This window comes from Cnephaeus nilssonii (genome assembly GCF_951640355.1).
Source record: "Cnephaeus nilssonii genome assembly, chromosome: 22".
Classification (NCBI taxonomy): Eukaryota; Metazoa; Chordata; class Mammalia; order Chiroptera; family Vespertilionidae; genus Cnephaeus; species Cnephaeus nilssonii.
The window spans coordinates 10,085,581-10,373,938 of record NC_137093.1 but is presented as its reverse complement, the minus strand read 5'-3'; the positions used below and the strand labels follow the sequence as shown (position 1 = coordinate 10,373,938).

Here is a 288,358-nt window from a genome sequence, read left to right as displayed (position 1 = left end):
AGAGTCAGTGACTGTTTTCTGGGATCTAGGAAAAATAATGTGCTGCTTTCATAGTCCGAAAGTCTATGAAAGTAGTCTTTCTTCTAATTTACGGGCTTATGACAAGGCCATTCTTCACCAGTACACTCAGTAAGCTGACTTTCAGATCCCCTCAAATTATCTAGGCACTGACCTGGACTAAAGGATTTGACATAAATTTCCAATTGTCGTTCTTGTAAAAATCTTATTTTTCAAATGTAGTCATTTTATTTCCAATTTATCTTTATTGTTGAAAGTATTACAGTTGTCCCTTTTTCTCCACACCCTCCAACCTGCCTCTCAAATTTCTTTTTAAATGACTACACAGCCACATGCAGCGAGCGGCTGGTGAGACAGCACTACGCCATCACCACAGGACGTCCTATTGGACAGCGATGCCTAGTCACTCATGCTCCCTGCCTCCAAGCTTCTCAAATGTTTCATTTGCAGCAATACTAAGGCTGTCTGGGGAAAAGCAACCTCTTAATCCCAAATTCTATTTATGAGGTCTCAGAGTACAGAATCCCAGAGTTCCTATTTTTATAAACTTTATTTGTTCAATAAATTTTTGTACTAAAAAGTTTTAAACTTTACTTTTAATTATCTTATAACCAAAGTATTAAGAAAATAAAAAGACAATAAATAAAAACACAAAACTCTAGCATGACCATCACAAAGAGACTGTGCCCATAAAGTCTGATAATTATTATTCATCAATTAAAAAAATGTTAAAAATCTTGAAATTATTTCAAGAAAATTAAAGATAAAATATATTTTACTATACATTTTAAAGGGCATCTCTGTGATAGTTTACCAATTATTTAAAGCCTATAAAGTAATTAAATCTATATCTCATTTGCCTTCATACTACTATACTTCAACTAATCTGAGTGCACCCACATAGGTTTTTGTTTAAAAAAACCCATCCTGCCTGGCCAGTGTGGCTCAGTGGTTGAGCATCAACCTATGAATCAGCAAGTCACAGTTCATATTCATGGTCAGGGCACATGCCTGGGGCGGGGGCTCAATCCTGTGTGGGGAGTGAAGGAGGCAGCCGATCAATGGTTCTCTCTCATCCTTGGTGTTGCTATCTCTCCCTCTCTGTTCCTCTCTGAAATCAATAAATTTTTTTTTTTTTAAATAAAAACCCCATCCTTTTTCAACTCTAAACACTGGTAAGCTGCAATGTATACAAGAAAAATCAAGTAGATGTAATCTATAGTTCAGAAGCTGCAAATAAAATTTAAGGAAGTTTAATTAGAAATATTTTCCTTTGGTCACCTTCTTGCTTAAAAGATAGAAAGCAAGTACCTTATCCATTAACTCCTTTTCTTCCTCAAATACAAAAACTGAGTGGCTAATTAATTCAATATAATTAACAACAAAAATATAGTGTCCCCCCAAAAATGGATTCACTTTGAATAATTATAAAGCAGTGCTTATTAAAATACATTTCATTTCCAAAACTGAGCTATCAGCTGTTCAAGTGTGTGTAGTACATTTTTGGGGACAACCTGTAGTTTGGTTCCTTGAAAGGCCAAAAGAATGAGACCAAAAAAAGGCAGACCGAAGGAAAATTAAAAGCCTGAGAGGCCCAGACTTGTGGCTCAGTTAGTGTGGGCTAGCTCCCAGATCAGGCCACACGCCCTTGGTTTTGGTTCCGATCCCCAGTCCGGGTGTGTACTGGCGACAACTAATCAACGTTTCTCTCTCACATCAATGTTTCTCTCTCTCTCTCAAATCAATAAAAAAATACACAAACATATCCTCAGGTGAGGATTAAAAAAAAAAAAAAAAGGCTGAGGGGGAAAATAGTTGGAAAGAAGAGACAAGAGAAAGGGAACCAATATAGAGTAAACGAGAAAAAAATACAACAGAATCTGAGAAAAAGAAGTGGAGAGCAAAGGACAGTAAGTTCTGAGGGTTACTAAGTGTATCATTTAACTGCTTTTATTATACATGCTCATTAATTTAGCTAAAGATTTCAGACAGGTTAACAATAAAGTTAATTTCTTCAACTGCTTGATTTAGCTATTCATCAGTTAAACACTTCTATTCATAAAAGTTAAGTTGCCTTCATGAAACCTGAATTAGGTCAAGCAAACCAAAGAAGTATTCCTTTTTTTTTTTGGCCAGACCTGGTCCAGAAGTTTCCTACTTGCTGTGTTCCTTGATATAAATGTTCAAAACTATAAAGACATGATTTTTCAAATCCTCCTAGCACTAACCACATTCCAAAAATAGTTCCCTAAGCCATGATCTTACTGAAGCCAATTCAGTCCAGAAAGCTGTGTGTTTAATTTGCAAGTAGGTGTTTTCATTTTGACCTTGGATGCACAAGTCATGAGAGATCACCAGCACTGCAAAACTTTAAAAACAAAACAAAGCAAAACAAAATCTTCCAACTTTTAAAATTGATGTTAAATTTAGAAAAAAAGGAAGTGAAGGAAAGTTGAAAACTCTTTAAAAGGGGAGTAAAAGTCAACTAGACCAAAACCATGACAAAATGGCAGCAAATTAAATTACAAATAGCAGCCTCACCGTTAGTTTCTTTTAAAAAGTACTAACACTCCTTTTTAAGAGAAGCTGTGCTGAGGCAGTTAATGCTTAGGTGTGATGATTAAGGACCTTTTAGCTACTTACCAGGAAATGGACTCCAAAACTAACAGAGACAGTAAGATGGTGAGGATAACTACATTTGAGACCTCAAACTGAGTACATAATAAAATTACACTGTCTTTTACATAACTATATTACATACAGTTTCCCTTTAATAGTATATATACAGCAAGACTCCTTTTTAAAGAGCATCTATTAAAGGATTAAATTTGTTAACATTTCCTAGCACCACATAAATAATATTTATACACTTATTTTTGGATACCAAGTCATGGCACAATTAATGAAAATTTAAGTCAAATGTTTTCTAAGTTATTTTTAAAATCTGGCATTTAGTAGATTCAGACATTGAGTCATTCGAAAATAATTCAAAATTTAGTCCCTAAAGTAAAATTTTAATGTTTCCTAGAATATATATTTCACATAAAGTGACACATTACTGGCATAAAATTTTAAAGGATTTCTACAAGTTAGTGCCATTCTATTCAAAACCAAAAGTCCATGACTAGCTTTATTTGAAAAATTGCCCTACAAATAGAGAAAACACACCTTCCAAGTTCATTTCCAAAAAAAAGCTCTGTCCAGACTTTCTCCCTTTAGGAGCAATCCTTTATCTTTTCACTGGAGGTGAGAGGGGCTGGTGTTGTCAAAGATAATCTCTGCTAGGTCAAGCTTTCCTGCTTAAGCTCAAGACATCCTGCTACAAATACTTTAAACCTTCAGTCATGCAAAGATTAAAAAGACAGAAATGTTTCCCCCTAGTTTTTCCATCTTATTCAACTCAAAATCCTTGTAAGAATAAGTTTCTTATCAGAATATTAGAAAAACTAACGTTGTTCTTGTTATTAATACTAAGTTTGTGGCTTGGTTAAAAAAAAGTGATTCAGGAAAAGTTTTTCACACAAGGAAACTATTAGGCATTTCCAAAACAGTCACATGTTTTGCTTGGTATGCAAAAATTAATTTCTGAAATAACTCAATTTCTTAACCCAGCTTTCTTGAGCTGGGTTATATTTCTTTTTTAAAATTCTGAATTATTTACAGATACACATATCTTTAATAATTTTGTCTGGCACAAGGAAAATATTGTTCAACAAGTCTAGTCCCTTAACATGTATTCTTTAAAAAGTGTTTTACTGTTCAATTAAAATTAGTATAAAAAACCCAACTCACTGGCAAAGTAGAAAGAAGGGCTTGTCTCCTTGTTGTATGGTAATTTGGGACATGCTGAATTTGGGAAATAGAAAGGTAAATTAGGCTTTTGAGGTCTACATTTTCCTAATTTTCTGGAAAGGTTGACATATTTAGTAATTTCTTCTTTTATTCATGCATAATTCATTCTTATTTTACAAGAGATGACAAGCACTTTAAACATTGCTACAAAATTAAATAAGAGAGGGCTGAAGAAAAAGACACTTTTCTTCTGTACTGGGATGTCAAGTTCTGCAGGCTGACTTGCTTAAATAAAAGGAATAACATTATTATCTAATAAACAGACCAACATGGCATTCCACTGAACAACCTTGATATAAAAAATGTACCAAAATAAAAATTACACAAGTTTAATTCAAAAGATAAACAATTCTGCAAGTCACTATTAACAGAAGTAAGATGTTTTATTAGGCATCTGATACTGGATCCAAATTTTAGAAACATAATAGTAATATTAAACATGAGTATATCATTTATTACAATGACTACATAAAAGTGTGTGTGTGTGTGTGTGTGTGTGTGTGTGTGTTTAAATACGGCTGAAAGGATATGCACCAAAATGTTAACAGGTGTTGTCAGGTGGAGGAACAATAGATGCGTTTTAAATCTTTTTGCCTACTATATTTTCCAATATATCTGCATTAAATTACCAAAAACAAACCAAAAAAAGTATTCTGGATCTAACTCTTCCTGTAGAGAAAGTCTCAGAACTATTTCTGAAAGGTAAATAAAACACTGCCATAAAACAAAGGAGATGAATTAGAAAACTAGATGTTAAGGAAACAAAAAGTAACTTCTTAGGAGGGAGGGGGCAGAGGCAAGGATAAAAGTTAGATTAAGATCAAAGAGATGAAGTTTGTGATCAAAGTCCTTTTTAAGATAGCTACAAAGAGAACAAGGTCAACAATTACTTAGAATATATATATATATATATACACACACACATATATATATGTGTGTGTGTGTGTATACACACACACACACACACACACACACACACATATCCTAATAATTTATTTAGTAATTTGTTAGCATATTTATATTAAATATACCAAAAATTTAAAAACAATAATCAGTCTCTCATTATTAGTCATTAGTGGTCCTTTCCATTCTCTAAGCCTTTGCCTATGACCAATTTATGAATAACAAAAAGGTGACATAATTGTCACTAACATCTGGGTGCATATTCTTTTGTTTATATAAAGTTTTAAAAATCTAGATAGGATGTCGCTTAAAAACAAACCCAATACATACTCAAAATATTTGATTTCTTTGGGAATACAATATATAAATTGTTCAAAGGAGATAAGTACACAATTACATTTCCATGTAAGAGTTTTGTCTTAGTTTAAAATAACACTTAAAATTTGTCTGTATGTGGCATAATTAGGATTTAGAATATCTAAATGACTGAAGAATTAATAATAAACTTGTTTTAGCAGATTAAAATTATGGTTTATGACAGCAAAGAACAAAATAATTCCTTAGTGTTCTTTTTAAGGTATGAAGTATCTAAGAGAACCTCAATTAACCAGTAACAATCATACCAAGTTCACAGCCTTGCCCCTAGCCAGCCATCATCAACAGACATCAAGGAAATACAACTTGGGTAAAATGCAGGAGAGTAGTTCAGATCTGGTTGAGCAACTTTCTCCTGGCACTAAAGAACTGGCTCTGATGACTAGTACATTAAGTCTAGTGATTTGTTTTGTTTGCAATACTTCCTATTTACCCAAACTTGAATGGACTTCAGGGTCCAAGGCCAAGTGCTTTTCAAATGAAAATGTTCTGGGGAGGCATAAAAAGCACTAATGCCTCAAATAACAGTATTTATTGTACAGGCTGTTTTAAACCAATGAGGTTCTTTCAATCCACTGAATATCTCCATCCAAAAGTCAAAGCCAGATGTTGGCGTTGAGGAGAAAGATCCTGCACAACATCACAGTATTGCTACAAAGTCTCAAAATCATGGGTGCACGAATAGCTATTATCTAAAAGCAATGGAAATTTTAGCTCAAAAGTTTCAGGTCTTATTCCAAGAGGAGGATGCGAGAAAATGGAAGGAAAGAAATGTTTTTTCCACTTGTTAAATCCTGATGTATTCAGCAGAAACATAAAATAATCATAAATGAACTTTTCACCTAAGCTTTTTTAACAAACTGGAAAAGTTGAAATATATACAAATTGCATAAAAGCCAGTGTAGGAATCAATGGGGCCTTTCCATACATACTTAGTCCTGGTTAAGACAACTGAAGACAAGCCAATGAAAGGAGATCATAATCAAAATCATAAGTCAAATCAGTCTGTCAGTTTATTTCTCAATTAAATTATGGATGGGCTTCTTGAAGGAAATGTAGCAATTACATCATTTTTACTTAAAGCACATAATCCACAATAGAAAGCTTTAAGTGATAATGTAGAAAAGTAAAATCAGACTTCTGCACTTGATAACAGTAGTGCCTTTAACCATGTGAAGTCTGAACTGTGCAATAGGAGCCGCCTCCAGGACAGAGGCACAGCGCTGAGCGCCGGGTGACAAGAAGGATGCCTGCTGCTGCCCCAGTCCCATCCCTATTAACCTCTAAATGTTATCAACTGTTATCTAAAGTCAAACCAATGAAAATCTTTACATTCCTAGTCATTCAAAAAGTTGAAAGAGGTTTAAAAAATGAAATGTCCATGAGGTTACATGTAATTGTAATTTCATTCTCATAGTGGTATTCTTTTCAATTGTATGCAGAAACTTACATCTCTCTCCTCACACTCCAAAAAACTGAAATGCCAAAACATCAGAAAAGTGCAAAAAACAAAACCTACTTCTTAATAAGGCTGGTACTTAAGGTGCATTTTAAAAACATAAATATAGGAAAACCCATTAATTTTATGTTACACAAGATATAAAGTGGAAATCTGTTTTAAATCTCAACATTGAAAACCATATTATTTTAGAACTTTAGACAGCTGCTAAATTAACCTGTACAAAGTTCTCTGGCTATAAAACTAAGACAGTAATTTTTGCTTATTATTAATTATTTTTACATATATTTAATTTTTATAGAATATTTTCATTTTACCATTTTTTAAATTGATTATACTTGAACTGTAAATGTCTAAAGCAGACCTAATATTATACAATTTCGACCACTTAAAATACAGCAAGATGCAGAAACACAATCCTATATAATAAAAGGCTAATATGCAAATTGACCGAACGGCAGAAGGACCGGTCACTATGACATGCACTGACCACCAAGGGGCAGACACTCAATACAGGAGCTATCCCCTGGTGGTCAGTGTACTCCCCCAGGGGGAGTGCCGCTCAGCCAGAGGCTGGGTTCACGGCTGGTGAGTGCAGCTGCGGTGGAGGGAGCCTCTCCCGCCTCCGCGACAGCGCTAAGAATGTCCAACTGTTGCTCCCCGTGGGGAGCGGGCCTGAGCCGTCAGTCAGACATCCCCCAAGGGCTCCTGGACTGTGAGAGGGCGCAGGTCAGGTCAGACTGAGGGACACCCCCCAAGTGCACGAATTTTGTGTACCAGGCCCATAGTAGCATTATAACAATAGCATTATAACAAAAAGCAATAAAAATATGTAAAGCCAGTGACCCCCGAGCAAGAGGTGAAGTGCTGGCCAGGGCTTTCATTTTGGTAAAACTTGCTCGCATGCCTTGTGCAGGGCACATCAAATGATAATACTGACGAGGAAGAGAAGAAAGATACCTTTCTTCACAAAAGATGCTTCTGTTACACACATCATTACATTTAGTTAAAGGAGAGACATTTAAACAGAGGAATTTCAGGAACAGAAGTAGAAATAATCAGCCAAGGCTTAAAGCAGGTAAGAGATAAAAATAGGTCCATTTTTTCTTTAGATTCTTTACCCTCAATGTCATTAAAAGGCCAAGCTATTCTTAAACAGAGTAACTTTTCAAAGCTTTAAAACACATTAAGAATGGTCACACACTGAAAAAGACAAACAAAGTGCTTCCTACCATACATCGCATGTGTCTGCTCGTGAGCCCCATACTGAGCAGCTGAGGAAGATACGAGACCCGGCTGGGCGTGTGCTGCTGGTGCCATCATCCTGGCATTGCCCTGTATTACAGGACTGTAGACATGAGGATGCTGTGTTCAAAGACAAAATAAAGAGCAAACATTCAAATTCCAAAAAGACTCACTCAAGCAGATTTTAGTGAGATGTCTTAACCCTATGGTGTCCAGGTTTCCAAAAACAACTCTGAAAAATTAAAACTTCTTGGCTATTTAATTTGAAATATTTAAAATGACCAACAACCTTCTAATATATATTAAAAAGCACCTCCAATTCTTAGCTATCAACCACAGCATAACAAAAAGCACCAGATATAAAAGGAAACCCAAACCCCTCTACCATATTAAAAGTTAAAATTAGAAATTATTTAAATGAAACAAAAATTATGAGTCCCATCGGCCTTACCTGAGACTGATAATGGGGCACGTGCTGAACAAGAGGCTGATTTGGAAACTGCTGAGGACTATAGGCAACGTATTGTGTGGAATAAGCTGGTGGGGTGGCCACAATTGGTGGGCCTGCCGCTGAGGCGGGGTGCATCATGGTGCTCTGATGATGCTGGTCTTGCCGTTGTTGGGGCATATTTGGTACTGCAGAAGATACCAGTGTAAGAAAACGGCATTGCGTGGCACAAAACATATGCACATGGTCCACAGGTTCTGCAGGATCTACCCTCCTGTTTGCCTCTCCAATGCCAGTTTTATCACCCCACGCCCACATCAGCCACTCTGGGTTGTCTGCCCATCAGATGTGCTATTATTCAACCTCAAACACCAACCCCCCAGTTCCCAGCTTTGGTCATTTTGACTTGTCTTCCAGGTGTCAGCTTGAAAGCAACTTCCTCAGAGAGACCTTCTATGATGAGCCTCCAAACTTGATCACACTATGAAGCGTTTCCTTCATACTACTTCTCAAATAACCCGTTTTATAACACCAAATTATGCCACTTGCTAGAGAAGGGCAACGGATTTAATAATTTAAAAAAACCACACAGACATACACCAAAAAGCCAAAATAGACCAAACACTAATCTTAACTCCAGCTTTCTTCATTTCCCACCACTGAATTCTCCAACAATTTCCTGCTTTTCCCCAAATCCAGAATCACACACTATCTTGTAGCAAGTTTCCAAATAATAGCTCTTTTTAAAAATTAATTTATGTCTTTTACTATTTCACACAGATATCTGCCTATGGCCCTTCAATTAAGAATTCTGCTCAGCCAAAGCCGGTTTGGCTCAGTGGATAGAGCGTCGGTCTGCGGACTGAAAGGTCCCGGGTTCGATTCCGGTCGGGGGCATGTACATTGGTTGCGGGCACATCCCCGGTGGCGGGTGTGCAGGAGGCAGCTGGTCGATGTTTCTCTCTTATCGATGTTTCTAGCTTTCTATCCCTCTCCTTTCTCTCTGTAAAAAATCAATAAAATATATTAAAAAAAAAAAAAAAAAGAATTCTGCTCAAATGCCATTTTCTCTATAATGTCCTTCCCAGTGCCCGCTAAAGGAATCAGCTGCAAGCTCTGTGCCTCTCCCTCTCGTCCTATGGCAGCACTGACTGTTTTCTATGATGGGTTTATGCTGTGATGTTAAACAAGCCATTTGAGGGAAGAAATCATGAACCACAAAAAATAAATAAATAAAATAAAATAAAGTATAAATTTGAAAAAAAAAAAGAAAAAGAAATCATGAACCACTGCTTACAATAGGTATGAGGCACAAAAAATAAAACTTAGTATGTTCATAAAAGTCATCAGAACTATTTATGTAAGTAGCTGCTAGTTTAGAGATAAAATTTGGTTTTTATTTTAAATATTTGAATTTTTTTGCTAAAAGTATGACTGTTGCTGAAATTTAGGAGAACCAGTTATATACATTTTATCCACTTAGAAAAGCAAACTTGAAAACCAATACAGTAATATTTTTCTGAATTTAATCCTGAGATTTCCCATATCAAAAAAGCATCTTTTTAAAACAATCCTCACCAGAGTATATGTTTATTGATTTCAGAGAGAGAGGAAGGGAGAGAGAAAGGAAGGGAGAAACATCGACAGGCTGCCTCCTGTGTTTGCCCCAATCAGATTGAACCCACAACCTAGGTATGTGCCCTGACTGGGAATCAAACCCACAACCTTTTGGTGTATGGGATGACATTCCAAACAACTGAGCCACCCGCCAATACTCAAAAAAGCATCTTTTAGTATAGAAAAGCCATCCAAAAATCAAGTATCTTTTTTTAAATGTATTTCTTTATTGATTTCAGAGAGGAAGAGGAAGGGAGAGAGAGAGAGAAACATCAATGATAAGAATCATTGATTGGCTGCCTCCTGCATGCCCCCTACTGGGGATCCAGCCCGCAACCCGGGCATGTGCCCTTGGCCTTCAGTCCGCAGGCCAACGCTCTATCCACTGAGCCAAACCGGCTAGGGCTCGCGTATCATTTTTATCAAGTGAAAGTTTGTCTAATTAAGCTTACTGAGTTTAACCTATTCACTATCACTATTACTTTTGATACATATTATGACCCTCATATATTAAAACAAATTTAAAAAGCTAGTCAAGTTTACCATCCTTTTTAAAATTAAACATTCAGACATCTTGTCTAAAGCTTCCCGAGAGACTGAGAGGCAGAACCACCTGGCTATGCCACTCCTGGATTACTGACCCTCAGAAACTGTATGAAATAGTATGTTTGTTGTTTTAGACAGCTAAGCTTTGCAGTAATTTGTTGAAAGATAGATAAAAGAGTTACTATTTTTACCAGTTTTTGATGTAAGAGAGTAAGATGCAAGCAAAGAGAGTAAAAACCTTGCAAAGTTAACTTGAATTACATATATCAATATGGGTTTCTGAATTTTTTAAAAGAAAGAAAAAAAAGTGGTTATTTCCCAGGTTAGTCCACTGAAAAGGCTCAGAAGCAATAACTCAATAGCAATAAGTGTATCCAATGACCAGAAAATGGTTTTTACATACTATTTCCCAGCAAAATGAATCAGGGTTCTTTGGAGGAATACTGATTTGGGTTTGAGTTTGAAGATTAGCCTCAGATACTTTATTTGTAAAGAAGATGAGCACTACTAGCTCTAGCTGGTTTGCTCAGTGGATAGAGCGTCGCCCTGCAGACTGAAGGCACAATTCCAGTCAGGGGCACATGCCTGGGTTGCTGGCTTGATCCCCAGTAGGGGCGTGCAGGAGACAGCTGATCAATGAGTCTCTCTCATGATTGCTGTTTCTATCTCCCTCTCCCTTCCTCTCTGAAATTAATTTAAAAAAAAATATATATTTTTTATTTTTTAAAAAGATGAGCACTAAAAGGACCTGGCAGCCAATGTGAAGGGATTGCCATTTGTCAAAGGAAAATCAATGGGAGCAGAAAGAAGGATAATCAACTGACCCAAACACAATGAATACACAAAAGTGTATGAAAACCTATGCAGCATTCATAATTTAAAAAAAAAAAAAATAGAATAAAGGGGTGTGTGTGTGTGAGAGCTCCATCCATCCTTAAGCAAGCAAGCAAGCAAACAAACAAACAAACCCCAAAACCATTTTCACTGGACACTATTGAAAGCAATCAGGGTACCAACTCACCACTGAAAACTGGCCCTCAGGCCCATTTTAAGCACTTAATGGTAAGCATTTACCCTAACTTTTCTGTACAAATTCTTCAGGACAATCAAATAGCCCTTGTTGAAAAGAAGAGTTCCTCACAAAATGATTCTAGCTAATAAATGGAAAAGAAATATAAGAGTACACCATTTTCAAACTCCTAATTAAAGTGGTTTTTCAGAGTATAGCAGTCCCAGATCAGCAGCCTCGCCTGGAAAATGGTTTTATAAATTGCAAGAGAAATGCAAGTTCTCAGGCTATGCCCCAAAACGACTAAACTGGAAACTCTGAGGATAGGACCAAGTAATTTGTATTTTCAACAAATACTCCAGTGATTCTGATGCACATGAAAATTTGAGATCCACACCCCCAATTTTTAAAAAATGATGTTACGCGTCAATCATCAATGAATTAGATGAAAAATTAATAGAAAACTTTATAACTGGGGAGGAGAGAATCACTACCTGACCCCTTAATCAGTTGAGCTATCTAAAAAAAAAACTTCCATACTTTAAGTAGCCAGACACCAAGTATGAATGAAATGGCATGATGTCTGGGCTTTGTGTTAAATATGCAAAGAAACAAAGCACAGCTTAAATAACTATAACAAAATCTTTTCTTTTTAATATATATATTCTTTATTGATTTCAGAGAGGAAGGAAGAGGGAGAGAAAGATAGAAACATCCATGATGAGAGAGAATCATGGATCGGCTGCCTCCTGCAAGTCCCCCACTGGGGAATTGAGCCAACAACCCGGGCATGTGTCCTTGACCAGAATCGAACCTGGGACCTTTCAGTTCGCAGGCCGACACTCTATCCACTGAGCCAAACCGGCCAGGGCACAAATCTTAATAGAATCTGAATGATGGACAAAGCCGGTATCTAGTCATTCCCTATCTTCTTAGCACAGCACCTGTTTACTGTTGATGCTCTCTGCAGTGCCTGAGATATGTCTCTTTTATACAAATCATTCAATTTTCTGTTTCTCAATAAAATTATAGCTATTAATTACCCTCAATTACCTCCTCAAAAAAGGAGGCCCTCCAGGCATTTTTCAACATTAATAGATAAATGTTTTCTTCTATGAAGGCTCTTTAATCACACAAGCATATAATACTAGATTATAAAACATTTTAAATTTTTTTATTGAATTTATTGGGGTGACATTGGCTAATAAAATTATATAGATTTTGGGGGGGTACAATTCTATAATATATCATCTGTATATTGTACTGTGTGTTCACCACCCGAAGTCAATCTCCATTTATCCCCCCCTTTACCCTCTTCTACCTCCACCCACCACCCCCTTTGCCTCTGTCTATGAGGCAAAACACTTATTTTAAAATGAGGAAACATCCTTCTACTGGGATTTTGATGGTTTCTAAAATGAGTTGCCCTGCGCTTTAAAAGAAATTCTGGATTTTGGGGGGAAATTATATGTTAATATAAGAATGTCAGGAACCTTGGTAAATTAATTTAACAAACACACTTTTTAAATTTAACATTGAAAACTTTGAAAGTCAGTTATTTATTTTTTTTTAAGAACCTGAATAATCACAACTGATGAATATTTCTCCTCCCATTTTGTTAGTAAATAATGCATCTGAATACCTTATGTAATGCTGGTCATCAAAAGTCAAAGTTGAACCACAAGTATTTCTTCATTATAAACTGAGTTACTTAATACATGCATCATGCAGACTACAAGCAAACACAGGCAGGATTATTCTCACCTTTACCTGCTCTATATGTCTTGGCTTGATTCACTGGCATGGGTGTCATAGGTATAGGGTATAAAGGCTGAGGGATTAAAAAAAAGGAAAATTAGGCTCTCAAGATAATAAGAATACATTTTACCATTCTCTCAATTGTATATTGCTAGAGAGCTAGATCTGAGGTTTCCTGATTCTCTATGAGTCATTAAAGAAAAATTACACCCACAAACCCCAAACTACAGTAAATCTAAATCATCTTCCTCACCAGAAACATTTTCAGACTTAGCTCCTCACACTAACAACACGGCTACGCGTCTCCCGTTTTCAAATACTTCTGTTATGTCACCACTGCCTCAAGTCACCGCACACCTACAGAGCTTGCTGTCAACTACAAATAACCACGGAGAGTAAGTGAACATTAAGTTCTATGACTTACTTGCACGCCTGGGCTCACTGGGACTGGATACATCATATTTGGTGCAAAACAAACAGGCTGAGTATAAACTGGAGTTGGCTGCTGATGACCCACCATGGATGGGCTAGGTTGTGCTTGAGGACGAGGCGAAGTTGGGGTGGTGGAAGGCTTTGGCTACAAAACAAAAACAAAAATTGACTCTCTTAAGATGAAAAGCTGATAATTATTGCAACCTGAAAACTGATTTTCTCCATCTTTCTAAGTTTTACTCATTTTTAATTAGTCCCTTTTAATGAAAAAAACTTATCCTATCTAATAAAGAGGGAATATGCTAATTGACCATCACTCCATCACAAAGATGGCTACACCCACAGCTGAGGCCAAGTTCCCATAAGGAGCCTTAATGAGCAATCAGCAGAGACCTGAAGCTATACGCCTTCCCCCACCCCGTGGGGCTTAACAGGGGATCTCAGACCGCGCCCCCCACCCTGACAGGGGACTTCAGGCTGCACCCCCCACCCAGCAGGCTTGACTGGGGACCTCAAGGTGCACCCCCAGTGCTGGGTTGGGGGAACTCAGGCCGTGCCCCCGCCCAGCGGGGCTTGACGGGGGACCTGAGGCTGCATCCCCCTGCCGGTGGGGCTTTACAGGGGACCTCAGGCTGCGTTCCCCACCCGGCAGGGCTTGACAGGGGACCTCAGGCCACGCCCCCCACCCTGGCGTCAGGCTGGGGGACCTCGGGCCACACTCCCCGCCCCAGTGCCAGGCCAGGGGACCTCAAGGTGTGCTTCCCGTCCTGGTGCTGAGCTAGGGAACCTCAGCCCACGCCCCCCCCCATCAGGTGGGGACCTAAGGCTGCACCCCACTGCCTGGGCTTGACAGGGGACCTCAGGCCCTGTCCCCCACCCAGCAGGGCTTGACAGGGGACCTGAGGCTGTGCCCCCCCTGCATGGCAGGGCTTGATGGGGTACCTCAGGCCATGCCCCCCCCCACCCAGTGGGGCTTGACAGGGGATCTCAAGCCGTGTCCCCCACCTGGCAGGGCTTGATGGAGGACCTCAAGGCATGCCCCCCACCCCGGTCTGGGCTGGGGGACCTCAGACCACGCCCCCCGTCCTGGCGCCAGGCCAGGGGACCTGAGGCTACGCTCCCTGCCTGGCAGGGCTTGACAAGGGTGGGACTGGCCAGGTCTGGATCTAGCCCAATGGGGAAGGGGGGAGGCCGGGTTTGGGTCTCACACAATTTTGAGGTGCATGTGGGCGGGCGGGGACTTGACTCTGGGTCCCGTGGTGTGCCCCAGACTCTGACAGGAGGAAGGTTTGCATATACATTTTACTAATTTTCTTTCATCTCTGACACTTCTATTATAGAGAAAGAGCAAATAGCAATATTAAATTATTTCCTCTAATTAATCCCCTTTTAATGTGCACCAATTTCGTGCACCGGGTCACTAGTTATTCAATAATACTATTAAAAAATAGTAACAGTGACTTTTAAGAAATTGAAGAAAGTTTTACAACATTTAAAAAATAAATCTAGCCTTAGCTGGTTTGGCTCAGTGGATATAGCGTCGGCCTGCGGACTGAGGGGTCCCAGGTTCGATTCCAGTCAAGGACACATGCCCAGGTTGCGGGCTTGGTCCCCACTGTGGGACATGCAGGAGGCAGCCAATCAATGATTCTCTCTCACCATTGATGTTTCTCTCTCCCTCTCCTTTCCTCTCTGAAATCAATAAAAATATATTTTAAAAATAAATAAAAAATAAATCTATTTTCTTATAAAGTCAGTAGAATGATCACAACCGTGTAGCTAGCCAACCATCTTCAAATTCTGAGTCAAAAAGCCTGAAAGATTTGCCCCGACAGTGTCTAACTGATGACAAAACAAGGATCTTTTTCCTCTGGCTCAAACATATACATTAACTAGAGGCCCAATGCACAAAATTCGTGCAAGAGTAGGCCTTTGCAGCCATGGCTGCCTGGATCCCTCCCTTGGGCGGGTGCAGCCCCGGCTTCGTCCCAGAAGGATGTCCGGTCTAATTAGCATATTACACTTTTATTATTATTGATGGCCATAAGAAAAGGGAACTTAAACCAAAGTTATTTTAGCATACTATATCTGAATTTAGATGTCAGGTATGAAAAAAGAAATATTACTAGTAAGAAAAAATTTATTTTTTTAAAGGATAGATTACTTCAAAGAGGAAATAAATTTACCTGAGAAAAAGAACGAGGGTTGAATTCCTTTGCATTGGGATTCAATGTTGATTTCCTCACTTGCCTAAACCAGAACAAATATGTAAAGGCCAGTGAAATCTGCATGGAACTTGTGTCTCTGAAGTCTCTTATACCTGACAGTTTTTTTTAAATTGCTAAACACATACTGCATTTAAACAATTCTCACTAGAAGATCATCAATCCACTCCATTAAAACACACACACACAATGCCTGGCCAGCATGTCTCAGTGGTTGAGTGTGGACCTCTGAACCAGGAGGTTCGATTCCCAGTCAGGGCACAGGCCCGGGTTGCAGGCTCAATCCCCAGTGTGGGGCATGCAGGAGACAGCCAATCAATGATTCTCTCTCATCTTTGCTGTTTTGCTGTTTCTCTCTCTCTCTCCTCCGCCCCTCCTCTCTCTCTCTCTCCCCCTCTCTGAAATAAAAATATATTAAACACACACACACCCAGAGCCCTGGCTGGGTTGCTCAGTTGGTTACAGTTCCTGGTCAGGGCCCATACCTAGGTGGCAACCGATTGATGTTTCTCACATCGATGTTTGTCTCTCTCTCTAAAAATCAGTAGAAACATATCCTCCAGTGAGGGTTAAAATAAAATTAAAATATTAAAAAATAAAACACACACACACACACACACATTTACCACTCCTTAATCTGGTAAAGACTGCCCAAAAAAGGACAAGTATTTTTTAAAAGTATAATATATAACATCTCTCTCAAAAGCAATCAATAAGTACTTTAACTGAAAAGATAGTAGCCCTTATAAAACATCCTGAAACTCAATCCTTAACGTATCAATTCCTTAGCATGCACTATTTTTTAATGTGACAAAGTGTTTCCCACATGACACACCTTGAGGAAGTATTATAAAAATTTTCTGCCTCAAATCAAGAATAAACACTCCCCAATTTATCAACAAGATACATTCCAAAAGTTCAGCTGTAACTGGGTTGTATGGAACCCAGGACAAATAAATCAATGGTGCTTAAGTTAGGTTCTGAGGCTAGCCTATAGAAGTCCATTTAATTGATGGTACAAATATTGGATGTGCAAAATTAAGTCAACCGTAACCAATCTAATCATTAACTAAAACACTGTTTCTGACGGACACTGTGAACCGAGTAGGGGCACCAGACACTTCTCTCTCTCGCAGGCAAAGGCAGTTCTTACTCCTGGCAACACAGCCAGGAGGTAGATATGGACTAGCATCCAGGGGATAAAGGTCCAAAAGTCAGTAGTTTTCAACTCCCTGAACACTTACAGAAAAAAAAGCTTTCTTAATTTATGCCTAGGGTTTTGTTTTGTTTTGCCAAGAGATGCAAAAATGGAGAAGAAGAGTCCAGGATTCAATGACCTAATTTACTTACATAAGATGTCATTTGTTTGGACAAGTTGTTTGTAATCTGAGAGCTATGTATGAAACAGTCTAAAAGTCCATATAAATTCTTGAGTTGGAAAGCTCTGAACACCTTAAGAAAAAGTTAAGTAAGTAACAGGACATGCTAAATGCCAGGTTTACTTACTCAGCTGTGTCTTTTTTCTCCTCTTTATCATCTTTCTCTTGTTTACATCCTGGGCTGGAAGTCTGAACTCCTTGGGAAGTAACCTCAGGTCCCCTCCTGTGCTCCGTGTTACCGAGGATTGAGGGGGAAATGCTGGGGCTGTTCGGCTTGCTGCTGCAACTGGTGCAGTTGCTGCTGTTATTTTCAAGGAAAGAATCCTTAGCATTTGGTTCAGTTTTGTCTTTGATCAAATCTCTTGATTTTTCTCCCTCTCTATTTTTGTTTAGCAGTTGATCCACAGATTCAGAAGTAGAACTTGGCTGTAACTAAATAAAGGAAATAATTATACTTAAATATTTTAAGTAACTCCAGTAATCAATTTTTTCCATAACACAAATACACTAACATTATTTGTAAGCATGAAATATATTGAATAAGGCTTTTTAATACTTTAAGAGTAATGTCTTTATTATAAGACAGTAACAAAATATCTATACACCACAACCATAGTCATCTACGCACTCAAATGTCCTAACCTCAAAAGTTAGATATTTACTGATTGCCTACCGTGTGTCAGAAATTGTGCCTGCTGGGTCTAGAAAATATTAAATAGGTTTTCTTATCCAGGTGAGATCAAATACTTACAAAATGTGGTAAATTCTATGGGATCCCACAGTTAAAAGCAACTTATGGAAAGAGAAGGCTTCTCAATAGAAGTGTCATCTTGTCCAAAGTGTGAAAAATGTTTGGGGAAGGAGGGAAGTTTACAGAAGGGAATGGTCTATGCAAAAGAAACAGCATGTTTAAAAATTCAGGGCATGGCCCACTGTGAAACAGAGAGCCCTGTGGCTGGAGCAAGAGTGGGCACCTGTGCACGAGTGAGTCAAGAAATGACAATTTCACTCAAGAGGAACAAAGATAAAGGCACTTGAGAGCTATCTCAAGGACTCTAGCTTTTAATTTTCAGGGTGTTGAAGGAGTCCCTAAATAATTTTAAGCAGGTTACAGTGCTGAACAGAATTTATGGTTCATAAAGATGAGCATAGCAGCTTTGCAGAAATGAACAGGAAGGAACAAGTAAGAATGGAGACCCCATTACGGAGGCTGCAATAAGATTAGGGCCTGGCCTTGGGAAGTGGTGGCCTGGAAAGTGAGAAGTAGGTGGATTCTGAGGGAGACCTGACTAGACACGTTGCTTAATATACTTTATTAGATCTTCTAACCGTAAGTAAAGAAGGAAACCACAAAACTCAAGTACCAACCAGCAAAAAGAACAGAAGTGAAAAAGACATTAGTGAAATAAGTGATGGAGTTTTTGTTTACACAACAGAACAAATCAGGCTACTCCTTTCTGAAGACGAATGAAGATGCCATACTCCACGGAAGAAAACAGACAGCTGAAGGAAATAACAAGGAAAGAGAAGGAAACTGCAGCAAATAGCAGTCAAGGTAGAAATGAGTACAAATACAGGCAGCAGCCCCAGCACCTGCACAGCAGAAGGGCCGCAAGGGTGGAGAGAGAGAAACTATATCCTCAGCCCCAGGATGGGCAACCCAGTGTCAAAGCCTCACTCCTGAGCCCTGGGTGTCTGGTAAATGGCATTACATATCTCAGGACATCTCAAGTTTCACTGCATCACCATTGGGGTGGAGGGCAAAAGTGATAGCACATTTATTTGGACTCAGTAATAACTTAAGTCAAAATATAGACATTTAAGTTTTAAGCCAGCATTTGTTCACAAAAGCCTTTAGTAGTGGCAACACAGACCAACTGTGTACTAGAGAAGACTTCTTAGTGTTTATCACCAAGGTCTTTGAGTAAGGCAAAAGTAAGACTTCTGTTATTCGTATAAAGGTAAACATATCTGTAGTTCTCTCTATGGGCTGGACACTGTTCTAAACTATCTACAAACTCATTCAGTAGTTACAATAGCCTTATTTGATATAGATACTATTACTGACATCTTACAAATGGAAAAACTAAGGCGCAAGTCATGCTTTTGGGCATTCTGGCATATTTCCTATCTACAGTATAATAAACCTAAGGGAAAACAGATTCTCCCCCCTCCAAAATAGAGCCACTGTTTAAAAACAGATATAATTGACATGTAGCACTGCATTAGTTTTAGATGTACAACATAACGATCCAATGTATTATGAAATAATCACAATATGTCTAGTTAATAGCTATCACCAGTTACCATTTTTTTCTTATGATGAGAATTTTTAAGGTCTTCTCTCCTAGCAATTTTCAAATATACAACAGCATCGACTATGGTCATGATGCTGTACATTGCACTCCCATGATTTATTTATTTTATAACCAGAAGTTTGTACCTTTAGGCCACTTTCACCAATTTCAAGGACCTCTGCCTTTGGCAACCACCAATCCATATCTATGAATTTGGCTTTGTTATTTTAAAAATTTCACATGTAAGTAAGATCAGATGGTATTTCTCTCTGTCTGTCTTATTTCACTTGACACAATGCCCTCAAGGTCCATCCATCCTATATAATAAAAGCCTAATATGCTAAGTGTTCAGTCGTCCATTCAACCAATCAAAGCATAATATGCTAAGGCCGCTCAACCGCTCACTATGACGTGCACTGACCACCAGGGGGCAGACGCTGCTGGGGTCTGGCTGATTGGGACTAGGCGAGATGGACCAGACACGCCCTGGAGCCCTCCCACGGTTCCTCCCCGGCTGGCCAACCTCTCACGTCCCTCCCCAGCCCCGATTGTTTACCGGTGGTGTCCCTTGGCCTGGCCTGCGCCCTCTTGCAATCTGGGACCCCTCGGGGGATGCCAGAGAGCCAGTTTCGGCCAGATCCCACAGGCTAGGCCGGGGGATCCCACTGGTGCATGAATTCATGTGTTGTCATAAACAGCAGAATTCCTTCCTTTTTATGGCTGAATAATACTCCCATTGTGCACATACACACATTTTATCCATTCATTGATGGACATATATGTTGCTTCCACGTCTTGGTTACTATAAATAATGCTGCAATAACATGGGGTGTAGATATCTTTTCAAGTAAGTGTTTTTGTTTCCTTTGGGTAAATACCCAAAAGTGGAATTGCTAAATCATAAGGTAGTTTTATTATTAATTTTTCAAGGAGCCTCCACATTGTTTTCCATGGTGGCTGCATCAATTTATATTCCTGTCAGCAGTGCACAAGGATTCCCTGTTCACGCATCCTGGCCAGCACTTATTTTTTTGGTCTTTTTTATAACGGCCATTCTAACAGGTATGAGGCTATTAACTTATTGTGGTTTTGATGGTGAGCACCTTTTCATGGATCTGTTAGCCATCTATCTGTATGTCTTCTTTGGAAAAATTTCTATTCTGATCCTATGTCCATTTTTTAATTTAAAAAAATTTTTGCTTTGAATTGTGGGAGTACTTTATATATTTTGGAAATTAACTCCTTATCAGATTTACAAATATTTTCTCCATTCAGTAGGTTGCCTTTTCATTTTATTGATGGTTTCCTTTGCTGTACAGAAAAGCTTTTTAGTTTAATGCAGTCCAACTTATTTATTTTTACTATAGGTGCCTTTGCTTTTGGCTGTCAAAGAAAAAAAGAAACAACAACCATCAATGAAAGACCAGATTTTTGTGAACCATCATAGTTTAAGGACACGTGCATTTCATGAGGGTGGGTCTGATTCATTCGCTGAGCAATGCAGTACATTACTATGCATTAGCTACTGCCCAAAGCATTGATGGAAGTTCAAACACACAGAAAGCCAGGCCTATCTTTTACTAGCAATGAGAATCTGGGAAAATTATTTAACTTGTCTTTGCCTCAGTTTCCTATGTATACATGGGGTAATAGTAAGACGTACTTCAAAGGGATGATAGAACAATAAAAAGTTTATCATATAAACACTTAGAGCAATGTCTGATACATAAGAAATACTCAATAAAGGTAAAGCTAATAACATTTTATCTGGATAGAATTATTAATAAATTTGATTACTCAGGCCCCAAACAGTAAATAGAACTGAAAATCCTAAAGAGATAGAGTTTTAATGCTATATCTACCTGAAATTTAGGGGTCAAGTATTAAAAAAGATTTACAGAAAGTTGTGAATTGGTAACAAAATGTTTCCTATTAAATGAAGATATTACAGAGACAGTGTGGTACTGGCATAAAAGATAGACATAGCTCTATGGTGAAGAACTGAGTCCAGTAGCAAACCTTCACAATTGCAGTCAATAGATTTTCAACAAGGGTACAATTCAATGAAATGTCTTTTCAACAGATGATGCTGGGACAAGTCATATCAACATGCAAAAGAATGAATTTGGAGCCCTACTTCACACAACATAAAAAAATTTACTCAAGCCCTGGCTAGTTTGGCTCAGTGGTTGGAGCGTCGGCCTGCAGACTGAAGGGTCTCGGGTGTGATTTGTACCTTGGTTGTAGATCCCCAGTGGGGTGCGTATGGGAGGCAATCAATTGGTGTGCCTCTCTCACATCAATGTTTCTCTCACTCTGTCTCTCCCCCTCCCTTCCACTCTCTCTGGAAATCAATGGAGAAAGTATCCTCGGGTAAGGATCAATAACAAAAAAATAAAATAAAATATACTTTTAACAAAAAATACCAAAAAAAAAAAAAATTACTTAAAATAATCACAGCCGTAAGTGAAACTCTTAGAAGTAATGAGAGCAGCCCTAGCTGGTTTGGCTCAGTGGACAGAGCATTGGCCTGGGGACCGAAGGGTCCCGGATTCGATTCTGATCAGGGCAAATGCTGGGTTGCAGGCTCAATCCCCAATAGGGGGCGTGCAGGAGGCAGCCGATCAATGATTCTCTCTTATCATTGATGTTGCTATCTTTATCTTCCTCTCCATTCCTATTTGAAAACAATAAAAATATATTTTAAAAAAATAAGAAGTAATGAGAGCAAATCTTTATGACTGTGACATATGCTGCTGGTGGGAATGTAAAATAGTACAGCTGCTTTGGCAAACAGCCTGGAAGTTTTCCTCAAAAGGTTAAAAACAGAGTTATATGACCCAGAAATTCCACTCCCAAGAGAAATAAAAATATATGTCCACCCAAAAACTGTACACTAATGTTCACAGCAGCATTACTCATTATAGTAAAAAAGTGGTAGCAACCCAAAGACATCTCAATTAATGAATGGAACAACAATATAATCGATCCACACAATGGCATCTGTAAAAAGGAATGAAGTATTGATAAATGCTCCAACATAAATGAACCTTGAAAACATTATGCTAAATGAAATAAGCCAGTCACAAAAGGCCACATACTGTATGATTCCATTCATTTAAAATGTCCAGAATAGGGAAATCTACAGAGACAAAAACAGATTAGTGGTTGTTTAAGACCTGGGGGGACAGCAGTGTTTGATAGCAAATAGAGAGTGACTGCTAAGGGGCATGAGGCTTCTTTTGGGGAAGAAGAAACTTCTAAAATTCAATGTGATGATGGCTGTACAACTCTGTGAATAAACTAAAAACCACCGACTTATACTCTTTAAAATGGCTAAACTGTATGCCGATTTTACCTCAATAAAACTGTTACAAAAACATACCAACTTATATGCTTCAAAGCAAAAATATTTCTTTCCTTCAAAACCTAATAAACTCAAAGCAGTGTACTCTAAGAAGGAACTGAATGACTGACTATAAAAAATAATGCTGAGGAAACAAAAGCAAATGGACAAGAATATCTATTGCTAACAAAATGAAGATTATGAAAAATAATATTATCTGTTGCTTAGAGATCTATTCATATGCAGTGAAAAGAAGTATATAGAAACCTAACCTAGAAATCTTGTTTGGAGAATTCATACATAACGCAAAAGAAATAAAAAGTTATGGCATTAAATAAATAAAAAAGAAGAGTACAGGAAAAATACTCTTCCCTCTGACAGGAGAATGCAGCTGAGGACAAGTTCACAGGAGGACTTTAGTTAGGGAAAGGCTGATGATCAGATTTTTTTCTCTTTGAGAAGCTAAGTTTCAGGGTGATTTCTTGAGTTGGTCTCAAAATATACCTTGATATGCACAGTATATTAGTAAATATTGAGCAAAAAATGAAACAGTTATCCAGGTGAGATTACAGTATGTTCAGCAAGTCTATCAAAGATTGCTACCACATGCAGTTAGGGGTGGCCAGGCCAGGCCAGCAGGGGAGGGCAGTTAGGGCCAAAATGTAAACCCCATCTGTGCACAAAATGTAAATCTGCAACTACATCACCATCCCAGAGTGCAGGGTATCTTCTACACCACATCAGATAATGAACACCTTGGTCTTGCTCGGCTCTTCAGTGAATCAAGTAATCAAATGAACACCAAATAATAACTTATGGTAACTTCAAATGTTAAAAATTATATTCCCTTTCATTTTATATCTGTATTGTTCTTATAAAATCTCATGATTTTAGCTACCCTAAAGCATAGGCAAAGACAACTTTAAGAATGTTTAGCTTTTTATGCACACAGTTCGATGTTTGTGGTTGTATATATAAATCCATTTTTATAAACAGATAACATAAAAATTCTTTGTAACGTTTAATATTTATTTTTTAAGATTCTAATGCAACACTTACCCTAAAATCATTCTTAAATTTCTTTAAGTCATCAATCTGTTTTCTATGCTCGGAAACAACTGGTGATATACCTGTAAAATTAATAACGATTACAGATTTATTTCTAATCTTTAACTTAAATTCTTTTAGGATAGGATGTTAGAAATTAAAATAAATTCGCCCAGCTGGTGTGGCTCAATGGTTGAGCATGGACCTATGAACCAGGATGTCACGGTTCGATTCCTGGTCAGGGCACATGCCTGGGTTGTGGGCTCGATCCCCAGTGAGGGTGTGCAGGAGGCAGCTGATCAATGATTCTTCATTGCTGTTTCTATCACTCTCTCCCTCTCCCTTCCTCTCTGAAATCAATCAATAAATTTTTAAATGAAAATAAGTTATCAAAATAAAAATTTTAATACATTAATTATAGACTTTAGCATTTGTCACATTATGCATTTAAATATGCAAATACTAAGAAAAAGTGTTGAGCAAAAATACTCTATATTGGGCATGAGATTAGACATACTCCTTTCTATTTCTATAGTTTTCCCTAAAGACTTTTTAAAGCTCTCACCTTTATTTTCAACTTTTGAGAAGCTGGGTGATGTCTCATTGGGCTTCATGTTTTCCTTATTCCCTGCAGGAGAGTTCTGCCTCTGATCTTGAAGCCTGGAATCCTTAGCTAGAAAATAATTTTTAAAAATTTTAAAGTTAGATAAATGTTAGAAAAGTAAAATGGGAAAATATTCAAAAAATTTTGTCTCCTACTTTTTTGGAAAATAGTATTTCCATTTAAAGAGGCTTTTCTCCTTTGCAGACATATGAAACATCAATAATTTTATGTTTATACTAGAGGCCTAGTGCACAAAATTCGTGCATGGGGGGAGGGGGGAAGGGGGAAAGGTGGCCCTCAGCCTAGCCTGCACCCCCTCCAATCTGGGACCCCTTCGAGGGATGTCCGACTGCCCATTTAGGCCCTATCCCACTGGACTGCTGGCTCCCAACCGCTTGCCTTCCTGCCTGCCTGACTGCCCCTAAGCACTTCTGCCTGCCAGCCTGATCGACGCCTAACTGCTCCCCTGCTGGCCTGATTGGCCCTAACTGCCCTCCCCTGCTGGCCTGGCCTGGTCACCCCTAACCGCCCTCCTCTGCAGGCCTGGTCCTCCGCCCCCCAACTGCCCTCCCCTGCAGGCCTGGTCCCCCCCCCCCCAACTGCCCTCCGCTGCAGGCCTGGTTGCCCTCAAATGCCCTCCCCTGCAGGCCTGATCCCTCCCAACTTCCCTCCCCTGCTGGCCACCTTGTGTATTGGAGTGATGGTCAATTTGCATATCACTCTTTTATTAGATAGGATTTACTATTCAGGAATGTTAACCCTCTTAACAAAAGACAGTCAATAATAACATATAAAATTAGTAGTATTAAACAGCTAACTTCATTTACATAAAACTTTAAATGTGCACACAAATACTTATCCTTGAATAAAGCATAGCATTTTTTGTATAATGTTCAACCTGTAACGCTGCACTCTGCAGACAACAGGACGGATTGGAAGCCTTTTCTTACATACCCTCAATAGATGGGGTGACAGCTCTGTTAGATGCAGGACTGGCAGGCGTGGGAGATGCAGCTGGAACAGGCATAGCAACAGCTTCTGTGGGAATAATACCAGCCTGGGGAGAAGCAAGAACTGGTCCACTAGGAGTATTTCCAATACTGTTCTGTCTGGGAGACCTGGGTCTGTGAGTTTTGGGGGATAATCTTGGAACTAGAAGAAAAAGAAAAGTTATCCATTACATTCTCAGTTCAAATGTCACCTCCTCAAGGAGTTTCTCTTAAGATCTAGGTAAAAATAGTCCTATCTGACCCCCAGTCCCAATTTCCCTATCCCATCACCCTGTTTTTCTTTTCCAGAGTCTTAGTAAGAGTGGTAATGATTGAGAATATACTAATAACTAAGTACAAGTGTAGTTTTTCCTTCTAGCTAAATATATTAAGTCTAAAGGCAATATTTTAAAAATGAAGTTAGAAACTGGATTTCTAAGTTAAGATAAATGTCACTTTAAAAAATAAAGATGGCAATATTCTCTACTAAAAAGTGAGACAGTTTCTTTTTTAAAAAAGGTGTGTAACCTGGCTGGTGTGGCTCAGTTGTTGAGCATCAACCTATGAACCAGGAGGTCACAATTCAATTCCCAGTCAGGGGACATGCCCTGGTTGCGGGCTCAGTCCCCACTGTGGGGTATACAGGAGGCAGCCAATCGATGATTCTCATCCTTGATGTTTCTCTCTCTCCCTCTCCCTTCCTCTCTGAAATCAATAGAAATTTTTTTTTAAAGGTGTATGTCTGTGTGTACCCCTAAGAAGCAGGCTTATATATTTCTCCTTCCAATAACAAACTCAAACACCTTTTAGCAGCTTGCAACCAATCCTATATGTTCTCTCTTGCCACATCAAGATCCATTCTGCAGTAACTAAGGAAATCGGGGATTCAATTTAGCCAGGAGGGGAAGATAACCCAAGCAAAGGTTCATATGCATAGCTTCAAAATAAGTATCTAATTAGTTTTCATATTCCTTTATAAACCCATTTGTAGAGCTCAGATTCAAAGGTTTAGAGAAAATGGTTCTATTTGCTTCACATTAGAGGTTCATTACTTTAAGTCACAAGGGTCATGGAGGGAAATTACTATTCAACATTTGCAATTTTTTATTTATTTTTTATTTTTTAAAAAATATATTTTATTATTGATTTTTTACCGAGAGGAAGAGAGAGGGATAGTTAGAAACATCGATGAGAGAGAAACATCGATCAGCTGCCTCTTGCACACCCCCTACTGGGGATGTGCCCGCAACCAAGGTACATGCCCTTGACCGGGATCGAACCTGGGACCCTTGAGTCCGCAGGCCGACGCTCTATCCACTGAGCCAAACCGATTTCGGCTGCTATTTTTAAAATTATTATAAAGAACAAACTTGTTATACTGTCCTATATGTACTTATAACAAATAGATTTTCACTCTTTCACTCCTATAATCATGCTTTACTCTCAAAATTCATTTCTAGATCTGAATATGTCACATGATTAATGGTAAAAATGGAGAAATACAGATTTTTAGAAATCTATTTTGTTAATTGAATTGTTATTTACTTATAATTGGAGACCAAAGGGAAAAAAAATTGCAAAGGAATTTACAATATAATTACACATTCATGAAGCTGAGCAGTGTATATCAACTAAAGACATTTAACAGAGTTGGGTATATTTTTGTTTGTTAAGCTTAAAGGTATTTTTTCTTTTAAAGGTTTGATGCACTGATTAAAATAAGAATGTGACCAAAAAACGCAATCACTGCCTGCCCTCTCTATAGTTATCATGAAAGCAAAACATAAGTAGAAAAAGCAGTCTTAATTATAAGATTGAGTCAAAGTGTGTGTACTTTTTATACTTTTATAGCTGCTGTCAGCACATTCCTTAGGCTAGTCACAGATAAATCTTGGTCTCTCATATGTGTTTGATATTCCTTGTAAGGGAAGTATAGTCAGTAGTTAGTGCCATATACAGATGCCATAGAAGCACATGGCACTGTAAGCCCAAAATAAATGTATGTGGAATGAATCAAGCTGCTAAGAGGATAGGAAATATGGTCCCTCCAAATGGCATTACATTCTGTACTTAACTTATATTTCAGTACTTTATATATAAAAAGGATATTCATACTTATAAGTAGCATATGAATCTCATCACAAGTCCATAAATAGACTAGGCAAAAATTTTACTCACTGAGACACTGAAATTCAGAATGATCACAAATTTGCTCTAACATATGATGAGAGTAAGTTGTAGAGCCCAGAATAAATATATACATTTTCCAATTCCTGGTTACTTCATTTTTAATATATACACATATACTTCCTCAAATAGCTTGAGCTCAGCCCTTTTTATATTTAGTAAAGTTACAAAATGAACACTGTCATCATGCTCTAATCCACGTGTTACCTACCCCCGCTGACCACAGATGACCACGTGCCCCCCGCTGGACTGGTCCTTGCTGCCGGAGGAGCCACTGCTTCACTCGGTGGAGTATGGGATACAAATTCTAATCCACTGGAAATGGATCCCCTTCCAGCAGAAACTCTGTGATTTCGAGGGTGTCGCTGGGCCTTTGGGGACATCCTTGGAGGCCCTAAGAAAGGAAGAGCGAACATCACATAAATGCCACAATGTCCATCAGTACAACTTTTCTGCTAAATACACACAACACCCCATTCACACACATCTAATTCTCTCTCTCTTTTCCTTGGTTTTGGGGTGGGGGTGGGGTGGGAGGGTGGGATATATATTTTTGGCCATATTCTTTCAGAATTATTTTGTAGAATGCTACAAAGTTTTATAAATAAATTTTATTTTATTTCTCTTTATTTTTAAAGAAAGGAAAAGATGAAGTTGATGGTAACAAATCACACAATAAGATGTCATAACTCTTCAAAGATTTTAGCAATTTAACCTATATCCATTATTTATAAGCATTTAAAAACATATACATATAAAATGCTAACAGAAGTTATGGCTACATGATGGTATAATGTTCATTTTACCATATATACTTTTAGCTTTTCCCTCAAATTTTCTATATTATTTCTAAAATTATAAAAATATTCTTAAACAAAAAACTAGTAATCCCTATATATCTTTGTATTATTAATATATATGTACATATCCTCCTTAAATTTCTCTAAGATCTTAGTTTATCTACCTCTTCTGCCATGGTAATCAATTTTACAACCCATGCCTTAACCAGTTCTCCCCAGTAAGCAGTTCCTCACTCAACAGGCTATGAACTGAAAATTCTACTGTTAAGGCATGACTTTTAAAACCAGAATAATTGACATTTGGGGAAGAAATTTGCACGATATGAATTATCAAAATTCTACATAATTAATTCTGTCACCCCATTAATTTTATTTATTTCTAAAAAAGTCTACTGTACTTTCAAACAAAATAGGTAAAAACTGGACAGAATGGCTCTCATCAGAGAAGCCAGACAATGCCAACACTTGGCAAAACTCCTTCATGTCAAAGCCCAGGCTCCTCACCTCACCTGCTGCCAAACTTTGCATAATGTCAAATTAGTTTGTGTCCTCAGCAGGAATTTAATCATGGATACAATCTTAAAAAGGATGTTAATCTTACATATTATAGTTTTCAATGGGAGACATAACTGACGTCTATCAAAGAATGATTTAAGAATTGGGTATTTGCATATTTTTACATACTTTTTTATATCTCTTAGAAAAATACTGACAAAGTAGGTTGGCATACCTCAATGAAATCAAACTGCAACTTTAAAAAAACTCGTTCTTTTGGGTAATATAGCAAATACTTACAGAAATAAAATATACTCCCCTCTATTAAGCACAAAACACCACTATATTTAATAGCTTTAATTTTGAAGTTCACATTTAAAAATGCTTCACTGTTACCTACCTACGTGATTAGAAAACATTTTTCAATTCCAATTAGTTAACAAGAAACCTCAGATGCAGCATCCCCCAATAAGCAGAAGGTGACTTCTGCCCGAACAGTCAGTCCACAAGCAGCCCATGCACCTCACTGTAGACATTCACACTCACTAAGGAGTCCTGTTTACCCAACATAGTCATGACAACAACATCACTTATTTAAACAACGGCCTATGACAATACTTTGACAGAATTTAACTTTTTGTTTAGTGGCCACCATTATAGGCACTTCAGAATAAGGAAGTCACCTTGAAGATCAGTGCAACCTGCTGTTGAAGGTTAGCCACTTTAGTCAAGGTCACACAACCTCTCTGACTGGAGGGCAACAATTTATTAAAAAGCAGGCAGCATAGTTTTCTCCAGGGAAGCACTTTATACCAGAAAACCATATTAGTCTCAACAGAAGCTAATAAAAGGCAATTTTAATGAATCAGATCAAAATTATTTGATCAAAAGGACATTATCTTTCAGAAAACAAGCTTTTAATTTATGTACTGCATTTAAGTTAAAATGTGACCTTTCTACAACACATCCATATATTTGATGTGTAGCAATGGCAAATTAGCATCACATAATGACTGAGAATTATATTCTTTTTCCTACAAGGGCAAAAATAAATAAAAAACAAAACCCTAAAGATTAAAATTCATATATGGTTTTTATTAACAATTTTACTTTAGATCCAGAACATCTTCCAGATTCAAGTAGACTTTCATTATAAAATATTGCAAAGCTAATTTTTTAAATTCCCCAAACATAAAACCAAACACTATTGTAATCTAAGGGTTGACACAAAAAGGCAGCTATATGGAATGTCCCTCTCAAAAAGTATCCCTAAATCACCACTCCTCCCTACGGCCAACAGGTAGGTTCACTAATACCTTGGCCAAGGAGCTATAAAATGATAGGATCTACAGTAAGTCCAAGACTGGGTGAAGAGTTCATTGTTCGCCATTAATCATCGTATCCAATGTACACTGTGGGGCAAAGGCCCTGGGCAGACCTGCTGGGGCTGTAAAGGAGCATCATTACCAGGCAGAGATAATCCCCATTCTTACAATTCAGGATAGTTCATAGCTTCACACAGCATTTTATCAAATTTCTCTCTAATGAACAAAAGGTTAATAGAAATAGTTTTAATAAACTAAAGTTAAAACACGGAAATTATAGGTTATCAAATAATGAAGAGGAAACTTTTCTAATTATAAACTCACATAGGAGTTAAACAAAGACAAACAAAAACATGAACAAATTGTGGTATTGTACCTTCTGAAGACATGCGTTTAGGCATAGTAGAGACAGGAGCTGGAGAACCATGAGCAGAGGGGTGAGACGGGGGTCTGGATGGCCGCGAGGGGGGCCTGGAGGGCGGCCGTGTAGGGGTGGCTGCCCGAGGTGGAAGAGAGTTGGGACCTGACTGGTAGCGAGAAGGTGGGCGAGAGGAAGGAGATGGGCAAGGCGATGGCCAGGGAACACCTGACAGAACAAATGATATGAAGGAAAGTATAAAAACTAAAGAAAAAAATGAGGGAAAAAAGTAAACAGAAAAAAAAAAGTAAAATGACAAAAATGATTTCTTGTACATTTTAACCCTTTGAGGACAGTCATTTGATTTGTGATAAGTTTTAGCATAACTTAAACTGACATAAATTCACATTTTACTTTAACCTCCTTAAAATTAATCTGTTTAAATGAATACACGTTCCCAAAGGGTTAATTAGGATCTACACATACTACTGAAGAAGACAGTTAAGACTTTGCCTATTAATCCTACTTCTACAACTGTTTCTCAGTAATAAATAGATAAAAGAAGTATAACATATAGTAGATAATTTCACACAATAAATCACAAAACTCAGGAATAACATTTACATTAGTTTTAGCTTTTGAAACATAATGAAAATAAGCATCAACTATAAAATCCCATTAAAAATGCTGGTTTCTCATAACCATTCGTGATTTTCATCTAGTTTATACTTGAACATAAGCTTCAGTCTGAAATCTCATTAATCAAGTTCATTCAAGTAGAAATAAAACATTACTTCCACTATTTTCTAGAGTCATGGGAGTGACAAAGGTTAATATTCAGTGCCTTCTCAAAAAACATTTTAGTCTTATCAAATAAAAAAGGGGGACCTTCTATATAATTATGCAGCTTTTCTTATCTAAAGAAATTAACTTATCTAAGAAACTGCTTAATGAACAATGCAACTACAGAGCAGTCATCACCAAATAACTGACACTGATGGATATGCACAGGTCAAAATACAGCTAACATGTAAACACAGCATATCACTTACCTTCATCTTAGCAGAGTCCAGGTCTCCTCTCCACAGGCTGCCACACACTTGAGTATCATACATTTCCCAGCCCCTTCAGGTTTTTTACTTTAGAAATTCTGTTCATGAACAACTGAAATTCTTTACTCAGCGAGCAAAGAAATTTCACCCCCAATACTAAGTATATGAAATACTCAAGAGTGTTCATTTGGAGAGGAATTCTGGAGAAAGACTCAATAAAATGAAATTGGAAACTTAGTGTTCTCTATTTTCCCTCCTAACTTTCCAAACTTAGATACCTAAAATGGATTGCCCACTTTCTCCCCTAAGTTAGTATTATTAATTACTGTATTTCCACTGTCTACGGAATTGCTATCTAGTGTACCAGACTTATATTAAAGATCCATGAACTATGAGCTATATTCAATCTAGACTTAGAGGTAGAGTAGAAATATCTCTTCCTACTAAAAATGCATGCAAGTTTCTTTTACTTAAGATAAACTACAATAGCCACCTTTACACTAAGAGTTGTTTTGGTTGTTTTTTAAGCACATTTCACTCGTCACCTTCTTCACATGACTGTTGGTCATGTCTTGTCAAGTCATCTCAAATCTTTTCTTGAAGTAAGCAGAATATAAATATATAAGCAAACAGTAAGTGAAAATGAATCTATATTAACCACTGAGTGTTTCACACAGAATAGGATTTTCCATTTAAATTTTGTGTAAATAACTTTATCATCCAGTGTTTTTAAAATTGAGAACCTACCCAAAGTTTCCAATTTCTTTATATGTGGAGTGTTTTGTTTTTATTTGCCAAGTGAATGTCTTTGGTTAAATTTAGCACTTTATCTTAATACATGAGTATTTCTCATTATGCTAAATGCATTCCAATTACTTATACTAACTTTTACTAATTTGATATCCACAAAGGTAAATTTAAATAATTTTTTGAAGTGAAAACAACTCCACAGAAATTAAGGTGTGCACATTCTTATCATTATGTAAACTTGTGATTATTTAGAAAGCGATATATTTGATCAATAACACTGACAAATTTGGTCAAAATACTTGCCTCCATTAACTACTCTTTGGTCTGAACCGGAATTCGGGTTGAAATCTGACGTGTGAGAAGTGGATCTTGATGCCATGGAGCCCGATCCAGGCTGGCCCATACGCGGTGAATTCTGTCGCCCACTTCCCCAGGACATGACTTCTCTATTTCTTTGTCCAGGAGGAATATATTTATTTTCCCTGAAAATGAGAGATCCTCCTAATTATTTTATCCTAATAGGAACCAGGCCAATAAAACAAACCTAAAAGTAATTTAGGCAGACGGGAATTCTTCTTATAAAAAGGTTAAACACTAAACCAAACTGCCCCACTCCCAGAAACCTTTTGCTTCCAATTTACTCTGAGTTCTAGCTCGCCACCTTTCATTTCCCTCAGATTCTCCCTCCTCAGCAAAGTTTAACAGACATGTGTTCATTCTAATCTACTCTGCCTCTTCATGGCTGACTCTATTAATCATAGCCCAGCTTCTTGAAACTTTCTTCTTCCTTGGCTTTCTCCTTGTTTTCTCTGAGATCTCTTCTCTCTGTGTCTATTCAAGGTTGTTCATGACTTTAATATCAACAATGCTAATGAATACCAAGTGCCCCTGCCAGTCCCAGTCTCAACATCTCCCACTGTACACTTTCATTCAAATCACCAGACTCTCAGCTATGAGTGTGGTGAAACGGGATAGCAGGTGCTTTTCAACACACGTCTGAACAGATGAATGAAAGATCTGTGAAGCCCTCAAATGCAATAAACTGCACAGATAGACTCATTATATCGCCCCTCAAACTTGCTCCACATTTTCTGTCTCCATTACCAGTTCAACCACCAGCTCACTTAGTTATCAAATAAACCTCAGTCACCCCTGGTTTTTCTAACCTTTCCATTGCTAGCTCTGGTCTAGTTGGTTACCAAGTTCTCACACTTGAACTATTGCAACACTAACTGGTCTCCATGTTTCAGTCAGTTCTCAATGTCCCAGAGTTCCTTCACATCATCCCCTGCCTACAAGGTGCTCTTTTAACATGACATGTGAAGCCCTTCACTACCTCAGTTCCTATCACCAGCAGCCACCCCTGCACCCTCAACACTCACCCTGTACCCTACACACATGAAACCACTGGCCTTTTCCTCAGCTGGTGGGGTTCTTCCACTTACCTTTTCACCATGTGAGGAATTCTTCTATTTCTCTGAGTGGCTGATAGATCTACTATGCTATCACAAAATGTCACCCCCTCTGACCATACAGGCTATGCTAGTTCCTCCTCACTCTGAACGTCCCTAGTACTTTGAACACACCGCTAATCTAAATGAGCTCTTCCAGACCTTGGCTTTCTCATCGCTGTATATCCAACACTTGACAACAGAAAGCTGATGCTCTAAAAATACTTTCCAAGATTTCTATAATCTTCTCTCTAATAGAACCTTAAAGCAATTCCATTTGCATTTCCTACCTAAGCTACATTAAAGGAAGATGAAATATAATAATAATAATAATACACCTTCTCACACAGACCTTGAATGGTGTATCCAAAATACTGCATCATGATTTCCTTTAAATACCTAGTGTTTATGCCGTGACCCTCACGTTCACTGGAATTTCTCTGAACTGCTGTGTATTTTTCTTCTTCGCTCCTATCATCATTTTCCAGGGCTACCCGGGCTTTGTACTGGGCACTTGATTCAATTTCTTCTGCTAATTGGTTTGCTCTTGCTTCTCGTTTTAAAAATTCTTCTGAATTATCCCTTTCTAAGGGCACCCTGAAACATGAGGAAAACAAAAAGCAAAGTGAGTATTTTAAAGTCATGGTTTATGTAATTGTCACAATCAACTATTAAGGGAATTTAGAGTTTGAAATTCTGGTAAAATTGTAAGAGAGTTACAGTGATCTATATATTGTAAATCAAAACTTGAATTATGTTATTATCTTTTCTCTAAAGGAATATAACATTTCCAAAACCGGTTAAATTGATTATTCCCCCATAACTACTAGACTTGTTAATTTAGTGTATAAAATGTTTATACAGCATACATTTAGAGTATATGTAAACTATGTGTATTCCCTGTTTAGTGAGAATTTATCAGCTTAGGGAGTAATAGATAATGCTTTCACAAAATTGTTTAATTTAAAAGCAACAGAATTTATTCAACATCATAATTTAAGTTGATAACCAAAGACAAATGCACTAAAATAAAAGCAAACTTTTTGAACTTACGTATATGAAGATAAACTGCTATCATATGTAGACACTACACCATAATTTTCTTCATTATATCGAAACATATCATTGGGATCCCATCCATTAGACTAGAAGAAAATGAAGCTCATTTTTCAAAATGACAAAGTATTTGTCTTCTTTAATTCAGTTACAATCAATATCTGCATTAACAATATCTATCCTATACTATACTAGCACAATCTAGAAAATAGGCAAAATTTTCCTTTAGAAATGTTTTAAGGAAAAACTTTTCTTGTACATCAGCCCCTACAAGTTGGTAAGTAACTATATAAAACAATTATTTGACAGATTAGTAAAAATTCAGAACATTTCAGTTACTTCATAAAACATGAGCCCCCTTAGGTCAGGATTTTCTCCTTTCCCTACTCCCTAGCAGCCATCTTTCTAAAGCAGCAGTCACCAACCTTTTGGACCTCGCGGACCACCGGTTGTTGACCGCTGTTCTTGAGGGTATTTACTGGAAATCTTGACTGATCATCAGGTTTGTGACCTGAGTGGACTAATCATCAGGTCTGTGCGGGACAAGGGGTGTTTTTGACAGCCAAAAAGATTTTCAGTGTTTTGGAGGAAGGAAGGAAGAAGCCAAAGCTTTCCCTGCTGCATTACTACTTATAGGTGGAGCAGGGTACCAGTTCCCTGCCATCCTCCCCTCCCTTTGGGAAGGCAGAGGCTCAAAGGAAAGGCAGCATGACAGAGTAAACAGGCAACCACTGGACAAAGTCACAAGAGCAGTTTTAGAACCAGCTTTGCCATTAGTAGCTATGGTCCTCAGCAATGAAATTCTAGGCCTTGGTACCCTAACCTGTAACCTCAGTGTAGACAACTCTACAATCCTATGAGAAAACTACCATTCTCTCAAGCTAAACTACATACTTAAAAAAATTTTTTTTTTTCTATTTATTGATTTTGAGAGACAGAGGAAGAGGGGAAGTGGGGGCGGGAAAGGGGGAAGGGAGGAGGGAGGAAGAGAGGGGGAGGGGAAGGGGGGAGGGAGGGAGGGAGGGAGAGAGAGAGAGAGAGATCAATTTGTTGTTCCAATTATTTATGCATTTATTGGTTGCTTCTTGTATGTGCCTTGACTGGGATCGAACCTGGCATATCGGGACAATGCTTTAACCTTTTGCACTCGGATGTCGAGTGTGACTCGACACGGTTAGCATCGGTAGCAGCTCGATGAAAAAAGCAAGCGAGTGCAAAGGGCTAAGCAACTGAGCTACCTGGTCAGGGCTAAACTACACTTTTTAATCCATAAAAATTAATCCATCAGGGGCAGAGGCAGCAAGAATCTTCACTGGTGAATATTAATGTCTAGATAATCAATCGCTTCTCTATTGTTTCAACTCTTCTTTTAAAGGCCTGACTGGTGGAAAGGACCAAAATACAGTCCATAATCATTATCCATCCCAGAAGAGAGAACACAGAATCATCCAAGCAATGTCCATGGCAACTTCAACACAAAACCTTGCTTCTAAGGTCACCCATCGACCTTGAGTTCTCTGTGTTAGTCCAGATAAAACTATAATGTAGCCCTAGTTGGTTTGGCTCAGTGGATCGAGCATCAGCTTGTGGACTGAAGGGTCCCAGGTTGATTCCGGCCAAGGGCACATGCCCGGGTTGCATACTCGATCCCCAGTGTGGGGCATGCAGGAGGCAGCCAATCAATGATTCGCTCTCATCACTGATATTTCTATCTCTCTATCCCTCTCCCTTCCTCTCTAAAATCAATAAAAATATATTTAAAAACAAAACTATAATGTAATTCCACCACTAAAACAACTCCTTAGGCCTAACATGGACAGAAAATCAGTTACCTATGAAGGCTTTAAAATTACTTAAGTAGTTTATGCTCCATGTAAAAAATCTAAACTGCAGAAAAACACCCAATAAAAAGTAAATGTGTGCCTAACCACTATTAACAATTTCTTGGACATAATCCAGACAGTCCCTATGCACATATAATTGGCTCTCTCTTTATTTTAAAACCCAAATATGATCTTCTTGTTCTCCACCATGCTTTTTCATTCATTAAGTCTTACATACCTTCCCATACCAAAATACTTTCCTTTTTAATGGACATATAGTATTTCAATTGAAGGAAGGTACACTAAAACTACTTAACGCACACCCTCTGTGACAGTGAGGCTATATCCAATTTTTCACTATCAGAAACAGCTGCAAAAAAATCCTCAAACATAATTACTTTCATGTCTACGGATTTATTATGGAAAAATAAATTCTCAGGGGCAGAACTGCTAGACCAAAGTGTATGTGTATTTTAAATTCGGGTAAGATAGTGCCAGAATGCTCTCTAGAAAGCACCTATCCACTTATCTGCCTCACTACCAATAAAAAAGAGAGCCTGCTTCACTACACCCTCCACACAGGTGCTGTGCAGGCCTGAGAGCCTTCACATCGGGTTATCTGTGATTCTTTAAAGCTTCAAAATTAATAGTCATGTGCTGCCTACGTATTTATAACTGAACAATGACTTAAAGATAAAGCACAGATTTGTTATAAGACTTCTCTGTAATATTCAATGGAAGATTCTTCATCCGATTCAAATTTTGCTCCCTAAACACTCATTTTTGTCAAGAGACTTTGCTTTCTATCTCTGCAGTTTAGAAAATTTGTTTACAGAATCCTAAAGACAGCCTTTATTAAGCATTTGATTTACAGATGGCGTGTTATAGGAAAAGTAAAAATATTTGCCAAGAGGCTTTTATAAATAGGTTTTTATGGAGAATGATCCTAATTTAGATTAAGAAATTTGTTGCTTTAATTATAAAGTTACCTAACTATAGACCTTAATAATTAGTACTTCTTTTTCAGACAAGCCTAAAAGATGTACTTGGACCTCACCTAAAGTCAACAGACAATTAAGGCACCATACCACCTGCCTTGGGCTGCCTCATGGGGCAGAGCACTCAAAGCAAAATATTCTGGCACTTCCAGTTTCCCATGGTTTAGATTTGTAAGTTGCTCATTATGACTTACTTTAAAAACTTAGGAATAATTCGTAAGCATCCCAAAGAAACATTTTTTCTGTATTTACTGTCCTGGGTTGGGGGTGGGGAAGGAGGGGAAATACAGACAACAATCTACATTTACACAATAAAACTGATGCTTTAAATATAAGTACAACAACAACTATATACTTAAATTAAATCCAAGTGATAGGATGTCATACCACATCACATGGCCATAGTCTGATAGCAATCCAAAGATTTTACTTACGACGTCATTTTCCAAAGCTTCTAGCTCCTCACTGGTAGTGAGTTCCCCTGCATCCCAGGGCTCCAGGTCCTTCTCTTTGTGTTCACCATTCACTTTAGCACTGATAGCTGAGTCAGTAAAAGCATCTGCAAAGGATGTTTTTGGTTGAAAGATCATACAACCACCCATACAATGGGCTAAACTATACACATAAATTACCAACAAAGATGTATGCTAAAAATAACTATGGAAAGGGAATTTCTAATACAGAAAGAATAACGTTCATTAATAACATTCATTAACAGTATGCTTTCAGATATCTGATGCTTCTAACTTCAGAAAACTTAATTGGCATCATAGATAATTATTAATAAAGATGTTTTCCATATAATTTTAAGCCACATGAAATGTTTTCATATATTCACAAATCATTAAATTATATGAAAAATAATTACTTTGTGTTTTTGAAGTAATCCAGAAAACGTCTATCCATCCACCTAACGATCTCTTTTGTTAAAAGAACCCAGTAATTAGACATGCCCTCAGTGGTCCTGCAGCCAAACGTGGGAAGATTTTTCAACTTTCTGAGCCCATGTCTATATGCAAGCATCAGTACCCTAACATACCCTTGCCATTAGTAACTGAAGCTACTCAAAGTGACCCATTCTCCACAGAACCCGTTTTTCCCTATAGCTACCCTGTTACAAAGTTCAGGCCCAAAAGTGTTTCCCGTCTCCAGAAAGCTCACACGGCAGGGCTATCTGAACTTCCAATCAATTCTTTCTCACTTGTGTCTGCTTCTCCTCTGCTAATATTACTGAGGAGCACTAGCTAGTGAAAGCAACATGGCATCAGCATGTTTGGCTGACGGGAACTATCTATCTGTCTATAGCAGCTATCCCAGCACAGGAAAATGTTCTCTAGTTGGGAGTTAGGACTCTGCTAAATAAAGGTCCACTGGGGCAACATTAGAAAATGCTTTGGAGATAAAGGTTTGCACTTAAGTGGCTGGACTCATATGGCATCACCTAGCACAGGGCTAGGCAGTGATACTTCTGCTGATCTGGCTCCCAGTCATTGTGCCCTCACCCCTACTGCAAGCTACCACCACGGAAAAGAAGGGAAGAATCAACAGCTGTGTCTCCTCAAAAGAGCCAATTCCAGAGTAATTTTTTTATTTGATACTGCTCCTGTAACTATTATCAGCTCTCTAGTGAGCAAGGTGATAATAAAGTAAGAAATTTATGGCAGCAAATTTATGGATGGCACTACAAGCCTAACTAGCTTTTACCTCCCCTCATCCCAAACCAGGGATGGATGAAGGTGTGGGGAGGGATGCGGCAGCACACTCACTAGGAAAGAGAGACATACTTGCACTAATGGGCTTAGCTGCCAGCTCTGCCAGCAGCACAGTTCTCCTTGCTAGCAGTAATAACAGCCAAGCGTGTACGCAGGGGGCCTCCCCAGAGCTGCACACTATAGTTGAGAATGGGAAGGAGTACTCACTAGAAGTGACTCCATTGTGGGAAAACTTTCTGAGAGAGCCTAACAGGCTGATGCTGACTTCATAATGACAATCAGCTGGAAGCCACTTATGGTCCTAAAATCCTGGCTTTCCATGACATTCACCTAAATCAAGTTACACAGATTCTTGGTAAAAATTAATTTTGGCATGTGTATTTTCAAGAATGTGAAATGCTCTAAAAAACATCAAATAATAACTTACATTAGGATGCTGAAATTCACTAGTTTAATTTTCACAAAACTAGAACAGAAAACTAGACTACAGAAAAATTCCAAACCAGTCATGTTATCTTCTGCAAGAAGCAACAGGATTATTAATTTATAGTTAAGATCCTGTTAATGTTTTAATCACACTAATTTTAGAAAAGCATATATTTAAGTAAATAAAGCACATACTTAGATGGAAACCCAGTATTAAAAGTAGCATTATTTTTATTCACAAAATTAAAGCTCAAAGCAGCAAGAGATTTTTTTTTTTACACAACAACACAAATGGACTTTTTCTCGCTGCAGGAATGTGTGTGTATGTATGGCAAAGTATTTGGAAAGAGTAGAGACCAAGCCAAGCTGTCCTGAAATTTAAAAATACAAAAAAATAACTTAAATGTACTTTTATAATAATATACTATTATTCTAAAAGAAAACAGCAAGGCTCCCACTGAGGGTAAAAAAAAGCAAACTTCACTGAACCAAGTTTTCCTCTGCTGATCAGAGTTTAGGCTGTAGAAAGAGGCCATTTATTAAATAACCTATTTTTCCAATTCTACATTATCTTAAATCTCCTGTTTACAATACCAACCTTATAAAAGGAATTAACTATTCACCTGTTTTTACTTAGAGCATTATGGTTTTATTTCAAGGTAGAAATGGGGGAAGAGAAAATGTGAAAGTGTTTCTCTTAATAAAGGAATGATATTACTTTTATAATTTCCCCCAAAGAGCCCTAGCCTGTTTGGTTCAGTGGAAAGAGCATCCACTACAGAATCTGATTCCTGTCAAGGGCACATGCCCAGGTTGTGGGCTTGATCCCCAGCAGGGGGAGTGCAGGAGGCAGCCAATCAATGATTCTCTCTCATCACTGATGTTTCTCTCTCTCTCTCTCCCTTCCTCTGAAATAAAAATTAAAAATTAAATTTAAAAATAAATAAATAAAATCAAAATTTCCCCAAAGACAATCCCTTTTGAAAGATGGGTAGAAAGTTTAGGGAAAGATGCGCTGAAGGGGGAGTCAGCACAAAGTGAGGCTACAGTGTCAGGATGCTGGAGAACACCCTGGTCATAAACACTCTATTTCAGATCAACACTGGATCATTCGCTAAAAGAAATCAAGATCTGGATATTCCATTCTACACTGTTACCAACAACCACTACTATAAATTCTAAAAATGCTTTATTAACAGCCATGTTTGGATTTTTTAAAAACATTGTTGGTATCACATAGTACAATGTTATATCCAGAATGCCAGCAAAGTTCAGAAAATCAACTGGCTATAATCAATTGCAATTGTGGGAATTTGCATGTAGATTTTTCTAATGCCATAAGTCAGAGTATATTAATTTTCCATTATCTTCTATGGTAAGAAACAAAAGCATTATAAAGGCAAGATGCAAGAATACAAAGTGACTGTTAGAAAAATATTACCTGTTTCTGAAGCAACTACAGGTACAGAAAGAAAAAAAAACACAAAAATTATCAGATGAAATAATGGATATAAATTCATCATGTGCTTAATTCCCTGCTTTATAAACATCCAATTTACAAAAATCTCTAAACTATAACGAAAAAGGAGTATAAACTACCTGCCCCATGCCCGCCCCCCCTCCAAACTCCCCTCTTCTACCCCTACAGCAGGTGGGCTCTCAAAGCCTTCCCTTCCTTCTGATTCTGGGCAAAAACCCAGTCATTCTGAGCCAGTGGTGCCACCTTGTGGTGATTGGAAAGAAATGCCTCAACCAATATGCTTCCCCCCCTCCACCTCCCATAGGCATTCCCTCAGTTCCATACCCAGGAAATAGGATAGGTGCTCTCCTCAAGTTTTCAATTATGACTGAAGAAGCGAAGTTGTTGGGGAATATTTTAAAGAGCCAGAATAGTGGTGAGATAAGTTAAAGGCTAGTAGCATACCATAAAGTAATATAAATTAAATTTATTAAAACTACAAAATGAGCCCTGGCTGGTTTGGCTCAGTGGCTATAGCATCGGCCTGCAGACCAAAGGGTCCCAGGTTCGATTCTGGTCAAGGGCACATGCCCGAATTGCGGGCTCGATCCCCAGTGAGGGGTATGCAGGAGGCAGCCAATCAATGATTCTCTCTCATCATTGATGTTTCTATCTCTCTCTCCTTCTCCCTTCCTCTCTGAAATCAATAATACATATATATATTAAAAAAACTACAAAATGACATAAAACTAGAAGTTTAAAAATCATTATCAGACTTAACAACAGAACCCCTAAAATATGCTTCCAGAAAAATCTTCACCAAAATCCTCAACTATCTAGTTCATCTTTCAATTAAATCTGTTTTGTCAAACACTGAATTTTTTTTTAATATAGGTATTTTTATTTCAGAGAGGAAGGGAGAGGGAGAGATAGAAACATTGATGATCGGCTGCCTCCTGCACACCCCCTACTGAGGATCCAGCCCGCAACCCGGCCTTTGTACCCTTGACCAGAATCAAACCTGGGACCCTTCAGTCTGCAGGTCAACACTCTATCCACTAAGCAAACCAGCTAGGTCTCAAACACTGAAATCCTAGATAAATAAAAAATTTCATTTCAATGATATCATTCTATTTTGACCATTATTAATAATGTGACTTTTTCAATTACTTTAAAAAGTATTTTCTTAACATGTACCATCAGTTATACATGGACCAATCTATACACAATAGAGTCTACAGTTATAGTGGGTGCCAACCTCACAAATGAGACCATATTTAATATTTACTGAGTATTATTGAGTTTGGATGAGCTGGGGATTCATATCTGACTTAAGATAGAACCCCTGACTTTTCCTGCAGGAGCTCTAGGTATATGGAAGAGTAGTTACAGATTGAAGCAAATATTTAGTTCTGAGAATAAGAGGCTGTGGCCTTAAAAGCAACAGTTGATCAAGGCCTTCAAAAACACAAGCAAGAATTAAGTAGGGGTGCTCAACAAGTGTGACTCAGCAGTTGAGCGTCAACCTATGAACCAAGAGGTCAGGGCACATGCCCAGGTTGCAAGCTCTATCCCTGGTAGGAGGCATGCAGAAGCAGCCGATTAGTGATTCTCTCTCATCCTATCCAATATAATAAAAAGCTAATATGCAAATTATCCCTACGGGTGGGAGTTCAACCAACCGGGAGTTAGACATGCGCTGACCAACAGGGGGCAGCGCGGGACATGGTGGGCGTCAGCGACACAGCACTGGCAGCAGGCAACAGTGGAGGCGCTGCCAGCTCTGATGGGCCCCGAGGAGAGCAGAACCGCTGGGATGGTGGAGCAGGTGAGTGGGCAGCACCAGGTCATGGTGGGTGCAAAGGAAGGCCCCAGCCGGCAGCCGCTAGGGACCCTACCCGTACACGAATGCACTGGGCCTCTAGTCATTACTCTCTCTCTCTCTCTCCCTCCCTTTCTTGGGGGAAAAAAAATCATATATATATATATACACACACACACACACACACACACATACACACACACACACACACACACATATACACACACACACACACACACACACACACACACACACACATATGAATTAAGTAGGGGGAAGGAAAGGGGTTATAATATAGACTAGAGTAGCATTAAAAATAAAATTTCTGCCCAACCAGTGTGGCTTAGTAGTTGAGCATCGACCTATGAACCAGGAGGTCATGGTTCGATTCCCAGTATGAGCATATGCCCAGGTTGCGGGCTCCATCCCCAGTGTGGGGTGTGCAGGAGGGAGCCAATCAATGATTTTTTTCTCATCATTGATGTTTCTCTCTCTCTCTCTCTCTCTCTCTCTCTCTCTCTCTCTCTCTCTCCCCCTCTTGCTTCAATAAAAAATATATATTTAATAAAATAAAAAAATTTCTCCAAACTGTACACAAGTCCATAGGTGAGATTACCTTTGTATTTTACTCATATTTTTATAATTTTCACATCATAAGTATATACTAAACCAGGCATTTTATTATATAGGAAATATTAAAGAATAGCGTGAAGAAACAAGATGGGGATAATGAACACAGTGAGGGCCCAGGTTGTGTGGGTAGGAACAACAGAACCAAGTGGACTAGTGGAGGCAAGGTCCTCAGGCAGGAGAGGGAAAAAGGATGAGAGGATTTCAGGGAGATGGGGCACAGGGAGCCTCTAGATTAGGGATTCTTAAAATCATTATCAGACTTAACATGTACCCCTCTGGCATTTTAGGGGATCTGGATTTAGTAATTGCATAAAAGACATAGGAAATAAAATATAATGAAATGCTGTTATCAAAACCAAAAAAACACATCTGTGCCATAGTGATATATGCTTCTTTATTAATCAGGAAACAGTAAATTCTAACAGCGAGTAACTATTGCAATTTTAAAGAGTCAACGAGCTTAAGTAATTTTTTAGGTATCCACATCCATACAAATGATATAAAATTACCTGAATGCTATAGGTGCTAGAGTCACAGATACTGCAAATACTAGTGATTTGTTGCCTACATTAATAACGGAGGGAAAAAAATGCTAAATTTCAATGAAAAGGTAATGCAAATAAAAATGTAATTTTTTTTCCCCATCCAAGTTCAAAAATGCCCTAAGTCCACTTCACAAACCATTTGGAAATCCATGGATCCAGGTTAAAAATTATGTTTTAAAAAGTAGTAAGAAAGAACTTTCTGCTGTGGATAAAAATGACTGGAAAGAACTGATCGTTAAGGTTGTAGAAACAGGTTAAAAAAGATGTGCTGAGCCCTCCTAAAGCTCCAGCAAGAGTTAGAAACTAACCAGCACCATAATGGAATGTCCCCAGCCACACCCAGCAGGCTGGCTATAGGAGTCTACAGAGAGGAGTTTAAAAATGGAAGGCCAGAGGAGGATCATACAAATGAACCCAATTCTTTATTTAAACAAATGGAAGGCTGGGGAAGGGTCAGAGAGCCCTCTGAGGGGCACAGAAGAAAGGGAGAAGAGTCAAGGTTAAGTTGGCTGTGGTCAGAGTGGACCTTGGTCAGAGTAGATCTGGGAGGGCATTCTGGAATAGAAAGCAGTTACAAGCCATGACAACAGTCATGAAAGCAGACTGCTAAAATGGGATGGAGATAAGACACATATGTAACAGAGCTCAGAAGGCTAAGTTTCTACAGGAATAGTGCTCTGTTCCAAATAACCAACATGAAAATAAATTTTTGTAAAATCTACCATTTGCACCCTAACCTTGGAAGGAAGGTATCAGGGTCTTAGTCACAAAACTATGGAAAACCTGAAAGCCTCTGTTCTAAACACTAAGAAATTATAGTTACATTACAAAATACACCAGACAAGCACTTGCCTATTAAAAAATGCAGGAGTGGATACTGTTCATTTTGAATGATCACAACTATTTTCTAATTGTAATTCTGGGCTATCAAGCAGAACTATTTCATATTAGAAGTAGTACCATGGAGATGACAGTTATATAATAATAAATTCATGTCTTTGAGGTTAGATCCATAAAAGTCAGTCCCAAAAATTTTCCTTCAACTGAAAGTTTTATTGATTTTTTTAGGGGAGAATGAATCAGAAAGAGCTAGCATAAAGTAATAGGTCATCCTGAATTCATACTTGGTAGGATCGGAACAGGAAACCAGGATCTGTTCTGCAGCACAGGCAATAGAGCCTTTCCGGCTCTTGTCCCAGTAGCTGAGAGATTCCACAAAATGTTAGATTTCTTATTCCTGCACTACCTCCAAAAGATATTAGAAGACATTCTAACAGTGGTGCCAAAAGAAGATAGTTTGTGGGGTGAGGCATCAGCAGGTGGGCATTCTGTTTTCAGCTTCTCCAATGGGCTCTGGGTGCAGAGCCCCATTTTGAGGGGAAGGAGGAGCTTTTAGTCTGTGCTATTTGGAAGGGCAAAATGGCTCCAACCAGTGTTTCAGCATTTCTTTATAAAAGGAACAATTTTCATCTCAAAAGTTAAAGAATGAGAAAGGAAATAAAGTAATTTTGTACAAATTTAGGGCAAAAAAAACAAAACAACATTCAGAAATATTCAGGAATCAAAAACCAGAATTTAGTAACTGAACTGCCAGTACTACTAGCCAGCACAGTAGTCTTTTTACAAAAAACTTACTCTGAGAATTATAGCAAAAGTGTCCAGAAATAGATAAAGAAAAAGTAAATGAAATTCATTCCAATTCTTACAGCTATATGCACGCCTGTTTCCCTGGCAAATATAAAAACAGTTTAAAGATTCAGACTGTTCTTTTCTAATATAAATTAGAGGAACAACTATTCAAATGCACATGCTCATGTAAAATTCTGAGCCAGGGCTGATCTGGGTAAAAAAAGCAATCATTTCTCTCTTTAGTCAGATGGAATAGAAATTAAAATGGAGACAATTTACCCACATTCTCTCACTGCCCTACTTTTTTACTAGTTTTAATATATATGCTATTGATAAAGACACTACTAAGACTCTGCAGAGTAAGAGAAAATAAAACTAAAACCAGATAGTAACTGGGTATACTAGCATTATACAATACAACCAAGTAAACTGTCTTCCTGAAAGTGCCCTGGACTCATTTTCAATTATCTACTAGAGAGTTCAAGAATTCTACTTGTTTTTACTTCAACTGTCCCACTAGCAGAGTGTAAGTCGTTTCTTGAGTCCCTCACTATCACAAGGTTAATATTCATCTTTCTCACTTTTACCGTTCAGCAAGCCTGAGAGATGAAAAATCACATTCCACGCCTTTGAAACAACACACCTTTGATTACTTGTGAGGTGGACTATCTTTCCACGTGTTCACTAGCCATTTGTAAAACTTATTTTATTCCATTTCCCCAGTATGGAACATGTCTTCTAAATTTTATGGTACTTCTGCATACATGTAAGTCTTTAATATTTTATAATTAAATACTTAAATCTTTTTCTTTATGCATTTTTGCTTTGATGTTCATACTTATAAAGTCATCCTCTATCTCAAAATGATATGAATTCATAGGCTTGTTCTAGAATTCCTATATAGTTTTAATTTAAAAATGTTTTTTCTTTAACCATTTAGGTTTTATTTTGGTGATAGGTATAAAGTAGGAATCTAATTCCTCCCAACTGTCCCAACAGCATTTACTGAATAACCCACCTTAACTCCATATTTAAGTATTATCTTTACCACATATTAATAAAATGCTCATATAAATTGTCTGTTTTGGATTCCCTATTCTTTACCACAATCATCACTATTCTTTAATTCTAATGCATTTTACTGTATGGTAGGGCAAGTCATCTTTTGTGACTCTGGTAGAAAAGAATTTCCAAAATTCTTCTGTTAATACATAATACTTTATAAACTTTAGAATCATTTTGTCAATTTCTACAATAGAGATAATATTATCTTTAGATATTACTTTCAGGAGAGTAGACAACTTTAAATATTTCCAGTCCAAGTATGGAACATTTCTCCATTTAGTCAAATCTTATTATAGCCTTCCGTAGTGTTTTCATAGTCTTCAGCTTAACCACATATATTTTTATACTTTAAACTCATTTCTTTTGTAAATGTTTTTGTTTTATACTGTCTAGCTGATTAACGCTATTAAATAAAGAGGAAATCAATAGTTCTCATACATATCGTGAATCAGATCATCTTACTCTTATTAGTACTAAACAATATTTTTATTTTGTTTGTCTAAATAAAATTCTACTTTATGTTGTAGGTTTGCCTTTTATTCTTTTGTTTTTAATAAATAAATATTACTTTGACCTTAGCATACAAATGAATATAGCAGAGAATTTCTATTTGCTCTAAAAATGTATAAACAAACTTTGCGGAAGGAAACCTTATTTTAATAAGTATGCAATACTTCCCTATGAATACCTCAAATTACTCCATTTAGCTTCCCCTCAACTGGTTCCATTATACCTGCTTTTTAAAAAAAAATCTCAATCTCTGTGCCACCTACACACTGGCCTCAATAAATGCTAGTCTCCATTCACTACTTGCCCCCAGCACAGACACACATTCTTCTTTTACTAACCCACAGCAAAGCTGAGGCAGTAAACTTCCTGGTGGTTCAGTTTAAGGAAAGAATATCAGATCATGGTGTTACTTAGAGCTGGCTCCCTAGAAAAACTACAAGCCCAAGTCAACCTCCTTATAGGCCTTTCCTGCCCAGCTACCTGGGCAGCCCCCAGCCACAAGATATCCAACACCTCATCTGCCTACCACAGGGCCTCTCCTCCCTCTTGCCTAAAGGGCAGGCTATTGATCCTGATCACTCGACTAGCTTTAAAGCTGACTACCTGTCCAACTTTAGCATTTCCTGCCCTTCTACAGAGGCTATTGCACTCCTAGCTCCAATAATGTGTCTACTCAGCTCCAAGGCTGTGGCCTGCCTGCCCCACCAGAGCACCAACCATAAATGAATCTGAAACACGTTTGACCTCCTCAGAATCCAGCACTTCCCAGGCCATATCCTGCTCTAGGATCTGTCTCTTCCTTCAATGACTGCCATGGCATCCCAATGCATGCCTTGCAGAAGAGAGCCCTCTCTGCTGCTCAGAATGCCTTGTCCTATCAGACCTGCAGGACAACCACAGTATTACAGTATTAGAAAAAAAAATCGGTATGACATTATCTCTCACTGCTCTCTAATCACACATTCACACCCCAACTTCCTCCAACTACTATAACTTATACAATTCTTCATGTCTCTGGACTCCATTTGAAAAACAATGCCACCTATTTCAACATTCCATTCTTCTTGATTTCTTTCACATGCCTTGATGTCTCCAACTCTGAAAATGCCTAGGGCAGAGCTTCTTAACATGGAATATATGAACTCCTTAGGGAAATGTGAACACCATGGAATTAAATGTAGAAGCCTGTGTGTTTTTCTAGGATGAGGATATACAGTTTCACTAAGTTTTCAAAAGGGACTCCAAGTAGATTAAGTCTTGAGTTTCTCTGAACTGCCCATAGTGACAAGCACAGCCATGGACACATTCCACAGCTCATTAAGTATTTGTTGGCAGGCTGTATTCATAAGACACTTATAGCTTTCTCACTCTTTACATGAAGGCTCTAATTTCATTCGTTCAAAAGACATTTGTATTACACCAGTACTATGTGCCAAAACACTATACCAGGCTCCGAGGACCAAATAAATAAATAAAAATACAGTATCCATGCCGAAACCGGTTTGGCTTAGTGGATAGAGCGTCGGCCTGCGGACTCAAGGGTCCCAGGTTCGATTCCGGTCAAGGGCATGTACCTTGGTTGCGGGCACATCCCCAGTAGGGGGTGTGCAAGAGGCAGCTGATTGATGTTTCTAACTCTCTATCCCTCTCTCTTCCTCTCTGTAAAAAATCAATAAAATATATTTTTTTAAAATAAATAAATAAATAAAAATACAGTATCCATACACTAGTACAAGGAGCTCAAAGTATAATAATGAGGGAGACAGAAACATCTATCCTATCCTATATAATAAAAGAGTAGTATGCAAACTGTCCCCTCGACTGGGAGTTTGTCTGGGAGTTCGAGCAGGGGGCAGGTCCGGCTGGGGGAAGGGAGGCCCCGGCGGCAGCAGGCAGCCAGGGGAAGGGAGGGAGTACCTACCTGGTCGGCAGCCGACTAGGGACCCTACCAAGTGCACAAATGTTGTGCACTGGGCCTAGCCGGTAACTATGACGTGCACTGACCACTAGGGGGCAGACACTCAACACAGAAGCAGAAACCAAAGGCATGGAAACATGGAGACTGATGAATCTCAGGGGGAAGAGAGGGGAGGACGAGAAGAAATAAACCAAAGATCTTATATGCATACTAGAGGCCCGGTGCACGGATTTGTGCACTGGTGGGGTCCCTTGGCCTGGCCTGCAGGAATCTAGCCGAAACCAGCTCTCCAACATCCCACGAGGCATCCCAGATTGCGAGAGGGCGCAGACCAGGCCAATGGACCCCACCAGTGCACAAATCTGTGCACTGAGCCTCTAGTCCAGGGGTCCTCAAACTTTTTAAACAGGGGGCCAGTTCACTGTCCCGCAGACCATTGGAGGGCCGGACTATAGTTTAAAAAAAAACTATGAACAAATTCCTATGCACACTGCATATATCTTATTTTGAGGTAAAAAAACAAAACGGCAAAAACACCCGCATGTGGCCCGCAGGCTGTAGTTTGAGGATGACCGCTCTAGTCTAATCTAATTATAATACAATACGTTATAAGGGCAATGATACAGCCATTATGGGGAGGGGCTTATATGTTGCTGCTGAAATTATGAGACCATATAAGTGACTGGTATGTGGTAAGCAGAGGGCAAAGAAACTAACACTGGGAACACAAGCACATGAAGGGCAGTGCAGTGTGATAGAAACAAAGCCCAAGAATAAAGCAGAAAAGGAATAATTAATAAGACACATGAGAAATAAAGAGCAGCTTCTGAAGGAGGGTGAAATCAGCAGGATCAAATGCACCAGTAAAGACTTCAAAAGAGTCCAAAAACCTACCAATTAGAGGTTACTGGTAGCCTCAGAAGTTTTCAAGATGTGAGCACAAAAGGCAGATTACAATGGGGTGAGAAGTCAGTGGAAAATAGTAATTAAAATGTTTGGATAAGAAAGGAAGAAAGACAAGATAGTCCCTAGAAGAACTCAAGATTAAAAGGGATACTTTTTAGGATAAGAGGGACTTGAATAGGTTTTCAGGCTAAAGGGCAAGAGTAAGCAGAGAGGAAGAGGTTGAGAGTTTGGAAACAGAGAGGTGATATAAAAGAGCGAGAACCAGGAATGGCAGAATGGATAGAGTCAAGGGCATGACTGGAGAAGTAGAGATTAAGCAGGAGGTGAGACATCCTCTTCACTAAAAAAACCAAAGGAAAGAGAACAGTGATGGCAAAGGGCGAAGATGCCCTGGCCATGTAGCTCAGTTGGTCAGAAGGTCGTCCCGATACACCAAGGTTGGGGGTTCGACCCTGGTCAGGGCACATACAGGAATCAACCAATGAATGCATGAATAAGTGGAACAACAAATCTCTTTCTCAAATCAATAAATAAAATTTTAAAAAAATGAAATAACACAGTATTAGATTACAGTCAAAGCATGAGTGTGAGACAAAGTATGTTCTGTGTTATTTCACCAAACCCAGCATGATATGTATTATTGATCAGCCCTAACAGCCCATATGCAGTAGGAAAAATTGATAGCGGGCTAACGTAGGCAAACTTTTTCTATAAAGTTTTCTATAAAGTAGGCAAATATTTTTTGGTTTTGCAAGCCATATAAGTCTCCATTACAACTACTCAACTCTATCACTGTAGCGTGAAACACAGTCACTGACGACGCATAAAGGAATGGCCATAACTATGTTACAATAAAACTTTATTTACCAATGAGTAGATTTGGCCCACTTGACCCCTGTTCTCTAGACTGAGAATACTACAATGGAAATAAAGCAGTAGAAAGAAATATGAGGGAGAATGAAATAAGGTAATAGACAAGAAGGCACAGAACTGAAACATAGTTGAGTTGGGATATTAAAAAGAAAAAAATATAAATAAGGAGCAATAGGAAGAGCAGAAAGAAAGCGAGAGAAAAAAACGGTGAGAAAGGAACATTGGAAAGAGACAGGAAACCAAGTTAAAATAAAATGCCAATTTCAAGGTATGTATATGCCGGTCAAGGGCACATACTTGGGTTGCAGGTTCGATCCCCGGTCCCAGTCGTGTGAGAGGCAACCAATTGATGTGTCTCTCTCACACTGATGATTCTCTCTCTCTCTCTCTCCCTCTCCCTCTCTCCTTCTCACTCTCTCTAAAAGTCAATGGAAAAAATATCATTGCATGAGGATTAACAAAAAACAAAAACAAGATAGACATTTGAGAAGATACAAGAACAGGACACAGTGCTTTCATCAACACTGCAACGCAGTTACAGAGAACCTAGCATGGCTAGCTTCTGAAAAAGCAAGCTAACATAGGTGAGAACCTTGTTAAGAGGACCAAGAGAAAAGCTTTAACTTTCTGGTGGCTTGTAACTTCTAAACAACAGTGTAGAAAAATTAGCACAACAGACACAGCCGTTGGCATAGACTAAATCATAAAAATTAAAAATTGCTGAGTTATAATTTGCAATAGAATTGACTATGGAATTTGACCAAGAGAAAAATCAATTTAAGAATTTTAGAATCAAGTTCAAAATTGCCCAGAAGAGTCTTTCAATGTTACTGAACATTCAGCACTATAAAGTATGCTCTCTAAAATGAATAACAGCAACTCTGACATTTTTCTCCTCAACGGACAGTTGAAACATACTAAATTTTACTATAAATACATCACCGCTTTTATATTCTCTAAACGTAGCCCCATACCCTGAACTTTTTTCAAATATATATGTTCTCCTTTACCATTTGTCTTCATTAATCGTTTTCTATCCATAGCCCTCTGCCTTTCTCCCTTAGCTCTGTGCCTTTGATTTCTTTCCGGAGCATTTATAAAACTGAAACTAAAGCATTTATAGAACTATAAGCTTAATAAAACTATAAGTGTTATTTATAAGCATTATAAAATGAAAAATTTATAAACTAAAGCATTATAGAACAAAATGGGACAAGAAATTTTCAGATGAGTATAACAGTAGCATGCTTAAACAGGAAACTGTAGAAAATCCTTTACAAACTATTTTTTAATAAGAACACAAACTCTCATTATTTATCCTACTAAAAGTACCAACGAATCTTCTACTAGTTTTTAATATTTTCCAAAAAAAATGCATTATAATCCCCATTTGTCTTAATCAGGTCATTTTTTAAAGCCCATATTTCTTTTAAAAAAAATGCCTGTAGAGTCTGCTTGAAAAAATTTTATAAACCATGAAGCATACTTAGGAAATCAAAACTCACCTCTTCTTGCATAACTGGAGTCCATATCTTTAAACTGTACCACAACGAAGTCTGAACACTTAAACAAAATACTCTCCATTATTTCTTCACGTTTTGGCCCTGAACTGGATTCTGTACTTTTCTCATGTGCAGCATCAAGGACCAAATCACACTTAAATGAAAAACATGAGTAAATATTTAAACATTTATAAAATAAACTTGACAGGACTTCTTCAGCATATCAAGGTACTATGCTTACATGCCTTTGGCAAAAAATAATCTATCTCAAGAGAACTATAATTATATGTTTTCCTCAGAAATATGAACTGTTTCCCATTCCATCTTTTAAAAATCCTCTCACCTAAAAGTTGGTCCTTGCTACCATGGTATGCCTCGAGCACATTAATAGTAATAAAAAAAAAAAATGAACAACCCAATTTCTCCCTCTTCTGGTCCACAATACTTGAAAAGGCCAAAATATTTTTGTTGTTGTTGTTGTTGTTGTTGTTAATGCTCACCAGAGGATATTGATTTTTAGAAAGAGTGGAGGGGAGAGACAGAGAGAAACATTGATGTGAGAGAGACACATCGGTTGGTTGTCTCCCGCATACGCCCCACCAGGGATAAGGATTGAGCCTACACTCGAGGTAGGTGCCCTTGACCAGAATTGAACCCAGGACCCTTCAGTCCATACTCCACCTACTGAGCCAAACCATCTAGGGCAATGCCAAAATATTTTAACAAGCACACAGAGCAAGAAATCATTTTGATTATACATACCATCTATAAAATAATCAGTATTTGAAACTGAAGAGCAAAATCAAAGTGGTTTTAAAAAGTGCTTTTAAGGTAAAGCACTGAGCATGAAAATGTGACAAACATACCCACCTCATAACTATAAATTGCTAAATCAGAAACCAACAGGCACTGTCAGGAAGCCACACAAGCACAGGGCAGTTAATGATTCATGGGGTTTCACATTTAACAAAAAGGAAAAGAGTAAAAATTACCTTAGGACTGTATGTTTTAAAAACTCCTTCATATATACCTCCGTTTTTCACTTGTACTTCACATTTGGATCCCTAAAAACATATAATTAATTTATCAAAGAAACAGTGTGCTACCCAGTCATGGTGGTAATTGTTTTCAATTTACTTTTTATAGCTCATCAGGCTTCATTCAACATTATCAGGTGCCCATTGACAGAACAATAAAAGTTTTTAAAATATCAACAATACACAATTCTCACAGGATTCTGCTCAGAATTTACAGCATGAACTTAAATACTGAAGTATTTCTGACTCCAGTTTTATTAGGTGACAAAATAATGCATCATAACAACTACTAATATTATTATGTACACAGCAGGGTTAACAAGAATGCTTTTTATAGTGAATTACAATAACTTGGGTGGAATTCTAACCTCAGAAATTCTAGTCAGAATTCCTGATTAAACATGACTAAGAAATGTTACAGAAAATCATTCAGCCACATTTTAACTTAATGAAATTATTTTATTCTACTCCCAAGGCAGTTTCTCCCCAATAATCTGATAACTTACAACAACTGATGTAAGTATATGAACCATCCTCATATTTGCATAGATTCCATCAAAAGAAATCTGGAATATTAAGAAAAAAAACATTACCAGCAATCAATATTTATCCTTGCATATATATTAAACATTTATTTTGTTATATTTAGTTAGGTTTGTAATACCTTACATGCATTAAAGGAAGATTTGGTTTACTATAGACTTTTGCTTCCTTAGAGAATAGAAGTTTAGGTTTCCATACCAAATAACAATGTTTTGACTATGCATGATATAAAAAGCAAAACTGAACTTACATGTATGAGGGAAGATAAAGCCATAGGAATAGAAGAGACACATCAATGGTTGGGGAGATTTCACTATAAAGTGACATGAGGGATTTTTAGAGGCGATGTAACTGTCCTACTATCTTGATTACGGTGGTGGTTACACAAGTGTATGCATCAAAATTCACAGACCTGTATACTGAACAGGATTAAGAATACCTTAACTAAATGGGGTAGAATTGGGGGCATCTTTGTAGAAGACCCTGGATTATCTGCTCTCAGCATGTATGAATCAATGATAGCGCTCTAAGGATTAATCAGCCACACCACTCCTTATTACATGAGTGTGTGTCCTCCCGATTCTACAGAAGAAAATCTGCCCAATAAAGACAAAGTCTCAAAAATTAGTGAGTGGAACTTATACCTTCTCCCGTTCGTGCCCAATTTAATTTCAGTGATAAGAGTTCTGAAATTTAAACCCAAAGGGCCCTTTCAAAGGGAGAAAAATGAAAAAAATAAAAGATAGCACATTAACTCAAAATCAAAACCCAAAGAGCTCTGCAAACTCCAGTTCTGGTGTTCCACTTACCTTTGAGGAGTTAGATTTGCCTTCAGTCATTTATAAAAGAAGAAATGACATTACTATGCATGAAAAATATTTCTAGATAATATTACATTTTATACAGTCATCATCAAAATCACACAGAGCTAATAATTTTATACCAAACAGTATTGATCTGTAAAGCATATCGGAGATATAAAATTGAAGAGGAGGGAATTTTTTTTTGCCTTGACTTTTGGTCTATGGTTTCAAAATTACATTTCAGTTACCAGTTTTCCCAAACAAATAATATTCAAGTTACTCACCGTAGACTGAGGCAGTCCCTTGTTATTGTTTCGACCTCTGAAAAGATTAAATATTATGTTTATTAAATTCAACAGGCTAAACAAGCTAAAAGTATTTTCACATTTAAAATATCTTATAATTCCATTCAAATAAAATACAAGTGATCAATCTGTGGGCCAGAGTCATCTAATATTAAGTATAAAAGCTATCTAAGAACAGTTCTGCTCTCGCTCTCTCTCTCTGCTTTGCTGGCTCTGAGGCCCAGAACAGGTATGGGTCATGGAAAGAAGGCAGGAGGAAAGAAACTGAACAATATCAAACTCAAAATAAAAATAGCTTACTGGAATAACCAATACTAAATATAATAATCCTTACTCCAAAAGTAACCAATTGCTCTGTTATAAAAAGCTACTCAGGAGCAAAATATAGATTCTGTTCCTGATGTGATTGACATCAAATCACCTCCTATGTTTTTCCCTCATCTCTAAGAATAGGTACTGTGTTTACAACTGCAGAAAAACGTCTTGAAATAAGTAACATTGGCCCTAGCAGGTTTGGCTCAGTGCATAGAGCGTCAGCCTAGGGACCAAAGAGTCCCAGGTTCGATTCTGGTCAAGGGAATGTACTTCCATTGCAGGCTCCTTCCTGGCCCGGGCCCTGGTCAGGGCGTGCAGAAGGCAACCCATCAGGAGGCAACCAATCAATGTGTTTCTCTCACACTGATGTTCCTCTCTGCCTTTCCCTCTCTCTTCTACTCTCTCTAAAAATCAATGGAAAAATATCCCTGGATGAGGATTTTAAAAAGTTAAATCATTCAAAGCACTTTCACTGCTAAATAATAAGTGCCTTCTTCAGAATCTAGGTAAAAGTGCCTTCTCCTGAAACAATGCAGCACACCAATGAAGCTGGCTTGTCAAGTAATTTCCAGTAATGTGGACTCTATTTTCAATTTTATTATAGAACATAATATACCCTAAGGCTTGTTCCATTAGAAAAGATTAGGTCCCTTAGGAAATGATAAAAACACTAATAAAGTGAAATGTTATATTCCTAAAAACATGAGTTACTCTAGAATAACAGAACTAGGATCTCATTTTAATAAAATCACAACTCTCAAATTAAGATACAAACTTAAGGGAGAGATCAACCAAAGGACTTGTATGCATGCATATAAGCATAACCAATGGACACAGACACCAGGGGGGTGAGGGCATGAGTGGGGGGAAGGGGGACAATGGGGGGATAAGGACACATATGTAATACCTTAATCAATAAAGGAAAAAAAAAGATACAAACTTAAAACATTCAAAGAGAAGTACAATTCAGGTCCAAAAAGTCTAGCAGTTTTGAATGGTATCAATTCCCAGCAAAGTAGCACTGTCCTTAGCACTGAGGCCAGGGCCAATTTGGTCTCCAACTCTGTCACCTTCTCTCATCTAGAAGATAATGTCTTGAACCAAATCACCTCTGAGATTCCTTCCATTTCCAATATTCTGATTCTGTGACTCTGCCTCACACACAGCACAGAGAACTTCCTATAATTTACCATTTATAGAACTGACTAAAAACCAGACACTATGGTAAGCACAATGTCAAATCTCTCACCCCTCCTTTAGAGGGGATAAAACCAAACCTTGGCAGTTAAACATCTTGACCAAAATCATTCAGCTCAGGAGCAGGAGGTGGTATCTGAACCAGGTGATCCAAAGTCTAGGCTTTTCATTTCTAGGTTATGCTGCCTCTCTGAAATTGCATCACAGGGAATGAACTAGCCTCACAATTAAGCCTAATCAAATTTGTACATTTTTTTCAAACATGATTTGAATAATTTAGATTTTTCTATTTATTTGTAGTCTGTAGCCAAAGGCTAAATCTTGTTTAGAAAGGTTATCTCATCTTAGCGGTTGCTGAGATACCATCATTAAAAGACTTAAGCAAATGCCTCCAATTAAGTGCCCTTAAACTCACAAAGCCAGAGTAGTCACACTACTTTCATTGATTATACATTTCTGCCTTTGACTAATAAAGAGCAATTGTTTTGACAATCCAATTTACTCAGATCAAACAGTTCAACAGGGAAAATAATAAAACACTAAAAGTGGTATAAAGTGGTACAAAGTGCAGGAACCACTGATTTCTCCTGATATACCAGGTGGTTGGGCACCCAAGGTAGAATGTTAGCATATCACAGCAGCATTCTCTGAAACTGATAAAATCCCAAATGCATCCTTGTTTTTTCTCTCTTTTTGGATCTACTCAGATTATACTTTACTTTTATTTCTCTTTAGTATTCTGAAACAAGGTATCTTAATATTTCATTCTGTTACAAAAAAATTAAATCTCAAAGAAAAGCCAAGATCACATTCTAGTCCTAAATATACTTATGATTAGATTGATCAGATTTAACAAAACTATACCCTGGTTTCTAAGCTTTTAATAGTTATTAATTAAAGTGTGATTCAATATACCAAATTCACACAAAGAAAGTTACAAAAATAATAGCGTATACTGCTTCAAAATAATACAGGAGGGAGAAACCAAGATGGCGGCATAGGTAAACACCTAAACTGCTGCCTCGCACAATTTCAAAACTACAACTAAAAGACAAAACGGACATCATCCAGAACCACAGGAAGGCTGGCTGAGTGGAAATTCTACAACTAGAAGGAAAGAGAAAAGCTCACTGAGACTCAGAGGAGCTGCAGGAGGCAGAGGACCGAGACACACGCGCGGAGAGGACTGGCAACTAAGTGCGCGGCTGGCTTTCTCAAGCGGGAGACAAAGGCTCCCAATTGCGCTGAACTCCAGTTCCAGGTGAGACTCTGTGGACCCAAACTCATACGGGGTGAAACTGGACTGTCAGGAAAGAGAAAAGCACAGAGACTCAGAGGAACTGCGGAAGGCAGAGGTACCGAGGTGCACGTGCATCGGCGGGCAACTGAGTACGTGGCTGGCTTTCTCAAGCGGGAGGGAGACAAAAGCTCCAGACTGCACTGAACTCCAGTTCCGGGCGAGACTCTGGGGACCCAGACTCATTCGGGGAGAAACTGGACTGTCTGGCAGCGGGCGGAACTCGAGGGCGGCTTTCTCTCAGAGGTGCTTACAGCGATTACCATGGGACACTGAGACACAGGGGCCTATTAGGGCAGGGCTGACGGAAAACCAATGCTGTCTGCTCCGCCCTGAGACTCCGCCCCATCCAAGCTGAGCACAGAGGCTTTTGCAAGTCTTGCCTCATAAGGGTGTCTCCAGCACAGAAGTTCTCCCATCATAGACACAGCTGATCCTCACAGCCAATTGGCCTGGAGGTCAATTCCTCCCAGTGATACCAACAACAAACAAGGCTTAACTACAACAAGGCTGTGCACACGGCCTACAAAGGGGTGCACCAAGAGTGTCCACCTCAGGTAACTGGGGATGCTGAGCCACTGGGCCCTATAGGACACCGCGCACACAAAGCCACTCTATCAACTCAGGGAAGCAGCCAAAATGCAGAGGCAAAGAAACAGATCACAAATGAAAGAAATGGAGGAAAGCAAAGGACTGGATATAGAGTTCAAAACCACAGTTATAAGGTTTTTCAAGAATTTTCTAGAAAAGGCCGATAAATTTAGCGAGACCCTCGAGGATATGAAAAAGGACCAACTAGAAATTAAGCATACACTGACTGAAATAAAAAATATTGTACAGAGATCTAACAGCAGACTAGAGGATCGCAAGAATCAAGTCAAAGATTTGAAATACAAAGAAGCAAAAAACACTCAACCAGAAAAGCAAAAAGAATCCAAAAATATGAAGATAGTGTAAGGAGCCTCTGGGACAACTTCAAGTGTACCAACATCAGAATTATGGGGGTGCCAGAAGAAGAGAGTAAGATACTGAAAACCTATTTGAAGAAATAATGACAGAAAACTTCCCCCACCTGGTGAAAGAAATAGACTTACAAGTCCAGGAAGTGCACAGAACCCCAAACAAAAGGAATCCAAAGAGGACCACACCAAGACACATCATAATTAAAATGCCAAGAGCAAAAGACAAAGAGAGAATATTAAAAGCAGCAAGAGAAAAACAGTTAGTTACCTACAAGGGAGCACCCATACGATTGTCAGCTGATTTCTCAACAGAAACTATGCAGGCCAGACGGGAGTGGCAAGAAATATTCAAAGTGATGAATAGCAAGAACCTACAACCAAGATTACTCTACCCAGCAAAGCTATCATTCAGAATTGAAGGGTAGATAAAGAGCTTCACAGATAAGAAAAAGCTAAAGGAGTTCATCACCACCAAACCAGTATTATATGAAATGCTGAAAGGTATTCTTTAAGAAGAGTCAAGTCATGAAAGATGAAGAAAAACTAAGAAACTACTTCAGATTAAAGGAAGCCACAAAAACACGACACCTGAATGAAACATGCAATCCTGGAATGGTTCTTGTACCACAGAGTAAACAATTGGTAAAATCTGAATAAGGCCTGTAGATAATAGTTTGACATAATATTAATTACCTGTGGTCTTGTAACAGAATGTCCTTGTTATTAGGAAATACTAAAGACCCGGCGCACGAAATTTGTGAATAAAGATTTATTAAATTAAAAAATAAAGATTAAATTAAAAAATAAATTAATTTTTTTTTGTCTCCCGCTTGAGAAAGCCAGCCACGCACTCAGTTGCCAGTCCTCTCCGCGCGTGCGCGTGTCTCAGTACCCAGCCTGCGCCCTCTTGCAGTCCAGGATCCCTTGGTGGATGTCCAACTAACTCCTTAGCCCCGCTCCCTACAGGGAGTGCACAGGTAGGGTCCCTAAGCCTGGCCAGCGATCAGGGTTGATTGGGATCTTCCGGCTGCTGGCTGGGGCCTTCCTTTGTTCCACGCCGCTCCCTGGTGGTCAGCACACATTATAGCAAGCAATCGAACTCAGGTCTCCTGGTGGAACTCCCAAGGGGACACTTTGCATATTAGCCTTTTATATATATAGATAGATACACTTACTAAGAATTTAGTAAGTCAATGAGCCCAAAGAAGGGAAAGGAAAAAAAAAGGAAATGAAAGCTTTCAAAGTAATCATTCTCTAAAACAAGAGTCAGCGAACTACAGCCAACAACCTGTTTTTGTCTGGCCTTTGAGGTTAAGCATGTTTTTTAACTTCTTAAAGGTTGTTTTAAAAAAAGAAAAGCCAGGAAGAATATGCAACCAAGTAGTTATATGGCCCAAAAAGCCTAAAATACTTACTGTCTGAGTCATTACAAGACAAGCCTGTACTAAAAAAAATGGGGCTGCGATGTAAAAAACTGCAATTTAAAAATGAAGTTTATTGCTGTTTTATATGAACCAGTGCTTCTACAGGAATCTTCTCTACAGTATTACTTTCCATGAAAGTTTAATCTGTACATAATTAAAATGTTATGAAAGTGCTTTTATTGTCATTTAACATTAAGCTTTACAACAATGTTCAATTGAGGTTGATCCACCTATTGAAAAAACATCAAGGTATGTATTTTAATAATGTGCATTTGATGACAACACTATGAGCAAGTTCCATAAATACAGGGACTTTGTACTGATCACTGAATTAAAAGCAACTAACATAAAATGAAGGGTTAACTGTAGATAGATTAAAATAGACTTGAGACATATCAAACAACTTGTGAACCTCATGGGAATCCTGATTAGAACAAATTGTAAAAGAAAAATAAACTGATGAGACAAACACTTAAAATGGTGCTTCTAGCTTGTGCAATAAAGGCAAGAAAAAGAAATAAAGGCTTGCCCTAGCCAGTTTGGCTTAGTGGATAGAGTGCCGGCCTGTGGACCAAAAGGTCCTGGGTTCAATTCCAGTGAATGGCACATACCTTGGTTGCAGGCTCTTCCCCAGCCCGGGCCCTGGACAGGGCTTGTGCAAGAGGCAACCAACCAATGTCTTTCACATCAATGTTTCTCTCTGTCTTTCCCTTTCTTTTCCACTCTCCCTAAAAATAAATGGAAAAATATCCTCAGGAGAGGATTAACAAAACAACAAAACAAAACAAAAAGAAAAGAAATAAAGGCACAATGATTGGATAGGAAGAAAGAAAACTGTCTTTAAAAGACCACATAATTGCCCGGCCAGCATGGCTCAGTGATTGAGCATTAACCTATGAACCAGGAGGTCGCTGTCAAGGCACATGCCCAGGTTGCAGGCTCAATCCCCAGTAGGGGGCATGCAAGAAACATCCTATCAACGACTCTCTCATCATTGATGTTTCTATATCTTTCCCTTCCTCCATAAAATCAATAAATACATATATTTTTTTAAAGACCACATACTCATTTATGCAGAAAATTCCAAGTGGATCTGCAAAAAAGCTACTACAAATAAGAGAGCTGAGCAAGGCTAACTCAAAATGGATTAACGCCCTAATGATCATAAAAGGTTTAAATAAAACTTTTTTAAAAAACATGGAGTTCTTTTTTTTTCTTTTTTTTAAAATATATTTTATTGATTTTTTACAGAGAGGAAGGGAGAGGGATAGAGAGCTAGAAACATCGATGAGAGAGAAACATCGACCAGCTGCCTCCTGCACACCTCCTACCGGGGATGTGCCCGCAACCAATGTACATGTCCTTGACTGGAATCGAACCTGGGACCTTTCAGTCCGCAGACCGACGCTCTATCCACTGAGCCAAACCGGTTTCGGCAACATGGAGTTCTTTATGACCTTGGATTAGACAAAGATTTCAGATAGAACAGAAAAAAATACAAACGATAAAACAAAAAAATGATAAATTAGACTTCATCAAATTTTTAGTCTATTTTTTTTAAATATGTATTTTTATTGATTTCAAAGAAGGTAGAGAGAGAGAGAGAGAGAGAGAGAGAGAAAGAGAAACATCAATGATGAGAGAGAATCGTTGATAAGATGCCTCCTGCACATCCCTTACTGGGGATCAAGCCTGAAACTCAAGCATGTGCCCTGACTGGGAATCGAACCACTGACCTCTTGGTTCCTGGGTAGATGCTCAACCACTGAGCCACATTAGCTGGACTTAAGTAGTCTATTCTTTGAAAGATGCTGTTAAAATGAAAAGTCAATCCACAGACAAGGAAATGTTTACAAAATATATGATAATGGGCTTATACCCAGTATATATGAAGAACTCATATAACTTATTAATAAAATAAAGATTAAGAAAACAATAAGTGTGGTCCTAGCCTGTTTGGCTCAGTGGATAGAGCGTTGGCCTGCAGACTGAAAGGTCCCAGGCTCAATTCCGGTCAAGGGCACATGCCCAGGTTGCGGGCTTGATCCCCAGTAGGGGGGGTGTGCAGGAGGTAGCTGATCATCGATGTTTCTCTCTCTCTCTCCCTCTCCCTTCCTCTCTGAAATCAATAAAAATATATTATAAAAAATAAGTGTGCAAAAGACTTATACACTCATTTAACCAAATAAGATTTATTGGGTAAAATTAAAGACTGACAATACAAGTACTATTGAGGATACTGAACAACTGAAACTGCTGGTGGGAAGGGAAAATGATACAGTTACTTGGAAAAGTTTGGCACGGGTTCTTATAAAGTAAAACATACTTAGACAACCTAGCAATCCCACTCCTAGGTAATTATTCAAGAGCAATGAATGTGAATGTTTAAAGTTGGTTTATTCATAATAGCCAAACACTGAAAGCAGCCCAAATGTCCAATATCTGGTGAATAAATAAGCAAACTGTGATAATACAGTCAGCCCTCTATATCAGTGAGTTCTGGGGGTTCTTAGGGGGGAATCACGCAATTTCTATTGGTACTGTCACCATACAGAATAATTATACAACTTATATTTTTCACCATTTTGCTCATTTACCACCTGTTTTTCAAAACGTTTGACCTACATTCATTCATTCCTACAACTATTTCACCATGCCTGGGTATCAGATTTATACAATCAAAATATTTCATTGATCCAGATTTCTAGAACCAGGCTAGTTGTATAGATGTAATGAATATTTTTTGGCATAGTAAGAATATTGCATGCTTCCAAATCCCCCTATAAAGCTATAATAATGCTCCCCCCCGCCCAGATATTCACATGGCAGACTGCTTTTTGTTATTTAGATCTCAATTTATATGTCACCTCTTCAGAGAGGCTTTGCCTGACCACCCCTAACTACTATTATATCACCATTTTAGTACTTGACTAATAGTATATCATAGTACTTATTACCTGATATTTTGTTTATTATGTATTCATCTTTCTGTCTGTCTACCTTCCAGCCCCAGAATATAAACTCCATGAAGGCTAACACTTCTGATTGTCTCATTCACCACTGTGTGCCCAGGACTTAAAGAAGAGAGCCTGGCACACAGTAAATACTCTTAAACTGTAGGGTAAATTAAGTACAGAGCATAGTTTATGTGAATTATGACAAGTATTGACTAATTCAATTTCTCTTTATAGTACAGAAAAACTATAGCTGTCAAGGACAATTAACTAAAAACTAGAAATCTAATTCCAGCTCTTCTGGTTAACTCAGATGAGTCACTTTGTTCTTCCCATTTTCATTTTCTTAATAAAAAGGGGAATTTTAATATATTTTATTGATTTTTTTTTTTTTTACACAGAGGAAGAGAGAGGGATAGAGAGTTAGAAACATCGATGAGAGAGAAACATCAATCAGCTGCCTCTTGCACACCCCCTATTGGGGATGTGCCCACAACTAAGGTACATGCCCTTGACCGGAATCGAACCCGGGACCCTTGAGTCCGCAGGCCGACGCTCTATCCACTGAGCCAAACCGGTTTTGGCTAAAAAGGGAAATTTTATAATTAATACTTATTGCAAACTATTTCCTCACTGAAAAGATGTGTCAAACAAGGTGGTGTCCGGCCAGTGTGGCTCAGTAGTTAAGTGTTGGCCTATGAATCAGAAGGTGATGTTTCCATTCCTGGTCAGGGCATATGCCCAGGGTGCAGGCTCAATTCCCAGTGGGGGACTTGCAGGAGGAAGCCGATCAATGATTGTCTCTCGTTGATGTTTCTGTATCTTTCTCCCTTCCTCTCTAAAATCAATAAAAATATTTTTTAAAAAGCAATCCTGAGAAAGAAGAACAAAGTAGGTGGGATCTCAATACCAGATTTCAAGCTGTATTACAAAGCCACTGTTCTCAAAACAGCCTGGTTCTGGCACAAGGACAGACATATAGACCCATGGAATAGAATAGAGAACCCAGATATCGACCCAAACCACTATGCTCAATTAATATTTGACAAAGGAGGCATGAACACACAATGGAGTCAAGACAGTCTCTTCAATAAATGGTGTTGGGAAAATTGGACAGATACATGGAAAAAAATGAAACTAGACCACCAACTTACACCATACACAAAAATAAACTCAAAATGGATAAAGGACTTAAACATAGGACAGGAAACCATAAAAATACTAGAGGAATCCACAGGCAGCGAAATCTCAGACATATGCCGAAGCAATTTCTTCACTGATACCGCTCCTAGGGCAATGGAAAATAAACAAATGGGACTACATCAAAATAAAAAGCTTTTGTACAGCAAAAGAAACCATCAACAAAACAACAAGGAAGCCCACTGTATGGGAGAACATATTTGCCAATGTTATCACCGATAAAGGTTTAATCTCCAACATTTACAGGGAACTCATACAACTTAATAAAAGGAAGATAAATGACCCAATAAAAAAATGGGCAACGGACCTAAATAGAAACTTTTCGAAAGAAGACAGAAGGAAGGCCAAGAGACATATGAAAACATGCTCAAAGTCACTAATCATCCGAGAGATGCAAATCAAAACGACAATGCAGTACCATCTCACACCTGTCAGAATGGCTATCATCAACAAATCAACAAACGACAAGTGCTGGCGAGGATGCGGAGAAAAAGGAACCCTCGTGCACTGCTGGTGGGAATGCAGACTGGTGCAGCCACTGTGGAGAACAATATGGAGTTTCCTCAAAAAAGTAAAAACGGAACTCCCATTTGACCCAGTGATCCCACTTCTAGAAATATATCCCAAGAAACTAGAAACACCAATCAGAAAGGATATATGCACCCCTATGTTCATAGCAGCAAAATTTACAATAGCTAAGATTTGGAAACAGCCTAAATGCCCATCAGCAGATGAGTGGATTTGAAAACTGTGGTACATCTACACAATGGAATACTATGCTGCTATAAAAAAGAAGGAATTCTTACCATTTGCAGCAGCATGGATGGAACTGGAGAGCATTATGCTATGTGAAATAAGCCAGGCAATGAAAGAAAAAATACCACATGATCTCACTCATTTATAGAAAATAAAGAACATTATAACCCAATGAACAAAAAGCTAGATACAGAGGCAGAAAAGCATCTAACAGACTGTCAAATTACAGCGGGAAGGCTAGGGAATGTTGGGGAGAGGGGGAAAGAGATCAACCGAAGGACTTGTATGCATGCATACAAGCACAACCAATGGACACAAGACATTGGGGGTGGGGGGGTGGGGGTGGGATGAGGGCATGTGACAGGGGGTAGGGGAGGCTGGGGGAAGGTCAATGGGGGAAAAAAAGGAGATATATGTACTACTATGTGTAATACTTTAAACAATAAAATAAAATGTAAAAAAAGAAATAACGATCTAGTAATTTGAGCTAAATCACGTGCACTGAACGATGAAAAATGTTAAGTCTCTTCTGTATATCCAATGTGTTCCTAAGTTCAGAATGAACAGGGGGGGGTTATGAAGCTTGCAGACGCAACATATGAACATTCTATTGGGCATCTCTTCCCAAAAATAAAAAAATAACCTTCTCTTAAAAATCTCAAGTGTCACTGGAGAAGCCTTAGACCCTTTAATCAATGGATTGGCAAACTAACAGTGTTTGTAGGTCTGACAAAGCTTCAGCAGTCGCACTAACTACTGTAGCCTTCTCCCAAACTTCTCTCATCTTTAGCTAGAAACTTCCAAGTTTTCCCATTTCATTCATTAATTCGCTTTATCTTTTGATGATTATTACTGACTAAAGATGTCACTTTTTGATTTGTCCTTCAGAATAATTCATCCGTCCCAAGACGCCATTTCCTTACTACTTTCCATTTTTTAAAAATCTCTCATTTCTATCACAATTAAATGCTGACACTGTCAATACTCAGTACTGCACTTGTTGAAAGTGATAGATTTGACAACAAACTAGGTTCAAGCACAGTAAACACACAGAATTTAAAAATGATAGGAATGGTTGACTGTGAAATGACCATAAACATACAAACAAAAATACCACCTGCTGGTAAGGTTAACCCACTTTGTTCTGGGGTATAGTGTAGCTTTGCTCCTATCTCAGAGTTCATCCTAAGGAGAAAGTTTGTAAGTGGAGGAGCAGCAGAATTTAAACATAAGGTACTGTGCAATGAAAGCCAAAGCTGTACGAGAAGGAAGGAATCACATTTTCCTGGGGTAAATATGGTAAGACACTGTGCAAGAGAGAATCTGGGCTAAGCCTTTAAAGACTTATGCTTAAGAGGACAAGATGACTAGATTGGAAGAATCTGATTTATGCTAGAGAATAAATATATTGTGCAGTCTGTGGATGGACTTGACTATCAGGCTGAATAGTCTGATTTTGACTCAGCTAGTAATGAGAGCCACTCACAATTTGGGGAGATTGTTATAGCTCTGCAGTGTGTACAAGTATCTGGATAAGAAGTGACCAATCAGGAGGCTTGCTAAGTACAGTCAGCAAATACCTTCTGGTACCCACGACAAGAGGAAAAAAGAAAAACCATCACCCGCCTTCTCTATTCACAACACTTCTCTAAAACTTTATTTTGAATTTAAGTTCCTAAGTTAAAAAAGACAAACACATTCTTCCACTTGAAGTGACAGAAACATATGTGACAGAAAACAAAAACAAAAATAAAACAGCAAAGTAGAGTCTTTGCTAATTGGAACTTTTAGAAAATGACTTTTTCTGGATAAATTAATCTTTTCTTAGATTACTGAATAAACATCAAATTTTGAAAACAAGTGAAATGTTACAGGTCCTAACAGCTGGGTAGTTCAGTTGGTTAGAGCATCTTCCCCATATGCCAAGGTTGCAAGTTGGAATCCTGGTCAGGGTACACACAAGAAGCAACCAATAGCCCTGGCCCGTGTGGCTCAGTTGGGTGAGTGCCATCCCTGCACCAAGAGGTCTCGGGTTTGAGTACCAGTCTGATTCCTGGGCAGGGCACATCGGGTTTCGGGCTCCATCCCCAGTAGGGGCAATCCAGGAGGCAGCTAATTAATGTCTCCCTCTCTTTCTAAAATCAACAAAAACATTAAAAATAAAAAGCAACCAATGAATGCATAAATAAGTAGAATTGATGTTTCTCTCTCTAAAATCAATAAATGTTTTAATAAAATGTTAGGGAAAAGAGAACAAGATTTTAAAGTCAACTATGCAGCCAATGATAGAAGTTTGACAAACAATCTCTGTGGCCTTAGTTTCCTCACCTGTAAAGAGAATGAGAACTAAAAATCACCAGAGCCACTTCTAACGCCAAATCTGTATGATTCTCAAATACTGGTTCTATGACGTGCCAAGAGTGGAAAGTAATAAAAATGTGGTATCTCATTTTTAAGGAAGTTATTCTTTTCTCCTTTTAGTGGATACAGACACTGAGTCTCTGAGCGAGTGACTTGTCCATTCATTCATTCATTCATTCATTCATTCAAATATGTGACTCTCTTAGTGCCAAGCCTGTTCGGGGAAACTGGGATACAGTAATGAACAAAATAAAGTTCTCACCCTCACAGAGTTGAATTTTAGTTACCAAAGGGTGAAATCCAATTCTAGCCTACACTGGGGTTGCCAGATAAAATGAAGGATGCCCAATTAAATTTAAATTTCAGATAAATAATGAATAATTTTGTTCCACATAATTTGGGAATTTCAGATAAATAATGAATAATTTTGTTCCACATAATTTGGGAATTTTTTTACACCAAAAAAAATTAGTCATTGTTTACCAGAAATTCAAGTTTAACTGGGCATTCTTTATTTTTATTTGCTAAATCTGGCAACCCTAGCAGAGACATAACTGCAAATCCCTTCCTCAATCCTGTTAGTACATCTAAGTATATCTACATAGTGACTCTGATTATATCAATGAAAAATTAGTCTACATTGCAACATAGTATATATACATGAAGTGAAACAGAAGTTCTTTAAAACAATTAAGCCCTTAACAATGCAATGCATTTTAGCATCTTCTATTCTTTTTCATTTTTCTAAAAATGCTGGTCATGACCCACTGCAGTGGTTTTATAATCTAAGGAGTCATGACCTGCAGTTTAAAAAAAAAATGTCTTTTGATATGAAAAACAAGTTAACCTTGTCTTGTGTCTCTCTAAGAGCACAACAAGTAACTACACTGTGCTATAAAACAGTAATACCTCTGGGGTCTACTATGGCACAGAGCTAAAAACTTAGTTAACTAGGATTGTATACAGTCATGCACCATACAACAACATTTCAGTCTACAATGGACCACATATATGATATGACAGTGGACCTACGAGATTATAATGGAGCTGAAAAATTCCTATCACTTAACAATGCTTTTACTCATGTGTTTGTGGTGATGATGCTGGTGTCAACAGACCTGCGGCGTAGCCAGGCATATAAAAGTATAGCACGTACAATCACAGTAGTACCAATGGTTGGCAAACTCATTAGTCAACAGATTGAAATTTCTTTTGAGAGCCAAATTTTTTTAAACTTAAGCTTCTTCTAACGCCACTTCTTCAAAATAGACTCGCCCAGGCCGTGGTATTTTGTGTAAGAGGGGCCAAAGAGCTGCAGGTGGCTCGCGAGCCGCAGTTTGCCGACCACGGGCTATACCATTTAGATTTGTGTAGGTACACTCTAACTTCGCCTAAGGACGCATTTCTCAGAACGTATCCCCATCAATAAGCTGCTCTCGACTACTTTTTGAGCTCCTGGGCCCCTTTTGTATAATTCTCCCATCTCTTAACTTTCTATCATACCATTATTATTTGTAATTGCTGTCAATATGTTTGCCCCTAAACGTTTACCTTTCTACTTGCTGGCAATCTGAAATTCTAAAAAAGCAAACCTACAGAATCATGTGTAAGTAAAGTAAAAGCAAATAAACTCTGAGAGACTCCCTGAAAAGCTCTCCTTGCTGTAATCTGCAAAGACCTTAACTCTTTTCTCTACCCGATTTTCATGTGTCTCAGGAATGAAAATAGTGAACTACACAAGGTCCATAAAAATGTTTCTGATCCCAAAAAGAAAAATGCAGGATTTGGTTCAAAACCAATCTTTTCTTTCTTTAAACTAGAACTATAATCAAGATTAATCTTGGCTATTTACAAAAATTGGTGCTAAGAATATTTTTAACCTATGATTTATAAAAAGCAGTATGAACATAAACTGGTAATCACAAATACTGACAACACAGATAAATCCTCTCAAGGTAATATTTACAAGAGGATAACATTCTAAAGTTGATACACTTGATAAAAATAATCCACACTCATTTGTAATTACATTACAGACAAGCCTCACACTACAAACTGATGGGATTTACAAAGACTCCATTATAGGATGCCATTTTATCCAGTTTCCAAAATGCAGTTAGCTATTCATCATGGCATGAAATTGATATTTTATAGCCACTTGACTCAACTTCAGGGCTTAAAGTATAAATTATCTACATAAATTTTTTTAATTTAAATGCAAATTTCATATGCATACAACTGCAAATAATTTTTAGCAAATAAAATCTAAGGTTAGTAATAGTTGTGGCAAATTTTCATAAACAACCCAAATCCGTAACAATACTAAACCATTAAAAGTAACAAAACCAAGGAGTTAACATTAAAGTAGAGTTCATACCACATATGTACAAAATCACGTATATGTATATTTTAAAGATAAGAAACTAGACTTCCTATTTTAGCAAGCCAAACTCAAGGTTACAAAAGGATATCCTGAAGGGCAAGGACTATCTGTGGTTGTATATTTTTTAAAATGCACATCGTGATCTTGTATATGTCTTCGTTCTGCATTGATTTAAAGGGAAGGATGTCATAAATTCTACAAATATATTGCATTAAGTCCCCTAGCCTCTCAAAGCTTAGGGTTTCCCTTCTGTTGTAATAAGACTTTCTGTTATCCTTCATGCTCAAATTCTAGTTTTATAGTTTCAGGTGGGAAACAAATATTTTAAAAGACAATAAATACTGCCGAATCCAACAGAGTAAATACCATATGATGCCATTCTGTTTAACATATGTATGTATATGTTCACAAATATCTCAAAAGAAAGACTGTAGGCCATGTTAATTTTACAGGAATTTGGGTTTTGTTTTTTGGTTCTCTGCATTCTTACTTTTCTACAGTGAGCATTTAAAACTGTTTTTCAGCCTTAGCTGGTTTTGCTCAGTGGGTAGAGCGTGGGCCTGTGGACCGAAGGGTCCCGGGTTCGATTGCGGTCAAGGGCACATGCCTGGGTTGTGGGCTCTGTCCCCAGTGGGGGACGTGCGGGAGGCAGCCGATCAATGATTCTCTCTCATCATGGATGTTTCTATCTCTCTCTCCCTCTCCCTTCCTCTCTGAAATCAATAAAAATATATTCTTAAAAAAAAAACACCTGTTTCTCAGCCCTACTGGTGTGGCTCAGTGGTTGAGCGTCAATCTATGAACCAGGAGGTCATGGTTCAATTCCCAGGTCAGGGCACATGCCCAGGTTGCAGGCTTGATCTCTAGTGGGGGTCATGTGGGAGGCAGTCAATCAATTATTCTCTCTCATCATTGATGTTTCTCTCTCTCTCTCTCTCTCTCTCTGAAATCTATAAAAAGATTTATTTTTAAAAAACCGTTTTTCAAATTATAGAGACAAGACTTTCAATATAACTGACATAGTACTTATACAAAGACTGTATCAATTTATTAATTTCAAGAATATATCTGTTCTGGACACTGGTACATCTCTTTTCTCTATTATACTATAAGCGGCGTAAGATTAGGGACCACATTCTACACATATCCGAAAGCTCTAAATTTTATATATATGCTATATAAAATCTCTCTAAATGTTTTAAATGGAAAGTAGTTTACAACACATCTGTCTACAAAATTGCAGCTCTAATTTGTTTGGCAAGCACCTTTATGGAGAATAATACTGTTCTACATAAATGTTCATCTTCAAAAGCAGAAGAAATTCTTTTTTAATAGAAAAATATACTTTAAAGAATATCAAGAACATTAAAATATAGCTCAACCTATTTTCAATCATAAGTAATGCTAGTAAAGTTAAGGGTTCAAGTGTCTACAAATTCTAGATTTAGATGCTACGATCTCTCAAAAGCTTTATGCCAGCTTCATATTCATTGATGAGTAAATTTTCTAATAAAAATATCCCTTTTTGTGAAGTCTAACACCCAAGAGGCAAAAAAAAAAAAAAGAAAAACAAAAACAAAACCTCAAGAGGAAAAAGCACTCTATTTTTATTTTAGTAACACTCTTGCTAAAAAGACCACTGTATCAACCTCTTAAAATCGTGGCATGGTAACAGTCATAGATGACCCATATAACCTTTGAAAAAAGAAAAAAGTAGCTTTACTTAAAAAGATACAGTAGCAGATAGGCCCTTAAATCTCTATTTACATCTCCACTGAAGTTGTCACAATCATTTGAAATAGCTACAAAAAGAGGGGTTTTTTCAGGCTCAACATTTTATATAGTATCAAAATACTATTACTATCTAGCCAAAATAGAAAATTAAAAGTTCTAGGGGGAAAATTTTTTTCTAAAAACTTAAAATCTATTTCAAGGTATAAAAACATTTTGCTATGGTGAATGTAAGTTCTAACACAGCTGTAGCTATTTAGAGAAAAAAAAATAAATCCTCTCCTCTAAGTCGAAACATATGGCTATTAAATAGCTATGATATGAGTTAACATCCCGTTCGTAAAATTGTAACTGTTTCTCTAATTAGAGAAACACAGAAAATACAAGTTTACAATTTAACCAAAAAAGGAACACCATGACTGATACCATTAATGTTTTGACTTTTAAGAATGCAAAATCTTTAAAAGCAACTACAGACATTTTTCTTTGATAAGCAATATGATATAGGTTTTTGCCCAATCGTAAAAAGGATATTTTCTCTAGATACTTGGAATGAAAATTAAACTATGATTAGGTAATATAAATAAGCCAAATAGAAAAGCAAAATGTACCTCTTTTAACAGCCATTCACAGCTTGCCTCTAATGACTTAACTGCCAATTAACTTTTTTGGTTCAACTTCAAATTTGGTTATTATCAATAACCACATAAAAGAATGAAATTAACAAAGGATAATGCAGTTTAAACCTTATAAATTACAAATGGGGCTATGTGACTAATTAATCTAGATTAAAAGCAAATGACTACCTCCTTCAAAATTTTGCTCAAATGTTACCCACTCTCTGCCCCCATACTCCCATATTACTCCCTTAATATCCTCCCCTCTAATCTCATATTAGAGGGGAGCATAAATACAGCTTGCTAATTTAATGTTATGTTTATGGTCTGGTTCACCACATTCGAATGTAAACACCAAAGTAGCTACTACCTTTTATTCATTGATGTATCCCAAGTACCTATACCTGCCTTATACATATATTTTCAATAAATGTATGTGTTGAATAAATGTAGATGTTTTTAAGCTTTTCTAAAAGTATTTAAAGAGATGAACATATCACTGATATTTAAATGGCAGCATGATGAACAATTACACTAAACTGCAGCATAAGTTCTACATTGCAAGGCCTTCAGAGAAAGAAGCAGTAAAAACACTAAAAAGTGAAAATTACTAAAAGTTTTTATTCACCCTTTATCCCATCAAAAAAAATCCTAATGTTATATTATTTAGAATAGAGACTATGGTTATAGGTTGTAAACCCAGCATTTTTTTTTTTTAAGTGGGGAAAAGGAAAAGATATGGGTTAACCAGTGCTAATTCCCAATAGTGCCAGGAAACTACATAAAGGATACCAAAAATAAACTGGTCATGGAGTAATACTAATAACTACTTTGATGAATGAGGGAAGTTGACAAAACAACAAATCACCAAAAAGCTTCAGAACAAGTCCTCAGAACTTTTATTCCTCTACTTAGTAGAAATAGCAACACAATACATAAACCATGTGTTCTCCTTAATACTAACAGTCCCAGTTTTCAAAGCAGCTTCACATATATTGTTTCATAAAATCCTCAGAGACACCAAATTCAAACTCAAACTCCAAGTGCTAACAAAAGCACTTAATAATGTCTGCACTTCGCCGGTAAGTACACCTTTTCTCTTGAAAATCCCTCACTGTGTCTGACAAACTACAAAGAAACTATTCTAGAGAAAAGCCACCTTCTTGGCACTGGAAACTTACACGAGTCCTCTGAAGAGTAATATGGCACAGCTATCGAGAGCCATAAAAATCTTCAAGCCCTTTGACCTAGTAAAACCACTCCTGGGAACTTTCTCTAAGGAAATAATTAGACTGAACCAAAAAGCTATTAGTATAAAGATGTTTTCTGCACCATTATCTATAATTTTGAGACATAATTCCAACTAGAGAATGGTTAAGAAGAAACCTAAAAAAAAAAAAAAAGTTGAAGAAAAAAAGCAAAACACAACACACCCAGCCACTAAAACTACGTAAAAATGAAAAGGTAAAGAGCCAAAATAAGAATTGGAATTAAGGTAAAATCAGGATCCAATATTAACAGTGTGGTTACATTGTTCTAAGAGGGGAAAAAAACACCTCCTGAAACACATGACAATTAAAAACAGAATAAATTTTGAAAGCCAGACAAATCCATCATTCACCCCCCCCCCCAGTCAAGTATGAGTAAATGTTGTATTATATAAAGCAGACGTGAATTTCTAGACTTTCAAAAACATTTTCCTATCTCTAAACAAGGCAAACCCCAAGCTGCATTTTCTTTCTTCACCCTCAGTCTCAAACTTATTTTAACAGCAGATACACTCCAACACAAGTGAGGACACTTGAGAAATTATAACTGGTTTATGAAGAACCCAGTTAACAGTGATTCAAATGAAAAGAATTTCTACGAGTACATTAACTAAAGATCTGCACAATAAAACTTCACATCATATGAATCCAATACGTCAAACAAAACTTCACGTACTTATCAAAAAGAGGGCTACAATTTATAAATTGTAAAAGAACTTAACGCCTAAAGGAGAGCCTATGCAGGTTAAAAGCTTAGTTGTAAGTCTTATTTGAACGAGTTGAACATATCTGCCAGATTTCTATGATACCTAAGAAGGAAAAATCAATGCATCCTTTTCTAAAAAAATTATATTTAAATTTTTTCCATTTTTCACTACGGATGCCACTGAGAAAGGGAAGCTTAAGTTACAGAATCCTAAGTGGACAAAGTGGGGGAAATGGGCACTTCATTTGAACTATTTTATTAGCTACATACTAAACAGCTTTTGTAGGTAAACTGTCCAGGGAAGGGGAGTAGGGTAGAAGTCAGAAAACCAATGTTCCCCCCGCCCCAATGAAGGCAGCAGCACTACGTAAAAATCAGTTCAGTTTCCTCTAAAACGGATTGCTAAAAACCTGTTTTCAAAAAGAAAACTCGATGCATGGGGGGAGGGGGGATCCCTAAATCCCACCTTCTACAGCTCAGGAGGTCTGTTTCACCAACCCTGCCGCCGCCGCCTAGGCCTCGGGGAGGCAGGCAGCGCACAGCCAGGGCCGGGCCCAGGGGAAACGGACTGGCGTGCCCTTGGTGAGCTCTGGCGGCACTCCCCAAGTTAAGGACACAGGCCACAAAGGAATGGAGTCTATTGACATTTGCGGCCCCGTCTGAACACCAAGCATTTTCTTAGTTCTTGAAATACGAACTGACAGCCACCACCCCCATGCACGCGCCACCGGCCTTCCCGCACACACACCCCCTCCCGAGTCAGACCCGTTACCTAAGACAACACGGAGCCCCCGGGTTCCACCGCACACCTGGGTTCTGGGGGCTGACGGGGGAGACCACGCGGGTCCACGCCCGCGTTTCTGACCTCAGGAGCCCCACCAAGTGGGCTGCTGCCATCCCTCCCCCCTCGAGATTTCAAACCCGGGGGCTGGGGGAATGCGCAGCGAGCCCGCCGCTGCCACCCCGCGCGGCCCCCGGGCCGGCCCGGCCCTCGCCCACCGCGGTTCCAAGGCGCCTTCTCGTCCGCGGCCTCGGAACGGCAATGCGGCTCGGCCACCGCCCGCGCCGGCGAGGCCCTGGCGGGGGAAGGACGGAGGCCGCGAGGGGGCTGGGCCCTCCCCACCCCGTCCCCAGGTGGGGGAGGGCGGGACGCTGCGGGAGACCCCAGAGCCGGACGGCCGCGCCGAGTCCCGGCCTCCGACTGAAACGCGGGGCTGCAGGGGCCACGGCCCACCCGCCTCCACCCCGGCGCCCCCGAGCCTTCCCGGGGCAGGGAGGGGTGGGTCCGGGCACCGGACAGGCCCTAGCGATTCCAGATGTGCCCTGTGGCTGCCCTTTACCGGGGAGGGGGACGCTGCCCTCCGTCCCCCCTCCCTCGTGAATCCCAACTGGGGGAGTTGGCAAGTTTCGAGAGACCGAACCCAAACGTCACGACCCTTCCACGTTAATATTCAAATTGAGGGTGGGGGGCGCTGCCCCAGCATCCCCCCTCCGTGTGGGGCGGAGGAGGCTCCAAGGAGGTGGAAGCGAGGCCGACAATCGCCGAGACCTGTGATCCGCTCCCGAACACTTCCACGGGGAGGGGAGGCTGCCCAGTCCTTCCATCTTGACCGTTTGGGGAGGGGGTGGGGTGCTGCAGGGGCTGGACACGGCCTGACATTCCCTGAGGGAACCCGGGGCGCCTCCCACCCAACCCCCCAGGCTCCGGACCGGAGCGGGGAGCCCCACCCCCACTGCGGGCCCCCAGCCCACCCCGGGCCCCCCCACCCCCCCAGCTCGGCCGGTCACGGGGCGGGGACGGCGGTGGGGCCGCGGGGGAGGGGATGCGAGGCCCAGGCTTGCCCGGCGCGGAGGGGGCTGGGGCGCGACACCCACCTGCCCAGGCCGGGCCGCCCGCTGCCTGCGCTCGCCGCCGCCGCCGCCGAGGAGGAGGAAGCCGGGGCCGAGGACGAGACCGAGGGCGAGGACGGCGGGGCGGCGGGCGACGTGAGAAGGCCGCCGCCACCGGGCTTGCGGGCACTGGCGGCCGCGGACGGCTGCTGCTGCTGCTGGGGCTTCAGCGACATGGTGCGGGGCCCATACACCGGCCCGCACGCCGGGCGGGGACAGCCGGGAGCCGGGCGCGCCGAAGAGACGCCGGAGCGCGGCGGGGACGCGCGGGCGCCGAACGGGGAGGCGCGGGTTGGCGCGGCCGGGGGGGCGCCCGGGCCCGCGACGGGGAGAAGGAGCACGACGAAGGGGCGGGGGGGCCCGCCGAAACCGAGGAGCTGCCGGGAGCCGGGCCGGGACGCGCCGCCGCCGTTGCCGTTGCTACCAAAACAGTCTGAGGCGGAGGGTGGCGAGCGCAGCCCAGAGGGAGGGGGGCCGGGGCCGGGGCCGGGCGGAGGAGGAGCGGCGGAGGGATACGGGTCCGCAGCTGCGTTGCCGCCGCCCCGCCGTTCGGGCCGCGGGAGCGAGTGCCGCCCGGGCCCCCTGGCCGCGGCTAAGCGGCGAGGCTCGATGGCCGCGGCTGGGCCCCGAGGACCCGCGGCTGCCGAGCGCATCGGAGGCCGGGGACGGAGAGGCGTTCGGTGGCGCTGCCGGGTGGGCGCGGAGGCGCAGGATGGGGACTCTTTACCGGAAGTCGGAAGGGTCGGGCGGAAGCAGAACGTTACGCGGCCCCAGGGCCGGGAGGGACACGTGAGGAGCGGGCGCCGCGCTGGACCGCGTTCGCGGGGGTCGGGTGAGGGCCTGGCGGCCCATCCAGCCCGGATCCGCCCTCCTCGAGGCGGGTCTGCCCTTTGGAGAGGGCGTGTCTGTCTTCGCCTGCAGGGCCGGCCCAGTACTGGAGACGGGAGGGAAGCGTTTCCTCCCCGCCCCCCAATATTCCTTCAACGTCCTCAGACTGCGAGGCTACCCGAGATGGCCCCCACCTGATGCAACCTAAAAAAAGGACAGCGAGTGCTTTCGAGGCGGACATTGTCTTGATTTGTATAGAGCACCTGGAACACAAGCATCCCGTAGTTTTCTCTGTACCCCCAGCACCTGGCACACAGTGGCTCTCAGTGTCAAAGACAGGCCGTCCTCTCTTTCCTGCCACTCACATCTGGTTACCTTTTCCCCACTTTGTCCGTCCCTGCAACACAGTCACCACAAAACGCTTGGGTATCTGACCTTCATTTGAACCCATTTTCCCTCACTTGAACTTCTTTTTCCTCATTCATGAGACTCGAAAGGAAGTGTACGTGATTGGTAGAGCTGTGGATAATGGGGTCTCCTTCGGTGGAGACCGAACAGACCTCATAAGAATGTGCGAACTTTAGACCTTGGCCCCTTTAGAAGTTTTACTTTAACTTAGGTTGCTAGCCAGCACAGTAGTCCGTTTGAAAAATGTGTTGCAACTAAACTGGAGGCAAGTAGGTAACTTTATTTTTTCCAGTGAAGAATCTAGTTTTTTTTAAAAAAGGGAAATTACTTTAGGAAATGATAGGAGGAAAACACCAGAGTTCCCCTCAATGGCCCAGAACCATCAGATAAAAAGGTAAAGACTTAGAAAAACTTGGGGAATGATTGCCACGAGTCTCCAGCAGCCAAAGTGAAATTAACCTCCTACAAAGTCCAGGCAGAAATGATCATTATAGCCTTCAAACAGCTGAAAAGTAGGAAAATCAGCTCTCTATCTTCTATCTGAGATAAAAAGGAGAGTGGGTGGGGGTAGTAGTCTTTTAAACCAGTCGTTTGTTGCAAAATCCTTTAAAAATTAACCCAAAGGAAATTGAGATTAAAAAAACAGATGAGGTGGGGGAAAAAAATAGAAGGGCCATAACAGAAATACAATCAACTTTCTGTGGCTTAATGATTTGACAATTAGCCGTATCAGGGACCAAGGTCCCAGAATTCAATCTTAGGACCAAATTTCAGACTGATGGGAGGAAAAAGGGAAGTGGCATAAGGCCTGAAGCTGACACAGCTGAACTTGATTTAATTTATGCTGAGCAAGCTCGTTTTCACCCATTATCATTGAAAATATTTTTATCAATTGTATTAAAGTATAAATTACATGTTATGAAATTCACTAATTTTTATACAATTCAGTGATTATCAGTAAACTTAGAGTTGTGCAACCATAACCACTAATTTCACATTTCCCTCACTCCATAGGATCCTTCATACCCATCCTCAGCCCCAACAACTAATTTACTTTCTGTCTCAGTGGATTTACCTGTTCAAAACAGTTCATATAAATGGAATATTACAATAGATGGTCTTTGTCTGCCTTTTTAAAAATACATTTTTATTTATTTCAGAGAGGAAGGGAGAGGGGGAGAGTGAGAGAGAGAGAGAACCATCAATGATGAGAGAGAATCATGGATCAGCTGCCTTCTGCACGCCCCCTACTGGGCATGGAGCCCGAAACTTGGGCATGTGCCCTTGACCAGAATCAAACCCAGGACCTTTCAGTCCACATGCGGACGCTCTATCCACTGAGCCAAACTGGCCAGGGCTTGTCCGCCTTCTTTCTCATATATTTTTTGTGAGGTTTATCCATGTCAGTGTTTCACTCCTTATTATCACTGGGTAGTTTTTGGTTGTATTTGTGTATCTACTCAAATACACAAACTACTTGGTTTAGATTGTTTCAAGTTTTGGGCTGTTATGAATAATGCTATGAACATTTGTATACATTATGTCGTCATATAGACATGTTTTCATTTCTCCTGAGTAGATGCCTAGGAATGAAATGTTTGGTGATAATAGCAAATTTATATTTAACTTTTTTTTAATTGATTTTTTAGAGAGAGGAAGCAGGACGGGGGGTGTGGCCTGAGGTCCCCCAGCCCAGACCGTGGCTGGGAGCGTGCCTTGAGGTCCTCCATCAAGCCCCACCAGGTGGGGGACACGGCCTGAGATCCCCTGTCAAGCCCCGCTGGGTTGGGGGCATGGCCTGAGGTCCCCCGTCAAGCCCCACCAGGCCGGGGAGGGGAGGGGGCGGCGCGCGCAGCCTCAGGTCCCCCATCAAGCCTTGCTGGGCGGGGGTGCAGCCCGAGTTCCCCCGACCCAGCACTGGGGGTGCACCTTGAGGTCCCCCTTCAAGCCCCGCTGGGTGCGGGGCACAGCCTGAGGTCCCCTGTCAAGTCCAGCCAGGCATGGGGGCGCAGCCTCAGGTCCCCTGGCCCGGTGCTGGGGCGGGGGGCATGAAAGAAAGACAGCTGCCATGTTATGAGCTGCCCTATGGAGAGGCCCACAAGGCAAAGAACTGAGGTCTCCAACCACAGCAGTGAGGACCGGATGGCTGCCTACAGCCACGTGAGAGAGATTGGAAGCAGATCATCCCCTAATCAGCCCTTGATTATGACCTCAGCCCTGGTCAATGCACCTTAATTAGGCTTTGTTAGAGACCCTGAACTAGAGATGCTCTACTAAGCCCCACCAGTTCCTAACTCTTGCTGTTTAAGTTAATAAATTTTGGGGTAACTTGTATGCAACAAGAGATAACTAATATAGACGACCCCAAAAAAGTGATTTCCATGTGCATTCAGAATTCTTTAAAGACAAATGCTGAAGTCGGAAACTAATATCATATCCAATAAAAGTTAAATTTTTGAGTGCCCTCTCCACCCCAAATGACGCGGGGGCAGCCATTTAAACAAAACCAAGTATCATTGGAGATTTGTCATCGAAGACTCTGAGGAACAATGTCCTGAAAGAGTTCTGATATTAAGAAGTATTGCTAAAAAAGTAACTTCTAAAAAAGCAGTGACCATTTCAATCACTATTTCAGAAATGAAAAATAGTACCAAGTGAGAAGTCATATAAAGACTTGCAAACCTGGGAATCAAGTCCTGTGGATTATGTACTTGGTTTCTGATACTCAATAACCCTTGAGCAAACCACATGGCCCTCTCATTTTCATCACTTCAATGATTAATCAAGTCTGAGGATTTGGGATAAAAAAATGATATAGCCATACAAAGAATGATTTGCTATCACTCAGTACAGCAGCATGCATCTGATGATCCAGTATTTCCAGCAATTCATTTCTCTGCAATCATTTCTCTTCAGTGCTCTTCATTTGATCATGTTTAATGTATGAAGCTACATTACTCACTCAATACTCTTGATTTTGCTTTCAAAAGCATGAAAATTAATTCAAATAAAAACTAACATGGACTGGCCCCCCATCTACAAAATCCATCCTCTTCAAGTTTTTGCAAAGACCAAGCCTCATTTAAGAAAAGAGAGAGCAGATGTAATTTCAAAAATAGGACCATGGCTAATTAAACCAGTGTTTTTTTTTTCCTAACCATGGTTACTCGGAATTCTTAAAGGCTAATCTATTTGTAGACACTCCAGGAATCCCAAAAGACTAAAAGCAATAAAACTTTTTAAAAAGTGTGGGTGTGGGTGGGGGGAGGGTTGCTTCTAAGAGGCATTATTTGTATACCTTGTATTCAAAGTAACAAGTTTCCCATAGGTTTGGAAACAACCTGAGGATGTGTGGTAAAATAGGAGGGAACACAGCAACATTACTTGAAAAAGCTTTTAAATGAGCCCTTTCCTCCACACAAGCACACTTCTGGTGGTTAAGTTGCTCATTTTGTTTTACCTTGAGGGACAGAATAATGATGCGCTGACATTATTCACAAGGCAAAAGCATCCCGGCCAGCTGAAATAGACACAGAAGAAAGAATTCTTTACTTTTCATTGGAAATGCTTGTGCTGCACAGAGCCAGAAATTTAAAGAAGTTCAGTCTTTTTGTTCTTCCTCATTCTCTCTTTTTGTTCTCATTGGCCCCCTTTTTGGGGTGACTGTTGTGGGCAGCCTGTTGTTTCAAGGGGCCATAGATCCATGGAAAGCCAGAGATGTGAAGTATGCACCATTTGGAGAACTCGGGAAGGGATGTGGAACGGATGTGTGCAGCACCCGTGACAGCTGAACGGGCCATTAGCATGGGATCTTGTTAAATTTGCTACAGGATACCAGGAGCCCCACAATGGAACCCCGGAGGGATCAGACTATAATTAATACTGACATTGCTTACCTATGATCTTAGAATAGGGACTTGGATTCTTGTTCCGGAGTGGAATCAGATACGGACTTAATAATGCCTCACTGTCTTGCTCATGCCCCCACATTATCAAAACTATTTATTTTCCGTAAGGTAAGCCTTAGGGCTCAGGAGAGATAATGATGATAATAATTGCAGGCCTTTGTATAGCATTTATTATGTGCCAGCTCTGTTCTAAGTGCCTTTTACATAATAACTCACTCATATAATCTTCACAGTAACCCACTGATGCTCAATGGGAGGGGAGAATTTTGCCTCCCCCCTCTCCAGGGGCCATTCGGCAGTGTTTAGAGACATTTATGGTTGTCACAACTGAAAGGGAAAGGCTACTGGCATCTTGTGGGTAGAGGTGAGGGACGCTTCAATGCATAGGACTGCCCACTCCCTCAAACAGAGAACCATCCAGCCCTAAATATCAGTAGTGCTGAGGGTGATTGAGAAACACTGCGGTAACTTAATGAAGTAGGTGGGATTAGTCTTCTTATCTGACAGATAGGGAGGCTGAGGCACACAGAGAGGTTAAGTCACTTTGCCCAAGGTCATACTCAGTATGAGCATGTTAGAGCTGAGATTCGAACCCAGGCAGTCTGTCTCCAAATTCTGGGCTGTAAGCCACTTTGCTACGTGAAATAGTAAAGGCGCAAGGTTGCTCTCTGGGAAAAAGAAACTTCTCTTCTTGGGTTCATCAAATGCCAACTTCTAGTAAGCTGGCACCACCAATGACTGCCTGCTCATCGATTGAAGAGGGGGCTTACTATTACAAAAGTCACCATCTGCAGGGGACACGCTAGCAGTGCCTATCAAAACTGAAATAGCACCTTCCCAACAGGGTGAAAACTGAATGTACAAGGATAATCATCACAGTGTTGTTTGGAACAGAGAATAGGAACTCCAGCAGGGGATGGTGAAATGCCTTGTAGGGTGTCCCAAATGCAATGGAATACACAATGTTACCAGCTGTTCAATGAGAAAGAGGTAGGTCTTTGCACTGATCTGGAAGGATCTTTAAGAACCTGTGTTTAAAAAAAGAAAATTCAAAAGGTAACTATGTGAGGTGATGGATGTGTTCATTTACTGGATTGTGGTCATTTCACAATGTCTACAAATATCAAATCACATTGTGCGCTTTAAATACATACAATTTTATTTGCCAATTATACCTCAAGAAAGCTGGGCAGGGGAAAGACCTGTTGTTAAGCCGAAAAACAGAACATTTTAAAATAAAATAATAAGCCTGGCCGTCATGTCTCGGTTGAACACTGACCTATGAACCAGGAGGTCAATGGTCAATTCTCAAGTTGCGGGCTCAATCCCCAGTGGGGGGCATACAGGAGGCAGCCAATCAATTATTCTCTCTCATCATTGATGTTTCTATCTCTCTCTCCCTCTCCCTTCCTCTCTGGAATCAATAAAAATATATTTTAAAACATTATAGTAAAATAATGAAATGTACATAAATGTGTAGAATATTTTTATGTTGTACACCAATTTGTGTTAAATGAAAGGGAAGTATTATGAATTCATGCATGGGGGGGGTTCCCTCAGCCCAACCTCTCCAATCGGGGACCCCTTGGGGGATGTCCGACTGCCAGTTTAGGCCCGATCCCGAAACTGGCAGTAGGACATCCCTCTCGCAATCTGGGACCGCTGGCCCCTAACTGCTCACCCGCCTGCCTGCCTGATTGCCCCTAACCCCTCTACCTGCCTGCTTGATCACCCCTAACCTCTCTGCCTGCCTGCCTGATTGCCCCTAACTGCCCTCCCCTGCCAGCCTGATCTTGCCCCCAAATGCCCTCCCCTGCTGGCCTGATCACCCCTAACTGCCTTTGCCTCAGCCCCCACCACCATGGCTTTGTCTGGAAGGAAGTCGGACGTCTGGAAGATGGCCGGTCGACCCAGTCTAATTAGCATATTACCCTTTTATTAGTATAGATATCCTATCTAATAAAGAGGGAATATGCTAATTGACCCTCACACTGTCGCAAATATGGCGACACCCACAGCCAATAAGGAGGGAATATGCTAATTGACTGTCATGCCCTCAAAGATGGCAGCACCCACAGCCAATAAGGAGGGAATATGCTAATTGACTGCCACACCATCAAAGATGGCAGTGCCCATAGCCACAAGATGGCGGCGCCCAGTCCCCTCAACCCCACCAGGGTGACAGGCGTGCAGCAAGGCCTGACTCCAGAGTCCCCCAGTCCCCTCAGCCCCCCGGCCACCCAGGGCCACCCGAGGCTCAGGTAACCAGGGCCACCCGAGACTTGCGCTGCCAGTGGTGGCAACAGCAGAGATGTGATGGGGGTGTCGCCTTCCCCTGATTGCTGGGTCGCCTCCTGCCCCTGAGGGCTCCCAGACTATGAGAGGGGGCAGGCCAGGCTGAGGGACGCCCCCCTCCAGTGCATGAATTTTCATGCACTGGGCCTCTAGTATATAAATATGTGTGTATATGTATCTATTTTTTACTCTATATGCATAAAAAAAACTGATACTAGGAAGGAGGGAAACTTATCATATACCTTTGGACTGTTGGAAAATTTACTTTCGAAAATTTATTTTACCATGTACACATGTTACCTTTTCCAAAAACATAACAAAATAAAATGGCAGGGCATCAGAAGGAATAAGTCATATTTGTATAGCACTTCATGGTTTACAAAGCACTTTTATTTGCATTGTTTCCTTTGGCGCTCACCCCAGAGATGGCAACACCAGAGCAGAGAAGTGGCATGCCCTCTACCCAAGGTCACTCCCTGCCAATTCCCCCACATGCTGCCCCTCCTCGTTTCCCACAGTCAGATCAATTACTGTCTGCACCACTTTAATTTTGTTTTATTCAACCGCAAGCTGCCAATCTCAAGCTCTGGGCAGTAAAATCCTAGGTCACATAAATAGGAAAGAAAGGCCTGTTTCAGGAACTTTTCACCCTGCATCCCTTTCTGCCACATTTGTATTGTTTTCTCCTGAAATACCGAATTGGCCAAATACAGGAGCTGCAGAAACTGATTCTTCTCTCCCCCATCTATGTAGAGTCCCTGTGTGCGTAATGGGCACTTAACAAACCTGAGTTGCTTTGACTGGATAGAGACTAATTCTTTCACTTTATCCATGTTTGCTTCTTTGAGCCTGAAATGGCATATGCTTCCTATTCATACCTGCTCATTGCTACCAGCCATGGGCCCCCATGATGGGACCAACATCCAGGTAACCCCCTAATGACCTCAGCACTTCCAGGCAGTGAGGGAGACAGTTGGACAACTAGCCTTCCTTACCCACGTTTCAATCACATGTGGTTTGGGCAGGGTTTGCATTCACCCCTGGATAAAGTTTAGCTCTCTTCCAGTGAATAGCTTGTCATGTGGCCTTGTAGGCATTTGGGAAAGTGTCCCTCTAGTAGTTCATCAGGAGACACTGGAGCCAAGAAACCATGAGGGTCCTTCTGGGGAACTACTTTTAGTCACTAGCCTCCGGCAGGCGTAAAGGAGGTTGGAGCTGAGGCCCTATAATAATTGGTTTCGCTCTCCTTTGAGCAGGGTTTTCTTCCATTGCACAGGTGGTTCATTTCTGTCCTCAGAGGATCAATACAGGGCAAGTCTTCATGTAGCAGGAAGCAAATGCTAGGCTTCTGGTTTCCTGAAAATGACTCAGGAATCCTGATACTTGAACTTTTATTTTTTAAAGTTATATAAGCCTTTTTAAGAACATCCTGAATATTTGTGTACTGGTTAGCATTCGCTGTGTAACAAACCACCCCCCAACATAGTGGCTTAAAACAACAAACATTATTTTACCTTAAAATTCTGTGGGTGGTTGAACAATTCTTCCATCCTGGGTTGGCTCAGCTGGGATTGAATGGTCCAGGATGGCCTACTGACATGTGTAGCAACTGGCTCCATATCAGCTGGAGATGATGAAGACAACATGGCCACATGTCTCTAATCAGACAGCAGACTAGCCTAGGCGTGTTCACGTGGTGGTGGTCACACGGTTTCCCAAGAGCAGCAAAAGAAGACAAACCCCAAGGCACTGGCACTGTTCAAGTCTGTTCTTGTGTCCCATTTTCTAATGTCACATTAAGTCAAAGCAAGACATATGGCCAAGACCAGGTTTGAGGGGTGGGAAAATAAGACTCCATATCTCTTGATGGAATAAGCTGCAAAATCACTTTGCAAAGGATAGGCCTGCAAGGTGGAAGGAATTTGCGGCCTTTTTTTGGTAATCTATCATATTGGGATAGTTGAAAATCAATTTTAAAACTTAAAAAAAAAAAAAAACCACAGAAGACATCTACTAGTATTCAGAAGAAAGCTGAGAAGCCTACTTTTATCAATCTGATGACTTTCAAACCTCCAGTTCTTGTCACCTCACTCAGGACTGCTAGAACCATCCTGATGAAAATAGCACCAGGTATTGTTTCTGCAAAGCTGATTGTAATGATTAATTTTAAACGTCAACTTGACTGGGCCACAGGATGCCCAGATATCTCATTAAACATTATTTTTGGAGGTGCTTGTGAGAGTGTTTCTAGAAAAAAAAATTAACATCTGAATTGTTAGACTTAGTAAAGCAGATTGCCTTTTCCACTGTTTGTGGGCAACATCCAATCCACTGAGGGTCTGAATAGAACAAAAAGGTGGAGGAAGGGAGAATTCTCTTTCTGCCTGACCACTTGAGCTGGGACATAGGTCTTCTCCTGCCCTCAGACTGGGAATTATGCCATCAGGATTCCTTTTTCTCAGGCCTTTGGACTTGGACTAGAACTTATACCATCAGTTCTCCTGGTTTTCAGGCCTTTGGACTTAGACTGAAACTATATCACCAACTTTCCTGGGTCTCCAGCTGAGACAGTAGACTGTAGGACTTCTTAGCCTCCCTAATCAAGTGAGCCAAAGTATGTGTGTGTGTGTGTGTGTGTGTGTATATATATATATATATATATATATATATATATATATTCTATTGGTTCTGTTTCTCTGGAGAACCCTAATAGACTGGTTCTCCAGAAAGGCAATCACATGACCTTGGGAAGGTCATCCTCATTATCCTTTTTCGACAATGAGAACTACACTAGATGTTCTTGAGTTACATAGGACCTTTCAGAGGCTGTGTTGCAGGAAAATGAAAGGAGTACAGGCCACACGCTGAATGGCCCAAACCCTGCTCGTAGAGATAAGATGACCAGGCATGGGGCTGAAATGTTCAGCTTTCATCCAGATTTTTGGCATGGTCTTTGAATCTGTGATTTTCAACTTTTTCTCCTCTAGGCCTGATTAAACCCTTTGATCTCATTTTATTGGGCAATATTATTACACCACTTTACAAATACACTATTTATTCTAGGCTGACCTTAAAATCTTTTTCTTTCCCCCATTCCTTGAAGGGCATTCATGGTTAATAGAACATTCAACAATGCTAGATTAAAACGGAGGAAAGGCATATAATAGGTGCTGGAAAATATTCAAATAGCCCAGCCGGTGTGGCTTAGGGGTTGAGCATTGACTTATGAACCAGGAGATCACGGATCACGGTTTGATACTCAGTCAGGGCACATACCCAGGTTGCCCGCTTGATCCCCAGCTGGGGAATGTGCTGAAGGCAGCCCGTCAATGATTCTCTCTCTTCATTGATGTTTCTATCTCTCTCTCCCTTCCTCTCTGAAATCAATAAAAAAATATATTTTTAAGTGTTCAAATAAATGAAGGCCAGATAAGGAAGAAGGAGAGGAAGGAAAATGAATGAAGAGAGTCCCCAAGATATCTAACTTGGACTATTCTTTTTATAGCTTTGCTGACATAAAATTCACATTCTATACAATTCACCCATTTAAAGTGCGTACATTTCAGTGTTTTTTAGTATATTTACAGAGTTGTACAACCATCACTATAGTGGGGTGGTGAGGCCCTTCCCCAAATCTTGGGAGGTGAATCATACTTGGCCTCATGGAACGAGGGAAAGTGCCTCAAGAGGGCTTCTGTACCAGGTCTTTGGTAAGGTTGCTAAGCCGCTCATTTAACCAATCCAGAACTTGACCTACCTCCATTCTTGCCTTGTGAGATAATAAAGCCCCTCATTGTGGGAGCCATTTTGAGTCAGGATTCTGTTACTTGCAGCTGAAGGCATCTCACACATCCCTTCCTCCAACTCACACAGAATTTGCTCAAAGCAATACTCTCCAAAATTGCCTTAGCATTCCAGATAGAAGCAGGCCAGAAGCTCTGTCCTTCTAGGTTCATCCCAAATGCCACCATGTCCCTAAACCATTCTGGGCATGCACAGTCATAATCACCTTGCCCAACTCTTCTTAATCCCTCAGGCATTTTCCTTATTGCCTTTTCCAATACATTCCCAGTGGTTATTACCGTAAATTTCCCCATACATTCCAGGGATGTGCTAGGTGCCAACAACGTACAGGTGAGGATGCCCCTTACCTGCCTTCAATCATGCAAAATCTGCTTGATTTCACCTGCTGGGCCTGTGTTGGTTCCTTCATGCCTTCCAGCCGTGCTGCGCTGAGGGGATTCTCTGGACCAGGCCTTGTGCAGATGAAGGAAAATGGTCCCTGCTTTCAAAATGCATGTTGTCTAGCTGGGGGAGAATGACAGATATAAGCACAGAGGCCAGCAGGGAGCAGGGCAGGAGCCACTAACACAACCGTCTTGTGAGGGGCAGATATTATTATCATCAGAGATGTCAAATAACTTGCCCTAGATCACTCAGGGAGCAGTAGCAGAGCTGGGGTCTGAACCCAGGCAGGCTAAATCCGGGCCCAGACACAAACCTCTGCACCACACTGCTGATCCAAGCTCGGTGGTATACTCGCCAGATCTCTGCTCGCCAGGAGAGGCCTGGAGCAGAGCCTTCCCTCACAGCCCTCAGGAGGAACCAACGCTGTAGACACCTTAATCTCAGACTTTTGGCTTCTAGACTGTGAGACAGTAATTCTCTGTTGTTTACATCATTCAGTGTGTGGCCCTTTGTTATGGCGACCCTAACAAAGCAATACACCAGGTAAGTCTCAAGGTAGCCGGGAAGGAATAGAGGAGGAGGAGAGTAGAAGGAGATGAGATTAGAAAGGCAGGTCAGGGCCAGAGCACACAGGACCTTGTAGGCTTAGGTAAGACTTTGGATTTTATTCTGAGATCCAGGAAAACTGTTAATAGGTTTTATAACTGCCTTAAGCAGAGTTTAAAGTTAAGTTGATGATGGGAATAGGAATTGGCTAGGTGGAAAAGAATAGCTGTCAGAGGGAACAGAAGCAAAGATTAGTGTGCTAATTTTTAAGATATCCAAGTACCACAAACTGGAGGGCTTAGAACAACAGAAGTTGCTTCTCTCATAGTTCTGGAGGCCAGAAGTCCGAATTAAACTTTTTTTAGTTTTTATTATTATTATTATTATTATTATTATTTGCATATAATCAACCATAGAGGTATTCCCTGACTAGCCTACCTAAAAATAGCCATACCCTTCTATCCCTTTATACCATGTCATTTTTATTCCTAGCATTTATCACTATTGGAAATTTGTTTGTTTGGGGGATGGCAATGACTGGGACTGTTATATTTGCTGCTTCATCCTCCAAATCTAGAGTGTCTGGCACTTAGTAGGCCTTAAAGTAATTACTGAAAGGACAAATAAACCATCCTACATAATAAAAGGCTAATATGTAAATTGAGTGAACAATGGGACGACCAGTCGCTATGACATGCACCGACCACCAGGGGGCAGATGCTCAATGCAAGAGCTGCCCTCTGGTGGTCAGTGTGCTCCCACAAGGGGAGCGCCATTCATTCAGAAGCTCTGAACCGGGCTCATGGCTGGTGAGCGCTGTGTTGGTGGCAGGTGCCTCTCCCGCCTCTGTGGCAGTCGGACATCCCCCGAGGGCTTCCAGACTCTGCAAGAGGACACAGGCCGGGCTGAGGGACCCTCCCGAGTGCATGAATTGTGTGCACCCAGCCTCTAGTTTAAAAACAATATGCATAGAAAATGCTGGAAGAAACACTATTAAAGCACTATAATGATTTTCTCTCTTAGGATAAGGGTGCTTTTAATTCTCCTCTGTTTTTCTGCTTTAAAAATAAAACATCCTACTTTTAGAGGGAGATGGAAATGATCTACATCTTGATTTGGGTGGTGATCACACAGCTGTATACAATTGTCAAAACTCAATCAACGGAACGCTTAAGAGCTGCATTCTATTATATGTTAACTAGAGGCCCGGTGCAGGTGCATGAAATTCCTGCACTGGGGAGGGGTGTTCCTCAGCCCAGCCTGTGCCCTCTCACAGTCCGGGGGCCCTAACTCCCTGTGGGGGGGCCTAAGCCGTTAGTCAGACATCCTTAGCACTGCTGCAGAGGTGGGAGAGGCTCCTGTCACCATCGCTGCGCTCACCAGCCATGAGCCCGGCTTCTGGTGCACTGACCACCCAGGGGCAGCTCCTGCATTGAGCATCTGCCCCTGGTGGTCAGTGCACGTCATAGCGACCAGTCATTCTGCCGTTTGGCCAATTTGCATATTAGCCTTTTATTATATGAGATTATGTCTCAAAATTTAAAAATATACAAGTAATATACTTGTGTATTTTAAAATATAATGCTCTTGTTATTGTTTTATAGCATTTAGAATATATAATTATAAGCAGGATAAATAGAAATAAGAGTTACATAACACAAAATAGGTATTGGATCTATAGTATAAATTAAATTTGACTTGCTATATTTTAGAAAAAGCCCTTGGGAGACATTTGCACACCACAAACACACCACTTATACCTGCAAATTAACACTGCTTTATAATATCCCTCAGTAGTTTATAACAATTTTGTTCTAGGCTTTCTCTCTCCCCTATTTTTCTGTAATAAATTGAAGCCACCAATTAAGCTGATTGTGCCAGAATCTAAAGTTTCCAGTTAGCCTGTGTATGCCTGTTTGACAGTGCCTCGGCGGGCAGTAACTGAGTCTACACTCTTAAAAAGTCTGGATTTTTGTTCTAGAATCAACTTTTCCAGCTAGGGAAGCACCTCGGTTTCCATGAAGCTCTGTATAAAAGAACTGAGATGTCAGCTTAAATGGCTGGTGTGCACTGGGCTCCAAGCCTCCCAGAGTGAAGGGGCCACAATAGGCATTGCAATGATTTCCCAAAAGCCAGCCTTTGGACACAGTGGGGAAAGCCACTGGCATTGTTTATAACCTCCTTTATCAGCTCTGGCTCAGGTCCCGGTGAAGTGGGACAGAAGACAGCGAGAAGTTAGAAAGTCCCATGAAGAGGGTATGTATACAGGACGGGTTTATTTACTCAGACAAAAGTGGTCTTAACTCAGTATTCGGCTTAGTTAAGCAGATGTACTGAGTTAAAGCAACCACAGAACAGACACTGGGAACGGTGTCCTTTCTGCTCCCAAGATCCAGAGTTAGGGGAGGAGAGAGGGGAGGAGCCCAGGTTTGGGGGCCGGAGGATGCTGAGGTTGCACACCACCCTCTCACATATTAGCTATGTGACCTCAAGTCAATGCCGGTCGAGTCCTGAACTGTCCTCCACCGAGCCCTGGCTTCCCGATTTGTAAAATGGGGCAAACTCTACCTACCTCACAGGCAGATGTTGAGGACTGAATGAACACAGGACATGGCAAGTGCTCAGCACCGTAACTGTAGTTGGGTAAGTGGTTTGAAATCCAAGAAGTAGAGCTAGCCTTGGAGTCAGACGTCCACAGGACAGGACTTGCTTCTGCCTCTGGTTTCTCAGCGAGTGCCAGGTGCCTGGATCAGCTCTGGGTCCTACCAAATAAAACAGAGATTTTGGGTCTGCCCCTCCCCCCTCAGATTGCCTACCTGGGGTAACCAGCACTGAAAATGAGGTCTCTCATAGGAATGTTCTTCTAGGTTTTCCTAGTGGGGCTCCCACAAGAGAAGAGTAATCCAATCAGGGTTTTTAGCGTCAATTGCCTCCCTTCCCACAAGAATGTTATCTCAGAAGGTGAAAATAACACTGGTTTTAAGAGTTCACCAAAAAGGCAGCTCTCTCCTGGGGGCTAACCAAGAAGATGGGGAGGGAGGGGCTTGGGGTGGGTTATCTTTTTCGAGATTGTTCTGGTTCTGAGAAGCAGGCATATTTACAACCGGGGTGAGGAGCGAAGGGCTGCAGGAGGAGGAGGACCCGACATAGAGGGAGAAAGGCACAGGGGAGAGCTTTAGAGTTTCTCCGGCTCTAGAGAGCCAGGAATCTCGCCAAAGACAAAGTGAAGTATTGGCAGCAACTGAGAGATCCTGTGTGGACTTTTAGGAAAGACTTTGGGCTGCAGCATGAGGCCTCCTTTAGCAGGGCCAGGAGAGTTCTGGCAGCAGCCCCCAGCCCAGGCATGTTCCCACATAATTGAAGTCGAATGTGCTGGGGGGGAGGGTGGCCGGAGGAGGCCTCCGGGTTCTTCCTGGCTGCAGAATCTCAGCATTCTGCAGTTGGCCCTGTTTGGGATCCAAGCCAGTTTGTGTTGATTTTCCGCAGCATGGAAACAAATGCAACGAAGCTGTTTTCCTGAGGCGTGCATTTTGGAGAGAGGATTTTAATTTTTTCCCCTGAGGACAGGTGGAGTGGGGGTGGGGGTTAGGGGAAGCTGTGACGTGGCTCTTCCATTGCTGTCCCTTTTGCAAACCCGTTCCGGCTCAGTTTCCGAGTAAGCATAAACTAATGAGTGTGTGAGTGGGCATAGCTGTGATGAAGGCTGTGTCTTTCACAAAAGCTAATTCCTGGAAAATGCTGCTGGCGGACCCTCTGGCTATGTGCGATAAATCACAATCCGCCTTCTGCTGGACCGTGTCCAAGAGAGCAACTCTCCTCGTCCTCCTAAAATTTTCCGCTTACTCTTCCTCTCTTCCAGGTCTTTCTCAGGGATCGGTTCTTTCTGCCCAGAAATTAGTTTTCGCTTCTTTTCAGTTAGCACCCAAAGTCTTTTGGTGCTAAGTAGAATTATATTAACGATGCAAAGTGATACAGGAAAGTTTTCTCCAGTGGCGGAAACAACTCATTCTCTTAATGGCATTCACCTTCTCCCAATCCCCTAAGCAAGAGCTGAACTCTTGGCTCATTGGGCCACAACCCAGGGACTGAGAATTTACAATCAGGAATTGATACAGCTGGAAAGAGGGACCTCAGTGGGCTCTTCCTTTTTAAATGAGGAACAAAAGTACAAGATTTGTTCTGGGACCTGCTGTTTCTTGTGGCCAAAGATGGCAAAAAACGTGGAGGCTGCCCAGCTGGTGTGGCTCAGTGGTTGAGCACTGACCTATGAATCAGGTCAGGGTTCGAGTCCTGGTCAGGGCTCGGTCCCCAGGAGGGGGTGTGCAGAAGGCAACTGATTAATGATTCTCTCTCATCATTGATGTTTATCTCTCTTCCCCTCTCTCTGAAATCAATAAAAATATATTTAAAAAACAAAACAAAAAATGTGGAGGTCAAGTCAGAACTGTTTTTCCTATTCAACATTTATGTGCAGTGCTATAGGGTTATCTTTTGGAAAGAACTGCACCACCAGTCATGTGCTAGGGTCGATTTATCCTGGGTATCATAAACCTTCATGCTCCAAGACCTTGCAGGTGATTTCACACTTTGGCTTCACCCACTGGACAAACCTCTCTGCATTTATTTTGAGAGGCTGAATCTGAAAGGAGTCTCAGGTCAGGGGATTTAGAACTTGGTCTGCAAAAGAGCAAAGCGGCTTTAGTTCACTTAGTGCGCTTGGTAATTAGCCTTGGAGTAAGGCATGTTATCTGCACCAGCACAGCCCCGTGCCAAGTACCAAACCACATTTTCCAGATGATTCCAGTGAGAAGTTTTCTGACCCGAAGCAATTCAACATTAGGCCCCAAGGACCACAGTCATGTTGTGTAAAACAGCAGACTGTTCATCTCTCCCTGGCCTTCTTTACCGCAGCAAGAATGCAAAATCCAGATTAAGAACCAATACAGTCCCCCTTTCACGCTCTCCTAAGCTTCCAGAATTACAGTGAGAGGCTGCTCCAAACGTGTTCTAGAGAAAATGACTCTGAAATAGTTTTGGCTCCTGGAACGACAGCTTCCAAAATTGTTTGATGGAGCCCATTATTGATAAAAGTGTCTGAGCATTCCGGGAGGGTGGGCATGCGAGTTTCAGGGATGCAAGGTAAAAAGGGTTAGCATTAAGTGGCAAAGGGTTACCATTAATTCTAAAAAAATGAAAAGAGCATGTAAAGGAATAGATTATGAGATTAGCCAGATAAACAGACCACAACCCCTCCCATAAAGAATAAAAAATAAAAGAAGCCTTATATAACTTCCCCTGAAGTCCCCAAAAACACAAATCCAAAGACTGTCTTTTCCTTCGCTCCAAGCTGACCGCAGTACAGCGTTTGGGGGAAAAGCAACTTCAGAGGACACACTTGGCTTTGGCTCTGGGATATCGGGGTTCCTGAAGGGAAAGGCTTTTCTCCCTATTACCACTTTGCTCTTTCCTGTCATTTAAACATTTAACTTTAAAAGCTCCATCTGTTGGTGAGGCCACTAGGTAGATATTCTGGGATTCCCGTTTCAGAAATTTTCGCAGGCAAGAATGAAGTCTGGCCAGCGCGGAGGCCTGCCAGGGAACACTTACTTGGTGGCTTCCTGAACTTGCCAAAGGTGATGTCTTTGAGTGGTTTAATTGTCCCTCAGCGCCATGAAGGAGCAGGAGTCAGGGCTGGAGACTCCTGAAAAATGCCCTTCTGCTGCCAAGAAAGAAGTACCATAGCAGAATCACCTCGACAGTTAATTCAGTTTTATCCTGGAGAAAACAAAGTAACTTCCCTCAAATGTTGTGAGTGGCTTTCCTTTTTTAGATAAGCCCATGGACTTCATTACAAGCAATGTGGCATCGTTAGTAAGCAGCCAAATCTTAAGGGTAGTATTTGTAGCTTGTGGATCCCAACTGCACTAGGAGAGGGATTTCCAAGTGATGACAGACGGTCGTTCATTTGTGATCTGCCAAGTTCTCCACACTCAGCTGGCTGGCTATTTAGGAGTTTCTCAGCCCTTTTGATGAGGACACTTTCACTATGCAAGCAAGGAGGGGGTGGCTGCCTCAGTGCTTTATCTTACCCAGTATCCTAGGAAGTCCTATTTTGTGACAGTTTCCAAAAATAAAACAATCTCAGCATGGTGTCGGGCCTAGGAAAAAGTCTTAGGTGTATAAATTCAATGCTTTTGGTTTGCAAGGGTTGTGCCTTGGGTCTTCTCCTACCCCGAGCCTCCAAATTGAAATAATTTTTCCTATCCTGTATCTGTTCAGGTACTTATTGTTAGTTAGGAAAGTTGGAGCAAAGGGGCAGAAAAATGAATATAATCTAGCTGCTCACTATATTGTTGCAAGATTAAAATCCAGGCCACTGACACTTTCTTACATTATTTAGATATAAACTCCCAAGCAAATGTCAATAGGAGACACACAAATTTCACATGAAACAGAATCATTTCAAAGTTTGGTTACTTTAATGCAATGTCATTGTTCAAGGTAGTATGGATATGTTAAGTGGTTCATTTCCACCCTGAAGAAAACACTGACAGCATCTATCTTATGTAATTTTGTCAAATTCAAACAGGTTTTTAAAAAACATTTTCTTTCCATGTTTTAATAAGATTTGTATCTTCAGCAACATTTTTTAGAAACCTTCAAGTAGTTTGGAAACATTTGCCTATTTGCTCATTTCTCCGGGTACAGGCTTTCAGAACATTTATCCCACCTATGCAGAAAATCTGCATTTTCCCAGCTGGTGGCAGAGCTGCTTGATAGAGGTGATCACAGAGAAATGAGGAGTGTGCAAGCTTTGTAAAGCACTTGTAATTCTCTTCATTAGTATGCTACAATCCACCCCAGCTTCTGCAAGGTCAGACATGCAAGACAAGTACTTGACCAAAAAAGCAGGATTCTAACTAGTGTAAAAATAGATTTTAAATAAAATAGAATCTCTATAGGAAAGAGAATTAGGTTATGTTTTACATTCCCACTGTTGCTCTAAGATATCTGAGATATCTGGTAAGTCCAAAGAGGACTTACAGTCGGTCTGCCCTATGTAAAAATTGAGAATGTCTAAGTACATTCATTTTGCAAAGTTACAGGTAAGCTTCTTTGGGAAATGCTGCAGCACATCCCACAACAATGGATGGTGATTAGCGATACAGTTGGTGTGCTAACAAATAACTTGTAAGACATTTAGGTCAAAGGGGATGAGGCCTAACCATAGGCTGGCTAAAAAATTCTGAAATGTGATAATTTGAACTTTGGCTAATTATAAAGCAGAAAACAAACTCATCGTGTAACAATATGTGTTGTTAACCTATCCAACTTACCACTTTTGGAAGCTAAATTCAAGCAGCTCTTATTTTAATTTTGCTCATTACTGCATATTACGAATTATTTGGCGTTTATGTTTTTAGAGAAAGTACACAGCCCCTCTGTTGGCCTACAACAAGCATTACATGACTGTTTTAAAGGGGGCTCTGTTAAAATTCTAATTTTTGGATTTAGAAACACCCTTTGGTTACAGCTTGAAAGCATAATTGAAAATCTGCCCAAGCTCCCTCTAGCCGCAACCTGAACATGCAGCCCAATTTTTTGTAAACATTCAAAAAATACTGATTCCAGCAAAATACACAATCAGCTAGTCAGAGGCCTCACTCTACATTTTCACATGGATGATAAATCTGCCTGCTCATTCTTGCTAGAGGCAAGGAAATTCACTCTGAGATTTGATTCTTAGAGTCACCATTAAGTCTCCTTCTTTGAGGTTCATGGGGAGGTGTAGAATCATCAAAAATAAACCAAGTTGCCCTAGCCGGTTTGGCTCAGTGGATAGAGTGTTGGCTTGTGGATTGAAGAATCCTGGGTTTGATTCCGGCCAAGGGCACATGCCTGGGTTTGGGGCTCAATCCCCTGTAAGGGGTGTGCAGGAGGCAACCAATCAGTGATTCCCTCTCATCATTGATGTTTCTATCTCCCTCTCCCTCTCCCTTCCTTTCTGGGGGGGGGGGGGCGGGGGGGGGGCGGGGAAAGCTTAAAAAAAAAAAGGAAGAAAAAATAAACAAAGTGGAAACACCACCATTTTTCCTACACTGGTTCTACTCAGTCTGCCCCGGTTTGTTGTTTTTCCTGGCTAGCCCTAGAGCAAGAAGATATGGCTGCTGGAGATAAGCCAGTGCCTGGTTTATAGGCCCGGCCTCTTTTCATATAACATTTGACCAGTTCTTCAATTCCCTAGAGGAAGGGAGGGATGACAATGATATGAGACTAATGCTCAGGAATTTCCATAAATCCTCAGTAGCCAATGCAAACCTCTCTCTAAGGCAGCTTCTATGACATCAGGGAGGTTTGGTGCTTCAGGACTAGGAATGTTACCCACTGACCCCAGAACTGAATGTCAAAAACACCAACTCAATAAATACAACAGAAAAATGCACAGCAGATTTGGGGCATCTATCAAGTAGGAAGGCAAAATGGGCATTAGAATGTCTGAGGTTAGTGAACTATTAGGTTGAAAAAGCAGCCACCATTTAAAACATTCCCCTTTCCATCAGTTCTTCTAGTTGTCAACCCTCTACATTCATTACACCAAACACTAAGCAAATGAAAGATCCAAACAACTGCAGCTTGATCCTCACTTGTACTTATTTCGGGCCCACCCTCACATTTAGGCCCCAGCACACCCTCGCTGTGCCAGGGAAAAGTCTCAGGGACACCTGTTTCTGCAAAGGTCACTTGCCCCTCTTGCTGCGGCTCTTCCTGGAGGGCAGCTTCCCACTGCCCCCGGAAGAGGCGGGGCTCGAGGCTGAGGCCATGGCAATGTTGATCTGCCCCTCTTGGATTTCCTGCCGGGTCTCAGCAGGCAGGTGGTTGATCTTCTGCTGTGCCTCCAGGTAGAACATGACATCACGCAGCTGCTCCTGGATCTCGGTGATCTGCAGATCCTTCTGGTCACAGGTCTCCTTCAAAACCCTCTCCTCCTCCTTCAGCTTGTTCTGCAGGAGGACCTGATTGGCTCGCAAACACTTGTTCATTTCCTGCTCCTCTTTGAGCTCCGTGGTGAGTTTGGCTACTTTTGTGTTTAGCTGAGTGCACCTTTTACAAAACAAAGGAAGACAAAAGCACATTTTTCATTTGCTGACACAGTCCTGTATCTACTATGGGCTTGAACAGAGGAGCCGTGATCTCAGAATCATTTAGGGTGGACTCTACCCTACCTGTTCAGGGAAACTGGTTTGCTACCACTGCAACAGCTACAGAAAGCAAGAATTTTGCACTACTTAAACCCAAATATAGCTTTAACAATATTTCATTTTTAAGCATAGAAATTTTTCCATAGCAGAAACTATTCTGTGATTCCTGGTTCATGGTAAAACTTCTACTGCTTCTCTTGTTTTGCAGTAGTGGTTAAATAGGTGGTCAGAGAGGACAACAGTGATAAAGAAGTTATGAGGAAAAGTTACATTCTTGGAGAGTCAAGTGATCTGACCTCACTGCATTTATTACTCATAAGTAAAGAACCACAAATTTAAACACCATTTTTATGTATCAGAATGCCAAAGAGCTCACACACATGGGAAGAGGCACTCCTACACATGGCACTGAAGAGGGAACTGGTACAAACTCTCAGTTAACTTGGAGCTAACTAGAAAGTAGAAACTTCACATGGTCCTTTGACACAGCTACTCTACTTTTAGGAACTTATCCTGTAAAATAGACATACTGGCACTCAGGAATGCGCTGAAAGACACACGGAAAAAGATGTTTATCACAATGTTGTTTACAATAGTGGAAGGCTTGAGACAACTTAAATGTCCATCAATGGGAACTGCCTGAAATTATTATGGGACCGCCCTAGCTGGTTTGGCTCAGTGGACAGAGCCAGCCCGCAGACCCACAGACCAAAGGGTCCCGAGTTCAATTCCAATCAGGGGCATGTACCTTGGTGTCAGGTTCCCAAACAGAACCTGGGCTCGTGTAGGAGGCAACCAATCGATGTTTCTCTCTGTCTTTCCCTCTTTCTTCTACCCTCCCTAAAAAAATCAATGGAAATATAGCCTCGGGTGAAGATTAACAACAACCAACAAAAAGTTTGCCTTAGCCGGTTTGGCTCAGTGGATAGAGCAACGGCTTGAGGACTGAAGGGTCCCAGGTTTGATTCTGGTCAAGGGCACATGCCCAGGTTGTGGGATCAATCCCCAGTGGGGGGTGTGCAGGAGGCAGCTGATGGATGATTCTCATCACTGATGTTTCTCTCTCTCTCTCCCCCTCTCACTTCCTCTCTGAAATCAATAAAAATATATTTTAAAAAATTATTATGGGACCTACACACAATGGAATACTACACAGCCATTACAAAGATCATGATAGAGCTAAATGTGCCATCATGAAAAAAATCTCCAAACCAGAGTATTTAACCAAACAGAATACGTAGTATTATTCTAATTGTGTAGGGAAAAAAAAAAAAAAAGACTGTGTATATGAGATGTTTATACAGGTACAGCAGAAGATCTGTAAGAGTAAATATTCACTGGTACTGTTAATAATGGTTACTTCCAGATATTGGGATCTAGAAAACCCCCTCCAGTTTTCACTTTTTAATTCTTTAATACAGTTCAACTTATTAAGGTGGTAAAAGTATAGGAGGATTTTTTATTTATATTTCTAGTAATGTTGAGATTTTATCACAGTGGTTTTTGGTTTTTTTTTAAACCTTTGGTGAAGAGTTTCTGTTTGTGGTGATGAAAACATTTGGAAACAGATGGTGGTGATAGTTGTACAACATTATGAATGTACTTAATGCCACTGAACTGTACACTTAAAAATGGTAAAATGTTTTTTGTTATATAGATCTTTACCACACACATACAAAAAACTATTTTTAAAAATGCAACTTTTAACAATGGGTGAATGTGTGAAGGGTATACAGGAACTCTGTGCTACCTTATAACCTCTGTAAATCTACGTTTACTCCAAGATAAAACGTCTATTAAAAAACTTTTTAAGGAACAATTAGCCCCCTTACATTTTTTTATCCATTTAATTGGAGGTAAAAATCCAGTTATTTTTTTAGTATAACTTAGACCAGAAAGGCAATTTCAATCAGCAATACCCATCTTCCCACAAAGCAGGGGTAGAGTGATGGTCTTGCCATGCTGTTCATGAGTTTTTTTGCTCCATATTCAACATCTTTGGCCTTTAATTCCAAATAAGGTCAGAACACATGCCATCTCCAGCTTAGACACGGTCTCTTTCCTATCATTTCTCAGCCACCATGGCTCAGAGAAGCTACAGGCTCTGGGCACAAGGAAATTGCTTTCTACAGGAAAATGTGGAAGATATTTGCACATACAGGTATCAGGAGAACACTGCATTCCCTACGGCATCCATCTGGCATGAAACACCATGATTTTAATAAATAGGAAGTCACAGTAAGTTTGCTCTACATATAGGCAGACCCCTGAAAACCTGGTGATACACTTGAAAATGAGTATTTCCTTAGGAGTGAAGGAAGTTATCTGTTTATGTTGCCTGTTACAATAAAATGCCTCCTTTAAAAAACAGACCAATTATACCTACTTTCTTTCCACAGACTGCTTTTCTTTTAGAAGGTCATTTAGTCTGTGCTCCAGATTATCACATTTCTCAATTGTTTCTTTAAATTTGGTCTTCATATTGTTAATCTGAAAAAGCAAACAGAGATCAGTTTCATTTCACAAACACAAAGTTGTATGGCATTTGGAGCTAATTTCTCAAAAACATTTTTTCCAACTACCTGTGTATAACTTGGACAAGCCAATTTTAGAAAAGGTGAGATAATCATTTTAAAGAATTCCTGTAATAGGAATATAATATTTGAGAAATTCTCTTTTTGGTTACTATTTTTCCATACCAGGGTGAACAAAGGATCAGGAGCTGCTAGGGTCAAGTGAAACTGCTCGGAAGTAAAGGAAGAGTTCCAGGCAACAGAGCAGGAGATGGTTTGTCAGAGACATTGGAACGGGGCCTCCCCTCCCATGCTCAACTCACCATCGTTTTTCTCCTCCTGAGATTACCATTCCCAGAACTATTATCCAAATAATCCAAGAAACTCATCTAATCTAAGCACGATGTGATAACTGATTCTGTTTGGGGTTCCCCACCCCAACTCACTATTAAATTTCTCATGTACCATAAAGCCACATGGTACATGAATCGGTTCTTGTTTTATTGAGTTTATTTATAAAGGCAATATATACGGAACTAATTCGTATTACATTGTTTTAAAAACTTATGAGAAAAGAAAAATTCTGCCATTTTATGTCAGATGGCAGCAGTCCTAGCCGAGTCTACTGAAGTCTAGCTAGGCAGACACTAGATTCACTCAGGTGTGAAGATTTGGGAAATGCCTCAACTCTACGGGTCTAACAACACGGGAAGATTAGGTGGAAGGGGAAGTAGTGAGGCTGGGTGAATCGTGAGGCAATAGTCATAGGAACTGAAAGTAACTGAGAATTTAAATCCTATGGCCCAGGCACCTGCTAGGTGTTTCATAAGTAGTATCTCTTTATGATACACCTATGATTAGTTATGTCAACTTTTTACAGAAATGGAGGCTTTCAGAAAGGTAAGGTAATACACCCAAGGTTTACCCAGCTATAAAGTGTGGTGGGTCCAGGAATGGACACCAAGTCTGGGTCCAAAGCCAAGTTCTAAACCTCTCTATAGCCAAGGAAAAGTGACCTCCGGGTGAGTTCTAAACTCAGCAGAGATCCAGGAGAAAGGGCCATGGCTTTTAACACTTCCTTTTGAAACACTTGCCATATGGCCTGCCTAACAGGTCTCTAAAAGCACTGTCTGCCCCCCCCCCCTAAAAAAATTTTTTTTTATTGATTTCAGAGAGGAGGGGACAGAGAGATAGAAACATCAATGATGAGAATCAGTGACTGGCTGCCTTCTAAATGCCCCTATTGGGAATCGCGGTCACAACCTGGGCATGTGCCCTTGACCAGAATCAAACCCGGGACCCTTCAGTCTGCAGGCCAACACTCTATCCACTGAGCCAAACTGGCTAGGCTGTCCCCCTTTTTGAATAATAAGAAAATAACTGCTTTGGAGAAATTAACTTTATAGCCAACTACCATTAAGTTATAAAAGTATGCAATTAAAGGGAGATCTCTGACAGTTTTTCTATGTCATAAAAATAAAAATAGCCTTAAAATTGCTTTAATTCTAGTTTGGTATTCATTTTCTCCTCAATATTGCTTTAACATAAAAGACCACTAGATCCTTTGACATTTTCTCCTAAACTGGTTCCTGTTAGTTTAGGGGAATTGGAAAAGACAGAAATGAAATCAAATTGTAATGTTTTGGTTACTAAAGAGACTTAAGCCGAACACATTTAAATCAAAATGAAAAACGTCAAGCAACACCAAGAAGCTTTCTAATATTGCTATAGATGTTACAATGGGCTAAATTAGTGCTTTTTAAAAAAAATATATATTTTATTGATTTTTTACAGAGAGGAAGGGAGAGGGATAGAGAGTTAGAAACATCGATGAGAGAGAAACATCGATCAGCTACCGGGGATGTGCCCATAACCAAGGTACATGTCCTTGACTGGAATAGAACCTGGGACTCTTCAGTCCATAGGCCAACGCTCTATCCACTGAGCCAAACCAGTCAGGGCTAAATTAGTGCTTTTTAAAACATTTCTGATCATTAGCTCAAAGTAAGAAACACCCAGGAACATAAAAAAGACACACACAACTGAAACAGGAGTTTCAGAAAACAATACTAAATGTGATGCGACCCTGGTAGCGGTTCTCAACCTGTGGGTCACGACCCACAGGTTGAGAACCGCTGCTGTAGAGCCTAAGACCATCAGAAAACACAGATATTTACAATACGATTCATTAACAGTAGCAAAATTACAGTTACGAAGTAGCAACAAAAATAATTTTATGGTTAGGGGTCACCACAACATGAGGAACTGTATTAAAGGGTCGCGGCATTAGAAAGGTTGAGAACCACTGATCTAGAGGTTCAGAGAGAAAAGCGGTACCTTGAGGGGAATTCACCTGTCCTGACAGTACCTGTGTTCTTCATATGTGGCCCCATTAAAACTAAGAACCTTCCAGTGGGTAAGAGCTTCAGTTTTTAGAACAGACTCTGCTGATATGCTATAATAATTGTACTATCTAAGGCATTGGAGTCAGGAATAGTTATTATAATTGAAGTTCACAATCAATTTCAACCTTCACCCTCCCCCTCCCCCACATTAACTTTTTATGAGGCCCAAGAACAAGAATCTCTGTCAGTGAGATCCACGCCGGTTACTGTTAATGCTTGCACATGCTGGAGGTGCCAATGGACAGAAGACTGGTCAAAAGGAGGACAGTGGCAGGAACAAAAGGCTTGCACCATCCATTGCCTTATGGATAAGCAACATTTATTATTAGAAAACAAAGCATTCTTTTCAAGCCCTTCAAGCTTTTCGTTTAGGGCCTCCATATTACCCCTTCCTAAACGGAAACACAAGTTTCACAGTTTTTAGCTTCCCTGTCCCTGGACTTTTCATGGGCATGTGTTAGAAAATGCAGTTAATCCTAAAGAATCTTAAAAGGCAGAGAATCCTGAGCTTAGCTCTTAAGGGTCTGCATGAAGCACTTCATGGTCACGCTGGGATAGCCCGTGGAAAAAGCCATTAGTGAGGCTGCTCAGGCTGCCAGTCTCCTCCTCCCTGCAAGGCCATAACTTGCCATCAAGTGGCAGCGACTCTCTCCTGAGTGCTGTCAGAGGTGTGTCCTTCCCCCATGTACCCAATCAAGCCCTATTCAGAACTTGAGTGCCTCTGGACAGGCATTTCCATTGCTTGGAAGGGTCTTAAAGAATTTCATCCAGAACTTTGAACTAAATGTCATTTTAAAGTTGGTGTTAAGCCTTATGTTTAAAAACCCAGTTTCTCCTCATTTATAGGCATACCCAGAAACCAGGGCCCCTGGGCCTGGCATAAAGTGAGAGCTCAGCCCTGCATGCTAAGCTCCAGGATAATCCTACTCGGAGGTGAGCCCCAAGCCTAGCTCTGCATTCTCCATCTGAAAGCCCAGTTACTGGTGGGGATTCACATTACTAAGACAATCATTTAAAAAAAAAAATCTCAAAGCCTGTATTTAATACTAGGGGAATCGATGAATTAAGAACATTGTTCGTAGGTTCAGAAAATGGTTTCTAGCATCCTAATTATACATGAATCCTGCAGTGCTCACTGGTTTTCAAACTCCTTCTTTGGAACCCTCTGGACTCCTTGTACATGCTGGAGACAAAGGGAAAACCAAGCAGGTGGAGCTCTGGGCCCTACATCTATGTTTCAACCAAAATCATACCACTTTTCTCTTTTAAATGTTGTAGTGAGTGACATCTTTTTAAAAATGGCATTTTTGTTAAAATCTGAAGACAATGCCTGAGACCAGCAATTTTTTCATCTCATGGCACGCATGAACTAGTTACTAAAATTCTGCAGTACACCAAAAAATGTATGCTTTGCAATCTGACAAAAAAAAAAGGTATACATTTTGATTCATTCACACCAGGCAGCTATTGTTGTATTGGCTGTTGTCATTTTTTTATTTGACAATCTAAGGGAAAAGAGGTCCGTGCCCTTGACTAAACAGTCAGGTATTCCATGTTTTAAAAATTCACACTGGTGTGCCATGGAACACTGGTGGAAAATCACTGTCCTAGACCAATACGGAAATATGGTGACCACTGAAGTTCTAGCATTTCTGCCCAATTTTGTTCCCACCAACTTCTAGAAGTAATATCTTGTTGCTCAGAGGCCCATGTTCAGTTCCCCAAAGCAGCTGTTCCCAAGTTCACAAACCAGCTGGCTGACTCAAATTACAAACCCTCATGTATATACTTCTATTTTTTAAATAGAATTACACAAGACACTAGAAAACTTTATTGAAATTAGCAAATAAACAAAACCCCAAACCCCAAAATTTAAAGCTTTTTAATGCAAGGTTTCTATTTTCCTTTCTTTTTTTTAAGGTACATGCCAAGTATTTTATTTCTTCCTTAACTTAGTTTGCTATAGAGCTCAGCATACAATAAGATTTTAATATATTCTTTTGATTTAGTAATCTTAGATGAGAATACATGTTTGCTTCTCTCCCCTTATACTATACCTCGTTGACTGCATTTGCATTTTTTTCTCTTCCTTTTCCTTTTTGACTAATTTCATTCTCATTGTGGTCTAGCTTGTCCCACAATAGTGCCTTCATAGGCTAAGTCTCTAATATAATGAAGACTCAGGTGTTTACCACTTCTCTCTGGAATCCTTACCTAGAGTTAGGTTATTGAGGTGAACCAAATGATTCCAAATTGTTTTCTTTTCTTCTTTCCCCTAACTCCAGCTTTACTGCAATATAACTGACATACATAGAACAAAGGTTTCTTTTTAGAGGCAGAACAGTTCTTTACCTGTCTACCAGACTAAGAAGAAGGATTCAAAGATTCCTTTGTCTCTGTACTCTGCCTTTTCCCAAACCAACATCAGATTGCCCATGCCACGTGGCACTTCATCAGTCACTAAACCAGAAACTTACTTCTTCTGCTGTGTCCTTCTCTATCCGAACTATCTTGTTTTCCCAGTAGATTCGCTGTGATTCCAGCTGGCTTGTTAGTAAATATGAATACTGGAAACAAAAACAAGAAAACGTAAGTCATTGTTGTCAGTCTCTGAAATCCAATTAAAACCTTACTTTTAATGACCTACAGAAGAGTAAGAGTAACCATCAAATATATATTACACCTTGGTTCCACTCTACTCACTAAACCACAATTATACTCCTGTGTAGGCCTGCAGACTGAAAGGTCCTGGGTTTGATTCTGGTCAAGGGCACATGCCCGGGTTGCGGCGTCAATCCCCAGTAGGGGGCGTGCAAGAGGCAGCCAATCGATGATTCTCTCTCATCATTGATGTTTCTCCCTCCCTCTCCTTTCCTCTCTGAAATCAATAAAAAATAATTTAAAAAAAGAACCACATGGTTTTTAAATCAAAGGATAACTCAAATCAGGTTATCCATCTATCCCATCCCTCCCAGCCTTTATGTGCCCCCTTTCTCAGTTCCCACAGCACTATGCCTATCAATAATTGCACTTATAACACTAGCACTTAATTACTGGTTTTTCTGCCTGTCTTCCACGACTGGCCTTTTTGAAAGCAAGGGTTCTATCTTTATTTCTATCTCCTCAGTGCCCGGCACATGCTGGACGTTAAGAAACATTTGCTACCTGACTACATGGATTAATGAACAGTGCTGTGTAACTGCAGGGAAAGGATAGATGGCTTCTGACAGTAGGATATAGTAGGACTTCTGAAAGAAAGAGATTTGAGAGGGCTCTTAACAGATAGGAAGAGGAGATAAAGAGAGAGGTATGGTTCCAAAGAACTACTGAACCTTGATGTGAGCTGTGATGTTTAGGTCTCTTCAGAGGCGAAGTAGTACCAATAAGGCTGGGGTGTAGGGTATGGAGAGTTGGGGGTCTATGGAAGGCTCTGGGGTATCACATTGAGAATGTGGGCCAAGGCTTGGTCAGATCACACCTGCATTTTGGAAAGACTATTCTAGGAGACTAGCAGAGATCTAACCACATTCTAAAGAGACTGAAAGCGCAACAGAGGGAAAGGACAATTGGGAGAATGTGTGTGTGTCACCAGAATGTACACTCCAAAAGGGGAGTTTGTTTAATGCTGCATTCCCACCACCAGGAGTCCCTGGTGCCGGCAGAAAACTGGTGCAGGCAGCCAGGTGAATGAAGGTCTATTGCACGAATTTTCGTGCAAACGGGCTACTAGTCAAATTCATAAAATGCCAGCCCAATATATAGGAAAAAGCTCCTGGGAAAGATACTATTGAGGTTTCCTCATTCCGACCAAGTCTGCTCAATTTCCAATTGTTACTATAATGCCAACAGGAAGATTCTTAACTTCCAGTTTTAGAGCAGCTACAGAGGACAACCTTAATACTGAAACAGAACATCACATTGAAAATAAGGCACAGTGAAACTTAGACTTTCAAAGAAGAAAACAGAATAAAAATATTTTAATAATCATTTATAGCAGTAATAGAACTTAAAAAAATAAAGTTGACATACAGAGAAAATGGCAAAATTAAAAACTTAACCCTTTGCACTCGCTTGCTTTTTTCTCGATTCCTTTATTCTACTCGGGATTTAATTTTTTAAATACCCCAGATTTTACAAAGCGCGGCAGTAGAATAAAAAACTGGAGTTTCTTTTCATACAAATTTATTTATTTGGATTTTTTAATATTTCAAATTATTGATACATTCAATAAAATTCGACATACGAGCTGCTACCGATGCTGTGTCGAGTCACACTCGACATCCGAGTGCAAAAGGTTAAAACACCCATCAAGTTAGAATAGCACAAAGCTATTTAGTAATTACTAATAACTTATCTTACCTCTAACTGCAAGGCATCTATTTTCTCTTCCTGGCAAGTATCACCCTCACATTCATACTGTACTATTTTTCCATCTGTTTTACTTGCAACCAGTCGATGGACATAATTATCTAAAGAAAAGAATGAGTCAACCAAGTTATATTTCTCTCAGAATGAAAAGGGTCTCCATACTATTTTAACTGACAAAATTTTTGTTTTCACAGATCTAAATTGCAGTATTTCTTTAAAAGTGAGCTAGCCCTATAAATAAATAAATAAATAAATAAATAAATAAATAAAATAAAATAAAATAAAATAAAATAAAATAAAAGTGAGCTAGCCCTAGCTGGTTTGGCTCAGTGGATAGAGCGTCAGCCTGTGGACTGAAGGGTCCCAGGTTTGATTCTGGTCAAGGGCACATGCCTGGGTTGTGGGCTCGATCCCCAGTGGGAGGCGTGCAGAAGGCAGCTGATCAATGATTCTCTCTCATTATTGATGTTTCTATTTCTCTCTCCCTCTCCCTTCCTCTCTGAAATCAATAAAAATATATTTAAAAAATAAAAAATAAATAAAAGTGAGCAAAAGCATTTGAATTTAAAAAAGAGTGAAGGGCAAGAGTGGAAATATTAACTTTCTTTATAAGGTGCAATTCAGGCCAGTCATAGGAAATAGTGCCCTATAGGGTTTGAGTTTGCCACAGCTGTCAGGAAGGTTTCAAGCTGTGAGAGAAAATAGAGAGATTCTGACAGAGAAGTTTTCATACAGAATGAACCCAAATTAGAGAATGAGAGTGGTGTTCACCTCCAGCATAGTCCCAGACTCGATGGTTGGTGAGCTGCATGGCATACGTGTGCTGGGTTTCCTCAAAGTGCTTATAAGCATGTCGACTTACATATCGTCCACATCCTATGTGGCCACATATTAAACAAATCCAAAGGTTCTGCCAAGAAGAAGGTATGATTTTAATTATATAAAAATACATGACAGATAACCTCTGCTGTTAGAAGCTTCATTTTGTAGAAGCAAAAGTACTGGTATTTTGTTACAGCAATCTGAACAGAGTAAGACACCAGCCATTCTCACTTCTTCCACTGTCATATTTGAATCTAAGCCCCCATGACCGCTGGCCTGGACTATTCCTGCCCACTTATATTTTGTCTTCCACATTGCAACCAGAGTGAACTTTAAAAATTAATCGATCAGATAGTTTGTCCTTGCTCTGCTATATCCAAGCAGCTGGGATGATGTCATGAAATCCCTGTGGGCCTCAGTTCCCTTATCTGTAAAATAGGGATGGTAATGGCAAATATCTCATAGGCTTGTTAAATGATTAAATGAGTGCGTATCTGTAAAGCACTTAGAGCAGTCCAAGGACATAGTCAGCGCTGTGTTTGAACTTTTCAAATACAATAACTAAAACTCCCTTTCCTTCTCATTATACTTAAACTCCAGACTCCTTGAGTCTATAAGGCTCTACATCAAGTATGTCAAACTTGCGGCCCACAACGAATATTTTTGCAGCTCAGCCAATATAACAGTATGTAAGAAACGTTTTAATAAAAATTTCGTAACTTAATTTTTACAATATCCTGTTATACATAATTATTAATAACGAACTACAACGTTTGCTAAGGACTGATTACTATAATCATGTTGCATTCATTTCCCTTATTCGCCTTACGCGTAGGTGTACCATTTCTCTCCACTAATACTAGCAGCAAATATTTTAGCAGCTGATTGCCACGTCATTAGTCTTGTACTAAGCTGTTTGGTGTGCACAACAGGAAATATTTCGCTTTTGGAAAACAAGAAAAATAGGTTTATTTGCGTTACGCTTATTAATTTGTGCAATTATTCAGTGTCTGGTAAGTTACCGTTCAAGAAAAAAATATTGATTTTTATTAAAATGTTCTATTATTTTATGTTAAGGATTACTTTTATTTCAGCCCTTTGTATTCAGCATGTCTCTATCGAAATAAACCTATGTTTCAATGAAGAAAAAAAAAAATACATGACCTGCCTGACTCACGGTAGGAAGGGGGCTGACACAGAATAAGAATTAGAGTTGTTTCTATAAGAGCTTTGAATAAATATATGTTTAAAACCCAAAAGTAAGGATGCATTTATGGGTCAATCATTTTCTTGTTCTGATTTTAATGGAACTCTATGCAAATAGCAAGGAAAAAATTCATAACTTAATAAAAGTGTAGGCTTTTTCAAAGAACAAAAAATAAAACCAGAAAGTATTTTGCTTAGGTGTCAAATAGTTTTTATAGTTATATTTCTTGCCTGACACTAGACAAAAAGAAAAAAAATCAGTCCCACAACAGTATTTTAAGCCTCGAAGGGCAGAAGAAAGCCCCAGACAATTAAAGCGGTGTTCATTATTTGTTCCCACCACTCATTACTTACTTCCTGAACACCACATTCAAAACACTTATTTTCTTCTACTGGCTCTGGAGTTTGACAGTACCGGCAAACAGGGCACCTATCCAGGACACCAAAAGATAATGATACAGATTAAATAGAAAACAGCTGTGATATAACCCAACAGTAAAAAACTGAATTTTAAATACTCCTTCTCTAATATACTTTTATCATAACTAAAAATAGCACTCAAACTTCTGAGCTATTTGCAAACAACATGAAAAAAAATACAAAATCTTGATAAAGCAGAGGAAAGGGAGCAATATTGATCTGCCACACACCTTTTCCCACTCTCCTGTCCAAAGCTTACATAATCAAAGAATTAAATAATGGGTTAGAATTAGGGACTTGAGACAAGTTATTAATTTTTTCATGTCGGGTTACCCATAAAGTATTTTTACTTTAAATAATCTACCTTATCCCCACTTCACAAAGGTTTAAATTATTTAAAATGAATCCTGTCCTCTCAAGGTTGCTTCTAAGAGTTGGAACTAAACTCTAGTAAATTTCACCAAATTAAAAATAAAGTAAGTCAATCTACTTCCTGAAATGCACATGACGCTTTCTCATATAGAGAACATCATGTGGAAGATACCAGCGCTCTGTGAGTTCTCAAGTTTCAATTTACAAAATGGTAATAAAAACGGCAGTGAAGCCCTAGCTGGTTTGGCTCAATGAATAGAGCGTTGGCCTGCGGACTGAAGGGTCCCAGGTTTGACTCCGGTCAAGGGCACATGCCCAGGTTGCAGGCTCGATCTCCATTGTGGGGTGTGCAGGAGGCAGCCGATCAATGATTCTCTCTCATTATTGATGTTTCTATCTTTCTCTCCCTCTCCCTTCCTCTCTGAAATCAATAAAAATATATTTTAAAAAGACAAAAAAACAACAGTGAAGCCAAACTCATAGAAACATAGAGTAGAAAGATGGTGACCAGGGCCCAGGGGATGGGAAAATAGGAAGATGTCAAGGGATACAAAGCTTCAGTCATGTAAGATGAATAAGTCTGTAAAATCAGTGTACATCATGTGACTACAGTTGACAATACTATACTGTGTACTTGGAATTTGCTAAGAGGGTAGATCTTTGGTGTTCTTACCACACACACACACAATATAGGAAATGGTAAAAGTATGAGTGATGGATTATGTTAATTGGCTTGGTTGTGGTGAATATTTAATATTTCACAATGTATATGTAGATTGGGTCATCAAGTCATACACCTTAAATATATAATTTCTGTCAATTATACCTCAATAAAATTGAAAAAAGGGACACTGAAAAAATCCATTAACCCTTTCTATTATACTCAAGACAAAGTAACTGAGTTAAGTACTAGCCATTAATATTTTTGTCAGATGGGCAAAGATGATACAAAGTGAATTATTATTGCAGCTAACTGAATTGGCACAAGAAGAAAGAATGCTCAAGAAACAATTAGTATCAGTTTGTTACCCAACTGCATAAATAAAACCAACAAAAGGAAATCAGCAGGAAGAACATAGAGTTCTTCTCACAGAAAAAGAGTCTGTGTTGCCCTATCCGGTTTGGCTCAGTGGATAGAATGTCAGCCTGTGGACTGAAGGGTCCCAGGTTCGATTCTGGTCAAGGACGCATGCCGGGGTTGCGGGCTCAATCCCCAGTAGGGGCGTGCAGGAGGCAGCCAATCAATGGTTCTCTCTCATCATTGATGTTTCTATGTTTCTCTCCCTCTCCTTCCTCTCTAAAATCAATAAAAATATATATGTTTTTAAAAATCTGTGTTTCCTAAGAGAAAGCTAAATGATCCAGTCTGTCTCTTTCTTTTAAAGAAAAACATGTATTGATTTTTTACAGAGAAGAAGAGAGAGGGATAGAGAGTTAGAAACATCGATCAGCTGCCTCCTGCACCCCCCCTACTGGGGATGTGCCCACAACCAAGGTACATGCCCTTGACTGGAATCGAACCTGGGACCCTTCACTCCACAGGCCGACACTCTATCCACTGAGCCAAACTGGTTAGGGCCAGTCTGTGTCTTTCTTCAGGATCAAGAGAAAAGACAGAAGACAACTTGAAGAAATAACAAAATGGATGGCAGCTGGTAAGCAGTAGACGTCTTGTCAAAGGTAGAAACTTAGCCCTCTGCCATCCCTATGTTCTGTGTGGCAGCTGTAGTAGTGGTTGGATAAGAAAACAACAAACTAATTCTGAAATCTATTTTTCTCCACTGTGTCAGAATGGCCTTTCTGAACTATAAGTATGACCGTGAGAATGAAAAGGAAAAAGGGAGCCGAAACCGGTCTGGCTCAGTGGATAGAGCGTCGGCCTGCGGACTGAAGGGTCCCAGGTTCGATTCAGGTCAAGGGCATGTACCTTGGTTGCGGGCACATCCCCAGTAGGAGGTGTGCAAGAGGCAACTGATCGATGTTTCTCTCTCATCGATGTTTCTAACTCTCTATCCCTCTCTCTTCCTTTCTGTAAAAAATCAATAAAATATATTTAAAAAAAAAAAAGAAAAGGAAAAAGGGAGCCCAGCCTGAGTGGCTCAGTGGTTGAGCGTTGACATATGAACCAGGAGCTCACCGTTCAATTCCCAGTCAGGGCACAAGCCCGGTTTAATGCTTGATTCCCATTAGGGGGCGTGCAGAAGGCAGCCAATCAATGATTCTCTCTCATCACTGATGTTTCAATTTCTCTCTCCCTCTTCCTTCTCTGAAATCAATAAAAACATATATATTTTTTAAAGTCAAATACTTGGACTGGTTCACTTTTGGTGGTAGCTATTTTAATTCTGGGAAAGGATAAGAGTGGGCTTTAATAGGGTGGGAGATGAGCTCGCTCCTGTACTCACGTCGTGTCGTCCCAGCGCTGCAGACACTGGCTGTGGAAGCTGTGGTTACATAACGTGGTGAGGATGCCATTCACGGACTCATCCATGCGCTCCAGACACACGGTGCACTTGGGGAGCTCGGTCAGATCCATCACAGGGAGGCTGGCACCCTAGAGTGAAACACCTCACATAAGTCTCACTCTTTATCCACCAGTTCTAATTTTTTAAAAAGAACAGTTTTCCTTTTGACTACTGGAAGGATATTCTCAACATTATTGATCTGTGCAAATAATTTAAATTGATAAAAGTTTTCATTCAAGCAACAAATACTGATTGAGCACCTCCGATCTTCCTAGCATTGTGCTAGGCACTGGGGATGCAGAGGTGAACAAAGCAGACAAAGATCCCTGCCCTCACAGAGCTGACATTCCAGGAAGGGAGACTGCCCCCAATGCTTAACAGAGAATCTAAAATATCACCAGACTCCTAACTCTAACTGTAAAGGTCTATGATTAGAACAGAATACAAATGAAGAAAAGCAGTAGAACCCAGCCGGCAGTCCTCTCTCTAAAATCAATAAAAACATTAAAAAAAAAAATTAGGATGGGGATTAAGGGTTGATATTTAAAATAAAAACACTTATTTTAGGCCCTAGGCAATGTTTCATTGATCTAGAATACTAGTAGATGAACACTAATTTTCAATGATACAGATAATAATATCCTTTTATTTTTTTACATTTTTGGACAATTTTTAAAAACTGACATAAAATTCACCAAAGTATACAATTCAGTGGGTGTTGTTTTGTTTTAGTTATTCACAAGTTTGAACAACCATCACCACAACCTAATTCTAGAACATTTCATCCTGAAAAGAAACCTCGTACTCATCAGCAGTTGCTCTCCTCTTACCCCGGCCTCTGGCAACTATTAATCTATTTTCTGTCTCTATGGATTGGCCTATTTTGGACATTTCCGTAGATATCTTAACATTCAATTTCATACCATTCTGATATGTATATCAAATATAAGGATTATTTATACTTACATCTTCAGATTTCAGTACTTCAGCCCGTTCCACATAGACCAGCTGGCAAACATCATCTTCTATTGAGTTGAACTGGCGGCCATTGCATGCCATATAAAAACTATCTGCATCAGCCTAGGTACACCAATGGGGAAAAGGAAAAAATTCAGAGAGCCTGAAAACGTGCTTTATATTCAAGATGCATAGCTTCAATTATTCTCTTCATTGTCTTTTAAAACTTACACTTAAGAGAGAGAGAAATCAATGGCCAAAAGTAACATCTACAGAAGCAGGAAGCAGGTTCACAGGCTAATCGAACTATGCAGCTCAATATCCTACCTCTCTACAATGTTTCCTGATACATGGTAATTTTACTGGAACAAGAAGCAGCTACTGATGTGTAATAAGCTGACAGCTCGTATAATTTTAATATTCGACCAGCAATGGTCAACATTTCCCTTGATAGCAGTATTTTTTCCCCCTCTAGTCAGCACTTTCATAGCAGCTGAAAGCAAAACACTTATTTTTGCAAAGCTTGGAACCAAATCCTAATGGAAGATTGTTAGGGAATAGTCATTTTCAAAATATGTCAGCATCTATGATAAAAAAAAATAAAATAAAGGACATGTGGAACTGGAATGAAAAGCTAAGATCTCTTCAATAAGCCAAGTAATAATGATATGTAAGGCTCCCATAAGGAAATTTAAACAACCCAGTGTGTAATACCAAAAGCAAAACTCTTGGCTAAAATCAAGATGAATGAGCCTCTGAAATGCTAAGCCGCCTTCCCTTGGAGTGAAAGACAGATGGAATTAGAAGAAAAAGTCCTTTGCAAAGGCATAAGTGCATTTGTGAATATGGACACAAGTAAATCAAACCTAGACTAGCCTTAGTAGAAAGTAACAAAGAGATGATTTCAGTTTTTAAACTCAGTAATTTTTAGAGGCAGCTAGAGGCCAAAGCTTGTCTGGGTTTCACTCCCACACGGCCATTAGCCCCAACATAGGAAGTTGGGTGCTTTGGCCCTATCAATGTAGACAGGCTGCTTGTGGGGAGGAAATGCCACATTGTTATCATCTAAAGAGATTCAAGTCTGTACCAGGCAAAAATTGTCCTGCAGGTCTACCTTCATGGGGTCCTGAATCTTTAACAGCAAAAGCTTACAATAAGCTTTTCACAGCTTTAAATTTCATTCTAATGATGTAATCAAGTGTGGATTCTTGATTATTTATGCTTTCTTAATATGAGCAAGGGAGCTAAACAGCTGATAAAGGACAACCAATTCTGAACAGTTATATTTAGTGGCGGTTGGGTGGGGGAGGAGGTTTTCTTTCAGGAAACAACCTAGTGTACTGACTACAATTCATTTTGACGTCAAAATGTTAAAAGCTAGTTCTTGGATAATACATTTTCTTTAATACTAAGAAGAGGCAATCTAATGGCTTCCCCCATTCTTTAAGAGTAATGACTTCTTCTTGAAATGTTTATAGATGAGGAAGCAGCAGAGTGAGCAAATGGATTCATGTTCTGAGGGAAGTGACGGGCTGGAAATGAGGGCCACTGGTCAGCTCTTCAGGGTCCCAAGTACCAGGCGCCGGCTGCAGCTATGCCAGGCTGAGTGAGGAAAGGAAGACCCATTCTTCGGCCTCCAGCTCTGTAAATGCTCACTAAACTATGCCTCCTCAGAGGAAGGGACAAGATTTGTGTGACACAGGGCATGTGATGAATTCTACTCAGCACCAGATAAATTAATCGTTTCTTGAAGGAGTTGTTTATACCGAAGAAATGTATATTTTTGAACACATTGATCTCTTCTTTAAAATCTTGGTATTGGAAAAGTAGCTTTGCTTTTTCAAATATTTACTGAGTACCTAGCATATATCAGGCACTGTGCTAAGCATTAGGACAAGAGTAGAAAACAAAATACACATGGTTCCCACTTCAACCCACCACTGAAGTGCACAAAAGCATGAAGCTAACTGCAAAATTCGCACAATAAACAACTCTTTTATTTAAAATGTTTGCACTGTATAAAGCCCAAAATTTAAAGAAACCCAGCTTTTGTTTTTTCCCTAGTCCTTGTTCCTATTGTTCCTGTCTCAGGATAAATCTGAGAAAAAGAAAAATCCATCATGATCAAGGTTCCTTTATTATCATGATGATCACTATAGTAATGAGAACGTATTTTTACTTCTCAAAAGAGGAGTCTTGCCGGGCCACGGTGGCTCAGTGGTTGAGTGTAGACCCATGAACCACGAAGTCATGGTTGGATTCCCCGTCAGGGCACATGCCCAGGTTGTGGGCTTGATCCCCAGTGTGAAGGCAGAGGATCAATGATTCTCATCATTGATGTTTCTATCTCGCTCTCTCCCTTTCCCTTCCTCGCTGAAATCAATAAAAATACACTGTAAAAAAGAGGGGTCTTCAAGGTTGCCCTAAGCATGCAAGTGAAAATGAGCCAACACACACTATCCTCTAAAGTTTTGTTCCTAAGAAATATGAAATTGAACCTCCTGCCTTCCTATGTCATGATGAATTACAAATTCTTTAACTAAAGACTAAATTTCCTAAAGGTCACAATAAACTTTGTAAGCACATCTCTTTATAATACCTCCAGTATAAAGCCGAGGCCAAAAGAAATTCATGAGATTATAAAAGATATAGAGAAGGTCCATTATTTTTTTAAAAAATATTTTTTATTGATTTCAGAGAGGAAAGGAGAGGGGGAGAGAGAGATAGAAACATCAATGATGAGAGATAATCATGGACTGGCTGCCTCCTGCACACCCCCTACTGGGGACTGAGCCCACAAACCAGGCATGTGCCCTTGACTGGAATCGAACCCAGAACCCTTCAGTCCGCAGGCCAACACTCTATCCACTGAGCCAAACCAGCTAGGGCGGTCCATTATTTCTTAATAAAAATTCTCTGGTAAGAAAAAGGAGTAAGAATATAGCCCAGTCGGTGTGGCTCAGTGGTTGAGCATAGACCTATGAACCAGGAGGTCATGGTTCAATTCCCTATCAGGGCACATGCCCAGGTTGCAGACTCAATCCTCAGTGGGGGCATGCAGGAGGCAGCCAATCAATGATTTTCTCTCATCATTGATGTTTCTATCTCTCTCTCCCTCTTCCTTCCTCTCTGAAATCAATAAAAACATATTAAAAAAAAAAAAAAAGAACATAGTTAGCGGCCCAGGCTATGGAGTCAGGCTGCCTGGGCTTCAATTCCCAACTCTGACAACTATTAGCAGTGTAGCTTTGGGCAAGGGATTTATTCACCCTTGTTCCCACAATTACAAAAGTGACAAAACAACATCTACCTCATGGCATTGTTGAGAGGACTCAAGGAGCTAATGCATGAAAAGCACTTAGCACAGGCCTGGCATCTATCTAGTAAGTAAATGTTCAACATTTGGTGGCCCAATATTAATTTAATAACATCAAGTCTTATACTAGGAGTGTGTTTGTAGGCCTTAGAAAGTCCCTGATAGGATGAGCCTCTGACCCTAAGATCCAGCATTTACAATCCTATCCTATCTAATAAACGAGTGATATGCAAATTGACCATCACTCCAACACACAAGATGGCTGCCCCCATGTGGACCCAAGATGGCCGCCACAAGATGACCTGCAGGGGACAGCAGTTGTGGGCGATCAGGCCAGCAGGGGAGGGCAGTTAGGGGTGACCAGGCCAGCAGGGGAAGGCAGTTGTGGGCAATCAGGCTAGCAGGGGAGGGCAGTTGGGAGGGACCAGGCCTGCAGGGGAGGGCAGTTGGGGCAATCAGGCCTGCAGGGGAGGGCAGTTAGGGGTGACTGGGCTGGCAGAGGAGGGCAGTTGGGGGTGACCAGGCCTGCAGGGGAGGGTAGTTGGGGGGGACCCAGGCCTGAAGGGGAGGACAGCTGGGGGGGGATCCAGGCCTGCAGGGGAGGGCAGTTGGGAGTGACTGGGCCAGCAGAGGAGGGCAGTTAGGGGTGACCAGGCCTACAGAGAAGGGCAGTTAGGGGGAACCAGGCCTGCAGGGGAGGGCAGTTGGGGGGGACCAGGCCTGCAGGGGAGGGCATTTAGGGGTGGCCGGCTGGCAGGGGAGGGCAGTTGGGGGGAGACCAGGCTGGCAGGGGACCAGTTAGGTGTTGATCAGGCTGGCAGAGGAGTGGTTAGGGGGTGATCTGGCTGGCTGGCAGGTGAGCAATTGGGAGCCAGCAGTCCTGGATTGTGAGAGGTATGTCCGATTGCCCTCGAGCGAACCCAGATTGGAGAGGGTGCAGGCTGGCTGAGGGACACCCGCCCCATGCACAAATTTCGTGCACTGGGCCTCTAGTACATAATACAACTCGTGATACCAAAGTCAAGGATTCTATCCCCATGGGGAAGAGCATGCAGTAAGCTGTTTCAAAGTCTCAGAAAACATTCATCAACTTGAGCAACCTGCACTTGATCAAAAGACAGAGGTAGTGAGCCAGTGCGTGAGTACAAAGAAAATATATTAACAGTAATAGAAAATTCCCACAGCATTATCTGCACACTATGAAGCACTTGTTACAGGAATATTTGTGGGTTTATTAGACTTCAGACTAACAAATCTATTATGTTCTTAAACATTTTCTCCAACCTGTTTCTGTGATTTTTCCTTTTACTGACCGGCTTTGTTAAGTAGAAGCAGTAACTAAATTACTGCCATTACACAATTTCTTGCAGACAGTGACTGTCTTCCCTTTCCCACACTTTCATACTACTCCTATGGTAAGAGGGGTACACCACCCTAGGGATTAAAAGTGGGGGGTCAATCCCAGCTCAGTCACTTACATCTAGCTATGTAACCTTGGGCAAATCACCAACTTCTCTCTGCAGCTCGTTTCCTCATTTGTAAAACAAGGGTAACAACAGTACTTATCTATCTCACAGGGTTTCTAGTGATGATGAAATGAAATAACTCACATTAAGCATTTAGCACTGTGAATGGTACAGAACAAGTAGTCAAAAGTTTGCATATTATCACTATCTTATTGTTACCCTTACCAGGTTTAAAAGGTTTAACATACCACTTGCACATTGTTTGCAAAGCCCTTCAGTGACCTCGGAAGGTCTCTTGACAATGAAAGCAGTGGTTTAAGTGCTTTTCCATTCTCAACTTGTAGGATAGTTGAAACATTTGTTTTAAATGTCTCCTTCAATGGTAGGGTGCTTTGGAAGGTTAAATATAACAATTATGCACCCTCTTGTACACAGAACTCCATTCTAAGCGTTCTCTTTTTGTGGGCCATGGAACATATAACCCAACTCTCACTTCTCTTAACTTCCTTCCCAATACCAATGAATGGCTGCTACTGCTGTCAACGTTGGATTTTCTATAATGAGGAAGAAGGAAATGCCTAGTGGCTCTTGTGTCATAGGCTCCTTTTCAGCCACCAATCTCAGTGACCAGTCAGAGACAAAGGCAACTGACCCTACAGGAACACCCATTTTTAACATTATGCAAATAGGTGAGATGGAAGTAATTTTTGACAAAGCCGCATTTCTAAACTAATGAGTAGACAAATATAACAGGCTATTAAAAAAACCACACAGATTGAATGAAACCTACAGGTAAGGTAGCTCTTTAATAACCTGGATAATACCTAAAGTTTACCTCATTTTTATATTCATATAGAAATATGCATGCTCCTAAGAATATCTTTCTAACATCTTTAGAACTGAGACACATAAAATATGAGTTATAATGCACAAGTGCTTTTAAAAACTGAAAATATCACCACTCTTTCAGTGTTTGTTTCTCTATTCTCTATTTCCAATCAGAATTCTAAAGCATCTTAAATACGTCAAGGAATGTTACAAAATATCTCGTCACCAAAATTTAAAAAAAAAAAGAAAAAAAAAAAAGGAGAGATCTTATTTTCTAAAATGTGCCAAAGAAGGTCTTTTTTTTTTTTAAAGAAGGTCTTTTAAAAAGAGCATAAAAGAAGCAGGGGCACAAGTGTTATAATGGCAAATTAATAATTGCTGCCAACTTTTAAAAGTTTGGAAACTATTGTTCTACTGGAATAGTTACTATTGGATAAACAAACAAATACAACCCTAGATTTCATACCAAATCTGATTTTAAAAAGTATGGGTATGAATTAAAAAATTCAGTGTCTGCTAATGAATTTAGAAGTAATTCTAGAATTACAATAACCTAGAAGTTACGAATCTTAAGTGCAAAATGCTGTAAACCACACACAGCTAGTATTATACAGTTTCAAAAACAGTTTCTGTGGCAAAGAGATTTTTAATATCTTAACTTTTACCTGTGCACTAAACTTTATCAGCACCATATATTGATTTGGAGTAGAGTCTCTGATGATTTTCATTTGTTCAATTACTTCATTAAATGGGGCGACAAACTTCATAAGGTCATGACTGGTCATTGTAGCAGGGACTGTGAGAATACACAGCATGGCACTGCGCCTCACATCTTCTTTTAAGGAGGTCATCTTACTAATAAGACAATAATTAGACTGTCTTGAATAGACGTATAGTTAGTTCACACAACACTAATTAGACAACTTTTGTGTCTAATAGGAAAAATAAAACATGTAATACTTCACATATCAATTAAACAGCTTCTTATTTTATCTGAAAATCCATACTACATAGGTAAATGCAGAATCCCTTAAACATATCTGCCATGGAGTTTAAGGTAAGCTTCAAAATGTTCTACATTATACACACCACTGAAATTTTTAATCATTGGTTAAAAGTTTGTTATGGTTACAAATTTGCATTAGGCAAATTTGCAGTTTGTTGTTTTATTCTCATTAGTTGTTCTTGTTTAGTTTTTTAAATAATAATCTCTCACCCAGCTGGCATGTCTCAGGATTGAGCATCGACCTATGAACCAGGAGGTCATGGTTCTCCCAGTTAGGGCACATGCCCTGGTTGCAGGCTCAATCCCCAGTGGGAGGCATGCAGGGGACAACCAATCAATGATTCTCTCTCATCATTGATGTTTCTCTCTCTCTCCCTCCTCCTTCCTCTCTGAAATAAAGAATATATATATATATATATATATATATTTTTTTTTTAAATCTCTCATTTTGTAACTTGGAAGCACAATGCTAACTCTGGACTTCTCTTAAGGGTTTAGAAGATAAAAGAGCTCTAAATATAAGAAAGAGAATTCTGAACCATGAAGACGTGACTCTGAAGATTACAGAAAGTGTTGTTTTCTGTAATAGCTGGAATGGGGGTGGGGAGGATTCTCCCTCACCATAATTTGACAGCTGTGATTCCACATGGCTACCTGGATATTCTGAGTATTCACTATTTCCCTGTAGGAACTTAGCATCTGAGTTAGGACAAGGACAGCCTTTAAAGAAATTAACTACTAATTATCCCAGAAGCTGATGGCCCAGCTTATAGATTTAGTCAAAAGCTTCCTTTCTGTTGGCCTCCGGTAAGCCTTCTGCTTGGACCACAGAAAAGGGTAAAAAGAGGTGATGAAATTGCTACCCATTACCTGATTTCTTAGTTTCTTTCATAAAGATTTGGTGGGGATATGAGACTACTGCGATGTTATGGGTCATTTATAATTTTTCTTTGCTATCTTCTTTCCTTTCCATTTTCCAATCACCTTGCATGCCTACCTTCTCAGAGAATATTTTCCTAGGAAGGCTATTTACACATTTGTTTTATAAGGAGAAGCTCTGACCCAATCTACAAGATTAACCAAATGTAAAACATTTAAGAATTCTCTAACACACAATATATGAAAGCACTATGTTTCTGAAGCTTAAAATATACACTTCCCTTCAGGGTAAAAGAGTTTTCTCCTCCCTAAAGCAAAAACAGACCAACTCAAAAGAAAGAAGGTTTTTCTTACTTTGTCTTATATAGATGCATAATACCATGAACTATTTCAACTGATGGATTTCCACTGAAGAATGAAATCTGGTCTGGAAGCTGTTTGGATGGAGAATCGGGAGCATTTACACTTTCTTTACTTTGATCTTTACTTTTCTGTGCAGAGGGGGATGCTTCTGAAGACTTTCTTTCTTCCATTGCAGCTTTCAGCTCATCTTTCACAAATCAAAAATTAGCAGATTATAAAATGATAGGAAATATGAAGGATTTTAATAAGATTAAAATTTTGAGTCAGAGTAATGAACCTGACAGAGAAATTGTCATGTATTAAGAACTATATTCACAGAACAGCCATATTTTGGAGTATCTCAACTTGAAAGTGCTCTCTCCTCCATAAAAATCCCATTACCACCCTCAAGGTGACTCTTACATCTATCCTATATAATAAAGAGCTAATACGCAAATGGTCGTCACGTCTTTGCACCCTTGCACAGGGGCTGGGGGACCTGAGGCCGCGCCCCCCGCCCAGCGAGACTTGATGGGGGTGGGGCCGGCTGGGTCTGGGTCTCCTGCGATTTCGAGGCGCACACGGGTGGGCGGGGACTTGACTCTGGGTCCCGCAGCGTGCCCCAGACTCTGACAGGAGGGAGATTTTCATATACATTTTACTAATTTTCTTTCATCTCTGACACTTCTATTACAGAGGAAGGGCAAATAGCAATATTAAAATATTTCCTCTAATTAATTCCCTTTTAATGTGCACCGTGCACTGGGCTACTAGTATGTGTATGTGTGTGTGTGTGTATACACACACACAAACATAAAAGCCTAATATGCTAAGTGTCCAACTGTTCGGTCGACCGCTCAACCAGTCCCTATGATGCACATTGGTCACCAGGGGGAAGGGGGAAGACATTCTGACTGGTAGGTTAGCTTGCTGCTGGGGTACAGCTGGTCCCCGATCAGGACTGGGCAAGAGGGGACGGACACACCCTGGAGCCCTCCCAAGGTCCCTCCCCGACCTCTAAAATATTTCTTCTAATTAATTTCCTTTCAATGTGCACGAATTTGTATACTGGGCCTCTAGTTTTTTAATATCATAATAAAAGCAGGTGCCTTACATCATGCACTTTTAAATAGGACAAACATTCAGAGCTATTAAGTTGGAAAACCAACCCTACCAGTTCTAACCACTTCCATGCTGAAGATGTAGTATACGTCCACCCTTCCACTCCCCTGGTTGGAGTGAGCTGGCAGAGCAGGGGGAGACACAACATGCTTATTTGGATTCATTCATGATCTGCCACTGACCTAGGTGGTAAGTAGCTCTCCTCACTGAATAGAGTTGTTGACCCAGATTGTTAGGATTAATTTAGGAGATATATTTGGGAAAGTTGAAATGTGGCTTGACAATCTCATGTAAGGCACACAGTCAGTGAAAGGTAAAAATCATGGGCTCACTGACCAACATGTGTAAACAGGCAACCAGAGGTTTATGTTACAAAAGAGTCTAGAGTTTTAGAAAGCATACCTGGGTTGGACTTCATGGTCTCAATGATCACGTCTGTCATTTCTCGACGGCCAAGATGCTGATGTATGATAGCTGCTTTCTCCCCTGGTGACTTCCCTTCTAAACAGGCTACAGCTGAAGCTAGTGTCTTCTCTTTGATCTCCTCATCAGACATTTCCCCGGCTAAAGGACACATGAATGATTAATACCTGATAATAAAACAGGCTCTTTTCCACTCTTAATGTATCCACTGATAGGTTTCCCTTTTCTTTCTACTGCTTTCCTACAGTGTCCATCTCACTCCCTTCTGGGGCTCCTGCAGCGGCCAGCAGACAGTCAATACCACCCAGTGCAATAAATTCAGAAATGCAGGGCTGTTCTAGTGAAATTATTCACTTCTAAAGCAATTTAATGAGAGTAACCGGTTATAGAAGTTTTGACAGTGACTATGCCCAGATGAACCAACCTTTTTGTAATACCTCGTAAAGTATAAATGTGTGTTGAACCCAAAATAAAGTATCAAGTCATTATCATTAATAAAACTTACAAAAATTTTTAGGGGTAGCCTTCTTAAACACCCTGTATTGGAGTCATATCATGCAAATCTCTGATCACTGTCTTCAATCAATGGAAAAGGAATTTGGAGACTTCACTGAAATATCCTTAATATCAGTCCCATCAGGGCAGAGACCAGGCCTGTTGTGTCCACCACTTACACCACAGCGCCGAGCACACACTGGAAGCTCTTTAAAGATTTACTGAATAAATGACTAAATGCATCAATGACTGAGCCATGTAGAAGTGACTATGTGGCTAGTGTAGATGTGGTTGAAAAGCCTAATCTCAGAACTCAGAGATCATTTTTAACCTTTAAAAATGGCTCCTCACTCATAAAATAACATTCAATCTTTAATTTGCAGCTCCAAAATTCACATACTCAGGAGTTTCCAATTTACACCATCCCTACCTGCCTCGGTCCCCCTCCCCAAACCAAATGGTTCCTCCTGTAATAGTTTTCCAAACTGTTTCTTCTTCACCTTCATCGTTGTAGTTCTCTATTTATTCCGTAATTAATGCATCCGTCTCCCCCTGTGAACTGCTGGTTCCATTAAGGCAAGGACCACGTCTGATTCTGCACACAAACTAAAGCTCCAGCAGACAGGGTGCATCCAGTAAGCATTTCTTGGATGAATGTTATTGTTAGGTAATTGTTTGAGGTCCAAGGAACAGCCATAGCTGCTTTCACAACCTAAGGAGGTCATGTGGCTGGTAAGGAAGAGCTCAGACTCTCAAGTCCAGTTCTCCGAGTTAGAATCCCAGTCTCACGACTCACAGATAAATCGTGGACAAGTCATTTAATCACTGGGTTTTAGTTTCTCAGTTTGTGACAAGGGGCATCCACCAATCTAACCGAACAGGGTTAAGATAAAATACATACAGTACAGTTGTGGGATATAGGAAATGCACCAACGTTGATTATAATCATTACCAGTGTTACAAGGCGCCTAAATGAATAGGGTTTTTTCAAAGAGGAACGATTTAATTAAACCAGGGACCGTCTGCGTCGCTGGGGTCCCTGCCTTCACAAAGCCTAGACGGAAAGCACCTTAAAAACTCGACTGTAACCGAGGGCGGGGAAGCGACGCGCCAGGTGTAAACAGAGTTCCCGTGGGCGGCAGCAGGAGGGAGGGGCCGGGAGGGCTTCCCACAGAAGCCACCTGGGAAGGCCCCTTAAGGAAGTACGGAATGAGAGGGAACCTACCCCTCACCCCTCAGCTTCTTCCTGAGGCTACGGCCCTACCCGGGGCCTTTCCCAGGCCCGTACTTTGGGAGGACAAGTTCCCCCCGGGGCCCAGGCGCCGGCTACGCGGAGGGCGGCGAGGCCGCGGACTTACCCGCGGCGCTGAAGCCGAAGCCGGCGGGGACGGGCGAGTGTTCTGCGAGCTCCAGTCGGATGACAACCAGTGACACACTCATAGGGCAGGCGCTGGCCGGCGCGGGCCCCGGCGGGCTCAGGAGAGGCTGGGAGTCGAGCCGAGAGGCCGGGCGGCCCGAGGCGGGCAGCCCCGCCACCACCTCAGCGCCGCTGCCGCCGCCTCGGCGCAGCAGCTCCTCACACAACCCCCCGAGCCACAACAACCTGCACTTCCGCCTCCCGGCCGCCGTCGCTGACCCGCAGGGTTACGCATGCGCGGACCGGCGCGCGCCCCGATTGGCCGGGGTGGCAGCCGCGTGACTGGCGTGGCAGCTTGGAGCCTGAGCCCCCGGGACCGGATCTCGCTGAGGTTGGGAAGCGGGGACGGCGTGGGCATTGCGGGCACCCCCTCCCCGCCACATTGGGCCGATCTGTGGGTTTGCGCCCAGGCCCAAGTTAACCTACCCGACAGGCCTCGCCTTCAGCCCACCTCAGCTGATGGCGCGGGGGCTCCCGCTCCGCGAGGTCCCCGAAGTGTCCGAGGACCCGCGTTATGCGGAGAGCTCTTGCCTCTTTCTGTCCTGTTTGACCGCTAGCTCTAGCTTTAGGCAGGGTTGCTTTATGTCGGCCGCACTTTTCGGACGGGTACGCTGAGACTCAGGGGAATCCACTTCTCTGAGGGCCCGGGGGAGGAGCAGGGACTCGATTGCAGTGACTGCGGCTCTGTCGAGGTTGGGCGGTAGGCTGGGTAAGGCTGGCTATAGATCTGGGTCCTGCTCCCCGCCCCATCACTCCACAAACGTTTACAGAGCCTCGGGCACTGCTGTCATGGTGGGGATACATTCGTGAGTAAGATCAACACCCAGCTCCTTTTCCTATGCAGTCGCCCTTGATCACTAGTTGTGTGACCTTGATCTAGGTTTTGCACAAGATTGGAATAATATCCTCATTCAGCTGTGAGGGTGAAATGAATAGAGTCTGTGGCTCTTGGTCCATCAGTTTTTCTGAGATTCAGCATTCTTTCCAGATGCCTTTAGCACATGGATAGATATTGAGAGCCACAATCAATGCATATGGTGCATACATGACCAGATGCTATTCTAAGTATGCTATAATATCTAGATGTGTCACAGCACATCCTGGACATATGAAGGTATATAGAGTACATACAGCTTGTGACTGTGCCCTATGAAATATGATTCAGTATACACTGCTTATCTTAGGGTTTCTCAACCTCTGCACTGTTGACATTTTGGGTTCTGATCATTCTCCCAGGTGTATGTGTTTCCTATGCTTTATAAAGTGTTTAGCAGCCTCCCTGGCCTGACCCATTAGGTACTGGTGGCACGCCCCAAGTGGTGACAAACAAAATGTCTCCAGACATTGCCAAAGGACCCCTTGGGGCCAAAATTACCCCCTGTTAAGAATCACTGGCTTATTAGAAAGTACATGTGCCATGTGCACATAGTATGTGCATATAACATGAGACCTCATGTGAACATTTTATAGTATATTACAGTAGTAGATAACATTTAATAGTGTGCCAGGTCCAAACTTGAGTGTTTTACATACTTTACCTCATGTAATAGTAACAATGACTTTATGAGACAGGTACTATCATTATTCCCATTTTACAGAGGAGGAACCTGAGGCTCAGAGAGAGAGAGAGAGAGAGTAACTTGCTCAGGATCTCGCTTAGTAAGTGGAGGAGCTAGAATTTGAACCCAGGCAATGTGAATGTATGGAGAAAAGGCAGTGAGAGTGAGGAGAGAAAAAAAAAGTAACATAGTCCACCTGGAAAAAGAAAGAAAAGCCCCTCCAGAGGGGAGAGCTGAGGCTGTGGTGTAAAAGTGAACGGAAGTTCACCAGGCCAACAGCAGGGAAAGGCGGTTCAGTCAGTGGACATGGCAGGTACAATGGCCTAGAAATATGAGAAGTCACAGCATTTTCCTTCGCCGAAGAAAGTATTGGGAAGTGGCTAGAACAGCACCATCCCCTCTAAATGGAAAGAATAAGCAAGCTAGTCATGGGAGCATTGCCCATCATCCATTAGTGGGAGTATGTGGAGGACAGTGTCCTCAGTGAGGATGGAAGTCAGCCCTTCAGGCCCCAGAGACACTTTTCATCTCTGTTAAGCCCTCACACAAAAGGTGTTGATGTTTTAGGAGCCTATAAATAACTTTCTCCTTCCGTTATAAACTTTGGCCTTGGCATAGAAACATAAGTGAAACTGAAAACACAAATCAACCTCTAAATTTTTCATTTCAAAATTCACTTCCCAATTCAACAAATTTCCAATTACATGAAAAACACAGTATATAAACTAGAAGAGTTACTCCTTAAGAATCTCCTCTTTAGATTCTTATTTTATTGAAACCTTATGGTGGCCCTAAAGTGACTCTCATAAACTTGTAGGCTGTCTTACCAACCTGATTTTCAGTAAGCTTTTTTTTTAACTGTAGAAATCACATAAAAAGCTTAAAGTCATTTCATGAGGAAATGACTACAAATAGAATTTGCTTGAATTATTTTGTTTCCCCCCAGCTTTTTATATCAGACCTATAGAAAAGTTTAAAGAATAGTATAAGATCTCTCAATATCCTTCATTATATACCTTTCATCTAGATTGATTAACATTTAGCCACATTTGATTTATTTCTCTACATGTATCTATAGGTATATATCTGTGTGTGTGTGTGTGTGTGTGTGTGTGTGTGTGTGTGTTACATGTATATGTTTGTTCTTTTCTGAAACTTTTGAAAATCAATTTAGGAAAGAGGCAATGTTAGGAGGCCATTGCAGTCATCTGCAGGAAGGGTGATAGTGTGATGGTGGCCTCTTAAGAGCTAGGAGGAGCTGAGTACAGGCATCTTAGGAATATACAGGAGAGACTCCTCATCTATCTTTCCTGGTAGCCAGAAGAAGTTTCAGGAAGGAAATGACAGAGAAACTGACCTAAAGGACAGTTTGGAAATAGCCAGGTAACAAGTAGAAGGGAACATCACAGGCCAAGGAAACATCATATGAAAGGCCTGGTAGCAGGAGGAGAACACTGGTTGAGAGAGCTGCATATAGATTTGTGTGTCTAGATCGTCCAGGTTAATATGTAAAAAGAGGGGGAGGCAGATCTTAACGGGCCTTTTAAGTCAGGTTAAGGAAGTGTATCTTGAGGGCAATGGGGAGCCATTGAAGTTTTTAAATGGGGTTAGGATGTGATCAAATTTGCACTTTTGAAAGATTACTCTGGCTAAGGAGTGAAGAAAAAATGAAGAGATTTGGGAAGAGGCAAGGGGACCCCTTAGGGGGCTGTTGCAATGATCTGTGGGTGAGAGAATGGCAATGAGAGTGGAGAGAGGGTGTGGGATTTTCAGGAGGAACTGACAAGCACAGAACAACTGGAGTTGAGGTGGGTGGTGGAGGACTAAGGGAAGTCAGGCGCCCACTCCCGTTTTCTAGACGGGCAGCTAGGTGAATGGTGGAGCCCTTCACTGAGCTAAGGAACCCACCAAAAGGAGGTGGGAGGGCGGAGATAGAGCTCAATTCTGGTTGTGGTTTGGAGTGTTTGTTGGAGATCAGTGATGTCCAGGTGGCACCCCCGAGCTCCAGGATGGAGGTCTGGATGGAGGCAGTGAAGGCAAACTGTGCCCTGTGCCTTCTCACACAGCTTTGGCCTCAACATGTGCATAAGGCGGCTTTTCCGGCCCTCACCTCTCCAGTGGGCTTGGAGGGCAGCCTTCCTGAAACACAAGCAGTGTGGGCACCAGGGACCCTGGCGATGGACACATTCTGGAGGCGGCCCCTACAGAGCGGTCATTTTTGACATGGGTGGAGTTCTCATTCCTTCTCCAGGGAAAGTGGCTGCAGGTGAGCTCTTTGTTCTGTTTCACTTTTGGAGACTGGGGTGGGGGTGGAATGGGAGTGGGGTGGGGTGGGGTGGTGGAGGGTGGTATGGAGAGACAGAGAGGGACATTTGGTCAGCAGTGTGTCCCGGTGGGTAATATTCTGGCTCTTTTTTTTTTTAATTGATTTTTTTACAGAGAGGAAGGGAGAGGGATAGAGAGCCAGAAACATCGATGAGAGAGAAACATCGATCAGCTGCCTCCTGCACACCCCCCACTGGGGATGTGCCTGCAACCAAGGTACATGCCCTTGACCGGAATCGAACCTGGGACCCTTCAGTCCGCAGGCCGACGCTCTATCCACTGAGCCAAACTGGTTTTGGCAATATTCTGGCTCTTGCATCAAATTCTAAGCATCACTTAGTGGTTGAGTATGTTGAGCAAATTAGTCAACTTCTCTGAGTCTTAGTTTCCTCAGCATTGACTTAGGGCTAATATGAGTACCTACCTCTTTGGGGTTTGGAAAGCACTTGCTTAGCCCAGTGAGTGTTCAGCTCACCTAAAATCCCCCCCAAAAAATGATGAGCTGCCATTGTTATTGGTAGGATTTAACTACTTTTCCCTGAGAACTGTGCCGCTTCTGAAATCTTGAACTCTGAAAGCCCCACCCTTGATCCCAGCCTTCCCTCTTCCACCAACTTCCTCTAAACCTTCAAGAGCAAACCTCTAACCCTGATCCTTTCTTTGTCAGGCCCCTCCTGGTTTTACCTTTTTTCCTACTTAGTTCAACTCACTTAAGTTTGACTAGTTTTAGCTCTAACAAAACAGTGATTGAAACAAGATAGAGGTTTATTTCTTTGGCATGAAAGCCAAGGTATGTGGTCTGGGGCTGGTATGTTGCTCTGTGATACCAGGGACTCAGGCTCTCTGTTGTGTTGCTCTGCTGTGAGTTCATTTCCAGCTTCACCTCACCGTCTGTCTTGGCTGCATCACCTCCTGCCATTACATTCTCATTCCAGCCAGCAGGAAGGAAATAGGGCCAAACAGCTGTCCCTGTCCTTCAGACCTGCTGTGGTGGCTGGTTGGCAATGCTCCATGTTAAATGAACTGAAGTACAGCCCTAGCTGGTTTGGCTCAGTGGATAGAGCGTCGGCCTGCAGACTGAAGTGTCCTGGGTTTGATTCCTGTCAAGGGCACATGCCCGGGTTGCAGGCTCAATCCCCAGTAGGGGGTGTGCAGGAGGCAGCCTATCAGTGATTCTCTCTCATCATTGATATTTCTCTCTCTCTCCCTCTCCCTTCCTTTTTGAAATCAATAAAATTTATTTAAAAAATAAAATAAATGAAGTACAGATTTCCTATGCTCCTGGGTAAAAAGTTACCAGCTGTGCAAATTGGCTAAGCGAGCTTTTTTTTTTTTTAGTTCCAGGGACAGCTGGGCCCTCAGCCTCTATTCCTCCACTCATTCCTCTCACTTTTACCGCAGTGCTGTTCCAAACACCTCCCCCTCCAGGTCATCATACTCCCCCACCCCAAACCTTCAGACTTGGCAGATAGAAAACATAAAGGTCCCTGGCAGGAATCTTCTTGACTTTCTCTAGAATATCTCGAGAACCTATTTGCTCCTCTCCACTTCCACTGCCTCCACCCATTTATATCCCTGTCTCCTCCTACCTGCCTGATCCCATCAGACTCCGAACTGCTCTCTCTGCCTCTGGCCTCTGGGTTTTGCGCCACCCTCCACACCGCCCCCAGGATTACCTGCCTAAAACACAGATCTTATCCCTTCACTCCCCTGCTTCAAATCCTTGAGTGCCTGCACTTTGTTCCTTAAATTGGGTCTAGAAGCTTTTGCCTGGCATTCAGGACCTCTCGCCATTAGCCTTGCATCCTCGTGTCACACCGTTTCCTACTGTGTGTCCCCATTTCAGCTGCTGTAGACTACTTGATGTTCTCTAAACTTGCCAAACACATGTACAGTGCGGTGCCTTTGCAAACTCTGTTCTCTCTGCTAGCGGCTACCCTTCCCTGCCTCCTCTGTAAATGACTTGCTTGAACTTTATTCAGTCGGAAAACAGATTTTTATGGAGCAGTTTCTATGTGCTAGGTGCTGCTTAGGCGTGAAGGGATACTGTGTTCAATGTGACAGACACAGTCCCCTCTGCAATACCCACTTACCACATTTCAAGTGCTCAGTTGCCACATGTGGCTAGTGGCTACTGTTTTGGAGATACAGCATTTCTATCAGTGTAGAAAGTTCTGCTGTTTACAAAATGAAGGTTTTTTGTTTTTTGTTTTTAATACTGTCAGTATCTGGCTTATTACTGTATGGATTTCCTTACTGTGTGGCCAAGACTGTGTGAATGACCTAATATATATGAGCCAGCCAGTGAAAAACGAGAAAAGAAAATTTGTATTATAGCGTCCAGTGTCATCTCAAGCAGATGGTAAGGATATGAGACTTAGCAGCAGTGTTCCCTCATTCACACAAATCAGCGCTGCTGTTCCCTTGGAGATCTAAGGCTGAGATGTGCATTTCCTGAATTTTTTCAGATTCCCAACAGAGCCCACTTGGCACCATAGTGAAGCCACAGGAACTGGTATGGTAATTCCCCTGAGCTCCCTAAACTCCAGCCATCTGTTAATGGGTTTCACTTATTGCATATTTTTCTTCCTACAGAATGGGAGGTACAGAATCATATCCCTTCCGGAACTATATTGAAGGCCTTAATCACAGGTGGCGAAAATGGGCCCTGGCTGAAATTTATGAGAGGAGAAATAACAAAAGAGGATTTCTTACAAGAATTTAGGAGGCTCTGCTCTGAAATTGTGAGTGATAAACATTTTTTTTTGGAAAATATATTTTTATTGATTTCAGAGAGGAAGGGAGAGGGAGAGATAGATAGAATCATTGATTGACTGCCTTGTGCACGCCCCCTACTGGGGATCGTGCCCACAACCTGGGCATGATTAGAGAGAATCATTGATTGACTGCCTTGTGCACGCCCCCTACTGGGGATCGTGCCCACAACCTGGGCATGTGCCATTTACCAGAATTGAGGGGACCCTTCAGGCTGCAGGCTGACACTCTATCCACTGAGCCAAACCGGCTAGGGCGATAAACATTCTTGAATTTCCATATTCTTTTTGTCTAGAGTAATGGATGTAATGTAACACTCATCCGTATTTATTAAACTGCAAATAAAGAAGTGAAAATCTAATAATCCATTATAAGTTTTTAACCTTTTGCACTCGGATGTTGAGTGTGACTCGACATGGTTAGCATCGAGATTAAAATTACTCTTTGAATGTATCAATAATTTGAAATATAAAAAAATCCAAATAAGTAAGTTTGTATGAAAAGAAACTCCAGTTTTTTATTCTACTGCCGCGCTTTGTAAAATCTGGGGTATTTAAAAAATTAAATCCCGAGTAGAATAAAGGAATCGAGAAAAAAGCAAGCGAGTGCAAAGGGTTAAGCTATTTCTTCCATCCTTGAGTACTCAACTTTAACAACATATATGAATAAATAAAAATACTCTTTCACTGCCCCTCCATCAGCCATCGTTCAGCTGAAACAGGTGCTGACTGCCTAATGAGAAAGCTTATTTGAGGCAATGATCCTACCTAATAATAGACAAATATGCAAATTGACCGCACCTTCGCTATGCCCAAGCTACGCCCACCAGCCAAGCCACACCCACCAACCAATCAGGAAGAGTATGCAAATTACCCAACCAAGATGGCGGCTAATTTGCATATCAAGACAGTGTAGAAAGAAGCCAAGAGCTGCAGAAGGGAGCAAAGCTGCGGAGAAGCAAGCAAGCCGGGGGGAGGAGAAGGGAGGAGCGGAGGCGGGGCCGGGGGAGAAGGAAGGAGAGCAGGTGGCTGGCGGAGAAGGCGGGGCGGGGGAGAAGGGAGGAGCGGAGGCGGGGCCCGGGGAGAAGGAAGGAGAGGGGGCGAGCTGGTGGAGAAGGCGGGGCGGGGGAGAAGGGAGGAGCCCAGGCAGGGCCGGGGGAGAAGGGAAAAGCAGGCTAGCTGGTGGAGAAGGTGGGGCCTGGGGAGAAGGGAGGAGCGGAGGTGGGGCCAGGGGAGAAGGAAGGAGAGCAGGTGGCTGGCCGAGAAGGCAGGGCGGGGGAGAAGGGAGGAGCGGAGGCGGGGCCGGGGGAGAAGGGAAAAGCTGGCGGAGAAGGCGGGGCAGGGTAGAGTGCAGCAGGAAACCCTATTGCAGGATTTTTCCTGCAATGGGAACGCTAGTAATATTAATAAGCCTTTTCTCTGTACTATGCATTTTTCTAAGCTCTTTATATTAACTCATGTAACTTCCACAATAAGCTTGCTAAAGTATAATTTAAAATATAGTAAATAAAGTTCTGTGGATAGATTATAGCGATGGGTACACAACAATGAATATACTTAATGACATTCAACTGTACACTTAACGTGGTTAAATGGTAAATTTTATGTTATGTATATTTTATCACAATTTTATATTATTATTTTTTTAATGTTGAAATAATAGTTTTATTTATTAGGTTAGCTAAAATATATTAATTAGTACAGTATGGGTATTGTGGAGGCAGGGGACATAATCAGTACTTTATTTTTTTATTAAATCTCTATTGTTTAGATTATTACAGTTGTTCCTCTTTTTCCCCCCCCATAGCTCCCCTCTACCCGGTTCCCACTCCACCCCATGCCCTTACCCTGCCCCACACTGTCCTCATCAATAGGTGTATGATTTTTGTCCAGTCTATTCCCATACCCCCCACACCCCTTTCCCCCCAAGGATTGTCAGTCCACTCCCTTTCTATGCCCCTGATTCTATTATATTCACCAGATTATTCTGCTCATTACATTTTTTATTCACTTGATTTTTAGATTCACTTGTTGATAGATATGTATTTGTTGTTCATAATTTTTATCTTTACCTTTATCTTCTTCTTCTTCTTCTTAAAGGATACCTTTCAGCATTTCATATAATACTGGTTTGGCGGTGATGAACTCCTTTAGCTTTTTCTTATCTGTGAAGCTCTTTATCTGCCCTTCAATTCTGAATGATAGCTTTGCTGGGTCGAGTAATCTTGGTTGTAGGTTCTTGCTATTCATCACTTTGAATATTTCTTGCCACTCCCTTCTGGCCTGCATAGTTTCTGTTGAGGAATCAGCTGATAATCGTATGGGTACTCCCTTTTAGGTAACTAACTGTTTTTCTCTTGCTGCTTTTAATATTCTCTCTTTGTCTTTTGCTCTTGGCATTTTAATTATGATGTGTCTTGGTGTGGTCCTCTTTGGATTCCTTTTGTTTGGGGTTCTGTGCGCTTCCTGGACTTGTAAGTCTATTTCTTTCACCAGGTGGGGGAAGTTTTCTGTCATTATTTCTTCAAATAGGTTTTCAGTATCTTGCTCTCTCTTCTTCTTCTGGCACCCCCATAATTCTGATTTTGGTACACTTGAAGTTGTCCCAGAGGCTCCTTACACTATCTTCATATTTTTTGATGCTTTTTTCTTTTTGCTTTTCCAGTTGGGTGTTTTTTGCTTCTTTGTATTTCAAATTTTTGACTTGATTCTTGTGATCCTCTAGTCTGCTGTTGGATCTCTGTATATTATTCTTTATTTCAGTCAGTCTATGCTTAATTTCTAGTTGGTCCTTTTTCATGTCCTCGAGGGTCTCACTAAATTTATCGGCCTTTTCTAGAAAATTCTTGAAAAACCTTATAACCGTGGTTTTGAACTCTATATCCAGTAGTTTGCTCTCCTCCATTTCTGTCATTTGTGACCTGATTCTTTGTCTCTGCATTTTGGCTGCTTCCCTGTGTTGATAGAGTGGCTTTGTGTGCTAGGTGTCCTATAGGGTCCAATGGCTCAGCCTCCCCAGTTACCTGAGGTGGACACTCTTGGTGCACCCCTTTGTGGGCTGTGTGCACAGTCTTGTTGTAGTTAAGCCTTGATTGTTGTTGGTATCACTGGGAGGAATTGACCTCCAGGCCAATTGGTTGTGAGGATCAGCTGTGTCTACGATGGGAGAACTTCTATGCTGGAGACACCCGTATGAGACAAGACTTGCTTCAGTGGGGCTTTGGTGCTCACTGAGTCTGCCCCCTGAGTGTGTCCCTTATGGATCTGAGGAGTTGTAATCTGGATGGTCCTACTCTGACCCCTGGGTACACTGGCTCTTGGATCTCCAAGAAGGTGCTAATTTAGCCAGAGGCCACCCAGCAGGAGCTACGGAGAGATCTGCAGATTCCTCTTCTTTATTTGGGTTTTGGAGGTGCCCAGATGAGGCCCAGCTGTGAAGCAATGCAAGCTGTTGTGGGGCCTTGGGCCTTCTTTTGGATATTCTGGGTCTCTCTGACTCAGCTGCAGTTTGTAAGGTAAGTTTACATTTCAAAGGACCAGGCCATTCATATGCAAAAGCCTCTGCGCATAGCTTGGGTGGGGCAGAGTCTCAAGGCGGAGCAAATAGCAATGGCTTCCTGTCAGCCTTGCCCTAAGAGGTCCCAGGGTCTCAGTGTCCCGCAGTAATTGCTGCAAGCACCTCTGAGAGAAAGCCACCCTCGAGTTCCGCCCGCTGCCAGACAGTCCAGTTTCTCCCCGTATGAGTTTGGGTCCCCAGAGTCTTGCCCGGAACTGGAGTTCAGAGCAGTCGGGAGTTTGTGTCTCCCTGCAGATTGAAAAAGCCAGCCGTGTACTCAGTTGCCAGCCCTCTCTGTGTGCGCTTCCATACCTCTGCCTTTACTTCTGCAGCTCCTCTGAGTCTCAGTGTGCTTTTCTCTTCCCTTCTAGTTGTAGAATTTCCACTTAGCCAGCCTTCCTGTGGTTCTGGATGATGTTCGTTTTGTCTTTTAGTTGTAGTTTTGAAGTGATTGTGCGAGGCAGCAAGTTCAGGTGTTTACCTATGTGCCATCTTGGTTTCTCCCCACAATTTTAAATATATATATATATGTGTGTGTGTGTGTATATATATATATATACACACACACACACATATATATATATATATATATGTCTTAAAAACATTGAGCTAAGTGGGAAAAAAAAACCAGTCAAAAAAAGACCACAGATTGTATGATTCCATTTATATGAAATGTCCAGAAACAGAAAGTAGATTAGTGATTTGCTCAGACTGGGACTATTGGAGGTGTGGGAGGGAATGGGGAGTGACTATACTAATGGGTATGGGGTTTCTTTTTAAGGGGATGAAAATGTTCTAAAACTGATTGTGGTGATGGTTACATAACTTTGTGAATATATTAAAAACCATTGAATTGTATGGCTTAAATGGGTGAGTTGTATGGTATGTGTATTTCTTTAAAGCTGTTGTAAAATGTGAGTGTGTGTGTATAAAGAAAATAGCAGGTTTGCCTTTACAGATTTTAAGGCATGATAAAATAAGAGTTTCAAAACCTACACAGATTGAATTAAAAAAAAATTTATCAGAAACTGAAGTTCATAATGGTGAGCTAAAGCAATACAAAACCATTAAATGTCTTCTGGATCACTGAAAATTAAATTACATCTACTTAATACACTTTTAAAGTTTAATGTATCCTCTTACAGTATCCTGCTACTTTTTAAAATTGACAAGCCATGGTTAAAATAAAGAACTCCTTTAACTGGAATATTGATATAAATAGCTCCATACCCTAACCATTGTAACTCTAATTCTAAGTCACTTTTTATAATCTTACTAGTGGCCCGGTGCACAAAATTTGTGCACGGGGGGTGGGGGTTGTTCCTCAGCCTGGCCTGCACCCTCTCCAATCTGGGACCCCTCGAAGGATGTCCTACTGCCGGTTTACAGGGATCAGGCCTAAACCGGCAGTTGGACATCCCTGTCACAATCCGGGACTGCTGGCTCCAGCCGCTCACCTGCCTGCCTGCCTGCCTGATTGCCCCTAATCACTCTGCCTGCCAGCCTGCTTGCCCCCAACTGCCCCCCACCGCTGGCCTGCTTGCCCCCAAATGCCCCCCAACAGCCTGATCACCCCCAACTGCCCCCCTGCTGGCCTGCTCGCCCCCAACTGCCCCCCTTGCTGGCCTGCTTGCCCCCACCTTCCCTCCCCACTGGCCTGCTCACCCCCAACTGCCCCTCTGCTAGCCTGCTCACTCCAAACTGCCCCCCCCCCGCTGTCCTGATCACCTCCAACTGAACCCCACTGATGGCCTGCTCACCCCCAACTGGCCCTCCTGCTGGTCTGCTTACCCCCAACGGCCCCTGCTGTTCCATCCTGGCCTGATTACCCCCCGGCAACCCAAGGTCCCAGCCCCTTCTTTTTTTTTTCTTTCTTTTTTTTCAGCGCCTCCTTGAGCGGAGGCCAGGGCTGGCTGGAAGCAAGTATCTAGGATTTATTTATCTTCTATATTTGAAACTTTGTAGCCTTGAGTGGAGGCCAGAACCAGCCAGGACTGGTGGGAAGCTTGGCTTCCTCCATTGCCAGGGGCAACCCAAGCCTCCTGCTCTCTCCAGCTCCGTGGCTGCTGCCATTTTTGTTGGGATTTCTTTATCTTCTATAATTGAAACTTTGTAGCCTTGAGCGGAGGCCAGGGCCAGCCAGGGCAGGCGGGAAGCTTGGCTTCCTCCATTGCCGAGACAACCCAAGCCTCCTGCTTGCTCCAGCTCTGTGGCCGGCCGCCATCTTGGTTGGGTTAATTTGCATGCTCTCTCCTGATTGGCTGGTAGGCGTGGCTTGTGGGTGTAGCAGAGTGATGGTTAATTTGCATGTTTCTCTTTTATTAGTGTAGACTAGAGGCCCGGTGCACGAAATTCGTGCACTCAGAGAGGTGGGGTCCCTCAGCCCAGACTGTACCCTCTCGGAGTCTGGGAGCCCTCAGGGGATGTCTGACTGATGGCTTAGGCCCGCTCCCCAGATGGAGCGGGCATAAGTCATCAGTTGGACATCCTTAGCTCTGGCTGAGCAGCACTCCCCCTGTGGGAGCATACTGATCACCAGGGGACAGCTCCTGCATTGAGCGTCTGCCCCTTGGTGGTCAGTGCATGTCATAGTGACCAGTTGTTCTGCTGTTCAGCCAATTTGCATATTAGCCTTTTATTATATAGGATATGTAAAGTTCTGCACAGTGGCCGAGGGAGAAGATTCCTTTAGGCAGCAAGCCAAAGGCTGGGGCTTTTACAGCCAGGTAGCACAGGAAGCTGGGAATATTTCTTTTCCTGTTTGTGATAAGCTGACTTTTCTCTTAATGATTGTTGCTTCTTCTTTCCCCTCCTCCTTTCCTAGTCAAATACCTCTGTGCCTGTGGACAACTTTTTCTCTCTGCTGACCAGTGAGCAAGTGGCGAAGCAGTTCCCAGTGATGACTGAAGCCATAATTCAAATTCGGGCAAAAGGCCTTCAGACTGCAGTCTTGAGCAATAATTTTTATCTTTCCAATGGCAAAAGCTTTTTGCCCTTGGACCGAAAACAGTTTGATGTGGTAAGTTTGAAGTGATACTAAACAATCATCAAAACAGTCTGTCCTTGCTTCAGGGTGCAACATTTCACGCTGCCCTTTAGCAGGTCTTCAGTGAATGGTTTTTTTTATTCAGACACTTGACTAAGTCAGGTTTAGATATAACAGGTTGAAAAGAGGACTTGTATCACTGAGCTCTTAGCAAGGTCAAACATTTATGGGATTTGGTAATTGGTTGAGACCTCAGCTTTAGGGACTTCCTTACATTCTGGATTTGAACCTTAGTCACCACATAACACACACACTTCTGTCAGCCCTCTTAGTGGGACTTTGACCTTTTCTTTTCAAAGACCAACCATGCTGCCCTCTATTTCTCTGGCATCAATCCTTAGATCAACGCTGTCCAATAACACTTAATGCACTAATAGAAATGTCCAATACAGTTGCTACTAGTCATATATGGCTATGAAGTACTTGAAATGTGGCTAATGTCATCAAGGAATTGAATTTAATTTGCTTTAATTAAGTTTAAAGAGTCACATATGGCTAGGGGCTATTGTAATAGATAGTGCATGCAGTGCTGGACTATCCAAGTACCCTGAGAACATACTGAGTCAAAATACGGTTTTCTGCCTTAGCTAGTTTGGCTCAGTGTATAGAGCGTTGACCTGTGGAAGGATCCCGGGTTTGATTCAGGTCAAGGGCACATGCCCAGGTTGCAGACTCAATCCCCAGTAGGGGGCATGCAGGAGGCAGCCAATCAATGATTCTCATCATTGATGTTTCTGTCTTTCTCTCCCTCTTCCTTCCTCTCTGAAATCAATAAAAATATATTTTTAAAAATCTGTTTTCTGAATGAAATTTAAGCAAGTCCATCTATCAATACTTTATATATATCCCAGGATAATGATCTGTTTTCTCTTAGGGAAATGGGGAATCCTTCACAGATGAAACCTTCTGGCACAGAAGACCATATCTTAAAAAAAAAAAAAAAAAAAAAAATATATATATATATATATACACACACACACACACACACACACACACACACACACATACATACACATACATACTAGGGGCCCGTTGCAGGAAGATTCCTGCAAGACTTCCAGCGGGCTTCCCTTCTGCCACTGCCACCTCTCCCGCCGCCCCCCCACCTCTCCCGCCCACCGCGCCCGCAGCCAGCCGCCGCCGCTGCGCGCCCTGCCCCGCCCACCCACCGCTGCCACCTCCACGGCTGCGTGCCCCGACCTGCCGCACCCGCCGCCGCTGCCGCCGCCTGCCGCTGCCTGACTCTGCGGCCGCATGCGCCACCCGCGCTTTCCCTCCAGCAGCCGCCTTGTTTTCCACTTTCCCTCCCTCTTCCTTCTATGCTGACTTCAGTCTTCACTCCTCCCTCCCTCAGTGTATGCAAATTAACCGCCATCTTTGTTGGGTTAATTTGCATACTCGCTCTGATTGGCTGTGGGCATAGCAAAGGTACGGTCAATTAGCATTTTTCTCTTTTATTAGTGTAGATATATATATATAAATTGATTTCAGAGAGTAAGGGAGAGGGAGAAAGAGATAGAAACATCAATGATGAGAGACAATCATTGATCGGCTACCTCCTGCATGTCCCCATGCCCCCTACTGGGGATTGAACCCTCAATCTGGGCATATGCCCTTGACTGGAATCAAACCTGGGACCCTTCAGTCTGCAGGCTGACGCTCTATCCACTGAGCCAAACCGGCTAGAGCAAAACATGTTTATTGAGCAGTTACTATGTGCCCTGGGCACAGTGTAAGAGGGGACTTCCCAGGGGTGCTGGCTCAGAGATAGCCTGACACTGAGACGGCTTTTTCAGGGTTCTCCTCCCTTCTCCTCTGGTTCCAGATCAGAGACAGAGTGGAAATCAGTCTGACAGGATACAGGAGGCTCTTTTCAAGGAAGGGAGCGTCTATGCCATCGACAGGCTCTTTGGTGACAGCCCTCTGGTGGGGTTCAGTCGTATAAACTGAGTACGGCTCTTTTTTAACTTCTGAAATACAGACATTAAAGCCATGTTTCTTTTCTAACAGTAAACAGTGCCTTCTTTCTGAAAAAATGATGACTTTCCCTAAAACAGACATGTAACGCTTTTCTTCTGCTTGGTGTAGGCACAATAGCTAACATTAGCAAAATGCTTTGTCATTTTGGAACTCATTCAAGTTAAGTTTCACAACAACCATAAGATAGATAAGAGGGCTATTAGTATTCCCACTTGACTGATGATGAAACAGGCCCACGTGGCTTCACCATGTGCACAAGGTCACTGTATCTGACCCAGAATTTCGGTTTCCTGAGTTTGAGCCCAGGTTTGCCCCCACTATGTTCAAATCACTCAACTTAAAAAAGCAACATCATTTTCTATCATAATCCCCTTAAGTTACTTATAACAAATCTCAACTGTTTCCTTTTGCACTTTAAAAAAAAATATATTTTGATGGATTTCAGAGACGAAGAGAGAGAGAGAGAGAGAGAGAGAGAGAGAGAGAGAGAGAGAGAGAGAGAAAAGAAACATCAATGATGAGAGAGAATCATTGATCGGCTGCCTCCTGCACACCCCACACTGGGGATCAAGCTGGCAACCCAGGCATGTGCCCTGACTGGGAATCGAACCGAAACCTCCTGGTTCATAGGTTGATGCTCAACCACTGAGCCACGCCTGCTGGGCTCCTTCTGCACTTTTAAAAATATATACCAGCGTGCATGGGGGAGCACCACTTTTAGGGACATTTATTTCTCATCTCTGTCCCTCCCTCAGGTTGTGGAGTCCTGTGTGGAAGGTGTCTGTAAGCCAGACCACAGGATCTACAAGCTATGCTTGGAGCGGCTGGGCCTACAGCCTTCAGAGTCCATTTTTCTCGATGATCTTGGACAGAATGTCAAAGCAGCTGCCAGCCTTGGTATGCGCACCATTAAGGTAATGGTCACCAGTCTTTGAACCCCACTCTGCTCCAGGCACTAGTGTGAGCATTTCTGTGCAGTCCTCTTACATTCATTGCTGTAGCTGCCTTTAGTGGGTTTCCCCCATGTCACCGAGGTCTTTTTTAATTAGGAAATCCGTGTGACTAGCTGTTTGTATTTTTAATGGAAGTAAGACAAACACACCAGGAAGGCAGTTTGAGAAGAGTTACACAAGGAGGTGAAGGGCAGGCTTTGGACATTCGGGATGGCAGTCAGACTGTCCAAGTGAGGCTCTTCTGGGTGGGGAGCCAGCAGCACCAGCCACATGGACCACCCAGGTCACCTGTGAAGTGCGAGAGGCCTCATGGGAGGGTTCTTGGTCCAGCTTTCCCCATTTGAGTTTTCCTTTTGATGCTGACGGGCTCACAGGACAGAGTGGATGCTGTGGCACGAGGAGGGAGGAGGGGCTCACAGGACGTTCTTCCCTCCTGGCACGAGGCCATGTCATGGACTCTTAACCGGAACTCTCCCCAGTAGATAGAAATCTTACTGCATTTAGGAGTTAAGTAGGAAGAGGAGTCATTCTACGGCTTCCTCATTAGCTGAATATCCTGACTTCAAAGTCCTTGCTCAGAGAATGGAGTTCTTGGTATTTCCTCCTAAAAATGACCATCTTAGAGAACAGACAGGTCAAGGCTGACTAGTGGCATGTTCAATATTTTCTCTGAAACCAGGTTAATGACCCAGAGGCTGCAGTAAAGGAATTAGAAACTCTTTTGGGTTTTACCTTGAGAACGGTTATTCCAAACACTCGTCCTGTGAGAAAGACGATGGAAATTCCAAAAGATTCCTTGGAGAAGTACCTCAAAGACCTGCTGGGGACCCAAACCACAGGTATTTAAGTTTTGTATTTTGTAACTCTTCCCAAGCCTAGTCCTTCAGGCTGCTTCTCACTGTCAAAGCCTAGTGCAATGCACCAGAGACAGAGGCAATATGGTGAGGAAAACAGCCACCGGGCCGAGCGCTGCTCTCAGTGTTGCTTGGGGAAACGCATTCGCCTCCTTTTTTATGGATCCCCAAAAGTCTGCTTGCCTGCTCTTCCACTGACAGCGGGTGTGGCAGCCGTGCCCGCAGACAGCTTTCAGGGAGGAGAGGAGCCTGGGGACTGGAGGTGGCCCAGGGGCACTTGAATGTTTCTCATTTTTTCGAGATGACAGCCTATTTGTAAAGAAAACTTAAAAGTTGCATAAACAGAAAATGTGACAGGTTGTCTCCCTCTCATCAAAGGTCCCACCCTCCTTCACCTTCCACCCTCAGAAAAACAGGTGCCTTGTGAGCTTTTGAAGACGTTTCTACCTGGTGATAAAGTTTCGCCTCACCCCGCTGATCCCTGGAAAAGGCTGTTTGTATGGAGCGTCGTGTTATGACGTGTTCTAGTGATTGGCACATTCTTAGTGCCTCCACAAAGCTGAGGGGCCCTTTTACCTATCCAAGTCCTAGGCAGCCTGACCCCGCTTAGCTTCTGATGAGATCGGCGCAGTCAGGGTGGTATGGCCGCAGGCTGAGGGGCCCTTTCTGACCAACAGAGAACTCTGGCAAACTCCCATTTCCTGCTCTTCTGAGCAAGTGAAATGACTCTATGTCCAGAGTTCAGTCCGATTATGAAGCTGAGGGCTAATTAGGATGTTTCTGTAAGAGAGACAAAGCATTCAGCTGCTGGGGAGGGAGATCACATCTCATGAAAGCAGCTTTGGCTCTGGCTGTGGGCCCTGCTTAGCTCCTTTCAGCTGTCGCAACCGTGGCAGGCGTGGTTGGGCTGAGCAAGGGCTGAGGGACACACAAGGGCACTTTTCATCTTCCGGCTTCAAGCATTCCATTTAGCAAGATGGGTTGCCATGACTGTGCTTGTGGTTGATAAACACAACTAAAAAGCTTTTCTTCACGGAGCAGGAGTTGGCAAGAAGGACAAGTACAAAGTGAGGATATCATTGTGGTGTAAATCCAGTGGCCTCGCCACACTGTAGTGGCATGCGATTCTGGACCTGAGCTGGTGGGGCATGGTGCCATTCCTTCAGTGCATCCCAAACTCTGGACTCATTGGAAAGAAAGAACGTCTTTCCCGTCTGCCCTTCAGAGCTGGTTTGAGTTTTCTTTGTTTTCAAACTTGCAGGCCCGTTGGAACTACTTCAGTTTGATCACGGGCAGTCAAATCCAACGTACTACATCAAGCTGGCTGATCGTCAGCTGGTTCTGAGAAAGAAACCCCCAGGGACACTCCTTCCATCTGCCCATGCAGTGGAGAGGGAATTCAGGTAAATTCTCAGGGCCACTCCCCCTTCGCAGCTCAGCCCTGAGCTCACCAGTCAGCACTCCATCAAGTGCCTTGAGACATTGAAAACTACAAGTGTGACTCTCCAAAATTATTTCAAGTAAGAACAGTAACCCAATTTCATTTTTAAGTTTGTTTTCTTTTCTATACCTAAACCTGTAGGAGACTAGACTTCTTTGGAACTTCTAGATGAAAAAAAGGCATTATTAAGAAACTCTTTAGTCTTACCCTTAGTCTTAAAGACTCTAAAACCTTTAGTCTTAAAATCAATATGCTAGTGAGGCTACAACCCAACAAACATGGCCATGAGTTGGTTGTTGTTGGAACTGGGTGATGGGTACATGGGGTTTTTTAAAATATGAAACTCTTTACTTATGTTTGATATTTTCCATAATAAAATGTTGAAAATAATAAAAGTATTACAACTCACCCCAAATAAGATAGTTTGTTCTGAGACAGGAAAATTTAGATGTAGTAGGTTTGCACAAAACTCGCTCTAAATCTCTTGGCGAGTGAGTACTGAAGCAAGGAGTGGGCCTTGGGCGGGGGGGTCTCCTCTTCCTCCCAGGCTCTCACTGCCCTGCAGAAGGAACGATGCAGAGAGTGGTATGGACAATGTGAGTTTAGTCTATTCAACTTAATGCAACTACTGACTGTTTGATGTAGGCCTGTAATTTCACTATTTCTTTTTTGTGTTTCATCAGTTTTATGTTCTTCTTGCCTACTTTTGGGTCAATTGAAAATTTTTTTAGAATTACATTTTAATTTCTGCATGGACTAATTTTTAAATGAGAAAAATAATTGTAAGAAAGTCTCACCAGTACCTCCAGCAGTGGTGCTCATCTTCCTTTGTCCTGACAGGATCATGAAAGCCCTTGCGAGCGCTGGAGTACCTGTCCCCAAAGTTCTTGACCTCTGTGAAGATTCAAGGTGATGTTCCAATTTATTTATTTAATATATTTTTATTGATTTCAGAGAGGAAGGGAGAAGGAGATAGAAACATCAATGGTGATAGAGAATCATTGATCAGCTGCCTCCTATATGCCCCCACTGGGGATCAAGCCCCAAACCCAGGCATGTGCTCTGATCGGGAATTGAACCGTGACCTCTTGGTTCATAGGTCAACACTCAACCACTGAGCCACACCCGCCGGAACAGATTTATTTTTCCCATTGTCTATTCAACCTACCAAAGAGAAAAGCCAGTACACTAACTCAGATTCTAGTTTGTTAGAGTAAGGACAAATAAATTTGGTAGAAAAGAGACTTTATAGTAACTCCCCCAGAAGTTCACAGATCTTTAAGTTATCCTGAAAGATAAAGAAATGCCTGCTTTTGTGAGAATTGGTAGAAAACATCTTTTTTCTTTTTTTGTTAATCTTCACCTGAGGATATTTATCCATTGATTTTTAGGGAGAGTGGAAGAGAGAGGAAAAAAGAGAGAAACATCGATGAGAGAGAAACACATCAATAGGTTGCCTCTACATGAGCCCTGACCAGGGCCTGGGCCATGGAGGAGCCAGCAGCCAAGGTACGTGCCCTTAACTGGAATCAAACCCGGGACCCTTTGGTCTGCAGGCCGATGCTCTGTCCATTGAGCCAAACTGGCTAGGGCAAAAACATCTTTTTTTTTAACATCCTAAAAATACATATCCATCTAGTTTATATTGTTTGCTTTTGTTTAATTCTTTTATTGAAGTATTTCTAAACTTTTTAAACTGCTTTGTAATGTTTTTGAGTCTGTCCCTTTTTCCTAACTTTATGAGAATTATGAAACATACAGAAAGAATTGAAAGAAGAAATAGTGTTAAAAAAAAGAAATAATAGTATAATGAGCACCCATTTATACTTCATCTAGATTAAAACATTGTTAACATTTTGCCACATTTCCTTTCTATGTGTGTGTGTGTGTGTGTGTGTGTATGTGCATATATAGATGTATATGTGGATTATATATATAAATTAATTTTATATAAATAGTAACAATTATATGTAAAATATTGAATATATCATAATATAATTAAATGTAATTATTTTATAAGTAAGTATGTTTTATGTATATATATGCATATATAGATATAAATTATTTTTAGCTGAATCTTTGCAGTTGCAGGCAGCATACATCTAAAAGTAAAGATGTGTTTTTTATGCCCTTACCGGCTTGGCTCAGTGGATAGAGTGTCAGCCTGCGGACTGAAGGGTCCCAGGTTCGATTCCGGTCAAGGGCATGTACCTTGGTTGCGGGCACATCCCCAGTAGGAGGTGTGCAGGAGGCAGCTGATTGATGTTTTTCTCTCATCGATGTTTCTAACTCTCTCTCCCTCTCCCTTCCTCTCTATAATAAATCAATAAAATATATTTTTAAAAAAGATGTTTTCTTTTATAAACACAGCAGCATTATTACACTTAAGATAATTAAATATAATTTAATAGTATAACTTAACTAGCTCATGTTCAAGTCAGGATAAAGTTATAATGGTAGAAGTTTCAAAACGACTTTTTAGGGTAGTAAACTGATTTATAAAAATGGCTAAAAGACGACATTTCAGTGTGTCAGCTTGGTCCTGTAGGGTGGGTGATGTGCCATTCAGACCACTGGATAACAGTACAAATAACAAGGAGACGGGACATTGAGAAAAGGGCTTCTGTGTGAGTGGCACACGTAGAGCCCAATAAAAAAGAAAGAAAAAAAAGGTGGGGAGGGGAGAAGGGATAGTAGTTATTGAACCCTCATTAGAACCAGACACATATGCCAGGCACTCCATATATATTTGCTCTTTTAATTCATAAAACTACTCTTTGAAGTTTTACATATTTAAAAACAAAACAAACAAAAGCCCTGGTTTAGTAAATCTCTCAGAATCACACTGCGAGAAGGGAGTAGAGATTCTATATGACCCCAAAGCCCCCCCCCCCCCCCCAACATGCTGCTTTCTGATGTCATTAACCTTAAACCCATTCCAGTGGCTTCTACATGCAGACCAACGAGAAGAGAGGCATGCTGGCCAAGAAGTATGGACAGGGCTGTGTGTGTGTGGATTGGTTTGGGAGGGAGAACGTATAACCCCCCTGTGCTTATGTGCAAAGGAAAAAGGAAATGTCCAGTACCCTCGGTCGAATCCTTCCCCAGCACTCAGTGTACACATGGGGTAGAAAGAGCAGTGCCATGACCAACAGCCTCCACCTCTGAGCCACTGAAGCACTGTCTGTGTCCCTCCCAGGGTCATTGGCACGCCCTTCTACCTGATGGAGTACTGTCCAGGCCTCATCTACAAAGACCCCTCTCTGCCAGGCTTGGAGCCCAGCCAGAGGCGGGCCATATACGCGGCCATGAACAGAGTCTTGTGCAAAATTCACAGTGTGGATTTCAAGGCTGTGGGCCTAGAAGACTACGGGAAACATGGTAAGCATGAAGCTGCCTGTCTTTCATGTTGAATGTTTCCTCACTGTTGCCTCTGCTTTCGGGATTTGCATGGAGTCAGGGTGTTGATGCACCAAGCGGTTGCTAACAGTGAGGTGGGCTTACTAGCTTCCTATTTGGACATCCACTTTCATTTTAATGGAGGGGTTGCTTACCTAGACATTTTATCCTAGGATGAATCTCTTCATGGGCTACGGAATCTCTCTTCCCTGCAACTTTTATCTCACTAGATCATTTAAATCTCTATTCTAATACTGGCAAATGGTATTTAAGATACCTTCCCAACAGTCTACAGAATTTAATATCAATACACTCAGACAGAGGAAGCAAGGGAGGAAGACTCAGAGAGGTTAAATCAACTGGAGACCTTGACTGTGAGCCAAGTTCACTCCAGAATTCCTTTCCATGTCCAGGCCCAGATATAACGTACAAGTTCGACAACTGTTATGTGTCTTGGGTTTCTTAGCAAATCCTGATGTAGTTCTTGCTACATGCTAGGGAAAGCTTCGAGGGCTTTTCACATTTTATCCTCCCAACAGCTCCATGAGGACCATCTCATCAACGAGGATACACTAAGGCACAGAGAACAGCAGAGCTGGGATTCAGATCCAGGCAGTCAGGCCCCAATATCCATGCTCTTAACCCAGTGATGGGCAACCTTTTGAGCTTGGTGTGTCAAACTTCGCCAAAAAACTGAGCATAACTCGGGTAGTGTGTCACTTTGAGGAAAAAACATTATTTCGCAAATGTTTCATCCTCAGGAGCAGCAAATGTTTCATCTCGGCATGTGGTCGCCTCAGCGGCCGTGTGTCATCAGAAATGGCTACGCATGTCAGTGCTGACACGCGTGTCATAGGTTCGCCATCACTGTCTTAACCAATCACTGTTTAGCCAAAAAGGGATTTCCTAAAGGCTATTAGGAAGCTCATAGGACCTCTGAGAGAAGCTCATAGGGCCGGGGAGAGGCCATGTGGCTGGAACAATGCCCAGATCACACTGATGGAGCCAAGACAGAACAGCCGGTGGCTCTCACCTGGAACTCTCCTTTGGGATATCCCCCAATCATAGGACGATGATGCTACAGGACATGGCAAAGGGTTTCACGGCCCTGGGTAGTTTTTGAAACCTTTGGAGATTGTTGGAACGGCACACCCTGCTCTAACCCTCTTTCCCTCAGGGGACTATATTCCACGCCAGGTGCAAACCTGGATTAAGCAGTATCGAGCCTCAGAGACCAGCACCATCCCGGCGATGGAGAGGCTCATCGAATGGCTGCCACTTCATCTTCCCAGGCAGGAGAGGATCACGGTGGTGCACGGGGACTTCAGGTAGATGCGATGAGGGGTTAGTATTTAGATGTGAAAAGTGATGGGAAGGGCATCTTAAGGGGAAGTTAAGCAGCTTGGCCCAATCTACAGTTGTGAATTATTCCCATTAGCTAGGCTCTCCCTGTGCCTGGCCTTTAAGGCCAGCTCATTCTTTATGCTGCGGTGTGTGTGGGGGGACTGTTCTGTGCAACTGCCGGGGTTATTGCCACACCTAGGTGTGAAGGTGCAAGCCTGTGCTCCGGTTATTCTTACTGCATAACCCACTCCTCCAACACTGGCTGCAAACAATGACAGCAGTTTTTCATTCGCAAATCTGCTGTCTGGGGACAGAGAGCTTGTTTCAGCTGAGGTGGCTGTGAAGCTCGGGGCTGGACCCAGAAGGCTCACTCACATGCCTGGCACGGGCTGAGGAGACTGAACAGCTAGACTTCTCGGGCCTCTGTCTCTCTGTGGCTTCCCACGTGGGCTCTCCAAGATGGCAGCTTCTGGGTAGCGGGGCTTCTTACCTGGAGGCTCAGGCTCCAGAGGCGTGTGTTCTGAGAGAGAGGGCTGGGCAGGAGGCCACCTGTTCCTGACCTAGTCTGGGACGTCACTCAGCATCACTTCCACCTCATTATATTTGTTAGAAGTGAGTAGCTTCAAAAGGCAAAGAATTAGAATCTTTCTTTTGTGGAAGGAATGCCAAAGAATTTACAGACCTGCTTTAAAACCGTCACAGGGAGGGAGAAATTACCAGGTCCCAGAGGGGTTAGCTCTGTAGAGAGGGCTACCAGACCAAAGCCGTGGCCTGCGGGAGAGTAATACCACCGGCCCCTTCCCATCTCCTGCCGGGGGCCCCATTGGCTGAGCCCAGCTGAGCCAGATGGCAAGGGAGCAGGTGGGTATAACCACAGCCCCTGCAGCTCAGGCTCCAGAGGCACAGAGGGGCCATAGGAGCAAATGCCCAGCACAGGGCACACCCTTGGTGATCCCTTTTCTTAGCGCCGTCTCTCCTTTCCTTCTGTGGCTTACTCAGGCTGGACAACCTGCTGTTCCATCCAGAAAAGCCCGAGGTGCTTGCTGTCTTTGACTGGGAACTTTCCACCTTAGGCGACCCCCTTTCGGATGTGGCCTACAGCTGCATGGCTCACTACCTGCCACCCAGTTTTCCCATCCTGCGAGGTAGGAGCTGCTCATGGGGAGAGGGAGGGATTCAGCCAACTCCATTCCCAAAGCGTTGGGCCCCACGCAGCAGAAGCAGCTGTGATTGGGCTAGTGCCCGAAATTGAGGTCCTGGTGGTTTGGGTGGAAAATGCCTTTGGGATGCATTCTTGTCACAATGGGGGAAAGTGGGTGCAGAGAGACTATGAAGTGTGAAGGATATGCACATGGGCACTGCTTATGCTTCTATACAACTAATTTCTCAAATTAAAAATACAGGTTTACTTAAAGTTAAAAATCATCAGTGGTACAAGAGATAACCGCTGCCAATCTTTTCATTCTTGCCATCTTTTTTCTACGTGTATACATACATTTATTTAGATGAAAACGTAATTATATGATTTCATGACTTGCTTTTTCACTTAATTATATACTTTGAACATGTCTTCACATCATTAACTATTTCTTCTACAGACTCATTTTTAATAATGGCATAGGATTTTATTGTATAGAATTAACTTAAACAAAACACTTGGTTTGACTCCTCTTTGAATATTTAATTTGTTTCCAGTTTTTAAAATATATTACCCCTTGTCTTCACAAAAAAAAAAGCAGTGAACAACTTTGTATTAACATATTTACCTATAGCCCTAGCTGGTTTCGCTCAATGGATGGAGTGTCGGCCTGCGGACCTAAGGGTCTCGGGTTCGGTTCCAGCCAAGGGCACATACCTTGTTTTGCAGGCTCCTCCCCAGCCTGGGCCCTGATAAGGGCACTTGCAGGAGGCAACCAATCGATGTGTTTCTCTCACATCAATATGTCTCTCTGCATTTCCCTCTCTCTCCCACTCTCTATAAAAATCAACGGAAAAATATCCTAGGGTGAAGATTAAAAAACACACAAAACAAACAAAAATGAAAAAAACAAGTGTGTGTGTGTGTGTGTGTGTGTGTTTGACATACTTCTAGGATAAATTCCTAGGAATGGAATATATTACATGCTTCAGAACCATGAAAATGTTATAAATGAAGCGGATCTATAAAATGTTTTATGCGTTGTAATTTTCTTTTTCATAATTTGGTGGGATTTTTCTCTCAATACCATTCTTCATCAAATGACTGATCAAAAGTAATATGCATCCACACTGAACTGTGGTCCAGATGGAGTTAGAAGCTCCTCATTCCTTCTCTTACTGCCAATTTAGCCTGAAACTTTCAAGAGCCAGTTTGGGACTAATAGCCTCATGCCTGGATTCCAGCCATCTGAGGGAGGAAGAGCCCTTGAAATAATGAGCTAACCCTTTGAACTGGCTGGGAAGCTAACTTCCAAGAGAGGAAGTGATTTTCAGAATTTAAATTCTTGCGGCCACAGGAAAGTGGGGGGTCACTGACTGCGCAGGATGGCTCTGTCCCCACAGGTTTGAGTGACTGTGATCTGACTCAGCTGGGCATCCCTACTGCAGAGGAGTATTTCAGGATGTACTGTCTTCACATGGGGATCCCTCCCACTGAGAACTGGAACTTCTACATGGCTTTCTCCTTTTTCCGAGTGGCCGCGATCCTACAGGGAGTCTACAGGCGCTCGCTCACAGGTAATGGGGTGGCCTGGGAGAGCCAGCCCGAGGGTCCCAATCAGCTTCTCCCCTGGAGACCCACAGAGGCATCAGAGGGACGGGTTTGGCCAGAATCTTTAAGATTCCGCTAATTCAACCATTTGTCATTGAGTATATATCATATAGTTTTGTTCTTTAAAATATTTAAAATTTAAATTCTGAGATAACATACATAAATATTTTAAAGTAAAAACATACATGATAAGTATTCAATCATATAGAATGATGTAAAATTCTTTTCTTCTCAGCGTCATTCCTCAAAGTTAAACACTACTGTTAAGAGTTTCTTGGGCCACCCAGATTTTTCTATATGTCTACCTTCTCTCACTTTCTCCAAGTTTTATAAAAATTTGATCATCTTTCAAGGTGGCATGTACAGTCTGAGTAATGAGGGGGAAATGCAGTCCTGTGGTTTGCACTCTGCTACGTAGCAAATGGATTTGGTTCCTAATTTGTAAGGAATAGCATATCTTTCACACCACAGCTGCATGAAATGGCTCTTTTGAGAAGCTGGCCATGGCAGGAGCCAGAAGAAAAACAGGCCTCCGTGAAGGTCCAAAGAGAATCAGGGAAACGGTCTCTTAGAGCAGCGGTCGCCAACCATTCGGGCCTCACGGGCCACCGGTTGGCGACTGCTGTCTTAGAGCGTGGAAATGCTGAAATCCATCCAGGAGAGCTGGCTGTAAAAGGGCCCGCCACCAGGAGGCAGTGTCCACACAGCAACATGGATGGGCCTCCGTGCGGTGCACTGAGAGAAGCCTCACTGAAAAGACGTGTACCCTAGGATGTAGAAGTGACATTCTGGAAGAGACAGACTATAGGGACAGAGATAAGTGTTACCAGGGGCGGAGGTACAGGGTTGGGTACAAAGGGACACTGGAAGTAGGGATGATGGGAGTATTCTGTGTCTTGATAGGTGGTGGTTACCGGACTAAACTCCCAGAATTATACACTTCATAAAGAGGGTGTATGTACACTATACCTTAATTTTAAAAATTTTAATCCTTTTTTTAAAAAGTCTTGAGCATATTAAAGAAAGAAAGAGATGGTGAGAGCATGACTAGAGGGAGTTCTGTGATGCTGGTGATGGCGCTGATCTAACGGAATGGGCCCAGAAACTGGCCATTCAGCCAACCACTGGTGACACTTTTTACCAGTTTCACAGCACGGGCAGCTCAGGGTGACACAGGGCTTCCTGTCGCCCACGGCTGCCAGCAGAAGTCATTTGGGGTGTTACTGATCTAGTTTCTTTAGGAGAAGAAGAGAGAAAGAGCAGGAAATACGCCAGCCGAGATCGACTTCTGGCTCCGGCCCACTAATGAAAGCTTGGGCACATTTCCTCCCTCTCAGACGCAAATCCTTGTCTTAAAGTGAAGATTAAAACCGTCACATTGCTCCAGGAATCCAAAAAGCCATAATAACACATGTAAAGCACTTAACACCATGTCTTGTGCATGGCAATTGCTCAGCAAATGGTAGTAGCTGCTAAAATAATAACTATTCTCACGAGTTAGTAGTAGTATTAAGGGCAATTTGGGAGTAATCACTGTTTTTCTTTGCTTAGGGCAAGCAAGCTCGGCAGCTGCTGAACAAAGTGGGAAGATGACTGAGTTTATGTCTAACCTGGCCTGGGAGTTTGCAGTCAAAGAAGGGTTCCGGATTTTCAAAGAGATGCCGGCCACAAAGCCGTTAACAAGGTCCTACCACACGTGGGCTGGTCCACGGTCCCTGCCGAGCACCCCAGGAACGAGGAGTTATATCCCCCTTCCAGAACCTTCCTCAGCTCATGCCTCAAAGGGAGCTCTGGTTATCTCTCCAGAGGGCCTTTCCCCACCAGTCAGGGAGCTATACCAGCGGCTAAAGCAGTTCATGGATCAGTACGTGTACCCCGCTGAGCCAGAGCTGCGACGTCACCAGGCCTCCGCCGAGAGATGGACCCCTTCCCCACTGGTCGAAGAGCTCAAGGTAAAGCAGCCTTTCAGGAGTCAGTAAGACCCTGTCAAAGTGGCAGAACATCAGCTCGCTCACCGGGCAGATCTGTTCCCTCCCCAGGCAGTGAAGAGAGAGGGCTGAGCTGAACTATCTTTGCTGTCCACCACCACCGTTCCTGGTCTGTGGTTTATGACCCCGGGGCAGGTGGGCTTATTATGCATATTTGAATTAGTAAATTTGAAACAGTGATATTACATACATCAGTTAACGCCTCTCTTTAAAGAGTTTATAATGTCAAAGCTAAAGGGCCAAATCAGTTATAAATTGCTTGTGCTCTTGTCACATGGCGACACCGCTTTAGCTGAAAAACAGAAACACCCCCTGTTCTGTCAGGATTGGTCTTGACTTGTCTTAGTTTTTAAGTTGAGATCTTCAGGAGCACATATTTGCCTATGATACAGCCATCATCTGCTTTTTAAAAAATAGCATTATCACTTTTTTTCTAATTACAAACCTATTGCAAAATTAACCAAAGCTCAAACGTGACAAAGGACATAACATAGAAAGAGTTCTCTACAACCCTCCCCCCTCTGAGATAATCACTGTCAACAATTTGGTGTATTAGGCTCCCAACTTCTTTTTTCTATCATATATTAACATATGTTATTATTCCTATGTGTGTTTTTAAAAATATATTTTATTGATTTTAGAGAGGACAGGAGAAGGATAGAAACATCAATGATAAGAGAGAATCATTGATCGGCTGCCTCCAGTACGTCCCCTACTGGGGGGATTGAGCCCACTACCCAGGCATGTGTCCTGACTGGGAATCGAATCATGACTTCCTGGTTCATAGGTCGATGCTCAGCCACTGAGCCACGCTGGCTGGGCTTATTCCTATGTTTTAATGGAGTCGTCCTATACATTCGAATCTCCTGCTTGCTTATTTAACTCTACAATATATCACCTTTGCATGCCAGCACTTGGAGATCGACCTCCAAGGGGTTCTGCAGTGTGGGTGCACCATAATTTGTCTGCCCTCCGCCTGCCTGGGGGACACTGGTGTCTCAGCCTACAGTCTTGGTGCAAGCCACAGAAGCCAGCTCGGGGCCAGTTAAGGAGCCAGGGCTGTTAGCAAGCTGCTAACATGGACGGGGGGTGGGGTGGGGTGGGTGGGCTGAAGACCCAGCCTCAGAAGACAGTAGATGCTGGTTCAGGGTTCTCCTCATGCACCAGAGCAGAGCCACTGCGGCTGCAGACACGTGTGCTGGGCCTGGTCCCTATCAGGTGTGCTGAGGAACCTCCAGTCTCCTGTCCACATGGAGCATGTTCTCAGATTTGTCATGACATTAGTAATGCCAACGGTGATGGCAGGTGGGGCACGGGGGAGTCTGGGAAGTACAGACTGGGGGAGTGAACTGATGGCTGACGTCAATGCCAGGACTTGACCGTCCCAGGTCTCCTCGGGCTCATGCCACCTCCAGATCCAGCCCGATGGTGCGGACTCACAGCATTATTTTTGGCACACACCTCCTCTTTAGCTGTCTTCCCTCTTCCCTCTGGTCCCTTTCATTATTTTCACAGGCCAAAATGAAACTAAGCCATCCACTGTGCTTCCCTGACTTACTTTTCCCATGCTAGGAGAAAGCCAAGGCCAAAGGACTTTGGAACCTTTTCCTGCCCTTGGAGACTGATCCCGAGAGAAAATACGGAGCAGGACTGACCAACGTCGAGTATGCGCATCTGTGTGAACTCATGGGCATGTCTCTGTATGCTCCCGAGGTACCTTCTTTAACGTTCTCTGCGCGCGAGGATGTCCTTGTCCTCCACAGCCTGTGGGTCACCCTCCTGGGCGGATAGCGTTTCCTCCAGCTTGGGCTGGACTCCGGAGCCCAGATACAAACGTAACTTCTCCTGGTGAGGGAGGGCAGAACGTCTGTGTCTGCGTTTCTCTGGGGAGAGGAAGAACTTTCGATCAGGGTGTCAGAGGGCCCGTGACTTGGAAGATGCCCTGGTACACACTTCCTGGGTATCTGGAGTGTTAAACATGGACCCAGGAGTCACCTTTATGCGTTTCCTTTTCAGATATTTAACTGCTCTGCCCCAGACACGGGGAACATGGAGCTCCTGGTGCGCTACGGCACGGAGGAACAGAAGGCCCGCTGGCTGACTCCGCTGCTGGAGGGGAAGGCCCGCTCCTGTTTTGCTATGACGGAGCCTCAGGTACCACCCACAGGGGCTCATCGGGCCACACCTCGCCAGGCCCCAGGTGGACTCCGCGTGGGGAAGCCATCCCTAAGCAGAGTGTGCTCTCACTCAGGTTGCCTCATCAGACGCCACCAACATTGAGTCTTCCATCAGAGAGGAGGATGGCTGCTACGTCATCAACGGTCACAAGTGGTGGATCTCAGGTATTTGGCCGAAAATTCATTTTTCAGTCACACTTCAGTGGATCTGTGGGATGAGCATGTCTCTCGCTGCCCTGCTGAAGCAGGATAGCAGCTTCATTCCCAGTCGATGCAAAAGAGATGCTGTCTCTGCTCCCAGCCAACCCCAGGAGAACCAGAGGTTCTGCGTGGGCCGGGATGACCGCACCGGCGACAGTTCTAGGAATGTCTCACCCGCTCCCCCCCGCTCTCTTCATCCTGCCCTCGGAGAGGCAGAAGGTCACTTCCGCAGTGGCTTCTCCTTGCTGCGAGGTCAGGGGCTACATCAGAAAGCTAGTGATAACCCGCCATTCATCGCAAGCTGACTCTGCAGGGCCCTCCATCGGTGCTGCGTGAACCGCACCTCACTGAGCCCCACACCTCCCCAGGAGGTCATATCATCATCCCCACTTTACAGGGGAGGAAACCAGGTCAGAGAAGTGATGTAAGGTACCAACTCCCCCCTGCCAAGGAAGTAGGGAATCCAGAGTTCAGGATTTGCCTGATTCTGAAGCCCGTGCCCAAAGCCATTATGTTCATGCCGTCTGTGGGAACAGCAGAATGGCTGCCAGGGACAGAGTACCAGTTTTCTGCCTCTTGTCTTTATATTTTTCAACTCTGCATGGCGCTTTTTAAAAAAATTGCTCTTATGATGTTGGATTCATTCCTCACTGGGACGAAAACCAGCCGCTCTCATTCCTGGTCCAGACCTGCACGTAGTGATCTGATTATGTGAATCTTTTTATTTATTTATTTTTTTTGATTATGTGACTCTTAAAGAGCTCTGTCGGCTGCTGGCTTTGGCTTTCCTGGACCAGGCCTGCGTCTGTGAAGAGATCTGATGGCCTTGGCGTCAGATGGTGAGGGTCTGTCTCTCTCCTTTCCTGGCAGGCATCCTGGATCCTCGCTGCCAACTCTGCGTGTTTATGGGGAAAACAGACCCGCACGCCCCACGCCACCAGCAGCAGTCCGTGCTTTTGGTTCCCATGGATACCCCGGGGATAAAAGTCATTCGGCCTCTGACGGTGTATGGGCTGGATGATGCACCAGGTTAGTGCCTAAGCCTCTCCGTCTGTGTTTGAGTCTGGGCCTGGGAAACATCTGGATGCGGCACCTCTAAGGGCAGGATGACATCCGGAGGGCCACGTGCTCCTGCCTTTCGTTTCCAAAATATCAACCACGTCGGCAAATTTCATACAGGAGTTTATGCTTTCCTTTTTCTCCTCTAAACTTAGAAGGTAAGCCAGAATCTGTGAGATAAATGGTCACTCAGGACAGTGGTAGGAAGTGCACTCCAAACGTCTAGATCCCGGAGGACCAGGCTGGAGGTCCTCTTCTGTCTGCTAACAGCATTCCCGTGTTCCCTCTCAGTGACTGAGGGGTCGCTACACAGTTAGAGTCCCACACTCTCAGGAAGGTTCGCTTACAGTAGTCATTACGTTTTACAAGAGGACTGGCAGACTGTTCATTTGATATTGTAAATCAGTAATCTCTTTTTCCATCTTTGATAGGCTCCTTCCTGCCCTACTCCCCAACCATGCCCCAGTTAGAAGGCTGAGTAAAAGGCAGGAAAGTTGCCAGCAGGTGACTTGAACTGAAGCAAGGGATAAACACATCCAACATGGATAGGTAGGTGGATCTCTTAGGGCAGTGATGGCGAACCTATGACACGCGTGTCAGCACTGATACGCGTAGCCATTTCTGATGACACGCGGCCGCTGAGGTGGCTGCATGCCGAGGATGAAACATTTGCTGCTCCTGAGGATGAAACATTTGCGAAATAATGTTTTTTCCTCAAAGTGATACACTACCCGAGTTATGCTCAGTTTTTTGGCGAAGTTTGACACACCAAGCTCAAAAGGTTGCCCATCACTGTCTTAGGAGGAACCGTTTGGATCTTTCAGGTGGCCATGGTGAAGTCCTGTTTGAGCAGGTGCGCGTGCCCAAGGAGAGCATGGTCCTGGGCCCTGGCCGAGGCTTTGAGATCGCCCAGGGCCGACTGGGCCCGGGCAGGATCCATCACTGCATGCGGCTGATCGGGCACTCGGAGAGGGCCCTGGCGCTCATGAAGGCCCGCGTGAGTGCTTCCCCTTGCGCCTGGATCTGACCCAGAGCCTGCTGTCTGCTTTGCTATCGAACCTTAAATCCTAACTGTTTTCTGAGAGCCGACTTAGCAGGTGAAGCAAGGTGATGTTCTTGCCAGGAAGCTGTGTCCCTGTCTTTGCTTTGCATCTGCTACTTTGCTGAAGTTTGAAGTCGGAGTAGAATGGGTCTCACTCTGTTGAGGTGGCCAGAAGGGAAAGGCTGGGCTCTGTAGCAGCAGAGAGCAAGGTTCCGAGGTCCAAAGGGTCACAGGCTGCCAAGGGCCATTCCTGCCACTCACTCATCTTTAAAAATCAGATACCTGAAAGAACCCTTGTCAGTGGCTTATGTCCCTGGAGTTCTAGCAGCTAGCCCTGCACCATCCTCTTCCCTGAGCATGTCCAGAAAACTGTTCTGCTGTGACCCCCTCAAGTGGGTGACCCCCCTCAAGGACTGGAAGCCCACGCAACAGAGAGCTTTTGCTGGGAGTGAGCATTTACATCAGCGGTATCGATTTCACAAAGTTGAAGCAAACCCTTGAGACCAAACAAATCTCTGATAAGAAACTACATGAAGATCAGAGGCAATGCAGTGCATTTGGATTACTGAGCAAACCTCTGTGATTTACAGCCTTTTGAGTTGAGGCTGACCAATTTTTTCCTCCCTAAATAAAATGCTCTTCTCTAAGGGCTCAGAATGGCACTTCAGCCCCACCCTGCACTGGAACGCAGACCAGCTTTGCTGTAGAGCAGTCTGTGTCCCATGTCTTCAGGAGGGGTGGGGCACTAACATGGCAGCTGCACACGCAGGACTTGGCCGCAAGGGACTAATTAGGAGTCTACAAAAGATTTGATACTAGGAGGTTCACCACAGCACTGAGCATAATAGCAAAATGTTGGGAACAATCTGTAAGACCAATAATTAGAGCCTGGTCAGATAAACCCTGGTACAGGCATGCACAGAAACTCCAGAATGAACCTGTAGAAATCGATTTCTTAACATAGAGAGATGTTCACTGTATACTCTTAAATGAAAAGAAGCAGGTTACAAAGCAATAGAGTATGACTCCATTTTTATTTAAAAACTAGAGGCCCGGTGCACAAATTCATGCACCAGTGGGGTCCCTCGGCCTGGCCTGCGGGATTGGGCTGAAACCGGCTCTCCAACATCCCCCGAAGGGTCCAGGATTGCGAGAGGGCGCAGGCCAGGCCGAGGGACCCCACTGGTGCATGATCAGGGTCAGGGAGGGATGCAGGAGGTTGGCCAGCTGGGGAGGGACCTTGGGAGGGCTCCAGGGCGTGTCCAGCCCATCTTGCTCAGTCCTGATCGGCTGGACCCCCGCAGCAAGCTAACCTACAAGTTGGAGCGTCTACCCCCTGGTGGTCAGTGCATGTCATAGCAACTGGTTGACTGGTCGACTGTCTGCCCCCTGGTGGTCAGTCCACATCATATAGCAAGTGGCTGAGTGGCCTTAGCATATCATTAGCATATTACGCTTTGATTGGTTGAATGGACGACCAGACACATCATATTAGGCTTTACTATATAGGATACATATAAAAAGTCTAGAAGAATAGCCACCAAATAGCCACTGTAAGTAACTAGATGATGGGATAGCAGGTGTTTCTATTTTTGTCTGAAAATTTATATTTTTTCTGCCATTAGGTGTATTTTATATGTATATAATTGTTTTTAGTTAAAACAAATATAAAAAAAAAACACGAAAAATAAACTAACAACCTAAAAAAATCCCTTAGAAGCTTTTCTGATTGCTGGTGTCCTTTGCAGTAACAGTTGCCCACCATAGCACCCAGATGCAAAGCTGGGCCTTGGTCAGCAGAGGGCACCCGCCCTCACCTGTGTGAGGTGCCCACAGTCATCACCTAATTCTCAGAATAGCCCTGGGCCAGATGCTGGCTCAGATCCAAAAGAACTGTTCCTGTCTGGCACCCAAAAGGGGCTGAATTGCTGGAGTAAAGGAATTCCTGCAAGTAACCTGTGCAGCCACCACGTTGACTGGCTCTGCAGTGTACACGAATGCTGTCTGCGTCTGGATCTTCTCCCAGGAAATGGACTGTGACTAGAGGGCTGGCAAACTGGCTGAGCTACACACACCTGCTTCCGCTCCCTGCCCTCTCCTGTGCACTCCACACACCTGCTCTGCGGGTGTCTCAAGCTGTGCCTCTTGTGTCCACAGGTGAAGTCCCGTGTGGCGTTTGGGAAGCCCCTAGTGGAGCAGGGCACGCTCCTGGCAGACATCGCCCAGTCGCGCGTGGAGATTGAGCAGGCCAGGCTGCTGGTGCTGAAAGCTGCGCACCTCATGGATGTGGTAGGAAATAAGGTAGGAGGCCAAGGGGCCTCACAGATGATGGGTCCGGAGGTCGGTCACACGAGGGAATCCGTTCTGGGAATCTACAACCACTGGCCTTCCTTCCCCACTCAGCAAACTCTGGAGAAAGAGCCTGGCTTCTTGACATTAACAACTTTGCTTCAACTCTGCTTGGAACTGTTTGGGCAGCTTTTCAAACATGGAAAAGGCACACTAAAATAGGACTGGGCTTCCCATTTACTCAGCCAGTGAGAACTGGGCCCAAGATAGTGGGCCTGACAGGGTCACACGGCCCCCTGGCCTCAGCTCAGCCCCAGCTCAGGCTACGAGGCCCTGTCAGTGCAGGCATCAGGCAGGCTAAGAATTCACCACAAAAGCAGCTTTATTTTCAAGCCTGACATTATTCCTTAAATGGCTTTCTGAGCGCCTTGAATGGCATGACCTCTGCCCTCTCCAGCTCTCCGTGGGACAGGCTTTAACCCTTAGCCAAGAGGCCTCAGTAATGAGGGGGGAGGACACAGGCTCAAATTCCCAGCTCCTTGGCGCTCTAGTGCTGGGTATGGTGGAGGCTCTCGGGCCTGGCGCCAATGCCCCAGCACAGGGCAGAGTCTTGCAGCGTGGTCTCCCGAGTCCTGGTTGGTCTAGGTCCACTGTCAGGTTGGAGACGGAGCTGGCTGACACTGCGATCGAAGCACAAGCCACGCCCCACTCTGCCTTCGGAGTGAGCTGGTGATGCTCCCCATCTGGGAAGACATCTGCGTGCCCGAGTCTGTCCTTGACCAGGCACCTGCTCACACCTCACCACATCCTGAGTCGCCCTCACAGTCCCCACCACTGCGCCTTCCCTCCTCCCAGGTGCTGGGCATGGGCTGCCTCACGGAGCTTGTGGTCCAGCTGGACCTCGGGTCTCTGTTCTGGCCAATGTTTCTGCAGCTCCCGTGAAACTGCTTGTTCTTCTAAGCATTCTGCCCCGGGGTCTGCCCGTCTACTCTCATCTCCTCTTCCTTGCAGGCTGCAGCGTTAGATATTGCTATGATTAAAATGGTGGCCCCTTCCATGGCATACCGCGTGATTGATCGCGCTATTCAGGTGAGCAGACTGTGGACTGCGGGCTCTTTGAGCCACTTACAACACAGGCAGAGCTCCCTCACCTCAGCTGCCCCACCTCCTGTAAACTCCCAACAGTCGCCTGTTGTCACACACTCACCAAGCAGTCCTTTTCCTTTTTTGCCTCGGGACAACCCTGCAAGGACGGCCACGTTCTTACTCCCATTTAGAATATGAGGACGCAGGCACAGAAAAGTGCAGTGGCTTGTCCAGGGTTACTTGGCTTGGAGGTAGCTGATCTCAGATTTATGGGAACTTGGTCCTTGTTACACCAGAGCCCTGCCTCCTAACCATGCGGGATGTCTCCTTCCCAAATCTTCACACCTGGCCCCAACATAGAGCCTTCCCGGGGGCAGAAGTTACCGGGTATTTACCAGAGGGGGTGTGAGGGGACTGGTGTCCATGGACGGCAGTGTGGCCCCACCTGAAGTCTTCCACGGGGGTGTCACACAGGTGTGGGGGACTCCCGGGAAGATGGCTGTTCTGAGCCATTCTGTGCAGGCCACGGTTCCCGGGGCTCTCAGATGAGGGCTCACCAGGGCTCCCTTCCCTCCTGCCCTGTCTGCCAGGCCTTCGGAGCAGCAGGGCTGAGCGGCGACTACCCGCTGGCTCAGTTCTTCGCCTGGGCCCGAGCGCTGCGCTTTGCCGATGGCCCTGACGAGGTGCACCGGGCGGCGGTGGCCAAGATGGAGTTGAAGAACCGCATTTAGGCTGCAGGACAGCAGGACCCGGAACGTCCCTGCCGGCCAAGACACCCAAACATTCAATGATGCGTTTTGAAAGGCCTGGTACATGTGATTTTTGCACCCTGTCGGCAGCTGTATCCTGGGACAGTCACTGCACACACCTTTCTGGGTCCCCACAGGAGGCGTTTCGGTGAGAAGCCTGGTGTCAGGCCAGGAGAAAGGGCATTGGCTGAGGGCCGGGGGTCGGGACAGAGCCTGGGAAGCTGGTCTGCAGGCTCAGTGCTGGCAGGCAGCCCCTGCGCCCTCTCCCTCTGGCAGTGTGTGCGAAGGTGTGGGGATCCGGGTAAATAGCAGGAGCCCTGCTGGATGGTGTACCTGTGCTTGCACCCCGATACGGAGGGCTTCCTGCTCTGTGGGACCCTTCCCCTTGAGCAGAGGGGCAGCCGTGATGGGCTGCATCTGAAGACCCAGGCTGGTGGCTGCTGGGAAAATGAAGCTGAAATCATGAAGCCACTGCCACCTGATTTTCTTCATTTGAATATCCACAACACAGAACACTAATTAAGGTATTTTGTAAAGGGGCTTTGGGAACACAAAAGAATAAGGAAATACATCTCAGAGACTTCATGAATGTCTATATGTAATACAAAAGGAATTGAGAGTAAAGGTTCAAGGAGACAAGTAATACTTTCAACAATAAAGATTTTAACAAAGAGAATAAAGGTTCACCCTTCAGCCCTCTGTCTCAGAGTCATTTGTCTCCTCACACTTGTGTTTACACAGGATCCGCCCAGTGCATTGCTCACACATGGGCCACCACCTCTGCTCATGTGAACGTCACCAAAGGACCATGGCTTTCTGAGGACCCCTGTGCCTTCCACAGTCCCATCCACGCCGTAGCTAGAACATGTTGGGGGAGGGGAGGTGGCAGATTATGCACCATTGCAATGTAGAGAGCAGAGTCCTCCCCTGGGAAGAGCAGTAACGCTCACTGACTGAGGTCTGGGTTCTTCCAGAAATGGGTGCCCCAGGAGCTCAGGTAGCATGCGGAGATAAGCCTCGAGCTGTTAGGACCCGTCTGCTAATCTCATAATTCACGGGGATCTGGCCAACAGTGGCCCATTTCAGGTCAGACCAGCCGGGCGGGGACCGTCCCCTTAGTCTGCTGCATTGCAGACTTGACTTCACCCAAGAGTGCCCACCTGCGTCAGCCAGAGCCATGTGCCTTCAGGGTGCTGGAGAGTCTTGTGGGGGAGGGGGGGCTGGTGAAAGGGCTCCCCAGTGAGTTGGGGAGGCAGGCCCTCTCCAGCCACAATGCTTGTTGCTCATGGAAGGTCCAGTTAAATTCAAACCCGCACACTAATGCTGTCACGGCACCAGCCACGCTGGTAGAGAACCTTCTGCAAAGCCTGTCACGTTTCCAGCAGCCTGAGCTCTTGCTCCAGGCCTCAGCAGGAAGGAGGGTGTTTGGACTGCCTTGGCCAGTGCCCGACATGGCACATGACCCTCAGAAACTCTCTTGTGGTCTCTGAGGTTAACCTTGCTTAACCAGTTCACAGGCTAGTGCGGCTGCCGGGATGAAAACAAGCCATGCTGCAGGGTGACCCCACGCCTCCCTCAGACACTCTGCTGCAAAGGTGGGGCAGCGAACACTGCCTGCAGAAGGTCAAGTCACAGGGACTCGGCTCCAGCCCTCAGCCAGGTCTCCAGTTCTGTTCAGTTGCTCCACTCACACTGTCAGCGCACCCCAACTCTGGGCCCCGGCACCGTCCTCGCCGTGGGGATTGTGCAGGAAACGAAAGCAGGTAAAGTTGCTGCTCTCAGAGCTCACATCTTGAGTGTGTGTGTGGGGGTGTGGGGGGGAAGGGGGTTAGTGCCCGAGACTGTGGTGGGCCGTGTGGTAGGCACTGCTAGCCGTTGGGGAACTGGGGGTTCAGGGGAGTGCTCTTTCCAGACCTGCGTGACAAGACGGGGCAGGTGCTCCAGAAGGAGCTGTGAATGCAGAGGCCCTGGGGAGCTGGGATGCCGCCCAGGGGGTCTGGGACGAGGAGCAGAGAGGAGAGGCTGCCCGGTTATGAGGGGCCACAGGGACCTTGGTCAGGAGTTTGCCGTTGATTCTAAATGTGATAGCACAGTGAGTTTAGGTAGTGGGTTGACAGGGCGGCAAAAAATATCCCCTGTTCTTCAAAGTTCACCCGGACGAAGAGGAATAACGAGGACAGCAGCCAGCTCACCGTGCCTGACACTGCAGAGGGCTCCAGATGAACCACCTGCAAACTTTTTAAACAGATAAACGGAAGGGTGGGGCAGGGCCTTCAGAAGACACGAATAAAGGGCCCAAAGCTCCTCTGCACCTTCAGCAAACAATGGGCATTTCTGCGAGGTAAGCAATATGGCGCTGCCCTGGGCACTGTGCTTCTCTGGAGTGGAAGTGAGTGTGGACTGGGGGTGCGTGCTTGGGCATGAGTGAGCTTGGGCTAATGATGGTGCCTGACCAGTTTTATCTGTGCAGCACCACATCTTGGCACCATCCCTGTGTGGTTGGACCTGCCTTATTAGCCTGCCTTGGGGAAAGGAACACAATGTGATCATAACATACTAACGACTTTTCCTCTCACAGCTTATTATCCCCCAAAGCAACTGAACACACATTCTTCTGCTGCTTTCGTGGCAAACAAGGGGGCTAGACTGAGCCCTCCCCAGCAGTCCTGCCAGTCACAGGACCACAGGGCTCCACCGGAGATGCCAACGCTGGCGGGATTTTTCATCCTTCCCTGCTCTTCCTTCTCCTCATCCCCCTGCATCGAACTGTGGTCTTGGCATTCACAAACTGCCTGTGTTCCCAAGTGCTGACTTCAGATAATTCCAGAAGAATCCTTTAGAGGCGGAAAGAGACAATTCCAAGCAATTTGCTTGGGTGGGGCCCCTTCAGGACAGCAGCTGGAAATTATGCTGAAAGAACAGGTTCCATTTTCCTCCTCTGTGGTTGCCTAGAGATGGCCCTTGTCTGTCACCACCCAGGCCTTCAGGGTTTCCTAGGGAGGCCTTGAGGATGCCAGGGCCTGTCTGTAGTCAGAGCAAAATGCGGCACAGGCCCCAGGCTGACGTGTTAATTGAAGGACTTGTATGCATGCATATAAGCATAACCAATGAACGCAAAACACTGGGGGGTGAGGGCATGTATGGGAGTGGGGGGGGGCAATGGTAAGATATGTACACATATAATACCTTAATATAAAAAAAAAGGAAAAAAAAAAAAGAGACTCTCAGAGACATCTAGGTCTGTATCTATACTGCCCTCCGTGGTGCCACGTGGCTATTCTGCTCACTCTTTTGCCCTCTAAGGATACTTTGCTTTGTCAGCTCCATTTCTGGCAGTGAGTCCACAGATGAGGGAGAGTGGAGAACAAGAGAGAAAGTTGAACCCAGAGAAAAAGAGATTTAAAAAACAATCAGAACAAAGACATTTAAGAGCAAGAAAACAGAAAGAATGGTGGAAAAGAGAAAAGAGCCAACACAGACTGTCAGGGAGAACTCTAGGTTGAGAGTTAAAATTGTACTTAATGATTTGGACAGACTGAGCACATGAGCTACAATTATATTAGGGCTTCAGCACATCGATGTTTCTCCCTCCTTCCCTCCCTTCCACTCTATCTAAAAGTCAATGGGAAAAGCCCGGTCGGCGTGGCTCAGTGGTTGAGCATCTTACCTATGAACCAGGAGGTCCTGGTTCTATTCCCAGTCAGGGCACAGGCCTGGGTTGTGGGCTCAATCCCCAGTGTGGGGCGTGCAGGAGGCAGCCGATCCATGATTCTCTCTCATCATGGATGTTTCTCTCTCTCTCTCCCTCTCCCTTCCTCTCTGAAATCAATAAAAATGTATTTTTAAAAATCACCTGGAAAAAATATCCTCAGGTGAGGATTAACAACAGCAGCAAAAAAACCAAAGCATTGGCAAAAAAAAAAAAAAAAAAAAATCCCCCAAATCCCCCCACTAAAACACCCCTGTAAAACAAAAACAAAAGGCATAAACTAAATAAGAAGATAAATGAGGGTTGGCAGAAAGTATTTGCATCATATATGACAGACCCAATGTTAATTGCCTTGATATCTATAAAACACCTACAAATAAATTTTAAAGAAACCAACCATCAGTCCAATGAAAAAATGAACAGTTTATAGCAGAGGAAGAACACGTGGCTTCATATAGGCAAAGACGCTCAAGCTCACTCCTACGAAGATAAATGTAAATTAATGTGATAGAGAAATGCTGTTTTTCACCTGATTAACAAAGCTAAAATAATCTGATAAAATGTATCCGTGAAGGTGTGGGGAAACTCAGTCATGACAGAGGGCGGGGCATAAATTAAACCTCTATGACGGGTAATACAATAACACCTATATTTAAATTGTAAATGTCCTCTGACTTAGCGGTTCTATTTTTATGACTTTCTCAAGTATGTCAAGGATATAGATTTCTGAGTTGTTTGAATTGGCAAAAGATTGGGAACAAGCTAAATGTGTCCATCCACCGGAAGTTCATTAAATAAAAGTGATACATGTATCTGATGGCATTCCGTGTAGCTGTTAAAGAGAAGCGGAGCTCGGTGTGCTGTTATAGAGCCATCTCCCACACAGCATTAAGTGAAAAGAGCAAGCTGTTTTGGGAAAGGGGGAGTGGGGCTGGGATGCATTCAGAGGAGAGAGAGAGACTCATTTTTCAGTTTATCTCTGCAACAGATCTCCAACCCTATTTCCCCTTCCTCTGGGCATACAGCCTGATGGACTTCCCCAGACTCCTATACGTGGAGGAATGGAAACGACTGAATTCTAGCTGATGAAACAGGGCTCAGCCCACAACACTTTCCCGTGTGCCAACCTTAATGCTTTTTTTCTCCGCTGGTTGTGACTTTGGGAACCAGGTGTTGACTTCAGAGTCACACTAAGAAAAGCGCCTGGGTCCCCCCTTTCTGCCTGTAGGGGAACGTGACTCAATGGGAACAGGGACTGTATTGTGGTTAGGCACTGGACTTTCATGCATAATGGTTTGGCAGCTCTGCTGACTATCATGATATCCTTTTGGTAATCACATTAGCGCTTCAAAGGGAACAAGAACACACACACACACACACACACACACTCACACAGACTGTGGATCAACACCTTTGCCTGGTACTTCATAGCTGGGCCTTGGTCCACCTCTTTGGCCTCAGTCCAGGGGTTGGAGCCTCAAACAGCAACCCAGACACTTGCCCAGAGGTGTCCCTTTCCTCTGCTGTCAAAACCTCCTGCCAGGTTTCTTCACCTCTCCCTTGGGCTTTTGCTGATAGTTATATTGCTGGAATGCACACATTGGACAAGTACCCATCCCCCTCACTATTCAACACGTCTCATTCCTCCCAGCATCCTCAGTGCTCAGCTCCCGGATGTCCATGGAATAAAACAGTTTACAAGATCCTAACTTCCAGCCCTGCCTTTCTGTAGTCCCTTCTCCGCAGACTAAGAAATCGGTAAGTTTAAGATGCAAATTAAGTCATCCTTCCGTTCTAAACTCCTTACCACCACCTCTAAGGCCCTATCTGCCTTGGCCCCGCCCACCTCCCCCCTCCCCTCCCCTCCCCTCCCATCACTCTCCCCTAATTCACTTGGCTCCATTCTTTCCATTTCTCTGACACGTGCCAGGGTGATCCCAATTGCAGGCCCATGTACCTGCTGTTCCCTCCCCCTGCAATGCTCTTAGATCTTAAGCTTACAACCCAGGTCTCACATGTCACTTCCTGACCGTGGGATCTAAAAATCAATGCCTTCTGCCACAACCCTGTCTCCATCCTATCCATTCCCTTCTCATCCCTGTCACCCTCTGAAACCGCTCGCCTTCGGTTTAACGTCGGTCTCCCCCACGAGAGTGGAAGGCCCCGGAAGTCAGGCCAGGGGCGCTCGGATCAGGCCTGTGCACATTAGGTTCAGGCGCAGTAAGCGCGAGGTCGGGCATCCCACACTCGCGGGGCCACGCCGGAGGAGTGCGGGGCACAGAGGGGGCGCGCTAGGGAGGGCATCAGCCGAGGGCAGCGGGTCTCCATCCCCACCCCAACCTCTCCCCTCCGCGGGCGCTGCGGCCTCGGGGCAGCTCCGCCCCGAACGTGGGGGAGCGGCGAGCACGCCCCCCGCGCCCAGCTCCGCGCCTGCGGGTTGGCGGCCGCGCAGGGGCGGGGAGAGGCTGTGGACGCCGGGAGCCTTCGGCCGCCGCCCGCCGTCCGCCACCCGCCACCCGCTCCGGCCGCAGCATGTTGCGCGCAGCTGCGCTCGCCGCCACGGGCCTCGCGCCGCGCCTGGGCCGCCGCCTCCTGTCCGCCGCCGCCCAGGCGGTGCCGGCCCCCAACCAGCAGCCCGAAGTCTTCTACAACCAGGTGAGCCCGCCGGCGGGAAGGCCCTAGGCCTCTTTGGGCCTCAGTTTACCTAGTGAGCCGCGGCTGGACTGGGCGCACGCCTCCCCCCTGCGAGCCTGCTGGCCCTTCCCCGCCTCGGGCGGCCCCTATTGCATAACCGGCTGTGACCGACCGCCTCCGCGGCCGGTGGAACTGCGCCCCTAGGTGTTCCAAGCCTCCCTCCTGCCGCCTTGCTGCTCAGGCCGCTCAGTCGCCCCTGTGTCTGCGTAGGTCTTCATCGTCACCCACTCGAACGACGTTCCTGTTCTTGCACGTCCCTCTTTGCAGGAACTTCTAAGTCGTTTCCTTGGTCATCTCTTCCCCCTCCACTCATGCTCTTGCCCAAGGGGCTCCGGAAGGAAACACCAGGGCCGGGCGGTGGGTTGGGGGGGGGGGGGGGGTTGGCTTTCCAGCTAAGGTTCGTTGGCTGAGGCGGAGGCCAAGGCCGTTGGGCGCCCGCAGCATCCTCACTGCTGGGAGTGGGGAAAGGGTGGGGGACTGCCGCCCCTGTGCAGGCCCGGGTAGTGTCCGCCTTCCAAGGAGCTGGCTTTCTGGGACCAAACCAAGGAGGGGCTTTCCAGGGGAACACCGATTCCCACCGCGATGCCTTGTTGGCACAGGGCTTTGTGAGGTTCTCTGTGGATCTGTGTTTGGTAAAGTGGGAGTTCACCGAGAAGGCAGTCAGTCAGGAGAGTTCCTGTGTGTGTGCAACAAGTGGAGTCGCTGCCCTTCTCTGCGCCCCGGTTTCTTCTGTGAAGTGGGAAGGGGGTTAGCACAGGACCTCGTCCCCTCCTGAAGGCACTTCCAGAAATGGCAGCTTCTAGTTCCCTGCACCTTTTGTACCCGGAACCATCCTAAGCATTTACCTTACAACAGCCTTTGGAGGGAGGTACTGTGGTTATCTCCATTTTACAGATGAAGAGACTGAGCTGCAAAGAGGTGTAGTGACTTGCCTCACGGCTGAAGTCAGTGGCAGAGTTGGGGTTCACATCTAGAGCCCAAGAGGAAGCTCCCTACCCAGACCATCCTATGGTGCTGTTGATGCATCTCTGGGGGGGACTGAAGGGAGAGTCGGCCCTCAGGTGGCTACTGTCAGGCCCAGAGTTTGGCTGCAAAGCTGCACACAGGTGATGGGTAAAGGCACGTCCACGTGATGTTAGGGAATGTTTCCAGAGAATAAAAACAGTGTCCTTTGTATAACACGAGCCAGAAGTGCTGCAGCTTTAATTCCCTTGGTGTAGGCTGTGTGAGAAGTTCATGCTTGACTATCAAAAGATCAAGCAGAAATATCATGGAGGGAGAGGTTTCAGCTCCCGAACCTTGGTGGCCACATGGAGGTGAGAAAAAGGGTACAAACACACAGGTCTGGTGGATAACCTGAGTCCTGTTCTCCAAATTTATCTGGGAATGTAAACTGGGAAAGTAAGTTGGGGGAGTGGAGTGAATTCTCCTGAGGCTTTTTCCCCTCCAAGTTGTTTTTTTAAACCTCACCCTAGAGGATTTTTCCCCCATTTATTTCTAGAGAGAGTGGAAGGGAGGTAGGAGGGGGAGAGAGAGACACACACACATTGATTGGTTGCCTCCTGCAAGCGCCCCCACAGGGGCTGGGAAACCTGAAACTGAGATATGTGCCCTTGACTGGGAACAGAACTCACAGACCTGAGCTTTAACCACTGCGCACCGGCCAGGGCACCTGTGGCTGTTTTCTATCGGATTTTTGGAGATCATAAAAGTAACATGGGCTCACTGTATAAAAATGCATAGAGTATGGTAAAACTTCCCCATACCCTAAGGCATTTCCTGTTAGCAGATATTGGGCTGTGATCTTGCAGACATTTTCTCTGTATTTGTGTGTGTGTATGTGAGAGTGAGAGAAAGAGAGAGAGAGAGAGTGCACCAGATTTTTTTTCCCATAAGTAAGATTCTAGCACTTTCTGTTCTGAAGCTATCTCGTTGAACAACGTATCTGCATTCTCTCTCACAGTGAGTACTTTCACATGTTCCTATTCTCCCCAAGGACTGCAGTCTCCCAGCATGCTGGCATGCTCTTCTTAAAGCTCCTAGCACTAGCAGCTGTATTTTTGTTTTGTTTTTAATTCTCATCTGAGGATATTTTTCCATTGATTATCAGAGTGGAAGAGAGAGGGAAAGATAGAAACATTGATGTGAGAGAAACACATTGATTGGTTGCCTCCAACCAGGGCCCGGGCCAGGGAGGAGTCTGTAACCAAGGTAAGTGCCCTTGATCGGAATTGAACCTGGGACCCTTTGGTCCGCAGGCCGACACTTTATCCACTGAGCCAAACTGGCTAGGGCTGTTTTCAGTGTTGAGTTATTGCAAACCTTGTTGGCAAGAATGCCAAGGCCTAATCCTAAACTATTGAACCTTTTACCAGGGGCTCTGGATACAAAGCTGACATTTCCCTGGGGTTATCAGTTCCTTGAAGTTCAGTGAGTTGTTGGGGAGTCTGAAATCTGGAGTCCCCCCAGAAGGAGATATTCTGACCTCTTCTGAAGCTGTGCGGATGAAATGGGGTCGTCCTAAAAGCGCCCTTAGCACCTGCCTAGCTCATGACTATTGGTCCTTCCACATTTACCGCAGCCTTCAATGGCAGTGGGGATAACGATGCTGCTGAGTTTTCAAGATAATATGATGTAACTCCATTTTATGTGGGTGCTGTTGGAGTTGTAATTTGTTTCCTGAATGAGGGTTTGGGGTGAATTAAATTTGTGTCTCTATTCTTAGCCTCTTGACCACAACACTCAGGAACTAAAGAGAAAACTGACAAAAAGGGAATTAGGAAAGGATCTCTCTATATGAATGTTCTGATTACAATAGTAATACATCCTCAGTACACAAAGTGAAGCATGTGTGTCTTGCGGACATGTGTAGGTATCCCCCAATCCTGTGATTTTCGATCACTTATATCAGGCCATGTGCCGAAGGCCTGTACCTACATTTTACCTTGCATTCTACCAACAACTCTATGAGCCAGGCGTTACTGCTGTCCCATCTTACAGATGAGAAAACCAACTCTAGCATGCATGCCATTAGCCACCTGCTGCCTCATGACCAGGCTTTATGGTCAGGAAAAGGATGTAAATATTTAAGGGACAAGGGAATGGATTGTTTGAAATTCGGACGGAGGAGCTATGTTCCTAGCACTGAGATTAGAATATTGAGTGTTGCGCAGTAAATATTTACTGAGGGCATGAATGGTTACCATTAACGAAACTATGTTTACAGCTTGTGCTCCTGTAGCAGGGAATGGGAAAGAACATGTCGCCCCTCCCCAGCCCTCCTGCCCCTCCTGAGGGAGGAGAGTGAGTTACAGACTAGACAGCCGCTGTTCCCTCCAGGCCCCAGCACTAGCAGCTCTCGGTACACACCCAGAGGCCCCTCTGCTCTCCCTTCCCCCTCTGTTGCCCTCTGACCCTGAGGTCTGTTCCTCACTCCTGCCTGTTTGTGTCCACTTCTCACTTTGTTGGTTTCCTGGTTGACTGAGTCTTTCCTGCCCAGGATGGTAGCACAGGAGGCAGGACTTGGCCGTTTACTCAGTGCCTGGCACTCAGTGAAACTTACTGACTGTGGATGAGTGAATCCAACCTCTCTGAGTTTTGCGAACAGTCCAGATTCAAAGTGTCAAATCCCGATGCGTGGCTAGAGTGTCGCTCTGCTTCTAGAAACGAATGAGGAAGTGGGAGCTGGAGGCCCCCCTCCCAGGGTGACTGAGTTACGCGTGTTATGTAAGTCAAGCTTTGGGTTTCTGGCAGGAGATTATGACACCTTTGGCTTGGACTCTGCCCTTGTGCTTATTCAAGAGAAATAACTGAAACTCCTCACTGGGAGTAGGACTTCCGCAGAGGCTCGGTTCCAGAACCTTCCTGCCCTGGCCCCTCCCCAGAGAGGAAGGCCAGCTCCAGAAGGGAAATGGGAACCCTAAACAGAAGGAAGATTCCAGGTTCCTGCAAACCCAGGATTATCTTATCAGTTTGGAGGGAGGATGGATTGTTGAAAATTCAACCATGGAGACTGACGCAGCAAATTCAGGGCTTTGAGAGGCAGATGGGTGCCAGGGAGTGGTCTTTCCAGGTTTCGTAGTCCAAGATCAGGGGGGACAGGGGTGAGGACAGTGGGAATTTAGCCAGACTGGCCCACCTCTCTGCTTCATCCTTCATGATCTTTGCAAAATAACAATGAGAACTTTTCTAGGACAAACTAATTTAGTATGTTGCTGTGCAGGGAACAACACAGAACGATACAGACCGACCTGGCCCTTGCTCCTAGGAATCTTACGCCCGAGACAGCCACAGGGTCTAGAGTAGTGTATGTGCAGGGGTGAGACCCCACTAGGAGCGGGGGGAGGGGTGGCTTAGGAACTTTACACCCCAGACATGTTCCCCAGGTGTTAGCTCTACTCCTCCATGAGACTCCCTTTCCTCCACATTCCCAGGGCCGGAGGCTGACTCTCAGAGAGGACGGGTGTGCAGGGCTCCACCAGGCACAGCCGACCAGGTCTCCTGGCTTCGGCCTGAGCTCTTTCTGCCACACCTATTTCCCCCACTGGAAACTACCCAGCACCCACTTTTTTCTTCTCCTTTGGGAAGAAAAAAGGTGTCATTTTCCTTAAGATTAATGATCAACCAACTAATCTGAAACCACACAACAAACATATTTCCAAAGAATCTGACTGGTGTTTACCCACATTCTCCTGCCAAATGCCAAGAGCCTTTTACTGTAGGTGCACAGCTGCGGATTCCCCCATGATGGCGGGGTAGGGATTGCGCTGAGATACCAAGTTTGAGCCTGGGAAAGTGACCTTTGGTCGGCCCTTTCCTGACTGGCTCCTTGCTGTCACCACCGTCATTGTCAACAGCATTGCACTTACTCCATGGGAGGCTGGCCGCAAGCACTGGGAACTGTCACATGCCCTTTATGAGGGTTGCTATAGTGATTCCCGAAGGCTCAATGAGGTGATGTGCCTTGCCCCATGGGACACAAGTAGGAGGAAAAGTGTCCGGATTCATCCGGGTTCTAGTCTTGATCCCTGCTCTTGAGCATGGAGCTGGGCCAGCCCTCCCTGGGCCCTGCTGGCCCGGAATCTCTGCCCTGGATTGAGCTATGACCTTGGCTTTGCTTGGTGCTCCTTTTATCAGTCAGGGCTCTAGTCAAATGCCCGCTCCTTAGAGGCCCTCCCCAGTCATCCCAGCTAAAGTTCTCTATCACCCCCCACCCTCTAGAACCGTCCCTGGATCCGGTTTTTCTCCTTTGCACTCGCCCTGGCAGTCTGAGGTTGCTTGTGTATTTGATTGCTTCTTTATTTTCTGTGCCCAACAGAATGCCAGCTACATGAGAGAAAGGTCCTCATTGGGTTTGGTTTCCACTGTGTCCTCAGCCCTAGAACTGTGCCTGGCTCATTGCCGGTGTTCACATTTGCTGAGTGGACAAAAGAATAATCTACCTCGATTCTCCACAACCCTGGGCACCAGTGTATTAAAGGAAAGATGGTTGCAAATTCTTGCAGCTCCTCCCAAGGAGAGGTGGGGCCTCCTCTGTCCCTTCCCATGAGTCTGGACTGAGCCCTTGACTCACTTTGATCAATGAAATTGGGTGTCAGAAACGAGGCCATGTGACTTCTGGAGCTAGATCTTAAGAAGCCTGTCAGCATCTGCCCGGGTCTCTTGGAACATTCTTCCTGGGCAAGCCAGCTGTCATGCGAGAAGTCTACTAGCCTAAGTCCACCATACGGTCAGGAAGCCCAAGCAGCCATGTGGTGCCAGATGCAAGGGAAGAAGCCATCTTGCACATCCAGCTCCAGGCACCCTCACTTTGCAACCACCTGAGCCCAATCAATGGACACAACTGTTAGATAACAGTAAGTCAGTGTACGTCACCATTTTGAGGTGATGTTACACAACTGATAGGTAGGAAGATAACTCTTCATTTTACAGATCAAAGAAACCAAGACACTGAAAGATCAAATGACTCACCCGAGGTCAGTCGGCAGAGTGGGCACTCCAGCTCGGATAATCTTCAAGGCCTGTGGCTTTTAACCTCGTGGTCACATCATGGAGTTAATTTATATGTTCTTCCTGATTTTTTGTTTAACATCCGTTTCGGGTTGAGAACTGGTCCTGAGAACTTTCTGCCTTCTCATTGTAGATCTTCATAAACAATGAGTGGCATGATGCTGTCAGCAAGAAAACGTTCCCCACCATCAATCCATCCACTGGGGAAATCATCTGTCAAGTAGCTGAAGGAGACAAGGTGAGAACCGGTGGCTTACCTCGGGGAAGGGGTGGGCAAGGATAATTTAATTTTTTACTTAATAGGTTTTTGTATGATGGAAACTTTACCGTGTGTGTATTGCTTCCATAACTAAAAAAATGTCAATTAAAAATTTTGAGTAAATGAGTCAACAGAAACTCTTCCTTGCAGACAAAGGTGCTAGACTGTACGTGAATTCACTACTTCCTACTGTTGTGGATGGTAGACTTGGAATTGAACTTGAGAATATCTACTCCAGTCTCTCCAGAGCTAGATGGAAATCTTGTTGAGTAGAATTTGGGTTTCCTGAGATCTAGCTCTGGTGTTGGTAGTATGTTTTGTTTTCATTATATATACACATAGTAATTAAATAATAATAGTTAACGACAATTTTTTATATTATACTTTTAATAAAAATATGTATTTTTAATAGAAACGGCATTACAAATAATTCAAGAATGCCTCCTTCCCTCTGCTTTAAGACAGTCTTCTACAGTCATGATTAAGGCCTGCTGCCTTTGCTGAAAGCAAATGTGAATATTCTTCTGGGTGGTAGGGTCGTCTGACAGCAAATGTGATGAATGAGAACCGCGCTCCCCACTTCCTGAGACACATCTCTCTTAATAAAAAATGGTAGCTGATTTGTCTGGTTGATTTACAGCGTCCCCGAGGAGAGGGAAGCTGGTAACCCTGCATTTGCTGGGCACTGCCAACTGTCTGAGAAGGAATGGGTAATTAAGTTCATGGAGCTTGCTTTCTTAGGAAGGGAGAACATGGTCACATTCTAAGCACAGACCCTGGAGTGCCTTTCCCTCCAAAACTCATTGGGGGATTTTGAAATGAAAATACAGAAATGGAAACCGCCAGCGTCCTCATTCCCTCCGTGACCCCTGGAAAGGCGAGCCTGAAGCTCACCAGGGGGAGCCCTTTGAGGCTGGGACGGACCGTTGGGGCAGGTTTCTGTGCAGGCATTGACTGCTGGGCAGTGGGGTGGGCAGTGTTTGGGGGTGGCTATTGCTCAGAAGGCCTGAGCTCCCTTGCTGGGTGTCTTCCAGGAAGATGTGGACAGGGCAGTAAAGGCTGCTCGGGCCGCCTTCCAGCTGGGCTCGCCCTGGCGCCGCATGGATGCCTCCGACAGGGGCCGGCTGCTGAACCGCCTGGCTGACCTGATTGAGCGGGACCGGACCTACCTGGCAGTGAGTTCTCAGCCCCCTTCCCTCTTATCCCACATGGTGAATGGGTTCAGAGCATCTCATAGACAACCAGGAAGGGGCCACAGTGCTGACAGGGAACTGGTCAGAATGGCAGAGGCTGGGTCCCTTTGGGATATGCCCCTGCACCAACCAAAGGAGTCTCTTTTGATGCAGTGGGTTTGGCTAAGCAAGGAGGAGACTAGGGGAGAGAGGAGAGCCATGTTGGGGAGCCTTCCCAGGAGAGAAACCCCCAGGGATGGACACCTCTCCTGCGCATCCTTCTCCCTGGCTGCCAGAGGCAGAAGAAACCAGGAGGCAGTACGCCTTCCTCTCGCCTATCCATTCTGTACATAGCGGCCAGAGTGACCCTTCTAGAAGGCGAATTCTATCATGGAGCTCCACTCCGAGGCCTTCCATGGCATCCTGTGTCCTCAGGATAAAGTCCTGTTTCCTCGACGTGGCCTGCAAGGCCCTGCTGGTCTGGCTCCATCTCCTAACTCATGCTGGACCATGGCCCTCACACACAGCTCAGCTCACCTGCCTGCGCCCAACTTCTCGACTACCAAGCTTCTTTGAGCATCAGGGCTGTTTGTTGCACATGCTGTTCCCTCTGCCTGGAGTGTTCTTCCCTTCATCACCATTTGTACTTTCCCCCTTTTCCCAGTCACCTCCTACATGTCCTTCAGGTTGGAGTTTCTCAGACTGGATTGGCCTTCTTCCTAGGGTGTGCCCGCAACCAAGGTACATGCCCTTGACCGGAATCGAACCTGGGACCCTTCAGTCCGCAGGCCGATGCTCCATCCACTGAGCCAAACCGATCAAGGCCTTCCTAGTACTCTTAACCCATGTGATTGATGATTCCTGTCTTTCTTCACTGGCTCTTTGCTCTGGAAGCTCCTTGTTAGTCTCTGTATTCCCAGCCCCTGGATCTGGCATAGAGCAGAAACTGAAAACAATATGTTTGTGAAATGACTGAATGAGAAGTTGGTGCATCATTCTCCTCATCTCCCTGCTCATTCTCCCTGCCTTTGGAGAGGGAGGGCCACTGGCCCAGAAAGGCTGCGAAATTCAGTGACCCAGAGTGGCCACAGCCCTTCTCAGCCTGTGCTGAGCCTCTGTGCTGCTTGTCACTGGTTTGTTTTGTTTCATTCCTGTGCCAGCATGTCTGTGCTGATCTTGTTCTCTTTTCTTAGGCCTTGGAGACCCTGGATAATGGCAAGCCCTATATCATCTCCTACCTGGTGGATTTGGACATGGTCCTCAAATGTCTTCGGTAGGGCCTCAGGCTTCCTGGTCTTTGTTCTGGCTGTGCCAAAGGGGAGGGAGAACTGGGGAGGTAGAAATAGGATAATGTAAATGGATCATGAGACTTGGAAAAATGTGTTCTATTGGATTCCATCTTGGGAAAATCCCTCAGTACCAAAAGTATAATCCTATATTAGAGGCCCAGTGCATGAAATTCGTGCACTGGTAGGGTCCCTAGTGGCTACTGGCTGCCGGCCGGGTACTCCCTCCCTTCCTCTGACTGCCTGCTGCTGCCGCTGGCCAGGGCCTCCCTCCCTTCGCCCCAGCCACCTGCCTCCACCGCTGGCCTCCCTTCCCCTGGCCGCCCCCGCCCCCTGGTTGAACTCCCAGAGGAACTCCCATAGTATGCAAATTGTCCCCTCGGGTGGTCATTAGACCAGGAGATTGGGAGTTCGACTGCTTGCTATAATGTGCTGACCACCAGGGGATGGCGCAGGACACGGCGGGAGTTGGCGATGCGCTGCGACCTCTCGCCAGCTACCTGGGGGCTGGGGTGATGCGGTGAGAATGCGGGTGTCTGCCTAGCTCGCTCTCACTCCTCCTGCTACCCTCCCCTGGGATGCCAGGGCTCGAGTGCTGGGGAAGCCCACGCGCTTAGGTGCCGAGTGCCTGCGAGGAGCCCGCCCTGCACCTGTGCAGCCTCTTCCGGGTGAGCTGGGCCGCAGCTACCGGCACTGCAGGGGCCAGTCGGGCTCCCTGTGGGTTCACGCAGGAGCTGGTCTGCGAGGCCAGCTGGGAGAGAGCGCGCTCCCCACCCGGCTTCCGCATGGCGCTGTGGGGCAGCCCAGAGGCCCACTGCACCCTGGCCTGTGGTGTCCAGCTGAGTTCACTATATCTCCCCATGGGGACTCGGGCACCATGACTCAGGTGGAGGGGGCGCGCGCGGGGACCCGGGGCCTAGGTGCTGCCCAGGGCCCAGAGGTCAGCTGGGCCCTGCCCTTCCACACCAGATGCTCATGCTTCAATTGCCAGCCAGGCCTAAGGACCACACCCATGTGCGAGTTTTGAGCACCGGGCCTCTAGTCTAGTCATGCTTCTCTTGATTCTTGAGTCAGTTTTGGTAATTTATGTTTTAGTTGGATTTGTCCATATCCTCCAGGTCAGGGGTAGAGAATGTATAAGGCCTGCGAAACCATTTGGTCTGGCCCTGCCAAGGCATTAGGGGTAAGTTAATTGAATATTTGACCAAATATAGCAGCCTAATGTTTAAGTTGATCATTTTGTATGGCCCTTGAATGATGTTTTAAATATCCAAATGGCCCTTGGCAGAAAAAAGGTTCCTAGTTGTCCAATTTGTTGGCTTCAACTGTTCATAGTATTCTCTAATACCCATTTTATCTCTGTGAGGTCGATCAGAATATCCTCACTTTCATTTCTGATTTTAGTTATTTATGTTGTCTCCCTTTTTTCCTTATTCTAGCTGAAAGTCTGTCAATTTTGTGAATGTTTTCAAAGAACCAACTTTTGGCTTTGTTGATTTTGTCTATTTTTCTGTTCTCCATTTCATCTATCTCTGCCCTAATCTTTATTTCCTTCCTTTGTGTTAGTTTGTTATTTCCTTCCTTTGTGTTAGTTTGATCATAAACATTTTAGTGACCAAGAAATAAAAGATGAGGAATGGGAGCTTTGTTGGAGCTCTTTGTCAGTAGCAGAGACTCAGTCTAATCTGGACCACACAGGGTAAGGACGCTATAAAAAAACAAACAAACACTTCTTTTTTTTTTTTTTTTTGTATTTTATTGATTTTATAGAGGGAGAGGGAGAGAAAAACATTAATGATGAGAATCATTGTTCAGCTGCCTCCTGCACGCTCCCTACTGGGGATTGAGCCTGCAACCTGGGCATGTGCCCTGACTGGGAATCGAACTGTGACCTCCTGGTTCATAGGCTGACATTCAACCACTGAGCCACACCAGCCGGGCCAGAGTCAGAACTCTTAAAGCCACTAGGTCTCACTGCTGCCCACTCCCAACCCCTAGCTTCTTTCTTTTCTCGACTACCACCAGCCTCCTTCAGGCCAGTCTGCAGGTTGGAATCTGACGGCCCACACTGGGACTTGCTTCTGTCTGTGATTCTAGCCAGACCGAGTGGCATTCTCAGTCTCTTCGAGATCACTGTGCAAATAACAGCTGTTTCCCCAAGACCATGTGGACCGAGGTGAAGGAGAAGCAGTGCCAGAAAAGTCGGGGTTGGCAACATAACAGGTTCCCAACCAGGGCAGTTTTGTCCCGGGGAGACAGTGGGCAGTGTCTGGAGACATTTTTGGTTGTCACAACTGGGTGGGAAGGGGTGCTGCTGGCATCTAGTGTGTAGAGGCCAGGGATGCTGCTAAATATCCTCCAAGGCACCAGATTTCCTGAAATAAAAGCCGACCTGAAAGCTCCCCACCACAAAGAATCATCCAGCCCCACATGTCAACAGTCCCCAAATCGAGAACCTTGATGCCCCAGAGAGAGCAGCCTGGCAAGTCTCGGCAGCGCCCTCGCCTCCCTAGGTTGCAGCAGTGTGCCTTTGTGCTGATTCAGTAACTATTTTGAGGCGTGCAAAGCACATGCAGTACAGACCTGGGAGGAAGAGAACAGCGACGCCTTAACTTGTACAGGTTGGCAACTCCCTGGCTAGTTTTCTCCCTGTGCTCAAACCCTGGTCAACCTTGTTCTCAGGCTAACTTTGTCAGAGTCATTTCAGACATCTTTCTTTTACATGTTTTTTAAATTTAATATATTTTATTGATTTTTTTTTACAGGAAGGAAGGGAGAGGTATAGAGAGCTAGAAACATTGATGAGAGAGAAACATCGATCAGCTGCCTCCTGCACACCCCTTACTGGGTATGTACCTGCAACTAAGGTACATGCCCTTGACTGGAATCGAACTTGGAATCCTTGAGTCCGCAGGCCGACGCTCTGTCCACTGAGCCAAACTGGTTAGGGCTCTTTTACATGTTTTGTTTTTCATTTTTCCTACTTCCCTGGAAACTTAACCATCACATGCCATAAACACATGCTGTTCTCTTCTCCCGATTTGCCGCGTCACTTGTGTCCCTGTGTCCAGGTAATAAGCTTTGAGAGGCTTGGGGCCCAGTTGATGACTTTTCTGGTGACTGCTCTGTTAGATGGGTTTGCACGTTTCTACCAGATCTGATCCATGGTTGTCAGATGCTGGGCCGGTGCAGCAGTCACAGTTTATTAAATCTGAATGTTTATTAAAAACGTCCATTCCATGCCTGGCTGGTGTGGTGCAGTGGTTGATGGTTGACATATGAACCAAGAGGTCACGGTTTGATTCCTGGTCAGGGCACATGCCCGGGCTGCTTGACCCCCAGTGGGGGGTGTGCAGGAGGCAGCCAGTCAATGATTCTCTCTCATCATTGATGTTTCTGTCTCTCTTCCTTTCTGAAATCAATAAAAATATACTAAAAAACAACAAACGGATTCCTGGGCATCCACCCCAGAGAGCCAGATTGAGAAAACTGGAAGTGGGCTCTTGGAATTCGGTGTTTTTTATGAGCATCCCAGGTGAATCCGGGAATTAGAGGTTAGTTCCCTAGAGTGGATTATTGTGACCTTAGCAGTTAAGTTGTTCTGGGAACAAGCCAAGAGCAAGGGCAATTATCAGAAACACCCAGGTAGACAGTTTGAGGTTTTTCTTTCTGCTGGGATTTATAGGGGTCCCTGACAGTCATTAAGTTTGGACTTTTTCTTTTAAAGTTATCATGCCGGCTGGGCCGATAAGTACCATGGGAAAACCATTCCCATCGATGGGGACTTCTTCAGTTACACCCGCCACGAACCTGTGGGTGTGTGTGGGCAGATCATCCCGGTGAGTGTCAGCCTTATAATAAACGAGTGGAGTTTATTGGGAGCGCCTTGAGGTGTAGCAGTCTCCAGCAGGCTCGGGAGTGCGAATGTAGGCTTTGACAAAGCCAACTTGGATTCAGGGCCCTGCCCTGCCACTCATGAGCTTTGTGACCTTGGGTGAGTCACTGTCCCCCTAAGCTTGAGTTTCCTTATCTGCAAAGTGGAAGGGAACACAGACCTGTCTTAGGGTGGAAGGGCAGGGAGGACTGAATACAACAGTTTAGCTTCGTACAAAGAAGCACTCAGGAAAGTGAGTCCCTGTTTCACCCTGCCTCACCCATCTGTCTTAAAGCTACGATTGAATTGGGGAAGCGGGGGGGAGGGCAGAAGAAGGGGTTCAGGGAAGTCACTGCTGCTCTCTGGGAGTCACTTTCTGTGGCTTGGGTTCGGGAGTGACTATTGTTTACTGCAGTGGAACTTCCCGCTCCTGATGCAAGTATGGAAACTGGGCCCTGCCTTGGCGACTGGAAATGTGGTTGTGATGAAGGTGGCTGAGCAGACGCCACTCACCGCCCTCTACGTGGCCAACTTGATAAAGGAGGTGTGTGGCTGTCCACTTGACCTCTGGGTGCTCTTCTACAAGCTGTCTCTACAAGAGTTCTGAGGAGGGGCCTGAGTCCAAAGTGAGGGGTGTTTGTGGAGCAGGGGCTAAGCACCCCGTCACCACACTTCAGCCAAAGAGGCCCCATCTTTCCTGTTTTCTGCTTTGGGCTTCGTTGTAAGACCCCTGTGAATAATGAAATTGTTCTAAGTGAATACCATGGGAACTCCGAGACACGTGTTTCTTGCTGTACTGTTTAGCATCCCAGAGCGGTTCCCCATAAGATGACTTCTGCTCACCTATGGCCGGGTCCCAGTGCCGTGGCATCTCTGGGAAGGGATGTGTGTTCCTCTGTCCAGGCCCTGGAGTGGGAGAATGATGCCCGGTGTCTCCTGGTTGTTTGCCCACAGGCTGGCTTCCCCCCTGGCGTGGTTAATATTATTCCTGGATTTGGTCCCACGGCTGGGGCTGCCATTGCCTCCCACATGGATGTGGACAAAGTGGCCTTCACAGGCTCCACCGAGGTAAGGCGTCCCCAGGACCTCAAGCTTGCTGGGTGTCTGGTTCAAGTTCTGACTATCCCGAAAGGATGATGCATTCAAGATACATGTGTTCATCCAACAAATAGGTTAGCGGTGGCTTTGTGCCAGGCTGAGAACGTGGAGGCGAGGAGCACCCCGTCCTTCCCACAGTGTGCCGTGCGCAGGGGACCACACTGCACACATCGTGGGAGGGAGGCAGGGTAGTGGGTTTGAATTCTGCTAGACTTGTGTTGTCTGAGAGTGAATTCTGACTCCATGTTAACCAGCTGTGTGACCTTGAGTAAGATGCAGCTCCCAAACTTTTTTTTTTAAAATATATTTTTATTGACCTCAGAGAGGAAGGGAGAAGGAGAGATAGAAACATCAATGATGAGAGAGAATCATTGATCAGCTGCCTCCTCCACGCCCCACACTGGAGATCGAGCCCGCACCCCGGGCATGTGCCCTTGACTAGAATCGAACCTGGGCCCCTTCAGACGGCAGGCCGATGCTCTATCCACTGAGCCAAACTGGCTAGAGCAGCTCCCACACTTATAAATCAAGGAACAGGATTGCTCCTACCTCTGAGGCCATGGTGAGGATTGAACTCCATGCACACAAAGCACTTAGCACAGTGCCTGGTATGTAAGTGGCGCTCAGTGTGTAAAAGCCACCCAGCAATGACTGCTGTGTCATTACTGTCATTGCCATCCTAAGAGCGCAGGGTGGGGCAGCGATGGTACGTGAACGGCCAGATTTGGCGACATTCTCCAGGTCTCTCATAATCTAGCGTCTCACTCGAGTCGTGGGGTCCTCTGTTGTGTGTCTATGAGAGCATTTGGTTCTTCCTCCTCCCACTGAGAGCTGGTCTCTGTTTCTGCTTCCCGGAAGGTTGGCCGCCTGATCCAGGTCGCTGCGGGGAACAGTAACCTCAAGCGAGTGACCCTGGAGCTGGGGGGGAAGAGCCCCAACATCATCATGTCAGATGCTGATAGTAAGTTTGCGGGGGGAGGAGGTTTGGCCATGAAGGGAGCCACTAGCTGTCCATGCTGTGTTCCCTCACTCTAGCAGTCCTCATGTCCATCAACTCCACTTCTGGGCCAGGGCCTTGGGATGAAGGCCAGGCTCCTCAGCAGGCCCTCCAGCCAGCACGACCCAGCCTCTCCCGCTTCTCTCCTCTCTGCTCCCTGTAACCCAGCCAGCTGAGCCGCTTCGTGCCCGGCCGTGCCCACGCTTTCTCAGACCAGACCACTTTTCTTCCATGACATCCTTTTCCCGGTCCTACTGAGGAGCTCCCAGACTTGCCCTTCCCTGCCCCCCATAGGCTGGCTGGGTTGGTCCCCCAGCTGCCCCCGGTTTCGTCACCACTGTGACCGTGTCTGTCTGCCACTTGGTCTCCACACTTACAGAAGGGAGAGATCTGGTCCCGCTTGTCCCGGCACATGGTCTGGCACCCAGCAGGCGCCATGCTGTTGGTGGCGTGAAAGGGTTGAGGCGGTAGGCAGCCACGGGGCCAGGGTCGTCGTCCTCTCCTAAGGGCCGTCTCTCTGCCTCCGCAGTGGACTGGGCCGTGGAGCAGGCCCACTTCGCCCTGTTCTTCAACCAGGGCCAGTGCTGCTGTGCGGGCTCTCGGACCTTTGTGCAGGAGGATGTTTATGCTGAGTTTGTGGAGCGGAGCGTTGCCCGGGCCAAGTCTCGGGTGGTTGGGAACCCCTTTGACAGCCAGACTGAGCAGGGGCCGCAGGTAAGCCGGCAGCCACAGGCGGGCCTGGGTGTCTGGAACCAGCAGGGAGAAGTAGAAAGGGCCTCGGACTCAGAGTCAGGCAGGAATGGCTTAAAGTCTAGGCTCTGCCATGTACCAGCTGTGCGTCCCTGAGAAGCCACATGGCCTCTCTGAGCTGCCATTTGCTCATCCTTAGCACCTGCCCTTCATAATTCAAGGAGGCTGCAGAGTGGAAATTAATGATGGAAAGCACTTTGTAAATTACATACACACAGTAAATATTAGCAGTGTCTGTGCAAAAGGGAAGCTTGCTTCCTAGACTTGGCCACCTATGAAATGCATCTACCAGAAGGACACGCAGATCTGTTAACCATGGTTATTTCTGGGGAGTGAGGTCGTGGGGTCATGGGGTTGTGGGTCATGACACGAAGAGGGGAGGGTCTTTACTTCACTTTATACTCTTCTGAGCTGTTTGATTAATTTTTTTTAACCAGGAAGAGGTGTTCATTTTAATCAATAAAATTCTAGTCAATGATAATTATAAGAAAAAGAAAATACAGCGCCTCTCTACCATTTCCTCTGCATCCTGGTCCTTTTTCCAGCGTTGTCCTTAGACCCAACCTGCCCTGGGCTCCTTCTCCACAGGGCCCTGCACTGGCCTCCTCCAGCCACCCCTCCTAGGGACAAGGAGTCTGCAGGGTCTGGGATGCTCCCTGCTCCCACATGGCCCTGAGCCTACTTCCAGGGCCCATGGGTGCCTCTCTGCAGGCTCCATCCTCCTGAGGGTGTCTATGCTGCGGGTGTTCACTCCCCAGGCACCAGGACGGCCAAGGAACCTTTTAAAAAATTAATCCTATATAATAAAGATGTAATATGCAAATGGTCGTTACGCCTTGATGCGTAACAACCGACCGCGTAACGACTGGATCACGGATCAGCAGGAGGGTGGGGCAGCGAGCTACAAGTGGGCGGGCAGCGGAGAGCTACAGGAGGGGGCAGGGCAGCAAGCTATGAGGGGGGGCGGGGGGAAGGGGGAGCTACAGGAGGGTGGGGCAGTAGGCAGAGCTACAGGAGGGCGGCAGCGAGCTACTGGCTACAAGCAGGCGGCGGAGAGCTACAGGAGGGGGCAGGGCAGCAAGCTATGAGGGGGGGCGGGGGGAAGGGGGAGCTACAGGAGGGTGGGGCAGTAGGCAGAGAGCTACAGGAGGGCGGCAGTGAGCTACTGGCTACAAGCAGGCGGCGGAGAGCTACAGGAGGGGGCAGGGCAGCAAGCTATGAAGGGGCAGCAGGTGGCGAGCTACTGGAGGGCAGCAGCGAGCTACTGGTGCAGGGCTACTAGTAGACTGTAAAAAACCCCACAGAAAAATGAGCAGAAACTATAGAGTTCCCATATACCCCTAACTCCCCCTTCACCCCCCTAGTTTCCCGTTACTGACATCTTGCATTAGTGTGGCACATTGGTTATAATTGATGAGCCCATATTAATTCATTATTATTAACTAAAGTCTATAGTGTACCTTAGGGTTCACCCTTGATGTTTCACATTTTATGGTTTTGACAAATTATAAAGACATGTCCACCATCACACTATCATACAGAACAGTTTCACCAAAAATCCCGTGCCCCACCTGCTCTTCCCTTTCTCCCTCCCCCCAGCTTCTGGCAACCACTGATCTTTTAACTTCTCTACAGTGTTGTCTCTTCCAGAGAAGGTCATGCAGTTGGAATCATACAGTATCAAGTCTTTTCTGATGGGCTTCCCCTCCCCCCCCCCCCCCCCCCCCCGCCCAGATTGGCTCTTTTTACTTAGCAATGTGCATCTAAGGGTCCTCCCTGTCTTTTCATGACTTGATAGCTCATTCCTTCTAATGGCTGAATATTCCATTGAATGGATGTCTACCACATTTTGTTTATCCACTCATCTATTGATGGACCCTTGGGTGGTTTCTACTTTTTAGCTATTTGAATAGGGCTGCTAATGAATCTCACCATCTCTTTTTCTCTCGTTTTTCTTTGTGGTTTGTGGATATTTAATTATTTAGTATTTATTATGTATATGTAATTTATAAAGTGCTTTCCAAATTTGTATACAAATTTAATAAAACAAATGGGGTGGGGGCATGTGCTAGAGGGGTGGGAGCAGGCAGGGGTGGGAGCACTGTGCTTAGTACTTGTGATAATGGTGGGAGCACTGTGCTTAGTACTTGTGATAATATGTAAAACTTTCAACAATAAAGAATTTTTAAAAAAGCCATGGTACATTTACACACACACACACACACACACACACACACAATTTAGTAAAAAAGTGTTTAAAGTAACATGTAAGATCCTCCTCCACCTTGTTCCCTTTCATGTCTATTTTCCATAGGTAACCACACTCACACAGAGTTAGGTTTCTATATGTTTTAACAAAAATAGGATTATGTACTATGTATTGTTCTACAAGCTTTCTCCCCTCTTTACAAAACATCTTAGGCTATCTTTCTAAGTCAGTTCACAGATCTATTATTAATGACAGCTCAATATACGGATGTACCTGAGTTATATTAACCCGCCCCTCTACTAATGTATACTTAGATTTCTGGGGTTGTTTTTTTTTTGCTTTTACAAAGTGCTCCCCAGTGAATGTCCTTGTTTAGGTCCCTTTGTCATATATAGAATGAATTACTAGAAGTTAAATAGTTGGGTCAAAGGGTATGAGCATTTAATTTTTGACTGATATTAATAAACTACTTGCCAAAAGAGCTGTACCAGCTTATAGTCCTCCTTTTTAAAGATTGAGACATAGAACATATTTATTAGTTCTTCTAATAGTTGTATGAATATTAGTGTGTTCGACATACCTTTGCCATCAATGTATTTTCTCACTTTTAAATTTTTAGTAATTTCATAGTTGAAAAATAAAACCAGAGGGTTTGCTGTGCAGTTCTTTGAGGGCCAATGAGGTTGTTTGAACTTTTTTCTTATATTTATTGGCCCTTTGTATTTCCTCTCTTAGTCTTGCTTATTCATTTCCCAGTTGTCTCCTTGTCAGTGTGGTTCTAAGCCTGAAGCTAGGCGAGGTCTGGCTCTAGCATCTCTAACTCTGGGCTCCTTCTCCTGCAGGTGGATGAAACTCAGTTTAAGAAGATCCTTGGCTATATCAACTCTGGGAAGAAGGAGGGGGCGAAGCTGCTGTGTGGTGGAGGGGCGGCTGCTGACCGAGGCTACTTCATCCAGCCCACTGTGTTCGGAGATGTGCAAGATGGCATGACCATCGCAAAGGAGGAGGTTAGCCCGGGGCCAGAGCTCTGGGGAATGCTCTTAGAAGTGGATAATTCAGTCTAACATTTGGACACTGTGCCCCAACAGCTGGCTTTGGGCCAAATCCTGGCTCTGTTCCTAGGACAAGTTATTTACAATTCACGTCTGATCTCGTCCCTCTCCTCTCAGGGCTACTGATGACATTTTGACCACTTTGAGTTTCCCCAGTGCTTTCCCCGCAGAGGGCTGAGAGCAGTCACACCCCGACAGCAACAAGCACACTTAGCTCCTGCATCTTGGTTTCTAAATCCCTTTCTTCACACAAAGGAACCAGGATTCCTTGAAGAAATGGCTAATTCCAGGAAAAGGGCAGGGAAAGCACAAGATAAACCTGCAATGTCTTGAGAGCAGAGACTGTATTTTGTTCAGTTTCTTCAGCATCTAGTGTGTGCCTTGCTGAATGACTGACTTAAATTTTAGACATTAAGTCTGTGTGACATGCCAGTAATGCAAACATTGCAGAATTGTTTAGAAATAATATCCATATGTAAAGCATGTGGCACATGGGAGGTAACTGACCCCGTTAACTTCCTTTTGTGTTTCAGTAAGCTTGGGAGCTGTTGTCTCTGGAACTATTAGGGCGCCTCTGGGAACTCTGTAAAAGGTGGATAGTAGGTGGTTCCATGTCTGCCATGCCCTCCCACTCTGCTCTCTCACCACAGATCTTTGGGCCAGTGATGCAGATCCTGAAGTTTAAGACCATAGAGGAAGTCGTTGGGAGAGCAAACAATTCCAAGTATGGGCTGGCTGCAGCTGTCTTCACAAAGGACTTGGACAAAGCCAATTATCTGTCCCAAGCGCTCCAGGCTGGCACTGTGTGGTAAGAGCCTCCCAGTAGCCCCTCACACCCAGGCAGGGCTCCCCAAAGCCAGGGTCTTCCAGAATCCAGTGCTTACATCCTAGAATTTGGGGTACTGGGCTCAGTTGCTCTGGGCTCAGGGAGTGTGTGGTACAGCAGACAGATGACAGCTTCCCTGCCCCTCTCCAGGAGACTCAACTTCCCTCCAGTCCACATGCGTGTGCAGTTCTTGGGCAGCAGATGCATGACCGGGGGCTCCTTACCAAACTGTAACAAGGGTGGGGGACCAGAGCTAAGGGCCCTTCACAGGATCTTAACCTTTTGCACTCGGATGTCGAGTGTGACTCGACACGGTTAGCATTAGAATAAAGGAATCGAGAAAAAAGCAAGCGAGTGCAAAGGGTTAAAAGTTTAGCATCTCCTTCACATTCATTAGGAAGGCTGAAATTTTAAAATCCAGAAAATACCAAGTGTTGGTGAGGATGTGGAGAAATTGGAACCCTTGCACATTGCTGGTGGGAATGTAAAATGTTACAGGCACCATGGAAAACAGTCTGACAATTCCTCGATAAGTTAAACACAGAATTACCAGAGGACCCAGCAATTCCACTCCTAGGTATATACCCAAAAGAAGTAGAAATATACATCCACACAGAAAAGTGTACCCAAATGTTCATAGCAGATTATTCACAATAACCAAAAGGTGGGAACAGCATAAAAGTCCATCAACTGGTGAATAAATAAACATAATGTGGTCTGTCCATGCAATGGAATATTATTTGGCCACAGACAGGAAAGAAGTATTGACACATGCTACAACATAGATGAATCGTGAAAACATGAAACTAAATGAAAGAAGCCAGACACAAAAGGCCATATCCTACATAATAAAAAGGCAATATGCAAATTGCATCACTCTGCTACGCCCACGATTGGGCTGGCTGGAGGCGCGGGGGGCGGGACTCAGGGTGGCCGATTGGCTGGCGGTAGGAGCGGGGGGCGGGGACTCGCGAGTCCCCGACTCCCGCTCCTCCCACCGGCCGTTAGGCCAACGCTGCGGAAGGACCCATGGGGCCGGCGGAAGACGCTGGTGGTGGCCGATTGCGTGGCTGCTGGCAGCAGTTTTCCGCCAGCACCAGTTTTCCTCTGGCCACCCGCCGATCGGAGCGCCTCCCGGATCGGAGTTCCTCTCGGGGTAGCCGATCGCGCTGGCAGGAGGCGCTCTGATCAGCGGGTGGCCAGAGGAAAACTGCTGCTGGCGGAAAACTGCTGCCGGCAGCCAGGTGAAAGTCTATTGCACGAAACTTCGTGCAACGGGTTTCTAGTCTTATAATAAAACCCTAATTTGCAAATCAACTGAACGGCAGAATGACCGGCAGAACAACCGGTCGCTATGACATGCACTGACCACTAGGGGGCAAATGCTCAACGCAGGAGCCGGGCTCACGGCTGGCAAGCGCAGCAGTGGTGGCCAGAGCCTCTCCCACCTCCGCTGCAGGCAGACGATGATGAGCTGAGGGGTCCCGGATTGCGAGACAGTGCAGGCCGGGCTGAGGGAAACCCCGCCAGTGTATGAATTTCATGCACCAGGCCTCTAGTATTATGTGATTGCACTTACAGGAAATGTCCAGAAAAGGCAAATCCATAGAGTCAGAAAGTAGATTATTGGCTTCCAGGGGTTGGGAGGGGGAATGGGAAGTGACGGCTTATAGGGCACAGGGTTTCTTTTTGGGGTGATAGAAATATTCTGGGATTACTTAGTGGTGATGGTTTGGACAACACTGTAAATATGCTATAAAACACTGAATTGGACACCTTAAAATGGTGAGTTTTAAATTCAATTAAAGTTTTAAAAATTGCAACAAAAAAAGGTTAGCATCTAATTAGCAAAAATGGGTTAATAAAACGAGATGCTGTCACGTGGTGTTCCCTGTTATACTGACATCCATCTGTGACCACATCATGAAGGATGAAGATGGCGTATGGCTTTATGTCTTGTAGATTGCTTTCAACTCCTATGTGGCTGGTTATTACTATTCTTCTTCCCATTCATTTTTCCTCAGTAAAACTTTAGAGCAACAAAGGAGGTCTGAGGGGTATGACACATATCCCCGAAAAGTTATTTCTGAAATCTTCTTTCAAATTATAGGATCAACTGCTATGATGTGTTTGGGGCCCAGTCACCGTTTGGTGGCTACAAGATGTCTGGGAATGGCCGGGAGCTGGGAGAGTACGGCCTGCAGGCATACACTGAAGTGAAAACCGTGAGTATGGGCACCTTCTCAGCCCTCTCCATCATGACAGACCACCAGTATTTATTACCAATTTCTTGTTTTAAGCTAGAGAAGCTACAAAATAGGGTAAAGACCCAGTCTGTGCTCTGTCCCATGAGAAAGAACTAGAGACTGGACTACTACTCTGCCTACAGTCTTAAAACAAAACAAAACAAAAACAAAAGAGGAAGGGAGAGATAGAAACATCAATGACAAAAGAATCATTGATTGGTCGCCTCCTGCATGCCCCCCACTAGGGAACAACCCCCAAACCTGGGCATGCTTTTTTTTTTTTTTTTAAATTTATTATTATTTTCCTTTTTTTTGGGGGGGGGGTATGTGCTTTTGTAGAAAGAAGTGGCAGCATTTGATTCATCTGCCAGCACTCACACTGTTCCAGGCACTGTGCTTAGTGCTTGTGATAAAGAGTCCTGTATTTTGAATTTGGAACTCAAGTGATGGATGATACTAACAAAAATAGGGATTTTTTCAGGATAGGAGTCAAGTTTGCAGGGAGGACCAACGAGAAAATATCTTCTTTTAAACTCATTTTTACTAAGTGCTTATGTTGTGCCAGAATCTGTGCTAGACTTTCTTAGGTACGTCACCTCGTTTTGTGCTCACAGCAACCTCATGAAGTAGATACTGTTATTGGCCCATTTTACAGATGAGAAAACAAGGCATGTAGAGTTGAAGTACTTGCCCAGTAGGGGGTAAGGTTGGGCTTCAACCCCAAAGCCATCTGAATGGACTCTTCCCACTTAACACACTGAGATACCTGTAAGCTTCAGCACATTGTTTTTTCCCCTTTGATTCTTTTGGGGAAAAATAGGGATCTAGGTTAGGGTCTCTCAGCCTCGGCACTGTCATATTTGGGGTTGGATAATTCTTTGTTGTGGGGCTGACCTGTGCAGTGTAGGACTGTTGGGCAACATCCCTGGACTTTTACCCTCTAGATCAGGGGTGGGGAACCTTTTTTCTGCCAAAGGCAATTTGGACATTTACTAGTATAACATCATTCGCTTAATATAATTCATTTAATATAAATTTCTGTTGCTATGAAAAAAGCTCCTAGATTTATTGAATTTCGAGTCCCACCTGTGGTTGCCTTGGCAGAGTCAGACAAAATGATTTTGCCGCCCCCGCCCCCTCCCCCCCCCCCCCCCCCCCCGCCGCCGGCATCTAGATGCTAGTAGGAATTCCTCATCCCCCATCCCAGAACAATCACAGGTGGCTGGGGTAAGGAAGGCAGAGTGTGAGCTCATACAGAACATAGCCCTAGTGGTTCCTGGGTTTGGCCAGGTGGTCGTTCAGATGTTAGAAGTAAGGAAGCCCTTTCTTCGGAAGGTGCCTGCAGGTCAGCACGGAGATGTAACCGCTTCTCTGCATCCCCTTACAGGTCACAGTCAAAGTTCCTCAGAAGAACTCATAAAGAACCACACTGGCTTCCTTCCTTACCCAGTGACTGGGCGTTCAATGGAATCAACAACAAAACCAAGAGAAAAAAAAGTCTCAAAAGAGAAATTCTCCTACACAATCTCTTGGATCAGCAAAGGCCCAGAATTTGAATTCCTTTTGGGTGGGGGTGGGTGAAGAGGTTATAGTTTTTCAGAAATAGCCTGGAATGTCGTATCCCATCTGATCCACTTTTGTAACTTGCCTTTAAGGGGGAAGGAAAGCCTTTGTTTACAGCTGTACTAACGCTGAGGCCACAGCTAGCACCTTGTTTTGTATTCTGGGTTAAAACTCATTAAAAACACTGCTACTCTGCACTTTTTGGGTGACTCTTCCTCGGTCTCAGTAACCCAAGGAAATGCTGCCACGCATGTATGTGTCCCTGTGTTTGCATGTCACACTATTTACGACACCCCTCCCCTACTGTGGGTAAATAGCTTTTGTTTGTGTGCATTAATCAACAAATACCTATGGCCTGTCCCCCTGCAGCAGGCTCCGTGCTAGGCTCTAAGGATGACACCTACACAAGACTCCCAGCCCCTGCTCTCTGAGGGGGGTGAACCAGGAAAGAGGCGCTTCACGTCTGAGCTGGTTCTCTGTGCTTTAAGTTGAAAAGCATGATCAGATCAAAGGACACAGAGTCTTGCTGGACCCATTTCACCAGATTGATTTGGAAACCAGATGTCAATTTTAAGTTAGGGCTGTATTTCCTTTTGAATCTCCCATCCAGAACACTGCCTTCCTTTAGTCAAGGGATCTGGCAAAATTTGTACTGTTAATAAATTAGGAATCAGAAGATTCCTTGGTGAGCAATGGAATCAGAGCAAAAAGAGTTGAATTGCAGTAGTAGTTTGTGAAGACAGTGATCACCTTTGGATCACAGAGCCCTTTAAGAATGTGAGGAAAAGTTTGCTCCTCTCTTAAGAAAAATAACATCATCTGTGTAATTTTTGCACACAGTGTCAGCAAAGTAATGAAGCTCATTGGTTGACCCTAGCCTTACATCACTCAAGCTAAGCCACATCTTGATAAATGATCCCAGTCCACTAAAGAATAATTTGACTTATTTGAATAGCATGTCACACTTTTTGTCATATGTGCACATACCTATATTATTATTTACTTTATTTAAATCAACTCATTCAGATAAAAATTAAAAAAAACCTTAATGCCATATATAAAAAATAGCATTTAACTGCAATCAATAGAAGGCATTATATAAATGTTGAAAACAAAACAATGTTACTAAATTTAAAATGAGATACAAATAAGATCATTTAGATTATACATGCATATGCAAATCCAATTATTCTACAACTGTTCATACCTGAAATAAGTGTGTTTCAGGGAGGAAACCAGGATTTTATTGACAAAAGCAGGCTAGTCCAGTTCATAAGTGGAACAATAAATCAATGTCTCCTCTCTCTCTCCAATAAAATTATTTTTAAAAAGATAATCTTTAAAAAGAAGAAGCTGCCTGGTGATGCCTCTTTACTTGAGATTTAGGATGATGCCTGCCCCATGACTAACCTTACCACCAAATTAATGCAAAATCTCATGATGTTGGGTGAGATTACTTCTGGGAAGTTTTTTTTTTTTAATACAAATAGTGTATCATTTAAGAATATTTTAGCCGAAACCGGTTTGGCTCAGTGGATAGAGCGTTGGCCTGCGGACTGAAAGGTCCCAGGTTCGATTCCGGTCAAGGGCATGTACCTTGGTTGCGGGCACATCCCCAGTGGGGGGTGTGCAGGAGGCAGCTGATGGATGTTTCTCTCTCATCGATGTTTCTAACTCTCTATCCGTCTCTCTTCCTCACTGTAATAAATCAATAAAATATATTTAAAAAAAAAAGAATATTTTAACTGTGTTAGAAAATTAAATTCAAACCAGTGTAAAAAAAAAAGATGGCTCACATATTCCAAAATCCTGGGATCTTGGTTTTGGCCATGGCTTGGTTCAGAGGTTCAAAAGTTTCCATCTGTTGGTTCTGCCTCTGTCACATGGGCTTCATTTTCAGGCCATAACCATCCATTTTGTTTCTGGCAGGTCTAGATCCTTAGAAGAGCCAACTGCCCTAAAGAACTCCAGTCTTACAGCCTGCCAGGCTCAAGTCCACTGGCTGGAGAAAGCTCCTTTTTGCCAGCTCATGCAAAGACCTTGAGGTTCATATTGATTGATCTAGTTGATGTGACATCCCACCTTTAACCCCAACCAATCAGTGGCCAGAGGGATGAGATGTGGTAATTTACTTACATCTGAATCATATTCAACCTTGTAGCCTAGAGAGGCACTCTCTCTACTGAGATAAGTGATGGGCCCCTCAACTCCCCCCCGCCATTGGGGCTTTTGTCTAAAGGAGGGGGGCATGGGACTGGCGAGTCCCCTACTGACCTTTTGCCAATATTTTAGTACTCCAAATAATGTTGCCAAGAACCCTCTTAGGAGTGAATTGGAAACAACAGAAATGTAATGTTTCTTACCCCCCAGCTCTGTGAATCAGACTCACTGTAATTTTAAGAGAATCCACTCCTTAAACTGATGCATACAAAGGAAATGCTAGCTATGAAGAAATGTCTATAATGTTGGTTTGACATGTTAGTCACTTACTAATCTTGTGTTTTCAGTGACGGGGACCAATCAGAACCTTAAGAAGCTATCTGAAGCAAAAAACAAAGTTCTCAGGTTATGAACCACCTAATCTCTCTGGGTATTAGGATGTGGGTCAGTCACAGGAGTATTGGGTGTAAAGCTGCTGTTTCTCCCTTGAGCCCTGCGGAGTGCCCAAGAGAAAATGCTCCCACTTCTGGCTGAATACACAAGGAACTGCTCATGGCAGCCTGGAGAACCTGGCTAACGAGGCCTTTTGCTAAGTGTAGGCGCCACCTGGTGGTCAATAAGCACACCTACTTGCTGGTGTTTTTCAAAGAGTGTTACATACAACACAGTCAACATTTGGCAGGAAATACAAAGAGGGAATAAAGAGGCCATCGTGACATACCCCAAATAATTTTAAACCGGGACTCCAACAAAAACCTGTGCACGAATGTTCACATCAGTACTATTTATAATAGCACAAAGGTCAAAACATCCCAAATGTCCATCAACAGGTGAATGGATAAATAAAATGTGATCTTTCCACATAATATTACTCAAGCATAAAAAAGCATGAAGCACTGACACATGCTACAGCATAGATGAACCTCAAGAAACATGCTAAGGGAAAGAAGCCAGACACAAAAGGCCACATGTTGTATGAGTCCATGTATATGACATGACCAAAATGGGGTAAATCCAAAGATTAGATTGGTGGTTTGCCAGGGACTGGGAAAAGTTACTACTTAATGGACACAGGGTTTCCTTTTGGAACTAGACAGAGGTGATGGTTGCACAACATTGTTGGTGTACTAATTGCCACCTGAATTGTTCACTTTAAAATGATCAATTTTGCCCTAGCCGTTTTGGCTTGGTGGATAGAGCATCAGCCTGCGGATTGAAGGGTCCCTCACACCCTGGCTCTGAACCAGAAAAAGGTCCCTCACTCAGCCAGGCTGGTGCTCTGATTTCAGATTTCTAGCCTCCAGAACTGTGAGAAATTTCTGTCGTTTATAAGCCACCCAATCTGTGGCATTTTTTTCATAGCAGCCTCAACAGACTAAGGCAGCACCTGACCTTCGCTCATTTCTAACTTCTACTGCCTCCTCTCTTCAAACCCATTGCCAGGGATGGGGTTACGAATATCAGTGCTGTATATTATGTGGTATTAGTAGCAGTAGTAATAATAATGATCAGTTGAGTGTTTAATGGTATATTTTAAAAGCTACATCAAAATGCTATGTACCTGTGCATTTGCAATAATCCATTTCTCAGCTGGAAAGTGTGAATCAGTTGTCAAATGAGGAACAATAATTCCTTGGGTATTTTGCCTTTTCAGAATCCCACTTTCCACTTGAGCTTCAAAAGGCTACCAAGTGAAGTTGATTAATGGGTATAGCATTTCAGTTTTGCAAGATTAAAAAGTTCTGGAGATTGGTTGTACAATGCGAACGTATTTAACATTACTGAGCAACACAGACATCTTAGAAATGGTTAAAATGGTTATACGTGTTTTTCCACAAGATAGTAATTTTTCAAAGAGGCCACCAAGTAAGGCATCTGAGAAGCTATCCCAGGAGACAGATGATGTTTCAGTTGCTCCCAAAGGAGAGACCCAAGCCAGTCAGCGAACGGTGAGGAGGGCAAGCAGGAGTCCTCCCACAATGGGCAGAGAAGGCTGCGTGTGGGACAGCTTAGGCCAGGCCCCGGGAGGTGTTCCAGGAAGCCTAAGCAGCCCAGCAGGGGCACTGTAGAAAGGCAGCTGCACTGTGGACATGGGGTTGGCCTTGATGATTGCAACTTCAGCAAATGCTAGAACTTTCTATTCAGGGAATGCCAAATTTTACTACGATATATTCTGAGGAACAGAAATTTAGATAAAAAACCACCCAGTGCATGCTTTCACACTATAGGAGAATGTAACTTCATATATTCTTTGTACCTTTCCAGTAGGAATTCCCTGCTAAAGACTTATCCAAGAGAACAAACTGGACAAGTGCACAAAGCATGTTAGGAAAGAGCACTATTTTTAAATACATATATTGATTTCAGAGAGGAAGGGAGAGACAGAAACACCAATGATGAGAATCATTGTTGACTGGCTGCCTCCTGCACGCCCCCCTACTAAGGATCGGTCGACACTCAACCACTGAGCCATGATGGTCGGACAAGAGCACTATTTTTAACAGCAGAAAACTTCAAACAACTTAAATGTTCATTAAAAAACCAGTGACCACTCGGTGGCATTCAAACGTCACTCTAAGTGTCAAGTGAAGATTTTTGGAGCCTTGGGGGATGTGGGACAGGAAGTGCAGAGAGAGATAGGAACACTGCTCCTTTTTCCTCTCCTCTCTCTGAAGACTGACTTTCTCCACTTTAATATTCAAGAGGCCAACAGTGACTGCCTCCGCCTGGACAACACGATCTACAACTGGTTTAATGTTCCAGCCTCAATTCGCAGGAGACTCTTATGGACCAGCTTGGGTCTGATGTCCATTCCCAAGTCAGTCAGCTGTGACTGGGCGATGGGGGTCACATGACACTCACTTGTAGTTACACCCATTCCCTAAGCAGCGGCTGCTTGGTGATGGGCATCCTGGAGAGTCTACACTCGTTCATCAGTCGTCCAGAATCAACTGGCATCATCTGCATCACCAGGCAGCTTCTTTTTAAAGATTATCTTTTAAAAAATAATTTTGAGAGAGGAGACATTGATTTATTGTTCCACTTATGTATGCATTCATTGGTTGATTACTGTATGTGCCCTGACGAGGGATTGAACCCACAATCTCGGTGTATTGCCCGGCCAGGGCCCAGGGACTTATTCTTGGGCCTTCAGATCTAATGGTAATCGCCTTGCTGGGTTTTGGACTTGCTTGGGACCCACAACCCCTGCCTTGCTTCTAATTTCTCCCTTTTAGACTGAGAATGTCTATCCTATGCCTGTCCCATAATTGCATTTTGGAAGCACATAACTAATCTGTTTTACAGGTTCACAGCTAGAGAGGAATTTTGCTTCAAGATGAATCATATGTAGAGTTTCACGCACATTTGACTTAGATGGTATGTAGATACTCTGGACTTGAGAGTTGATGCTGGAGAGTTAAGACTTTTGGAGTGTTGGGAATGTGTTTTGCATGTAAGAAGGACATGGTTTTTTTTTTTTTGGGGGGGTGTGTGCTATTCTGTTACAGCAGCCTGAGTAGACTAAGACAGACCACATTTTCCTTGTGGTGTCCTGGGTTTGACTTTGCTTGAAAGCCACTTCTTTTTTTTTTTTTTTAAATATATTTTATTGATTTTTTACAGAGAGGAAGAGAGAGGGTTAGAGTTAGAAACATCGATGAGAGAGAAATATCCATCAGTTGCCTCTTGCACACCCCCTACTGGGGATGTGCCCGCAACCAAGGTACATGCCCTTGACCAGAATCGAACCTGGGACCCTTGAGTCCGCAGGCCGACGCTCTTATCCACTGAGCGAAACCGGTTTCGGCGAAAGCCACTTCTTAATTTCGGTATTGGTTGCCATCTAGGGACTTAAAAATTTCAAAACTATCAAGTTCTGGCTCCTTATTGTTTAATAAGTCATTTCTCTCCTCACATTTTATCATAAGCAGCAAGAATAAACCAGGCAGCACCTTCAGCTTAGAAACTGCCTTAGATTACTCAGTTCATTAGAAACACTTTCTCTTTCCACGTACAGATGACGGTGTTGCTAAATCTTTTGCCACTATGTAATAAGGGTCCTTTTCCCTCCAGTTCCAATAATGTGTCCCTCACTTCCTTTTGAGCCCTCACTGGCAGCATCCTCAGAAGTCCAGATTTCTAAGTTTGTTCAAGATAATTTAGGTTTTCTAAACACTCCTCAAGATCTTTCCAGTCTCTGTCCATAGCCTGGTTCTAAACCACTCCCACATTTTAGTTAGTTATGACAGCACCCCACCGCCAGGAACCAAAAATCTATATTATGTTATCTATGTTATATGACAAATTACTCCAAAACTTCGTGCCTTAAAAAGACTTTATTCTTTTTTTTGTTGTTGACACTATTACAGATGTCCCCATCCCTCCCTTTGCCCCTCTCCACCCAGCCCCTGGCTCCCTTCCCTCTGGTCATCACCAAACCGTTGTCTGTGTCCTTGGGTTATGCATATATGTTCTTTGGCTAATCCCATCACCTTCTTTCATTGAGGGAGAGTGAGAGAGAGAGAGAGAGACATCTATCTATCTATCTATCTATATGTAAAAGGCTAATATGCAAAGTGTCCCCTCGGGAGTTCGACAGCTCGCTATGATGTGTGCTGACCACCAGGGGGTGGCGTGGAATGAAAGAAGGCCCCAGGCTTAGGGACCCTACCCGTGCATCAATTTCGTGCACCAGGCCTCTAATCAATGATAAGAGAGAATCATTAACTGAAGCCTCCTGCATGCCCCCTACTGGGAATTGAGCTTCCAACCTGGGCATATGCCCTGAGCGGGAATCTAACCAGTGACTTCTTATTTCCTGGGTTGACACACTACCACTGAGCCACACCCACTTGGGCTCCAATAGCCTCTCTTTTTTTTTTTTTTACATAACATTGGAACTTTTAATTTTCTTCTTTTTTAAAAAAAAATATATTTTATTGAATTTTACAGAGAGGAAGGGAGACGGATAGAGAGTTAGAAACATCGATGAGAGAGAAACATCTATCAGCTGCCTCCTGTACACCCCCTACTGGGGATGTGCCCGCAACCAAGGTACATGCCCTTGACCGGAATCGAACCCGGGACCCTTCAGTCCGCAGGCCAACGCTCTATCCACTGAGCCAAACCGGTTTCGGCTTAATTTTCTAATTAAAATTCAAGTTGCTAAAAGTGGCTACAGTAGACAGTTGGACAGCCAATTTGGAAGAAGCTTCATTTGAGAAAAAAAAAAAAAAAAAGAGAATTTCTTTACCTGACTGCTTTGGATCTCTTCTCTAAGCCTTTCTCAGTGCATAAAGTGAAACTCTACCTCATCCAATAGCCTCTTTTTAAAAAAATATATTTTTATTGATTTCAGAGATGAAGGGAGAGAGAGAGACAGAAACATCAATGATGGGAGAATCATTGATCGGCTGACTCCTGAACATCGCCCCCCCCGGGGATTGAGCCCGCAACCGGAATGAAACCCGGGACCTTTCAGTCTGCAGGCCGACACACTATCCACTGAGCCAAACCAGCTAGGGTTCCAATAGCCTCTTTTTAAAAAAAAAAAAAAATATATATATATATATATATATATATATATGTTAGAAACATCGCTTCCTGCACACCCCCCCCCGCCCCCCGGGATGTGCCCGCAACCAAGGTACATGCCATTGACTGGAATCGAACCCAGGACCCTTCAGTCCCCAGACCGACGCTCTATCCACTGAGCCAAACCAGTTTCGGCTCCAATAACCTCTTAATAGCTCTCCTTGTCTTCATTCCTGCTTGCCAATATTTCATTCTGTATACAGCAGAGTGATCTTTTAAAACATAAACATAAGCACATCACTCTTTACTTTAAAATCTTCCAATGGCTTAGAATAAAATCCAAAATCCTTACCATGACTCCTAAGGATACATATGATACAGCCCATCCACTTCTCCAATCTCATCTTTTATCCCTCTCTCCTGCTGTTCACTGTCTCCAGCCACAATGAATGACCTTCTTGCTGCTCCTTGAACACATTAGCTTACTTCCACCTTAAGACTTTTGCACTTGCTGTTCCATGTGCCCAGAAATCTACCTCTTGTAGTTCCAATGGACAGCGCCTTCCAGGTCTTCAGAGGTCTCAGCGTCACTGTTACCTCCTGAGAGACCTTCCCTGACCATCTAATAGGAAAAAGTCCCCACATCCATTTATCTCACCTCAGTATCCTGCTCACTTTCTTCTCAGCGTCTACAAACTGTGTTTTTCCCTGTTTATTTTCCGCTTTCTTTTCCTACTGTTTCCCCAGCGCCCTTAGGCCTGCACACGTGGTGTGCAGTCAATCAGTGCATGAATGAAGAACCATCACCAGGGTACAGTCAAAAAGCTCCTGCGAGGCCCTCGGATAGGTTGCTGGCATAAGGCAAGGAGCACAACCTGCACCCCTTCTCAGCTGTGCGCGAGCCCGGCTCTGAGACTCAGTGACCGGATCTGCAAACGGGGTTAAGAACATGCCCGGTTTCGTCACAGCGACGAATGCCCACTTTGAAAAGAAAAAAGCAACTAATGGACGAAAAGCGCTTCACGAAAATTAACGCTCCGTATGTAGAACCATTACAGCTATTAGTATTCACAATTCTGTTCTCTTACCGCGGGACCCGCTCGGGACTTGTTTCCTCTTCGCTACGAGGCGACATCCCCGAGTCCTTACCGCACCAAGTTTCTAGCGACTTAAACCTCCGCGGCGCGGGGAGCAGCGGAGGCGCGAACGCACGAGCCGCTGCGCCAGCCCCGTGGCGTCTCCCCCGGCCCCGCCCCGCCGGGCGGCCCGGCGTCATCAGCGCGGCGCGGGCGCGGCGGAGGCCCGGGGGCCTGGGCCGCTGCGGCGCTTGGGGAGGCCCCGGCAGGCGCCTGCAAGTCCCCCGCGCGGCTGGGCGGCGGCTCGCAAACCCCGGCGGACTGCGGCGAGCGGCGCGTGGAGTCGCGGGCCGCGGGGGGCGGGCGCGGGCGGGGCTGCCGGGAGCTCAGGCGGGGCACGGCGCCGGCGGGCGGGGCTGCCCGGCGCGGGTGTCCCGGCGATGTGTGGCGCTGAAGCGGCAGCGGGAGCAGCGGCAGCGGCGGCGGCAGTCTCGGCGTCGGCTTCGCGGCGGTGCCGGCGGCGGAGGCGGAGGCGCAGGCTCCTCCTGAGGACCTGGCGAGCCCGGGCCTAAGCGGCGGCCCCGCGAGGCCCCTGCACCGCGCTCGGGACCGGGGCCCTCTCCGCCTCGCCCTGCCGCGGGAGCCTGCGTCCCCGGCCGGGGATGAGGCCGGGAAGCAGCCGCGCAGGGCCCAGCACAAAGGCTCGTCCCCAGGGGCTGGCGCCGCCGCCACCGCCGCCGCCAGCCTAGAGCCGCCTGCCGCCGCCGAGCCGGCGCCGGGGTCCTCATCCCCGCCGGTCCCTGGGGGCGGCTGCTGCCCCGCTCCCCGAGGCCTAGGGGCCTGGGCGCCAAGCCCCTTGCTCCCTTCGCTGCGGTGGGACCGGGCCGCTGCGCAGCCTCCGCCGCTCCCGGCCTTGGGGGCCCCGCGGAGCATGTCGGGGAGCGACATGGAGAAAGCCATCAAGGTAAGGGGGAGATGCCTCGTTCCTCCCCGCTTTGCCCTTGTGGCATCCCTCTCGGCTCCGGCTTCAGGAAACGGAGGGGACTTGGGGTGAGATTCCAGCGACTCCCGGGTTTCGGTCTCCCCGGATTCCGTGGCCTGCGTTTTACAGCCCTGGGGCGAAGGGTTTGTGGGGGGGCCTGGGGGACGGGATCTAACCTGGTTGAGGCGGGGGTGTGGTTTGTGCTCACCTGGAACAGAAGAGGAGTGGCTTGGAGATGCTTGCTGTGAACGGGATGGAGGGGTCTCACTACTCTACTTTCGATCTCTCCCCAAGTGCCGCCAGCAGTTGCTTCCGGATGATCCGCTTGCTGCAACAGCACTTGGAGACTTGGACTTTACCCATCCCTCCGATTTGTTTGAAACTAGCCTCTTGGAAATCTGCAGTTTCAGAAGGAGGTGGTTCGCCTTCCTACAAACCCAGTCCTTTGGCGAATAGATTGTTCTCATTTTTCAGTGTGTTCCCCTCCACTTTGCCTCTTTCCTCTCCCCTCTCCTCCTAGGGAGCACGGAGTTTATTTAGGAAGAGCTAACGGTGTCCTGTGACTTACTGCTCTGTTAACAACAACAAAAAGCTACTACGTGTTCTAAAATGACCCGAATAAAATGACAGTTTTTCTAAAACCTGATTTACTTTTTAAAAAAAACTCTTTGAGGCACTAAGAGAAAATTATCTAGCTATGATTAGGAAATTAGAGTCTTGTATAAATTGAACATGAAACTTAACGTCTATTGGTGTTATTCACTATTTTACAATGTTAAGTCAACAACATATTTAAGGATTTCATCTACTTTTGAGGGACAGGAATCCATTGGCAATTAAGGGTTACTGTATTTTCCCTTTCAGGACACAATCACCATGACCAATAACTGATAAAGAACTTAAACTTGTAACACATTTTTGGATGGTAAAGCTTATAGAAATCATCAATCATTACCAAGAAACTTCACCTTTTAAAAGATACATCAAAATATAATGTATACATTAAGGGAGATCAAATTTTTAATAATAGAAATAAAGGTTCTAAAAGACTGCTTTGACAGATCAGTATCTCCAGAGAGATAAACACATGTTTTAACTGTTTTAGAAAAACTTGAACTCTGCTCATTAATAAAGTGAAAACCATAAGGACTCGCCCTGTAAAGAGGATGGCACTTGTCCCTGAATTATGGGGCCAGTCGGGCATATCTGCAGGCTATAGTAATAGGCTGCTAGCTGGAGAGAGAAAGCAGAGCAGGCCTGCTTTTCAAAGCACTGTTAGCATCTAACACAGTGGTTCTCAACCTTCCTAATGCCGTGACCCTTTAATACAGTTCCTCATGTTGTGGTGACCCCCAACCATAAAATTATTTTCGTTGCTACTTCATAACTGTAATTTTGCTACTGTTATGAATCGTTATGTAAATACCTGTGTTTTCCGATGGTCTTAGGCAACCCTGCTTGCGGTTCTCAACCTGTGGGTCGAGGAACCGCTGCTGTAGAGCCTAACGAAAATAATTTTATGGTTGGGGGTCACCACAACATGAGGAACTGTATTAAAGGGTCGCGGCATTAGAAAGATTGAGAACCACTGATCTAATACCTAGGAAGGAACATGGTGGAGTGAACTCAGCTGAAAAGAAATCAAGATCATCATAAACTTACATATCTAGTCATTATTATAGACTTGGTTCAAGGTTTCCATCATATAAACTCAAGCTCAACTTAATACAACTACATTAAAACTCAGAGCACACTCTAAAGGCAGATCCTATGCATGTGAAAGTAGATTTAAAATCAACATTTCAGCTAACACTAGAATTTACTCTCTAGATACTGTCATATACATATATATATATAGAGAGAGAGAGACAGAGAGAGATACACAAAATAATTATAATGATTGATTTTTAGTTAAAAAAAGACTGCCTTGAAGTATCCATTTTTTTCTTTTAGTTTAGATTTTATTGATATAGGGTCAAGAATTGTTGCCTAAAATTATATGAATGGGTTGTGAAATTAAGCAATGTGGCAGATTTTTAAAATCAACTTTGTCTAATTTGTCTCCAGTGCTGTCTTAGGCACTACTGGTGCAAAGCCAGCCTCCTAGATGTCCCTGATCTCACGGAGCTTATATTCTAGATGGTGGAATTAGGTTATACACATTGTCAGGTTGTTTTAAATAAGAGGTATAAAAAAGGTGGGAGTACTGTTTTAGGAAGGGTGGTCAGGAAAGACCTCTGAGGAGATGACATTTGCATAGAGTTCTGAAGGGAAGGAAGGAGCAAAACTTCACTGTATTTGGGAAGACTATTACAGGCAGCCCTAGCTGGTTTGGCTCAGTGGATAGTGTTAGCCTGCGGACTGAAGGGTTCTGAGTTTGATTCCGGTCAAGGGCATGTGCCCTGGTTGCTTGCTCAAATCCCCAGTTGGGGGGTGTGCAGGAGGCAGCCAATCAACGATTCTCATTGATGTTTCTATCTTTCCCTCTCCCTCTCTGAAATCAATAAAAAATATATTTTTTAAAAAAGAATATTACCGGCAGTGGGAACAGTAGGTACAAGGCACAATGTAGGTGCAGGTTCATGTGTGATCCAGGAACAGCAAGGTGGCTGGAATGCAGTGGGTCTGTATAGATTGTTCTAGAGAGGTAATGGGAAGCCAGAGCATGTAGGGCCTTGTAGACCATTGGAATAACTTTGGCTTTGACCCTAAAAAGAAGGGGAAGTCTGGGAGAGTTTTGAGCAGAAGAGGAACATAGTTCTAGTGGACAGATATAAATGGGGAGGCAATATTACCTAGTGGTTACAACAGTTTCTCTAGGTAGGCTCATGGGTTGAAATCTCAGCCTTGCCATTCATTAGCTGTGTCTTTAAGTAAGTCAACGTCACTTCTTTGTCCCTTAGTTCCTCATCCATAGAAAGGAGATAAAAACACTCCCCAGCTCATAGGGTATTTTTGAGGATTTAATGAGCAAATATATCTAAATATGCTTATGACAATAGCTAACGTTTAGTAAGAGCTTGGTGAATATTAGCTTATAGCAATTTAAGAGAGGTTTAGAAAGAGATGCTGTTTTCTTCACTTGGTCATTATTGCCCAAGGTAATTTTCTTTTTCTTTCTTTTTAAGCCTTCACATACTTTTCTTTATATATATTATTGATTTCAGAGAGGAAGGGAGAGGGAGAGATTGAAACATCAATGATGAGAGAGAATCATTGATCGGCTGCCTCCTGCATGCCCCCTACTGGGGATCTAGCCAGCAACCCTGGCATGTGCCCTGACCAGGAATCAAACCTTGACCTCCTGATTCAAAGATCAATCCTCTACCACAGCCACGCAGCTGGGCTAGCCTTCACTTACTTGACAGATCACTGGTGAATCTTCCTACTATTTTGGGTGTGCCTAACTCATACAAATTAGTGACGCTAAAAATAACTGACAACCAGTACTGACTAGGGTATACTCCCCCAGAAGCAAGCCAGCATTCATGGTCTTGCCTTTTTGAGGCTGCCCCTCAAGTGGTGAGAACTGAGGTCAGCTGGGAAAGCCGTTTTCCTGGGCTCTAACTAGCACTTCAATTTAGGCTGCCTGACTACCGGAGAGCAGGCTGATTGGCCTTTTGGCAGGGATTCCCTTGAATCTATTAATGGGTTTGGGGATAGTTGTCCTCTAATCCACAATTAAAAATATATTGAAACTTATGATCTAGCACATGTTTCATCCTGGAGACTATTCCATGTGCACTTGGGAAGAATATACATTCACCTCTTGGTTGGGGTGCTGTGTAGATGTCAGATAGTTCAGGTTGGTTGATAATGTCTTCTGTATGCTTGCTGATTTTCAGTCTAGCTTTTCTATCTATTAGTAAGAGTGGGGAGTATTGACGTCTCCAAGTATTTTTTAATTTTCTATTTTTCCCTTAAATTCTGTCAATTTTTGCTTCTTTCATTTTTGGATTCTTGTTAGGTGCATGTATGTATGTTTGTAATTGACATTTCTTCCTGTTGACTTGACCTTTTTATCATTGTAAGAAGTGCTTCCCTTTCTCTATTAACATCTTTCGTTTTAAAGTTTATTTTGTCTGTCAGTATAGCTACTCCAGCTCTCATGGTTACTTGTGATATATCTTTTTCCATCCTTTCACTTTTTTTCTTTTCTTTTTTTTTTAATTGTAGTATAATACATAAAACAGAGTTTATCATCTTAACCATTTTTAACTGTACAGTTTGGTGGTATCAAATACATTCATAATGTGGTGTAACCATTACCACCATCCATCTTCAGACTCTTCAGCTTGTAAAACTGAAGTTCTATATTCATTAAGCACCAACTCCCCCATTGTCTCTTTCCCACCAGCAAACACTGTTTTAGTAATTCATTTCCCGATTATGGAGCATTGCTATGAAGGCTATTCTAAGCTTGTTTTATACACTTGCATATTCACTAGGCAGAAGCTCTGTTTTCATCTCTGAATTTAGTCTGGCACATACTAGCTGCACAATGAGTGTGTTTCATGGACAAATAACCTGTTCTCATACACTGGGAATCAAGATTCTAGTGATAAATATGGTCTATCAGATTTTCATTGCAACAAAACAATTTTAAAGTGTCATGAGTTTTGGCCTAATTTCTCAAAGTCTGCAGTTAGTTTCCTATTCTATATGTGGAACCCTACATGTGGAAAAATGAGTTTTATAGCTTTCTTGCCTATAGGCAACAGAAGCTCAACATAACAGTGACTAAACAGGAATTCCATGAAAATGTTCATTAAACTGTAGAGAATCTATCTGGAACTAATGAAAACTATTGAAAAAATTTGTTGAAAAATATAAAAAGTATAGTTATATAATGAATATGACAGAAGATCTTTGTACTCAAAATGGTGCTGTTGAAAATTATATAAATTTACTATGATGTTTATTGCTATTTTACTTGAAAATTTAAGTCTTGATTTATTCAGTTATTCCAAAAATTTGATCAGTTTGTTCTAGGATATAGGCCTCTATATCATAGGAGCATATATAAAACTAGTTTTTCTGGAATCTCAGAAAATACTTGACCATCTAAGCAAATAAGTATTTAGTAGTGAAGCATTTTACCCCTACACTCCAAAGACAAAACAAGACATTGAGTGGTTCTACTTCAATGGACCTTGTAGATGAGCCGACAGATTTTTTTGACCTAAAGTTTTTGCTTTCAGTCTTGTTGGAAAATATTCCTAATCTAGTCATTGGAACAAAATGTCTAATTATAAAGCCCTACAGAACACAAAGCTTTGTTTATCAGATTCTCTCAGAAGATGAGATATTGAATGACAAGATCTTCTGTTGTCCCACCTCTGTTTAATTGTTCAGCTTTTTAATTGGAGAATTCTCTGCCCCTTCTTTTTTATTTTAATAGGAAACCTCCATTTTAGAGGAATATAATATCAACTGGACTCAGAAACTGGGAGCTGGAATTAGTGGTCCAGTTAGGTAAGAAACCCATGTGCAAACTATGACAAAATTGTTCTGAAAAGGGCCATTTGAAATACATCTTAAATTAGAAGCATCAAGGTGCCAGATTGGTGAAATAGCCTTAATTTAACAAGTAGAGGTGTTTATGTTAGGCTATTTCTCATCTATTTAGGAATATACTTAAGGGACCAAGTCACATGTTCTGTAACATGGAATCATTTAAGATGTTGATCCTGTGGAGCCACTGAGAGTCACCTGTAGCGAGCAGAGGCCTCAAGTTGGCATCACCTGGCTTAGCAGCTGAGGCCTAGGAAGAGTGGATCAGATACTGCTCTGCCTTTCCACCTGCTAGCCTTGGGGGCAAGTTTGTTCTGATGCACCTGGATATATTCTTGATTAGAAGTACAATCCTCAAAGAACAAACTTGTTAAGTTAGTTTTCACTGTAACATAGATGATTTCTGATTGAATTTTTTCTCCAAATCTAGAGTCTGTGTGAAGAATTCTACCCAAGAACGGTTTGCACTGAAAATTCTTTTTGATCGTCCAAAAGCTAGAAATGAGGTATGATCCTTTATTGCCTTGTCTTGCCTAAATATTGAAGTGCCTAATAATTCATTTTATAAGTAGGGCAGCTTCATGCATAGATGCATGAAGAATTTTTTTTTTTAAATTTAAGTTCATACTTACCCCTTTTTTGCTATTCATGTTGTTATAAAAACAGTCCTACATCTATCAGTACCAAAGACTGTTAGTAGAATCTTGTTTCAGTTAATGCGATTTTTATACATAGTTGAGTATTCAGGTTTACTTCCACTTTTGCTTACTGGAAACCATCCTTGAAGAGTGGAGAGAAAATACTACAGGAAAGGGTCTGCTGAAAAGTGTCTTGAAAGTAGGCTGCAGGAGGGCTCTGCAGGATGTTTCTAGTTTTTAAAAATAGACATTTGTTTTGAATGATCTGGACTGGTGAATAATGATCTGGACATGTTAATAAGAGTGCAGTGAAAGACTTACTCTTTTGCTTATAGATGTATGAATAATATCTGAAAGAAAATAAATTATTTGCTAATTCATTTGCTAATGGATAGGACAGGAGCAAGTAATCTGTTGTTGAGGTTTCATTCATAGAAAGAGCATTAAGGAGATAATCTGTGTGTGATCCCCTTGTTTTGTACATTATTCTAGGTGATAAGGTTTTTTACTGTAATAGGCTTAGCCTCTTGTGCCTAATGTTGTCAGTTTTTTGAGGGGGTGTTGGGAGAGAAAATGTTGGCCTCTCCTATGTACAGAAATATTTCCTCTCTTCTCTTTAAGGTACGCCTGCACATGATGTGTGCCACACACCCAAATATAGTTCAAATTATCGAAGTGTTTGCTAACAGTGTACAGTTTCCTCATGAGTCCAGCCCCAGGTAAGACTACACAGGGTCATCATACTACGCCCACCTCTCCATATGTAGGCCAAGGTGCAGTGGGTTTCCTCTTTTGTGCCCTCTCTCTCTCTTCCCCTTTCACTCCTTTCCTTCCTCCCCGTCTGCCTCCCTCCCTCTTTCTCATTCTCCTCTACATTTTGTTTTGGAAAATTTCAAACATTTGTGAAAGCAGACAGAATTATGTAATGAATCCCCAGGTTCCCATCACCCAGCTTCAGCAGTGATGAACTCATTGCCAGTCTTGTTTCATCTATACCCTACTACTCTCCTGGCCCCTCTGATTATTGTGATTACTTTCTCTTTTTTAAAAAAAGCAAGTAATGTGGAATTAAAACAGATTCTATTTCAAATTAGCAAAAGGGGACCAAATATTATTCTAGGCAATGTTTTAGAGGTTGATATGGCAAAAAGCCTTTATTGCTTAGTCTGACATTCCTTTTAAAGGAAGAAACCAACATCATTCTTTTAGCTGCCAAATGTTTGGCAAGCCCATTGAATGGTGTTCTAAGTCTCTTCCAGGAAATTCAAAATTAAAATAAGGTTTGTTTTCTGTTGGAGGGAATGAGCTATAAATCTGCCATCATAGCAATGGGATAGGCACCAAGGAGAGGCATCCATAAAATACTTTTGAGTTTACAAAGGAGAGTTGCAAGCTGTAGGCTGGGGAGGTGAGTTGTCTCTCAGAGCTGTTACGTGGGAACTAAGACTTGAAGGGGATAGGAAGAAGTTTTCCAGGTGGAGAAAAGAGATGGATTTGTAAAAACAAATGGGAAATGAATGATTATTTCTTACAACTGTGCTCTGTTGGTGAAAGCATTTGGATGGAAGCTGGAAACATTTATATCAAAGGATGGTAACCAAAATTCAAAAAATTTTCTTTATAACATGAGAATTTTTGCTTTTATTTAGTAATTGTGTAACCCTTTCCAGCTATCTTGCTGGGTATCCTCTGGGTCACATGAAAAAAACTAGTGGAGTGGGGGGAGGAAGGGAGTAGATACACACACACACACACACTCACACACACACACACAAGGAAAATCCAAGACAGCTCAATACCCAGCCAGATGACTTGAAATTCATGTCCTACAGAGTCATATTCTGTTTTCAATATGTTTTCATTCTAGCTGCCCTAAAATGCCTATACAAAACATGTCACTTAAGTGTAATGTTCTCAAAAGGAACATTATTTTCAAAACTAAATCTTTCACTCTCACCTTAGCTTCCTAGAAAGTGTTAGGTCAGGGATATTCCTTATGCACAGTGTCCATTTGGTAGTGGACACTCCAAGAAGCTTGGTCGGACTAGACTTAGGAAGTAAATGACACACTTTGTAGATGAGGTATCTCTTTAGATTAGCTACTTGATGTTTCAGTTCTTTTTTTTTTAACTTAACAAAATCAAATGCTTTCAAACAGGGCTCGACTCTTAATTGTAATGGAGATGATGGAAGGGGGAGAGCTATTTCACAGAATCAGCCAGCACCGGCACTTTACAGAGAAGCAAGCCAGCCAAGTAACAAAGCAGGCAAGTTAACCCCGGGTACAAATCAAACTGCCAACGATGTTGGTTAACAAGCACAATTTCATTGGGGGGAATAAAAGAAAGCTTGCAGAAAAGCTCTATTTGCTCTCTCATTGCCTGCTTTGTTATGTGATCAGAAAAGATGCTTTGACAGGAGAAATGTGACACCTTTTATGCTGGGGGGGGGCTGTATTCTTAAGTGGTTGTCAATTGTTTGTCTATTATAAGATGTAAATAAACTCTGGAAGGAAGGTAATCTTAACTCTTGTAGATTGTAGATATCTTTGGACATGGCTTTCAAGCACTGTTATTGAACTTTGAGATAAAATGTTGCTGATACCACTTAATAGATTGTATAGTGTGAAAATATGTTCTGACAATAAGATAATTTTTGCTTATGAGTCACCTTTCTCTCTTCAGATTTTAGTAGCATTAGAAGGTCTTTATAATTCTGGGTTATTCCTGGTTACAGTCTCTCTATTTTGATGTCACTTTTAAAAATTAATCCTCACCAGAGGATATTTTTCCCATTGATTTTTAGAGAGAGTGGAAGGGAGGGAGAGAGACAGAGACAGAGAAACATCGATGTGAGAGAGACATCGATTGGTTGCCTACCGCACTGGCCCCGACAGAAGGCTGGGGCTGGGGATCGAACCTGCAACCAAGGTACGTACCCTTGACTGGAATTGAACCCATGACCCTTCAGTCCATGTGCCGACACTAACTACTGAGCTACACAAGCTAGGGCTTGCTTGATATCACATTTTATTGCTAGAGAAATAATTTATGTCACAGACAATACTAGGAAACCAACTGGAAATAACGTCTTGAGGAGATCAAAAGCTAAACCCTCAAAGCTAATCTTCATGTCAAGCAAGCAAGGCAAAGAAAAGCAGAAAGCCTAGCACAATTGGTTCTTAATTAAAAAAATCCTTCGAAATTTTTCATGAGCATTTTTTGATGCCTCCTTCCTGGTGCGGTGGAGCTGATACTTGGAATGCTAAGACATTTCCATACTGTGAGTTGAAGAAAAGGTAGAATTTGCTCTTGCTATTTAATTTTAAAAATTATACCTTGTATTTTTCAAATACTAGGACTAAAGGGTGAGCTCTGATAATCTTCTGTAAAACAAAACCTCTTCACATCTACCTAAACAGGCCACATTTCACCAAGTGGGATGAGCACATTGGAATATCAGGTGGAAAAATCCAGTTAGCTGCTTTCCATTGTTCTTGAAGGCAGAGCTTGAAAGTTGAGCTCCCTGGAGAGTGCAGCTCTTTTCTGAGCCGCGTGTCAGTGTGGCTGCCCTGCTGGGGGCGAGCAGCCTGCTGTCCGTGCAGTGTTCACTAGGCAGTGCTTGTCCCATTGCAGATGAATGCAAGTGGAAACATTCCATTTCCCTCATTGCGTACAGGATTTAACCATCAGTTTATTCTGATAAAGAATCATTTTACTGTTGTATTTTTTTCTTTTTGCTTAACAAAATACACATTGCAGGTAAACTAAGTTCATTTCTATTTCTTGGTACCAAAAGTTTTATTTAATTTCTGCTTTAAAATTGAAGACTGACTATAGTCTTAATGGACTTAATTAAGGATCATTTTTTAATATCCTGAGTTCTCTAAACTAGGGGCACTAAAGAGTTAATTCTTCTAAGATGTGGTTGCTATTATGTCCTTTTCCAGATAGCTCTGGCTCTACAGCACTGTCACTTGTTAAACATCGCGCACAGAGACCTCAAGCCTGAGAATCTGCTCTTCAAGGATAACTCTTTGGTGAGATGCCTTGCTTTTCTGCATTTTAGTGCTGCCATTCACAGCATAGTCCAGAAGTGGGCATGGAGGTGTGTATGTATGTGTTTGGAGTGCTCTGAACCCATAGTGAAGAGGCTTTAGGCAGCTAATTTTTCCTACTTATTTCCTTGCTGGAAGCCCAGAGGAATACCCCTCGCATGGATAATTTTGGATGATCCTTATATGTATTTGTAGCACTTAAGATTTTGGATATTATTTGGGGGGACTTTAGGGAGGGGCCAAAATCTATATGCTGTTATATATAATCTTAAAACTTAACAGTTGTATTTGCTGTTAAGGTGTGTTTTTCTCTCCTGATAAGGTGTGTTTTCTCTCCAACCCTACCCTCTGACACCTACACCATGTCCCATCAAATAAGTTACTCTGGCTATCAATGAAGTTGATGTTGGTGAGAAGTAATGGGCCAATCTATAGAGCCAGGGAGCTTTTGAGTAAGATTTTGACTTAATGCTGACTTTATAAATTATAAAACAAGGCTAACTGTGAGTCGGTAGAAATTGATTACTTCTGTATTACTAAGAACAATTCCACAATATGAATCATTGTCTCCAGACCTGAGGATATGCTACTCATATACTTGGGTCTCAACCAGAAACTTGTGAGAGCTTAAGGTAACATGCTTTGCACCTGGATTTCCCTCTAATGTTTATTGAGAACTCTGGAGCAATGACTTCCATTTATTTTATTTCAGGATGCCCCAGTGAAGTTGTGTGATTTTGGATTTGCTAAAATTGACCAAGGTGACTTGATGACACCCCAGTTCACCCCTTATTATGTAGCACCTCAGGTAAGCATGCTGTTTCTGCCACTGGCTGTGCCACCAAGCTGCCTGTGCACTCGCATTTCCACTCCCCAGCACTAGTAGGCGTGCATTACAAATGGGAGGGGGAGTACCCAGTTTCAGAAACCTTCAAGCTGCTTAATTTGATGTAGGCATTTTATTCTTTTGGAATCAACTTTATTGAGGTATGATTTATATATAGTACTCTGACTTTAAGTATAGTTTGATGAGTTTTGACAAATGGATGCTCCTGCATGATCAGCATCACAATCAAGTTATAAAACGTTTCCAGCACTTCAGAAGCTGCCCTGTGTGCCTTTCCAGTCAGTTTGCTCCCAACTTAACTCCTAGCCCCAGGCAACCACTGACATGCTTTCTGTTATTATTGGTTAGTTTTGTCTGTTATAGAATTTCATAAAAATAGAATTTATCTTTTGTGTTTTACTTTTCCTCAGTATATTTTTTAAATTCTTCCATGTTGCATGTATTAGCATGCTTTTACACAGGCATGAGGGATGTCCCTAGGAAAAAGTGATCTCAGATGCCTCGATGGGCAGGAAGAAGAGATAAATCTCCTCCAGGGACCTGATCTTAATGTTCTTGACCTGGGCAAGCACTGATAAATTGCTGGTGATAACGGGATTGGGGAAGGGTTTTTGAAAGTATTGTGTTTATGTGGAGTTTTTTTTATTGTTGACTGCCAGTGTGGACCCTTTTTAGCCTTCCAGGAGTCTCTCAAGTTGTGTGTCATTGGTGTGATTTTCAGTAAACTGTTCCCTTTGGTCTGACTCTGACAGGTACTAGAGGCACAGAGAAGGCATCAAAAGGAGAAATTTGGCATCATACCTACCTCACCAACACCCTACACTTACAACAAGGTAGGGGAAGAGATATTTATCTTCACCCCTCTGGGTAGCCTCTTTTCAGTGAGCTATTTGTGGCCCTATGGGAATGTGGCTCATTCCAGTCTTATCCCTTAATCTTCCTGTGCAAAAGGCTGGAAGCAGCCACACAAGCAGAAGAGTACTTGGAATTCAAGTTTTTGTCTGATGAAATATAAAGTAAGGTTCTTATAGATTTAGGTTTTGCAGCAGGAGCCAAGGGCTATGGTCGTCTATAGGTTATTTATTTGGCTAGTTGTATAATCCAGTGACCATATTTAAAAGACAGGGTTGTCTTTAAATTTACTTGTTAAAATCTCAGCATGAATGCAATGAATTTCCTGCATGATGTAATTTCCCAGTATTTTTTTCCTTCTCTTCCTTTTCCATTTTGTGAATCTAATGGTGCTCATGAATTAGTATGGCATTCATCAAAATTACACTGCAGATGAGTAACATGTTGAAAAAAACAGTTCATGTTACTTTTGAATGTGTTTAAATGTTGGTCTAAATATAAACTTTATATTGGGCAACTAAATGAACACTGAATGCTACATTGACAACTCATTTTTAATAAAAATATATAATAAGATATAATTAAATTTTTAAAAATTAAATAAATACATCAACCTTAATTAAAAAAAAAAAAAAAGAGAGAAGCAGGCTTGGCCCATGTGGCTCAGTTGGTTGGAGCATCATCCCATGCACTGAAGGGTTGCAGGTTCAAACTCTGGTAGGGGCACATGTGGGAGGCAAAGCCGATGGATGTTTCTCTGTCTCCCTCTCCCTTCCTCTCTCTGTAAAGTCAATAAAAACATGTCCTTAGGTGCGGAGTAAAAAACGGGGGGTGGGGGGAAGGAGCAGGCACAATGAGTCCTTTGTGGCCAAAGAAATGCTTTTATTTATTTTATTTTATTTTTTTTAAATTTTAGTGAGGAAGGGAGAGAGAGACAGACAGACATAGAGAGAGAAAAAAAAAGGAAAAGAGAAAAAGGAAAGGAAAGAAAAAAAGATGGATATGAGATACATTGATCAGTGACTTCCTGTATATGGCCTGACTGGGAATTGAACTTGCAACCTAGATATGTGCCCTGATCGGGAATCGAACTGGTGACCTTCCAGTGCACAGGACCAACTGAACCACACCAGCCAGGGCCAAAGGAATGAATGCTTTTATTTTTTTATGTACTTATTTATTTATAAAATATGCTTTTATTGATTTCAGAGAGAGGAAGGGAGAGGGAGCTAGAATCATCAATGATGAGAGATGCTAATGTGTGTCTATGTAGTGTATGTGGCACATAAAAAATATGGAGTGAAGCCCTAGCCGGTTTGGCTCAGTGGATAGAGCGTCGGCCTGAGGACTGAAGGGTCCCCGGTTCCATTCCGGTCAAGGGCACATGCTCAGGTTGTGGGCTGAATTCTCAGTGTGGGGCATGCAGGAGGTAGCTGATCAGTGATTCTCTCTCATCATTGCTGTTTCTATCTCTTCTCCCTTCCTCTCTGAAATCAATTAAAATATATTTTTTTTAAAATGGAGTGAAAAGTTAGACTTCCTGAAACTTTTCCAGTCTCTGTTAAGTGATTCTTGGATAGATCAGCCTGTGTATGTCTAGGCCAGCCATGGAGGCTTTATTTTGGAGCTGTGCCTCTGCTAAGAGTGACCATTTTCTCTTTGCTTTCAGAGCTGTGACTTGTGGTCCTTAGGAGTGATTATCTACGTGATGTTGTGCGGATATCCTCCTTTTTACTCCAAACATCACAGTCGGACTATCCCAAAGGACATGCGGAGAAAGATCATGACAGGCAGTTTTGAGTTCCCAGAGGAAGAGTGGAGCCAGATCTCAGAGATGGCCAAAGATGTTGTGAGGAAGTGAGTCCCTGGGCCACTGGGCAGGGAGACCAAGGAAGCCTTAAGGTGGTGGAACACAAGGGAATGTTGGGTAGATAAAAGTCATTGTTTCTTAGGCATGTTCGTTTCTATTTAGCATCACAGAAATCTTACCCCTGGAGCCTGAGATGAGGGTTCTCAGTGTCCACACCTCAGTGGAAATGGAGATTTGCTCCCTCCTGTAGCATTCCTGGAATTTATCCCTGGGGTTGTGAACCCAGGTTCTTCAGTAGCCAGTGTTTCTGTGAGCATTAATTCAGGGCCTTAAGTGATAATCTCTACTCCCTGACCCCTGTATGCCCTCTTGTCTGTAAGCCAATCATTTGGGATGGACGTTAGGAATGAACTGGGGTATTAAGATGATAACAATGCTTTTGGCTTTTCATTTCTTGGCTGCTGTGGGAGTATGTGATTGATGGTGTGGGGCCTGGACCCCACCCTCCAGCCTTCTGACATATATGAAGATGGGAAGAGTTAGAAGAATTAGGGCTGATAAGTAGATGAGGGACAGTTGACATTCAGAGCCCTTTGGTAGCTGGAGGGCTAGGTAAGAAGTCAGACCTAAAGTTGAGGTATATGTGGGAGGCTTAGCTGCCTGGGTCTTGGGCACTGTTCTAGTATTCCTATTGCTTGGTTTCACTGAGCAATTTTTCCTTTTTTGGTTTCAGTTTCTTCATCTGTAGTGTGATCAAGATAAGCATTAAAGGGGCAGTATCTGGGAATTGTCTCCTGACAGTACAATCCTTTCTCTATGGAAATTTCATAAATGAGCTTGTTTTGTTGATTAGGGGTCTGTGTATCTAAAGAGGGGCTAGTTTCTAAAACATATAAGCAAAAGTTTTTTAGGAGGATGGAGGCAATTAAATCACTATCTGTCTTCCCATGCTGTCTTTTCGGCTACTTAACCAAAATATCAGTATCCTCTAAGTGGTTCTTTGTCAGTTTTATAGAATATCACTAGAGCAACATGAATCCTTTCTTTAGAATCTGAAGCTCTTTGTTCAGAATGATCCAGAATAAAAGAGCAAATAGGCATGTTGTCCTGACTCTGACATTTGGAATGGGAGGATATGTAGTTGGAAGGAGGTGCTGTAGATAGCCCAAGGAGCATGCTGGGGTGAGCTAGGAATTGCATCAGCATGAATACATAAGATGTAAAGAAGTCGGATCAGAGCAATACACAAGGCTTAGAAGGAAATGCTATCCCCTTCTCAGAGTCTCTAGGTATTTAGCTTTAGAATGTCTCTGGAATAAAAGGTTCATGTCCTACCATATGGTAACATCCGAGATTTTACCACAAGTAGCAACCTGGGTTTTCAAAACCTCCTGACCCTTCAACTAATTTTGTAGCCACTATTAGCCAAAAGAGCACTCTCAGGCCATTTTGGGAATTAGAGCTCACTACCCTAAAAACATCAATATGGAGATTCAGGGTCTCAGGAACTGTGAGCAATATGTAGGATTATTTCATTAATCCTACATATTGGGTTAATTATTGGGCTGAAGTATCTATGGGTTAAGATTTTTCCTACCACTTTTACCTCACTTTGTACAGATGGAAAGGACCGCCTAACGACACAGAGCCCTCACAGCTAGTGGTTAGGGACTAGAACCCCACCCCTGCTCTGCAGATGGAAAGTCTAAGCTTGTAGGAGTTGGAATAAAGTCAGAAACTAGAGCTGGTTAGTACCAGACCCCAGAACTTCCTGGTTGTCTGGAAGCAACTGTACATGGCAGCCCTGTTGGCCTTTTCTCCACAGGCTCTTGAAGGTCAAACCAGAGGAAAGACTCACCATTGAGGGAGTGTTGGACCACCCCTGGCTAAACTCGACTGAGGCCCTGGATAATGTTCTACCCTCTGCTCAAGTGATGATGGATAAGGTGTCTTTTTTTGTTTTTAAATTTAAATTCTTTATTGTTTAAAGTATTACATAAGTCTCCTTTTTCCCCCATTGACCTCTCCCCGGCTGCCCCCACTCTCCAGGCATAAGGTTTTGAATGATACTTATTTTGTTGGCAGGTAATGTTGAGTTGAGAAGGAATGCTGGGAACTCGACTTAGTGAGGGGTTAAAGGCAAAACAGTGTAGAGCATGCAGTCTTTTCTAGAGAAACATCTCTGGTTTCCTGAAAATCAGGGTTGGAAATAAAGAGCTTCCCATAAAAGACCCAGATCAAGGCCTGGCAAATATACACTAAGGGAGCACAACACTCAAAGGAATATCCTCCCTATGATCGTCAGTGGGAAAAACAACCTAACTTCATGAATGGGAAGTCAGTGAGATACGTATGATGGGGCCAGGCTTTGAAAGTAGCAGGTCTTATCTTTTAAAAATATATATTTTTATTGATATCAGAGAGGGAGAGAGAAACATCAATGATGAGAGAGAATCATCGATCAGCTGCCTCCTATATACCCCCTACTGGGGATCAAACCTGCAACACGGGCATGTGCCCTGACCTGGAATTGAACAGTGACCTCCTGGTTCATGGATTGATGCTCAATCACTGAGCTACAACGGCCAGGCTAGTCTCATCTTACTAGGATGAAGTTGAGAGGCCATTGTAGGCCGAAACCGGTTTGGCTCAGTGGATAGAGCGTCGGCCTGCAGACTCAAGGGTCCCAGGTTCGATTCCGGTCAGGGGCATGTACCTTGGTTGCGGGCACATCCCCAGTAGGGGGGGTGCAGGAGGCGGCTGATCGATGTTTCTCTCTCATCGATGTTTCTGGCTCTCTATCCCTCTCTCTTCCTCTCTGTAAAAAATCAATAAAATATATTAAAAAAAGAAAAAAGAGAGAGGCCATTGTAGATATTTGAGAAGATGTTTGCATAGGGAAGGTGTTTAGGAATGGTTAACCAGACTTGCAGACTTGCCAACCTAGGACTTCTGTGGTAATTTAGAATATGAGGGGCGGCTCTGAGAGCAGAGAAGTAGAGATGAATGAATAGGCTCAATACTTTTGAAGACAATTTTCTACAATTTTTGGTGACTGACTAGATATAAGGGAACTGTTGGGTGGCACATCAGGTGGTACCATCGACAAATAGAGGAAAATCAAGAATCAGGGTAGTTTGAGTGAAGGGAAATCTTTTAGGTTTTAGATATTGTTTCAAGTGGTACATGGACACTCAAATGAGATTTGTGGTCTGGAACAGAGTGTGGCTGAGAGGCAAAGGCAATGGCAAACAGGCCAACCTGGCCAGGGAGAACGCTACCCTCTTAAAAGGGATGGGGTTGAAGTGTGACATAGAATGAATGAATAGGAAAAGAGAATGCTAAGACCTCCCTTAGTTTATGGGAGAGAAAGGAAGAGCTGGAAGGAACAGAATTCTCTGCCATCTCAGATTTGTGTATGGTTACCTTCCTGGTTTCAATGTGCCCAGTAGTACAAAAATGGTTTGGTCAGTCTGAATCCAAAGGGATTATTTGTATCCTCTGTTTGTCAGTACATGAGGTTTCAATGTAGCTTTCTTCAAAATCTTGGACATGAAGAAATAATTGCCTCTGTAGTTACTTTATTTTATTTATTTTTTTTAAATATATTTTATTGATTTTTTACAGAGAGGAAGAGAGAGGGATAGAGAGTTAGAAACATCGATGAGAGAGAAACATCGATCGGCTGCCTCCTACACACCCCTACTGGGGATGTGCCCGCAACCAAGGTACGTGCCCTTGACCGGAATCGAACCTGGGACCCTTGAGTCCGCAGGCTGACGCTCTATCCACTGAGCCAAACCGGTTTCGGCAGTTACTTTAAAATTAGTGCATAATGAAGCCAAGTATGGATTTGCAGAATCTTCTTAATGAGAAAGAGTGGCTCCTAGGCCTATAAGATGGAACTTAAACGTGACAGTGTATTCCTATTGTTAAGGAATGATGTGGTCATGATGTGGGTAGGTTAACTTTGGAAAAATGGCCACATATGCAGATGTTGAATAGTGTCCATCTAAGCCCTGGCTAGGAGATAGAGCCTGAACTTGTGCCCTTGAATTATTCCCATCTTTCTGGTTGGGCCATCACTGATGAAGAGATAGATATGAGGGTCCAGAGGGGTGTAGCCAGGGCTAGCTGTTACAGTTCCTGTAAACTCTTCCTGATCTAAAAGCATGCTTATTAAGGAACTGCTTTTTTGTTTGTTTTTGAACTGCTTTTTTAAATGGTCAGAATTTATTGTTGAAATTCAAACAGTGCAGAGATATATAAAATAAAAAGCAAAAGTAGCCTTTCATTCCCTTGCCTTAATCTCACCCCTCAAAAGTGAGCTAATCTATGGTGTGATGTATCCTTCCTGATGTTTTTCTGGGGAGACCCTCACACATGCAGGAATTTGTCCTTTAAAAAAAAAAAAAAAAAAGGATCATCTCTTCTTACAAAGCTTTCTGCTGAGTATTTGCCTTCCCTCATTGGTCTGCCCATAGTGAGAACAAGCATTGGTCATAAAGACACAGATTTCAAGTTCTACACTTCGTGACAGTTATTTCTCATTACAAATTAATTGACTGGAGTATAGACCAGTGCTCGAGTGTCTACCACACTCAGTGTGTGAAAACTCTTAGGGTTCTGAGCCATCAGGGGCTGAGGTGCCTGTCTACACTTTGGAAGCAATCTGGGAGGCTTCTCGGGCAGTAGCTTGCCAGCCTTTTCTCTGATGTACACGTATGCCTCTCTTTATACTTGCCCTTGCCAATAACTGTGAGCATGAGCCTTGGTAGTATTTCTTCTGGGCCCTGCTGGTCCATGGGGAAGAATCTCTGCTTTATCAAAATTTGTATATGGCCAGCATAATAGTGAAATTGCCTTCTTAATTCTTTGAGCTCCTTCCCATGCTCTTAGATCGGCTTTCTAGGTACTCAGAAATGAATATGAAAAACTGACGACAGTGTTTACATTCAGGCGGTGGTTGCAGGAATCCAGCAGGCTCATGCGGAACAGTTGGCCAACATGCGAATCCAGGATCCGAAAGTCAGCCTCAAACCCTTGCACTCTGTGAACAACCCCATTCTGAGGAAGAGGAAATTACTTGGGTAACTGAGCTTATTTCATTTATTCTCATTCATGGTTGGGTGTCCCGTTTTCTGCCTTTTAAAATATATATTTTTTAATTGATTTCAGAGAGGAAGGGAGAGGGAGAGAGAGATAGAAACATCAATGATGAGAGAGAATCATTGATAGCTGCCTCCTGCACGCCTCCCACTGGGGATCGAGCCTGCATCCCGGGCATGTGCCCTGACCAGGAATCAAACAGTGACCTCCTGGTTCATAGGTCGATGCTCAACCAGTGAGCCGCCTCTTAAGAAGGTGGGAAGAATAAGCTGTTTTTAAGTAGCATCAGAAGTTGGAGATGCTGTATAGTTAATTTTCTGAAAAATCTGTTACCTTACATTTAGAGTTAACATCTGTTGAGTGTTAGGTTTTTGGGTCTTACCTTGTTATTATCTCTTCCCCCAAACTTTTAAAGCACCAAACCAAAGGATGGTGTTTATATCCACGACCGTGAGAATGGAACCGAGGACTCAAATGTTGCCTTGGAAAAGCTCCGAGATGTGATTGCTCAATGTATTCTCCCCCAGGCTGGTAAAGGTCACACCATTTACAAATGCTGTGTGTGTGTGTGTGTGTGTGTGTGTGTGTGTGTGTACATGCGCATGCATGCACATGACAAAGGGAGTGGTTTAATTTGAGGTTGTCTGTTTCATCTTTGTGTATAAGAAAGTAAGTATATTATATAAATCAGTCTTTACCCATTCAAAAGAGTGGATGGTGGGGGTTAGGGTAAGTTCTACCCTTCCTTGGTTTTTTTGTGATATTTGTAATTTAGGTTTAATTGCCAGTGCCAGGTACAGCATGTAATTTTTTAATATATATTTTATTGATTTTTTACAGAGAGGAAGGGAGAGGGATAGAGAGTTAGAAACATCGATGAGAGAGAAACATCGATCAGCTGCCTCCTGCACACCCCCTACTGGGGATGTGCCCGCAACCAAGGTATATGCCCTTGCCTGGAATCGAACCTGGGACCTTTCAGTCCGCAGGCTGACGCTCTATCCACTGAGCCAAACTGGTTAGATCGTACAGCATGTAATTTTATATTTTCTTGTTTTGTTAATGAGGGCATGTGATGGAGAATGGAAAATGTGGACAGGGTCAAGCTCAGTTTGAGAACGTCAGGAGACGTCATTTCCAGAGCCGTTAAGAGTTCAAGGCTTTATTAACTTGTGACTATAAAGAGAATACGCCCCCAGTTCAGAAGTGGACTCTGCTGCTACTCGTGTGATGGGCAGTGTGTGACTTATACGTGGATTCTTTTGAGTGAGAGTTTGCTTTCAATATGTTATTTCCCCACTCAATGGGGTGTAATGGGCTTTTCTCAGAAAATGAAAGAGATCCTTCAAGTAGTAGGTCAGAAAACTGTTGGCTTGACCTGTCTTCCTAGTTCTTGCATTTTAAGAGAAGTCATATTTAGTGTACCTCCAATAGCCTTCCAAAGTAAGAAATGAGCTTAGGAGAAAGAGGGTAGCCGCTCAGCCTTGTTCTTCCTCTTGTCTCTTGATCTATTAGGTTAACCAGAGACCTAAGCTGTTTTTGCTCAGCAATAGTCTGACACTGCCTATTCCCAACCCCCAGTGCGAAGACTCTGGGGCCATCAGAGGGTTTGTGTGAGGCTGTGCCAGTAGACGAATTCAAAGACCAGAAGTGGTCTATATGTCATGTAGAGATTAGCAGGAACAGCAGTGTCTGGTGAAGTTGGTACTTTTAGTCATCGATTTTCAACAAGTTGAACATCATGTCCTTCCATCTCTGACACTAAAATCCCATAATGCTGCAGGGAAATGCAACTTCTTCATCTTTATCAATAGGCGAGAATGAAGATGAAAAGCTGAATGAAGTAATGCAAGAGGCTTGGAAGTATAACCGGGAATGCAAACTCCTGAGAGATACTCTGCAAAGCTTCAGCTGGAATGGTAGGAGCCTTAATTACTTCTTTCCCCAGGAATACAGTGAAGTGATTGTTTAGGACATGTAGGAATCTTTGGGGGCCTTCCTGGAGCTATTTTTTTATTGTTGTTAATTTTCACCGGAGGATATTTTTCCATTGATTTTTAGAGAGAGTGGAAGAGATGGGGAGAGAAAGAGAGAAACATCGATGTAAGAGAGACATATAGATTGGTTGCCTCCCTCACACTCCTAATCAGGGTCAGGGATCAAGCCTGTAGCCAAGATACGTGCCCTTGACTAGAATCAAACCTGGGACCCTTCAATTTGGGGGTCAACACTCTATCCACTGAGCCAAGCCAGCTAGGGTCTGGCTTGGTTCTTGGACAAGAGAAATCCAGAGTAATAGCCTGGAAGAAATTAGCTTCCCTGGTATGTTTTTAAAAAGATTTTAAAATATCAATACAGAAAAGTGATCACATTTGAAGTGTGTACTGTTGATGAATTAAAAAAATATTTTTTATTGATTTTTTACAGAGAGGAAGGGAGAGGGATAGAGAGTTAGAAACATCGATGAGAGAAAAACATTGATCAGCTGCCTCCTGCACACTCCCTACTGGGGATGTGCCTGCAACCAAGGTACATGCCCTTGACCAGAATCGAACCTGGGACCCTTCAGTCCGCAGGCCGACACTCTATCCACTGAGCCACACCGGTTAGGGCCTCTTGATGAATTTTTACAAAGTGAACATTCCCTATAACTAGCCCCTAGAACATGTAGTGGAACATGGACTCTCTTCTAGTCACTACCTCCCACCCCCAATCCTGATGGCTAGCGCTATTGATTTGTATTTTATATAAATGGAATCAGACAAGTCTATGTTCTTTTGTGTCTGGCTTCTTTTAGTTAACATTATATTTGTGAGATTCAGCCTTGTGTGTAGCAGATCATTTTCATTCTCTATATATACATTTATATTCTTAATATATGTTTCTCTCTCTCCTCGCTTTCTTTCTCCTCTCTCTCTCTCTCTCTCCTCTCTTTCTCTCACCACACACACAAAGACATGGATGGGCAAAAGTAGGTTTAAAGTTGTTAGTATACAAAAGTTTATTCTTTTATTATTTATTGATTGTATTACGTATTTGCATTCTTCTTTTTGTATCCTTACTTCTGATAATGGTGGCTGGTAATTTAACCCCTTTGTGTGTGTGTGTGTGTGTGTGTGTAAATAGATAGTCTACTGTGGGACATTTGAGTTATTTCCAAGTTTTGGTAATTAAGAAAAGGGCTGCTATGAATGCTCTTGTGTATTATCTTTTGAAGAATGTTTTGATGAACTAATTTCTCTTACCTCATATATCTAGCATTGGATTGCTGGTTCACGGAGGTATTCATCTGTTTGGCTTTAGTGGGTACTGCTAAGAGTTTTCCAAAGTGGTTATTCTGGTTGATACTTCCACTAGCAGTGTTTGAGGGTTCTACGTACCCTGCTTCCACATCAACTCTTGTCTGTCTTTCCATTTATTTTAGTCATTCTGGATAGATTATAGTGGTATTACAGTGTCATTTTACTTTGCCTTTCCCTAATGAACTTTAGCACTTTAAAGATGTTAATTGGCCGTTTAGATTTCCTCTTTTGTGAAGTACCTCTTCTTTTGCTAGTTTTTCTGTCGAGTTATATCTTTCTTATAGATGTATGAGTTCTTTATATATTTTTGATACGAGTCCTTTGTCAGACATATATATTACAAAGATCTTTTTCTTCATAGTTTCCTTGTTTGCTATTGTAGTGAACATTGGATTTTTACTGCCAGCTTAATGGAACTGCTCAATTGCTACTTGCAAAAGGGGGGTCTGAACTGCTTTTGATCAGTGTTGGGTGTGGTTCCTCCATTGGTGAAGATGAATTGGACACTGGTAAGGTGTACCTTACTGGGTTCCTGTCAAGAACCTGTCTCCTCCCACACAGTTTGGAGATTGATCTTTTTCTTTCTTGGGTTTCAGGTCGTGGATTCACAGATAAAGTAGATCGACTAAAACTGGCAGAAATTGTGAAGCAAGTGATAGAGGAACAAACCACGTCCCATGAATCCCAATAATGACAGCTTCAAACTTTGTTTTTTTACAACCTGAAAAACTATTCTTCAATGTATAAAGTAATTTTTATGTAAATTAATAAATCATAATTTCATTTTCACATTGCTTAAAGATGCTGTATAGATTTAGATATGGTATTTACTAATAGTATAGTTCATTTGTTTGTTTTTAAGAAAACTTAGTTCCTAGAGATATACATTATTTTAGGACTGCTTAGTCATGTTTATAAGATGACAGATATTATATCAAGCAAGATTGTTTTATTTGTAATAAAGTATATAAAAACCACTTGTCAGCGGTAGACAAAGGACCAACTATACTGATCTTTCTGCTTAGTAAACAGTTGAATCAAATACTGTGGAATTTGGTTTTAATTGCCCTGTGTATTTACTTTCTGCACTATTGGTAGATTAGCCCTGATGCCAAGAAGTGTTTGTGGATCCATGTTGCAGACTGTCTGCTGAAACTCACAAGATGCTGGCTCCCATGATGGGAGAGGCAGGGAGCTGAGCCTTCATTTTTGTTGTCCCTAATTCCTAAGAAAAAAGTGGTAACACTTTTTTTTTTTTTATTGCTCATATTTGTTAAGAGGAATTGGTGTGATTCTTAAATCTAATGGATTCTCTTTTGAGTTTATTCTTTTTATGTTTAATGAAAATTTCAGTTTCCCTTTCCCTGAGACCCTACTTTGTCCTCTCACCTTCCTGGCAGCCCTCACCAGCTCCATTGCTTCTTATGTCCTTTCCCTGTTCTTCTGGCCCACTTATGGGGTGGTTATCCTGAGAAAGTTACATTTCATGAAAAGTGGACTTTTGGATTAGCATCTAATATGGTCCAGGTTTTTTCCTGTTAAAGCTGCCCTTTTTTTCTGTATTGTTTCTGCCTAAGTTTCATGTCGGCATCCTCTGGGCTGCATTTATTTTGTTCTGCCATCTTCATTACCATGAAGCATGCTTCTGGCCAAGTTCAGCTGTTTGAATGGAAATCAAAGCTGGATGCTTTTCTGTTTGTTTGTCTTTTTGTTGTACAAATGAACTTCCATAACAAATCATGTTTAAAAAAATTTTTTTAGAAGCTTAGCTGTGTTCTTAAGAAGAGCTAATATACAAACTCCAATTTGCAGAGCAGAGGGAAAGGATCGGTAGGCTCAGATATTCAGTTTTATTCTGTCACATTCTCTTCAATCAAAATCCACCCCACAGAGCTAACTCACTTTGCTGAGTATATCATCTAGGTGACATTTGGTTAGTATGGCCCATATATGGATGTAACTGTGGAAATATAGTAATACAAAGTATCTTTTAAGAATTACCTTTTTACATTGGTTCCCTTTTATTTTTGGGGAATTTGTAATTCAGGTATTTTTTGAGGTAAGACTCACTAATATTAGGTGAATGGATACCCTGTAAGGAGTATTCAGTACTTTTAAACATGGCAAAATTTAAGAATTAGGCAGCAGAGAAATGTTTTATTTACTGACCATAAAACTTAGCTAAAAGTTGAATTAAGGATTGAATTGTATTATTCTATTTTTCAGTGAAATGCTGTCTTACAAATCACTTCTTTCAATCAGGAAAAACTGCACTTGTTTCTCGAACAACTGACCACCTGTTGTTTTTCTTATCTTAGGGCACAGGTTCAGTATTCACTAGGGATACTTTGTTACTCTTCTTTTTCTTCAGAGTAACTTTCTAGCATGCCCAGTATACCATTAATTTCTCAAATTTGTTGTTTAGGTGTCTTCTAAAGGCTCAGGATGGTTTTTTTTCCCTTCAGGGTGTGGTGAATTTTGGGCATGCTCTAAAAGGGTATTCCAAATGATGCCTTCTGTTTACTTAGAGCAGCAGTTGCCCATGTATCAGTTGTTTCAGGGTGAATTAATCTGGTCCCCAAATGTGCACTGTCTCCAGACATGTCCAGATGAGCCCCAGGCTGAAAGTTTGTGAATACCTTTTAGATGCTCCAACTATGAGGATAATTTGTTAAAGTACTGGCTGAATCATTACAGACTTTCAAAAGTGGGTCCTACCCTGGACAGAGTTCCACTGTTCGGTGTTCAAAGTTTTCTCTGTGGAGTGAGTTTGTAGGCCAGTAGCAAGTACTGCCGTAACATACCAGTCAGGTTGACTGATAAAGCAAAATTTGTAACTGAAAGTGAGACAAAAATTGTCCTTGTCTCTCCTGGCCTGTCTCTCTGATGCCTAAACCTGCAGAAAGTTCATATTGTCAGAACCGTTTTTGTAGACAGAAGGTTAGAGTCTCTAGTTTTACCACATGATTTGTTAACCTCTGCTTACTAAAACCATTACTTATCACTCAAATACCTTTAGACATTACCATAGTTATAAATCTGCTTGATGTAAAACAAGTTGTATATCCTTCTGGCTAACATATTGTATAAGCATAGGAGAATATCTGTCAGAAATTTATTGTTTGAAACATAGGAGGGACTTCTTAAACAGTTTTGTTCTTGTATTTATTTGAGAAAGAACAGGTTGAAAAAATTATTGGTTAAAGAAGAAGTCAAATGATTTAAATCAGATCATGTGTATGAATGCTTACGTGTGTGTTATTTATTGAAGAAAATGTGTTTCAATTTGGGAACTGGAAAATTGGATATTTAATTTAAATTATATATTTTTTTATTTAAAAAGTAGAGGTTTTCTTTCATTATTCATTTAATTCTTTCATCCCATAAAATGACTTCACCTAATTTGCCCTGCCTGTTTTGGTTAAGATACAGGGAAGCACAATTAAATCTGATAATTTCTAAATTACATAATTTTAAGAGGCTTTCCACTTACATGAACTACAAAGAAAAAAAAAGAAATTCAGCTAGAAATCATTTCACCTTTTTGCTGTAAAATTTTAAAATACGTTTGTGACATGACAGTATAAATTTTCTTGCTAGATGCTAATGATAAATTTTATCATCTATATGAGGACTTAAAATTAATTGGGGATAGTTAATGAGTTGATCTGCTCATGCTCATATATGCGATCTTGTGGTATATCATTCTGAAATAGGGTAGTTTCCCATTTTTGTGTGTCTAACTTGTACTCAACCCTTATTTTATATTGTAAATATTTTACTTAATATAAATTATTTTTATGCAAGGTAAAGGATCTAGAGTTTTATTTAGCTTCATCTTAGAATGCACAGGAAAATAACTGGGCAAGGGTTGTGGATAGGGCTTTCCCCTGCCTTTTTACCTTTTAAATTTGTACAGTTGAATACACCAGGATATTAAGTTAAAATCTGAGGACTTGTACAGAGATTAGAGTTCAATTTTAGTTACAAAAGTGAAGAAATCTTTTAAAAGGTCTTATAGAGTTCACTTTTATTTTCTTGATGAAATGGTATCTAGGTACTGGGTTAATAATCAGCTTGTTTTTATGTTGGGACAGTTGGGAAGAAAGGAACTTTGATCCTAGTCACTTAAACTACCTCCATGGTGAAACTGAACTCATTTAATACTTAATATGTCTCTATGTTAGGAAAACTTCTTAGAAGATAAAAATTATTTTATATTTAGATATAAAATGTCTAACTTCATCTTTTATGAACAAAGGCTAATGAGGGAGAATTTGTACATCTGCATGTGATTTTTTTAAATTAAAGGCAAAAAAATGATACTGACAATGAAGGGTTGTACTGAGAAAAAGTACCCTGTATTGTAACAGAAATGAGGAAAAGAGGTAGTGGGTAACAGAGAACTTTGTCCTGCTCATAGATCCCCCAAGAATCCCTGTCCCCTCCCCCCAACCTCCTGCCAGAATGTTGGGTTCAAAGCATGAGCAGATTAACGGATATCAGGGAGTTCTGTGGCCTGGACTGAGGATGAGGATAATTTGTTAAAGTACTGGCTGAATCATTACAGACTTTCTACTTGGTATATGTCTCTGTGAGGATAAAGAGAATTTAGACAAGGAGCATTAAAGCTGTTGTCGTTTGAACGAAGTCATACAGTAAGGCAACAACCGAAGATCAAGAGGGAAGCAAGAGTATAGAGACAGCCTCAAAGTCCGAAAAACTGAGTTGGGAAGCAGTCACCCATAAGGGAGCCAGATTAGATTTCAATCTCCAAGGTTCAGCATGCCAGGGAAAGCTGTTGCTGATGGACACAGACCCTGTACCATCAACTGATTCACTAGGGCCATGTCAGTGGCCACCTCTGTGAGAGATTCTGCCTCTATACGGCCTTCTCTATGGAAAAACCAAGTGGCCTTAAAAAGGGGTAAGATAAAGTTTCAGACTTGGGCTCAGCAGAAGAGGAACTTAAGGCTGGGGCCAGTGCCAGGATCTTCATGTATCCGTTTGGGAATTGTGATACTGTTGGTTTTTCTGCCAAGTATGTACTGTGACCTGGGATCAGTATATTATACTTTCTATGAAATAATTATCCCCAAGTGGCTGATAGTTCAGGAAAGGGATGGCCAAGAGAAAAATATATCCTACATGATATTTATGCAGGGCCAGAAACAGCTGATTCACCTGAAAGTGAAGACAGACTATTTTATCAAGAACTTTCCAGTCTTCAGCTACCACAATGGCATCCTGGGACAAGAAATGCCTTTCATCTCTCATGACTGTCACTATGAAGGCTACATAGAAGGACTCCCGGGTTCTTTTGTTTCTGTCAACACCTGTTCAGGCCTCAGGGGCATCCTGATTAAGGAGGGAAGATCCTATGGCATTGAACCCATGGACTCTTCAAAACGGTTTGAACATGTGTTGTACACCATGGCCCATCAAGCTCCAGTCTCCTGCAGTGTCACTTCCCAAGACAACCTAGTGGTGTCCGCCAGCCGACAACAAGGGAGCAGGAAGCCTGGCGGTCTATGGGAGCTGTCCTACTTGTGGTCACTCACCAAATACGTGGAGATGTTTGTTGTGGTCAACAACCAGCGGTTCCAAATGTGGGGCAGTAACATCAATGAGACGGTCCAGAGAGTGATGGACATCATTGCCCTGGCCAACAGCTTCACTAGGGCAATAAACACAGAGGTGGTGCTGGCTGGAATGGAGATTTGGACCGAGGGGGACCTCATAGAGGTCCCAGTGGACCTGCAAGTTACACTGGGGAATTTCAACAGCTGGAGACAAGAGAAGCTCCTCCATCGTGTGAAGCATGATGTTGCCCACATGATTGTCGGACAGCATCCTGAGCAGGGTATGGGACAGGCATTTCTCAATGGTGCCTGTTCCAGTGGTTTTGCAGCAGCTGTTGAATCCTTCCCTCATGAAGATGTCCTCCTGTTTGCAGCGCTCATGGTCCATGAGCTTGGGCACAACTTGGGTATTCGGCACGACCACTCAGCCTGCACTTGTAAAGACAAACACCTCTGCCTCATGCGTGACAATATCACTAAAGAAAGTGGCTTCAGCAACTGTAGCTCTGACGACTTCTACCAGTTCCTCCGGGAACACAGAGGGGCCTGCCTATTTAACAACCCTCAGCGGCACAAAGGCCGCTTGCGTAGGGATTCCTACTGTGGAAATGGTGTGGTGGAGGGTGAGGAGCAGTGTGACTGTGGTTCTGCCTGTTACACTGACCCGTGCTGTGACCAAACATGTAGCCTGAAGGGGAGTGCAGAATGTAGTGATGGACTCTGCTGTTTTGGTTGCCGATTGAGAAATAAGGGATTCGTGTGCCGTTCTGCTTCGGGAGAGTGTGACCTCCCAGAGTATTGTGATGGTATCTCTGAAGAGTGCCCCACGGACACCTATAAGCAAGATGGGACGGCCTGCAGTAGACTGCACTACTGTGTTGGGGGTCAATGCCGAAACCCTGATAATCAATGCATCGCTATGTATGGGCATACTGCACGGTCTGCTCCAGAAAACTGTTACATTTCAATAAACAGCAAAGGGGACCGGTTTGGAAACTGTGGCCGTCCCACCTCGGCAATGTCAAGATACGTTAAGTGTTTTGATGATAATATATTTTGTGGGAAAGTTATATGTACAAATATTAGACGGGTCCCAGCCATCAAACCACATCACACACTGATCCAGATTCCTTATGAAGGTGACTTCTGCTGGAGCGTGGATGTCTATAACGTTACTGATATCCCTGATGAGGGAGATGTGCACTCTGGCACTGCTTGTGCCCCAAACAAAGTCTGCGTGGATTACTCCTGCACCGATCATGCTGTGCTCAACTATGACTGCAAACCAGCAGAAATGTGCAATGGGAGAGGAGTCTGTAACAATTTAAGGCACTGCCACTGTGAGGCTGGCTATGCACCCCCCGACTGCAGAACCCCAGGAAATGGGGGTAGTGTGGACAGTGGTTCCCCTATGAAACCAACTGATGAAAATCTAAGTGCAGGTGAACGTGGCCGTCCTGCTAAACGTAAGACTGAATTTCAAAATCTTGGCCTTGTAATTTTCATACTCCCTACATTTCTTTTACTATTATTGATATTAATAATATGTTGCATTAGTCTTAACGCTGGAATTGAGTCAGTAGAGACTCCAGGGGCCTCCACAACATTGAGTTCAGAGCAAACCACTATTGAATCAGAGATGTTCCTATCAGAGGAGGCAGTCACAGAGGAGGGCCTCCCACCCGAGGAAGGCCCCCCACCAGAGGAGCCCCTCCCACCAGAAGAAGCCCCCCCACCAGAGGAACCTCCACCACCAGAGGAGCCACCACCACCAGAGGAGCCTCCCCCACCTGAGGAGCCTCCGCCACCGGCAGCACCCCCTCCACCGGAGGAGCCCCCCCCACCGGAGGAGCCTCCCCCACCAGAGGAGCCCCCCCCACCAGCGGAGCCCCCCCCACCAGCGGAGCCGCCCCCACCAGAGGAGCCCCCCCCGCCAGCGGAGCCCCCCCCACCGGAGGAGCCCCCCCCACCGGAGGAGCCCCCTCCACCAGAGTCATAAGCGATGGTAGCAATTGAAGCACAGAAATAACCAAAGGCAGAAGAGGAGTTGAAGAAGCCAAATAACATCAAATACCTCAAGTACTGAGTAGGAATGGAAGGCTTAGAAAGGCAAAGAGAAAAAGTGAGAATTGATGGCTCCAGTGGCGCCGATGGGACTGTATAGTCTACAGAAACACTATGTAGGAAGAAAACTCCTGCTTTCAATATTTACTTTAGTAATTTGATTATATATTCATATATGAAAAGGTACATGAAATATTCTGTATTTTTGCTTGTTCCCACTTCATGAAACTAAGTTTTTCTTATGGATCATTGCTAGTTGTTTCATTTAGGCCACTTTTTGACCTGAAATTTTTTTTCAGGGCGTTCCATCTTCCATCTACATTGTTTGACATATGTATTATCTGTACCTATATTACTGGATTATTCAAACCAGTGACAACAATGCATTATTTTCGGAACATTATCTATTGAGAACTCTGATTTGCCCTAACCATTTCTATTCATGAAAGAGGTAATTTAAAATAAAGAAATAAGTAAATAAATACAAGGTTATTTTCAGATTAAGCATCATTTAGACTCCATGCAGCCTAGTACTTGGGGTTTCTTTAATTTGGGCTTTCTGGAAGGGGTTATATCTGATCCAGGGTGGTCTGATCACCCTGGGTCTGGGATAATTGAGGTAAGTGCTGAGATCATATTTGAGGTATTTGATTTTTTCCTTAAATTCTATATTGAAGTTGATATTTTGTCTATTAACAACTCATAGGAATGTTTCCTATACAGGTAAGAATACTTTCGTGTGGTAGTTATTTGCTAAGAGAGCACAAAGTATATGCAATAATATTACCCATCCTGTGCAAGACACTATGCTAAATAGATACTTTGCATTTGTTGTCTTAATTTAATCCTCTCATTCACCCTATGAGGCCTTCATCTTGTACATGAGGAAACAGAGACCAAAGAGCTAGTACAGGGTGGAGCCTGCATCCCACCCCAGGTGTGACTGAATGTGTGTTCTTCACTGTCTCATGAACTTTTGCTTCAGTAAAGAAAAAAAGAAAGTGACCAGGGAGACATTTGATATATTTTTGCTTGCCCAGAACATGGCTTCTTATTTGGTGACTCTAATGAAACAAAAGCCACACTTTGATGCCACTCCATGATGGCATCACTGTGTGGCTTTTGATGCCACTCCATGATGGCATCACTGTGTGGCTTCAACTGATAATAACATTATCAGTGGAAGTGTCCTTTCCCCATTACATTCTGACATCATGGAGTGGCAGATTTGTATCTTGATCAGCTCTGAGGGCCCTGCAGATTGTAAGTGCTCAGTAAATGTTGACTTAGTGAAGGATTTAACCAGAGCCAACCATAGGGTAGGAAAGTAACCACTTTGGATGCCACTTGCTAGGTCCAGGCATGACACAGCCAAACCTTGCTCAGGTGCAGTGTTGCTACAGGTTGAGTCTCAGAGAAGTTCCTTAGCATCAGTCCCTGATGATCCATATGCTGAGTCCCTCTTCTAACTGCCCACCCTATGTGAGCAGAAAAGAGCAAACAAAGAATAAGACCTGGTTTCTGCTTTTAAGAAGCTCATGCTAATTATTTTGGTGGAACAATCCTAAACTTCAGAGCAAAATCCAAAATCAAGTAAGTTTTCAAGTCACAAGATCTGCTGGTAACCATATCTCAGAATGTTGTATGCCAGACATCAAGATTCATGGGGAAAACATGCTATTGGTCGTTACCCGAGAGCTCCAAGAACAAGGATAAAATGGGTAACTGAGTGCCTTCAAATGTAAACTTGTCATTAGAGACTTGGAAAAGATGTGGAGGATTTCTGCTGAGAAGCACTTCAGTGGAGAACAGAAGGGGTAACCTTCCTGACTATGTACATGCTGATGGTGAGTATACTAAAAGATAATAAACATCACATATTTTAAAACTTAACAAATATAAGGGAATCATGATTTAGGTACAGGATAATCATTCTTATCTAATGGCATTTGTTAAGGACCAAAAGTCAGGTAGATAATTGGGAATCAATCAGTAAGACCTATTTAGGATTTCACAATATTTGACAAAAATTTAACAAATATAGAAATTGTATAGACTATTTTTAATTTTTCATTGCTGTTCTTATGACTGACTCTCAGGTGTACAAGACCATTCTAAAAGCAGGAAACAGCTCTTTGAATGAAGTACTTTGAAAAAGTGACAAAATTGGACATATTTATACATTGCAAGGTGAATCTTAAAATGTGTGAAATCCCCAAACTCCAGGGATTGACAGTTGAAGGTCTTTAGGATCGACTATACCAGGGAAGTGACTATTTTTTTGTTATTGTTAATCCTCACCCAAGGAAACTTTTCCATTGATCTTTTAGAGAGAGGGAAAGACAGAGAGAAACATTGATGTGAGAGAAACACATTGATTGGTTGCCTCCTGCACATGCCCCGACCAGGGGATAAGCCTGCAACCAAGATATGTGCCCTTGACTGGAAACAAACCTGGGACCCTTTGGTCCGTAGGCCAATGCTCTATCCACTGAGCCAAACCACTAGAGCGGGAAATGACCAATTTTTAAGTGGGCAGGAGAGAAGGTAGGATAATTGGGTCTGGAAGCTCCAGGTTCACAGTTCAGTGTTCTGTATTATGTGTAACTGCTTCTATGCAGTGCGGACTCTTTCACCTGATTCCTCTCCCCTTTATGTCTGGGGGATTCTGAAGGATGCTTGCATACAGGTTCCAATAATCTGTGTTGCTAGTCTCTCAAGACCCGGCCAGTTGCTGCCCCAGGAGACTCTGACAGTGACTGCTTGCCGTCCTTAACCTGCCTTCCCTGGGTGGCTACTGTCCTATCTGTGCTTCTCAGGCCATGAAAACCCAGGCCCTTTCTTTATTCCCCAAAGTACAGCCAAGTCCAGGCTCTAGATTTTTATCCAGATTTGTGGAAACAAAGGAAAATTACAAAGTGGAAAAGAACAAATTTGATGTTGCCAATATTGTTCCTGAAGTCCAGAAGTCATGACCCTCCCTGGGAGACTTGTACAGGTCCCTTTTCTTTGGATGTCCCCACCTGACATGCTTTTAGTATTGTTCTTATAACTTGCAATCAAACTCTACTCGCTTCTCTAGGGCTCAATGGAAGGAAAAATAAAATATTTATGTTAAACACATGACATTATCAATGTCAGAGGGACGCTAAAGTTTTACATTACAAAGTTACAAAACTTTTTGAAAACGTATATAATTTTTTTAAACTTCTGGTGTTTATGAACTTAATATAAAAGATAGAATTTTGGTGCTTCCATTGGGCAAATTGACATGTTTTTTCAAAAGCAAAAGCAGACTTCTATTAAGAATGTTTGCAAAATGCTGACGCTTTAAAATTAATACCTTGCTTCTAGACATTAAGCTTTACATATTTAAAAATATTTTTATTAATTTTTAGAGATAAAGGAATATATATAGAGAGAAACATCAATGTGAGAATGTAACATCAATCCACTGCCTCCTACTGGGAATCTAGCCCGCAATTAGCCTTGACATGTTCCCTGAATGGGTATCAAACTGGCAACCTTTTGGTGCATGGGATGATGCCCAACCAACTGAGCCACACCAGCCAGGGTAAGCTTTACATTTTTAGAACTATGGAAGAATTTTTAAAAATATCCAATACCACCTTTCATATTTAATAAAATTATGGAAGTCTTGCATGAGGTTATGCTAGAATGAAATAAATGAGGATATGAAGTTTTTATTTATTTTTTGTTTTTGAGGATATGAAGTTTTTTAATCAATTTGTGCACAACAAGGCCACAGTGGCTCTTCTCAGTTAGAAAATATTAAATTATTTAAGAAGAGAACATCAGAGATGGAATCATGGCTGATAAAGTGTTTGCAACCTCATGCTTGGTTCATCTAATTGGGCTCTCTAAGGTCCTTACTTTCAGATCAGTCTCTCTGTCTCTCTTTCCCCTTTCCATTTCTCTCCCTAAAAATCAATAGAAAAATCTTTTTTAAAAAGTGGAAAGACAGAATGAGAGAAAGTATTTGCAAATCATATCTGATAGAGACTAGTACTCAGGAAATATTAATGAGTCCTACAATTAAGAAAAGGACACCCAATTTTATAAGGACAAAGATGTAAATAGACATTTCTACAAAGAAGATAGTAACCATAAAGAGTATGAAAAGGTGTGTACCATCGTTAATTATTAAGGAATTGCAGATCAAAACTATGAGATACCACTTCACATCCACTAGAATGGCTATAATTTAAAAAGTAGAAAATAACAAATATCAGTGATATGAGGAGGAATTGCAAGACTCACTCATTGCTGGCAGGAATGTGAAATTGTGCAGCTGATTGGGAAATTCCTCAAGAGGATAAATAGAGTTCTCACATGACAAACAATTCCACTCCTAAGTATGTACCTAAGAGAAATGCAAACATATGTCCATGCAAAAACTTATACTCAAATGTCCATAGCAGTATTATTCACAATAGTCCCAAAGTAGTAACAACCAAAATGTTCATCAACAGATGTATCTAAAAGTAAAATGTGGTATATCCACACAAAAAGAACATTATTTGGCCAAAAGAAAGGGAATTTTGATGCCATTTTCCACATGGCTAATTCTTGGAAACGTTATGCTAGGTGAAATAAGCCAGTCACAGAAGATTACCACATGTAGGATTCCACTGCTATGAAGTGTCTGGAATAGGCAAAATCATTGAGCTAGACAGTAGAGTAGTGGTAGCCATGAGCTGAGGGGAGGGGAAAATGGGGAGTGACTGCTAATAGATACTAGTGTTTTGCTTAGGGGTGAGAAAATATTTTAAAATTGATTTTGTGACAGTTGTATAAATTTTCTAAGCACACTACAATCTACTGGTGTGTACACTTTAAAGGATGAATATTATGGTATGTGAATTATATCTTAATAAAGGTATGATTAAAAAGCAAATAAAATAAAATTTAAAAATTCTGCAATGCATGTTTAGGAAGCAAATTGAGAAAGAAAAGTCACAAAGTAATTACTATAAAAGACAGAGTCAGGATTATCTCTGAAGCAGGAGGACATGTGATTGGCAATGGCACATGGGTGACTTCGAGCTAAAACTGTTGATTACTTGATCAGAGTTGTACTTATGTAGCTTTCTCCTCTCTCTCTCTCTCTCTCTCTCTCTCTTTCTCTCTCTCTCTCTCCCTCAAATATTCATAATATAAAATTAACCCTCTTTACTATTTCTAAGTGTATAGTTCAGTGGCATTAAGTACATTTACATGGTTGTGCAACCATCACCACCATCCACTTCCAGAACTTTTTCATCATCTCAAACTGAAACTGTCTTCATTAACTAGTCTTATTACTCTTTCCCCAAGTTCTGTAACCTCTACTTCTTCACTTTCTGTTTCTACCAACTTGACTACTCAAGGAACATAATATAAATTAAGTCATAATACATGTGTCCTTCAGAGAGGAAGGGGAGGGAGAGATAGAAACATTAATGATGAGAGAGAATCATTGATCGGCTGCCTCCTGTATGCCCCACACTGGGGATCAAGACCACACCTGGGCATGGGCCCTTGACCGAAAACGAACCCGGGACACTTCAGTCTGTAGGCGGATGCTCTATCCACTGAGCAAAACCGGCTAGGACACATGTGTCCTTCTCTGTGGCTGAGTTGTTCACTCTTAAAATAATTTACTGAAAATATATTTATGTTTTATTCACATTTTGTGATTGTGCTATGATTCAAAATTTAAATTTCAGAAAAGAAAAAAGTAGTGGTGCAAATTGGAACAGAATGCATATACTGTATATTTCCAGTTTCAGTATGAAACAGAGAGGAGATACTGGATGTCAACTGGAGAATGATGTGGAATAAGAGTGATGATTTGATAAAGATGAAACATTATAGCATATAATGAGATTAGGTCCAATGGATAAACAGATGTTTCAGATATAAAACACAAAAGGGACAGTTGGAATAGTCAAGTCCATGAGAAACTGAAAGGGCAGTAGACCTGACACACAAGCAGCGGATTTGCCTTAGATTGGAATATGGACAATTTATCCACTAGAGTCAGAGGAAAACTTAGATACAGGCGACTCCAGTGGTGTCTCCATGTGAAAGTACTCTTGATTGCTTTTATTTTTCTCAATAAAATATGAGGCACGAAGACATTAGGAAAGTGAACTGACCAGCAAAATGTAGAAAGAGGGGGTACATTTTGAGGTCATGAATGTGCATAATTGTGTTTTTTTCTAGAGACACTTTCATTCTTTCAGGGCAGGTGTGAAGAGAGCACAAACAAATAACATACAACAGATGATACATCATAGCACCAGATGATACATCATAGCATCATTACCTGAGAGTCATTTATTCATTCAATAAGTAATTGTAGTTAATCTCTTTTTTTAAAAAATAAGTTTTTATAAAGAGATAAGAAGGGAGAGATAGAAACATCTAGGAGAGGGAAAAATCAACATGGATGGGCTGCCTCATGTACGATGCCTGCTGGGCATCGAGCTTGAAACCAGGGCATGTGTCCTGATCCCGAATCCAACCAGCAACCTTCTGGTGCATAGGTTGACACTCAACCAATGAGCGACCCTGGCCGGGCTAGTTCATCTACTCTTAATCTTGGATAAACTAGTATAAGGATGAAAACAGAAGTGGGCATTGAACAAATGTAGGTCATTTTCAAACACAGGGTATACTTTTGGGATACCTAGTGTTCAATTGGCATTATTATAGGGTACTGATATGTCCGGGCCATCCAAAGAAGTATGTGTGCCTGGAGTTACCAGCCAATGTGCCCATGAAAATCACACATAAGAGAAGGCTACTGTGTTGGCCACTCCCAACACATTTTTCAACAGTGTTATAAACAGAACTTGAGACACTGAATTTTGATTATGTTAAAAAAATTGGAGTCTTGTCCCTTCCCACATGGTCATCAACCAACCCATTTAGGTCTATCCTGAGGCACAGGACAGCCACCCCCTTGTCTTATCTAACACCTTGCCTTGAGGGATGTGCTTAACACTATAAAGACTCATTGAGAGATCAAGAATATCCTGAGTTTGATGCTCATATGTTACAGAGCAAAAGTTTTAGAAGAGGGGCAATGGAGTGTGCCCACCAATGATCTACAAGCCCTCTGGTCTGGAACATTAGGAATTGGCTGAGCAACGGACACAGGAGGGGTGGAAGTTCCGTGTGGCACAGTTGAGGAAGGCATAGAGTTTTTGTTTCCTCTCCCAGAGTTTGCAGTCCTTCTTGGTAATTATAACACCACAATATCAAAGGACTGTAGCCAAGGATCACTGAAGCTAATGATATGGAATGAAACCACAGAAAGGACACTATCTGAATGATAGGAGAGGTCAGAGAGACTAGAAAGGACACACCCAGAGGTAGGCAGTACCCACCCTTTATGCAGCCAGCAAACACCTGCAGCTAATCCCAGTGCCGAACCATCTGCATGTCAAGGAGCACTTCTGTTCATGGACCCAGGCCCTGCGTCAGCCACTGATTCATTGGGGCCATGTCAAGGGCTGCCTTTGTGAGGGACTCTGCCTCCTCCTTGCCTTCTCTACAGAAGAACCAAGAGGTTATGTATGAGACTAGCAGAATGCTTCAGACTTGGGCTCCGCAGACGAAGGGCCTGGCGCTGGTACTGCTGCCAGGATCTTCACGTGTCAGGTTGGGGATGGTGTTGGTGTTGGTACTGAGTTTCCTGCCAAGCTTGTGCTGTGACGTGGGATCAGTATATTCCTCATCCTATGAAATAGTCATCCCCAAGGCTCTGACAGTTGAGGAAAGGCAAGACCGAAGGCAAAAGGCATCTTATGTGATATCTATGCAGGGCCAGAAACAGCTGATACACCTGAAAGTGAAGACAGACTATTTTATCAAGAACTTTCCAGTCTTCAGCTACCACAATGGCATCCGGGGACAAGAAATGCCTTTCATCTCTCATGACTGTCACTATGAAGGCTACATAGAAGGACTCCCGGGTTCTTTTGTTTCTGTCAACACCTGTTCAGGCCTCAGGGGCATCCTGATTAAGGAGGGAAAATCCTATGGCATTGAGCCCATGGACTCTTCAAAACGGTTTGAACATGTGTTGTACACCATGGCCCATCAAGCTCCAGTCTCCTGCAGTGTCACTTCCCAAGACAGCCCAGTGGTGTCCGCCAGCCGACAACAAGGGAGCAGGAAGCCTGGCGGTCTACGGGAGCTGTCCTACTTGTGGTCACTCACCAAGTACGTGGAGATGTTTGTTGTGGTCAACAACCAGCGGTTCCAAATGTGGGGCAGTAACGTCAGTGAGACGGTCCAGAGAGTGATGGACATCATTGCCCTGGCCAACAGCTTCACTAGGGCAATAAACACAGAGGTGGTGCTGGCTGGAATGGAGATTTGGACCGAGGGGGACCTCATAGAGGTCCCAGTGGACCTGCAAGTTACACTGGGGAATTTCAACAGCTGGAGACAAGAGAAGCTCCTCCATCGTGTGAAGCATGATGTTGCCCACATGATTGTCGGACAGCATCCTGAGCAGGGTATGGGACAGGCATTTCTCAATGGTGCCTGTTCCAGTGGTTTTGCAGCAGCTGTTGAATCCTTCCCTCATGAAGATGTCCTCCTGTTTGCAGCGCTCATGGTCCATGAGCTTGGGCACAACTTGGGTATTCGGCACGACCACTCAGCCTGCACTTGTAAAGACAAACACCTCTGCCTCATGCGTGACAATATCACTAAAGAAAGTGGCTTCAGCAACTGTAGCTCTGACGACTTCTACCAGTTTCTCCGGGAACACAGAGGGGCCTGCCTATTTAACAACCCTCAGCGGCACAAAGGCCGCTTGCGTAGGGATTCCTACTGTGGAAATGGTGTGGTGGAGGGTGAGGAGCAGTGTGACTGTGGTTCTGCCTGTTACACTGACCCGTGCTGTGACCAAACATGTAGCCTGAAGGGGAGTGCAGAATGCAGTGATGGACTCTGCTGTTTTGGTTGCCGATTGAGAAATAAGGGATTCGTGTGCCGTTCTGCTTCGGGAGAGTGTGACCTCCCAGAGTATTGTGATGGTATCTCTGCAGAGTGCCCCACGGACACCTATAAGCAAGATGGGACGGCCTGCGGTAGACTGCACTACTGTGTTGGGGGTCAATGCAGAAACCCTGATAATCAGTGCATGGCTATGTATGGGCATACTGCACGGTCTGCTCCAGAAAACTGTTACATTTCAATAAACAGCAAAGGGGACCGGTTTGGAAACTGTGGCCGTCCCACTTCGGCAATGTCAAGATACGTTAAGTGTTTTGATGATAATATATTTTGTGGGAAAGTTATATGTACAAATATTAGACGGGTCCCAGCCATCAAGCCCCATCACACACTGATCCAGATTCCTTATGAAGATGACTTCTGCTGGAGCTTGGATGTCTATAACGTTACTGATATCCCTGATGAGGGAGATGTGCACTCTGGCACTGCTTGTGCCCCAAACAAAGTCTGCGTGGATTACTCCTGCACCGATCATGCTGTGCTCAACTATGACTGCAAACCAGCAGAAATGTGCAATGGGAGAGGAGTCTGTAACAATTTAAGGCACTGCCACTGTGAGGCTGGCTATGCACCCCCCGACTGCAGAACCCCAGGAAATGGGGGTAGTGTGGACTGTGGTTCTCCTAGCAAAACAGAGAATGAAAATCCAAGTGAGGATGAAATGATCAGTTATAGTGTTGATCATGAAAATTTTGGCAAAGGTGGTGAGAATAGAGATAAAAATGAAAGCACAGAGGAGTTAATGTTTATATTCCCCTTCCTTATTTTGTTAATATTTATTTTTTGTTTGTGTTTCTTCTTTTACTGTTTTTTATTTTTTGTAATATTTTTTGGTCTAATTATTGGTGCCCGTCTTGGGGCTGACGAGGACTTTTTACAGAGCTCACAAGAGGCCACCCAAGGAAGAGGAGAACACTTGTATAGGAAGAAGACAACATTAAGAAAGGAAAGGTCAACAATAGAAAATGAGTAGTGATAGGAAGAAGTCTTCCATAGCAAGCACTTCATACACTTGGTGGAAGGAGGCTCAGTAGAGCAAATGTGAAGTGGGCATTGGCAGTAGAAGTGGCTCTGATGGGGATTGTAAAGACTATAGAAATGTATTAATGTAAAGGAGGGATTTGCTTCTTCTATCTTTTACTAATTAATTATATATGTGTATGTGAAATAATTTATAAAACATTTTACTATATTTTCCTTTTCCACATTTTATTAAGTCATTTAAATAAACTCTTCTCATGGATCATTCCTATCAATGGAATCCGGAACTAAAACTCTTTAGGACTAAAACTCTTGTATTAGTTGGGCCAATTTTTTAGTTACCAGGTTTTCAGAGAACGCTATCTTCCATCCTCTTTGTTTGACATATAGATCTATGCCAGTTTTTTTCATCCCAATCACAACTACACATTATATTAAGAAGGTTGTGTGTTTTTTTTGTTTGTTTTTTTTTACGCTTCACGAATTTGCATGTCATCCTTGCACAGGGGCCATGCTAATCTTCTTTGTATCGTTCCAATTTTTTAGTATATGTGCTGCCGAAGTGAGCACAGGAATGTTGTTTATTTGATTTGTAGTTCTCATTGAACTGGATAAGTATACCCATGAAATAAAAAATATTTTAAATTAAAAAGTAGGCCGTCCCACCTCAGCAATGTCAAGATACGTTAAGTGTTTTGATGATAATATATTTTGTGGGAAAATTATATGTACAAATATTAGACGGGTCCCAGCCATCAAACCCCATCACACACTGATCCAGACTAAGCATCGGTCTGCAGACCAAAGAGTCCCAGGTTGGATTCCAGTCAAGGGCATGGACCTTGGTTGCAGGCTCCTCCTCTGGTTGGGGCGTGTGCAGGTGTCAACCAATTGATGTGTTTCTCTCACATCGATGTTTCTCTCTCTCTCTCTTTTTTAATATATATATATATATATATATATATATATATATATATATATACACACACACACACACACATATATATGTATATATACACATATATACATATATATTTTTTAATTTAATAAATCTTTATTGTTCAGATTATTACAATTGTTCCTCTTTTTCCCCCCTATAGCTCCCCTGCACCCGGTTCCCACCCCACCCTCTGCCCTTACCTCCCCACACTGTCCTCATCCATAGGTGTACGATTTTGTCCAGTCTCTTCCCACACCCTTTCCCCCGAGAATTGTCAGTCCACTCCCTTTCTATGCCCCTGATTCTATTATATTCACCAGTTTATTCTGTTCATCAGATTTTTTATTCACTTGATTTTTAGATTCACTTGTTGATAGATATGTATTTGTTGTTCATAATTTTTATCTTTACTTTCTTCTTCTTCCTCTTCTTAAAGAATACCTTTCAGCATTTCATATAACTGGTTTGGTGGTGATGAACTCCTTTAGCTTTTTCTTATCTGTGAAGCTCTTTATCTGACCTTCAATTCTGAATGATAGCTTTGCTGGGTAGAGTAATCTTGGTTGTAGGTTCTTGCTATTCATCACTTTGAAAATTGCTTGCCACTCCCGTCTGGCCTGCATAGTTTCTGTTGAGAAATCAGCTGACAATCGTATGGGTGCTCCCTTGTAGGTAATTAACTGTTTTACTCTTGCTGCTTTATTCTCTCTTTGTCTTTTGCTCTTGGCATTTTAACTATGATGTGTCTTGGTGTGGTCCTCTTTGGATTCCTTTTGTTTGGGGTTCTGTGCGCTTCCTGGACTTGTAAGTCTATTTCTTTCACCAGGTGGGGGAAGTTTTCAGTCATTATTTCTTCAAATAGGTTTTCAGTATCTTGCTCTCTCTCTTCTTCTGGCATCCCCATAATTTGGATGTTGGTATGCTTGAGGTTGTCCCAGAGGCTGCTTCCACTATCTTCAAATTTTTGGATTCTTTTTGCTTTTTGCTTTTCCGGTTGGGTGTTTTTTTGCTTCTTTGTATTTCAAATTTTGACTTGATTCTTGCAGTCCTCTAGTCTGCTGTTAGACCTCTGTATAATATATTTTATTTTAGTCAGTGTATGTTTAATTTCTAGTTGGTCCTTTTTCATATCCTCGAGGGTCTGGCTAAATTTATCGGCCTTTTCTAGGAAATTCTTGAAAAACCTTATAACCGTGGTTTTGAACTCTATATCTAGACGTATGCTTTCCTCCATTTCTTTCATTTGTGATCTATTTCTTTGTCTCCGTATTTTCACTGCTTCCCTGAGTTGGTAGAGTAGCTTTGTATGCTAGGTGTCCTATAGGGCCCAGTGGCTCAGCCTCCCCCAGTTACCTGAGGTGGACACTTTTTTTCCCCAATTTTTTTATTAAGGTATTATATGTGTACATATTTACCATTTCCCCACCCCCTCCACTCCCATACATGCCCTCACCCCCCAGTGTTTTGCATCCATTGGTTACGCTTATATGCATGCATACAAGTCCTTTGGTTGATCTCTTATCTCCCCCATGAGGTGGACACTTTTGGTGCACCCCTTTGTGGACTGTGTGCACAGCCTTGCTGTAGTTAAGTCTTGATTGTTGTTGGTATCACTGGGAGGAATTGACTTCCAGGCCAATTGGCTGTGAGGATCAGCTGTGTCTATGATGGGAGAACTTCTGTGCTGGAGACACCCTTATGAGACAAGACTTGCAAAATTGCAAAAGCCTCTGTGCTCAGCTTGGATGGGGCGGAGTCTCAGGGCAGAGCAGACAGCCTTGGCTTCCCATCAGCCCTGCCCTATGAGGCCCCTGGGTCTCAGTATCCCTTGATAATCGCTGCAAGCACCTCTGAGAGAAAGCCGCCCTCGAGTTTCGCCCGCTGCCTGACAGTCCAGTTTCTCCCCGAATGAGTCTGGGTTCGCAGAAACTCGCCCAGAACTGGAGTTCAGCACAGTCAGGAGCTTCTGTCTCCCTCCCGCTTTAGAAAGCCAACTGCGCACTCAGCCGCCCGTGCACTCAGCAGTCAGTCCTCTCTGCGTGCGCACGCCTCCGGACCTCTGCCTTCCACAGCTCCCATGAGTCTCAGTGTGCTTTCTCTTTTCCTGAGAGTCCAGATTTCCCCCGAATGAGTCTGGATTCCCAGAGTCTCGCCCAGGACTGGAGTTCAGCGCAATTGGTAGCTTCCGTCTCCTTCCCACTTTAGAAAGCCAGCCGCATACTCAGCCACCCGTGCAGTTAGCCACACGTCCTCTCCATGCGCACATCTCTGTACCTCAGCCTTTTGCAGCTCCTCTAAGTCTCAATGTGCTTTCCTCTTTCCTTCTAGTTTTAGAATTTCTACTCAGCCAGCTTTCCTGTGGTTCTGGATGGTGTCAGTTTTGTCTTTTAGTTGTAGTTTTGATATTGTTGTGTGAGGCAGCAGTTTAGGTGCTTACCTATGCCACCATCTTGGATTCTCCTCTTAAAATATATTTTTATTGATTTTAGAGAGGAAGGGAGAGGGAGAGAGAGATAGAAACATCAATGATGAGAGAGAATCATTGATCAGCTGCCTCCTGCACGCCCCCTACTGGGAACCGAACCCACAACTCAGGCATGTGCCTTTGACCGGAATCGAACTCAGGACCCGTCAGTCCGCAGGCCTACGCTCTATCCACTGAGCCAAACCAGCTAGGGCTTCTCTCTCTTTTTCCCTCTCTCTTCCACTGTCCCTAAAAATCATTGGAAAAATATCCTTGGAGGAGGATTACCAAAAAATCTATATATATAAAAGGCTAATATGCACTGTCCCCTTGGGAGTTTGACCAGGAAACCAGGAGTTCAATCGCTCACTATGACATGTGCTGACCACCAGGGGTAGTCACAGAATGAAGGCAGGCTCTGGCTGGTAGCCTGCAGCCGGGGAAGGAAGGCCCCAGCTGGCAGCCACAAGGTCCCAATTGGCCCTGATCACTGGCCAGGCTTAGGGAACATACCCATGCATGAATTTCGTGCACCGGGCCTCTAGTATATAAATAAATAAGTAAAGAAAAAGTAAGTAACAGTGTTCACATAAGGCATCATTTTAGGCTCTCTGTGTCTAAGTACATGGGAGAGAGTAAGCAACCTAGGCAAAAGGCAAGCTTGTCCAGTGCTGAGTCTATTTGGAAGTATTAATTTTTCCTATTTCTTGTTTTCTACTTTTCTTATTGTATTTATTTCTGATTTCTATCATTAAGTTAATATATTATTTCCTGACAATCCAAAGGGACAGAGCATTGGAGGGTTGTTAATTGTCTGTAGGAGAGCATAAAGCATGTAAAATAATATTATCAATTTTGTGCAAGACACTATTCTTTTTTAAATTAATATATTTTTATTGATTTCTGAGAGGAAGGGAGAGGGAGAGAGAGATAGAAACATCAATGATGAGAAAGAATCACTGGGCACGTGCCCTTGAACAGAATCATACCTGTGACCCTTCAGTCTGCAGGCCGATGTTCTATTCACTGAGTCAAACCAGCCAGGGGCCAGGACACCATTCTTAATACTTTACGTTCATTGTCTTAATTTAACCCTCCCATTCACTATATTAGACCATCTTCTTCCACATGAGGAAACAAAGATAGAGTTTTGCTCTAGAGCTAGTAAAAGGTGGAACCTGCATCCCACCCCAGCTATGACTAAATGTACCTTCTCCACTGCCTCATGAGCCTTTTCCTTCAGTAAAAAAAAAAAAAAAAAAAAGTGACCAGGAAGACAACTGACATGTCCTTACTTGCCCAGAACATGGCTTTTCCCTCATTGACTCTAATGAAACAAAAGCCTTACCAATGGATGCTGCTCTCTATTATGAACCTACCACACTGTGTCATTATCAGTCATTATTAGTGAAAGTGTCCTTTCCCCATTCCATTCTGACATCATGGAGGGGCAGGTTTATATCTTGTTCAGTTCTGAGGGCCCCACTGATTGTAAGTGCCCAGTAAATGTTGACCAAGGGAAGGATTTAACCAGAGCCAACCTTAGGATAGGATGCAATTTTGCTAAGTTTTACATTACAATGTTACAAACATTTTTATTTAAATATTTACATTTTTTAACTTGTCATGTTTACAAACAATTTCAGAATAGAATTTTAGTGATTCACTGGGCACTAAATTTCTCACTGACATGTTTTCTCAAAAGCAAGATCAGACTTCTGCCAAAAATGTTTGCAAAATGCTGACTCTTTAAAGAATTTCTTAGAAAGATCCAATACCACTTTTGTTACTAAGTAAAAATTTGGAAGTCTTGCATGAGGTTGTGCTGGGATGAAATAAATGAGAATATGAAGTTCTTGAATCAGTTTGTAACTGACAATGCCATGGCAGCTCTTCTCACAATTAGAAAAAATTTTTTAAATTATTTAAGAAATGGACATCAGTGGTGGAATCATGACTGACAAAGTGTTTAAAACCTCATGCCTCTTTCATTGCTGCAATCCAACTGGGCTCTCTCATGTCCTGACTAAGATACCTCAGAAATTGATTTTATCTCTACAGTCTGGAGTTCAGGAACTTCCATTGCTTCCCCCGTTATTTAGAGTACGCAATGTAAATTTGGTGTGGCAATAAAATCCTCTGACTATTGGGAGGTCCATTCCATTTAAATCACAGTCTCCTATGACTTATTTTATATATATATAATAAAAGGCTAATATGCAAATAGACCAATAGACCAAGTGGTGGAACAACTGGAATAACCGAACAACCGGTCTCTATGATGTGTGCTGACCACCAGGGGGCGTGTGCAGAACATGGCGGGCGTTGGCCGAGGCGGGATAGTGGAGAGGCGCCGGTCACTGTCACTGGGGCAAGCCTCTGGTGGCTACTGAAAATTCTTTGCTCCTGCGTGCGGGGGTCCCGCCAGGTGATCGCACCTGCTGCCAGCGCTGGCCCCGATTGCACCCACTGCTGGTGCCAGCCCCAATCGCTCCATGCTGTTAGCACCGTCAGTGCATGGAGTGGCGGCAGTGGCAGCAGGGCTTCCAGTAGACAGGGGACCGGGGGCTGCAGCGGGAGGGGCCAGGCGGGGGCGCAGAGGACGGGCCAAGACCCACCCCTATGCTTTGCAGCCCACAGTTCCTTTCAAGGTGCATGAATTCATGCACTGGGCCCCTAGTATGTATGTATGTGTGAAAAAAATATATATATTTAATTTTGAGAGTAAATGAGAGGGAGAGAGAGAGAGATAGAAACATCAATGATGAGAGAGAAACATTGATTGGCTGCCTCCTGCATGCCCCCGACTGGGGATTGAGCCCAAATCCAGGCATGTGCCCTGACCAGGAATTGAACTGTGACCTCCTGGTTCATAGGTCGATGCTCAAACACTGAGCTACATCCAATCGGTCCTATGACTTATGAAAACAAGCATTTCCTCATATCAGTTTTTCTAATAGGACACCGAAACAGTGATCAGATGACTAAGAGAGAATTTATCTGCTTCTTGTATAAGCTCATAGGTGGCCACCACTGCTCTCAAGCATGCTGGCCCACTCTGAACTCTATGGTCTAATTCAGTGGTCGGCAAACTCATTAGTCAACAGAGCCAAATATCAACAGTACAACGATTGAAATTTCTTTTGAAAGCCAAAAATTTTAAACTTAAACTATATAGGTAGGTACATTGTTATTGACTTAATTAGGGTTCTCCTAAGCTGGCCTTTGCTAAAAACTCAAGGGGTCAAAGAGCCGCATGTGGCTCGCGAACTGCAGTTTGCCAACCACAGGTCTAATTTCTTTTTTTTTTTTTAAATATATTTTATTGATTTTTTTACAGAGAGGAAAGGAGAGGGATAGAGAGCTAGAAACATCGGTGAGAGAGAAACATCGACTAGCTGCCTCCTGCACAGCCCCCACCGGGGATGTGCCCGCAACCAATGTACATGCCCTTGACCGGAATCGAACCCGGGACCTTCCAGTCCGCAGGCCGACGCTCTATCCACTGAGCCAAACCGGTTTCGGCCACAGGTCTAATTTCACAGACAAGTAGGCAACGGGCATTGGGTGGCCCCCCAGATTCTGAATGAGAATCCCAAGTCCAATTCCTTTCCTCTCATGAACATACCAATAGAAAGGTTTTAGCAGATTTGGGAGCCCCAACGCAGATGCTGTTGCCAGACGGGCCTCCAAGTCTCAAAGGCCTGTTCACACTCCTTGTCCCATTCAAGGGGGCTGTCCTCTGGTCCCTTCAGGGCCTCATAAAGGGGTTTTGCTATAAGTCCAAAGTTAGGGATCCAGATGTGACATTATCCAGCATTCCCAGAAATCCTCTTAACTGCCTCCTTGTTCTTAGAGATTGTATCTGAATGATTGTCTCCTTGCAATCCGCTATTATAGACTCCTTTTCCCAGGCTCTAGGAGAAATCCTAGGGACATAACAGCCTGTCTGCAAATCTGGGCTTTTGAGGCCGAGACCTTGTAGCCACAATCTGCAAGATGATGGAGGGTTTTAATAGTACTTTCCAAACAGTCCTCATACGTGGGTCCTGTGATGAGGAGATCATCCACATGTTGTAGCAGGACACTCTTCTGAAACTGCAGTTCTTCCAGGTCTTTGCTTAGCATTTCCCCCCAAATCGTGGGGGAATTCTTAAGCCCCTGGGGAAGGACTATCCAACAGTATTGAGTTTTGACCATAGTCTCTGGCTCTTGCCATTCAAAGGCAAAAAGTGGCTGTGAGGCCAGGTTGACCGGCACATAGAAGAAATCATCTTTGAGATCAAGAACTGAATACCATTCATTGTCCCCAGGTATTTCATTAATTAAAGTGTAAAGGTTGGGTGCAGTAGGATATATGTCCTGAGTGACAGCCCACAAGACCTGGACAAACCTGTTTGAGATTTCTTCACCAACAATATAAGTGTGTTGTATGGGAAGAAGCGTGGTCAAATTAAACCAAATTTAAGGAATTTCTGAAATAATGACTGAATTCCCTTGAGTGCCTCCTTCTTTAAGGGGTACTGTTTCTTATGGGGGATCTTTGACCCTGGTTTCAATTGAATCCTAACCAGTAAGGCGAGTTTTGCTCTCCCTGGTTCTCCTTGAGCCCATACAGAAGGCTGCACCTGGGCCTCTATTTCAGCTGGAAATGGGGCTGGTTCAGGCTTGCAGGAGAAACTGCAAGGTGTGTTCCCATGGAACCTATAGCTGCAGCTGTTGCTCATCTGGGAGGAAGGGTATCTGAGCCCATAGTTTGGAAAGTAAATCTGATCCTAAAAGAGGAATGGGGCACTCGAGGAAATATAAAAATTTATGAATTAAATTTGTATTTCCAACAGTGCCTTCTACTAGGTTCAGAAAGGCTTGCTCCGGTCACTGTCAGTGCTTGAGATGAATCTGAACAGAATAATTAGCTCGAGTGTCTATCAGAAAATCCACCTTTTGTTCCCCCACTGTTAGTTTTACCTGAGGCTCCTGGGGGAGGATAGAGATTGGCTGCTGAAGTAGCTGAGCCTCTGGGCCCTGTCAGTCCTCATCTGAGCTAGTCCCTTTGTTCAACATGACCGCAGGTATTTCTTGCCTGCTCCCATTCTGGCCTAGGAAGCCTTCCTCTTTCAGCACTAGCTTTTCCAGTGGCTTTATCTCTGCAGAAGGCACACTAATCATATTCCAGAGGGGCTTTTCTTCCCATTCCTTTTCCTTTCCCTCTCCATAGTTTCTGATGATGTGCTTGCCCCAGGAAGACAGTTGCCTTCTCACTTTCTGTTTTATTAAAAACTTTAAAAGCAGTATCAACTAATTATGAGGGATCCATTCCATGTGCCCCTTCAACCTTCTGTGTTTTTTCTAATATCTGGAAAACTCTGGCTAATGAAAGTCCAGTTAACCAAGGAATATTTTCTGCAGCCTGGGGATCTATATGTGCATATTTCTGGTAAGCCTGAAAGATTTGTTCTTGAAGGCAGAGGGATCTTCATCTACTTTCTGTCAAACTGCCTGTATCATATGCAAACTCTTTTGTTTGGGGACCCCCTTCCTGAGCTCCCCTGCTATACACTTCTGATAGTGCTCAAGTTGTTTAGTTTAAATTAAACTAGGCTGGACAAGCGGAATAGCTTGAGCAGGGTCTGGGGTGTGATTCGGGCCTTTCTCATCTAACTGAAGTGCTTCCTCTCTGGCCTAACCAAGCACTAGTCTCTTTTTATCCTCAGTTAAAAGGATGTTGAGCAGGGCCTGAATTTTGGCCCAATTGGGGTTGTGAGTGGCAAAGATGGAATCTACAAACCTGTAATTTTTAAAGGGTCATTCCGGGAAGAGGGGTTGGAGTTTTTCCAATTGAGTAGATCTGAAGTAAAGAAAGGGGAATGGGCCCAGTAATATCCTACTGGGTGCCCATCCTCTATGGCTCCCACTGGTATACGGCCCAGAGAGGAAATTGCCCTGCTAAGGAGTTAGCCCTATCCCCCTCAAATTCAGTACCGCACCTCATCTTTGAGGGGGAGGGGTCAACCATCTCAGGCTTTCTCACAGCGTCTACAGCACTGAGTTTCCAGGATAGGGAGAGAGCTCCTTTGTTGTTGGAGCAGTTGGAGCCGGTATGTCATCCCATTCCTGACACCGGAGGACAGCCTTAACAATGGACCCTAAAGCAGCCTCCTCCTGTTCCTGTTCCTCCCTTTCCCTCTCCTCATGTTCTCTCCTTTTTGGTACTACCGGTACCTCATCTTTTCTCTGAACCATCAGCTTAGTTCCTTCCTTATTTCCATCAGAATCAGAATTATGCAATGACATAAGAGCCTGTACATATTGTATTTCTCCCCATTGCCCTGAACCTTTTACGAAAAGATTCTAACTCTAATATAGTACAACTAATGATCTGGTGCACAAATTCGTGCACATTGAAAGGAAATTAGTTAGAAAGTGGCTAGCAGGGTGGGACTGGGTGAGAGGGGCCAGACACACCCTGGAGCCACCTCCCATGGTCCCTCCCCTGTATCTGCAGAGTGAGCGGGGTCCCTCCGGCAGGTGGGGTCCTTCGGCCTGGCCTGCGGGGATTGAGCCGAAACAAGCTCTCCGACATCCCCCGAGGGGTCCCAGAATGCGAGAGGGCACTCTGCAAAGTTGCTGTCCTATAGGGTGTGGAACGTAAATGCAAGTGTGCAGTAAACCAGATTTGCGGCCAACAGTGCCCCAGCAAAAACATGACCCACAGCCAAAGGTGGAATCGTGTGGCCTCGCAAGGAATAGGGCTCCCTCCTCTCTGGTTTCAGGGTGTGTCATCCGAGAACCGCTGCTGCCAAGTCACTGCAGCTTGGCAGCTCCTGCATTGAGCATCCGCCCCCTGGTGGTCAGTGCACATCATAGCTACTGGTTGGAAGGTAGGAGAGACACTTAGCATATTAGCCTTTTATATATATGGATCAGTGGTCGGCAAACTGCGGCTCACGAGCCACATGCGGTTCTTTGGCCCCTTGAGTGTGGATCGGCGTTAGAACCACTTCTTCAAAATAGACTCGCCCAGGCCGAAAACCAACTTCTGCACATGGGCCACGAAGTTTCAATCACACTGTACGTGCACTCCCGCACGTGGTATTTCGTGGAAGAGCCACACTTAAGGGGCCCAGAGAGCCGCATGTGGCTCGCGAGCCGCGGTTTGCCGACCACTGATATAGATAATTCAAAGACCCATGTGGTGGACACCTTTCCCCAGAATCTAACATATACACTGGCCAAACATATATGAATGTTTATTCCAGTACTGCTGGCAATATGGCAAAGCAGCAGGTCATCCACAAAAATCTGCTCTGCACCCCACCATAAGCCAACTGCTTATATTGGGTACATGGAGAAAGAGCCAAAGGGTATGCCAAATGGGCAGTTAATAGGTAAGCAGGCTGGAGATTTGCCAAGGCCTGCAGGTACGCAAAAGGTTTGGGGATCTTCAAAGGGCTTAGTGATATGCAAGGGCTGGGGTCTTCAAAGGACTGTGTGTAACTGCCAGCCAGGTTAGAACGTGCCTTCTTTAATCAGACCAAAACAATCATGGTTAACAGAGCATGATTAATATTTCTTACAATTCTAGCTGGTTCCCCAACATTCTATTTCTGCCCCTATCAATTGGATTTGGCAATGATTTCTCACATATGATACCAAAGGCACAGGCAACAAAAGACAAACTGGAGTTCATGAAAATAAAAAAGTTTTGTGGATCAAAAACCACTATGAACAGAGTAAAAAGATAACACAAGAAGAAGAGGGAAGATATTTGAAAATCACATAGCAGGGAAGAGATTAATGTCCAGAATATACAGAGAACTGCTAAGCCTCAACAACAAAAAAGCAACAACCTGATTTAGAAAATGGGCAAAGGACTCAAATAAACATTTCTTCAATAAAGATACACAAATGGCCTTAAAGCACAGGAAAAGATATTCAACATCACTAATCTTTGGAGAATGCAAATCAAACCTACAATGAGATACCACCTCACACCTTATAAAAAAACAACAATCCTCTCTCTAAAATCAATAAAACATATTCCTGGGCCTGGCCAGTGATGTTTCTTAAATAACTAGTGTGAGATGTACACTTAAATAACTAGTGTGAGAGAGGATATGAAGAATATGGAAACCGTTGTGTACTGTTGGTGGGAATGTAAAACGGCACAGCCCCTGTGGAATACAATATGACAGTTCATCAAAAAATTAAAAATAGAATTACCGTATGGTCCAGCTATACAACTTCTGAGTATATATCCCAAAGAATCTAACGCAGGGGCTTGAAGTTATATTTGTATATCCATGTTCATGGCAGCATTATTTACAACAGCTAAAATATAAAGCAACTTAAGTGTCCATTGACAAACGAATGGATGACTAAAGTATGGTATGTACATACAATGGAATGTACTCATCATTAAAAAGAAAGGAAATTCTTCAATATGCTACAACATTAATGAACCTTGAGGACATTATGCTAAGTAAAAAGAGCCAGTCATAGAAAGACAGATACTGTATGATTCCAGTGTATAAGGCACTCGGGTAGTCAAAATTATAGAGACAGAAAGTAGAATGGCAGCTGCTAGGGCAGGGGAAAAGGAGGCAATGGGGATATATAGCTTAATGAATACAGAGTTTGAGTTTTACAAGATGAAGAGTCAGAAGATGGCTAGCGGTGATGGTGTGTATTTAATACCTCTAAGCATACACTTAAAAATGGATAAGATATAATTTAATATCTTATATAAATTTATTTAACACAATCAATAAATTGGAAAAAAATGAAATACTTCTTTCTCAGGCCAGGTTGCTCAGTTGGTTGGAGCATCATTCCATACACCATAAAGATTTTGGGTTCAACTGCCTGTCAGGGCACATACCCAGGTTGGGAGTTTGATTCCTATCAGAGGCCTGTATGGGAGGCAAATGATCAATGTTTCTCTCCCACATCCATTTTTCTTTCCTCTCTCTAAAATCAATAAAACATATTCCTGGGCCTGGCCAGTGATGCTCAATGTTTAAGCTTCGGCCCATTCACAAGTGAGATTCCTCATCAGGGCACATGCCCGGGTTGTGGGCTCAATCCCCACCCAGTATGGGGCATGTAGGAGGCAGCCATTCATGTTTCTCTCTCATTGAAGTTTCTATCTCTCTATCCCTCTCCATTCCTCTCTCTAAAAATAAATAAGAAGATATTTAAACAAAAACATATTCTTGAGTGAGGATTTTTAAAAAACTTAAATACTTCTCCACTACAAGAGACATCTTTTTGTTGTTGTTTTGTTAATCCTCACCCGAGGATATTTTCCCATTTATTTTAGAGAGTAGAAGGAAGAGGGAGAGACTGAGAAAAACACTGATGTGAGAGAGACACAACGATTGGTTGCCTTATGCACGCAGCCTGACCAGGGCCAGGGAACCTGCAACTGAGGTACATGCCCTTGACTGGAAACAAATCTGGGACCCTTCAGTCCTCAGGTTGATGCTGTATCCACTAAGCCAAACCAGCTAGGGCAAGATATCTTTAGGAAAGTGAAAAGAGAGCTCACAGAATAAGGAAAATGTTTGCAACTCATTTCTGATAGGAACTAGTAACCAGCAAATATTAACAAGTATTACAACTCAACAAGAAAAGGACACCCGGTTTTATAAGGGCAAAGGATGTAAATAGAAATTTTTACAAGGAAGATATAAATGACCAAAAGGAACATGAAAAAGTGGGTAACATCATTAATTATTAAGGAATTGCAGATCAAAACTACAATGAGATACCACTTCACATCCACTAGAATGGCTGTAATAAAAAAAGTTAGACAATAACAAATGTCAGTGATAATGAGGAGAAATTGGAAGCCTCACTCATAGCTGGCAGGAATGTGAAATTGTGCAGCGTCTTGGGAAATAGTTGGGCAGTTCCTCAAGAGGATAAACATAGAGTTCTCACATGACCAAACAATTCTACTCCTAAGTATCTACCCAGGAGAAATGAAGACATATGTCCATGCAAAAACTTGTACTCAAATGTCCATAGCCATATTATTCATAATAGTCCCAAAGTAGAAACAACCAAAACTTTCATCAACAGATCGATCTAAAAGTAAAATGGGGTATGTCCACAAAAAAAGAACATTATTTGGCTAAAGGAAAGGAAGTATTCATGCAATATACCACAGGGCTAATCATTGGAAACATTATGTGAGGTGAAATATGCCAGTCACAGCCCTAACCAGTTTGGCTCAGTGGATAGAGCGTCGGCCTGCGGACTCAAGGGTCCCAGGTTTGATTCCGGTCAAGGGCATGTACCTTGGTTGCAGGCACATACCCTGTAGGGAGTGTGCAGTAGGCAGCTGATCGATGTTTCTCTCTCATCGATGTTTCTAACTCTCTATCCCTCTCCCTTTCTCTCTGTAAAAAATCAATAAAATATATTTAAAAAAAGAAATATGCCAGTCACAGAAGATTACAACATGTAGGATTCCACTACTATCAAGTGTCCAGAATAGACAAAATCATTGAGCTGGAGAATAGAGTAGTGGTAGCCATGAGCTGTGGAGAGGGGACAATGAGGAGTGACTGATAATAGATACTAGAGTTTTCCTTGGGAATGAGAGAATTGATTTGATGACAGTTGCATAATTTTTTTTTTAAATATATTTTATTGATTCTTTACAGAGAGGAAGGGAGAGGGACAGAGAGCCAGAAACATCGATGAGAGAGAAACATCGATCAGCCGCCTCCTGCACATACTGGGGATGTGCCCGCAACCAAGGCACACGCCCCCGACCGGAATCGAACCTGGGACCCCTCAGTCCACAGGCCGACGCTCTATCCACTGAGCCAAACCGGTCTCGGCCAGCTGCATAATTTTCTGAACACACTACAAACCACCACTATGTACACTATAAGTAATGAATGTTATGGTATGTGAATTATATCTCAATAAAGGTGTGATTAAAAGGCAATAAAATAAAATTACACAATTCTGCAATGCATGTTTAGGAAGCAAATTGAGAAAGAAAAGTGACAAAGTAGATATCATAAAAGAAAGGGGTCATGAGGACTTGGCAATGGCACATGGGTGACTTCTATGGAGCTAAAACTGTTGATTACTTGATCAGAGTTGTACTTACGCAGCTCCCCCGTCTCTCCAATATTCAAAAGATAAAATTAACCATCTTTACCATTTCTAAGTGTACAGTTCAGTGGCATTAAGTACATTTACATTGTTGTGCAACCATCATCAACATCCACTTCCAGAACTTTTTCATCATCTCAAACTGAAACTGTCTTCATTAACCAATCCTATTACTCTTTTCCCCGCTCCTGTAACCTCCACTTCACTACCTGTCTCTATCAACTTGACTACTTGAGGAACCTCATAGAAATTAAGTTATAACATGTGTTCTTTTGTGTGTGACTGAGCTGTTCTCTTCCTAATAATTTACTGAAAAATATATTTATGTTTTATTCAAATTTTGTGACTATGCAATGATTCAAAATTTAAATTTCAGAAAAGAAAAAAGTATGGGTGCAAATTGAAACAGAATGTATATATATTTCCAAAGAGTTTCATTATGTATGAAACAGAGAGATATATTTTTTTTATTGATGAAGGTATTACATATGTGTCCTTATCTCCTCATTGACACCCCACTCCCACCCCTGCTCATGCCCTCACCCCCCTGGTGTCTGTGTCCATTGCTTAGGCTTATATGCATGCATACAAGTCCTTTGGTTGATCTCTCCCCCATACTCCCACCCTCCCCTACCTTCCCTCTGAGGTTTGACCATCTGATCGATGCTTCTCTGTCTCTGGATCTGTTTTTGTTCATCAGTTTATGTTGTTCATTATATTCCACAAATGAGTGAGGTCATGTGATATTTATCTTTCTCTGACTGACTTATTTCACTTAGCATAATGCTCTCCAGGTCCATCCATGCTATTGCAAATGGTAGGAGTTCCTTCCTTTTTACAGCAGCGTAGTATTCTAGTGTGTGGATATAACAGTTTTTTAGTCCACTCATCTGCTGATGGGCACTTAGGCTGTTTCCAAATCTTAGCTAATATAAATTGTGCTGCTATGAACATAGGGGTGCATATATCCTTTCTGATTGGTGTTTCGAGTTTCTTGGGATATATTCTTAGAAGTGGGATCACTGGGTCAAATGGGAGTTCTATTTTTAGTTTTTTGAGGAAACTCCATACTGTTCTCCACAGTGGCTGCACCAGTCTGCATTACCACCAGCAGTGCACGAGGGTTTCTTTTCCTTTGCATCCTCGCCAGCACTTGTCATTTGTTGATGATAGCCATTCTGACAGGTGTGAGATGGTACCTCATTGTCGTTTTGATTTGCATCTCTCGGATAATTAGTGACTTTGAGCATGTTTTCATATGTCTCTTGGCCTTCCTTATGTCCTCTTTCAAAAAGTATCTATTTAGGTCCACTGCCCATTTTTTGATTGGGTTATCTTCTTTTTGTTAAGTTGTATGAGTTCCCTGTAAATGTTGGAGATTAGACTCTTATCGAAGATAACATTGCAAACATGTTCTCCTGTGCAGTGAGCTTTCTTGTTGTTTTGTTGATGGTTTCTTTTGTTCTGCAGAAACTTTTTATTTTGATGTAGTCCCATTTGTTTATTTTCTCTTTAGTTTCCATTGCCCTAGGCTGAAGATAATGCTTCGGCATATGTCTGAGATTTTGCAGCTTGTGGATTTCTCTACGATTTTTATGGTTTCCTATCTTACGTTTAAGTCCTTTATCCATTTTGAGTGTATTTTTGTGTATGGTGTAAGTTGGTGGTCTAGATGATATGGGTTGAGAGTGATGGTTTGATAAAGATGAAACATTACTGCATATGAGATTGGATCCAACGGACAAATAGATGTTTCAGAAATAAAAGACAGAAGGGACAGTTGGAAAAGTGAAGTTCATGAGAAATTGAAAGGGAAGTAGACCCCACTCACAAGTAGTAGGATTGGCCTTAGTTGGAGTATGGACAATTTATCCGCCAGAGTTGGAGGACAATTTAGATACAGGTGACTCATGTGGTGTCTCCATGTCAAAGTACTCTTGATTGCTTTTATTTTTCTCAGTGAAATATGAGGCATGAAGACATTAGGGAAGTGAACTGACCAGCAAAATGTAGAAAGAGGGAGGTACATTTTGAGGTAAAAAATGTGCCATTTGTCCACATAGTTTTTCTAGAGACATTTTCATTCAGGGCAGGTCTAATGCAAGCACAAATAAATAACATACAACAGATGAGACATGACAGCACTTTTACCTGGGAGTCATTTATTCCTTCAATAAGTAATTCTAGTTAATTTACTCTTTTATTAACAATATGTTCTTACTGATTTTTTGAAAGAAAGGGAAAAGGAGATAGAAACATCTGAGAAGGAAACATCAACATGAGGATCCAGCATGACATGCAGGCATGTGCCCTGACCCACAATCTAACCAGTGACCTCATGCTCAATCTTTGAGCCATGTTGGCTTGGGTAGTTTTTCTACTCTTGAACCTGGGTGAATAAGGATGAAAACAGAACTGGGCACTGGATACATGTAGGTAATTTTCTTTCTTTCTTTCTTTCTTTCTTTCTTTCTTTCTTTCTTTCTTTCTTTCTTTCTTCCTTCCTTCCTTCCTTCCTTCCTTCCTTCCTTCCTTCCTTCCTTCCTTCCTTCCTTTCTTTCTTTCTTTCTTTCTTTCTTTCTTTCTTTCTTTCTTTCTTTCTTCCTCCTTCCCTTCCCTTCCCTTCCCTTCCCTTCCCTTCCCTTCCCTTCCCTTCCCTTCCCTTCCCTTCCCTTCCCTTCCCTTCCCTTCCCTTCCCTTCCCTTCCCTTCCCTTCCCTTCCCTTCCCCTCCCTCACCCGAGGATATTTTTCCATTGATTTTTTGGGGGGGAGAGAGGAAGAGAGATGGAAAGACAGAATTAACGATGTGAGAGAAACACATTGATTGGTTGCCTCCTGCACAAGCTCAGACCAGAGCCTGAGCCAGGGAGGATCCTGTAACTGAGGTAGGTACCCCACTAGAATCAAACCTGGGACCCTGAGGTCTGCAGACTGACCTTCTATCCACTGAGCCAAACCGGCTAGGCCAGTGGTCGGCAAATCGTGGCTCACGAGCCACATGCGGCTCTTTGGCCTCTTCCACAAAATACCACGTGTGGGCGTGCACGTACAGTGTGATTGAAACTTCGTGGCCCATGCACAGAAGTTGGTTTTCGGCCTGGGCGAGTCTATTTTGAAGAAGTGGTTCTAATGCCGATCCACACTCAAGGGGCCAAAGAGCCCCATGTGGCTCGCGAGCCGCGGTTTGCCGACCACTGGGCTAGGCTATTGTAGAACATTTTCTAACACAAGGGAGACTTTTGGGATACCTAGTCTTCAATTGGCTTAATTTTAGGGTACCAACATGACCAAGCCATCCACAGAAGGGTGTGGGCCTGAATTTACCAGCTAAAGTGCCCACGAAAATCATACATAAAATAAGGCTGCTCTGTTGGCTTCTCCCGTACACATTTTTTGGCAGTGTTATAAGCAAAACTTGAGAGGCTGAATTTTGATGAGGTTAAAAAATTGGAGTATTGTCCCTTGCCACATGGTCAACAGCCCATTTAGGTAAATTCTGAGGCATAGGAAAGCCAGTCCCTTGCCTATCTAACAGACTGGCCTGAGAGATGTGCGTATTACTATAAAGCATCATTGAGGGATCAAGAACAGCTTAAGTTTGATGCCCATGTGTTACAGAACAAGAGTTTTAGAAGAGGGGAAATGGGCAATGGAGTGTGCCCACCAATGATCTCCAAGCCTCCTGGTCTGGAACATTAGGAGTTGGCCGAGCAACGGACACAGTAGTTGGGGGGTGTTCCGTGTGGCACAGTTGAAGAAGGCACGGAGGTTTTGTTTCCTCTCTCAAGGTACAATCTTGCACTTTACAGTTTGCAGTCCTTCTTTTTTATTACATCACCACAATATCAAAGGACTGTAGCCAAGGATCACTGAAACTAATGATATGGAACTAAGCCACAGGAAGGACACTATCTGAAGGATAACACGGAGGTCAGAGAGAGTAGAAAGGACACAGCCAGAGGTAGGCAGTACCCACCCTTATACAGCCAGCAGACACCTGAAGCTAATCCCAGATCCAAGGGTCTGCATGTCAAGAAGTGCTTCTGCTCATGGACACAAGCCCTGCATCAGCCACTGATTCACTGGGGCCATGTCAGTGGCTACCGTTTTGAGGGACTCTGCCTCCTCCTTGCCTTCTCTACAAAAGAATCATGATGTTATATATGAGACTAGCAGAATGCTTCACAATTGGGCTGCACAGAAGAAGGGCCTGGTGCTGGTACTGCTGCCAGGATTTTCTTGTGTCAGGCTGGGGATGGTGCTGGTGTTGGTACTGAGTTTCCTGCCAACCTTGTGCTGTGACCTGGGATCAGTATATTCCTCATCCTATGAAATAGTCATCCCCAAGGCTCTGACAGTTGAGGGAAGGCAAGACCGAAGGCAAAAGGCATCTTATGTGATATCTATGCAGGGCCAGAAACAGCTGATACACCTGAAAGTGAAGACAGACTATTTTATCAAGAACTTTCCAGTCTTCAGCTACCACAATGGCATCCGGGGACAAGAAATGCCTTTCATCTCACATGACTGTCACTATGAAGGCTACATAGAAGGACTCCCGGGTTCTTTTGTTTCTGTCAACACCTGTTCAGGCCTCAGGGGCATCCTGATTAAGGAGGGAAAATCCTATGGCATTGAGCCCATGGACTCTTCAAAACGGTTTGAACATGTGTTGTACACCATGGCCCATCAAGCTCCAATCTCCTGCAATGTCACTTCCCAAGACAGCCTAGTGGTGTCCGCCAGCCGACAACAAGGGAGCAGGAAGCCTGGCGGTCTACGGGAGCTGTCCTACTTGTGGTCACTCACCAAGTACGTGGAGATGTTTGTTGTGGTCAACAACCAGCGGTTCCAAATGTGGGGCAGTAACGTCAATGAGACGGTCCAGAGAGTGATGGACATCACTGCCCTGGCCAACAGCTTCACTAGGGCAATAAACACAGAGGTGGTGCTGGCTGGAATGGAGATTTGGACCGAGGGGGACCTCATAGAGGTCCCAGTGGACCTGCAAGTTACACTGGGGAATTTCAACAGCTGGAGACAAGAGAAGCTCCTCCATCGTGTGAAGCATGATGTTGCCCACATGATTGTCGGACAGCATCCTGAGCAGGGTATGGGACAGGCATTTCTCAATGGTGCCTGTTCCAGTGGTTTTGCAGCAGCTGTTGAATCCTTCCCTCATGAAGATGTCCTCCTGTTTGCAGCACTCATGGTCCATGAGCTTGGGCACAACTTGGGTATTCGGCACGACCACTCAGCCTGCATTTGTAAAGACAAACACCTCTGCCTCATGCGTGACAATATCACTAAAGAAAGTGGCTTCAGCAACTGTAGCTCTGACGACTTCTACCAGTTCCTCCGGGAACACAGAGGGGCCTGCCTATTTAACAACCCTCAGCGGCACAAAGGCCGCTTGCGTAGGGATTCCTACTGTGGAAATGGTGTGGTGGAGGGTGAGGAGCAGTGTGACTGTGGTTCTGCCTGTTACACTGACCCGTGCTGTGACCAAACATGTAGCCTGAAGGGGAGTGCAGAATGCAGTGATGGACTCTGCTGTTTTGGTTGCCGATTGAGAAATAAGGGATTCGTGTGCCGTTCTGCTTCGGGAGAGTGTGACCTCCCAGAGTATTGTGATGGTATCTCTGCAGAGTGCCCCACGGACACCTATAAGCAAGATGGGACGGCCTGCGGTAGACTGCACTACTGTGTTGGGGGTCAATGCAGAAACCCTGATAATCAGTGCATGGCTATGTATGGGGACACTGCATGGTCTGCCCCAGAAAACTGTTACATTTCAATAAACAGCAAAGGGGACCGGTTTGGAAACTGTGGCCGTCCCACATCAGCAATGTCAAGATATGTTAAGTGTTTTGATGATAATATATTTTGTGGGAAAATTATATGTACAAATATTAGACGGGTCCCAGCCATCAAGCCCCATCACACACTGATCCAGATTCCTTATGAAGGTGACTTCTGCTGGAGCGTGGATGTCTATAACGTTACTGATATCCCTGATGAGGGAGATGTGCACTCTGGCACTGCTTGTGCCCCAAACAAAGTCTGCGTGGATTACTCCTGCACCGATCATGCTGTGCTCAACTATGACTGCAAACCAGCAGAAATGTGCAATGGGAGAGGAGTCTGTAACAATTTAAGGCACTGCCACTGTGAGGCTGGCTATGCACCCCCTGACTGCAGAACCCCAGGAAATGGGGGTAGTGTGGACAGTGGTTCCCCTGGCAAAACAGAGGATGAAAATCCAAGTGAGGATGAAAGGAAAAGTCATAGTGTTGATCATGGTAATTTTGGCAGAGGAGAGAATAGAAATGAAAGGAAAACCAGGGATCAGATTGAGTACATAATCCCCCTTTTTATTTTCATAGTAATTTTTTCATTTTCCATTTGCTGTTGCTGTTGTTGTTTTTTTGCAATGCTTTTTGGTCTATTTTTTGGTGCTGGTGTTGGGGCTGGAAAGAATTGTTTTCCATGGTCACATGAGGTTCCAGAAGAAAGTGGAGAAGCAGTTTCAGAACAAGAGGAAGAAGGCATTAAGAGAGGAAAAACCAAAAGCAGAAAATGAGTAGTGATAGGAAGAAGTCTTTTATAGCAAACACTTCATAGACTTGGTGGAGGGAAGCTCAGTAGAGCAAATGTGAAGTGGGCATTGACAGCTGCAGTGGCTCTGATCAGGACTCTAAAGACTGTAGAAATGTACTAATGTGGGAGTAGGGATGATTTTCTTCTTCTGTCTTTTACTAATTAATTACATATGTATATGTGAAATCATTTCAAGACTTTTACTACTTTTTCCCGTTTTCACATTTCATGAAACCATTTAAATGAACTTTTCTCATGGACCATTCCTATCAATGTCTTGTCTTAATTGGGACATTTTTGAGTTACCAGTTTTTCAGAGAATGCCACCTTCTAATCATCTCTGTTTCAGGTTTTTCATCCCAATCACAACTACACATTATATCAGGAAGGTTGTTTATTTGGTTTGTTGTTCTTATTTAACTGGTGAAATATATTCATTAAATAAAAAGATTTTCAATTGAAAATAAGTCTGGTCCATGTGGCTTAGTGGTTGAGTGTCAATCTATGAATCACAAGTTCACGGTTGGATTCTAGGTCGGGGTATATGCTAGAGTTGGGGCTTGAACCACAGTGGGGGGCATACAGGGGGCAGTCAACCAATGGTTCTCTGTCTTTCTCTCCCTTTGCCTTCCTCTCTGAATCAATAAAAAATATTTTTAAAAAGTAAATAACAGTGTTCAGATAAGGCACATAAACTAGGTCTCCTTTTTGTGGCCTATGAACTAGGTCTCCTTTAGATTTGGGACTCTCTGGGAGGGCTCTATCTCATCCAGAATGGTGTGATCACCTGTGTCTAAGTACATGGGAGAGAGTAAGCAACCTAGGCAAGAGGCAAGCTTGTCCAGTGCTAAGTCTAGTTGGAAGTATTCATTTTTCCTTTTATTCTGGTTTTCTAGTTTATGTATTATATTTATTTCTCATTTCCATTCTTTTATTTTTATTTTTGTTAATCCTCACCTGAGTCATTTTTTCACTGATTTTTAGAGAGTGGAAGGAATGGGGAGAGACAGAGTGAGAAACATTGATGTGAGAGAGACACATCTATTATGGGGAGACCAGGATCAGGGATTGGGCCTACAACCGAGGTACATCCCCTTGAATGGAATCCAACCTGCCATCCTTCAGTCTGTGGGCTGATGCACTATCCATTGTGCCAAATTGGCTAGGGCTATTTCTCATTTCCGTTATTAAGTTAATATATCATTGACTGACAATCTAAAGGAACAGAGCATTGGAGGGTAATTATTTGTCTGTAAGGAGAGCACAAAGCATGTAAAATAATAACATTATCAATTCTGTGCAAGACACTATTCTAAACATTTTATGTTATCTTAATTTAACCCTCCCATTCACCCTATTATACCATTTTCTTCCACATGAGGAAACAAAGACAGAGTTTTGCTCTAGAGCTAGTTAAAGGTGGAACCTGCATCCCACCCCAGCTATGACTGAATGTACCTTCTCCACTTTTCCTTCAGTTAAAAAAAAAAAAAAAGTGACCAGGAAGACAACTGACATGTCCTTACTTGCCCAGAACATGGCTTTTCCCTCATTGACTCTAATGAAACAAAAGCCTTACCAATGGATGCTGCTGTCTATTATGAACCTAACACACTGTGTCATTATCAGTCATTATTAGTGAAAGTGTCCTTTCCCCATCCCATTCTGACATCATGGAGGGGCAGGTTTATATCTTGTTCAGCTCTGAGGGCCCTGTCTCTAGTGCTCAGTAAATGTTGACCAAGGGAAGAATTTAACCAGAGCCAACCTTAGGATAGGATGCACTTCTGCTAAAGTTTTACCTTATAAGGTTGCAAACATTTTTATTTTAAAAAATTACTTGTGGATGGAAGGAGGGAGAGAGAGAGAGAGAGAGAGAGAGAGAGAGAGAGAGAGAGAAAGAAGGATTGGGCCTAAATGGGCAGTCGGACATCCCTCTCACAATCCAGGACTGCTGGCTCCCAACTGCTCACCTGCCTGCCTTCCTGATTGCCCCTAACTGCTTCTGCCTGCCAGCCTGATCACCCCCAATCACTTCGCTGCCAGCCTGATTGATGCCTAACTGCTCCCCTGCCAGCCTGTTTGCCCCCAACTTCCCTCCTCTGCCGGCCTGGTCACCACTAACTGCCCTCCACTGCAGGGTTGATCGCCTCCAACTGCCCTCCCTTGCAGGCCTGGTGCCTCCCAACTGCCTGGTGCCTCCCCTGCTGGCCATCTTGTGGTGGCCATCTTCTGTCCACATGGGGGCAGGATCTTTGACCACAGGGGGGCAGCCATATTGTGTGTTGGAGTGAAGGTCAATCTGCATATTACTCTTCTATTAGATAGGATAGAGGCCTGGTGCAGGGGTGGGGGCCAGCTGGTTTGCCCTGAAGGGTACCCGGATCAGGATAGGGGTTCCCTTGGGGCGTGGGGCGGCCTGAGCAAGGGGCCTGTGGTGGTTTGCAGGCCAGCCACGCCCCCTGGTGACCCAAGTGGAGGCCCTGGTATCTGGAATTTATTTACCTTCTACAATTGAAACTTTGTAGCCTGGAGCGGAGCCAAGCCTCCTGCTCGCTCCGTGGCCAGCAGCCATTTCTGTTGGGGTTAATTCACCTTCTATAATGGAAACTTTGTAGCCTGGAGTGGAGGCCTAGGCCAGCCAGGGCAGGTGGAAAGCTTTGCTTCCTCCATTGCTGGGGGCAACCCTGGCCTGCTCTCTCCAGCTCCGTGGCTGCCGCCATTTCTGTTTGGATTTGTTTACCTTCTATAATTGAAACTTTGTAGCTTGAGTGGAGGCTTAGGCCTGCAAGGGCAGGCGTAAAGCTTGGCTTCCTCCGTTGCCTGGGCAACCTTGCTCTCTGTGGCTGTAGCCATCTTGGTTGGGTTTATTTGCATATATGCTCCTGATTGGTTGGTGGGTGTGGCTTGTGGGTGTAGCGGAGTTAGGGTCAATTTGCATATTACTCTTTTATTAGGTAGGCTATCTCTTAAGTGACTGATCGACCATTCAACTGGTCGAACAGACACCAGGCTCATGGCTGGTGAGTGCAGCTGTAGTGGCACAAGACTCTCCTTCCTCTGCAGCAGTGCTACCAAGCGGTGGCTGTGGCTGGCACAGCTGGGATGAGAGGTAGCAGCGCGATGCTCGGCCTGGGTTCGGGTTCCTCCTCAGCTGCCTGCCACTTTATGCACTACTACATCCCTCGGGGGATGTTGGACTGCCGGTTTCGGCCTGATCCCCACTGGCCAAACAGGCCTGTGGGGATTAGGCCGAAACCAGCTGTCAGACATCCGCTGAGGGGTCCCGGATTGCGAGAGGGTGCAAGCCAGGCTGAAGGACCCTACTGGTGCACGAATCCATGCACCCGGCCTCTAGTATTAAAATGTTACAAAACAACTCAGGCCTAAGAGAAAATAAGAGTCACTATCTCTCCTAAGCACTGTGAGAGCTCCTCTCTTCTCCTTGGATGCTAAGCATATGAGTCCTGTGTATGCTTTGAGTCTTACGTTTTTCCAATCTAACAGATCCAACCAGGAAGAACTTCCCCAAAGCTGAAAAAGTAACCCTTTTTAAAAGAAAAAAGTTGTTCTGATTTATGTGGCTTTCATATTCATCTCCCTTAATCCCAGGTGTTACTTTCTGACTGACTGGCCTTATACATGTAACTTCACTTCCTTGGCCTGGGTTTCCTTTTCAGCAAGATGGCTACACAAAGGATGCTCTCAGAGAGTGGATGAGAGATTAAAGTACATAACATGTGTGCCTTCTCTAGTGCAGAAATGGGCATACAGTGGGTGGTCAAATAAATGCCGAGAAGATCTAAAATCAAATGCGATGAACAGTTCGATTATGTTATTAATCATATGTTGTTCAGTGACAATAAAATTAATCCACAATCAAGTCACAACACTGAATTTCCTTTATACTTATGGCATTCTGATCTACCATTTGGTCATTTGCAAACATATTCTATTTCCTCTACTAAATTGTAAATCTCTAGGGGACGAGAAACAAGATTTGGTTAATATGGCAATCACCTCCTCGGGCCCAGTTATGTATCCCCTGGTAGGGACTTTATTCTTTTTCCTCAGAGTGCTACTCAAAACCACCATGACCTTAAAAGCAATCATGCTTTTCGGAAATTAAATCAATGATTCTAGCTTTCTCCCTCTATTGACCATATCCTCAGACCTTATAGGCAAATGATTCAGGACAGGTCTTGCATATTTTAGGCTTTGCTATCTAAGCTTGATGCTTTTTACAGACATCTAAGTGTATTAAGGGACTGATACATATTGCCACTTATCATTCATTCATTCACTCATCCATCTATCCCACCAATCATGAGTCTGTATCTATGAAATGTTCTAGTCCTATGAAGATAGTAGTAAATAAGACAAAGTTTCTCTGATCCATTGAAAATTAAAAAAATTACAAACCTGGAAAAAGAAGATGGCTGCTGACAGGAAGGCAGACTGCAAGATAGTGTGTGAGTGAGAAAACAAAGGGAGAATGTGTGGTTGGGAGTGTTTGTTGGTGAGTTGAGGGACAGCTATACTCCAGGAGACTGTGGGGGACCGGGCAGCCCCCACTGCTGCTGGGTTCCCTCCTGGAGCGACCGGCTCGGATGCGGAGACTGCGCCATCTTGAAGGGGAAAGTGGATGTTATTGGAAACCTGAAAAGCCTGGGGAATCTACAACTACGGCTTATTCTCTTTCTTATTCCCATAGTGGCGCTCACTTGGGGACCAGTGTTCTGGGGTTCACAGCTGTTCAGTAGGACTATGGGAATAAGAAAGAGAATAAGCCGTAGTTGTAGATTCCGAGGAGCTCTACACTCCCTCACGGAAAGGTCAGATTTCGCCTGGGATAAGGTTAGGTCTGTGGTCCCAGCCGGAGAGAGAAACGCGCAAGGCGGGAGCTGGAGAACCTGCGCCTAGAAAAATCCGTGGCTGTTGGGGCTGGCGTGATCCATGAATGTGGAAGGGGGTCCGCAGAGCTGCTAACAGAAGGAAACTCTAAAAAGCAACCCATTTTGATCTGGGCGCAAAAGGACAGCCTAAAAATTTTAAAAGTGTGCCGGCTGCTTAGACTCAAGGGGAAAAAAGACTGCACAGACTTGCGCACAGCCCCGGAGTTCACACACTTACTCTGGCTCTTTCCTCCCCCCCCCCCCCCTTTAAATCCTTGCTTCTGATTACTAAGCATAATAGACTGCAGGGGAAAGTTGTTTTTCTGGAACCTGGGGATCAGAGTGGGGAATGACCACCAGAGAACCAGCTCTGGAGCAACCCACTCCCCCAAACCAGTATTAAGTGCCACAGGGAAAACAAAACCTAAACACTAGCTAGAGAGGACCTATAGACCCAGAGGTCAATCAAGAAACTGCCACCCAGGGGTTGAATTACAAATTGACTCTTGTGTAAACACAAATAAAGGAATATATAAGAAATAAAGACATACTGCTTGCTTAAAAATCAGGACTGGCTTACAACACTGAGGAGCAGTGGAACGCAGGGAACTTCGGAACTTCAATACTGTCCTGACTAGGAAACAGGCATGCCCAACAGAACAGTAGAGGAAGTGAATGACCTTCACTACTGCACATTTTTACTTTTATTTCAACTTTTACTTACAAAACTAATTTTTTTCTTTTTTCCTCACTTGATTTTACCTTTTTAATTATTACATTTTTATTTTCAATCAGTATTATTACTACTGCTATTTTACCTTTTTTTTTTTTTTAAAAAAGTGTCCTTTTATTTTCTCTTTATTTTACTTTGGGATTATTGTTCTACATTCTATTTTCATCTTTCCTTTAGCATCATTTCACTCTATCTCAACTTTACCTTTATGCCATCACTCTCTTCCTCATTTTTACCCTTTTGTTGTCCTGTTTCTCTTACCCTATTCCTGCTTTAGATTTTCCCTATTCCTTCTTTTTACCGTTAAAATTTCACCCTACTTATATATCTAATTTCCAATCCCCTGCTCCAAGTCCATACACACCTCTCTCTTCTCTTTCTTCACTATCCAAAAAAAATTTCTCTCTTTCCTTTTGTTGTTGTTTGCTTGATTGTTGATTTTATCAATTTTTTATGCTTGTTTGTGAGATTGTTTTTCTTTTTGTTTTTTTGTTTTGTTTTTTGCGTCTGTTTTCCCTCACCTAGCTTGATATTAGTTGTTGTTTGTAGTTTGCATTCATCTCCAGGTACTTGTTGCTGACATTTGTTGGGATTAGTGGCTGTTCTATTGGAGTTTTCTCCCCATATATATATAGTTTGTTTCCCTATTCTTTCTTATTCTCTTTCTTTTCTCTCTTACTTTTTTTCCCTTTTCCCAATTTCATTTTTGCACTCCTTTTTTTTCTCTTCTTCTTTCTCTCCTATCCTCTGATTTGCCTTTCTCTGGTAGTCACCTTTATTTGGGGTTATTAATATCGTGAATACATTTCTGTTCAGTGCCTTGTGCATTGTACCTGGTTGTGTCATATTTTGTGCCTTTAAATCAACGCAGGAGAGAACTACATAACCAGACACCCAGAGAAGAGAGATCATGGAAAGACAAAGAAACAGCCTACATAAGAAAGAAAAGCAGGCATTACCAGAAAAGTAAGTAAACAAAATGGAGGAAAGCAACCTGTCAGAGAAAGAATTCAGAGAAGTGGTCATAAGGTGGATGAAAAGAATGGAAGACAAATTCGACAATATGTGTAAGAACCAAGAGGAAATGAAGAAGAACCAAGAAGAAATGAAAAATGACATCGCTACTGTAAAGAACACAATAGAAAGCATTAAGAGTAGACTAGAAGAAGCAGAGGACCGCATCAGTGATCTAGAAGACAAGGTAGGAAAAAATACCCAAATATAGCAGCTTCTAGAAAAAAAAAAATTAAAAAGCAGGAGGAGAGCCTAAGGGAACTTTGGAACAACACAAAACAAAAGAATATGCGCATAATAGGGGTGCCAGAAGGAGAGGAAACTGAGCAAGGAATAGAAAACCTGTTTGAAGAAATAATGACAGAAAACTTCCCTGATATAGGGAAGAAAAACCCCACACAAATCCAAGAAGCTTACAGAGTCCCAAGCAAAATGAAACTGAAAAGACTGACACCAAAGCACATTCTAATTAAATTGGCAAACACCAACGACAAAATAAGAATCTTAAAAGCGGCCAGAGAGAGACAGAAAATTACCTACAAAGGATACCCCATCAGACTAGAGACTGATTTCTCAACAGAAACACATCAGGCCAGAAGGGAATGGAATGAAATATACAAAGTCATGCAAAGGAAGGGTCTGAATCCAAGAATACTGTACCCAGCAAGGCTATCAATCAAAATTGAAGGTGAAATCAGGAGCTTCACAGACAAAAAAGGACTAAGGGAATTTATTACCACCAAATCAACAATGCAAGAAATGCTAAAGGGTCTGCTGTAAAAAAAAAAAAGAAAAAAGAAAAAGAAAAAGAAAAAAAGAAAGAAATAGGAAGCAAAGAAGGAACACAGGGGTAAAGAATAAAAATGGCGACAAATAAGTACCTGTCAATAATAACTTTAAATGTAAATGGATTAAGTGCCCCAATCAAAAGACATAGGGTAACGAATTGGATAAGAAAACATGACCCATATATCTGCTGTCTACAAGAAACCCACCTCAGAAAAAATGACACACACAGACTGAGGATAAAGGAATGGAAAAAGGTTTTCCAGGTGAATGGAAATGAAAAAAAAAGCTGGGGTATCAATACTTATATCTGACAAATTAGATCTCAAAGAGAAAGACATAAAAAGACATAAGGAATGCCACTTCATAATACTAAAGGGAGTAATCCAACAAGAAGGAATAACTCTGGTAAATATATACGCACCCAATACAGGAGCACCCAAATACATAAAAAAAAAAAAAAAAACTCCTGGAGGATATCAAGGTAGAGATTGACAGCAATACAATCAAAGTAGGAGACTTTAATACCCCACTATCACCATTGGACAAATCCTCTAAACAAAAAATCAGCAAAGAAACATCAATCCTAAATGACTCACTAGACCAGAATTAATTGACATCTTCAGAACATTTAACCCCAAAGCCACAGAATATACATTCTTCTCAAGTGCACATGGGTCATTTTCAAAGATAGACCATATATTGGGGCAAAGTCTCTTCAAATTCAATAAGATAGAAATCATATCCAGCATCTTCTCAGATCACAGTGTCATAAAACTGGAAATCAACTAGAATAAAAACAATCCAAAAAAAGCAAACACATGGAGACTAAACAGCATGCTATTAAACAATGACTGGGTTACCAGAGAGATCAAAGAAGAAATAAAAAATATCATGGTAACAAACGACAATGAAAACACAACAATCCAAAATCTATGGAACATAGCGAAAGCAGTCTTGAGAGGGAAGTTCATAGCTCTACAAGCCTACTGCAAAAAACAAGAAACAATGGTAATATATTACCTAACCCTACAACTCAAAGAGTTAGAGAGCAACAAGAAAAACCCAGTGTAAGCGAAAGGAAGGAAATAACAAAGATCAGAGCGGAGATAAATGACATAGAGACCAAAGAAACAATACAAAAGATCAACAAAACCAAGAGCTGGTTCTTTGAAAGGATAAACAAGATTGATGAATCTCTAGCCAGGCTCACCAAGAAAAACAAAGAGAGAGGACCCAAATAAACAAAATCAGAAATGAAAGAGGAGAAATAACAACAGACCCCACCGAAATACAAAGGATTGTTAAAAAATACTATGAACAACTCTATTCCAACAAAATGGACAACCTGGAGGAAATGGACATATTCCTAGAAAAATACAACCTTCCAAAACTCAATCAGGAAGACTCTAAACACCTCAATAGGCCAATAACTATGGAAGAAATTGAAGCAGTCATCAAAAAGCTTTCAGCAAACAAAAGCCTAGGGTCAGACAGCTTCACAGGGGAGTTTTACCAGACATTCAAGGAAGAACTAAAACCTATCCTCCTCAGACTATTCCAAAAAATTCAAGAGGAAGGAACACTTCCAAGCTCCTTCTATGAAGCCAAAATCACCCTAATACCAAAATCAGATAAAGACAACACAATGAAAGAGAATTACAGGCCAACATCCCTCATGAACATAGATGCCAAAATCCTCAACAAAATTCTAGCAAATCGGATCCAGGAATACATCAGAAAGATCATACACCATGACCAAGTAGGATTTATCCCAGGGATGCAAGGATGGTACAATATCTGCAAATCAATAAACGTGATATATCACATAAACAAATTGAGAGACAAAGATCACATAGTCATATCAATTGATGCAGAAAAAGCATTTGACAATATCCAACACCCTTTCTTGATAAAAACTCTCAGCACGGTGGGAATAGAAGGATCATACCTCAACATAATAAAAGCCATCTATGATAAACCCACAGTCAACATCATACTCAATGGGCAAAAACAAACCATTTCCCCTAAGAATAGGAACAAGATAGGGATGCCCACTCTCACCACTCCTGTTTGACGTAGTACTGGAAGTATTAGCCATTGCAATTAGACAAGAAGAATAAATAAAAGGCATCCAAATTGGAAAAAAAGAAGTAAAGCTGTCCTTATTTGCAAATGACATGATATTGTACATAAAAAACCCGAAAGACTCTATCAAAAAACTATTATACTTAATAAATGAATTCAGCAATGTAGCAGGATACAAAATCAATGCCAAGAAATCTATGGCATTTCTATACACCAATAGTGAACTTACAGAATGAGAGACTAAAAAAGCAATCCCATTTACCATCGCACTAAAAAAATTAAGATACCTAGGAATAAACTTAACTAAGGAGGTAAAAGACCTATACGCAGAAAACTACAGGACACTGAAAAAAGAGATAGAGGACGATGTAAACACTGAAAAAAGAGATAGAGGACGATGTAAACACTGAAAAAAGAGATAGAGGAAGATGTAAACAGATGGAAGAACATGCCATGTTCATGGATTGATAGAATCAACATCATTAAAATGTCCATACTACCCAAAGCAATCTATATATTCAATGCACTCTCCATTAAAATACCAACAGCATATTTCACAGACCTAGAAAGAACTCTCCAAAAATTCATCTAGAATAAAAAAAGACCCTGAGAGGGAAACCAAGATGGCGGCATAGTAAACAACTAAACTGCTGCCTCGCACAACAATGTCAAAACTACAATAAAAGACAAAACGTCTATCACCCAGAATCACAGGAAAGCTGGCTGAGTGGAAGTTCTACAACTAGAAGGAAAGAGAAAAGAGCATTGAGACATGCACGAGTGCTGAAAAGCTGAGGTACGGAGGCGCGCGAATCTGGCTGGCGGCGGGGGACTGGGTGCCCTGCTTTTTTCAACCCAAAGGGAGACAAGCTCCTGATTACTCTGAACTCCAGTTTCTGGGGAGACGCTGGGGACCCAAACTCCTATGGGGAGAAGCTGGACTGTCTGCCATCGGGTCGGAAAATGAGGGTGACTTTCTTGCAGAGGTGCACCCAGCAATCATTGTTTACTGCGCAGGACACGGGGACTTAGAAACATGGAAATGCAGAGATGGCTGACTGGCAGCCATCGCTGTTTACTACGCCCTAGCCTAGTGACTCCCTGAGACCCCACCCCGCACAATCTACAAACCCACCCAAGTTCCACGCAGCGGCTTTTGCATATAAATGGCCTGCCCTATCGCAGCTTAACCTAACAAACTGCAGCTCTGGTCAGACAGCTCCAAAACCTCCAAACACCAAGCAAAGAGGAGAAAACTGCAGTTCTCGCTGTAGCTCCTGGCTGGGTGGCCTCAGACAGTAGCTGATCTGCACCTGATTGGAGATCCAGAAGCTAGTGTATCTAGTGGTCAGTGTGAGATGACACCAGATTTCAACTACTCACATCCATAAGTGACACATTCAAGAGGCAGACTCAGTGAGCACCAAAGCCCCACTGAAGCAAGTCCTGCCCCATAAGCGTGTCTCCGGCACAGTTCTTACATTATAGACACAGCGGGTCCTCACAGCCAATTGGCCTGGAGGTCAAATCCTCCCAGTGACACCAACAACAATCAAGACTTAACTACAACAAGGCTGAACACACAGTCCACAAAGGGGTGCAACAAGAGTGTCTACCTCAGGTAACAGGGGAGGCCGACCCACTAGGACATATAGAACACCTAGCACACAAAACCACCCTACCAACTCAGGGAAGCAGCCAAAATGTGGAGACAAAGAAACAGATCACAAACGAAAGAAATGGAGGAAAACAAACGACTGGATATAGAGTTCAAAACCACGGTTATAAGGTTTTTCAAGAATTTCCTAGAAAAGGCCGATAAATTTAGCCAGACCCTCAAGGATATGAAAAAGGACCAACTAGAAATTAAACATACACTGACTGAAATAAAAAATATTATACAAAGTCCCAACAGCAGACTAGAGGAACGCAAGAATCAAGTCAAAGATTTGAAATACAAAGAAGCAAAAAACACTCAACCAGAAAAGCAAAAAGAAACAAGAATCCAAAAAGTTGAAAATAGTATAAGAAGCCTCTGGGACAACTTTAAGCGTACCAACATCAGAATTATGGGGGTGCCAGAAGAAGAGAGACAGCAAGATACTGAAAACCTATTTGAAGAAATAATGACTGAAAACTTCCCCCACCTGGTGAAAGAAATAGACTTACAAGTCCAGGAAGCACACAGAACCCCAAACAAAAGAAATCCAAAGAGGACCACACCAAGACACATCATAATTAAAATGCCAAGGGCAAAAGACAAAGAGAGAATCTTAAAAGCAGCAAGAGAAAAACAGTTAATTACCTACAAGGGAGCACCCATATGATTGTCAGCTGATTTCTCAACAGAAACTATGCAAGCCAGACGGGAGTGGCAAGGAATATTCAAAGTGATGAACAGCAAGAACCTGCAACCAAGATTACTCTACCCAGCAGAGTTATCATTCAGAATTGAAGGTCAGATAAAGAACTTCACAGATAAGAAAAAGCTAAAGGAATTCACCACCACCAAACCAGTATTATATGAAATGCTGAAAGATATTCTTTAAGAAGAGGAAGAAGAAAAAAGTAAAGATAAAAAGTATGAACAACAAATACATATCTATCAACAAGTGAATCTAAAAATCAAGTGAGCCAAAACCGGTTCGGCTCAATGGATAGAGCGTCGGCCTGCGGTCTGAAAGGTCCCAGGTTCGATTCCGGTCAGGGCATGTACCTTGGTTGCGGGCACATCCCCAGTAGGGGGTGTGCAAGAGGCAGCTGGTCGATGTTTCTCTCTCATCGACGTTTCTGACTCTCTATCCCTCTCTCTTCCTCACTGTAATAAATCAATAAAATACATTAAAAAAATAAAAAAAATAAAAATCAAGTGAATTAAAAATATGAGGAACAGAATAAACTGGTGAATATAATAGAATCAGGGGCATAGAAAGGGAGTGGACTTATAATTCTCAGGGGGAAAGGGGTGTGGGGGTGTGGGAAGAGACTGGACAAAAATCATACACCTATGGATGAGGACAGTGTGGGGGGAGGTAAGGGCAGAGGGTGGGGTGGGAACTGGGTGGAGGGGAGCTATGGGGGAAAAAAGAAGAAACAATCGTAACATCTGAATAATAAAGACGTATTAAATTAAAAAAAAAAAAGACCCCGAATAGCCACAGCAATCCTGAGGAAAAAAAACAAAGTAGGTGGGATCTCAATACCAGATCTCAAGCTGTATTACAAAGCCACTGTTCTCAAAACAGCCTGGCACTGGCACAAGAACAGACATATAGACCAATGGAATAGAATAGAGAACCCAGATATCGACCCAAACCACTATGCTCAATTAATATTTGACAAAGGAGGCATGAACATACAATGGAGTCAAGACAGTCTCTTCAATAAATGGTGTTGGAAAATTGGACAGATACATGCAAAAAAAATGAACCTAGACCACCAACTTACACCATACACAAAAATAAACTCAAAATGGATAAAGGACTTAAATGTCAGATGGGAAACCATAAAAATCTTAGAAGAAGCCATAGGCAACAAAATAGCAGACATTTGTCGTAGCAATATCTTTAGCGATACACTTCCTAGGGCAATGGAAACTAAAGAGAGAATAAACGCCGAAACCGGTTTGGCTCAGTGGATAGAGCGTCGGCCTGTGGACTGAAGGGTCCCAGGTTCGATTCCGGTCAAGGGCATGTACCTTGGTTGCGGGCACATCCCCAGTGGGGGGTGTGCAAGAGGCAGCTGGTCGATGTTTCTCTCTCATCGATGTTTCTAACTCTCTATCCCTCTCTCTTCCTCACTGTAATAAATCAATAAAATATATTTTAAAAAAAAGAGAGAATAAACAAATGGGACTACATCAAAATAAAAAGCTTCTGCACAGCAAAAGAAACCATCAACAAAACAAGAAAGCCCACTGCATGGGAGAACATATTTGCCAATGTTATCTCCGATAAGAGTTTAATCTCCAACATTTACAAGGAACTCATACAACTTAACAAAAGAAAGATAAACAATCCAATAACAAAAATGGGCTAAGGACCTAAATAGACACTCTTTGAAAGAGGACATTCAGAAAGCCAAGAGACATATGAAAACATGCTCAAAGTCACAAATCATCCAAGAGATGCAAATAAAAACAACAATGAGGTACCATCTCACACCTGTCAGAATGGTTATCATCAACAAGTGACAAGTGCTGGCGAGGATGCAGAGAAAAAGGAACCCTTCTTCACTTCTGGTGGGAATGCAGACTGGTGCAGCCACTGTGGAAAACAGTATGGCATTTCCTCAAAAAATTAAAAATGGAACTGCCATTTGACCCAGTAATATCACTTCTAGGAATATATCCCAAGAAAACAGAAATATCAATCAGAAAGGATATATGCACCCCTATGTTCATAGCAGCGCAATTTACACTAGCTAAGATTTGGAAACAGCCTAAATGCCCCTCAGCAGATAAATGGATTAGAAAACTGTGGTGCATCTACACACTGGAATACTATGCTGCTGTAAAAAAGAAGGAATTCTTACCATTTGCAACAGCATGGATGGATCTGGAGAGCATTATGCTAAGTGAAATAAGCCAGTCAGTGAAAGATAAATACCACTTGATCTCACTCATTTATGGATAATAAAGAACATTACAAACTGTTGAACAAAAATAGAGGTAAAGAAGCATCGAACAGACTGTCAAACTACAGCGGGAAGATAGAAGAGGGTTAGGAGGGTAAGAGATCAACCGAAGGACTTGTATGCATGTATATAAGCACAACCAACAGACCCAAGACACTGGGGGCGGGGGGACGAGGGTAAGTGCCGGGGGATAGGGGAGGCCGGGGGGAGGTCAGTGGGGGGAAAAAAAGAGACATATGTACTACTATTTGTAATACCTTAAACAATAAAATTTTAAAAAAGTGATGGTTTGATAAAGATGAAATATTATAGCATATAATAAGATGGGATCTAATGGATAAACAGATATTTTATATATAAAACACAGAAGGGACAGTTGGAAAAGTGAAGTCCATGAGAAATTGAAAGGGAAGTAGACCCCCACACACAAGTAGGAGGACTGGCCTTAGATTGGAATATGGACAATTTATCCACTTGAGTCAGAGGGAAACTTAGATACAGGCGACTCAAATAGTGTCTCCATGTCCAAGTACATTAGGGAAGTGAATCGACCAGCAAAATGTAGGAAGAGGGAGGTACATTTTGAGGTCAGGAATGTGCCATTCCTCAGAATAGTTGTGGGTTTTTCTAGAGACACTTTCATTCTTTCAGGGCAGGCATGACACAAGCACAACAAATAACATACAACAGATGAGACACGACAGCACTCTTAACTGGGAGTCATTTATTCCTTCAATAAGTAACTCTAGTTCCTCTACTCTTTTTTAAAAATGTTTTTACTGATTTTGAGAGAGATGAAAGAAGAGGGAGATAAAAACAACTATGAGAGAAAAACATCAACATTGATGGGTTGCTTCCAGCATGATCCCTGCTGAAGTCCAAGCCAAAAACCTAGGTATGTGCCCTGATAAAGAATCTAACCAGTGGCCTCCTGTTACAAACATCACTGCTCAACCACTGAGCCACAGTGGCCGGGTAGTTCATCTATTCTTGAACCTGGGCATATAAGGATGAAAACAGAAGTGGGCACTGGATACATATAGGTCATTTTCTAACACAGGGAAGACTTTTGGGCTACCTAATTTTCAACTGATATAATTTTAGGGTACCAAAATATCCAAGCCATCCAGAGAAGGCAGTGGACCTGGAGTTACCAGCCATTGTGGCCAGATAATCACACATATGTGAAGACTGCTCTGTTGGCATCTCCCAGACACATTTATTGGCAGTGTTATAAATAAAACTTGAGAAACTAAATTTTCATCATTATAAAAAAATGGAGTCTTGACCCTTGCCCCATAATCACCAGCCCTTTTGGATATATTCTGGGCACAGGGCAGTCACCCCTGCCTTATCAAACGGTCTGGCTTGAGAGCTGTGAATATCACTATAAAGCCTCATTGAGGAATCAATAAATCCTGAGTATGATGCTCATATGTTACAGAGCAAGAGTTTTAGAAGAGGGGAAATGGGCAATGGAGTGTGCCCACCAATGATCTCCAAATCCTCTGTTCTGGAACATTAAGAGTTGGCTGAGCAACGGACACAGGAGTTGAGGGTGTTCCGTGTGGCATAGCTGAGAATGTCACGCAGGTTTTATTTCCTTCTCAAAGTACATTCTTGCAATTTACAGTTTGCAGTCCTTAGTGATTACATCACCATATATCAAAAGGACTATAGCCAAGAATCACAGAAGTTAAAACTTTGGAACGAAGCAACAGAGGACACTATCTGAAGTATAATACAGAGGTCAGAGAGAATAGAAAGGACACAGCTGGAGGTAGGCAGTTGCTCTCAGAAGGAGGCAGTACCCACCCTTTATACAGCCAGCCAACACCCAGAACTAATCCCAGTACTTAAGGGTCTGCATATCAAAGGGCACTGGTGCTCATGGACACAGGCTCTGCATCAATCACTGATTCACTGAGGCCATAACAGTGGCCATCTTTGTGAGAGATTCTGCCTCCTCCTTGCCTTCTCTACAGAAGAACCAAGAGGTTATTTATGAGACTAGCAGAGTGCTTCAGACCTGGGCTGCCCAGAAGAAGGGCCTGGCGCTGGTACTGCTGCCAGGATCTTCACGTGTCAGGCTGGGGATGGTGCTGGTGTTGGTATTGAGTTTCCTGCCAAGCTTGTGCTGTGACCTGGGATCAGTATATTCCTCATCCTATGAAATAGTCATCCCCAAGGCTCTGACAGTTGAGGGAAGGCAAGACCGAAGGCAAAAGGCATCTTATGTGATATCTATGCAGGGCCAGAAACAGCTGATTCACCTGAAAGTGAAAATAGACTATTTTATCAAGAACTTTCCAGTCTTCAGCTACCACAATGGCATCCGGGGACAAGAAATGCCTTTCATCTCTCATGACTGTCACTATGAAGGCTACATAGAAGGACTCCCGGGTTCTTTTGTTTCTGTCAACACCTGTTCAGGCCTCAGGGGCATCCTGATTAAGGAGGGAAAATCCTATGGCATTGAGCCCATGGACTCTTCAAAACAGTTTGAACATGTGTTGTACACCATGGCCCATCAAGCTCCAGTCTCCTGCAATGTCACTTCCCAAGACAGCCCAGTGGTGTCCGCCAGCCGACAACAAGGGAGCAGGAAGCCTGGCGGTCTACGGGAGCTGTCCTACTTGTGGTCACTCACCAAGTACGTGGAGATGTTTGTTGTGGTAAACAACCAGCGGTTCCAAATGTGGGGCAGTAAAGTCAATGAGACGGTCCAGAGAGTGATGGACATCACTGCCCTGGCCAACAGCTTCACTAGGGCAATAAACACAGAGGTGGTGCTGGCTGGAATGGAGATTTGGACCGAGGGGGACCTCATAGAGGTCCCAGTGGACCTGCAAGTTACACTGGGGAATTTCAACAGCTGGAGACAAGAGAAGCTCCTCCATCGTGTGAAGCATGATGTTGCCCACATGATTGTCAGACAGCATCCTGAGCAGGGTATGGGACAGGCATTTCTCAATGGTGCCTGTTCCAGTGGTTTTGCAGCAGCTGTTGAATCCTTCCCTCATGAAGATGTCCTCCTGTTTGCAGCGCTCATGGTCCATGAGCTTGGGCACAACTTGGGTATTCGGCACGACCACTCAGCCTGCATTTGTAAAGACAAACACCTCTGCCTCATGCGTGACAATATCACTAAAGAAAGTGGCTTCAGCAACTGTAGCTCTGACGACTTCTACCAGTTCCTCCAGGAACACAGAGGGGCCTGCCTATTTAACAACCCTCAGCAGCACAAAGGCCGCTTGCGTAGGGATTCCTACTGTGGAAATGGTGTGGTGGAGGGTGAGGAGCAGTGTGACTGTGGTTCTGCCTGTTACACTGACCCGTGCTGTGACCAAACATGTAGCCTGAAGGGGCGTGCAGAATGTAGTGATGGACTCTGCTGTTTTGGTTGCCGATTGAGAAATAAGGGATTCATGTGCCGTTCTGCTTCGGGAGAGTGTGACCTCCCAGAGTATTGTGATGGTATCTCTGCAGAGTGCCCCACGGACACCTATAAGCAAGATGGAACGGCCTGCGGTAGACTGCACTACTGTGTTGGGGGTCAATGCCGAAACCCTGATAATCAGTGCATGGCTATGTATGGGCATACTGCACGGTCTGCCCCAGAAAACTGTTACATTTCAATAAACAGCAAAGGGGACCGGTTTGGAAATTGTGGCCATCCCACCTCGGCAATGTCAAGATACGTTAAGTGTTTTGATGATAATATATTTTGTGGGAAAATTATATGTACAAATATTAGACGGGTCCCAGCCATCAAACCACATCACACACTGATCCAGATTCCTTATGAAGGTGACTTCTGCTGGAGCGTGGATGTCTATAACGTTACTGATATCCCTGATGAGGGAGATGTGCACTCTGGCACTGCTTGTGCCCCAAACAAAGTCTGCGTGGATTACTCCTGCACCGATCATGCTGTGCTCAACTATGACTGCAAACCAGCAGAAATGTGCAGCGGGAGAGGAGTCTGTAACAATTTAAGGCACTGCCACTGTGAGGCTGGCTATGCCCCGCCCGACTGCAGAACCCCAGGAAATGGGGGTAGTGTGGGCAGTGGTTCTCCTAGCAGAACAGAGGATGAAAATCCAAGTGAGGATGAAAGAAATAATCATAGTCTTGATCATGATAATTTTGGCAGAGGTGATGAAAGCAAAACCAGGAGCCAATTATTGTTCATAATCCCCCTGATTATTTTACTAATACTATTTTTTCCTTTCTTTTGCTTCTTTCTTGTTCTTTTTCTTTTAGCACTATTTTTTGGTCTAATTATCAGTGTCAGTGTTAGGGCTGGAACGGATTTAGCACAGCACTTACAAGAGGCCCCAGAAGAAAACGGAGAGCATTTGCACAAGAAGAGGAAGAAGGCATTAAGGGAGGAAAACCCAAAGGCAGAAAATGAGTAGTGATAGGAAGAAGTCTCCTATAGCAAGCACTTCATACACTTGGTGGAAGGAGGCTAGGGAGAGCAAATATGAAGTGTGCATTGACAGTGGAAATGGCTTTATCAGGACTCTAAATACTGTAGAAATGTACTAATGTGGGAGGCGGACTTTCTTCTGTCTTTAATAAATAATTATATACGCATAGGAAATAACATAAAATATCTTAGTATTTTTTCCATTTTTACATTTCATGAAATCATTTAAATAAACTATTCTCATGGATCATTCCTAAAAATGTCTTGTCTTAGTAGAGCCAGTTTTTGAGTTACCAGTTTTTCAGAGAATGCTACCTTTTACCCTTTGTTTGACATATATATCTGTGCCAGGTTTTTTCATCCCAATCACAACTACACATTATATTAGGAAGGTTGTTTATTTGATTTGTAGTTCTAATTGAACTGGAGAAGTATACTCATGAAGTAAAAATATTTTAAAAATATATTTTCATTGATTTCCGAGAGGAAGGAAGAGGGAGAGAGATAGATACATCAATGATGAGAGTGAATCATTAATCGGCTGCCTCCTGCATGCCCCCTACTAGAGATGGAGCCTACAACCTGGGCATGTGCCCTGACCAGGATTCAAACCGTGACCTCCTGGTTCATAGGTTGACACTCAACCACTGAGCCACAGGGACTGGGTAAAGATTTTAAATTAAAATGTAAACAACAGTGTTCAGATAAAGCATCATTTTAGGCTTTCTGTGGCCTATAAACTTTAGATTTGGGACTCTCTGGAAGGACTCTATCTGATCCAGGGTGGTGTGATCACCTGTGTCTAAGTACATGGGAGACAGTAAGCAACCTAGGCAAGAGGCAAGCTTATCCAGTGCTGGGTCTGGTTGGAAGTATTCATTTTTCCTTTTTTTCTTCTTTAATCTTATATTTATTTCTCATTTCCATTATTAAATTAATATATTATTGACTGAATCCAAAAGGACAAAGCATTGGAGGATTTTTAATTGTTTGTAAGGAGAGTACAAAGAATCCTATATAATAAAGAGGCAATATGCAAATTGACCATCACACCCTCACAAGATGGCTGCATACGAACAGGCCAGCAGGGTGAGGGACAACCAAATGACTGAACAAGCAGGCTGCATGGGGCGACCAGGCCAGCAGGGGGGTTAGTGAGGGACGACCAAATGACTGAACAAGCAGGCTGCGTGGGACGACCAGGCCGGGTGTCGGGGGGGCAGTTGGGGGCGACCAGGCCAGCGGGGGGGGGCAGTTGGGAGCGAGCAGGCCGGCGGGGGCGGGGGGAGTTAGGGGCAACCAGGCCAGCACAGGGGGCAGTTGGGGGCAACCAGGCCAGCGCGGGGGGGGGGCAGTTGGGGATGATTAGGCCGGCAGGGGGGACAGTGAGGGGCAACTAGGACAACGGGGGGGGGGGGGGAGGCAGTTGGGGGCAACCAGGCTGGTGGGTGGGGGGGTAGTTGGGGGCGACCAGGCTGGCAGAGGTGGGCAGTTGGGGGCGACCAGGCCGGCAGGGGGCAATTAGGGGTGATCAGACTGGCACACAGAGGTAGGTAGGGGTGATCAGGCCAGCGGGGGGGGGGGAGGGGGTGAAGGGGGGCGCAGTTAGGGGCAACCAGGCAGGTGAGCGATTAGGAGCCAGCAGTCCTGAGGATCGGGCCTAAACTGGCAGTCGGACATCCCCCTAGGGGTCCCAGATTGGAGAGGTTACAGGCTGGACTGAGGGGGACACCCCCCACCTGTGCACAAATTTTGTGCACCAGGCCTCTAGTGTATAATAATAGCATTTTCAATTCTGTGCAAGACATTATCCTAACACTTTATGTTCACTGTCTTAATTTAACCCTTCCATTCACCCTATTAGACCATCTTCTTGTATATGAGGAAACAAATGTAAGAGTTTTGCTGTAGAGCTAGTAAAAGGTAGAAGCTCCATCCCACCCCAGGTATAATTGGATGTATTTGTCTACTGCCTCATGAGCCTTTTCCTTCTGTTAAAAACACAAAAACAAAAATGTGACCAGAGGACAATTGATATGTCCTTACATGGCCAGTACATACCTTTTTCTCATTGACTCTAATGAAACAACCGCCTTACAAATGGATGCTGCTCTCTATTACGAACCTACCACATGTCATTTATTCATTAAATAAGTAACTCTGGTTCATCTACTTTTGAACCTGGATGTATAAGGATGAATACAGAAGTGGCCACTGCATACATGTAGGTCGCTTTCTAACACAGGGGATATCTAGTCTTCAACTGGCATAATTTTAGTATAACAATATATTAAGGTCATCCAGAGAAGGTCCGGGGGCTGAGTTATCAGCCCATGTGCCCATGAAAATCACACATAGTAGAAGGCTGCTCTGTTGGCATCTCTCGTGCACATTTTTCAATAATGTTATAAACAGAACATGAGAGACTGAACTTGGATTATGTGAAAAAATTGTAGTATTGTACTGTGACCCATGGTCAAAAGCCCATTTGGGTCTATCTGGGGCACAGAGAAGCCACCCCTTTGCCTTATCTAACAGTCTGGCCTGAGAGATGTGCTTATCACTATAAAGCCTTATTGAGGGAACAAACATCGGGAATTTGATGCCCATGTGTTACAGAGCAAGAGTTTTAGAAGAGGGCAAATGGGCCATGGAGTGTGCCCACCAATGATCTCCAAGCCTCCTGGTCTGGAACATTAGGAGTTGGCTGAGTAACGGACACAGGAGGGGGTGGCATGGGGGATGGGGTGGGGGTATTCCATATGGCACAGTTGAGAAAGGCACAGAGGTTTTGCTTCCACTGACAAGGTATAATCTTGCATTTCAGAGTTTGCAGTCCTTCATGATTACATCACCACAATATGAGAAGGATTATCGCCAAGGATCACTGAAGCTAATACTGTTGTAGAAAGCCACAGAAAGGACACTATCTGAAGGATAACACAGAGGTCAGAGAGACTAGAATAACACAGACAGAAGTAGGCAGTTGCTCTCAGAAGTTGGTAATACCCACCCTTTATGCAGCCATCATATACCTGGGCCTAACCCCAGAGCCTAAGGGTCTGCATATCAAGGAGCACTTCTGCTCAAGGACACAGGCCTTGCATCAGCCATGTCAGTGGCCACCTTTGGGACCACGTCTAGGGCCGCCTCTGTGAGGGACTCTGCCTCCTCCTTGCCTTCTCTACAGAAGAACCAAGAGGTTATGTATGAGACTAGCAGAATGCTTCAGACCTGGGCTGCCCAGATGAAGGGCCTGGTGCTGGTACTGCTGCCAGGATCTTCACATGTCAGGTTGGGGATGGTGCTGGTGTTAGTACTGAGTTTCCTGCCAAGCTTGTGCTGTGACCTGGGATCAGTATATTCCTCATCCTATGAAATAGTCATCCCCAAGGCTCTGACAGTTGAGGGAAGGCAAGACCGAAGGCAAAAGGCATCTTATGTGATATCTATGCAGGGCCAGAAACAGCTGATTCACCTGAAAGTGAAGACAGACTATTTTATCAAGAACTTTCCAGTCTTCAGCTACCACAATGGCATCCGGGGACAAGAAATGCCTTTCATCTCACATGACTGTCACTATGAAGGCTACATAGAAGGACTCCTGGGTTCTTTTGTTTCTGTCAACACCTGTTCAGGCCTCAGGGGCATCCTGATTAAGGAGGGAAAATCCTATGGCATTGAGCCCATGGACTCTTCAAAACGGTTTGAACATGTGTTGTACACCATGGCCCATCAAGCTCCGGTCTCCTGCAGTGTCACTTCCCAAGACAGCCCAGTGGTGTCCGCCAGCCGACAACAAGGGAGCAGGAAGCCTGGCGGTCTACGGGAGCTGTCCTACTTGTGGTCACTCACCAAGTACGTGGAGATGTTTGTTGTGGTCAACAACCAGCGGTTCCAAATGTGGGGCAGTAACGTCAATGAGACGGTCCAGAGAGTGATGGACATCATTGCCCTGGCCAACAGCTTCACTAGGGCAATAAACACAGAGGTGGTGCTGGCTGGAATGGAGATTTGGACCGAGGGGGACCTCATAGAGGTCCCAGTGGACCTGCAAGTTACACTGGGGAATTTCAACAGCTGGAGACAAGAGAAGCTCCTCCATCGTGTGAAGCATGATGTTGCCCACATGATTGTCGGACAGCATCCTGAGCAGGGTATGGGACAGGCATTTCTCAATGGTGCCTGTTCCAGTGGTTTTGCAGCAGCTGTTGAATCCTTCCCTCATGAAGATGTCCTCCTGTTTGCAGCGCTCATGGTCCATGAGCTTGGGCACAACTTGGGTATTCGGCACGACCACTCAGCCTGCATTTGTAAAGACAAACACCTCTGCCTCATGCGTGACAATATCACTAAAGAAAGTGGCTTCAGCAACTGTAGCTCTGACGACTTCTACCAGTTCCTCCAGGAACACAGAGGGGCCTGCCTATTTAACAACCCTCAGCGGCACAAAGGCCGCTTGCGTAGGGATTCCTACTGTGGAAATGGTGTGGTGGAGGGTGAGGAGCAGTGTGACTGTGGTTCTGCCTGTTACACTGACCCGTGCTGTGACCAAACATGTAGCCTGAAGGGGAGTGCAGAATGTAGTGATGGACTCTGCTGTTTTGGTTGCCGATTGAGAAATAAGGGATTCGTGTGCCGTTCTGCTTCGGGAGAGTGTGACCTCCCAGAGTATTGTGATGGTATCTCTGCAGAGTGCCCCACGGACACCTATAAGCAAGATGGGACGGCCTGCGGTAGACTGCACTACTGTGTTGGGGGTCAATGCAGAAACCCTGATAATCAGTGCATGGCTATGTATGGGGACACTGCACGGTCTGCCCCAGAAAACTGTTACATTTCAATAAACAGCAAAGGGGATCGGTTTGGAAACTGTGGCCGTCCCACCTCGGCAATGTCAAGATATGTTAAGTGTTTTGATGATAATATATTTTGTGGGAAAATTATATGTACAAATATTAGACGGGTCCCAGCCATCAAACCCCATCACACACTGATCCAGATTCCTTATGAAGGTGACTTCTGCTGGAGCGTGGATGTCTATAACGTTACTGATATCCCTGATGAGGGAGATGTGCACTCTGGCACTGCTTGTGCCCCAAACAAAGTCTGCGTGGATTACTCCTGCACCGATCATGCTGTGCTCAACTATGACTGCAAACCAGCAGAAATGTGCAATGGGAGAGGAGTCTGTAACAGTTTAAGGCACTGCCACTGTGAGGCTGGCTATGCACCCCCCGACTGCAGAACCCAAGGAAATGGGGGTAGTGTGGACAGTGGTTCTCCTGTCAAAACAGAGAATGAAAATCCAAGTGAGGATGAAGGAAACAGTTATAGTGATGATCATGAAAATTTTGGCAGAGGTGGTGAGAATATACATGAAAGCAAAATGAGGAGCCCATTACTGTTCATAATCCCCTTGCTTATTTTAACAATACTTCTTTTTCCTATTTTTTACACCTGCATTGTTTGTTTTCTTTTAGCACTACTCTGTGGTCTAATTATTGGTGTTGGTGTTAAAGTTGGAACGGATTTAGCACAGCGCTCAAAAGAGACCCCAGAAGAAAGTGAAGAATCCGTCGCCCCAAAAGAGAAAAAAGGCATTAAGGGAGGAAAACCCAAAGGAAGAGAATGAGTAGTGATAGGAAGAAGTCTTCTATAGCAAGCACTTTATACACTTGGTGGAAGGAGGCTCAGTTGAGCAAATGTGAAGTGGGCATTGGCAGAAGTGGCTCTGATGGGGACTGTAAAGACTATAGAAATGTACTAATGTAAAGGAGAGGTTTTCTTTTGTTTTTTACTAATTAATTATATATGCTTATGTAAAAGCACTTATAAAACATTTTACTATATTTTCCATTTCATGAAACCATTTAAATAAATCTTTCTCATGGATCATTTCCCATCAATTTCTTATCTTTTTTGGGACAATTTCTGAATTACCAGCTTTTCAGAGAACGCCACCTTTCATCCTCTTTGTATGACATATATATCTATGCCAGGTTTTTTCATTGCAATCACAACCACACATTATATTAGGAAGGATGTTTATTTCACGAGTTGTTCTATTTGAACTGGAGAAATTTACTCATGAAATAAAAAGATATTAAATTAAAAAGTAAATAACAGTGTTCACATAAAGCATCATTTTAGGCTTTCTGTGGCCTATAAACCTTAGATTTGGCACTCTCTGGAAGGGCTCTATCTCATCCAGGGTGGTGTGATCACCCTGTGTCTAAGTACATGGGAGAGTAAGCAACCTAGGCAAGAGGCAAGTTTGTCCAGTGCTGAGTCTGGTTGGAAGTATTCATTTTTCCTTTTTTCTGTTTCTACTTTTCTTATTATTTTTATTTATCATTCCCCTTATTAAATTAATATATTATTGCCTGATAATCCAAAGGTACAGAGCATTGGAGGGTTGTTAATTATCTGTAGGAGAGCACAAACCATATAAAATAACATTATCAACTGTGTGCAGGATATTATTCTAAACACTTTTCATTCATTGTCTTTTTTCAAGTAAATCTTTATTGTTCAGATTATTACAGTTGTTCCTCTTCCCCTCCTCTAGGTCCCCTCCAATAGTCCCCACCCCACCCCATACCCTTACCCCCCACTCTCCTTGTCCATAGGTGTAAGATTTTTGTCCAATCTCTTCCCACACTTTCCACATTCCCTTCCCCCCCAAGAATTGTCAGTCTACTTCCTGAGTCTATTATATTCACCAGTTTATTCCGTTCCTCAGATTTTTTATTCACTTGATTTTTAGATTCACTTGTTGATAGACATATATTTGTTGTCACTTTGTTGTTCATAATTTTTAATCTTTACCTTTTTCTTCTTCTTCCTCTTCTTAAAGAATACCCTTCAGCATTTCAGATAATACTGGTTTGGTGGTGATGAACTCCTTTATCTTTTTCTTGTCTGTGAAGCTCTTTATCTGCCCTTCAATTCTAAATGATAGCTTTGCTGGGTAGAGTAATCTTGGTTGTTTGTTCTTGCTATTCATTACTTTGAATATTTCTTGCCACTCCCTTCTGGCCTGCATAGTTTCTGTTGAGAAATCAGCTGACAGTTGTATGGGTACTCCCTTGTAGGTAATTAACTGTTTTTCTCTTGCTGCTTTTAAGATTCTCTCTTTGTCTTTTGCCCTTGGCATTTTAATTATGATGTGTCTTGGTGTGGTCCTCTTTGGATTCCTCTTATTTGGGGTTCTCTGCACTTCCTGGACTTGTAAGTCTATTTCTTTCATCAGATAGGGAAAGTTTTCTGTCATTTCTTCAAATAGGTTTTCAATATCTTACTCTTTCTCTTCTACTGGCACCGCCATAATTCATATGTTGGTACACTTGAAGTTGTCCCAGAGGCTCCTTATACTGTTTTCATATTTTTGGATTCTTTTTTCTTTTTGCTCTTCCAGTTGGGTGTTTTTTGCTTCCTTGTATTTCAAATCTTGGACTTGCTTCTTGAGATCCTCTAGTCTACTGTTGAATTTCTGTATATTATTCTTTTTCAGTCAGTGTTATTTCAGTCAGCTCAATTTTGACTGGTCCTTTTCCGTTTTTTTGTTTGTTTGTCATTCTCACTAAGATTTTTGAAGGTCTAAGTTTCTCGGAGCTTTCTAGAAGATCCTTGAAAAACCTTATAACTGTGGTTTTGAACTCTATATCCAGTAGTTTTCTTTCCTCCATTTCTTTCATTTGTGACATGTTTCTTTGTCTCTGCATTTTGGCTGCTTCCCTATGTTGATACAGTGGCCTTTTGTGTTAGGTGTCCTATAAGGCCCAGTGGGTCAGCCTCCCCAGTCACCTGAGGTGGGCACTCTTGGTGCACCCCTTTGTGAGCTGTTTGCACAGTCTTGTAGTTAACCCTTGATTGCTATTGGTATCAAAGGGGGGGATTGACCTCCAGGTCAATTGGCTGTGATGACCAGCTGGGTCTACGGTGGAAGAACTGTTGCGCAGGAGACACCCTTATGGG

General features: G+C 42.9%; 9 protein-coding genes across 21 annotated transcripts in view; 7 read left to right on the top strand and 2 right to left on the bottom strand.

Annotated features, from left to right (window-relative positions):
• ATXN2 (ataxin 2) overlaps positions 1–77,277 on the bottom strand; it is an 85,725-nt gene extending 8,448 nt beyond the window's left edge. The window contains exons 1-21 of one of the 9 annotated variants that reach the window (XM_079763305.1): positions 76,579–77,272; positions 55,512–55,548; positions 54,388–54,447; positions 53,837–53,908; positions 52,848–52,998; positions 38,279–38,403; positions 35,021–35,112; positions 34,367–34,564; positions 32,820–32,998; positions 30,733–30,942; positions 27,948–28,130; positions 25,515–25,712; positions 24,522–24,629; positions 23,969–24,039; positions 17,394–17,698; positions 15,849–15,912; positions 13,655–13,807; positions 13,237–13,303; positions 8,304–8,488; positions 7,840–7,972; positions 3,811–3,864 (exon numbers count right to left, since the gene is read on the bottom strand). In XM_079763305.1, the coding sequence (XP_079619431.1) occupies positions 3,811–3,864; positions 7,840–7,972; positions 8,304–8,488; positions 13,237–13,303; positions 13,655–13,807; positions 15,849–15,912; positions 17,394–17,698; positions 23,969–24,039; positions 24,522–24,629; positions 25,515–25,712; positions 27,948–28,130; positions 30,733–30,942; positions 32,820–32,998; positions 34,367–34,564; positions 35,021–35,112; positions 38,279–38,403; positions 52,848–52,998; positions 53,837–53,908; positions 54,388–54,447; positions 55,512–55,548; positions 76,579–77,246 (3,313 nt within the window). In that variant the 5' untranslated portion in view covers positions 77,247–77,272. Of the gene's footprint in view, positions 1–3,810; positions 3,865–7,839; positions 7,973–8,303; positions 8,489–13,236; positions 13,304–13,654; positions 13,808–15,848; positions 15,913–17,393; positions 17,699–23,968; positions 24,040–24,521; positions 24,630–25,514; positions 25,713–27,947; positions 28,131–30,732; positions 30,943–32,819; positions 32,999–34,366; positions 34,565–35,020; positions 35,113–38,278; positions 38,404–52,847; positions 52,999–53,836; positions 53,909–54,387; positions 54,448–55,511; positions 55,549–76,578 lie in introns of all 9 variants that reach the window. The other 8 variants (XM_079763307.1, XM_079763310.1, XM_079763308.1 and 5 more) reach the window with 8 other exon arrangements.
• Positions 77,278–93,844: 16,567 nt separating this feature from the next.
• On the bottom strand, positions 93,845–124,999 carry BRAP (BRCA1 associated protein). Its single transcript, XM_079762566.1, has 12 exons — positions 124,730–124,999; positions 122,856–123,017; positions 121,344–121,539; positions 119,770–119,959; positions 113,504–113,617; positions 112,478–112,626; positions 109,635–109,710; positions 108,024–108,162; positions 107,244–107,353; positions 105,362–105,451; positions 100,353–100,456; positions 93,845–97,868 (listed from the first exon to the last, which is right to left on the bottom strand). The coding sequence occupies exons 1-12, from the start codon at positions 124,809–124,811 to the stop codon at positions 97,505–97,507; spliced, it is 1,776 nt and encodes a 591-aa protein (XP_079618692.1). The 5' UTR covers positions 124,812–124,999; the 3' UTR covers positions 93,845–97,504.
• A 46-nt stretch (positions 125,000–125,045) lies between these two features.
• ACAD10 (acyl-CoA dehydrogenase family member 10) lies at positions 125,046–162,126 on the top strand. 3 transcript variants are annotated; one of them, XM_079762562.1, is made up of 21 exons: positions 125,046–125,119; positions 128,414–128,613; positions 131,268–131,416; positions 137,827–138,021; positions 140,784–140,942; positions 141,661–141,820; positions 143,097–143,238; positions 144,117–144,185; positions 146,476–146,657; positions 147,853–148,003; positions 149,019–149,164; positions 150,561–150,734; positions 152,320–152,720; positions 154,329–154,469; positions 154,773–154,910; positions 155,008–155,098; positions 156,005–156,163; positions 157,018–157,190; positions 159,393–159,536; positions 160,536–160,613; positions 161,201–162,126. In XM_079762562.1, the coding sequence occupies exons 2-21, from the start codon at positions 128,427–128,429 to the stop codon at positions 161,339–161,341; spliced, it is 3,180 nt and encodes a 1,059-aa protein (XP_079618688.1). In that variant the 5' UTR covers positions 125,046–125,119; positions 128,414–128,426; the 3' UTR covers positions 161,342–162,126. The 3 variants fall into 3 exon arrangements, with proteins under 3 accessions (XP_079618688.1, XP_079618689.1, XP_079618690.1); XM_079762563.1 differs by lacking the exons at positions 125,046–125,119; positions 161,201–162,126 and adding an exon at positions 125,150–125,594 and having other exon boundaries at positions 160,536–161,188; XM_079762564.1 differs by lacking the exons at positions 125,046–125,119; positions 161,201–162,126 and adding an exon at positions 125,446–125,497 and having other exon boundaries at positions 160,536–161,188.
• A 5,369-nt stretch (positions 162,127–167,495) lies between these two features.
• On the top strand, positions 167,496–191,300 carry ALDH2 (aldehyde dehydrogenase 2 family member). Its single transcript, XM_079762570.1, has 13 exons — positions 167,496–167,723; positions 173,905–174,009; positions 175,065–175,205; positions 176,396–176,475; positions 180,216–180,327; positions 180,778–180,906; positions 181,317–181,430; positions 182,319–182,421; positions 182,987–183,171; positions 186,259–186,423; positions 187,119–187,276; positions 189,405–189,519; positions 190,928–191,300. Exons 1-13 carry the CDS (start codon positions 167,601–167,603, stop codon positions 190,958–190,960), a joined length of 1,563 nt encoding a protein of 520 aa, XP_079618696.1. The 5' UTR covers positions 167,496–167,600; the 3' UTR covers positions 190,961–191,300.
• An 8,851-nt stretch (positions 191,301–200,151) lies between these two features.
• Positions 200,152–226,064, top strand: MAPKAPK5 (MAPK activated protein kinase 5). Of its 3 annotated transcripts, none has more exons than XM_079762567.1 (14): positions 200,155–200,838; positions 206,258–206,331; positions 206,801–206,876; positions 207,630–207,727; positions 209,167–209,275; positions 210,958–211,047; positions 211,778–211,873; positions 212,665–212,745; positions 214,434–214,621; positions 216,400–216,520; positions 219,534–219,664; positions 220,099–220,220; positions 221,498–221,602; positions 223,582–226,052. In XM_079762567.1, exons 1-14 carry the CDS (start codon positions 200,806–200,808, stop codon positions 223,674–223,676), a joined length of 1,419 nt encoding a protein of 472 aa, XP_079618693.1. In that variant the 5' UTR covers positions 200,155–200,805; the 3' UTR covers positions 223,677–226,052. The 3 variants fall into 3 exon arrangements, with proteins under 3 accessions (XP_079618695.1, XP_079618693.1, XP_079618694.1); XM_079762568.1 differs by having other exon boundaries at positions 200,156–200,838; positions 220,099–220,214; positions 223,582–226,049; XM_079762569.1 differs by lacking the exon at positions 207,630–207,727 and having other exon boundaries at positions 200,152–200,838; positions 210,962–211,047; positions 223,582–226,064.
• A 174-nt stretch (positions 226,065–226,238) lies between these two features.
• LOC307094266 (uncharacterized protein) lies at positions 226,239–263,308 on the top strand. Its single transcript, XM_079762946.1, is given in 5 exon segments — positions 226,239–230,559; positions 231,338–231,354; positions 259,213–259,289; positions 259,292–261,733; positions 261,735–263,308. Coding segments are annotated over 5 exon segments (5,307 nt in total). The 5' UTR covers positions 226,239–227,833; the 3' UTR covers positions 261,780–263,308.
• LOC307094068 (disintegrin and metalloproteinase domain-containing protein 1a-like) lies at positions 234,929–241,481 on the top strand. Its single transcript, XM_079762565.1, has one exon. The coding sequence runs from the start codon at positions 238,145–238,147 to the stop codon at positions 240,641–240,643; it is 2,499 nt and encodes an 832-aa protein (XP_079618691.1). The 5' UTR covers positions 234,929–238,144; the 3' UTR covers positions 240,644–241,481.
• Positions 263,309–275,163: 11,855 nt separating the features above from the next.
• On the top strand, positions 275,164–286,925 carry LOC307094464 (disintegrin and metalloproteinase domain-containing protein 1a-like). The gene is made up of 2 exons (XM_079763314.1): positions 275,164–277,494; positions 283,106–286,925. The coding sequence occupies exon 2, from the start codon at positions 283,491–283,493 to the stop codon at positions 286,011–286,013; it is 2,523 nt and encodes an 840-aa protein (XP_079619440.1). The 5' UTR covers positions 275,164–277,494; positions 283,106–283,490; the 3' UTR covers positions 286,014–286,925.
• LOC307094467 (disintegrin and metalloproteinase domain-containing protein 1a-like) lies at positions 277,488–281,520 on the top strand. Its single transcript, XM_079763317.1, has one exon. The coding sequence runs from the start codon at positions 278,040–278,042 to the stop codon at positions 280,362–280,364; it is 2,325 nt and encodes a 774-aa protein (XP_079619443.1). The 5' UTR covers positions 277,488–278,039; the 3' UTR covers positions 280,365–281,520.
• Positions 286,926–288,358: the final 1,433 nt, after the last annotated feature.

Coding starts and splice junctions, on each gene's coding strand:
- ALDH2 (XM_079762570.1), top strand. CDS start 167,601: ATGTTGCGCGCAGCTGCGCTCGCCGCCACGGGCCTCGCGCCGCGCCTG. Junction 175,206..176,395: donor GGGACCGGACCTACCTGGCA/GTGAGTTCTCAG, acceptor CTCTTTTCTTAG/GCCTTGGAGACCCTGGATAA. Junction 186,424..187,118: donor TGACCATCGCAAAGGAGGAG/GTTAGCCCGGGG, acceptor CTCTCACCACAG/ATCTTTGGGCCAGTGATGCA.
- MAPKAPK5 (XM_079762567.1), top strand. CDS start 200,806: ATGTCGGGGAGCGACATGGAGAAAGCCATCAAG. Junction 209,276..210,957: donor CCAGCCAAGTAACAAAGCAG/GCAAGTTAACCC, acceptor GTCCTTTTCCAG/ATAGCTCTGGCTCTACAGCA. Junction 214,622..216,399: donor GCCAAAGATGTTGTGAGGAA/GTGAGTCCCTGG, acceptor TTTTCTCCACAG/GCTCTTGAAGGTCAAACCAG.
- BRAP (XM_079762566.1), bottom strand. CDS start 124,811: ATGAGTGTGTCACTGGTTGTCATCCGACTGGAGCTCGCAGAACACTCG. Junction 113,618..119,769: donor TGATAAAGTTTAGTGCACAG/GTAAAAGTTAAG, acceptor TGGTGTACCTAG/GCTGATGCAGATAGTTTTTA. Junction 100,457..105,361: donor AGAAGGACACAGCAGAAGAA/GTAAGTTTCTGG, acceptor TTGCTTTTTCAG/ATTAACAATATGAAGACCAA.
- LOC307094467 (XM_079763317.1), top strand. CDS start 278,040: ATGGTGCTGGTGTTGGTATTGAGTTTCCTGCCAAGCTTGTGCTGTGAC.
- ACAD10 (XM_079762563.1), top strand. Junction 148,004..149,018: donor GTGGTGCACGGGGACTTCAG/GTAGATGCGATG, acceptor TGGCTTACTCAG/GCTGGACAACCTGCTGTTCC. Junction 154,470..154,772: donor TGTCTCTGTATGCTCCCGAG/GTACCTTCTTTA, acceptor TTTCCTTTTCAG/ATATTTAACTGCTCTGCCCC.
- LOC307094068 (XM_079762565.1), top strand. CDS start 238,145: ATGTCAAGGGCTGCCTTTGTGAGGGACTCTGCCTCCTCCTTGCCTTCT.
- LOC307094464 (XM_079763314.1), top strand. CDS start 283,491: ATGTCAGTGGCCACCTTTGGGACCACGTCTAGGGCCGCCTCTGTGAGG.